The sequence below is a fragment of the Dipodomys merriami genome, unplaced genomic scaffold (assembly GCF_024711535.1).
Source record: "Dipodomys merriami isolate MVZ:Mamm:240054 unplaced genomic scaffold, mDipMer1.0.p SCAF_8, whole genome shotgun sequence".
Taxonomy (NCBI): domain Eukaryota; kingdom Metazoa; phylum Chordata; class Mammalia; order Rodentia; family Heteromyidae; genus Dipodomys; species Dipodomys merriami.
This window is the reverse complement of record NW_027206401.1, coordinates 30801503-31006830: the sequence shown is the minus strand read 5'-3', so window position 1 is coordinate 31006830 and position 205328 is coordinate 30801503. Positions and strand designations below refer to the sequence as shown.

General features: G+C 40.7%; 3 protein-coding genes and 1 non-coding gene across 8 annotated transcripts in view; 3 read left to right on the top strand and 1 right to left on the bottom strand.

Annotated features, from left to right (window-relative positions):
* The window catches only part of Gtf3c6 (general transcription factor IIIC subunit 6), a 7978-nt gene extending 4297 nt beyond the window's left edge, over positions 1 to 3681 (top strand). Inside the window, exons 5-6 of the mRNA XM_070011085.1 lie at positions 1305 to 1418; positions 3225 to 3681. Of these exons, the coding sequence (XP_069867186.1) occupies positions 1305 to 1418; positions 3225 to 3511 (401 nt within the window). The 3' untranslated portion in view covers positions 3512 to 3681. The remainder of the gene's footprint in view (positions 1 to 1304; positions 1419 to 3224) is intronic.
* Positions 3682 to 4199: 518 nt separating this feature from the next.
* On the bottom strand, positions 4200 to 4303 carry LOC138819578 (U6 spliceosomal RNA). Its single transcript, XR_011369500.1, has one exon. It is a non-coding gene; the product is annotated as a U6 spliceosomal RNA (small nuclear RNA).
* Positions 4304 to 9354: 5051 nt separating this feature from the next.
* Positions 9355 to 37222, top strand: Rpf2 (ribosome production factor 2 homolog). 2 transcript variants are annotated; one of them, XM_070010988.1, is made up of 10 exons: positions 9355 to 9444; positions 13793 to 13925; positions 15173 to 15210; positions 18000 to 18039; positions 19705 to 19786; positions 21344 to 21420; positions 24089 to 24188; positions 29047 to 29149; positions 32822 to 32966; positions 33632 to 37222. In XM_070010988.1, exons 1-10 carry the CDS (start codon positions 9422 to 9424, stop codon positions 33809 to 33811), a joined length of 921 nt encoding a protein of 306 aa, XP_069867089.1. In that variant the 5' UTR covers positions 9355 to 9421; the 3' UTR covers positions 33812 to 37222. The 2 variants fall into 2 exon arrangements, with proteins under 2 accessions (XP_069867089.1, XP_069867090.1); XM_070010989.1 differs by lacking the exon at positions 9355 to 9444 and adding an exon at positions 11893 to 12030.
* A 48305-nt stretch (positions 37223 to 85527) lies between these two features.
* Positions 85528 to 190612, top strand: Slc16a10 (solute carrier family 16 member 10). 4 transcript variants are annotated; one of them, XR_011369377.1, is made up of 6 exons: positions 85528 to 86101; positions 148201 to 148345; positions 152164 to 152617; positions 163774 to 163805; positions 165789 to 165860; positions 178840 to 178916. XR_011369377.1 is itself a non-coding variant. In XM_070010620.1 (6 exons), the coding sequence occupies exons 1-6, from the start codon at positions 85765 to 85767 to the stop codon at positions 189876 to 189878; spliced, it is 1542 nt and encodes a 513-aa protein (XP_069866721.1). In that variant the 5' UTR covers positions 85528 to 85764; the 3' UTR covers positions 189879 to 190612. The 4 variants fall into 4 exon arrangements, 3 of the variants coding, with proteins under 3 accessions (XP_069866721.1, XP_069866722.1, XP_069866723.1); XM_070010620.1 differs by lacking the exons at positions 163774 to 163805; positions 165789 to 165860 and adding exons at positions 188096 to 188324; positions 189646 to 190612 and having other exon boundaries at positions 178840 to 178983; XM_070010621.1 differs by lacking the exon at positions 165789 to 165860 and having other exon boundaries at positions 178840 to 178924.
* Positions 190613 to 205328: the final 14716 nt, after the last annotated feature.

Sequence of the window (205328 nt, the reverse complement as noted above, 5' to 3'; positions counted from 1 at the left end):
GAAGAAACTAAAGTACTAGGAAATAAATAATATTCCTATGGTCCTACAAGAAATGGTAGAACTAGTTTTTGAACCTAGGTGATAAAGCTTTAGAACCACTTTTTTTGTGTGTGTGTGGTGTGTGTGTGTGTGTGTGTGTGTGTGTGTGTGTGTGTGTGTGTGTGTGTGTGTGTGTGTGTGTGTGTGTGTGTGTGTGTGTGTGTGTGTGTGTGTGTGTGTGTGTGTGTGTGTGACCTTGGGCTTGTTAGGCAAGTATTCTACTACATATACCCTTATATACACTCCTATCCAAGAAAGGGATTGAAAAGTATGTGTTTGAGACATAGTTGTATTATGGAGTGTAGCCTAGCCTCAAGCTCTTAAGTCCTTCAGTGTTAGCCTCCTGAGTGTTGAAATTAGTTTGCACCATCACTTCTATGTCTTTATTATGTTTTTTACTTCACAAAAATGTCATTATATGTTCTATTTTATTATCTCCTTGCATATATTTTAAATTTAAATTTACCTAATGAAATATATTGATGGGCTGGAGGTAAGTTCAGTGTGAGAGTAACTATCTAACATGAAACTCTGGGTTTAATTCCTGACATGGCAAATGATAAGGTTTGAGTGTATAGCTGAGTGGTAGAGGTATACCTAGCATGTGTGAAGCCATAGGCATAAGTTCTGGACACCAAGAAGAAAAGGGTGAAACTGCCAGTTTGGCTTAGTATCAGCAGTTTTATATTGTGCACATTAACACATATTATGTTGCTGTCCATAAGTTTGGCATCATTCATAGCTGTGTGTAGAAATTTTTACTGCTTCACATCTTTGGCTCAGAGCTTCATACTCTACTGTAGGCACACAGTTTACTAAAGCTGCAAACTCTAGATAACTGTTTATCAGAAGCAGTTTTTTTTTTTTTTCTCCTTTACCCTTTTGTAGTTGAGAATGTCGCTACTCCAGCTTCTTGCTTCATGCATTTCATCCTTCATTTTGAGTCATACCCTTGCCTGGAAGCCCAAATTCATTACCTACTTTTCCAGTTCAAGACTTGAGACTATCAGGCATATGGCTTTAATTTCATTCATTGCTAGAGTTTGTTTTGGAGATATTGTAGTTTTGGGGTCCAGTCATGCCTTCAGTGATAATATTCTCTGCTTAAAAGCAGGAAGAAGAATTACACTTTGAGCTTCCTATTTTATCTTGATGTGAGGTAGTTTAGTCTAACTCCTTAAAGTAGAATTATTGGGGCTTAACATCATTATGTTATTTAGAGGAGTCAAAACAGCATAATAATTTGAGTTCACTTTATGTCCTAGTGGATGCAGAAGGCAATGATAAAACACTACTAAAATATAAATGCCATACAATGAAGAAGCTCAGCATGACAAGAACTCTTCTGACAGAAAAGAAGGAAGGAGAAGAAAATATAGGTTTGTATACTTAATTCTTGAAAAGTTGGGCTGGGAAGGTGGCTCAGTGGTAGAGAGCTTGCTTTGCATGCATGAGGCCCTGGGTTCCATTCCTCAGCACCACATAAGCAAAAAGAAAAAAGCCAGAAGTGGCGCGCCGTGGCTCAAGTGGTAGAGTGCTAGCCTTGAGCTGAAGAGCTGAGGGACAGCGCCCAGGCCAGAGTTCAGGCCCCATGACCGGACCCCCCCCCCAAAAAAAAAAAAAAAAAAAAGAGAAAAGTAATTTAGTTTGTGTAAGGTATATTAAATAAGTAGGTTTCATTAGGTAGCCAATGAAGAGAACATCACGTGCTATTCAGGCAGGAGAAGAAGTTTATTTTATATTTTTAAAATTTTTTTGTTGGTCATGGGGCTTGAACTCTGGGCTTGGGCGCTATCCCTGCACTCTTCAGCTCAAGGCAAGTTCTCTACCGCTTGAGCCACAGTACCACTTCTGGTCATAAAACAAAAGCAAAAGCTGGGCACTGGTGGCTCATGCCTGTAATCGTAGCTACATAGGAGGCTGAGATCTAAGGATCACAATGTCCACCCAGGCAGGAAAGTCTATGAGACTGATCTCCAATTAACCACAAAAAGCTGGAAGTTGAGCGGTCACTCAGTGGTAGAGTTCCAGCCTTGAGAGAAAAAAGCTAAGGAATGGTATCCATGCCCTGCATTCAGGTCCCAGTACACTCTCTCTCACACACACATACACATGCTTATACGCAAAAAATATAATTCATGCTTTGAGAGTCTTTAATTACCATTTCCTCCATGGGGAACAGGAAATGTTTCTGTTTCTCCTGAGTTTAACTGTGGTATACTAAATTAAGTCCTTTTTAAAACCTTAAAAAGAACTCTTGCACTTTCATTTTTGCAATATGCTATTCATCGTAGGAAGGGGGTACACAGGGGCATGAATACCAGGAACTTAAGATCACTGGGGACCTCTTAGAGCTGGCTACCAAGCATGACAGTCTGCCGGCAGAACAAACTAGACTGGAGCTGTGACTCTCACCTCTTGTACTCTAAGTGAAATCACATTGGGACTGGGTAGGTAACTTTGTGCTTAGCATGCTCAAGGCCCTGGGTTCAATCCCTAGGTCCTTCCTACTCACCTTACCCCAACCTCCCTCCTTAGGTCCCCCCCCCCAAAAAAAAAAAATGAAAAGGAAAGAATTCTTCCTTGGAAGGTGATAGAGGAGTATCATCTATTTTATTAGGAAAACTAACTAGATGATGGGCTGGGAATATATGGCTTAGTAGTAGAGTGCTTGCTTGCCTAGCATGCATGGAGCCCTGGGTTTTATTCCTCAGTATCACACAGAAAAAGCTGGAAATGGCACTATGGCTCAAGTGGTAGAGTGCTGGCCTTGAGTAAAAGAAGCTCAGCAAAAGTGCCTGGGCCCTGAGTTCAAGTCACAGGACTGGCAGGAAAAAAAAAAGTAGATTAGGAAATTATATGGAAGTGACAAATGTCATCTCATGACAAGTCATCAGATGACAGTGAAAGCTCACAATATTTGTCATAATGGATGGAGATTAATATCTGGGAAAGGTGTAGAACCATAATTGAAGCTAATTACTTCTAGTGATTTTGAAGATACATAACTGTAAAGTCATCCTAAGATCTTCAAGAAAAACAGCAATTACATGATTGTTTTATCCAGTCACAGTTGCTTTATTTTATTTTGAAACAGAATGAAAAATTTTAAATGTACTTAATTAAAATTTCTTTTTCATACTGTTTTTCTTGGTTTGTACTCCAATCCTCTATGCACAAATTAGGTGGAGTAGAATGGCTGCAAATGAAGGAAAACGACTTCTCCTATAGACCCAACATGATCTGTAGTTTTGTACATGAAAATGAAGATGAAGTTATAGTTCCAGCCCCTGAAAAACCTTTGGATTTGGAAGAGCAAGAGATTCAAATAAAAGACAGTTCAAATTTGATCTATGAACAGGAAAAACAAATGCACCTGGATCCTGGCCTTCTTGCTGGCACTCCTTCTGAGATGGAAGGTTCTATTTTTATGGAAACTCAAGATGATGCCTTAGAAATCACTCCTCGATAAAAATATTTCTCATAATAACTTAAAAACAGTTTTTACTTAAAATAATTGGCTGTGTAGCTTTCAGTTGGTTCACTGTTTATTATAGTTTTGGCCATATGAATACTTTCAAGTGATAGCACAACTTAATATTCAAGACACTGAGGACCAGAAATACATTTTTGAAAACATGATTTAATGACTCATTTAAAAAAATTTTTCTTTTTGGTCGGTTGTGGGCTTGAACTCGGGGCCTGGGTGCTGTCCCTCAGCTCTTCAGCTCAAGGCTAGGGCTGCAGCTCCACTTCCAGTTTTCTGAGTGGTTTATTGGAAATAAGAGTCTCATGGACTTTCCTGCCCAGGCTGGTTTTGAACCGTGATCCCCAGATCTCAGTCGCCTGAGTAGCTAGGATTACAGATGTGAGCCACTGGTGCCTGGCTTAATGACTTTTTTTTTTCCTTTTTTTTTTGCCAATACTTCTTTTTTCTTTTCTTTTTTTTTTTTTTTTTGGGGTCCGGTCGTGGGGCCTGAACTCTGGGCCTGGGCACTGTCCCTCAGCTCTTCAGCTCAAGGCTAGCACTCTACCACTTGAGCCACAGCGCCACTTCCGGCTTTTTTCTTATGTGGTGCTGAGGAATGGAACCCAGGGCCTCGAGCATGCAAGGCAAGTGCTCTACCACTGAGCCACCTTCCCAGCCCTTCTTTTTTCTTTTAAATATGGAATGCTTCATATATTTGCATGACATCCTTACACAGGAGCCATGCTAATCTCTGTACCATTCCAGTTTTAGTATATGTGCTCCCGAAGTCAGCATTCTTTTTTTTTTTTTTTTTTCCTCACCAGTCCTGGGATTGAACTCGGCTTGGGCACTGTCCTTGAGCCACAGCATCACTTTCAGCTTGTTCTGAGTAGTTTATTGTAGATGAGTCTCACAGACTTTCCTGCCTGGGCTGATTTTGAACTGAATCCTCAGATCTCAGCCTTCTGAGTAGCTAGGATTATAGGTGTGAGCCACCAGCACCTGGTTACTTTTTGTTTTTCTTCTGATGAGTACCTTGCTTGTTTGTTGTTTCATTCAGTTGTGAATGACAAGAGTTTTTCTATGTAGCTAAATGGGGCTATGAAGACAAAATCCTTTTGCCTCAGTCACCCAAGTGCTTTTAAAATTACTTTGGAAATAGAAGCTGTGACTGGGTGCTGGTGACTCACACCTGCAATCCTAGCTACTTAGAAGGCTGAGATCTGAGAATCGAAGTTCAAAGCCAGCCCAGACAGGAAAATCCATGAACTCCTATCAGGCACACACACACACATACATATACAGCCAGTAGTGCAGTTTGGCTAAACTGGTAGAGTGCTAGCCTGGAGCAGGAAACTTCAGGGACAACGCCCAAGACAAGAGTTCAAGCCCCTGACCAGCACCAAAAAAAGCAATAGGGTTTATTTCTTTGTGTTTCTGTTTTTGTCTTGTTTATCTGTCTTTGGGAGGATAAGGGGACGTCGACACCGAAATGGAGGGAAAAAGGGTAAACAAAGCCGTGCTGTTCACTAGACACTATGCTGAAAACTTAAGCTTGTGAGTGGAATAGGAGGGAAAAACTGGGAGTTAAGGAAGGGGTGACATTGTTCAGGAAGAAATGTACTAATTACTTGATTTATGAAACTAGCCTCTTTGTATATAACCTTTATAGTAATAAGAAAAAACAAATATGGAAGCCATGAGTGACAAGATGGAAGATTGCATTGTGATACTGTTATACTTAACTGCCTTGGGCTTTGGTGAGGGATTAATAAGAGCCTTTTTCTTTTTTTGTTTTGTTGTTTTTTTGTCAGTCGTGGGCTTGAACTCTGGGCCTGGGCGGTGTCCCTCAGCTCTTCAGCTCAAGGTAAGGGCTCTACCACTTAAGCCACAGCACCGCTTCCGGTTTTCTGAGTGGTTTATTGGAGATAAGAGTCTCACAGACTTTCCTGCCCAGGCTGGCTTTGAACTGTGATACTCAGATCTCAGCCTCCGGAGTAGCTAGGATCACAGAAGTGAGTCACTGGCACCCGGCAAGCCTTTTTCTTTTATTAAAATGAACTTAACTTTACCTTTGAGTACTCCAAGATAAAAATGGTTAAAGTGGCAGGTGCAGATGAAGTTTAATGATAAACTATGTGTGAGGCTCTGGGTTTCATCCCCAGCATCATCTAACAACCACCAAAAATAAAAGCAACCAAACAAACACCCCTTTTTGATAAGTTATGTGATAATGAAGACAGTATTAATGTCCATTCAAATACATAGGTTTTGGGACCTGGGCATGGCAGTACACATTTGTAATCCCATCTATGTGGGATTTTGGTTCTAGGCCTCTTTGGCAAAAAGCTGGGGTATCTATCTGAAAACCTAAAGCAAAAATGGCTGGAGTTGTGGCTTAAGTGAGAGTGCTTAAAGCACTGGATCCACAACGCTAGTACTGTCAAAAAGTTCCAGTCTAGCCTAGGTGACAGTAAGACTGTCTCTAAAGAACAAAAAGCCCAGTGCTGATGGCTCATGCCTTTAATTGTAGCTATTCAGTAGGCTGAGGTCTGAGGATCACAGTTCAAAGCCCGCCCAAATAGGAAAGTCCATGAGACTCTTATCTCCAATTAATCACAGAAAAAGTTGGAAGTGTGGTGATGTAGCTCAAGTAGTAGAGTGCTGGCCTTAAGCAAGAGGAGCGCAGGGATAGCACCCAGGCCCAGAGTTCAAGGCCCAGTACTGGCAAAAAATACAAAAAGAAAAAAAAAACACCCTAGGGATCTTAGAATTCTATTAAGTGTATGTTGCTTCTTGGAAACATCTCTGGAAGGTATCTTTGTGGTCTTAAAGGAGATAGTTTCTTTGGCGTGTCATAGCTCATTTTCTATTGCTCTGACAAGATTTCTGAGGATTTAGGAAAGAAGCCCGTCCCTTGTCTTTCCCAAGTTGTCCAGGCAGGTCCTCAAATCCTGGCTAATGGCTCCTTTCTCCATATTCAGAAGCCATCAAGATACATCTTCAAGTATCTGTCACTCTGACCTCTGCTTCTGTTGTTTCCTTTTTCTTTTCTTTTGGGGGTGAGAGTGGGGGGAATGGTACTAGGGCTTGAGCTCAAGGCTCTACCACTTAGTCTAATCTTCCAGTTGTGGCTTTTTGCTGGTTAATTGGAAACAAGAATCTCTAGGACCTGTGTCTGCTTAGGCTGGCTTTGGACTCTTACCCTCAGATCTCATCTTCCTGAGTAACACATCTTTAGTATACTATTGTCTACTGTAATATTCCAGCTTCCCAGGACCAATGGGACTCGAACCCATAATTGGCAAAAGGAGTCACCAGCACTCTGTCAAACTGGCTGGAAGCCTTTTGTTAGCCACTTGGCATCTGTCCTCAGCTTACAGAGCTGGAGAACAGCCCGTTTGCTTCCCATGGGGTGGGGGGGGAGGTTTATAGGAAGAGGTTTTACATAGGTGATGTTTACCAATCCAAGCAAGCAAGGTTACAGAAGCAAAACATAGCCTTGAGTCATAACAGCATAGGCAAAACATAATTTTTATTTAGCATGATTGGTACTATCAATGCTATTGACATTATTACAAAAAGTTAAAACATACCTTTGGCTTACTGAAGGCAAAACATAACCTTGGCAAGGGGTAGTATATTTTAAATCTCAAAACATGAGAAACTCATTCCCATGGTTGGGAGTACACTGAAATTTTCTTTACAGAAATGATTTTTATTATAAGCTCCTTACTAATAACAGCAAGTCAGTACAGCTGCTGATAAGGCTCAAGGTTGTCAGCAAAGTTTGTGGCAAACTACAAAGCTGAAAGCCTGGGAAGCTTGAGAGAGGGAGAGATGTTTGCTTTTAGCAGGATGTTTCTGATTTCACATTTTTGTTGCCATGAATATCCTTTTCCAATGGAAAGGGGCCCGGGGGGAAAGTAAGTCTATAGCAGGAGGGACTGAGGCTAGACAATAGAAACAACTGTCAGTAACTCAGATACCTTGATTTTGGTGGGGGTTATCACAGCTACCTACTAAGAGGTAGATGTTGGGTTGAGAGGCCCACCTGGAAAATTTAGGATAATCGATTCACTATGTAAGGTAACATATTCATACGTTCTAGGAACTAGGGCATAGGCATTTTAGGAAGTTTGTATTTTTTTTTTCCCCTCCAATTCTGGGGCTTGAATTTCGAGGCCTGGGATCCTTCCCTGAGCTTTTTTTGCTTAAGGTTAATGGCCTAACATTTGAGCTACAGTGCCACTTCCACTTTTTTGTTTGTTTTTTTTTGTCGGTGGTGGGGCTTGAATGCTGTCCCTCAGCTCTTCAGCTCAAGGCCAGCACTCTGCCACTTGAGCCACAGCGCCACTTCCGGTTTTCTGGTGGTTTATTGCAGATAAGAGTCTCATGGACTTTCCTGCCCAGGCTGGCTTTGAACTGGGATCCTCGGATCTCAGCCTCCTGAGTAGCTAGGATTACAAGCGTGAGCCACTGGTGCCCAGCCTGAGTAGTTTATTGGAGATAAAAGTCGGGCTGGGAAGGTGGCTCAGTGGTAGAGCGCTTGCCTTGCATGCATGAGCCCCTGGGTTCGATTCCTCAGCACCACATAAGCAGAAAAAATAAAAAAGCTGGAAGTGGCGCTGTGGCTTAAGTGGTAGAGTGCTAGCCTTGAGCTGAAGAGCTGAGGGACAGCACCCAGGCCCAGAGTTCAGGCCCCATGACTGAAACCCCCCCCCCCCCCAAAAAAAAGTCTCAGACTTTCCTTTGGCTGACTTCCAACATGATCTTCAGATCTCAGCCTCCTGAGCAGCTAGGATTACAGGCATGAGCCTGTAAGGATTTTGATATTTAAATTATCCTGAGGCAAGACCTTTGAATCCTTTTTCTTATTGCCTACAGAGATTTCTAGGCTACACTGTCAAGAAGATTCAACTCCCTGACTTGGAACTGGGATTCTAGAGACCAAATGGGCTGGAATTTGTAGGAAAGTCTACGGATCTGCAGAAGATTCTTCTCGTTGGGTGCTGGTGGCTCCTAATTACTCAGGAGGCTGAGATATGAGGTTTATGATTTGAATCCAGTCTGGGCAGGAAAGTCCATTAAATTCTTATCTCCAAGAAACTACTCAGAAAAAGCTGGAAGTGGTGCCGTGGCTCAAATGGGAAGGGCTAGCCTTGAACAAAAAGAGGCTCAAGGACAGTGATCAGACCCTGAATTTAAGTCCCAGAACCAACACACACACACACACACACACACACACACACACACACACACACACACACACACACACACACACACACACACACACACACACACACACACACGCAGAGAATGTAGTTCAAGGCCACTTCTGGCAAGAAGTGGGGCCTTATCCAAAAAATAAAGCACAAAGGGCTCCTGGAGTGTGCTGACATAGCAGTAAGAAACTCAGAATTCAAATCCCAGTACCACCAAGAGATTAAAATATTTTGGAGAAAATCACAATCAGTACTTTCAGCAATTTTTAAAGTTGTGGTCCTAAACTGCCCTTTGGATCTCAGTCGTGTGTGTAAATGGTGCCCATTTCACACTCATTTTTTGTAACTCCATGAATGCCTGCCTACCTTGCTTTTAATCTTTCTAGAATCCCGAGGGCACCTTTCAACACATCAAGTTCCCGAATTGCTTGTATTCATATTCGTACAGTCATTTTTTTTTTTTTAACACCTGTAATTCCGGCTAGAAAGGCAAAGAAAGCCCGTCACCAAGGCAACAGAACGCGATTTCACGCGAAATGGACGCCGGCTCCCGTGGCTCGGCAGTCCCAGGAAGTTACCTCGCGTATTTCCGGTCTGGTATTTCCGGCCCCGCCCGTTCCGGCGCACGCGCCGTTCTCGTGGCTCCTCTCGGTGCCGGTGCTGGAGCCCGGCTCGGGCTGAAGTAGCTATGGATTCTTTGGATCGAGTTGTGTAAGTACTTTGGTCATCGTGGTGGAGTGGGGACGGCGGCGACCGTGTCTCCACGGTTACCTCCTTCCTCTCTGGCACTTTGCCTTCGTCTGTGCGGGTGGGTTCTCCAGCTCGTACGGCCAGCGCGGGGAGATCCGGAAGGGCCCGAAAGTCCTCGCCCACCCCCCCCCCCCCCCCCCGCGATGGCCGCTTTCATCTTTCCGGGCCTGAGGCCTGCTTGCTCTGGTGTGAGTGGGGGTACCGTGAGGGGTAAGAGCTCCGACCTTTGAGTCTGACAGATCGAGGTGACAGTCCGAGAGGGCTACTTAACGCCTTGTGACTGGGCCATCCACCTCTCCAAAGATCCGTTTACGTCCATCTCTGATGAGCAGTGAGAGTTTGGTGAAAGCTTTTGTGAAGTTTTTGCTGCAGCATCTGTGAAATGTTCATTAGCTTGCTCTATTCCTTTCAGCTTTCGTACACTTCTAGCTATCCTTCAGGAGTGTTTTGGGTCCTGTCGTGGGGCCTGAACTCTGGGCCTGGGCGCTGTCCCTCAGCTCTTCAGCTAAAGGCTAGCGCTCTACCACTTGAGCCACAGCACCACTTCCGGCTTTTTTTCTTTTTGCTTATGTGGTGCTGAGGAATCGAACCCAGGGGCTCATGCATGCAAGGCAAGCGCTGTACCACTGAGCCACCTTCCCATCCCTCCTTCAGGAGTGTTTTAAGTTAAAAAATATTTACTAGATATTCCTGCTGTTTTTTTTTTTTTATGATTTTCTGGCGATTTACAAGTGCAATGCAGAAGACAGTTTTTGTTGTTAAGAGATAATTAATCAACATAATTAATTATATACGTGTAAAGTTTTGGGTTCACAAAGATGAGTTGCTATTTATAGAAAGCTGATAAACGTGTCAAGTGCTATTTGCATTCATTGTTAGTGAGATGTATCAAATCACATTATTATAGAGCATATAATGTGTATAGATCAATTAGTTATTTATTTTTAAAAAATTAACATCTGTTTTACCAAAGGGTTCATTATGCATATGATGCACTTTGGTCAAATCGATCACCTCCACTGTTCTCTACATGGCTGTTAATTTGTTTTTGTTTTGTTTTGTTTGCCAGTCCTGGGGCTTATAATTGGGGCTTGGGCACTGTCCCTGAGCTGCTTTTTGCTCAAGGTTAGCACTCTACCACTTGAGCCACGGCCCTACTTCTGGCTTTTTCTGTTTATATGGGACTGAGGAATAGAACCTAGGGCTTCATGCATGCAAGGCAAGCACTCTACTGTTGAGCCATATTCCCAGCCCTGATTTTTTTTTTCTTTTTCTGTGCCAATCCTGGGGCTTGAACTCAGGTCTGGGTGCTGTCCCTGAGCTTTTTCGCTCAAGATTAGTGCTCTATCACTTGAGCCACAGGTCTACTTCTGGCTTTTTGCTGGTTAATTGGAGATAAGAGTCTCACAGTGTTCCCTGCCCTGGCTGGCTTTGAACAGTGATCCTCAGATTTTAGGCTACTGAGTAGCTAGGATGTTAGGCATGAGCCACTGCCACTTGGCTCTTAATTTGGTTTTTGTTGTTGTTGTTGAATTTAGCTTTTTGTTTGCTAATTAGTTTCTCTGCCACTTGAGTCAAACCTCTAGGCCTTTTTACTTTAGATTACTTTTCAGATAAAGTCTCACTATTTTGCTCAGGCTGGCTTGACACTTTAATCAACCTACTCTTCCTCCTGTATAGCTGGGCTTACAGGACACCACCTTGTGTGCCTTGTTTGTTGTGCTATCTCACTATTTGCCTAAGCTAGCAATGAGCCTCAATTGTGGAATTATATATATATATATATAGCTGGGATTATCTATACTATTTTTTTTTTTTTTTTTTTGGGTCCGGTCATGAGGCCTGAACTCTGGGCCTGGGCACTGTCCCTCAGCTCTTCAGCTCAAGGCTAGTGCTCTACCTCTTGAGCCACAGCGTCACTTCCGGCTTTTTTCTTTTTGCTTATGTGGTGCTGAGGAATTGTACCCAGGGCCTCAGGCATGCAAGGCAAGCGCTCTACCACTGAGCCACCATCCCAGCCCCCGATTATCTATACTATTAACCACACCTGACCTCTGTGATTTGATTTAATAAATAATATATATCTTTTTTTTTTTTTTTTTTGCCAGTTCGGGGGCCTGGGCACTGTGCTAGTGCTCTACCACTTGAGCCATAGCACTACTTCCAGTTTTTTGAGTGGTTTATTGGAGATAAGAGGCTCATGTACTTTCTGCTAGGGCTGGCTTTGAACTGTGATCCTCAGATTTTAGCCTCCTGAGTAGCTAGGATTACAGGCATGAGACACTGACACATGGTTGGAGAATTTTTAAATTCCACATAGGAAGCTAAAGTAGTTATACATTCTGTTTTTCTTCCCCAAGGATCCATAAGACTGGATGGAAGAAGGAAGGTGTAATACTTATTTAAGATGGAATTCTGGCAGAAAACCATTTGGAAAGCAAGCTTCTCTACATTTCCTTTTCTAAACAAATTATAGTAACATGCCATTCTACTGTCACATTAAAAAAAATCAGGATAATAATTTGTGTTCCATTCATGTTATACAAGGTGATTGGTCTACATCAGTTTTTAAATCTAGCTCATTGTGAAGATTGACAAATACTAGCTTTGTAATTGTGGGCACATTACTTCTCTAGCCTTAATTTGCCTCATCTTTAAATTGTACCTTACTAGAGTTATTCTATTAAAGTGTTAACTATTGACAGGTGCTGGTGATTTACATCTGTAATCCTATTACTCAGTAGGTTGAGATCTGAGGATCACAGTTTGAAGCTAGCTTGACTAGAAAAGTCCACAAGACTCTTATCTCCAATTGATAAGCAAAAAACAAGAAGTGGATCTGTGGTCAAGTAGTAGATTTACTAGCCTTGAACAAGAAAGTCAAGTGAAGCCAGGTGCTGGTGACTCACATCTGTAATCCTAGCTACTCAGGAAGCTGAGATCTGAGGATCACAGTTCAAAGCCAGCCCAACAGGCAAATTCATGAAACTCTTAACTCTAAGCACAAAAAAGCCAGAAGTGCAGCTGTGACTGAAGTGATAGAACTCTATCTTTGAACAAAGAAACTCAGGTATGTCACATAGGCCCTAAATTGAAGTCCCAGGATTGCCCCCTCCCCCCCAAAAAAAGAAAATAAAAATACCAGTATTTATTTGAGTTCTTTAATTTTAAAAAGTTAAGGAAAAATCAGTAGTAACATAGTGCCAGGAAGACTGAGAATGTGGCATGAAGCCCTGGGATTGATTCCTCAGTACCACATAAACAGGAAAAGCCAGCAGTTGCTCTGTGGTTCAAGTGCTAGCCTTGAGCAAAAGAAGCTCAGGGACAGTGCCCAGGCCCTGAGTTCAAGCCCCAGAACTGGCCAAAAAAAAAAAAAAAATGCTGGGAATATCAAAATATAAGTTTTCTTAGGAAGCCAAAAGCTACTAAAACACGTATTTAACAGTAATAATGGAGTACCTTCTATATTATCTCCCTATAAATTAGAGATTCTTTTTGTTTTTGTTTGTTTGGGTGCCAGTACTGGAGCTTGAACTCAGGATCTGTGTAGTGTTCCTTAGCTTTTTTTTTTTTTGCTGAAGACTAGTGTTTTCTCCCACTTCAGCCTCAGCTCCACTTTCGGCTTTTTGAGGTTAATCGGAGATAAGAATCTCTTGGACTGGGCTGGGAAGGTGGCTCAGTGGTAGAGTGCTTGCCTTGCATGCATGAGGCCCTGGGTTCGATTCCTCAGCACCACAAAAGCAAAAAAAAGCTGGAAGTGGTGCTGTGGCTCAAGTGGTAGAGCACTAGCCTTGAGCTGAAGAGCTGAGGGGCAGTGCCCAGATCCAGAGTTCAGGTACCATGACTGGCAAAAAACCAAAACAAAACAAGAATCTCTTGGACTTTCCTGTCTAGGGTGGCTTTGAATCTTTATCCTCTAATCTCAGCCTCTAGAGTAGATAGGATTACAGGTGTTGAGCTACTGAAATCTGGCTGAGTTTGTTTGTTTGTTTGTTTTGGTCAGTCACGAGGCTTGAAATGTGGATCTGGGCACTGTCCCTCAGCTCTTCAGCTCAAGGCTAATGCTCTACCACTTGAGCCACAGCACCACTTCTGTTTTTCTGGTGGTTAATTGGAGATAAGAGTCTTTCAGACTTTTCCTGCCGGGGCTGGCTTTGAACCTCAATCCTCAAATCTCAACCTCCAGAGTAGCTAGGATTACAGGCATGAGCCACTTGTGCCTGGCCAGAGAGTTTTTAAATGATAGAATTTGGTCATTAGTCATTTGTACTATGAGAAAACATATTACAAATTATGCTTTTCCAAACAGAAAACCCAAAACAAAAAGGGCCAAGCGATTCCTTGAGAAGAGAGAACCCAAGCTGAGTGAAAATATTAAAAATGCCATGCTGATTAAAGGGGGAAATGCCAATGCCATAGTGACACAAGTTCTCAAAGACATGGTATGTATGTCTACTTTTCTTTCCAGGGAGTTAGGCCTGTCTCCCATATGTTCAATTTTGAAGTCGTATTGAAATGATTTTAGAAACTATGGGCATGCTAAGTTGGGCTAAGTAGGGTAAGTTTGCCTTAAGATTTGCTGCTCTTAGAGAAAAGCTGACATTGGAGGTTGTCTTGGTAGAACGTGACTACTGATTTTCTTTTTTGTCAATTGTGGGGCTTGAACTTGTCCCTGAGCTTTTTCACTCAAGGCTAGTGCACAACCACTTTGAGTCACAGCTCTACCTTCTGTTTTCTGCTGGTTAATGAGAGATAGGAGTCTCAGAGACTTTCCTGTCCAAGCTGGCTTGGAACCCTGATCTTCAGATCTCAGGCTCCTGAGTAGCTAGGATTACAGGCATGAGCCACTGGCACCTGGCTCTGCTTTACTTTAAAACAGCTAGTTGCTGTAGTAAATTTAAAACTGGCTTCAATTACTAGAGTTCACTTTACACATATTTTCAGAAACATTTAATATATAAAATGAGATAAATGCAGATTACTGTGTATTTATTCATTTGGCACCACTGGTTAGTATCCTATCTTCAGGGTCTTGCTATATAGTGCTTCAGCTTTCTAAGTGCCAGCATACCCAGCCTGAGTGTGTTTTCAAGCTTGACTAAACTCCATATGTTAATTAAACATGAATCAATACAGACATGAGAATACCGACTATGTGTTTACCCTTTCTGAAATGTTTGATGTTATTGTGTTAGTGAGACCCAGTTCCTCTCCTTCCCACATCCTGTCAACACAATGACCTTTTGTATTTAAGCTCCAAGAACAGCACAGTATTAAAGATTATTACAATAACACATTCATAATGACTCAAGTTGGCAAGAAAACAGGTAAGCATTTGGCTAAGAATCATTAAAAGTTTTGGTACTTGATATGATGGTACATACCTGTAATCTAGCACTTAAGTAAAAGCTGGAGGATTGAGAGTTCAAGGCCTAAAACGTATATGTAGGCACACAAAGTAGGGAATCAAAATTTAAGATGTGTAGACGATTGAAAAATCATAAAAACCTTTAATTAGGAATATACTGTCTAAGTTAGAACATTAAGCTTATAAGATATTGTAAGTAATCAAAAGACAGCCTTGTAGAAGACAGGATAGGATTCAGGAATCAGAGCAGTTTCAGGATGAATGTTGTGATGCTTTATTTTAATCTGTTTTGTAGAATTTTTTAATTATTTTTTTTTTCAGTATGCACTGAAAAAACCATATGGCGTTCTATATAAAAAGTAAGTAATGATTTTTATTCTTACTTTATCTTAAATCTTTTGGTCTTACTAGAAAAGTAACAATTTTCACTAGTTTTACAATAAAAAAATTAAAAAAAAAGAAAAGTAACAATTGCTTCATGACATAGAAAAAATACCTTTTTTTTTTCTTTTGCCAGTCTTGTGGTTTGAGCAGTGCCTGGGTACTGTCCCTGATCTTTTTTTTTTTTGGGTCCGGTTGTGGGGCCTGACTCTGGGCCTGGGCGCTGTCCCTCAGCTCTTCAGCTCAAGGCTAGCGCTCTACCACTTGAGCCACAGTGCAACTTCCGGCTTTTTTCTTTTTGCTTATATGGTGCTGAGGAATCGAACTCTGGGCCTCAGGCATGCAAGGCAAGCGCTCTACCACTGAGCCACCTTCCCAGCCCCTGTCCTTGATCATTTTTGCTCAAGAATGTTGCTCTACCATTTGAGCCACAGTCCCACTTACATCTTTTTTTTTTTTTTTTTTTTTTTTTTTTGTCGGTCGTGGGGCTTGAACTCTGGGCCTGGGCGCTATCCCTCAGCTCTTCAGCTCAAGGCGAGTGCTCTAACACTTGAGCTACAGCGCCACTTCCCCACTTACATCTTTTTTAGTAGTTCTTTTTTTTTTTTTCCAGTTCTGGAGCTTGAACTCAGGGCCTGGGCACTGTCTCTGAGCTGCTGCTTTTGCTCAAGGCTAGCACTCTACCACTTGAGCCACAGCACCACTTCTAGCCTTTTCTGTTTATATGGCACCGAGGAATTGAACCCAGGGCTTCATGTATGCTAGGCAAGCACTCTACCACTAAGACACATTCCCAGTCCTTTAGTAGTTCTTTGAAAATAAAGAGTCTCATGAACTTCCCTCCCTGGGCTGGCTTCAAACCTCAATCCTCAGATCTCAGCCTCCTGAGTTACTAGAATTACAGGCATAAGCCAGCAGTGCCTGGCCTATTGCCCTTAAAAAATTATTTTTATTAAGTTGTTGTACAAAGGGGTTCAATTCCAGAAAGAAGTCAGGTTATGGGTATATTGCATTTATATCACCCCTTCCATTGTTCTCCCCCCTCTTTCCCATCCCATCTGTACCCTCAATTAGTTTTTATATAATGTACAATGAAAATAAGAACTGCACTTGCTTACCTTTCCTCCCTCCATAATTGCCTCCCTCCCAACATACTTTAATTGGACCTCCCTCCCTCCCTCCTGCCTTCCCTCCTTCCTTCCCTCCTTCCTTTCCTCCTTCCATCCCTCCCTCCCTTCCTTCCCCCTAATTCTGGGGCTTGAACTCAGGAGCTGTCCCTGTGCCTCTTTATGCTCAAGGCTAGTGCTCTACCGCTTGAGCCACAGCCCACTTTGCCCTTTTTCTGAGTTGTTTATTAGAGATGAGTCTCACAGACTTTTCTCCTTGGGCTGGCTCCAAATTGTGATCCACAGATGTCAGCCTCCTGAGAAGCTAGTATTGTAGGCATGAGCCACCAGCTTTGATTGAAACTTTGAAGGAAGTTTATATTTTCTATTTTTTCAGTGACTGTTATGTCAATGTGGATTCAATATATTCTTCAGGCTTATAATCCAATTCTGTCATATTTATTTATTTTTGTTGGTCATGGGGCTTGAATTCCGGGCCTGGGCGCTGTCCCTCAGCTCTTAAGCTCAAGGATTAAAGGCATGAGCCATCCCGCACCTGGCTTTATTCTACCTTGTTAATGGTACAGTCCATTCTCATGCAGCAGACAGATGCTTTAATAAGAACATTTCAGTCTTGTCCTGGAGGTAGTGTTTCTCATTCTTTCTTTTTTTTCTTCTTGTGTTTGGGCTTGAACTCAGGGCTCAGGTACTGTCCCTGAGCCTTTTTGCTCAAGGCTAACACTCTGCCACTGTAGCCTCTATTTCCAGCTTCTTGTTCGTTAATTGAAGATAAGAGTCTCACAGACTTTCCTGGCTGGCTTTGAACTATAATCCTCAGATCTCAACCTCCTGAGTAGCTGGATTACAGGTGTGAGCCTTGGTTCTAGGCCTGCCTACCTGCCTGCCTTCTTCCTTCCCCCCCTTTCTTTCTCATTTATTGTTATTATAACTGAGGAGTTAACAATTTCATTAGTTAGGTATTGAATACCTTTCTTTTTTTGAACAATGTCACCCCTTCCTTTTCTTTCCCTGTTTGTCCCTCCCATCTCTGTCCACAAGTTACATAGGTCATGTTCCACATAATGTATGCAGAGTAGCATGATTGCATTTGCTTACTCTCCTTCCTACCTTTCTGCACTCCTTCCCCACCCCTAGTGTCGAGGCATACATTTCTCATCTTGTCCAATAATGCTCTGTATTATCTGGGTGTCATACTTCCACACCATTTTCCCCTTTGCTTATTAAGTTCCACTGATAATTGCCTTCTTTCTGTTGCTTGAAAGTCCAAGTGTGTTTCTATCTCAGAAACTTTGCACTTTTTTCTTTTTGCAGTACTAGGCATGTAACTGATTAATCTGGTCTTAGCTCAGTCATTTTTCACTAACCGATTTTATTTTTACCATAATTATACTTTTTGCATTCTTTTATTTTCCCACTAGAATATAAGCTTTATAAAAGCAAGCATCTTATTTGATGAAGCATCTCTAGCTCTTAAAATAGTGCCTAGCATGTAAAAGCACTAAATAACTGTACCTAACAATTAATGTCTTTTCAGGAGTTTAAAAATCACTTTAATATAAAGTTATCTTTTACTCAGCATCTTGCTTAATTAAACTTACCAAGATTATTAAAGTTGGAATCACCTATTTTATTATTGTTAGGAAAAACATTACAAGACCATTTGAGGATCAGACATCACTGGTAAGTACAAGTCTTTCCTAAATTTTTTTTTTTTTTTTTTTTTTTTTTTTGTATTGATACTGGAGCTTGAACTCAGGGACTTGTATTCTCCCTTAGCTTTTCACCCCAGTCAGGAGTTCTACCACTTGAGCCATAACTCCACTTCTGGACATTTGCTGGTTAATTGGAGATAGGACTCCCATAGACTTTTCTGCCCAGACGGGTTTCAAATCTTGATCCTCAGAACTTAGCCTCCTCAGTAGTTAGGATAACATTCATGAGCCACCAGCACTAGACCCTCATTTTTGAATAGTCTAAATAATAAGGGGAAAACTGAAATATTCTAGTGTGAAAACTGGAGCTGGAGGTATGGTTCAGAAGTAGAATGCTGGCCTAGTAAGTGTGGGGTGGGGTTGAGTTCAAACCTCAATACTACCCCAAAGACTAGATATACATGTAAACATACTTATGTAATATTAGTATATATTGACATATATATCTAATAATATATTTATAATGTAGTTATATTGGCAGGGCTAAGGTTATGGCTCAAGTGGTAGAGTTGTCCAGCATGTGCAATGCTCTGGACTCAAGCCTCAGCGCTGAGACAGACAGATATTAGAAATATATATATATATATATTGCCAGTCATGGTGCCCGAACTCTGGGCCTGGGCACTGTCCCTCAGCTCTTCAGCTCAAGGCTAGTGCTCTACCACTTGAGCCACAGCACCACTTCCAGCTTTTTTGCTTATGTGGTGCTGAGGAATCGAACCCAGGGCCTCATACATGCAAGACAAGCACTCTACCACTGAGACACCTTCCCAGCTTCTCTCTCTCTCTCTCTATATATATATTTTAAATTTTATTTGTGAACATATTGTACAGAGGGGTTACAATTACATGGGCAGGATAATGCATACATTTCTTACCAAGCATTGCAGCCTCCTCCTTTGTTTACCCTTCACATCCCTTCCCAGCCTCCCCCTTCCCCCCCCAATACTCCCCCCCCTTGCACCTACGTTGTAAACAACTTGTACTTCTCATTGTTGCAACAGGTCCACCTGTATCCTTAAACGACTTGTTTTTCCCCATCTCCTCCACAAGTTATACTGACATCAAATATAGTGAAAGCAGGGGTTATACTGTGGGGGAGGGACATACAAAGCAACAAAGAAATAATCTTATAAATGTGTTAGAAACACATGCATGAAAGAAAAAAACGTTAAAATACATATCTAAGGGTTCATTTTCCTAACATCACATTCTATATACATTTTTTATAAAGTACTTCTAGTCTCATTAAATTAAAAATTTATCCATATCTTTTTTTTTTTTTTTTTTTGGTCCGGTCGTGGGGCCTGAACTCTGGGCCTGGGCGCTGTCCCTCAGCTCTTCAGCTCAAGGCCAGCGCTCTACCACTTGAGCCACAGCACCACTTCCAGCTTTTTTCTTTTTGCTTATGTGGTGCTGAGGAATTGAACCCAGGGCCTCATGCATGCAAGGCAAGCGCTCTGCCACTGAGCCACCTTCCCAGCCCTAAATTTAAAATTTAAAAGCTAAGCATGAAGTGTTTTTTCTTTTATATACCTGTCTAGTTTACTATATATTCTCTTAATTTCCAATATGTTTTTTTAGTTTAGAGATAAGAATTCTTAAGGGGATTTTTGTTGGTTTGATTTTATAGGAGTTCTTTTCAAAGAAGTCAGATTGTTCTCTGTTCATGTTTGGCTCCCATAATAAGAAGCGGCCAAATAATCTGGTAATAGGTAAGTATCATTTACTTTTCAGTGTTTCTATTCACAAAATAAGCTATGTGCCACAGATTACCAGATGGTATTTATAATTAAAAACTTACCAGCTCTAAAATAGTGTTTTCTTTTCACCTTGTGACATTGAATAAAGTTTGCTTTGGTAGAGCACTTGCCTTTGGATTTTTATTTTTATTTTTTGTTTGGCTATGGGGCTTGTACTCAGAGCCTAGGCACTGTCCCTGAGCTCTTTTTGCTCAAGGTTAAGACTCTATCACTTTGAGTACAGAGCCACTTCCAGTTTTCTGGTGGGTAGTTGGAGATTGAGTCTCACAGACTTTTCTTGCCTGGGCTGGCTTTGAACCACGATTCTCAGATCTCTGCCTCCTGAGTAGCTAGGATTACAGGCGTGAGCCCCCAGCACCCAGCTTGGAATTGGAGTTTCCATGTTAAGAAGGGGTATATAAGTATTATCCAGTCAATAATAGGACATTAAGACAAGAATGAATATGATAGAGTTCCTGAGTTATTAATCTCTTAAGACCGCTTTTGCTCTATCTTTGTGGAAACAGTTCTGATTTAAAAAGAAGTGTAGGGGCTGGGAAGGTGGCTCAGTGGTAGAACGTTTGCCTTGCATGCATGAGGCCCTGGGTTCGATTCCTCAGCACCACATAAGCAAAAAGAAAAAAGCCGGAAGTGGTGCTGTGGCTCAAGTGGTAGAGCGCTAACCTTGAGCTGAAGAGCTGAGGGACAGCGCCCAGGCCCAGAGTTCAGGCCCCACAACTGGACCCCCCCCAAAAAAATAATAATAAAAATAAAAAGAAGTGTAGCCTTTGAGACACTTAGCATCCCCCCTTATGTAGTTGTAGATACAGCATGGTTACCTTGTACCTGCATTGGGTGTCATTGACCTAATTACCATGGCCTCCTGAAGATACAGCTGTCATACTGTGTCAGCAGGCACAAGAATCTAAGTTCAAAGATCAGTATCCAAAGAAAAAAGAAATGTTCTTAGTTATTTTCCACCCTCTGCCCCCACTCTCATACAGGGTTTTACTCCATAGCCAGAATAGCCTCCTGTCTTTACATTCTGAGTGCATGTGCTACCACTTTTTACTTTTTTTTTTTTAATATTTTTATTTTTATTTTTATTTATTTATTTTTGTTGGTCCTGGGGCCTGAACTCTGGGCCTGGGCACTTCAGCTGAAGGCTAGCACCCTACCACATGATTGTCAGCCCCACTTCTGGCTTTTTCTGCTTATGTGGTGCTGAGGAATCAAACCCAGGGCTTCATGCATGCAAGGCAAGCACTCTACCACTGAGCCACCTTCCCAGCCCCCATTTTTTACTTTTTTATAACATAATGAATGTGTGCTAATTTTTATAGAGCTCCTTCTGGCTAATATCCTAAAAATCTTCTCTAGGTCAGCTGAAAATTTGAAAAAGAGGGAACATGTAACAGAGTCTAGAGAAAGAGGAGACCGGTTGTTAGGCAGTTTGAACCTGCAGGTAAATGGGTATACATAGTTGGCTGTTTGGGAATGTCTGTGCTCAAGAGTACACTTTCCTTCTAGGTCGTATGTATGACTACCATGTACTGGATATGATTGAATTAGGTGTTGAAAAGTTTGTGTCTCTAAAGGATATTAAGGTAAGATACTGAAAATAAGACTAGAACACATTTTGTAATGTTGATCTTGGCCAGTTATGGCACCTGGTAAAGACCACTGATTTAAGTATCTCTTCTCGTGTGTGTGTGTGTGTGTGTGTGTGTGTGTGTGTGTGTGTGTGTGTGTGTGTGTGTGTGTGTGTGTGTGTGTGTGTGTGTGTGTGTGTGTGTGTGTGTGTGTGTGTGTGTGTGTCAGAGAGAGAGTGTGTGTGAGCATAGTATCTCTTCGTGTGTGTGTGTGTGTCAGAGAGAGAGTGTGTGTGTGTGTGTGTGTGAGCATGCCAGCTTGTTATTTGGGCTTGGATTGAAGGCTTTATGCTCTTCCTCAGCTTTTTCTATTTTGGTGCTGGTCCTAGGGCTTTAACTCAGGATCTGGGTGCTGATTTGAGCTTTTTTGTTCAAAGGTTAGGGTTTATCACTTGAATCATTGCTCCACTTCTGGCTTTTTGGTAGTCAATTGGAGTTGTGTCTCATGGATTTTTCCCAGGTTGGCTTCATATGGGAACCTCAGATCTCAGCTGCCTGAGTAGCTAGGATTACAGGTGTTGTGCCAACAGTGCCTGATTCAAGAAGAGTTTTTCCCCCTCAGCTCTTCAGCTCAGTGTGAGCACTCTACCACTTGAGGCATAGCACCACTTGCAGTTTTCTGGTGGTTAATTGGAGATAAGTCACAGACTTTCCTACCCGGCTGGCTTTGAGCCAAGATCCTAGAATTCAGCCTTCTGAGTAGCTAGGATTACAGGCATGAGTCATTGGCTCCCAGCTTGGCAATATTTTTTGGTCGTGGGACCTGAACTCTGGGCCTGGGTGCTGTCCCTCAGCTCTTCAGCTCAAGGGTAGTGCTCTACCACTTGAGCCATAGCACCACTTCTAGCTTTTTCTGCTTATGTGGTGCTGAGGGATCGAACCCGGGCCTCATGCATGCAAGGCAACCACTCTACCACTGAGCCACCTTCCCAGCCCCTTGGCAATATTTTGAAAAATATAATTTTATTGTTATTACTAAGATGCTGTACAGAGGGGTTACCATTTCATAAGTTAGGTAAGGAATATAATTTTTTGGACAAAGTTATCACTTCTTGGCTTTGCCCCAGTTTCTCCCTCTTTTCCTTGCCCACAAGTTGCATAGTTCATTTACATAGTGTATACTGAATACAATGTCTGCATTTGTTTATCCTTCCTCCCCCCATTTTTGTGTCTTTCCTCCCCTCTAAAAAATTCAAAAACCCCCAAAAGATTATTAGTTTTTTGGTGCTTATGTGTATACATATGTATTTACACATGCATCCTAGTGAAAACCTCCCTGTATAACTAATGTCCACTAATTTAAAAAAGTAAAATAATAATAACCAACAAAAAGCCACACTGGAGGCATGGCTTAAGTGATAGAGGGCTGAGCAAGGTCTTTAGTTTAAGCCCCAATTCTGCCAAAAAAGAAAAAAAAGTTCACCCCCTACCTCGCCTTCTTGCCTGTATTGAGGTTCAGATTGCTAGACAAGCACTGTACCACATGAACCACATCCTCAGCTCAAAATCCTACCTCTTTTTATATCTGTAATTAGTATATACAGTCCTAGTTTTAGTACAATTAATAAAATACAATTTTTTTTTTTTGGTTGTTCATGAAGCTGGAACTTGGGGCTTGGCATTGTCCCTGAGCTTTTTCACTCAAGGCTAGCACTCTACCACTTTGAGTGACAGGGCCACTTCCAGTTTTCTGATGGTTCATGGGAGATAAAAGTCTCACTGCCAGCTGGCTCCTGTGGCTCATTCCTATAATCCTAGCTACTCAGGAGGCTGAGATCTGAGGATTGCAGTTAAAAGCCAGCCCAGGCAGGAAAGTCCTTGAGACTGTTCTCTCCAATAAACCACTAGAAAACCGGAAGTAGGGCTGTGGCTCAACTGTAGAGCACCCGCCTTGAGCTGAAGAGTGCAGGGACAGCACCCAAGCCCAGAGTTCAAGCCCCATGACCAACAAAAAAGTCTCACTTCCTTTTCTGCCCTGGCTGGCTTTGAACTGCAATTCTCAGATCTCAGCCTTCTGGGTAGCTAGGATTCCAGGCATAGCCACCCACGCCCAGCTTAGAACACAGTTTTGTAAAGCCTGGTGCTGGTGGCTAACGCCTGTAATCCTAGCTATTATGGAGGCTGAGATTTGAGGATCACGGTTTAAAGCCAGCCTGGGCAGGAAAGTCCATGAGACTTTTATCTTCAATAAACCACTCAGAAAACCAGAAGTGGCGCTGTGGCTCAAGTGGTAGAGCTCTCATCGTAAGCTGAAGAGCTGAGGGATAGTACCCAGGCCCAGAGTTTAAACCCCATGACCAACAAAAAATAAAGAAAACTTTTTTTTTTTTTTTTGTCAGTTGTGGGCCTAATCTCTGGGCCTGGGCGCTGTCCCTCAGCTCTTCAGCTCAAGGCTAGCACTATACCACTTGAGCCACAGTGCCACTCCCGGATTTTTCTGCTTATGTGGTATTGAGGAATTGAACTCAGGGCCTCATGCATGCAAGGCAAGCACTCTACCTCTGAGCCACCTGCCCAGCCCAAGAAAATATTTTTGTATATAAATATTGACTATCTTAAAATCAGCATGTAATAGTTTAGCATTTGATAATTATATATGTACAATGTTTTTATCATTTCATAGAACAGTAAATGTCCTGAGGGAACAAAACCCTTGTTAGTATTTGCTGGCGATGATTTTGATCTAAGAGAAGACTATCGGAGACTAAAAAATCTTCTTATTGGTAAGTATTAACAAAAAACTATTGGTATGTATTAATCTTCATTATTTGCAAGGTAACTTAAGTAGTTAGTTTAAGACTCCTTTTGTGACTACTTTGCTACTTGAAGTATATAATTCTCCCCCCACCCTCCCATACACTTTCTGATCATTTCATTTTCCCCTATTTCTTTTTGTCTTGTCTTTTGAGGTCTTGCTATGTATTCCACACTTACCTGGAACTAAGTAGCCTAGATTAGCCTTAAACTTGAAGTCCTAGCCGGGTGCCGGTGGCTCACACCTGTAATCCTAGCTACTCAGGAGGCTGAGATCTGAGGATCTCGGTTCAAAGCCAGCCTGGGCAGGAAAGTCCGTGAAACTTCAATAAACCAACAGAAAACGGAAGTGGCGCTATAGTTCAAGTGGTAGAGTGCTCGCCTTGAGCTGAAGAGGTGAGGGACAGTGCCCAGGCCCAGAGTTCAAGCCCCACGACTGACAAAAAAAACCCAAAAAAACCAAACTTGAAGTCCTTCTGCTCAGCCTCCCAAGTAATGGGATTATAGGTCTGTACTACCTTTCTTAGCCCTATTAATTATTTTTTCCCCACCAATTGCAGGAAACTGCTTACTTATTTCTAAGTTATAGTTTCTGCCTATACTGTGGAATTAGATGATTATTGTTTTTTTAATGCTGTAGTAATGTTTATGTAGTGTTTTGTACTTTAAAAAGTGTAAATACCCATCTTCTGTCACTATTGGCATCCTTAGATTAACTTAGAAAATTGCTAAGTACAGTTTTGAGATTGTTACATGTCATCCACCTTCATCACTTCCATTCCAAACCCCTCAGCTTGGTATAGGCCTTTTGTAATATAATCCCCATACAACTGGCTTTCTTAGCTCCTCACTTTGTTTCATTCTTTTGTATTATGAATATTCTTGTCTTTCCCATTGCCATTTATCTAGTTTCTGCTATGCTTTTAAGTTTGTGTTTATACCCTGTGTGACTTCCAGAAACTTTTACTTTATTGTCATCTTGATTCTAAGTGCCAAGCATTTTCTAAGTTCTTTGCATTGGAAGAACTTAATAATGTCATTTTTTTCCATGAGTCTTTTTTGATGTTGTTGTTTTGTTGTTTTTTTTTGGTCCGGTCGTGGGGCCTGAACTCTGGGCCTGGGCACTGTCCCTCAGCTGTTCAGCTCAAGGCCAGCGCTCTACCACTTGGGCCACAGCCCCACTTCTGGCTTTTTGCTTATGTGGTACTGAGGAATCGAACCCAGGACCTCATGCATGCAAGACAAGCGCTCTACCAATGAGCCACCTTCCCAGCCCCTCTTCTTCTTTTTTTTTTTTTTTTTAAGAGGGGGCAATGGTTAGTAGAGATGGGACCCGAGGTCTTGTGTATACTAAATAAGCCTATGCTCTACCTCTGATCTATTCTGCCAATCCCAATAGATGACTTACTCTTAGTGAATGATTTTTAAATTTACTGTTAAGTGGTTGTACAAAAGATGTTGCAATTTAACATGTCACTTTATGTGTGCAATGCTTATCCCTCAAGCAATATTTCTTAAGTGAATTCAGCTTTGTTGTTGTTGTTGTTTTTTGGTGTGTTTGAGGTTTGCTTTATTTTGAGATAAGATTTTCACTGTATAGGCTATCCTCAAACTCATTCTTCTGTTTTAACCTACACAGTACTAAGATTACATGCATTTGCCACCACACCTACTCTTCATTGAGATTATTTATGGTTCTAATACTGGAATTACAATTTTCAGAACATCTCATTTTCTTATTAATAATGGCTACATTTTTTTTCTTGTGGTGCTAGAGATTGACCCCAGAATCGAGCATATTGGGGGAATGCTCAACCACTGAACTATAATCCCAACCAGTAATGAATGACTACTTCACCATAATTATTTATTTAATCTTTATAAATACTGTAGAACTTGGTGGCATTTTCACTTACAAATGGGAAACACAAATCTGAAAAGTAACTTTTTTTTTTTTTTTGGGTAGGTCATGGGGCCTGAACTCTGGGCCTGGACACTGTCCCTCAGCTCTTTTTTTTTTTTTTGGGGTCCGGTCGTGGGGCCTGAACTCTGGGCCTGGGTGTTGTCCCTCAGCTCTTCAGCTCAAGGCTAGCGCTCTACCACTTGAACCACAGCGCCACTCCCGGCTTTTTTCTTATGTGGTACTGAGGAATCGAACCCAGGGTCTCATGCATGCAAGGCAAGCGCTCTACCACTGAGCCACCTTCCCAGCCCCTCCCTCAGCTCTTCAGCTCAAGGCTAGCACTCTTACCACTTGAGCCACAGCATTACTTCTGGTTTTTCTGCTTATATGGTACTGAGGAATCGAACCCAGGGCCTCATGCCTGCAAGGCAAGCACTCTACCCACTAAGCCACCTTCCCAGCCCCTGAAAAGTAACTTTTTTTCAACCAGTATTTCACCAAGATTTTCAGTTACTTGACTCCATTAGCCCAGATTTCTTGTTTTTTGTCCTTATGTCTGCTATCTAATTATTATTAGTGAGGAAGATAATTACACTCGATTAAAATGGAGAGGGGCCAGGTTCTGGTAGTTTATGCCCATAATCTAGCTACTCAGCAGGTTAAGATCTGAGGATCACAATATTAAAGCCAGCCTAGGCAAAAAAGCCCAACAACCACTGAAAAGCCAGAAATGAAGCTGTGGCTCAAGTTGGATAGTGCTATCCTTGAGCATAGGACTGGCAAAAAAAACAAAAAATCCAAAACAGGGCATTGTTTGCCTCTTTGATTATTGCATTCATTCATTCATTTATTCACACAGGTTCTTGCTAGTTAGTACAGCAGGCTCTAAAAACTTATACTCCTCTCTTGTCTTAGATTTACAGGACAGCAGAGTTAGATTTCAGTAGCTTTTGTAAGCCCCAACCTGTGATTATTTGTGCTTCCACTAGATGGCATGAAATGCCATATAATGCAGTGGTGTGGGAGGACATGAAAACAACCGGAACTGGGAGACCGAAACAGGATAGATAAGGAAAGGAATGAGATTGTAGACTACAACAGCAAGTTATGTCGAAAATCAAGTAAGACAACTGCTTCTTGGTTTATGTTATATTTAAGTGAAATATACTAGTGTCATTTAACATTAGGTATATATGCTAAGAAAATGTCTAGGGGCTGGGAAAGTGGCTCAGTGGTAGAGCACTTGCCTTGCATGCATGAGGCCCTGGGTTCAATTCCTCAGCACCACATAAGCATAAAGAAAAAAGCCGGAAGTGGCGCTGTAGCTCAAGTGGTTGAGCGCTAGCCTTGAGCTGAAGAGCTGAGGGACAGCGCCCAGGCCCAGAGTTCAGGCCCCACAACCGGACCCCCCCCCCCCAAAAAAAAAGAAAATGTCTAATGTGTGAGCATCAGAATGTATGTACACGAACTAAATGATTGATTGTCACATCATTAAGTGATATAATCTATTGGGGCCACTCTCTTGTGGATCATTATTGACAGAACATCCTTAGTGCATGGCTACTCGAAGGAGGGAAAGGAATGAATGAAGGACTTTCTTCCCAGTAGTAAGTTTCTATTTTGCTTTCCTAAATGTTACATAGTTTTGTAGTTTTGTGTAATAATGTGGGAGAACTGCTTTTGTTCCCCCTACCCCCTTTTTTTGTTGGTCATGGGGGCTTGAACTTAGGGCTTGGGTGCTGTCCCTGAGCTCTTTTGCTCAAGGCTAGTGCTCTACCCCTTTGAACTACAGCTCCACTTCTGGTTTTCTGTTGGTTAATTGGAGTTAAAGGTTTCCTGGACTTTCCTGCCTAGGCTGGCTTTGAACCATGATCCTCAGATCTCAACTTCCTGAGTAACTAGGATTACAGGTGTGAGCCATGCGCTGGACTTTGTTTTCCCCCTTCGTTTTCTTATTTGTATTTGTTTTATGCGCTGGTTCTGGGGATTGAACTCAGAGCCAGCCTGGGCATTGTTTCTGAGCTACTTTTGCTCAAGGCTAGCACTACTATTTGAGACATAGTTCCATTTCCAGCTTTTTTGGTACTTTGTTGGGGATAAGAGAGACTTGTGCACTTCCCTGCCCAGCCTTACTTCAAACCTTATCCTCAGATCTCAGCCTCTTGAGGAGCTAGAATTATAGATAGGTATGAGCCACCAGCACCCAGCTTGATGTACACTTTTTAGAAAATTATGAATCAGTGTTTTTGGGATTTACTGATCCCAAGCCAAAGTAAATCTTATGGTAATTATAATACTTCTATGCTGAGTTTTGACAAAAGGGAGAACTTGAAAACTGAAAAATGAACATGTCTCAATGAACTAAACACAGAAATAGTCATGAGCACTGGGTGCTGGTAGCTCATGCCTGTAATCCTAGCTACTCAGGAGGCTGAGATCTGAGGATCACAGTTCAAAGCCAGCCTGAGCAGGAAAGTCTGTGAGACTCTTATCTCCAGTTAACCACCAGAAAACCAGAAGTGGCACTGTGGCTCAAGTGGTAGAGTGCTTGCCTTGAACTAAAGAACTCAGGGACAGCACCCAGGCCCAGCGTTCAAGCCCCATGACCGACAAAAAAAGAAAAAAGAAAAAAAAAGAAAAATAGTTATGAGATAGAGTGAACATTATTCAGGGATTTTTTCAGGGGGGGAGGGGAGGGGATTGGTCGTGGGGCTTGAACTTGGCCTGAGTGCTGTCCCTCAGCTCTTCACCTCAAGGCTAGTTGCTCTGCCACTTGAGCCACAATGTCACTTCCTCAGGGATTATTTTTTGTGCTACCCATTTTACCTTTGCCAGGTGAGCTGTAGCTCAGAATAAGAACATTTAGAATGAGGCTTTTTGTACCTGAACTTTGAAAGCATGCTTGGTTTATTTTCTTTTTTTAGATTTTTTCAGAGGTCCCACAGTATCAAATATCCGTCTGGCTGGATTAGAGTATATTTTGCACTTCACTGCACTGAATGGGAAGATTTACTTTCGAAGTTATAAGTAAGTGCATTTCTTAACATGTTTCTCTTAATCCTTAGGATTCTATCATTTTGTTTGATAGAGCTCAATACTAAAATGGGCTTCTGCACAAAGGTTTGTTTGGAAAATTTGCAGACTAGTAGTAACTGCATCTCTGTGCTGATCCTTGACCTGTCATTCCATTGTTAACTTCTGCCTCTGAAATTACTTTTCCAGGGTGACATCTAGTAGTGTTAAACTCTGTGTGAGCCTAACTCAGTAATGCCCTCCATAGCTTTTTAAAAAAAAATTTTGTGTTCATGTATTGAATAAATTCAATAAACTGATAAACTGATAAAATAATCAGATAGTAACATTATAGTATTTTAGATTTTTTTTTAAAGAGTCACTTCTTACTAATTAGGAATAAAATGTTGTTTTTCCAAAATAAGCTGGATTTCAACAAAACAACTTAATATTGTTAGGTTTTAATTGTATATCTAAAAAGGCAGTCTTAATTCAAAAGATTTCAAATACAGAAATTAAATCAGATCACAGTCATTTGACCCAAAGTAAAAGTAAAATACATTTCCAGCATCTTTTGTAGATAATTTGAGTCCCAAGCTTTATGAATAAAATTTTGGGGTTTTTTTTGGTTTTGTTTTTGTCGGTCATGGGGCTTGAACTCTGGGCCTGGGCGCTGTCCCTCAGCTCTTCAGCTCAAGGCTAGCGCTCTACCACTTGAGCCACAGTGCAACTTCCAGTTTTCTGAGTGGTTTATTGGAAATAAGAGTCTCATAGACTTTTCTGCCTGGGCTGGGTTTGAACTGTGATCCTGTCTGAGGATCACAGCTACTCAGCCTTCTGAGTAGCTAGGATTATAGTGTGAACCATCAGCTCCTAGCTGAATGAGGTTTTTATTTTTATTTTTTTTAAATAGTACTAAAAATTGAACTCAGAGTCTTGTACTTGTTAAGCAAGCTTTATATTGCTTGAGCTATGCTCTAGTGTGCCCCCCGTCCCTCTAGCGAAATAGTGTTCAGTTCTCAAATGGATTCAGAACACCTGCTTTATATAAGTCAAGACAACCAAAGCAAATCTTACTAAAATTTAAAAGAATAATGTAAATGGAGTAATAAGCTTAGGCACTGTTGGCTCATGCCTGTAGACCTAACTACTCAGGAGACTGAAATCTGAGGATCGTGGTTCAAAGCCAGCTGGGGCAGGCAAGTCCATCATACTCTTATCTCCAATTAGCCACTAGAAAACCAGAAATAGAACTGTGGCTTAAAGTAGTAGAGCACTAGACTTGAGGAAAAGAGCTAAGGGTCAGCACCCAGGCCTCGAGTTGAAGCCCCATGACAGACAAAAATAAATAAATAAATATAAGGAGTACTAAGTATCAGTGACTAGATTCAGTTTACCCTCTCTCTTCCGCCTTGCCCTTCTACTCTATTTTCAGCACACTTAAAATCCAAGTAGGCAGATATTTTTTCAGTAGAATTTAATGACATGCTATGTATAATATGCCTCTTAAGGTAAGCTATACTTTATGCATAATGCTTGTTTTTTTTTCTTCATAATATAATAGGTGCCTGACCACCTTATGCAACCAAATTAAGCTAAATATTCACCTTTTTTGTCAGTAACTTGCATCTTGGTCTCAACTTTATTGAGTTAGAGATACTTAGTTCTTTTCACCATATGAATTTTCATCATACCAGTTTTTCATCATAGGGAATTAAAAGTAAAATAACTTTTAACCAAAGGTAAAAGTAGCTCACACATGTATTCTTATATACTCAGGAGGCTGAGATTTGAGAATTGGGTAGGAAAGTCCTTGTGAAAAAGCCAAAAGTAGAGCTGTAGTTCAAGTGGTAGAGCAACATCTTTGAGTGAAAAAGCTCAGGGACAGAACTTAGACTCTGAGTTCAAGCACTACTACCTATGCATGCATGTGTGTGCACATGTACACACACAACGTGTATAATAATAGGAACTATACATGTAGTTTGGTGGTAGAGTTCTTGCCTAGTATGCACAAAATGATGAATTTAATTGCTGGCAACACACACAAAGTAAGATAATAATAAAGTAACGTAATAAACATACAATGATTGCAAGGGATAATTAGGAGTTTCTATAATTTTTAGCTAGCTCAGATTTCAAGGCACTTGAACCTTTGATGAGTTTGTCACATTAAGGTTTTTAAATTGACTTCAGTCAAGATCGTTAAATGTCTGTGCTATAGGGAAACATTGATTTTGAATGGATTAATTCCTAAAGTTACACACACACACACGCACGCACGCACGCACGCACGCACGCACTCACGCACGCGCGCGCGCGTCAGGTGTAGGACTTGAACTTAGGGCCTAGGCACTGTCTCTGAGTTTGTTTTTTTGTTTTGTTTTGTTTTTGGGTCCATTCGTGGGGCCTGAACTTTGGGCCTGGGTGCTGTCCCTCAGCTCTTCAGCTCAAGGCTAGCGCTCTACCACTTGAGCCACAGAGCCACTTCCGGCTTTTTTCTTTTTTCTTTTTGCTTATGTGGTGCTGAGGAATCGAACCCAGGGCCTCATGCATGCAAGGCAAGCGCTCTACCACTGAGCCACCTTCCCAGCCCTGAGTTCTTTTTTTATTCAGGGCTAGCACTATACCACTTTGAGCCTCAGCACTGCTTCCATTTTTCTGATGGTTAATTGGAGATGAGTCTCATGAACTTTATTGCCAAGGCTCACTTTGAACTACCATCCTCAGATCTCAACGTCCTAAGAAGCTAGGATTTCAGGTGTAGCTCATTACCTTGGTATAAGAGCTAGAGCTCAGGGCATGGTCCATGCTAAGCTAAACATGCCCTCTACTATTGAATTACATTCCCAGATAGCCAATATTATTTTATTTATTTTTTATCAGTTGTGGGGCTTGAACTCTGGGCCTGAGCGCTGTCCCTCAGCTCTACAGCTCAAGGCTAGTGCTCTACCACTTGATTTACAGTGCCACTTCTGGTTTTCTGGTGGTTTATTGGAGATAAGAGTTTCATGGACAGGCTGGGAAGGTGGCTCAGTGGTAGAGCGCTTGCCTTGCATGCTCGAGGCCCTGGGTTCAATTCCTCAGCACCACATAAGCAAAAAGAAAAAAGCCGGAAGTGGCGCTGTGGCTCAAGTGGTAGAGCGCTAGCCTTGAGCTGAAGAGCTGAGGGACAGTGCCCAGGCCCAGAATTCAGGCCCTACAACCGGACCCAAAAAGGAAAAAAAAAAAAGTTTCATGGACTTCCCTGCCCAGGCTGCCTTTGAACTGACGATCCTCAGATCTCAGCCTCCTGAGTCGCTAGCATTACAGGTGTGAGCCACCGGCTCCTGGCCAATATTATTTCATACTTATGTAAATCTGTGAAATGAAGTCAAATAAAAATTCCAATGTGTGGCTGCGCATAAATGGTCCTTGGACTTGAATTCAGGGCCTTGGCACTGTCCCTGAGTTTTTGTGCTAAAGGCTAGTGTGCTACCACTTTGAAATGGCTTAATATCCAGCTTTTTGGTAGTTAATTGGAGATAAGAGTCTCACAGACTTTCCTGCCTGCGCTGGCTTGGAAGCACAACCCTCAGGTCTCAGCCTCCTGATTAATTAGGATTAGTGGCATAGGAACCACTGGTGCCCGGCAGGGGAGAACTTTTTAAAGACAAGGCATCATTTCTGTTTTCCTGTTCCATAAAGGCTGCTGTTGAAGAAGTCTGGCTGCAGAACACCACGGATTGAGTTGGAAGAGATGGGGCCGTTGTTGGATTTGGTTCTGAGAAGGACCCACCTAGCCTCAGACGATCTTTATAAACTGTCTATGAAAATTCCAAAAGCTCTCAAGGTATGTGACCTGCAGTGAGTGCTCTCCTTCAGTTTGTGTGCTTCATACTTCTTCCCAGAAAAGGTTTGAGGCATCTTCTATTAAATGTCGCACATGACAAGATCAATAACATAAATAAATTAGGCACAGCCAGCAACTGGGAAGTTTTACTGTAAATTTGAGTTGAGTTTTTTGGTAGCCAGGACTGCCATTTCAGCAAAAATAAGAATGATTTTGGGCATTGTGAAGACAAGGTTTAGAGCTTTTAGGTGTATAAACCATATGTACATAAAATGTTTGACTTTTCAGTGGTGTTATAAAACAGCTTTGCTATGCTAATTATGGAATGCTAGTAGAAAGTGGAATGATAGCTGAACAGAGCAAATTTTGTGTTGCATAGCAGCAGTTAGTGTAGTGCTCATAGTGCAGTCTCACATTTACCTAGGGATTGTTGGTAGTACAGAATATTAGGCCTACCAGATCTAGTTGAGAACCCCTCAGGTGACTTGAATGTACATAGGTTTGAGAAGAAAGTCAGGTGGGTCTGTTCTCTGTCACTGAGGTTTCCTCACAACTGGGAATTGTTATTATGATAGTTGATTTTTTTTTATCAGTTTGTGATAGTAGAAAGCCATTAAAAAATTTATATATATTCACAGACATACATTTCCCCCCTTGTTTTATAGCCAAAGAAGAGGAAAAATATCTCTCAAGATACTTTTGGTACAACTTATGGAAGGATACACATGCAGAAACAAGACCTAGGCAAACTACAAACCAGGAAAATGAAGGGATTGAAGAAACGACCTGCAGAAAAGATAACAGAAGACAAGGAGATAAACCCCAAGAAAATTAAAAAAAGTTAATAGAACTTAGCCAAAAGTCCAGTTTTATTGTGGTGTATTTACTTAAGAAATTTGTCAAACTCAGACCATTCAGTTTCTTAAATGATTTTATTGTATATTTTTATAACATAATTTGCTATGTATATTTGAGCTACTTTTATAATTTCTTTTAAAAAATTATGTAGTTGTACAAGAGATTACAGTTCCATAAGTCAGTTATGAGTACAGTGCATCTTGAGCATTCATATTTTATGACTGGTAATATACTGATACTTTGCTTAAAGTAAGCCCTCTCTTTGTGCTGTTAGATTTGGTTATGCTGTTTTTTTATCTGATGTGTTATTCTCATTCTCCAAAAACCTCTTTTCTTTGGGTGGGTGAATGAATGAGTGAGGTGGAACTGAGGCAGAAGTATCACAAGTTTCAGGCTAGCTTAGCTGGGTCATGACATCTGCCAAAACAAAAAGACAGTACATGGACTTTGTTTTGTGGTTTGTGATAACAGCCTTGTATTTGAACTCAGCCTGGGTACTATCCCTGGGACCTTTTGTGTTTTTAATTGAAGATAAGAGTATCATGAAAGGAGCTGGGAAGGTGGCTCAGTGGTAGAGCACTTGTCTTGCATGCTTGAGGCCCTGGGTTTGATTCCCCAGCACCACATAAGCAAAAAGAAAAAAAGCTGGAAGTGGCGTTGTGGCTCAAGTGGTAGAGTGCTAGCCTTGAGCTGAGGGACAGTGCCCAGGCCCAGAATTCAGGCCCCACAACCAGACCCTTCCCTCCCCCCCCCCCCCCCCCCCGAAAAAAAAGTGCCATGAAAGTTTGTGACAAAGCCTGACTGTTAGCTTTGAACCTCAGTCCTCAGATCTCAGCTTCTTGAGTAGGTAGGATTATAGGCATGAGTCACTGGTACCTGGCTATGCTGACATAGCCATATTGCATATATCCTGATGGTCCTGTAAAATTTTATCACTTAATGAAGGCTTTCTTTTCTTTTTGGGTCCGGTCGTGGAGCCTGAACTCGGCCTGGGCGCTGTCCCTCAGCTCTTCAGCTCAAGGCTAGCACTCTACCACTTGAGCCACAGCGCCACTGCCGGCTTTTTTCTTTTTGCTTATGTGGTGCTGAGGAATTGAACCCAGGGCCTCATGCATGCAAGGCAAGCGCTCTACCACTGAGCCACCTTCCCAGCCCTCTTTTTTTTTTTTTTTTTTTGGTCAGTCCCTGGTGCCTGAACTCTGGGCCTGGGTGCTATCCCTCAGCTCTTCAGCTCAAGGCTAGCGCTCTACCACCTGAGCCACAGCACCACTTCTGGCTTTTTCTGCTTATATGGTGCTGAGGAATTGAACCCAGGGCCTCATGCATGCAAGGCAAGCACTCTACCGTTGAGCCACCTTCCCAGCCCATGAAGACTTTTCTTTAAAGGACAGTTTTTGCTATGTAACTCTTGTTTGCTAAGTACCACCAGTTCTCCTGCCTTAGCTGTCCAAGACCCATGTGCCACCACTCCCAGAATTCATAGCACAATTTTTGGGGCTGGAGGTGTAGTGTAGCTAGGTGGCACAAGTAGATTTTCTATATAATCAAAATATGATAAAGTCCTAGTAAGTGAGCACATTTGCATAGCCAGTTCCAGTCAGATTAAGAAACAGTAATTGTCTTGACTCCTGGGTCAGTGGGCCATAGCAAACATGTTTTCTAGTGATAGAAGGGAAACTGACATTTAATGTGACTCAAGTGCTAAGAATGCTTGCCTGCAGTTATACTGACCTCAAACTCAGTATTTCCAATAAATATATAAACAAAGCATAGATTACTTGGGATTCTTTTTTTTTTTTTTTTTTTTTTGGTGGTAGCATTGGTGTTGGAGTCTGAACTCGGTGCCTTACGCTTGCTACAGAGGTGCTCTGTAGCTGAAACCATGCCTCCAGCCCTTCTTTACACTGATACTTTTAGAGATAGGGCTTCATTTTTGCTCAGATTTATAGGTGGAACACAGTCCACCTATTTTACACTTTACAGATGCCATCACACCCAGCTTCTTTCCTACCAGGCGTGCTTTCCAAGAAATAAAGGAGATTGGTTCCTATCCCCGATGTGTGCCTTCTTACCTTCTATAGTCCTTAAAGTCTGTTAGTGTAGAGGTCACTCCAGGTGGAGGGACCACTAACAACTTGAGCAGTAGCAGCTACCCGCTGGCCCTTTGAGGTACTGGTCTTACCATGTTTCAAGAAACTGGGTGTCTTAGTCATGCATTCCAGGAGATTTTTTTTTTTTTTTTTTTTTTTTGGTCTGTTGTGGGGCCTGAACTCAGGGCCTAAGCACTGTCCCTCAGCTCTTCAGCTCAAGGCTAGCACTCTACCACTTGAGCCACAGTGCCACTTCCAGCTTTTTCTGCTTATAGGGTGCTGAGGAATCAAACCCAGGGCCTCATGCATGCAAGACAAGATCTCTATCACCAAGCCACCTTCCCAGCCCTGCATTCCAGATTTTTTATTTTTATTTTTATTACCATTATTATTTTTTGGTTAGTCATGGGGCTTGAATTCAGGGCCTGGGTGCTATCTCTGAACTCTTTTGGCTCAAGGCTAGCATTCTATCTTGAGCTATAGCACCACTTCTGGTTTTCTGGTGGTTAATTGGAGATAAGAGTCTCACAGACTTTTTCTGCCCCATCTGGCTTTGAACCATGATCTTCAGCTCTCAGCCTCCTGAGTAGCTAGGATTACAGGTTTGAGCCACCTCAGCCTGGCTGCCACTAGTTTTTTATTTTTTTTTTGGGGGGGGGGGTCCGGTCGTGGGGCCTGAACTCTGGGCCTGGGCGCTGTCCCTCAGCTCTTCAGCTCAAGGCTAGCGCTCAACCACTTGAGCCACAGTGCCACTTCCGGCTTTTTTCTTTTTGCTTATGTGGTGCTGAGGAATCAAACCCAGGGCCTCGATCATGCAAGGCAAGCACTCTACCACTGAGCCACTTTCCCAGCCCCGTGGCTGCCACTAGTTTTATAGGGGATAATTGGGACATAAACATACAATATATTCTAATCCATGTCTTCATACCTTCTATCACTCCTTTAATACTCCCCTCACCAATTCCCTGGTATTTAAAAAAACAGGTATTAAAAATACTTTTATTAAGATGTACAGAGGAGTTACATAAGTGTTAGTGAGTACATTTTTTTTTTTTTGACAATGTCACCTCTTCCTTTCCTTTCCTCCAGTTTCCCCTCTTCCAGCCTTGCCCACAATTTACAAAGGTCATTTTCCACATAAGGTCTATTGAATAGCATTGTTGGATTTGTTCACCCTTCCTCCGTTTCTGTGTCCCTGCTTTACCCCTCCCTGTACAAGAAGAAAACCCAAAGCAAAAACAAGCACCACCACTGCCTTTGTTTCCTGGAGTTTGTTTCAATAAAAAAGTATTTTAAATGTTCAGAGAACGTGTGCTCTTGTCTTCCTCCCCTTAGGATATCCCCCTTGAGTCTGCCTTTTTTGTGTGTGAATGCCTAGAGTCCTGTATAAGGTATGTGCAGTTACAGTTTATATCTAGCTTCCACATATTAGAGAAAATATGTGCCATTGGTCTCTCCTAGCTTGGCTTACCCCACTTAGCATGATTTGCTCTAGGTCCAGCCATTTCTCTGCAAATGACATAATCTTATTCCTTTTTAAAAAATGAGTAAAATTCCATTGTACATACATACATACATACATATATATATATATATATATATATATCACATTTTATTGATGCACTCTTATAGGGCATCTGAGCTGCTTCCATAACTTGGCTATTGTGAATAGTGCAGCAATGAACATGGATGTGCAAGTGTCTTTATTTACCATGTCCTGACTTGTAATGATAAGGGTAGATGCCCAAGTATGGTATGACTGGGTCATAGGCAAGTTCTAGGGGTTTTTTTTGTTTGTTTTTCTGTTGGTCGTAGGGCTTGAACTGTGGGCCTGAGCGCTGTCCCTCAGCTCTTCAGCTCAAGGCTAGCACTCTACCCCTTGAGCTACAGCGCCACTTCCGGCTTTCTGGTGGTTTATTGCAGATAAGAGTCTCATGGACTTTCCTGCCCAGGCTGGCTTTGAACTGGGATCCTAGGATCTCAGCCTCCTGAGTAGCTAGGATTACAGGCATGAGCCACCTGCGCCCAGCAAGTTCTATGGTTTTTCCCAAATGTCCTTTCCTAGTGGTTGTACTAGTTTATATTACCACCAACAGTGCAGTTGGGTCCCTTTCCACCTACATCCCCATCAGCATTTAATGTTCAAATTCTTGATAGTGGCCAATGTAATTGGAGTAAGATGGAATCTCAGACTTGTTTTGATTTACATTTTCTTTGTGGCCAGGGATGTGTATTTCCTTCTAAGCTCCTCTGTTCATGTATTGATTTATTTGTTTGGGGAGAGATTAGTGTCTTGAGTTCCTTCTCTGTTTTGGGGTATTGCTGGTGACAAAATTTTCTCCCAGTCCATTGACTGTTTTTCTAGTTTAGTAACTATGTCCTTTGCTGTATGGAGTATTTTTTTTTCCTGTTGGTTGTGGGTCTTGAACGCTGGCCCTGGGCACTGTCCCTCAGCTCTTCAGCTCAAGCGCTTTACCACTTGAGCCACAGTACCACTTCCAGTTTTCTGGTGGTTTATAGGAGATAAGAGTCTCGGATTTTCCTTCCCCAGGCTGGCTTTGAACGGTGATCCTCAGATCTCAGCCTCGTAAGTAGCTAGGATTACAGGCGTGAGCTACCATGTGAGCCACTGGGTGCCAGCTGTACAGAAATTTTTTATTTTGATCTAATCCCATGTGTTGTCTATTTCCTGTGCCCTTAGGACTCTTCCTATGCCTATAACTTCTAATGTTTCTTCTATTCCATCTTGTAATTGTAGTTTCTAGTCTGACATTGAGGTCTTTGATCCATTTTGAGTTGATATTGGTGCATGGTGACAAACAGGGATCCAATTTTAGTTTTCTGCATATGTACGATTTCCCAACACCAGCTATTGAAGAGGTTATCTTTTTTCCCCACCATATATTTTTGACTCCCTTGTCAAGTAAGTGTAGGTATATGATTTTATTTCTGGGTCTTCTAGACTGTTCCCTTAATCTTGGGGCCTGTTTTTGTGCCTGTACCAACCTGTTTTTTTGTATAGCTCTGTAGTAGAGCTTTAAGGTCTGGGATTGTGATACAACTAGAATTGTTCATTTTTTGTTTTGTTTTTGCCTAGAATTGCTTTGGCTATTTGAAGTCTTTTGATGTCCCAGATGAATTGGGATTTTTTTTGGGGGGGGGCAGGATTGAGGTGGAACAGAAGGCAGTTTGTCTAACTAGGAAATCTCAAGAAAACTAGGAGAAAAGAGCCATGGCAAGAGACAGGGCAGGGGTGGGCAGGAGGGATCTTTTTTTTTTTTTTTTTTGGGTCTGGTCGTGGGGCCTGAACTCTGGGCCTGGTTGCTGTCCCTGATCTCTTCAGCTCAAGGCTAGCGCTCTACCACTTGAGCCACAGCACCACTTCCGCCTTTTTTCTTTTTGCTTATGTGGTGGTGAGGAATCGAATCCAGGGCCTTGAGAATGCAAGGCAAGTGCTCTACCACTGAGCCACCTTCTCAGCCCCGGGGGGGCGGGGGGGGGGGGTCTTATAGTTCTTGTTTCACTGTCCTCAGCCCATCTGCATCAGAGGCACTGGGGAGTACTAAGGCAGTGACGTCCGGAGGCATGGAGAACCCTGATCCCCATGCCCCCCACTGCCCAGACTCCCGATAGTTCCTCACTGCTGCCCCCAGCAGGCCAGCACCCTGAATGTGGGTGCTGCTGGCATGGCTGGAAGCGGGGAGACAGCATAGCAGGGCGAGGGCCATGCCGTGACTGTGGATGACGTGTTCTCCCGACCTGTGGTGGTGCAGTCTGTCGTCACCAACCTTGTTTTTAGTGTGTATATATGTTGCCCCTGTGATGCATACTTACACTAAGATAATAAATATATCACTCTATATAATATTATATAGGTGTGTGGTATTCGAGGAATCTAAGGAGGGCTAGAGATAAGGAATTTGGTCAGAAAATGCAGCCATCCTTGCGTTCTTAGGAGGGTTGATGGGGCTCATCTGATCTTTGTGAGGAGACAGGGTGGGACCACAGCTGTGTTTTGGAGGTGATGTGGGCAGGAGGGGTGGTAGGGGCTGCCACACTATCCCCGGATGTCTACCAAGGAGAGAGCCCAGAGCGCCCCCAACACATGGGAGAGATTGTACTCCTGCCAAAGAAAAGGATGAGAATCCTGAGTTGTCATCTTGAGTCTGTTATCTGCCCAGTGGCCTTGGGATTCAGGGCTCCCTGAGGAAGCCAGAGTTGGATCCTGCTGGGGAGAGGTGACAGTGTGAAGCAGAAAAGGGGGATGGGAGGAGGCAAGAAAATAATCTTAATGGTGATGGTAACTATTTCAGATGTGGCCCTTCTAGGCTCCTGACTTCCTTAGATCAGGGACCTGTCACCCACCCTTAGCAGGAGGGACAAGGTCGCATGGTGGATATGGGGCTGGGGGGTGGGGCATGAGGGGGATGCTGCATTTCTCAGCTAGGCAGTACTCAATTTAATGGTCTTTTTTAAATGTCTGTGTATTAAAAATTTAAGAATACTACACTTCAATATTAAATTTCATAAGGTCTAGTATCTTGATAATAATGGAGATGTTTTAATAACAATTTTTGTCCTTAACATAAAATGGAAGAAATTGGGGAGGGCTGGTAGTGCCTCAGAGCAGGTGAGTTTGCATGAGACAGTAAGCAAGACAGAAAACAACCTTTATTTCTGGAGTCTGTGTTCTCTATGCATGATACCTTCTTTTTTTTTTTTTTTTTTTTTTTTTTGTGGGGCTTGAACTCTGGGCCTGGGTGCTGTTCCTGAGCTCTTCAACTCAAGGCTAGCACTCTACCACTTGAGCCACAGTGCCACTTCCAGCCTTTCTGTTTATGTGGTGCTGAGGATTCGAACCCAGGGCCTCATGCCCACAAGGCAAGCATTCTACCGTTGAGCCACCTTACCAGCCCCACTGCCTTCATTTATAAACGAGACATTTCTGCCTCTTGCATTTCTGTAAGTCCCCATCCTGTGGGTGGGAGGTCATCTCAGGGTCTCTCATAGCAGTTGTGCCAGGCAGGCCTCTTGCTTCCTGGCACTTTGACACAGGAAGGGTTCAGTTACCTCTAGAAGGGCCACCATTTGTTGTCTGAAAAGAAGTAGCTTGGGCTGGAGAGGTGGCTCAGTGGTAGAGCACTTGCCTTGCATGCATGAGGCCCTGGGTTCGATTCTTCAGCGCCACATAAGCAAAAAGAAAAAAGCTGGAAGTGGTGCTGTGGCTCAAGTGGTAGAGCGCTAGCCTTGAGCTGAAGAGCTGAGGGACAGCGCCCAGGCCCAGAGTTCAGGCCCCACGACTGGACCAAAAAAAAACAAAAACAAAGAAGTGGCTTTACGGGCTGGGAATGTGGCTCAGTGGTAGAGTGCTTTCCTAGCATGCATGAAGCCCTGAGTTTGATTCCTCACCACCACATACACAGAAAAAGCTGGAAGTAAAAGAAGGGAGAGTGCCCAGGTCCTGAGTTCAAGTCCTGGAAGTGGCAAAAAAGGAAAGAAGGAAAGGAAGGAAGGAAGGAAGGAAAGAAAGAAAGAAGGAAGAAAAGAAGGAAAGAAAAGAAAAAAGTGGCTTTACTTAAAAGAACTAGGAAACATTAATTTTGCAATCTGGAGCATGTTCCAAGGCACACTGTCATGTATTTCATTCGCTACTAATAGAGGCAGAAGCAAAGTATCTCTAGAAAAACATCTAATAGTCTAGAGTCTATAACTAAGAACTGGGTGGCTGGCAGACAAGGGAGAGAAAAGCAAGATCTTGCTGTGTTGCTTAAACTAGCCTCAAGTCCTCTCTAGGCACAAGTGATCCTCTTGCTTTAGACTTCTGAATAGCTAGGACTTTTGGCATGTACCATTAAACCCAGCTGAAATATTTTTCACATGTGTTCTTTGGTATTTGTGTGTGTATGTACGTACATATGTGCATGTGTACGTGTGTGCATGTGTGCTGGTATTGGGGTTTGAATTCAAGGCTTGGGTTCTGTCCCTGAGCTATTTTGCTCAAGGCTAGCACTCTATCACTTGAGCCACAGCTCAACTTCTGGCTTTTTGCTAGTTAATTGGAGATAAGAATCTCACAGACTGGGCTGGGAAGGTGGCTCAGTGGTAGAGTGCTTGCCTTGCATGCATGAAGCCCTGGGTTCCATTCCTCAGCACCACATAAGCAGAAAAAAAAAAATCTGGAAGTGGTGCTGTGGCTCAAGTGGTAGAGTGCTAGCCTTGAGCTGAAGGGCTGAGGGACAGTGCCCAGGCCCAGAGTTCAGGCCCCATGATCAGACCAAAAAAAAAAAGAATCTCACAGACTTTCCTGCTTAGTCTGGCTTTGAATCTTGATCCTCAGATCTCAGGGTCCTGAGTAGCTAGCATTACAGGTGTGACCCACTAGCGCCCAGTTTGCCAACAGGTATTTTATGTGGATGTACTTACTCTTTAAGACTTTATCCATCTACCTTGCTCCCATCTCTTGGATCATCTTTTTTAAGTTCTCTCTGGTTGATAGCTCCTAATTTCATGCACATTTCTAGTATCTGGTGGTATCTTCTTTGATTCTCTACCTGTAGATGTTTCCTCTCCAGTACTCAAGTCCCTAGTCTCTCTCTAGCTGTTGCCCTACAGTCTCTGACAACTCAGAGGTGGAACACTTGGGTGGCATGTACAAATCTCTGTGTTCGATCCCCAACATTAAGATGCAAAACAAAAAGCTGCCTTAACATAAAGTCTGCCTGTTGGGTGTGTGCTGGAGAACACCCAGGTGCATCAAACAGCTTGAGGAGAACACAGAGCTTTCCTGCCAAGCCCACAGCTCTCCTGGCTCTCCCTGTCTCTGCAAATAGCATTGCCACCCACCCAGCCAGCCATCCAAGCCCAACGGGATCTTACAGTTCATCTTGCCCGCCTACCCTCCCTCAGCACTCCTTTTCCCGTCTCTGCTCTCATGGTTCTTTTTTTTTTTTTTGGTTGGTCGTGAGGCTTGGACTCTGGGCCTGGGTGCTATCCCTCAGCTCTTCAGCTCAAGGCAAGTGTTCTACCACTTGAGCCACAGCGCCACTTCTGGTTTTCTGGTGGTTTATTGGAGATAGGAGTCTCCCGATCTTTCCTGCCCGCGCTGGCTTTGAACTGAGATCCTCAGATCTCAGCCTCCTGAGTAGCTAGGATTACAGGTGTGAGCCACCAGCGCCCAGCCTTATCCAACATTCTTGTATAGGTTGGATCCCCTACTAAGGTATTTACTAGCTTTGATACTGCTCCTCCTCCCCATCATTCCCTTTCCTGTTACTGCTGCTGCTCCTCCTCCCTCTTCCCTTACTCTCTCATTCTTTCTTTTCCCCCCAGTTGTGGGGCTTGAACTCTGGGCCTGGGTGCTATCCCTGTGCTCTTCAGCTCAAGGCAAACGTTCTACCACTTGAGCCGCAGTACCACTTCCAGTTTTCTGGTGGTTAATTTCCCGCCAGGCTGGTTTTGAACTGTGATCCTCAGATCTCAGCCTCCTGAATAGCTAGGATTATAGGCGTAAGCCACCAGTACCCAGCTTCTTTCTCTTCTTTGGATAGGGTCTCACTCAGTACCCAGGCTGGCTTTGAACTCTAGATTCTACTTCAGTCTCCCAAGTGCAGAGATTACAGATGTGAGCTGCCATATTCAACAGTCTTCAACTTAGTGTTTCCTGAACAAAATTTGTTCTTTAGAACTCTGTGCTTTTGCATATGCTGTTTTTCATACTTATCAATCTCCTGCTCAACTTTCTGGAATTACCTGTATCATCACTTCCTCCCAGAACAGGCCTTAATACTTACCACTGCTCAAAAGCAGGGATTCTATCTTTCTCTTCTTCATATTCCTAGAGGTTTCCTTGCACAATAGGTAGATGCTTAATACATTGAACAAAAGACAGGCATTTGGTTTGTATTCTTCAAAAATTATCGCCTGAGTGCAGACTAGAGGCACTTCCTCCTTCTCCATTTACTGATTCTTTTGGCCTTTGTCTCAGTTGGCAGACCTGGCTATGTGAATGATGGTATGCATGATAAAATACCCAAGCTTTGATTTGATTCTGTTCTTAATTTTCATCCTTGTCTTTGAAAGATTTAATAAATAAGCTTGAATTCTCTCTTGGCATTAGGTTGCAGTTGGAGCCAGAGGATCACATTACAACTAAGAATTATCTGAATAAACAGGGGAGGAGGACTTCCAAATTGCGCAGAAAGGAAAATGCCTTTCAGGCTCTTGAAAGAGAATGCTTGCCCTGATCCTCTGCCTTTGATCTTCAGAGCTCCATTAGAGCAAGGTATTAGCTTAACCAGCTTTTGTATCTGTGCCAGAAATGTAGGCCAAAGGGTCATACAGAGAATGAAGAATAACAACAAGAAGGATGAATTGCTGTCAGCCAGACAAATGTTAGGAGACAGGTCCTTCTGCAGAAATAGGAAGTGGAAGCGGCCTCCGGTGTGATCTAGAGACAGCAAGTACCTGCTTATACATACCTGAGTATGGTTAACCAGCTTCCCCAGATCCGGCCCCTGCTGAGCAGAGGCGCCCCCAGCCTCTGTCTTCCTGGAAGGGAACAACACCTTTGGAGGATTTTCACTATCTGGGCAGAATAAAGACAGGGAAAGAAGAAAGCTGCCACTCAAACAATAGCTGTTCCAAAGGGTTGAGATGCTCAGTTTTAACTTTTTGTCTTCTTTCTCTTTCTAGCTTCATGTAATACATACTCTATCATTGAGCTCTAGCCTCAGCCCTGAACACTCAGTTTTAAGCACTTCATTTTTCCCTTACACACAGACATACACAGACACACAGACACACACCGCACACAGACACACACACATATATACACACACACACACACACAAAGACACATAGACACAGACATACACTACATGCAGACAGACACAGACACATCTATACACACTCCTTTTGGAATCTCCTTCCAATTGTTTCTTTGTCTGTGGTAGACTTAGGTAGAAAGATATAATTGCCAAGATTATAGAGATGCGGTTTGATTTAATAGGCATGAGGAGATGTGGTTTGATTTAATACAACTGGGATGGCAGAAGCAAAAATGAGAGCATGCTTTTTGAGGTGAAGCCAGCGTGGCAGCAGCCAAACTGCACTGACACCCAGCAACACAGCCTCTAGCCCAGTGAAGGCTAACTTCTCATCCACTCCCCAGCTTCCAAAGCCTTCGTCCCTAACCTTCTCCACTTCCCTACCACAAATCCACTCTGCAGTGTGGTGGCTCCCTCCCTAGTCCTTCTTAGAAGACATCAAGCTATGAAACTTCTCTGTCCAAATTCTCTTCTTAGGGATGATGACAGTGTCCTTCACAGAACCAGGAAATAAAGAGGCAGGTGACCTCTGTTCAGTGGCTGGGAAAGCTTGTGAAGGGCTGGAGTCATCTTTACTGCTGCTTCTTCCTTTTCCTCCTTCTCTTCTTCTCAAGTGACAGGTGGCCTCTGGTTCAGTGGCTGTGAAGCACTGGAGTAAATCTTTTCTTCTTCTTCCTCCTCTTCCCCTCCCCCCCTTTCCTCCCGCCCTCCTCTTTCTCTTCTCCTCCTCCTTCTCCTTCCTGTTAGGTTTTTTTTCTTTTTTTTTTGGGTCCGGTCCTGGGGCCTGAACTCTGGGCCTGGGCGCTGTACCTCAGCTCTTCAGCTCAAGGCTAGCGCTCTACCACTTGAGCCACAGCGCCACTTCCAGCTTTTTTTTCTGCTTATGTGGTGCTGAGGAATCGAACCTAGGGCCTCATGCATACAAGGCAAGTGCTCTACCACTGAGCCACCTGCCCAGCCCCTCCTGTTAGGTTTTTAAAAAGAGGTAGCCGAGTAAGAACAGCACCACACACGTGGTATTCAGGTAAGGGGTAGGTTTATTCATCATTCTGGCTGGCACCAGGCCACGTTGGCCCTCCATGTGGCTGGGAAAGGCCTGGGAAAGAGGTGGGAAAGAGCTAGAAAAGAGCTAGAAAAGAGGGCATCTGGGCTTGGGCTAGGCCTTATCTAGGGTATGGGCGGAGAAAGGTGTGGCCACATCAAATTCAGATGTGACCTCAGCGGATGCAGATGTGACCTCTTCCAGATGTGCCAGTTGCCTAGGTAATGCAGGTACTGGGTGGAGACTTTGCTGCGAGGAGTGTGGAGTCTGCTCGCCATCCAGGAGTGGACCTTACACTTCTTCCTCCTCCTCTCTTTCATTCTTCTCCCCCTCCTCCCCCTCCTTTTTTTGTGGTGCCATTTCTGGGGCTTGAACTCAGGGCCTGGGTATTGTCCCTGAGCTATTCTGCTCAAGGCTAGTGCTCTACCACTTGAGTGACAGCTCAAGGTAGTCTAGCCTTTTGGTGGTGAATTGGAGATCAGATTCTCAGGGACTTTCCTGCGTGGGCTGGCTTTGAACCATGATCCTCAGCTATCAGCTTCTTAGGTATCTATTATGCTTACAGGCATAAACCACCAATGCCCAGCTCATCTTTGCTTCTTATGATATTTATCTTCCCTCCCCAGCCCAGCACCTAAGAACTTGCCCCAGGTCCCACTGAATCTCAGGATCTTGCTAACATGCCAGAGCACACAGTGGGTGAGAAAACAGCGCCCATCTTCAACCCCAGCTCTCCAACCGCCACCTCCTTTCTGTTATTTGTTTCTTTCCTGGGTTTTCGAAACAAAACTCCACCAATCAAGGGGGCTTGTTCTCTCACAGTTCTAGTACGACAGAGTTGGCTCCTTCTGGAGACCTTCAGGGAGAATCTCGGCCCCTGCCTCCCTCTTAGTTTCTGGATGTTGTCTTGCTCCACGCTCTACCTCTTTCCTGTTTTTGTTTAAGCACTAAACTTTATTTTAATCTATTTTTAAATGGAGATACAAAAAAGATACACACTTACAAGGCAGCAGACAATATTTTGGTATCTACCTTTGTATTTACAGGGCAATCTCCCCTCCATGTATATGTCTCTGCGTCTCTGTTCTTACAATAATGTCATCAATGCATTTAGGACCCACTTTAATTCGGTATGACTTTAGCTTAACTGATTACATCTGCAAAGGCCCTATTTTCAAATGAGATCACATTCTGAGGTTGTGGGTGTGTACAATTTATTGGATATACTCTTCCAATCAGTACAGGCTCTTTCCAACGGTCAATTCTTACTCCCTTCCCACTTACTCTCCCCTCCCAGCACCTCCATCCTCACTGCTTCCCTACTGTGGTGGTCCTCTGGAGCCCTGGGATGCTGCTATCTGCTAATGATCTGACCCTTTCCTCCCCTTCCTCCCACTTCCTGTTGCTGGTTCTACAGCCTCCCTCCCTCCTCCTCCACATGCACACACTGACTTCTGTTACTTGCTAAAGGAAACCACACACCCATGAGGACTAGGACAGTGACAAAACCTCTTTCCAACCACAGCTGGGCCTCCTGCCCATCAGAGCACTTCAGTAAAGGTTTAAAGGTTCTCTCTGTCCCCAGACCCCATCCTGACCCCCCTTCTTGTTTAAGTAATTAAGTATTTCACTGAGAAAGTTGAGCCATGAACTAAAAGGATCTCCTCCTCCCCACCTCCCTCTCCTCCCCCCTCCTCCTCCCCTTCCTCCTCCTCCTCCTCCTCCTCCTCCTCCTCCTCCTCCTCCTCCACCTCCTCCTCCTCCTCCTTCTCCTTGTCCTCCTCCTCCTCCCCTTCCTCCTCCTCCTCCTCCCCTTCTTCCTTCTCCTCCTCCTTCTCCTTCTCCTCTGTCTCTCTCTTCTTCTCTTCCTCCACTCCCCCTTCCTCCTCTTCATGCCATTTCTATCACAGGGTGGGGTATCTCTGCTTGTAGGCTACTTCAGTTTTTCACAAGTCCTTTGAGAGTTTGTTCCTTCTACCATTTCTGCTTTCTCCTTCAGGCCTATCTATATGTTTCAATCCCTACTGTCTTTGAGCCCTTTTCCAATTCTATTCCTTTTACCTAATGCTGATCTGTTTGAAAACCAGTCTTCAAGTCAAGTGTTGTGGGACACACCTGTAATCCCAGCACTCAAGAGGTTTAAAGGCAGGAGAATCATGAGTTCAAGTTCAGCTTGGGAAGAACTTGTCTAGGGAAAAACAAAGAAAGAAAAACAATACTTCTTTTTTTGTGGCCTACATACCCTTTCTTCCTGTCCATTCTGCAGTCACTTGCCTCAGACTTCTGGGTGGGATACAATCACTTTTTTCTTCCCTCCCCTCCATTATAATGCTTTGTTTATTCTCTTAGGGCATCTTTCCTGTTTAGCATTATAGTATCATCTGTGTCAGATTTGGAGCAGGGTGATGGCAGGGCTTTGGACTTTTTATATTACAGACTTCTATTATTATCTGTGCCATATGTAAAGACTATATGCAGACAGCTGGTTCTGGGCCATATTGTAGTCTGCCAGGCCCAAAGGAGCTATCTATTTTCCTTATGTAGCTAGATGCATGAAGGGAACTGAAAGGCTGGGAAAGAGAGCATTTTAAAAGAACAAGGAAACTGTCAGGCACCAGGTTGCTCATGCCTATAGTCCTAGTTCTCAGGAGGCCAAGATCTGAGGATCATGGTTCCAAGCCAGCTTGAGCGGGAAAGGTCCTTGAGTTTCTTATCTCCGGTTAAGTACCAAAACAAACAGAAGTGGCTAGAGAGGCAGAGCACTAGACTTCAGCAAAAGAGCTCTCAGCCTCTAAGGGCTCCGCCTTGAGGATATCACTGTTCCTGACAATGTTTAGCAAGGAGCAACTGGGGCAATTTGGGTAGGGAAAAGGAAGTAGGAGACTGAGAGGGTTATGCTAGGCCAATGGCCTCCATAGTCTCCTGGGCTCCCCTCTGGCCTGACACATACAAATTTGTGGTGATCATATTATTTTGTTTTTGTTTTTGTTTTTGGTCCGGTCATGGGGCCTGAACTGTGGGCCTGGGCGCTGTCCCTCAGCTCTTCAGCTCAAGGTTAGAGCTCTACCACTTGAGCCACAGCGTCACTTCTGGCTTTTTTCTTTTTTGCTTATGTGGTGCTGAGGAATGGAACTCAGGGCCTCATGCATGCAAGACAAGCGCTCTACCACTGAGCCACCTTCCCAGCTCTCGATTATATTATGAATGGCTTTTGGGGATTATTTTTGCAGGTCATACCTACTCCTGTACTTCTAAGGCATAGTGATTAGATGACTTTTCATCACAAACCCGTCTCCTTTGTCATTCTCTGAGAAAAAAGTTTGCTACCAATTACTGAACACTTACAGCATGCCAGCCTCTGGGGACCTGAATAGCAGCATCTTCAAAGATGGGTGTGCTTTGCCTACCATCACTTAATCCTTCTATATCCTGGTAAGGTAGGTACTAATATCTCATGATACAGATGAGAAACAGTAAGAGGCTAAATTGTGTGTGTGTGTGTGTGTAGATGTCAGTACTGCGCTTGAACTCACGGCCTGGGCACTAGCCTTAAGCTTTTCTGCTCAAGGCTAGTGTTACCACAGCTGTGCTTTGCCATAGCTCTATTTCTGACTTTTTTTTGGGGGGGGGGGATCCGGTTGTGGGGCCTAAACTCTGGGCCTGGGCGCTGCCCCTCAGCTCTTCAGCTCAAGGCTAGCATTCTAACAATTGAGCCACAGAGCCACTTCCGGCTTTTTCCTTTTTGCTTATGTGGTGCTGAGGAATCGAACCCAGGACCTCATGCATGCAAGCCAAGTGCTCTACCACTGAGCCACCCTCCCAGCCGTCTGACTTTTTTTTGCTGGTTAATTGGAGGTAAAAGTTTCCTGTCCAGGCTGGCTTTGAACTAGGATCTTCAGATCTCAGCCACCAGAGTAGCTAGGATTACAAAAATGAGCCTCTGACACCGGGTATGTCTTGTCCAGAGTCACACAGCTAGTGACAGAATATTCCTCAAGTTAAAATCTATCTTTAACTCTAGCCTTTTTCTGTTCCTCCAGCAAGGTCTCTTTGAGCCTGAATTTGCTTTGGTGAGTGAGGCAGAAGCAATAGATGCAGACCACCTTCAGGTTTTTGTTATTTTGTCGGTCATGGGGCCTGAACTCTGGGCCTGGGCGCTGTCCCTCAGCTCTTCAGCTCGAGGCTAGTGCTCTACGACTTGAGCCACAGCGCCACTTCCAGGTTTTTCTGCTTATGTGGTGCTGAGGAATTGAACCCAGGGCCTCATGTTCTCAGCCCAACCTTCAGGATTTTTGTTTCTACCATGTGCATTGACAGATATCATGTTAACAGGAAAATCCTGTACATGCGTTGGGGTAGGGAGATCAATGGAGTATGTCATCCAAAGACTGGAAAATGATTTTGATAACCTTCATCAAGAAAGTTTTCATGACTGAGACAACCTTGCAGGTAGTAGAACTCTAGTTTCAATTTGCAATACCACAAAAACAAAGATATAATTGGATAATTTAGGTGAAATCTAGAATAATCTTTATTAAAAAGGAACTGGAAAATTTAGGCAGGAAAATACATTTTATCTGTCGCAAGGACTGTTTTCAAGGTAATTTTGAAAGGCTTTAAATTTTGGGGGTGATTTTACAAGGTATTGGCCATCTGTTTTTTCTTTTTTCCTTTTTCTTTTTTTATATTGTGCTGGTTCTGGGGCTTGAACTCGGGGCCTGGGCACTGTGTGAGCTTTTTTGCTCAAGGCTAGCACTCTACCACATGAGCGACAGCCCCACTTCTGGCTTCTGGTGGTTAGAGATAAGAATGTCACTGGCTTGCATGCTCGGCCTGGCTTTGAACCATGATCCTCAGCTTTCAGCTATTTAGGATTAAAGGCATGAGTCACCAGTACCCCCCTGCCCAAGACTGGGACTTTATCTGATGCTTGTTTTGGCTCATTGGGAGGCACTCTATGACCTGAACTATGCTTCTCTGATCCCAATCATCTTTTTTCTTTTTTTTGGATGCCAGTCCTGGGACTTGAACTCAGGTCTGAGCACTCTCCCTGGGCTTCTTTGTTCAAGGATAGACTTCTACCACATGAGCCACAACTCTACTTCTGACTTTTTGATGCTTAATTGGAGATAAGAGTCTCAGGAACTTTCCTGCTTGTGCTGGCTTTGAACTGTGAACCTCAGATATCAGCCTCCTGAGTAGCTAGATTACAGGCATGAACTACCTGTGCCCAGCTTCCAATCATCTTTTTAAATTTTTATTTATAATGTTATGGTTTTATCAAGATGATGTAGAGAGGGATTACCATTTCATAAGTCACCTATGAGCACATTTCTTTTTTTGAACAATGTCACTCCTTCCTTTGCTTCTCCTTGATTCCCCTTCCCATCCCTGCCCACAAGTTACCTAGACTATTTTCCACATAGTGTATACTGAACCAACCATCTTTCTTTAAAAAGAAAAAAAAAGGTAAAGAAAAATGTCTTGGAGTTGGGGTAGCTCAGTGGTTCAGAGAGCAGGTGTTTAGTATGTATGAAATCCTAGGTTCAATTTCAGCACGCACACATATACACAACACCCACACCCACACCCACATACAAGCATTTCTGTTTGTAGTGTTAGCAGGTAACTATCTAATAATATGTTTTGAGCAACCTCTGGATGCTATTCATTTCCTGCTTCTTCTCGTCTGTCTCTCCCTGAGCACTAAATGCAAAGCAGCTGAGCTTGTGGTTTCCACAGCTGTTGTCTGGCTTTCATGGTTTTTGGACTCCTTGGTTTCTAACCTAATAAAGGAAGCCTAGTCATGTTACTTTTTTGAAATCCCAGCTGAAATTATTCTACAATAGTAGTAATAGGAATGTAAAAATGTATGCCATGCCATGGTCCAATTGCCAAACTCTTTACCCAAGTGTTAAGTGATTTCCAAAAGAGCAAAGACCCCAGTGGTGTCCCCTAACCTAGAGCTTATTTCCAGCTGAAGCCATGTCAATAAAGGATCAGAGGCAGCAGGATTGGGGATGTCTAGGGAATTTTGTCACTGGGCGTCATTAGAAGGTGTTGCTGTACACAGAGAAAGGAGTATGTAGGAGGCACAGAGCCTTTCCAAGGTTAAAAAAATTGATCAGAAAAGCAGATGCTTGATATTCTTATGAAAATTCAGAATAATACATTATTGTGTATGTCCTCATTCATTTGCTTGAGCATTTACTACCCATTAGCTTTTTTTGGGGGGGGGGGTCCGGTCGTGGGGCCTGTACTCTTGGGCCTGGGCACTGTCCCTCAGCTCTTCAGCTCAAGGCTAGTGCTCTACCACTTGAGCCACAGCATCACTTCCGGCTTTTTTCTTTTTGCTTATGTGGTGCTCAGGAATCGAACCCAGGGCCACATGCATGCAAGGCAAGTGCTCTACCACTGAGCCACCTTCCTAGCCCTACCGATTAGCTTAACGTGCACTAAGCAGTTCTGGAACGAAGGCCCATGTGATGATGTGAGGAAGAATTTTTTTTTTTTTTTTTTTGCCAGTCATGGGGCCTGAACTCTGGGCCTGGGTGCTGTCCCTCAACTCTTCAGCTCAAGGCTAGTGCTATACCACTGGAGCCACAGTGCCACTTTTGGCTTTTTCTGCTTATGTGGTGCTGAGGAATCGAACCCAGGGCCTCATGCATGCCAGGCAAGCACTCTACCACTGAGCCACCTTCCCAGCCCCCTGTTTTTTTTTTTTGTGCCAGTAGTGGGGCTGGCACTCAGGGCCTGGGCTCTCTCTATTCCTCATCTTTTTCACTCAATGCTGGCTTGACTTGAGTCAGAGTTCCATCTCTGACTTTTTGCTTGGGAGAGAAGATAAGAAGCTTATAAGTTTTCTGTCCAGGTTGCTTTGAAATTGTGATCCTCACTTCTCAGCCTCCTGAGTAGCTAGGATTATGAGTGTGAGCCACTGGTGCCCAGCGAGTGTCTGTCCTTGTCTTTGAGTAGCTAATGCTACATGGCTTAATTATACAGGGCTTGTGAGAGTGATTTGTAAATGGCACAAAACTACATTGTGTTGTGTTGGTTATTCTGTTAACAGTTAATATAATATTGAGAAACAAGTGCTTAAAGATGAATGAATGAATGATAGAATGTATGAAATGAGGAGTGGGAAGGGCTAAGCAGTGAGACAAGCCATAGTATGTGTTGGGACTGAAAACGGAAAAGGGGATCAGTGTGATTCAGTAAACACTCAATGGAGCTCCTGGATTATTCCAGAGACCAAGAACTTGATGTTCTAAAACCTTGATCATGTCATAAACATGTGACCATGCTGACTTAATTTCACCAAACTACCAAACTATCTTTGTTGTACCATTACCTGTAAATTGGGCTTCACTCTAAAGTTTAATAAAGAAGCTTAAGTTAGAATAACACGTTATTGCTTAATTGTAAATCTCTTCAAATCCCAAAGGAGGGATCAGATAAAACTGTTGAACAAACATTTTGTTTTCTGTGTAGGAATGTGTTGATCTCAAATGGGCATCACTAGTTAAATTATAACCTTACGCTGGTGCTTACATGAGCTGCTGTCTTTTTCCTGTTGACCTTCAGGAAGATCCAATGACGTTTTAGTATTCAACTTTGAAATGAATCAATTTGTCAAGTCTTGAGATTTACTAGTTTTAAAAGACTTTTTATAAAATGTGTCAAATTAATTCCCTCAGGCTTATATATCATAAAAAGTGTCTATTAGAGAATATACGCGTAATAAATAACTTCCAAAGCCTGTTTGGTTACCAAAGCCCATGTCACTTTTAATTTGTGCCAGGTCATGGAAGAAATTCCATACAAATGTAGCCAGAAACCATAGTACAAAGTTAGAGAGAAATCTCACACTGACTTTATGTCTATAATTCCTACTCAAAGTTAACAGAAAATATAGACACCTACTGTTATACCCAAGCCCCAGAGACCCTTCGACAACCACTGAGAGACCAGGTAACCGAACTGCAAAATGCAAGGTTTATTCAACGAGCCAAGGCTCGGGCCTCGTCCCGTACCCCCAGACACAGCAGAGGAAGGGAGGAGGCCTCAAGCAACAGTACAGCTGGGCTTATAAAGGCAAAAACCACAAAATTACAGCAATGCTATGTTTAGGGACAAGTTCGATTCTGCTTGGTTAGGGACCAGGTGTCTGCTTAAGCCATGGAGGCTGACATCTCCTGTGGTTAATCTGCTGACTGGGTCTCAAAACCATCCTGTTCTGGGGTGTTCTGCAATCTTTAAATAACAGTTCCCCAAAAAATTGCACAGACATGTTATTGTTTAACTCATTTTTGCAACTTTTGCAACATTAACTCAGAACAGGAATTAGGGACTGACACAAGTTAACTTTTAGAAGCAGTCACAAAATGGCTTTTGTTTGGTTCTTACATTCCCCCCTTGAGTTTTGACACAGTTATCAATCTTGGTGACATTACATCTCAATTTTAATGTCAGATATGTTTACAGGATTATAGGTATGTTGTACCATTAATTGTATAGTGTTTAGCCTGTCTTTCATAAATTGTACCAATCTATTTAAATGCAAGGTCTGATCGTGAGTAACAAAATTAACAGTTCTTCCACCAGTCCTAACTCTGTATATCACAGCTAACTTAACTTTATACCAGCTGTACTTGTAAGCTCCAGTTTCAAGACATTCTCATACCATTTGCCAAATACTTATACTTTCTGAGGTTTGTTTTCTTTACAAACATTTTAAGACAATCCTTTCTTTTTAAATCCTTTCTCATCTAGAGGATACCAATTTTCCTTTTCCAAGGTTTTCTTTACTACCCTTCTCTTCTTTACAATTTCTTGAGCTTCTTTGTGGCGAGAGTTTAAAACTGCCCTTTTTTTTTTTCCTGCAGCTTGTGGAACCAAGTTATCTCAGAACAGCCTCAAGACACCACTGGGATGCTGAAGCTTGCTAAATTTTTTTTTAAATTTTATTTTATTTTATTTGAGAACATACTGTACAGAGGGGCTACAATTACATGGGCAGGATAATGCATACATTTCTTACCAAGCATTGCAGCCTCCTCCTTTGTTTACCCTTCACCTCCCTTCCCAGCCTCCCCCCTCCCCCCTGAAGCTTGCTAAATTTTAAGGCTAAGAGCAGGGCTGGGTCTCATGACTACCTGCATTTATAACACACTTAGGTTATTACCATACCAGCGCCAAACTAGGCTGTGACTATAGAGTGGATTTCCAGTCACTATGCACTGAAGTGCCTAAGGCAAGCAAGCCAGTGATATCTTTGCCCCCAATATCCACTGTGGGAATAAAGAGGGTTTCTGGATATCACCCAAAAGAATGTCCCACAAGATCTTAGTTTTGGCAGCTCTCAACCAGGATGCAGTCTCAGGTGAAGGAACCAGGCAAGGAGTTCAGTCTACTTTTACCACGGTGGAGGTGGTCTGGGTGACAATGTGGATTTCCTCCAGGTGACTGCCAGACTGTCTTTAAACTTACCCGTTAAGGTATGCAGCAACAGCAGCAGAAGCAGCAGGGTCTCTCAGTGGCTCCAAGGGACTGTCACACCTCATGCTGGGCTGCAAATTCCTACACAGACTGGTTAAGGATACAATGCTTAGGCTTGGCAGGTGTTGACCCCGCTGGATTTCAAGACTGTTTAGACAATAGCCCAGGAAAATTTACCAAAATCACAACTTTTTACTAACCAGATATTTTTGTAAACAGACACAAAAGGCTTAGTCTTGTAACCATCTCCGACAGATGCAGTCTCCACACTTGCACACCTGTTAACACTATTTTCTTATGCCTTTTTCTCAAAAAAATAATTATTTTATCTATTTTGCCTCATTTTTCCAAAACTGACTCTGGACTCTTGATCTTAAAAGGGGGTTGATGGGCGAAGGTCCATCTTCTGTAACTTTTTCTTTTTCTTTTTTTGGGTCCAGTCGTGGAGCCTGAACTCTGGGCCTGGGCGCTGTCCCTCAGCTCTTCAGCTCAAGGCTAGCGCTCTACCACTTGAGCCACAGCGCCACTTCTGGCTTTTTTCTTTTTGCTTATGTGGTGCTGAGGAATCGAACCCAGGGCCTCGAGCATGCAAGGCAAGCGCTCTACCACTGAGCCACCTTCCCAGCCCTTCTGTAACTTTTTCAAGCTGACTTCAGGGGCGTTGATCCTACCTAGCCAGGAACCCATAACCTTAGCCTATTTTACAAAGAGGCTATCAGGGTTAGATATCATTAAGAGCAATATTTTAACTTTTGACAACTGCATAGACCTTTTCTCTGGCTACAGCAGTGTAGCTTGTTTAGCACTCTGGTTTGCAAAAGCATCTTTCTGGATAGCTTAGGAATGTGATCTCTAGTGACCCTAACAATGCCTAAGTTACCTGTGCAGGCCTTCAAACAGAAGTCAATAAAAACACCCTCAGGTTTATAAACTTTTTCCTGAGCAGATGAATTTTATGTGGCTGGTGTCAGCTCAAAAGTTACTGCCAATTAGAGCTTTTGGCACATGCAGGGGTTGAGATTTAAACTATCCCCCTCATTTTATAAGTTTAGCTTTTTACTACTATCACAGAGGATGGCAAATTCCTGTCCCTTACAAGGTAGTCAAGACCATTAGGCATGCTTACAAAACTATCTTTCCATGACCTTCTGGCTCTGACCAATTTTTTTTTAATTTTTTTTATTGTGAAAATACTGTACAGAGGGGTTACAATTAGATGGGCAAGATAATGAGTACATTTCTTATCAAGCATTGTAGCCTCCTCCTTTGTTTCCCCTTCCCATCCCTTCCCAGCCTCCCCCCACCCCCCACCCAATCCTCCCTCTGACCAATTTATGAAGGGCCACGAAATGACTCTAGGATCTGATATTTCTGCCATTCAAGCAGTGGCTTACTGCCTCTGGATGCTTGACCATTGCTTTCATCCCAGGAGTGTCTTCTCCACACTGGGATAAATGCCTCATTGGTATTTCCTTTAGTTGGTCACTGGACTTGACCTTGGGGCCTGAGTGCTGTTCCTCAGCTCTCCAGCTCAAGGCTAGCACTGCCACTTTGAGTCCCAAAGCAACTCTGCTTGCACTTTCAGCACTCTGCTGGCTGATTTGAGGTGACAGTCTCACAGGGACCTTTTTCTGCCCGGGCTGGCTTCAAACCAGTTTGCAGATCTATGAGTCTCATAAAAGGCCACTTTAGGGGCTGGGAAGGTGGCTCAGTGGTAGAGTGCTTGCCTAGCATGCTTGAGGCCCTGGGTTCAATTCCTCAGCTCCACATAAGCAAAAAGAAAAAAGCCAGAATTGCTTCTGTGGCTCAAGTGGTAGAGCGCTAGCCTTGAGCTGAACAGCTGAGGGACAGTGCCCAGGCCCAGAGTTCAGGCCCCACGACCAGACCCCCCCCCCCAAAAAAAAGGCCACTTTACTCCAATTAAAAGCAACAAGGTAGTCAACATAGAAGTAACTTCTAAGCATGCTCTTACCTGAGTCAAAGTTGCATCTGACAAACTTGTAAGAATCCTCTGTGCTTTGCTCTGGGCTTTGCTGGAAACTGTTAAAAAACTTATAAGAGTATACTGGAATAGCAATTATTCTGGTAATCCTAATTTTTCCTTTGTGCACTTTGAGGCAAATGTTAAGAGTAATTTTACTTTTAAACTTTATATCCAAAAATCCATTTCTAATTTTTAAGCTTCTTATTAAACTCAAATGACAATTTTTCTTAATGTAAAAATTACAATCACCATCACTGTGCCAAGAAGCTAGACTTAACACCTTTATAACTTTTAAAAACATCCTAATTGTAAAACATCATTGAAAATAAGTCACATACAAATAAACTTTTTAACTATCTTTTTAAGGTCTTCTTAATTTTAATTTCAACACATCCAAGGGGAAGTTTTTTTTTTTTTTTTTTTAATTTTTTTATTGTAAAGATTCTATACAGAGGGTTACAGTTACATGAGTGGGGTAATGAGTACACTTCCTCTTGAACATTGTTGCCCCCTCCATTGTTTTCTCCCTACCATCCCCTCCCTCCCTCCCTTCCCCAAGGTTCTTTTTTTTTTTTTTTTTGATTGTGATTAAGTGATTACTTAATTTCCGGAAATTCACAGTATTGTGGAATAATGATGCTCATTTAAAGTCACACGTTCATTCTAACTTTCCTGGAGCAAATTGTCTATCACAGTCTGTAATATATAACGGTGTTCATATGTTATATACCATACACGTGATCAGCAGCATGGGGATATTTAGTAGTGGTTCAACCAGATGAGTGGGAGTTCTTTGTTTCTTAAGTCCTGTTAGTTTTGTCATATCACCTAACATTTTGGATTTATCATCCGCTTATCAGGGAGACCATGTACTGTTTGTCTCTTCGTTCTTGGCTTACCTCGCTCAACATGATTCCTTCTAGCTCCATCCATTTCCCTGCAAATGCCATTATTTTGTCATTTCTAATGGCTGCATAATATTCCATTGTGTATAGATACCACAATTTTTGGATCCATTCATCTGTGGTGGGGCATCTAGGTTGTTTCCATATCCTAGCTATTGTGAACAGTGCTGCAATAAACATGGAGGTGCACGTGTCCTTGTATATTGGTTCCTGTTGTTCAGGGTAGATGCCTAGAAGTGGTATGACTGGGTCGTAAGGGAGGTCAATCTTTAGCTTTCTAAGGACCCTCCAGACTGCTTTCCAAAGTGGTTGTATGAGTGTACATTCCCACCAGCAGTGTAATAGCGTTCCTCGTTCTCCACATCCCCTCCAGCATTTGTCGTTGGCTGATTTGTGGATGTGGGCCATTCTGACTGGGGTAAGGTGGTATCTCAGGGTTGTCTTTATTTGCATTTCCTTCACCACCAGGGATGATGAACATTTCCTCATGTGTTTCTTTGCCATTTTTATTTCTTCATTTGAGAAGTCCCTCTTTAGTTCCCTTGCCCATTTAGTAATTGGTTTGTTAGGTTTGGGAGGGATTAGTTTCTTGAGTTCCCTGTATATACAGGATGTTAACCCCTTGTCTGATATATTGCTGGTAAATATTTTTTCCCAATTAGTTGGTTGTCTTTCTAGCTTGGTTGCGATAGCTTTATCTGTGCAGAAGCTTTTTATTTTAAGGTAGTCCCATTTGTCGAGTCTCTCTCCAATTTGTTGTGACCCTGGGACTCTGTTCAGGAAGTTCCTTCCTGTGCCTATTAGTTCAAGTGTCTCTCCTACTCTGTCCTGCAGTAGTTTCAGAGATTCAGGTTTAATGTTAAGGTCTTTAATCCATTTTGAGTTGATGTTGGTGCATGGTGATAGGCTGGGGTCCACTTTTAGTTTTCTGCATGTGGCTGCCCAGTTTTCCCAGCACCAGCGGTTGAAGAGGCTGTGTTTCTTCCATTGTATGTCTTTGGCTCCTTTGTCGAATATCAGCTGGCTGTAGGCCTGTGGATTTATTTCTGGATCTTCTATTCTGTTCCATTGGTCTTCGGGTCTGTTTTTGTGCCAGTACCATGCTGTCTTTGTTATTATAGCTCTGTAGTAGAGTTTGAAGTTCGGCATGGATAGCCCTCCCATATTGTCTTTATCCCCTAGAATTGTTTTGGCTATTCTAGGTCTTTTGTTGTTCCATATGAATTTTTGGACTGTTTTCTGTATTTCAGAGATGTACGTCATTGGGATTTTAATAGGAATTGCGTTGAATTTGTATATTAGTTTTGGAAGTATTACCATCTTTACTATATTAAGTCGGCCTATCCAGGAGCATGGGAGGTCTTTCCATTTCCTAGTGTCTTCTGCAATTTCTTTCTTTAACTTTTTATAGTTCTCATTAAATAGTTCTTTTACATCTTTGGTTAGGTTAATTCCTAAATATTTTATTTTTCGGGAGGTTATTGTGAATGGGGTTGCTCCCTTTATTTCCCTCTCTTCCTGTACATTATCAGTGTATAGGAAGGCAACTGATTTTTGTGGGTTTATTTTGTATCCTGCTATTTTGCCAAAGTGATTTATGATTTCTAAGAGTTTGGGGATGGAGTTTTTGGGATCTTGGAGGTATAGTATCATGTCGTCTGCAAAAAGGGATAGTTTAACTTCTTCTTTTCCTATGCGGATCCCTTTAATGTCTTTTTCTTGCCTTATTGCCCTGGCTAAGGGTTCTAGGACTATATTGAAGAGGAGTGGAGACAGTGGGCATCCTTGCCTTGTTCCTGATTTTAGGAGAATTGGTTGTAGCTTTTCCCCATTAAGTATAATATTGGCTATTGGTCTGTCATAAATGGCTTTTATTGTTTTTAGAAATGTTCCTTCTATTCCTATTTTCTCCAGAGCTTTTAGCATGAATGAATGTTGAATTTTGTCAAAGGCCTTTTCTGCATCTGTAGCGATAATCATGTGATTCTTGACCTTGGCTCTGTTGATATGTTGGATTACATTTATTGACTTACGTATGTTAAACCATCCCTGTGTCTCTGGGATGAAGCCTACCTGGTCATAGTGAATTATTTTTTTTATGTGTTTCTGGATTCTGTTAGCTAGAATCTTGTTAAGGATCTTTGCATCTGTGTTCATCAAGGAGATTGGCCTGTAATTCTCTTTTTTGGTTGGGTCTTTGCCTGGTTTGGGGATGAGTGTGATATTGGCTTCGTAGAATGAGTTTGGGATAGCTCCTTCCTTCTCTGTTTCTCTGAAGAGCTTGAGGAGTATGGGTATTAGTTCTTGTTTGAAGGTCTTATAGAATTCTGCTGTGAATCCATCTGGTCCTGGGCTTTTTTTTGTTGGAAGACTTTTGATAGCTTCCTGTATCTCATTATAGGATATTGGCTTATTTAATTGGTTAACTTCTTCTTTGCTCAGTTTGGGCAACTTGTATTTCTCTAAAAATGCATCCATTTCTGCCCGATTTTCTTCCTTTAGAGAGTATAGCTTTTGAAAGTAGTCTGTTAGAATTGTTTGGATATCTTGGGTACGTGTGGTGATGTTTCCCGTGGCATCCCTAATCCTATTAATATGGGTTTCCTCTCTTCTTTTTTTAATTAATCTAGCCAATGGGCCATCAATTTTGTTTATTTTTTCAAAGAACCAGCTTTTTGTTTGGTTTATTTTGGTTATGGTTTTCTGATTTTCTAATTGGTTAATCTCTGCTTTTAATTTGGTTATCTGGCTTCTTCTAGTAGCTTTAGGTCCCATTTTTTCCTGTTTTTCTAGCTGTTTTAATTGCAACATGAGATTATTTACTTGGTCTGTCTCCATTCTCTTGATGTGGGCACTGAGGGCAATAAATTTGCCCCTCAGGACTGCTTTTGCTGTGTCCCACAAGTTTCTTTGTGAGGTGTTTTCATTTTCATTGAGTTGTAGGAAATGCTTTATTTCTTCTCTGATCTCTTCTGTTATCCAGGCATTGTTAAGGAGTGTGCTGTTCAATTTCCATGTATTGGAGAAATTTCTGCGGTATGCTTTGTTATTGAGAGCTAGCTTGATTCCACTGTGGTCAGATAGGATACAGGGGATTATGTCGATCCCTTTGTATTTGCTTAAGTTCCTTGCATGAACTATGATATGGTCTATTTTGGAGAAAGTTCCGTGAGCTGCTGAGAAGAATGTGTACTGTGTTGTTTTAGGGTGAAATACTCGGTAGATGTCAGTTAATTCCGCTTGCAGTATGGCCTCTCTTAATTCGGTAGCTTCTTTGCCAATCCTCTGGTTGGTAGACCTGTCCTTTGGTGAGAGTGGTGTGTTAAAGTCTCCTAGTATTATCGTATTGGGATCTATTTTATTCTGTAAGTTTGAGAGCATTTGTTTGACATATCTGGGTGCACCAATATTTGGGGCATATAAGTTGATGATGGTTATATCCTCCTCTTGGATTGTTCCCTTTATTAATATGTAGTGTCCGTCCTTGTCTTTCTGTACTGATTTTAATGAAAAGTTTATTTTGTCAGATATCAGGATAGCTACACCTGCTTTCTTACTGGGGGCGTTTGATTGGTAGATCCTTTTCCACCCCTTCACTCTGAGTTTGTTTGTATGCTTGGCTGAGAGGTGGGTCTCCTGAAGGCAACAGATGGATGGGTCTTGTTTTCTGATCCAGTCCTCAGTTCGTTTTCTTTTAATTGGCGAATTCAGCCCATTTATATTAAGAGAAAGTATAGAGAGATGCATTGTTGTCCCTGCCATTCCGTTTTCCTAAGTTTTTCTTTTTTCCTTTCCTCCTGTGCTTGCTCAGTTAGACTTTGAGTAACGCCTGTTTGGGGCAGGCCCCAGTTCCTGGCTGCTTTCTTCAGGTTGTGTCCCCCCTCTTAGAATTCTTTGTAATGCTGGCTTAATGTTTATGTATTCATTTAGTTTTTCTTTGCTATTAAAAGTTTTCAGTTCTCCATCAAATGTGAATGCTAGCTTTGCCGGGTAGATCAGTCTGGGTTGGCAGTTATTGGCTCTCAGGGCTCGTATGGTGCTTTCCCAGGCTTTTCTTGCATTCATTGTTTGTGTGGAGAGATCTGCAGTAATTCTTATTTTTTTCCCATTGTAGTATAGCTCCTTCTTCATTTTTGCTGCATGCAGGATTGTTTCCTTATTATTCAGATCTATCATTTTTACTATAATGTGTCTAGAAGTGTTTCTCCTGGGGTCTTGCTTGTTGGGTGTTCGATAAGCTTTTGTGATGTAGTTAAGATGGTCGTTTTTGAGGTGGGGAAAATTTTCATTGATTATATTGTTAAATAGGTGGTGCATTCCCTTGCTCTGGAATTCCTCACCTTCGTCCACTCCAATTATGCGAAGGTTAAATTTTTTAGCATTATCTGCTTGCTCTTGAATATCCCTTTGGTTTAATTTGAGTAATTTTTCCATATCTGTCACTTTTTGGTCCAGTTGGTGTATTCTGTCTTCTGTATCTGACACTCGACCTTCCATTTCATTCACTCTGTTGACAGTGGCTTCTATTGTGGTTTGCATGGAGGAAATGGATCCCTTTATGGATTCAATGTTGGTTCTCAGAGTACTGATCTCACCTCTCAATGAGGTATGCATTACCTCTAATTTGGCGTTTATCTCACTTCTTACTGAGGTTTGTGCAGCTTCTATTTTTGCATGCATCTCTTGTTTGATACCCTGTATCTCTTTGGATAGTTCATCCTTGTGCTCTTTCAATTTCTGATCAATTTCTCGCTTTATTTCTTGAGTCATTGCCTCCAGCAACCCTTGGAAGTAGCCTTTGTCTTCCATTCCTGCTTTGCTCCCACTGGGGCTCTCCCCTGTGTGGCTGCTGGCTTTTGAGGTGAGCTTGCTGTCCTGGGTGGTAGTAAACCTTGTGATTTTTCTCTGTGATTTTCGCATGGAGGTTCAGGAGACTGCTCTTCAATTTTGTTTTGGTGTGTCTGTCTTTGCTTGGTTGCTGATTCTGTATTGGTAGAGAGAGTCTGTGCCTGATCTGGGTTCTGTTGGGAGCCTATTTCCAGCTGCTATTCTGACTTACTTAGGATTCTCAGCTCTCTGCTGTAGATTGCTGGCAGTTCCCGCCTTTGGAAGGGTTGAGCAGCCTAGACTGCTTGTGTTTGCTCCTACGGGTGCTCTTGTGAAGAACAGATGCTCTGGATGCACTCTCCCAAATGCTGGAGTCTGCTATGGGCTCCTGATGTGTTTTTGTTTGTTTGTTTTGGGCTGGTTGTGGGCTTGAACTCTAGGTTTGGGTGCTGTCCCTCAGCTTTTCAGCTCAAGGCTGGCACCCTACCGTTTGAGCCACAGCACCACTTCTGACCCTTTTTGCTTTTGTGATGCTGAGGAATCAGATCCAGGGCCTCATACATCCAAGACTATCACTCTGTTGCTGAGCCGCCTTAACAGTCTGAGCTCCTGCTTACTATCAGGTGCTGGCAGCCTGTGTTGCCCAATTCCCAGTCTAGGGTATATGGGTGGAGTTTTGGTGGGGTTTGGGCTTCTCTTGTCCTGGGCCTCCAGGTCTTTTGTTGTCACAGGCGTGCTTCCCCGGGGAGTGTTGTTTCCTGGCTTTCTCCCCTCTGTTGAGGCGTATGCTCAGCTTTTTACTTCAATTGGGAGGAGTTGGTTGTGTTGTTCAGGCGCCGGATCCCCGGGCCTGGTTCCGGCCCCAGCCTGGAGCGCGCTTGTTAGGCCTGTGCTGATGTGTATACCACCTAGCTTATGCAGCCTGGAGCGCACTCATTAGGCCTGTGCTGATGTGTATACCACCTAGGTTATACAGCCTGGGGGACACAGTTCAAATTTCTTCTACTGTTGGTAGTCTTGACCCAGGGGCGCTGTTCCTGGCTTGGGCATTTAAGCTCCCTTCCAGGGGTGCTCTTGCTCTAGCCTGGCCAGCTGAGTGTGCTCCACGGGCTGGTGGAGCTCTCAAACAGTTCCCAGTTTTAGTGGGTCCTGTGGTCCGGGTGTTGGGGTAGGGAGTCTAGGTCAGGGTCTGGGGATTCCCTCCAGCTCTGGTCTCCCTTGAGGGATACACTTCCCCTGTGGGGTACTCACCCTGGAGCTGATTGTTTCTGTGTGGTGTAGGTCGTCAGTTGTTGTTGCAATCCGGGCTGGGTTGGGCGGTGGTGGCTCTGTGTGATTCTTTTCTGTCTCTGCCTCTGTCGAAGCTGTCGGGTCAAGAGTGTCCCCGCTCAGACAGCTTCTTCGCGGTACCTCTGGGGCCCGAGTGGCCCCGCCGGGTCGTTGCGATCGTGATCGGGCGGGCGGGTGGGTGGTCTGCAGACAGTTCCCTTTGCGCGCTGCTGGCGGTTTTGGCGGGATGGAACCTCTCTGCTCGGGTGGAGAGTGCCGGGTCGTTGCGATCGCGATCGGGCGGGCGCGCTGCTGGTGCCGAGCGGCTTTGGCGGGATGGAGCCTCTCTGCTCAGGTGGAGAGTGAGGGGTGGGGGTGGGATCCTCGTGGAGACTCCCGGCTGGTAGGCTTCTCTGTTCCTGGCGATCCGCTGTTCTGTAAACCAGTACCTGGTGATCTGAAAACGGCCCCCTGTGTCTCTGCTGTGTCTCTTGGGGCTCCCGCAGCCCCCGCCGGGCCGGCTGGCCGGCGGCTTGGCGCACTGCCGCGCGGCCAGTAAAGGTTGGGGGAGGGGTCTTCGCTTTTCTTCTGAAATTCTTCTTTTCCTCTGTTTCTTTTTTGTTATTCTCCGCCTCTGGTTTTTCTCTGAGTGTTCGTCTTTTTGTTGTTGTCGGTCTCTTGGGGAGATTAAGCGTTGGAGCTCGAACTCTCTTTTTGGTTGGAGAGAGCTGTGGCGTTTCCCTACTGCCCCGTCGCCATCTTGGTCCCCCCTCCCCAAGGGGAAGTTTTAACAATACTAATCAGATCATCACATCACTCATTTTAACCATCATGTTTCCAGTGTATACCTGCAGGGAAAAGGGACAGAACAATGATGGGCCATTTGGTCCCTCCTATGGAATTGGCACGCATCCAATCCGACTCTTTAGGGTTAGATGAACTGTGTTTGTGCCATCTTGCCCTCTTTTGCCACACGTAGACTCCTCCCAGGGCCCGTCCCCACCATCAGTGGACTCCCCCAGGGCCTGTCCCACCATGCATGATCAGCTGAACTGCATGCACTTCTGCCTGCTCACCCCTCACCCCTAAAGATAGGTCTTCTGTTGGCTTTCCTAAGTTTTCTCCCTGTCTTTTCTCTTGGTTCTTGAAATACACAGTTTTAGACAGACAAAACAGGTAACGTCTTTGACAGTATTAAACTAACCTTTACATTTAAATTTCTATTTATTTATTTACTTTTGGGTCTGGTTGTGAGGCCTGAACTCTGGGCCTGGGCGCTGTCCCTCAGCTCTTTAGCTCAAGGCTAGCGCTCTACTACTTGAGCCACAGAGCCACTTCCAGCTTTTTTCTTTTTGCTTATGTGGTACTGAGGAATCGAACCCAGGGCCTCATGCATGCAAGGCAAGTGCTCTACCACTGAGCCTACCTTCCCAGTCCCACATTTAAATTTCTAATATTTATCCCCAAATTTTAGCCAAGAGAACTAGATCCCAAACTGCCAATGCATTTTACAATATTAAAATTTTAAATACCAGATTTTCTAATTTTTAAGTTAAAAAATCCTTTAAAAGCCATTTAAAATGGTGTAAAAGTTCTTTAAAATTTTTGGTAATGGGGCTGGGAAGGTGGCTCAGTGGTAGAGCTCTTGTCTTGCATGCCTGAGGCCCTGGGTTCGATTCCTCAGCACCACATAAGCAAAAAGAAAAAGCCAGAAGTGGTGCTGTGGCTCAAGTGGTAGAGCGCTAGCCTTAAGCTGAAGAGCTGAGTGACAGCGCCCAGGCCCAGAGTACAGGCCCCACAACCGGACCCCCCTCCCCCCCCAATTTTTTTTTGGTAATGTCCAACCCTCATAACGTTTTACATTTTAAATTTAAACTCACCCAATTGTTAAAGCATGCTGACAATTTTTATCTTGAACATGTTCACAAACACATACAAAATACTCACACAGATCTTAAAGCGCGCAAAAATCAAAATCAGTTGTACATACATTTTTTAAAGTTTTTAAACAAAAATTTAAGACATTTTTAAAAATTAAACTAAGTACCTTTGTTTTTTTTTTTTAATTTTTATTTTTTTGGGTCCAGTTGTGGGGCCTGTACTCTGGGCCTAGGCCCTGTCCCTCAGCTCCTCAGCTCAAGGCTAGTACTCCACCACTTGAGCCATAGCGCCACTTCTGGCTTTTTTCTTTTTGCTAATGTGGTGCTGAGGAATTGAACCCAGGCCCTCATGCATGCAAGACAAGCACTCTACAACTGAGCCACCTTCCCAGCCCCACTAAATACCTTTGTTAAGCTTCATTTTTTCCAGAGCTTGCTTGTTTAGCAAGGTGATTCACCAATGGGTCTTTTGAATCCCTTCTGTTGGAGGAGGTATGGGGGAGGGGGTCACCTGAAACTAAACTGGCCTGATTCTTTTATCCAATTTTAAACAAGAGCACTTTACAAATTCTTACATTGTCAGGACCAGCTGAAAAGTCCAAACTATGTACACAGCCTTCTACACCTTCCTCACTGGTAGCCTCCACAAGGAAAAAATGCAGCCTGAGGCTTGAAGGGAACCAAACTAATCCAGCAACCTTCTGCACCTCACAGGGAGGGAGGCATAGCAAGTCTGTGACCTAGCCCAGCTGGAGGCTGGAACTTCTATTCCCCCAGAGATGTTCAAATAAGTAACAAAAACACAAATATACACAAAAACCAAGGATCCACATTTAAAACTGGTACCAATTCTAAAACAGAACTAGACAACAACCAAAGGCTGAGTTGGGGACTAATAGACCCCCCATTCATCCTTACCAGAACTCTGTGCTGTTCTCACTCAGCAAGCTGAATCCAGAGTTTGCGGAGTGAGCTGGCCACCCTAACCCAGAACTTCCCCACCTCAGAAAACAGAACAGAAACCACACCAAAGTAAAAGAAACATACAAGTGGCCATAAAGACAAAATCAGGTCTCAGTGAATAGGGCGACATTTCACCACCACTCACTTACCAGGGGACTCGAACCCCCTCTACTCACCTCCGGAGGATTTTTCTTTTAGATTCCTGCAAACATTGACCCAGGGGCCTTCCAAGGTGGAGGAGAACTCCCAGTCATCTTGGGGCAAGGGAAAAAAGTCCTTAGTGGCCGTCCCCTCAGACTGACAGGTTCTCCCCCATAGTCAGACAACCTGGCCCAAGGCCCGAGGCTAAGATCTTGTTGGTGCCACTTGCAGGTAGTCAGTGGCAGTTTCATTAAACAAAGAAAGAAACATAATTAGACAAACACAAACTACACGAAAGAAAGCGCTGCGCGGTGTGGAAAGTCAGGCAAATGCCAGAGAAAATTTCCAACAGACAACAATCCACTTTTCCTTCTTAATAGCTACACTTTGATTTTGAGCTATCTCCTTAACTTCTTTCCAATGGGCTAAGGTTAAATCAAGAGGGCTTGTGGGAGCATTCCATCCATTCTGGACTGTAATTTAGATCTTAATTACAATGCTCCTAGAATAAAAAGCCTGTAAAACACAAACACACACACAACAATAGTGCACTTCCATGAAAAATAATCTCTCCTGAGGCCTCTCCTTTGGGATCCAGTGTCTCCTTCTAACACTTCCACTATCCCAAAGACTGCGTGGACTTGCCGGCTGCTCTATCAGCCCTTCGTGGCTCCTGCGCCCACCCTTGGCTTTTTGGTAGTGGGGTACCAAGGAACCCCTTTCCTGAGGATTGGAAGAGTCCTCCATCTCCAGGACTGCAGTGTAGACACGTCTGTCCCCTGTCTTGCAGTCCACCCTGTCTACCCACTGGTGCAGTTTTTAATGTAGTCTGTCACTACGGCCAAAAACAAAAGTAACACCGAGACACGTACACAGATACAGACACAGATTAAGTGTGCTTCTTACCTTTGAGGTCTGGGGTTTTGGGGGTCCTCAGGGGATCCCAGATGAGCCCCCAACTGTTATACCCAAGTCCCAGAGACCCTCCGACGGCCACTGAGAGACCAGGTAACCGAACTGCAAAATGCAAGGTTTATTCAACAAGCCAAGGCTCGGGCCTCGTCCCGTACCCCCAGATGCAGCAGAGGAAGGGAGGAGGTCTCGAGGAACAGTATAGCTGGGTTTATAAAGGCAAAAACCACAAAATTACAGCAATGTTATGGTTTAGGGACAAGTTCAATTCTGCTTGGTCAGGGACCAGGTGTCTGCTTAAGCCATGGAGGCTGACATCTCCTGTGGTTAATCTTCTGCTGACTGGTCTCAAAACCATCCTGTTCTGGGGTGTTCTGCAATCTTTAAATAACAGTTCCCAAAAAAATTGCACAGACATGTTATTGTTTAACTCATTTTTGCAACTTTTGCAACATTAACTCAGAACAGGAATTAGGGACTGATACAAGTTAACTTTTAGAAGCTATCACAAAATGGCTAGTTTGGTTCTTACACTACCACTATTGTAGAAATTGAGTGGTCTATGTCAATTTTCCTATAGATTAGTTTAAATATAAAATCATCATAAGTGATGATTAAAATATTTCTATGTATTTCATCATATGATAAAATTTCATTATTAAAGAATTAGGTAACATAGATAGAAGGGAGAATGAAGCACTCAAAATATCACTTCACCAAGACAAGAACTATAATTAAAAGAAATGAAGCTGGGCTCTAGTGGCTCATGCATGTAATCCTAGCCACTCAGGAGGCTGAGATCTGAAGATGGAGGTTTAAAGCCAGTCCAGGCAGGAAAATCCATGAGACTTTTATCTCTAATTAACCACCAGAAAACTGGAAGTGGTGCTGTGGCTCAAGTGGTAGAGCACTAGCCTTGAGCTGAAGAGGTGAGGGACAGTGCCCAGGCCCAGAATTCATGCCCCACGACAGATTAAAAAAACAAAAAATAAAAAAAAAAACAAAAAAAACCAATAAAATAAAAAATAGTGGGGTAGGACTAGGAATGTAGCTCAGTAGTAGTGAGTTCGCATAGCATAGCATTCTTGAAGCCCTGGGTCCAATCTCCACCACAGGAGGATATAGAGGTCTCAGGTTGGGGAGGAAGAAGATTATAGTATAACAGGAAAAATCAGGAAAACCAGAGCCTAAGATCACACATAGACATGTGGACACACACAGACACACACACACACACACACACACACACACACACACTCATATCAGGGTTTCTTCCTGTTTTACACGGACATACACACACACACACATCATATCAGGGTTTCTTCCTGTTTTATGAAGAGTCAGTATCTAATAAGGGTAGAAGTAGAAAGTGATACTTGGGCTGGGTGCTAGTGGCTCACACCTGTAATCCTAGCTACTCAAGAGGCTGAGATTAGAGGATCATGGTTTGAAGCCAGCCTGGGTACACAATCTGAGAGATGCTGAACTCTAACTAACCAGCAAAAAGCCAGAAGTGGAGGTATGGTTCAAGTGCTAGAGAGCTTTTTCTTGCTAGAAAAATCCAAGCAAGCATGTTAGGTCTTTGGGACTGTGAAGGTGGCTCAGTGGTAGAGCGCTTGCCTTGCATGCATGAGGCCCTGGGTTCAATTTCTCAGCACCACATAAGCAAAATAAAAAAGCCAGAAGTGGCGCTGTGGCTCAAGTGGTAGAGCATTAGCCTTGAGCTGAAGAGCTGAGGGACAGCGCCCAACCCAGAGTTCAGGCCCCAGGACTGGACCCAAAAAAAAAAAAACAAAAACAGGAATGTTAGGCCCTGAGTTCAAGCCCCAGTACTGGCACATAGAAAAAAAGAAGCTGATGATTATTTTATGTTATAAAACAAAGAAAATAAAAACTTTTTGGGAAAATTATCTTAAGCTATATTTGTTTTTTTTTGGGTCCGGTCATGGGGCCTGAACTCTGGGCCTGGGCGCTGTCCCTCAAGCTCTTCAGCTCAAGGCTAGCGCTCTACCACTTGAGCCACAGAGTCACTTCTGGCTTTTTTCATTTTGCTTTATGTGGTGCTGAGGAATCAAACCCAGGGCCTCAGGCATGCAAGGCAAGTGCTCTACCACTGAGCCATCTTCCCAGCCACTATATTTCTTATTTCTTGTATTAAGGTCCTCATAAGCATTTTTTTTTTTTTTTTTTTTTTTTTTTGCCATGGGGCTTGAACTCTGGGTCTGCGTGCTTTCCCTGAGCTCTTCAGCTCAAGAAGAACACTCTATCATTTGAGCCACAGTGCCACTTCCAGTTTTCTGGTAGCTTATTGGAGATAAGAGTCTCATGGTCTTTCCTGCCTGGGCTGACTGAACCACAATCCTCAGATCTCAGCCTCCTGAGTAGCTAGGATTACAGGTGTGAGCCACCGGCACCTAGCTTCTCATAGCATTTTAAAAAATTGGTTGTTGGCCTGGTTTCTCACTTCAGCAATAGTGATCTTTCCTTTCTTTCTTTCCTTCCTTTCTTCCTCCTTTCTCTGATTATTCTTCATGTCTCCTGGTCTGACTGTGGAGTGGAAAATCTGAAATAATAGGGCATCTGCTTAGTTTTACACTGTAAATGTCATTTATTAATTCTATAAGCATTTAAGAGCACTTATAAAGTGTCATGCTAGAACTGTGCTAGGTTCAGAAGCAGAGAAGACAGGACACCTTCTGAACTAAACTGGTATCCTGTTCCAATCTGCCTCTATGGTGCTTTTTTACTGCATTCACTAGTACCTTAGCCTATAGGAGAAGAGCTCCCAAGAGACCCTAACTGTGTAGCCAGGCTATAGGGAGAGGTCATTGCAGATGGCAGAAGAGAAGGCTCATCTAACTCTTCTCTGGTAGGGCTGATACCTTGCTTGTAAAATGGAAATGTGAAAGCTGACTTGTCTACATATGAAGACAGTTGAGTTATTATACAAGGCACTCTGGGTCCAGGTTAAGGATGAGGAAAGAGAATGGTCAAAAGACAATCACGGGCTGGTCACTGGTGGCTCATGCCTGTAATCCTAGCTATTATGGAGGTTGAGATCTGATTATCATGGCTCAAAGCCAGACTGGGCAGGAATGTCCATGAGACGCTTATCTCCTATAAACCACCAGAAAAACAGAAGTGGGCACTGTGGTAGAGTACTAGCCTTGAGCAAAAGAGCCTCAGGGACAGTGTCTGGGCCCCGAGTTCAAGCCCCAGGACTGGCACATACACACACACACACACACACACACACACACACACACACACACACACACACACACACACACACACACACACACACAGAAGACAACCACTTTACTTTCCCCTTCTCCCCCTCTCCACCCCCTAACCTCATCTGTAAAATGAGAGAAATAGTACTGGATTAACATTGGTTTAAACTTCAAATCACTGTGCATTAATAGGCTGTGGAATCAATTCAGTTTTCCTCAGAAAGTTTAAAATAAAAATAGATTACATTTTTTTGTATTTAGCAATATAAAAATTGTTCAGTTAGATTGTTGTTCCAACTTGTGTGTGTATATGTGTATATATATATATTTGTACTATATATGTATATATATATTTGTACTATATATGTGTATATATATTTGTACTAGCACAAGGCTTAAGCATAAAGTCTTACATTCTTAGTATTTTTCATCACAGCTGGAACTCTGATATTTGAGCCAAACATCTAGTCCAGATGTTCTGGTTTTTTTTTTTAAACTGGGTATTGGAGAAAGAGTCTCTCAGACTTTTTCCTTTGGGCTTGATTTGAATGGTGATCCTTGGATCTCAGCTCATGAATAGATAGAACTACAGGCATGGGCCCCTGGCACCTGGCTGTATTAGGTTCTGATATCAAATATATTCTAACTCTGGCTTACAATAAAACATGTTTTGAACACAGGAATCCATGCTTCCTGTTTTAGATTTTCTGTAGCATAGAAACTCCTTCAGGGATTTACCTTCACTGTGATTTGGGAGAACACATTTCCATTATATCACCCCACAGCTTCTACCCAAGCAGTCGGGCTTTGTACTGAACCTGTAGCATGCAGAGTTCCTTAGAAGGTGAGCTGAGGTAGGACCCATGGGTAGCTGTGAGTCATTGTTCAACCAAACTGCCTCCACGACACCTTGTGGGTTTTTACATATGTGGACACCATTTCTTATTCAGTTCACTACTAAGCATTAGGAGAGAGGTTGGATAAGCATAAGCATGTCTTCTCATGGTAATATTGTATGATTCTATAAATATAAAAATTTCAAGAACTGTTTATAATGAAAGACACATGAAAAAACAGCAATGACATTATGATCTGTGTACTTCAGCATAGACCACAGAGGGTTGCTAGTCATTTTTCTTCAACTCAACAGTCCTGGGGCTTGGAACAGCCAGCAGTAGGTAAGCCAGAACTTGAGCTCAAATCTCTTTCTCCCACGATTCTCTTAAATATCTCTGTAGAGATAATCACCAACTGTAAATAATCAAATGTTTCTTCTTCTTCTTCTTCTTCTTCTTCTTCTTCTTCTTCTTCTTCTTCTTCTTCTTCTTCTTCTTCTTCTTCTTTCTTCTTCTTCTTCTTTCTTCTTCTTCTTCTTCTTTTTTTTTTTTTTCTTTTTTGGGTCTGGTCGTGGGGCCTAAACTCTGGGCCTGGGCGCTGTCACTCAGCTCTTCAGCTCAAGGCTAGCGCTCTACCACTTGAGCCACAGCGCCACTTCCGGCTTTTTTCATTTTGCTTTATGTGGTGCTGAGGAATTGAACCCAGGGCCTCAAGCATGCAAGGCAAGCATTCTACCACTGAGCCACCTTCCCAGCCCCTGTTTTTTCTTCTTATAATAGTGAATTTAATTCTGTTCAAGCCACTTCAACAAATATTAGCAGAGAGGGCCTGTGTTAAGATGGGATATGGCCCTTGACAGGTCTTTGTTAAGTGACCATACTTTGAGGATACTTGGGACAGATGGACAAAGGCCACCCAAAGGTAATACCCTGAAGTTGAGATAGAGTTGGACAGTGTTACTGTATGCAAATGAAACAGACTGAAACTACAGTTGTCATTCAAGAATATTTTTTACACAAGTGTAAGAAATAGGTTTCCCTTATCTCAGTAATGATACTGAAATACACCTGAAGTAAACTGAAGCATAAACAATGCTCTTCATATAGAATGAAGGGATGTGAGCTGGATACTTTGGGGTTAGATACCAGGTGGTCTGTCATTTGAGCCATGCCCCTAGCCAGGCTGTATATGAAATTACATTCAAAAACTCTAATGCAAGTTCTCAATTAGTTTCCTTGTGAATTTGTTTTGACTGAATCACTCTTTAGAGGCCAAATGGCCCTAAGGGGAAGCAATTAGATTCTGGAAAACAGAGAACTAAAGATCAAACTTTGGACTACATCAATCTCACCAGGGCAGAGGGGCTCATAGCTCAGCCTAGGTAGTGTGCACATTGCCTGGGGCCAGCTCTGACCTGTTGTTCAGAGATACCACAGCATGGGGTTTCAGACATTACCGCAAAACCTGATTTACAATACTGTATGTTAACAGACATTTTAAAATAAAAATCAAATATTTGAGGATTGAAACTTGCATTTGAAAAAAAGGAAAGGTTAAAATTATTTTTAATTTAAGTACATAATGGATAAATATGTGCACCCAGTTAGATGTTACATGTAAGATGCAGTATCTAAATAAAATGTGGCATGTTTTGGAATGAACCTAAACTAGAAAAATGATAAAAGATGTTCTTAAGGCTTATGTTAATTACCTTAATCTAGTAGAGTAGGCTTTATTGTCAATGCCTCAACAAAAAAAGAAAGTAATTTAAAAAAATAAAGTAAAAAAGGAAGTAATTTAATTATATAATTGAAGCTTTAAAATATAGAAATATATTAGGCTCTTAAAATATTCACCTGTAAATCCAAATCTAGAACTGTAACCTAAAACATTATTATGCTTACAAAGGTTTGTGTATTAGAATATTTATCTGCCAGGCATCAGTGGCTCATGCGTGTAATCCTAGCTACTCAGGAGGCTGAGATCTGAGGATCTCGATTCAAAGCCAGCCTGGCAGAAAAGTCCGAGAGACTCTTTTTTTCATTTTTATTTTTATTTTTTTATTGGGAAAATACTATACAGAGGGGTTACAATTACATGGGCAAGAATGAGTACATTGTTGCCTCCTCCTTTGTTTTCCTTTCCCATCCCTTCCCACCCTCCCTCCCCCAGAGACTCTTATCTTCAATAAACCACCAGAAACTGGAAGTGGAGCTGTGTCTCAAGCAGCAGAGTGTTTGCCTTGAGCTGAAGAGCCCAGGGACAGCACCCAAGCCCAGAGTTCAAGCCCCATAACCAACAACAACAATAACAACAAAAAGAGATTATTTATCTACCAGCACAAAGATGTTTACTGCAGCATTATTTACCATAGCTAAGATACAGAACCAACCCAGATAAATGGATCAAGAAAATGTGGTATGAATATGCAAAAAGAATGACACTGTCCCATCTGTAAAGAAATGGAAGGACTTGGAAAAAAATCATATTAAGTGAAGTAAACCAGACCCAAAGAGATATAGGTCCTAGCCGGGCGCTGGTGGCTCACGCCTGTAATCCTAGCTACTAAGGAGGCTGAGATCTGAGGATTGCTGTTCAAAGCCAGCGTGAGCAGGAAAGTCCGTGAAACTCTTATCTCCAATAAACCACCAGAAAACCAGAAGTGGCACTGTAGCTCAAGTGGTAGAGCGCTAGCCTTGAGCTGAAGAGCTGAGCGACAGCACGCAGGCCCAGAGATCAATCCCCATGACTGACAAAAAAAGAAAAAAGAAAAAAAGAAATATAGGTCCCATGGTTTCCCTTATTTGTAATCATTAGTATAAGTCTAGGACAATCTTAGCAGATGAGCAGAATGGCTCAATAACTATGTACATATGACCATATAGGATGATACTAAGAGAAATGAACTCCAAGACATGGTCACAAGAAGTTTTTCTTTGTTGTTGTTGTTTTTAATGTACTATATGATTTTTTTCTTTTGGTTCCTCCCCACCCCCACCCCCCCGCCATGGTTTATTCCTTGTTGTCACCCTGGGTACTGTATATAAGTTTATCTAAATTAGGGAAGGGATGGAGGAAAAAATGGTGAGACAAAGGACAAAGGGGGAACCAATGCAACATCCACACCCACAAGACAATATGTTGGAAATGATCTGTACAAATTGGGAGAGGGATGGGGGGAGGGAAAGAGGGAAAATGAGGGAGGGGTAACAAGGTTGACAAGAAATGTACTCACTCCCTTACTTATGTAACTGTAACCCCTGAACATCACCTTGACAATAAAATTAAAATAAAAAGAATATTTATTGTACTATTATAAAAAGCCCAAAATAATCTGTATGCACAAGCCATTATCCTACCATAAAAATGATTAAATTATGATCCTTCTCTACATTAGGATGCTTTCTGGTCATCATGTTTTTTGAAGAATATTTAATAACAAGGGAAATTATATAAAATAATATTTATTGAAATGAACTACAGGAAATGGAGATTTTTTTCTTTGTTGCTGTCTTTTATTTTCTTTTCTTTTTGTCTTTGTTTATCTGTCTTTGGGAGAGTAAGGGGGGTCACAGAAATAACAAGGGAACTTATGATGAGTTAAGTGCAGGATACAAAAAGCTTGCTATATTATTATGAGTAAATATGTATATTAGCTTGCTAGTGCTACCCTAACAAAATAGCATAGAATACTTAAAACATTTTTTTTGTGTGTGTGCCAGTCCTGGGGCTTGAACTCAGAGCCTGAGTGCTATCCATAAACTTTTGTACTCAGGGCTAGAGCTCTACCACTCTGTGCCACAGCTCCACTTGCAGCTTTTGGTGGTTAATTGGAAATAAGAATCTTACAGACTTTCCTGCCCAGGCTGGCTGAGAACCTCAGTCCTCAGATACCAGCCTCCTGAGTAGCTAGGATTACAGCTGGTATGAGCCACTAGCACCCAGCCAGAAGTTTGTTTTCTCACTGTTTTAGAGATTGAAAGTCCAAGATCAACTGAATTTCACCTGAGCCTTCTCTTCATGGCTTTACGAGGTTTACAGCCTTCTTCCTGTGTCCTGACATGGTCTTTCTACAGCTCTCCTACAGATAGGTCCTAACCTCTTCTCATGGATATTGGATTAACCCACCTTATCATCCTCATTTTAACTTACCTTTACAAAGGTTCTACCTCCAAATATGTGACAGGTTAAGGTCCTAGAAAATAACATCCAACATATAAATTTGAGAGGAATACAAAATGATATTTATAAAAGTATGACTGGTTTTGCTAAAAAAAAATTGCACAGAAAAAAAGATGGACAGGAAATACAGTAGGCCTGTGATTTCCCTCTCCAGGATCATATTAGGTAGTAATTGGCTGATTATAGACTTGAAATTGCCCTACCTGTGGAGGCTCTGTTTAGTAAGTGGCTCTAGCTGCCCTCAGGCCCTCATCCTTAATCTTATCTTTTGTTGGTGTCACTGCTTTTTATGGAGGTCTCCCTGTGTAGCTCAGGCTGACCTGCAACTCAACTTCCTTCTATTACAGCTTCACGAATCTTAGGCAATCTCTAAATTACTGATAGCCCTAGCCCAATTCTGTAAGTTATTCTTGAATTCTGTTCAGTTTGGCTTGACAAATATTTGTTGTACATCTACACAAGTTTTGAATCACAGCTCCAATGGCTTAATTTGTGAGATATGATCTGACCTATCTGAAAATTTCTACTCTTTCTAAGGAGACCAAAAGCCACTGTACTGCTTGAAAATTGCTACAAATAAAACATGTAAGCCTAGACAAAGGATCCATAAACTCTCCAGAGAGGATCCATATACTCTTCATTTCAGCACTGAACCATGAAGATTAAGATTTCACCATGCAAGACCCTGTCTCATACAAACAGGAAAACAACAACAAAAGGAGAAAAACAATGATGCTTATTTGTTGAGTGTAGTGACTACACTGTGGCAGTTGCTTTGTCTAAAAATCGGAAGCCTTAGAGTGTTCTCTAGGATTTGATTTTTTTAAAGCATGCTTTCCCACATTTGCAGTAGCTAGAATATGTCTATAAATCTACAAGTAAACACACTGGGTGGTAAGCAAGGGGCAACAAATGAATGAACTGAAGAGTAATAGACTTTATGGAGAGTACAAATAGTATAATAAGTACCAGGAAATGGGTATTTGCAAGAGAGGAGGATGGGACTAAGGGGAGGGGGGTAGAAGAATGAAGCGGGGAGAAGGCAGGCAAGAATTCATTGTATATATCACAGAATTGAGAAATATAAGAGAAGGTTGAAGGCAGGGTGAAAATGTTGAAGGTACAACACAGATCAAAATGATTTGTATACATAAATTGCTTTGTTAAATGGCAAAAAATTCAATATATAATCCAAAAATAAGGTAAGTAAGGGAAGAGGTGGGTTGGGAAGGGTAGGTGAGAATCTTTAAAGGTGTTTCATTGACCAAGATGCACTATGTTCATAAATTGCTTCGGTGAATGGCAACTCCTTTGTACAACTACTTGAATACAATAAAATACTTTTTTTAAAAAAGGAAACAACAATAAAAAAGAAGTGGAGTGCTTACCTAACAAGTGCAAAACTCTGAGTTCCAGCCCTAGTAATACAAAAAAGTTAAACCCCCACACACATAATATGCATCTGTAAAGAAATAAAAAATTTTAGTAGGGCATAATGGCACATACTTTTAATTCTAGCACTGAGGAGACTGGAGCAAGATCTCAATTTCTAGGCAAGCCTGGGTACTTAGAGACTCTATTTCCGCCCCACCCCCACCCCCACCCCCATCACTGCCAGGGGAAAAAAAGATATCACTATTCAAAAAAAGAGAAAGGAAGTCAGGCGTTGGTGGCTCATGCCTGTAATCCTAGCTACTCAGGAAATTGAGATCTGAGGATTATGGCTTGAAGCCAATCTGGCAGGAAAAGTCTTATCTCCACCAAAAAAGTCAACTTGAGCTGTTGCTCAAGTTGTAGAGTGCTATCTTTGAGCCAAAAGCTCAGGGACAGTGCCCAGGCCCTGAATTCAAGTTCTAGGACTGTCACATAAGAAGGAAAGAAAGAAAGAAAGAGGGGAGGAGGGAGGGAGGGAGGACAGAAGGAAGGAAGAAAGAAAGAAGAAAGAAAGAAAAGGAGAAAGGAGGTGTTTTAGTCTATTTTGTAGTACTATCACAAAGTCCAAGATGAGGTGACTTATAAAGAACAGAAATTTATTTTTTACAGTTCCGGAGCTGGGAAGATCAAGAGTGAGGGGTCCATATCTAGTGAAGGACTTGTGGCTGCATTAACCCATGGCAGGAGATAAAAGAGCAAGATAGCACATGCCCATGTGTACTTGGCCCAGAGGAGGCAGGGAAGGGATCACAAGTCATCCTTTCATCAGGAACCTACTCCCATCATAGGCATCTATGTGCTGTGAAGGCAGAATCCTCATGACCTAATCACCTCTTTAAAGTCCCACCTCTCAGCACTGCTGGATTGCAGATTAAGTTTACAACACATGAACTTTGGGAGACACATTCAAACCACAACAGGAGGTCATTTTAGAAACACAGAGTCTGCGGGGAGGTCTGGAGATTTTTATAAATGTTCTTGAAATGTGGAGCCGATCTTGAAATGATGGAGAATAGGATATAGGGTTTGAATTGGTGTAGGGCAGAAGAGGAAGGTAGAGGTACAGGGAGGAAGAATTTGTTGGCAACAAGACTAGTTAGAGGATCATTATGATGGCCCATGAGAAGTACTAAAGGCTCACTAACAAATAGCTAGATGGAGAGCAGCAAGACAAATCAGATATTCAGGAATTGGTCATTTAGTTTAAGTGGTAGAACCCTTGTCTAGCTTGTCTGAGACCCTGGATTCAATCTCCAGTACTACAAAAAGACCTTCTAGAGTTAGGTTTGACAAAAGGAACCCTGTGTGGTTGTGTGTGTGTGTGTGTGTGTGTGTGTGTGTGTGTGTGTGTGTGTGTGTGTGTGTGTGTGTGTGTGTGTGTGTGTGTGTGTGTGTTGGCAATCAAACACAGGATCTCATCTAAGCAGTGTGTTATCTACCATTGAGCTACATCTCCATTCCCCTCTGCATATTAGTATTACAGACTTTCCCTCTTGGGCTAGCTTCAGATTGTTATCTTCAGATCTTAGCCTGCTGAATAGCTAGGGTTACAGGCACGAGCAACCACCAACTTGTTTTTGTTTTGTTTTTAAGATATATTTTTTTGTTTTCCTTTGTGGTGCTAGGGATTGAACCTAGGGCCTCCTACTGTTAGGCAAGTGCTCTAAATTGAGCTATACCCCTATCCTTGCACATGTATTTAAAAGTGGAGTGTTTACAGTAAGATTTCTAGTCATAGCCAGGCGCCAGTGGCTCACCCTGTAATCCTAACTACTCAGGAGGCTTGAGATCTGAGGATTTCGGTTCAAAGCCAGCCCAAGCAGGAAAGTCGGTGAAACTCTTATCTCCAATAAAACCACAGAAAACCGGAAGTGGCGCTGTAGCTCAAGTGGTAGAGAGCTAGCCTTGAGCTGAAGAGCTGAGCGACAGTGCCCAGGCCCAGAGTTCAAGCCCCACAACAGACAAAAAAAAAAAAAAAAGATTTCTAGTCATGTGTCTATGTTTGGGGTATGTGTGTGTGGGGGGCTTGAACTTTGTGTCTGGGCACTGTCTCTGAGCTCAAGGCTAGCACTCTACCACTTGAGCCACAGCGTACTTCTGGTTTCCTGGTAGTTAATTGGATTTGAGTCTCATGGGCTTAATTGGATTTAAGAGTCTCTTGCCCAGACTGGCTTTCAATCCAGATCCTCAGATCTCAGCCTCCTGAGTGGCTAGGATTACAGTCTTCAGCCCCTGCCCCCAGCTCTGTCCCTGAGTTTTTTTGGCTCAAGGCTAGTGCTCTACCACTTTGAGCCATAGCTCCACTTCTGGTTTTCTGGTGGAGAGTCTCATAGACTTTCCTGCCCAGGCTGGTGTTCAAAGCAGGAAAGACAGTGAGACTCCTATCTCCAATAAACCATTAGAAAACTGGAAGTGGTGTTGTGGCTCAAGTCGTAGAGCGCTCGCCTTGAGCTGAAGAGCTGAGGGACAGCACCCAGGCCCAGAGTTCAAGCCCCACGACCGACCGGAAAAAAAAAAAAAAGGTCTACGAGAGTCATATGTCCAATAAACCACCAAAAATCTGGAAGTGGAGCTATACCTTAAGTGGTAGAACAATGGCCTTGAGCAAAAATTACCTCAGCCACAGTGCCAAGATTCTGAGTTCAAGTCCCAGTACAGGCAGATGGACAGACAGACAGACAGACAGGCAGGCAGGCACACACACACACACACAAATGTTAGCCAGAAGTGGAGCTGTGGCTCAAGTAGTAGAGCATCAGTCTTGAGAGAAAAAGCTGAAGGATAGCCACTAGGCCCTGAGTTCAAGCCCTAGTACTGACCCCTTCAAAAGGGGAATATACATGCCAACTTCACTTGTAAAAACCTCAAAACAAGAATATTTCCAGAATGGTATATGTCCCTCAGATCCTCCTGAAATCTGTGCTTTTGTTTTGTATGGTCTCAGCGTTCATTTTTGTCTTTGTGGTAAATTGTTACTGATTAGGACGAATAGAAAATTAACACCTACTGATTTATTGTTTATTCTCCAGAAATGGGAAGAATTTGATGAAAACTATGCTGCTCCTGAGAAAGACTAATCAGGTATTTTTGAGAAAGTCTTGCTTTTTCCCTGGGCTTGCTTGGACCATGATCTTATTTGCCCTACCTATCATAGCTGGGATGAGAAGTGTGGCCACTGCCCAGGTATTGGTTGAAATAGAGTCTCCAAACTTTTTGTCCAAGTTGGCCTTAAATTGCAACCCTTCTTCACCTCCTGAGAGGCAGGATTACATCAGCACTCATTCAGTACTGTTGGTATTTAGGCTTCTTTTTATATTACATAAGTCTTGTTATCTAATTATCTTACAGCATTTAATAAGAACTTATTAAAGAACATCCTATCATGTGAGGTATTTATATGGAACAGCTGGAGAAGGTGAAGCAAGAGGTAAGTCTAATAACACTATGGGAATAGTGGTAGGTGTGGACACAGAAATGGAATGTAATTTGTCTAGACACCTAAGACTGCTTCATTCATTGGTAATAACTGCTTTCATTTATGTATCAAATGCTTTCAAATAAAAATCTTGATTTTGTGGAGCAATAATACCAAACACAACTTGCCTAATTTAACAAAAAAATGCATCTTGTTTTATATATATATATATATATATATATATATATATATATATATATATAAAATTTGGAGAGGGGAAGGGGAATAACAAAATGCTGAAACAAGGACATAGGATGACCCATTGCAACAATGATACTCACAAGATACTATGTTGGAAATGAACTTTACAACTTCTTGGGGGGAGTGGGCAGGGCAGAGTGGGGGAAGTGGGGGAGGAGAGGGATATTAGGAGAAAAGAAAGGAAGGGTAACAATGTTCAACAAGAAATGTACTCATTAAGTTACTCATGTAACTGTAGCCCCTCTGCACAGCATCTTTACAATAAAATAAAATAAAAAAATTTCAGTACAGGGATGGGAAGGTGGTAGAGTGCTTGCCTTGCATGTATGAGGCCCTGGGTTCGATTCCTCAGCACCACATAAGCAGAAAAGTCAGAAGTGGTGCTGGGGCTCAAGAGGTAGAGCGCTAGCCTTGAGCTGAAGAGCTGAGGGACAGCGCCCAGACCCAGAGTTCAGGCCCCATGACCGACAACAACAGCAACACCAATCAGCACAAAACATTCCATTTTTGGGATCGTTAGAATTATTTTCATGGAGTATAGAAGGCTAAAGTTAATACTTTAAATTTAATGCTTAAGGCACTTAGGGTTCTCTAAGTGCTTTTAATTCTATTCTTTAATGTCAGATTGTGACTTTTTTTCCTTTTGTGGTGTTAGGTTGGAATTTAGGGCCTTCCACATGCTACATAACCAGGTATTACAGCCCTGAGCTTCATCTTCAGCCCTGTGAACTCAGGTTTGATTCTTTTGCTCAAAGGCTGGTGCTGTATCACCTGAGCTACATCTCCAGCCCTTCTATATACTATATTCTTCAGAAAAAATGTCCCCTTTTCCATATTAAACACTTTTTAGAAGGAAGTTACTATACATATGTCACCATTAAGGGGAATGCCTTTGCATTTTACTTCCCAGAGTGTAGAGTATCTGCCTGTATGAATGGAAGTTTTATAGGGGAGATTTGTCTGTTTGCCTTCTGTTTAGTTATTTTGTCAGTTATATACTATATATACTTATATACTGTTAACCTATAGATATTTAATATTTGGGCTATAAAAATCTATCTATCTATCTATCTATCTATCTATCTATCTATCTATCTATCTATCTATCTATCTATTTATCTATACACATACTTTCCCCAAGAAGTGTGTGTGTGTGTGTGTGTGTGTGTGTGTGTGTGTGTGTGTGTGTGTGTGTGTTGGTCCTGGAGCTTGAACTGGGGCTTGGACCCTGTCCCTGAACTTTTTATTTTTATTTTTTGTTTTTTTTTTTTGGGTCCGGTCGTGGGGCCTGAACTCTGGGCCTGGGCGCTGTCCCTCAGCTCTTCAGCTCAAGGCTAGTGCTCTACCACTTGAGCCACAGCGCCACTTCCGGCTTTTTTTTTTGCTTATGTGGTGCTGAGGAATCGAACCCAGGGCCTCAGGCATGCAAAGCAAGCGCTCTACCACTGAGCCACCTTCCCAGCCCTCCCTGAACTTTTTAGCTCAAGGCTATTGCTCTACCAGTTGAGCCACAGTTCCACTTCTGATTTTTTTGTGTGGTTAATTGGAAATAAAAGCCTCTCAGACTTTCCTGCCTAGGCTGGCTTTGAACTATAATCCTCAGCTCTCAGCCTCTTGAATTGCTAGGATTAAAACTGTAAGCCACTAGTGTTCAGCTTCCAATAATAGCTTTTGTATGATTTTCAAAGTTAATAAATAGGTGTTGGGAATGTAGTTCAGCAGTAGAGCTCTTTTTCTAGTACTCGTGAGGCCCTGGCTTCATCCCCAGCACTTGAACCCCCCCCCCCCCACACACACACAGAATCAACAAATATAGGTGAACATCATAACTTTTAGAAGTTTTATAGTATATATTTAATTGATCTACAGATACACATTTAAAAATTGTTATTATAAAGGTTATGTTCAGAAGGGTCACAGTTAAGTAAGTCATGTAATAAGTAGAGAGGTAGGGTCCTGATATGTATCCCAGTTGTCCTTGAACTTATAATCATGAGTGTTGGGATTGCAGGTGTGAGCCACCACATCTGACCTGATATTCATTTTTGCTTTCAAATTTTCCTAATTTCCTACAGTTCTACCAGAGCATTCTTGTACATTCATTTTGTGCTTTTGTGTTTGTGTCTGTTCCTCAGTTTACTATTTATGTTAGTCAGCTTTTGGTTATAGTAACAAATACCTGAGTTAATCATCTTATAAAGAAGAAAATTATTGGATGCATGGCTTCAGTGGTCAAGTAAAGCCTTGAGCTCAAATTAAAGTACTGAGGAGAAGCAGGAGGAGGAGGAGATGGAGAAGGGGGAGGAGGAGGAAAAATGATTAATTTTGACTGCAAACTTATGGAAGCGTCATTTTGGAGTATGTATGATGTGTGTGTGTGTGTGTGCGCGCGCTCTCCAGTCCTGGTGCTTGAACCCAAGGCCTGGGCACTGTCCTTAAGCTTCTTTTGCTCAATGTTAGCACTCTACCATTTGAGCTACAGGGCCACTCCAGCTTTTGCTGTTTATGTGGTACTGAAGAATTGAACCCAGGGCTTCATGCATGCTATGCAAGCACTCTACCACTGAACTACATTCCCAGCCTCCATTCTTGATTAATTGGTCCTGTGTCTTTTGGGTCTGTAGCAAAATAGTACATGACAGTGAGGAACATGTGCAGAAGCAGCTTATTCATATCACAGCCAGAAATGAAAGAGAAAAAGGAATATTGCACAGTGCCTAATCCCTTTGCAGGAGAGGGCATCCAGTGTCCTAAGAACTCTCCTCCAGGCTTGTCCTCTTAAAGTTTCCACCACTTTCCATCTATACTCACTCTTAGACTGAGGACTAAGCCTCTGGGGAATTTTATGTAGTCTAACCGATAGCCTTATATTTACTTTGTCCTTACACAGAGATCACACTTGAATTGTGTTCCTGTTTCCTCAGGCATATCCCACTTCTCATGGCTTATGCTATTTTTCTCAAGCTGGAATGCTGCCTGCTCTTGCCCACAGAAGTCCTGTGTACTATTCAGGGCTGAGTCCATAGGCTTCTTGCTGCGGAAGCTATTGTCCAGTGTTCTAAAGAGAATTTAATGGTCCCATTTTACCTCTCTCAGTTGCACATATAACACAGTATCATCTAACTGCATTGTGTATGGTAGGGCTGTTTTTTCTCACTAGTTTATGGAGAGAAGCTGAGATGCAGTCAATCACAGTACTCTGTGTATCTGACCACACTGGTGTACACATCAACAGGAAGCATATTTTGATATAGTTGAAGAATCTCACTCACTGAGAAATAACACATGCCTTCAATATTGATTGCTATGCTTCTTTTACTTGGTATTCAACTCCAAGACACAGAGAATATAAGTTTAGTTTTAGAATGGAAGCAGCAGTGTTAGCTGATAAAGCATTCTTTTCTGTCTATCAAAACTGCTGGTTGACGACTTTAGAATTGGAGTCTATGTCTTCTGCAAGGAGCGTCTTCAATGTGCCAAGTATTCCAAAGAAATGTCTGTAAGAACACGGATCTGAAGTAAGCAAACGTTGCCTCTGATTCTTCTGATTTCCTTTTTAAGTAGTCAGGTGTCATAATTAGTATGAAGAGGTAAATGCCAAATGAAACAAAGCAGACACAAAACCAAACCACCGTGTTAGTTAGGTTGTGACATTATGTCAGTGAGTTGAGGCTAAAGACCTGATGCAGCTGTCCTGACCCATGATCCACAAAGCCGGCACCTAGGAGGATGTGCAGCCCTTCTGTTAATACCCGACACCTCTAAGGCCACCAGCCGTCCAGCAGGCGGCCCGCGACAGACGCGCGCGCTGACACCTCCAGCCGCCCTCTCCCGAAGGCCCTGCAGCACGCCAAGGGGCGCCCCGCCTCCGCGCGCCTCGGACCAATCATCTGTGGGATCTGGGGGCACGTCCCGCTGCTGGCCACGCCCCCCGCGGGCGGTGGGGGGCGCCTTTAAGAAGCGGCCGCTGGCCGCGGGCTCCGTCGGGGGTGCGGGGCGGTGGATTGCGAGGCCCGAGTGCCGGGTGCTGAGGTGTCGGCTGGCTCGCGCGCCTCCGCCGTCCTCGCCGCTGCCTCTGCGCCGTGCGCCGCCCGCCCACCTGGCCTCTCCTCAGGGGCTCCACCGCCTTTGCCTCGGCCTTCGGAGTCAGCCCGCGCCGCCCGCCCTCGCAGCGCCTCCGCGAGCCACCCGGGAGCTCGCGCCCTCGTGCCCTCCCGGCGCCCGAGGGGGCCGCCTCGGGCCATGGTGCCCTCCCAGGAGGAGCCCGCCGCCGCCGCGGGGAGGACCGGCGACGCGCCGCCGCCCGACCCCGAGCCCTCGGGGGACACTTCGCAGTCTGGCCCGGGACCCTCAGACGGCTCCGAGGCGGCCGCCGAGAAGGTGGAGGTGGAGCTGGGGAGACCGGCGGGCGCGGAACCCCGGGAGCCCCCGGAGGGTGGCTGGGGCTGGCTGGTGATGCTGGCGGCCATGTGGTGCAATGGGTCGGTGTTCGGCATCCAGAACGCTTGTGGGGTGCTCTTCGTGTCCATGCTGCGGACCTTCAGCTCCAAGGACGATGACAAGATGGTCTTCAAGACAGGTGAGGCGATGTCGGCCCGCCCGGGGCGAGTGGGAGGGGAGGCGGCGGCCCGAGCCGGGGTTCCCGAGCGCATCCCGCGTGCGAGGTGCGTGCGGGCGCCCCGCGCGCGCCCCTGCCGGTCCCCGTGTGCCGCAGGGGGCCGAGCGGCTGGGCGGTCTTGCCCCGGCCTCCGGTGCGCGGGTCTTTGTGTGGAATCCACATGCAGGGACTGAGTGTCTGGGAACAAGTCGCAGAACTTACTTGCCCCCCGCCGTCCTCCTGTCCCCTTTCAGCTGGGTGCCCAACGGTGCTTTTTATCTTATTCATTTTATCCTTGAAGGATGGAAAACAAACACTCTTCCTGCATCGACCACCTCACGTTGTCAGTTTCACCGTCTCTTTCGTGACCACAACTGCTGCAGGGTGGTTGATCTTCCTGTTGGGATGCAGAGGGGTGTGTGTGTGTGGAGGGGAGGAGGTAGTGGAAGGGTAGCAGCGGTTTGGCTGGTTGAAAAAAGAAATGTACCCCAAGGTCACAGGAAGTTCTGAAGGGAGCCCTTGGAAAGCTATGGCTTGGTGCTGCCACTCACTCTCCCTTTTTGTACTCCGGGAAATATAGAAGGCTTGGGAGGCAGCCACATCGTGCAGTGGGAAGAGGAAGGTGAGGGGCTGCCCCTTCCTGTTGCATTCTTTGATATTTTCTACCACTTAGTACGTTACACGCAAAAGGCGCCAACTCAGCAACCCCCCCCCCCACACCCAGCCTTATTGCTAGATTTCTTGATTGATTAGGCAAAAAACAAGTCTTAGATCTCCTGCATAATACTCTCCTCTTCTCTCCTATTTTAAAGTCAGTCTCTCTATGTTGCCTGCTGTGCAATAATGTTTAACATTTATTTATTTATTTACTTACTTACTTTCTTACTTACTTACTTAGTTATGTATTTTTGTGCTGGTCTTGGGGCTTGAACTCAAGGCCCTGGGCAATGTCCCTGAACTTTTTTTTGCTCAAGGCTAGAATTCTACCACTTGAGCCACAGCTCTACTTCCGGCTTTTTTTGGTAGTTAATTAGGAATTACAATACCATGAACTTTCCTGCTGGGGCTGGCTTCAAACCATGATCATCAGATCTCAGCCTTCCTAGTAGCTAGGATTACAGGCGTGAGCCACGGACCCTCGACTAACTTTTAATTTTTAAAATGAGTTATTTTGCTATGTGTTGATGGCTCATGCTTGTAATCCTAGCTACTCAGGAGGCTGAGATCCGAGGACCAAGGTTCAAAGCCAGCCTGGGGAGGAAAGTCAGTGAGACCCTTATCTCCAATAAACCACTCAGAAAACCGGAAGTGGCACTGTGGCTCAAGTGGTAGAGCATTAACTAGCTTGAGCTGAAGAGCTGAGGGACAGTTCTCAGGCCCAGAGTTCAAGCCCCACGACCGACAAAAATAAATAAATAAATAAATAAATAAAATTAAAAGTTAAAACTGGATGCAGTTTTGAAGCCAGGCAGCAGGAAGGTCCTCGAGACTCTTACCTCCAATTAACCACTAAAATTGCCCGAAATGAAGTTTTGGTGTGATTGGTAGAGTGCTAACCTTGAGCAAAAAAAAAAAAAAAAACCCCAAAAGCAAAAAAACATGTTTCTTAGGTTTTAGTGTATATGCAAAGAGCAGGACTATGATAAAGTCTAAGGCAAAGGTAACATTAAGGTTTTTTAAATTAATTAAATGATTTTGGTACTAGGGTTTGAACTCAGGGCTAAGGCACTCTCCTGTATTTTTTATTTTTATTTTTATTTTTTTGTTGGTCATGGGGCTTGAACTCTGGGTCTAGGCGCTGTCCCTCAGCTCTTCAGCTCAAGCCAAGCACTCTACCACTTGAGCCACAGCGCCACTTCCGGTTTTCTGAGCGTTTTATTGGAGATAAGAGTCTCACGGCCATTCCTGCCCGGGCTGGCTTTGAACCATGATCCTCAGATCTCAGCTTCCTGAGTAGCTTGGATTACAGGCGTGAGCCACCAGCATCCAGCTTCTCCTTTAATTTTTGTGCTCCAGATAGGACTCTACCATGTGAGCCACAGCCTTACTTTCAGCCTTTTTATTGGTTAATTGGTAAGAGTCACAAATTGTAGAACAGTTCTGTGTTTAGTCTTTTGTGGAATCTGCAAACCACCAGAGTAGTAGTTGTACTAGTTTACCTTCCCACAAATAATGTGATAAAGTTCCCTTTTCCCCAATCTCTGCTAGCATTTGCTATTGATCATATTCTTGATGTGTTGACAGTGAGGGAGTGTTTCTTAGAGACAATAAATGATTGGATCTACATTTTTTTGATTGGACAGTTGAACTCATTGATGTTTATTGTTACTATTAAGAAATACACTGTTCCTTGCCATTTTGTTATTTTCGTGTTGTTTGCTTCTTTCCTCTTCCTATTTTACTAATCTAATTTTCCAGCATTGTTCATTTCTGTATTTCTTTGATTTTGGTTGTCTTCTTCTGAGACTATGCTTAACTTTAATATCCTTTGTAGTGCTGGTTTAGTGGTCATAAGTTCTTTTTGTTTATCATGGATGTTTTTTGTTTCTGCATCAATTACGAATGATAGCTTCACTGGTTGACAATTGTTCAAAGCTTGAAATCTAGGTTCCCCATGCATTTAGAGTTTGTGTTGAAAATCAAATTTCTAATATTTTTTCCATTATAATAAAGTTCCCTCTTTGATTTTTCTGCCTTTAAAATTAACAGTTTCACAGTTAGCATTTTAAGACTAGTTCCTGCAGCATTACCATACTCTTGACAAATGACAATATAGTCAAAACAACTGTTGTTTATCATTGCTTTTGCAAACTCAGGTAGGTAGAATTCATTTTTCTTCTTTTGAGACAGAGAGAGACAGAGAGAGGGCAGGAGCGAGAAAGAAAAGGAGAGAGAGAGAGAGAGAGAGAGAGAGAGAGCGAGAGCGAGAGCGAGAGCGTGAGAGCGTGCGCAAACTTCTCATCTCCAAACTTCCAATTGGCTATAATATTCTAGTACTATTGAGCTGAAGGTGAGTGTGAGTGTATTAGTCAATAGCTTTCCCTAACTGCAAAGTATCTGGTAATAAAGAAAGGCTTATTTTGTCTCACAATATTGGAAGGTTCAGACCATATTTGGTACCATTGTTTTTAGACTGTGGTAAGGGAACTGGTTATATGTAGCAATGTGTATATGGAGGAAAACCATTTACCTCATCAATAGGACTGAAAGAGATTTTAGACAAGAGTCCCACAGTCTCCCTTGAAGTTTTTCTCTCAGTGACCTAAGACCTCTCACTTAAAAATTCCACCCAATAGTGCCAAGATGGGGACCAAGACTTTAAAACATGTACCTTTGGGAGACAGTCTAGATCCAAGTTATAACAGTGAGGAAAAGCAGCAAGGAAAAGGAAAGGTGCCTATTTTGTCTTTTGAATTCTTTGGAACTCTATACTTAGTTTTGATTAATATCTTTGGTATTTTACTCAGTTCAAATCTTTCAGCCAGGTTTGTGTGTGTGTGAATGTATATAGTACAGATGTATGGTATGCCAGCTAAAACTATGACAGTCCTGGTGCTTATCTGTATGACTGCTGTGTATGGCTTTAGCCAAAGTAGCCTATTCTCTGGGTTCCCTAGTTCCAACAAAAGGGCCCTGTGCACTTGCACTTGTGATGGCTCTGTATAACACAGCAGCTAGGTTGAACAATGGGGTATTGCTTTGGTGTTAGGTAATAAATATATAACTGACACATTTAAAGGCTGGTGAAGATGCAGTGCTGTGGAATACTCTCTGGTATCTTGCTGGGCATTAATCTGATTTACTTATCTTCTGCTTTCTTTCTGGAAAAGGGCAAATATTTTAACAGTATATTTGACTTTAAAAACACCTATTTAAGCCGGGTGCTGGTGGCTCACGCCTGTAATCCTAGCTACTCAGGAGGCTGAGATCTGAGGATCGCGGTTCAAAGCCAGCCCAGGCAGGAGAGACCGTGAGACTCCTATCTCCAATAAACCACCAGAAAACCGGAAGTGGCGCTGTAGCTCAAATGGTAGAGCGCTTGCCTTGAGCTGAAGAGCTGAGGGACAGTGCCCAGGCCCGGAGTTCAAGCCCCACGACCGACAAAACAAAACAAAACAAAACAAAACAAAAAAACACCTATTTAAAACAAATATGATTTAGAATTGGTTTTAAATGTATTGGCGATATCATGTGTAATCCAAAGGCTTGTTTATGAGCTTTAATTTTCTCAGAATTTTCAAAATGTGTTCTTTGGTAATCTTTTGAAAGTGGAAGTCTGCACACTGTATTCTTCCTTGAATATTTAAAGTGCAAATTAAGAGATTAAACACAAGATTGTTTAAGAGAAAAGTTGTCTCTTAGGTCACAGAAAGGGATGCTCTTTTGCCACAAACTTTAATGCAACTCTACAGTGATAAGTTACAGTGATAAGTTACTTCTTAGACAGTTATAATCACAAAATGGAATTTTCTAAAACATTTAGGAATGAATACATCTTGCATTATTACCTTATAACCCCCATGCTGAAAATTTATCTAAACACCAAGATGTCACTTTTACAGTTATGTATCTACTGTAGAAAAGTTTACACTTTCCATCTGAAGCCTTGAGTCTTTGATTCTACTGAAATAAATGGATACTAGACACATTCACAGGACAAAAAGGAGAAAAGCCATGGCAAATTAAGTTAATCATATTTTTATAGGACATGATAGCTTTTGGATTGAAGATGCAAAGATCCAGGGTGATCTCTCTATTTTTATGCTTAGGTTTGATGAAGCATGGTTAGCTGTGTAAAATTATTATTGGACAAAAAGGATATGATCGAATAGTAATAGACTAAGGGAAAAATCAGCAAAGCCTATCTGCCAAATTCTTCTTGGCTCTCCAGTTGTAGTAGTTCTTCCTCCTGGGTTGGGGACAGGACCCTTTCTGCAATAATGGCCAATAAGGGAGGTCAGAGAATTTCTTTATGTCTAGAAAAGAAAGTATATGTGTAGGTGAGGTAGAGTAATTTTTATTTTTTATTTTAGGTTTTATGGCTCGCTTTGGGGAAAGGGCTATAGTTTCCATGACTTACCTTGGGGAAGAGGAATTTGAGTTGTTGTAATTTGCTTGGAGGAGAGTGGGGGTGAGAGCAGTAAGGCAGGAGAAGATCTGAGAGAAACTGCTTCCCTTTGGGGTATAGTGTTTTTTAAATTATTATCATAAAGGTGATGTACAGAGGTGTTAAAGTCATGTAAGTCAGGTAAAGAGTACATTTCTTTTTAGAGTACCACTGCTGCATTTGTTAACAGGATTTTTTCAGGAGTGGTTTTGAGGTAACTTTGGGATGTTATAATATGGGTTATTTTTTAAATGATTATTTCTTTATCTTTTTTTCAGCTTCTGAGATTGAACTTGCACATGTTTAGCAAATATTCTACCACTGATCTCCATCATCATTTCCATGCTCTGGGCTCCTGATATGATTTGTTTTGTCTTTTTGTTGTTGTTGTTGCCAGTCCTTACGCTTGCATTTAGGATTTGTGTGCTGCCCCTGTGGTTTTTTGTTCAAGGCTAGTACTCTACCACTCTGGGCCATAACTCCTCTTATAGTTTGTTTTGGTAGTTAGAGATAAGAATCTTATGGACTTTCCTGCCTGGGCTGGCTTCCAACTGTGATCCTCAGATTTCAGCCTTCTGAGTACTAAGATTACAGATGGGAGCCGCTGGTGCCTGGCCTGCTATGTCTCTATATGTATCCCTGTTGAGCCCATGTTGCAGTTCCTGGAAGCTTAGCTCTTGATTGCATATTTCACTTATTCTGCCTACCTGAGTGTTTTATAACCCCATGGCTCCAGCCAGTGTTTTGGAATTGTTATTTCCAAAACTGTGCAGTATGTTTAAGACATACCTTATAATTTCTGGACAGTTCCATTTGGGTGCACAGATGTTTCTTACCAACTAAAGTGGATTCACTTTGTAGGCATTCCATGTAATCTTCCTCTATCACTAGGAACAACAGCTTACCTTCAGACAGACAATATTCCTTCTGAATTTTCCCTGTGCATGATACCTCCAGTTGCTTAAGTTCAAGACCTACAGTTCATCTTAAATTTCTTACTTCTTTTCCCTTTATTTCTGTTAATCCAACAAAGTCCTTTTGTGCTTATCTCCTTAATGCTTTATAAGCCAATCCTCGGGCTGGGAATGTGGCTTAGTGGTAGAGCGCTTGCCTAGCATGCATGAAGCCCTGGGTTCGATTCCTCAGTACCACATAAACAGAAAAAGCCAGAAGTGGCACTTTGGCTCATTTGGTAGACTGATAGCCTTGAGCAAAAGAAGCTCAGGACAGCACCCAGACCCTGAGTTAAAGCCCCTGTGGGACTGGCAAAAAAAAAAAAAAAAAGCCTTCATATCGTTATCAGTTTGGGCCTCAATTGTCAGAACACCCATCCACTTATCTTCAGTTAGACACAGTGGTTTTTCTAAGTCATTGGACCCTACCACTTTTCTGTTTAAACTCCATCAGTGATACTTATTTTATCTAGGAAAACATTAGCAACTTACTGCTATAGCCTGCAAGCTCTGACTCTTCCCATTCCCCTCTCCCTTGCTGCTCACCTATAACTCTTCCCATTCCCCTCTCCCTTGCTGCTCACCTATATCTTGCTGCTCACCTCTGCCTTCTTGTTTTTTGTGCTCTAGCTAAGCTGAGGTCTTGTACATGTCCAGATTTGTCTCAGTGCATTTGCTTCTGTGCCTTTATGTGTGCCACTCCTATCCTCTGTGATTATTAGTCCTTGTAAGATTCCAGTGAAACACTTGACCTTTTCACTTCTGTGTACTAACCCAGAGACATAATAATGATTTTTGTCCAACTGTTTGAACTAACAACAGTTTTTTTGGGTGTTGGAAGTAACTGAATTAATGGAATTTGCTTTTTTTTGCATTTTTAAAAATTATTAATTTTTATTTTTTTATTGTGAAAATACTGTACAGAGGGGTTACAATTACATGGGCAAGATGAGTGCATTTCTTTTTTTTTTTGATTTAATTTAATTTTATTTGTGAACATACTGTACAGAGGGGTTACAAATGAGTGCATTTCTTATCAAGCATTGTAGCCTCCTCCTCCTTTGTTTCCCCTTCCCATTCCTTTCCATCTCCCCCGATAATGGAATTTTCTTTGAGAATGAATTTAAATAAGTTAAGAACCTTAAAGTAGAAGAAAATCTCATTTAGCCTATTATGGTTTAGTATTCTGTGAAAAGCATTTTACTATACTTATTTATTATTATTCATATTGGGGTCTTGCTTTGTAGCCCAGGATGGCCTGGAACACCTGGTCTTCCTGCCTTTGTCTCCTGAGTGATGGCATTGCAGGTGGGTGCTACCATGTTGAATGAAAGGCATTTTATATTTACTTTAGTGATAGCTTCCATAGTCTTTTATTATAAAGAAAGGTATTTTACATACATTGTTTAAACTTTCCTTCCTTCCTTTATCCCTTCCTCCCTCCCTTTCTCTTTCTTCCTTTCCCTTTCTTTCCCTCCCTCCCTCCCTCCCTCCCTGCCTGCCTGCCTGCCTGCCTGCCTGCCTGCCTGCCTGCCTGCCTGCCTGCCTGCCTGCCTGCCTGCCTGCCTTCCTTCCTTCCTTCCTTCCTTCCTTCCTTCCTTCCTTCCTTCCTTCCTTCCTTCCTTCCTTCCTTCCTTCCTTCCTTCCTTCCTTCCTTCCTTCCTTCCTTCCTGGCTTTTTCTGGGTAGTTTATTGGAGATGAGAGTCTTATGGAGTTTTCCTGCCCCGGCTGGCTTGAACCATGATCCTCAGATCTCAGCTTTCTGAGTAGCTAGTGTTACAGACATGAGCCACTAGTACCTGGTTTCTTTTTCTTTTCCTTTTTCTTTTTCGGCAGGGCCTCACGTTGCCCAGTGAGGCAACGGCCTTCACATCTGTTTTTTTAGTTTCCTTGTAGTGTGCCATTTACAGACAAGGAAGTTGCAATATGCACATTGTGTTGCATGATATCAGTATTTATCACCCACTAAGTTGGACTGGAAAACATATATATATATATTTTTTTTTTTTTTTTGGGGGGGGTCCGGTCATGGGGCCTAAACTCTGGGCCTGGGCGCTGTCCCTCAGCTCTTCAGCTCAAGGCTAGCAGTCTACCACTTGAGCCACAGCGCCACTTCCGGCTTTTTTTTCCTGCTTATGTGGTGCTGAGGAATCGAACCCAGGGCCTCAAGCATGCAAGGCAAGCGCTCTACCACTGAGCTAACTTCCCAGCCCATGGAAAACATCTTTTTAGTTGTGGAAAAATTTTGTATTTATGAAAAAGTTGTCCTGAAACTATTTCTTGTATTATTATTTATCATTTATTATTATTATTATTTGCATATTACTTGTATTATCTCCAGAATTTTGAAGATGTCTCCTACCTAGGTCATCAGAAATCTGTTGAAGTCTTTTGCTCAGGGCTAATGCTCTATCACTTGAGGAGCACATCTCCACTTCTAGCTTTTTTTGATGATTTATTGCAAGTAAGTGTCTCATGCACTTTCCTGCCTGGGCTAGCTTCAAACTGCAATCCTCAGATCTCAGCCTCCTGAGTAGCTAGGATGACAGGCATGTGCTACTGGTGCCTAGCTTGAAGTAAATTTTTGGAAAGATTTTACTTAAGAGTCATGGAAGCTCAACCAGAAAATTGACTTCATATTCAAATTAAACAAACCTCAATAAAAACAAACTAAACCCCAAACATAACTGGAACAGTCAGCTCACCGCAGTTCTGAGCACCTGCCTCACCGGCGCCACCCACACAGGAACTCTGGGTGTTTTCACTGGCAGGGATTCAGAATGTGCAACTCCTGTGTGTCTGGGAGCTGTGCAGACCTACCACACAGAAGAGACAGTTTGCAGGATGGAGGAAAGTAGGGCTCCTTGACCGCCTATGCCAAGTATGCTTGACCACATTTTTGCAAAGTGTCTTCATTAACAGCAAAGGTCATTCTTCACCTTTACATAGGAATCAGAAACAGGGAGCTGAGGTGACTCACTGAAATCCTAAGTAAAAAAGTAAGTCTTCACCTTCCTCCCTTCCTCTCTCTCTCCCTACCCCCCTCCCTCCTTTGCTTCTTCCCTCCCTCCTTCCCTCCCCCCTCTTTCTTTCTTCCTTTCTTTCTGTGCTGGTCCTGGGACTTATTCAGGGTCTGGGTGCTATCCTTGAGCTTTTTTGTTCAAAGTTAGCACTCTACCACTTGAGCCACAGCTCCACTTCTCATTTCACAAATGTTAAATTAGAGGATAAATGTGAGCTACAGGTTTGAAATAATGTAATATATATGAATAAAATCTGCTTCTGACCCACCATTCCTTTGTAAAAAAAAAAAAACAAAACCATAAAAAAATCTCATGGTCTTTGACAATTTTGGTACTTTAAGAATTCTTTACCTTCTTTTGTTAATGAGTATCCCTAATATTCAGAAGACAAAGCTATACTTCTTTGCTTTCTTCTTGCCTAGATTTTGCCATGCTTTACTTTTAGTTGTGTTATGGGAATAATTAGGATTTCTGCCCCCCTTTCTTTAAATACAGAGCTACTGTAATATTGAACATGCTTTGAAAATGACTAATTGTGTCTCTTCGGAGCTTTGTTGTGTTCTTCTTAGTGAGGGTAACCTTGCTGCTTCTTTCTCTAGTCCCCTGACTTGAGAAACACTCAGTAAAGAGTCAAAATTCAGTTCAAAGGGCCAGTGATATAGCTCAGAGGTGGAATGCTTGCTTAGCATTTACAAGACAAGAATGCTTTGGGTTCCATATCCAGCTTTGCCTAAAGTGGGGGAAGAGCCGTAGTTAACTCTAAATGAAAGGTCATTGGTTAAATTTATGTAAAAATCATAGGAACGTACATTGGCCTGCAACTCAGCTAGTACTTTTGTGCTTTTTTTTTTTTTTTGCCAAAGGATAAATTGTTTTAACAGTGTTCTCTAATAGCTCAAAAAGCCAAAATTTATTTTTGTGATAGACTTAGGTTGGATCCGAAAGCCAGTTCTGATATTTATTAAAGTGGAAAATCACTTCTCTTTAAATGGATATGTTAACTTTTCTGGGTAGAAAAGTATTAATTCCTAGTAAAGTGAGTTAGATTAATGATACTTTTTTCTTTCTCTTTCCTTGTCTTCACTCCTTTCTCCACTCAATGTTTTGGTTTCCTCTGCCTTCTCTTTTTCTTCCCTTCGCTGTGTTGGGAATTGAACCCTTTATCTCACAGAAGCTTCAAGCACATGGCTGTACCACTAAGCTATATGCTCAGCCCCAGAGGACTGTTTTTTTTTTTTTTTTTTTTTTTAATAATAACCCTTTTATCTAGCTTAATTATCCCCTTTATTAGTTTTGGCTTCATGTTGCAATTTCAAACTGTAGCACCTCTAAAGATTCACATTTGTCAATGGTTGTTTAAACAAGGTCATTCTGCAAAGTTAATTGATGTTTTAGTGCAATGGGGGCAGAACATTGCCCTTGTCCATATAGGGTAGTATAACACTCAAGTCTGATAGCAGTACTCCCAGACATGCAGTTATGTGACTGTAACAATAAACTTGTCCTAAGAATAAGCTGTATGTAGGGATGAATGAATAATAGTTGCATAGAGTTTTAGTGATAGGCTTTATGCTTTATCTTTTTCTAGACAAAAAGTCATGTGGGAAAAGGCTGGAACTGGCAAAGGAACTTGATTTTAAATGATTGGATCATCTTGCAATATTTTGATTTTGGATCAAAACATTCACTATCAGATACACAGTTGTTAAGAGCTAGATCCTGTGGTGCTAAGAGCTGAGCCTCACCCAGAGTACCCAGCCAATTCTTGTTGATTTTTTCCCCCTTTTTGAGGAGAATATGCAGGTGGAGAAAGGTTAGGTAAAAGAGATGATAGTCCTACATTTGTGTTCTTATGGCTAAATATATAGGAAACATTAAATTTAGTGTTGATAATTTATTATCTAAAATCTTGTGTGTGTGTGTTGTGTGTGTGCCAGTACTGAACTTGTGACCTGAGTGCTGTACCTGAGCTCTTTAGTGCAAGTCTTCCAGCTTGCTAAGCAGGTATTCTATAGCTTGTGCCATACATTTAGCCCCTTTAGCTCCATTTTTTGAGTCAGGGCTTGCTTTTCCCTGAGGCTGGCATGGACTGAGATCTTTCTATTTATACTTTCTGCTGATACGCTGGGATAATATGCATGTACTATTACACCCGCCGTTTTCTGTTGAGATGGAAGTCTCTTGAACTTGGGCTGGTCTGGAGCTGTGATCTTCATGATAATAGCCTTCTTCATAGCTTGGACTAGGCATGAACTGCCCTGTACTTGGCTTGCAGTTGTCTTCTTTACTTAACGTTATTCTGGGTAATCAGATATATCATGTTAAAATTAGCCTTCAAGGAAGAATATATTCTTCTCAGATTTTTTTAAAAATCAAAGCTGGAGAATTTTAACTCCTACTCAAAATTTGCAATTGATATGCATCAGGTCACCCATGTATACATGCACATATATGTACATATAGTATAGATTCACAATTCTTTATCTGATTCTTAGGGGTACTATATATATATATATTTGGAGTTGAATTTTAATTTTTTTTTTTTTTTTTTTTTTTTTTTTGTCGGTTGTGGGCCTGAACTCTGGGCCTGGGCACTGTCCCTCAGCTCTTCAGCTCAAGGTTAGCCCTCTACCACTTGAGCCACAGCGCCACTTCTGGCTTTTTCTGCTTATGTGGTGCTGAGGAATCGAACCCAGGGTCTCATGAATGCAAGGCAAGCACTCTACCACTGAGCCACCTTCCCAGCCCTCCATATATATCTTTGCATAGTTACCCATCCCTCCCCCATGGATTGCTTCTTTGGGGTCTAAAAGTCTAAAAGTAATGTCTAAAAGTAATATTTTTGTTCAAAAGGTAAGAGCAACTTAAAAAAATTATTTTTTGTCGGTCATGGGGCCTGAACTCTGGGCCTGGGTGCTGTCCCTCAGCTCTTCAGCTCAAGGCTAATGCTCTACTGCTTGAGCCACAGCACCACTTCCAGCTTTTTCTGCTTATGTGGTGCTGAGGAATGGAACCCAGGGTCTCATGCGTTCAAGGCAAACATACTACCACTGAGCCACCTTCCCAGCCTTAAGAGTAAGTAACTTTATAACACTTGTTACAGGGCTGGGAAGGTGGCTCAGTGGTAGTATGTTTGCCTTGAACGCATGAGACCCTGAGTTCCATTCCTCAGCACCACATAAGCAAAATTTAAAAAGCTGGAAGTGGCACTGTGGCTCAAGTGGTAGAGCGCTAGCCTTGAGCTGAAGAGCTGAGGGACAGTGCACAGGCCCAGAGTTCAGGCCCCACGACCGGACCCCAAAACAAACAAACACAAACAAACAAACACTTGTTACACATTGCTAGATTGTTCTTCAGAAATCTGGAACCAGTTTATTGTGCCACAGCAATATAGTAGCTCCTTGAAGCCCTGCCAGTGTTAAGTTTTATTTATATTAACATGTTACTAATATTGTCAATAGTAATAATAAGTGTCAGTGGTATTTTAAGTAATTAAAGACATTTAAAATCTTATTTTATTGGCTAGAAGACTATATGCTCTCTCAGTCTTTGAAAGCTGTAAATGGCTTGGCAACAATGTATAGTAAGATCTAGAACTAGAAGAGGACATAAGCCAATGAATATGCTGGGTTGGATTAAAGGTTGTTTTTTCCCCCCAAAGATGGGAATACTAGGAAGGCCCGAGATTATCCTAGGTCTTAAATTCTCCTTGATCCTTTTACTCTATGCTCTTACTCTAGAAGTGTTGTCAAATTCTTTTTTTTTTTAATTGTGAAAATACTGTACAGAGGGGTTACAATTACATGGGCAAGATAATGAGTACATTTCTTATCAAGCATTGTGGCCTCCTCCTTTGTGTTGCCTCCTCCTTTGTTTCCTCTTCCCATTCCTCCCCCCCCCCAAAAAAAAGTTGTAAAGTTCATTTTTCAACATAACGACTTGTACATCTCATTGTTGCAATGGGTCCACCTGTATCCCTATTTAAATGATTTGTTTTTTCCCTTCCCCTCCACAAATTATACCAACATCAAATACAGTGAGAGCAGGGGTTGAGGGTAGATATGGAAATTAACCATCTGGGAGACTTGGCCATGAGGATTTTATGATTCATCAAGGTGATATCTTTTCTTTCAGAAGCTCAAGTCTTCAAAAGCAGCCATATTTCATTCTTTTCTGTCACCTGCCTCAATCTCCTCTAGACCCAAAGTAATTATGTTAAATATATATTTATTTATGTAATATATGGAAGTATAATATATAAATGATATAAATTATAAATATGAGTGTTTTAAAATAATTTTCTCTTATTTATTTATTTATTTATTTTTTGATCCAGTCGTGGAGCCTTAACTCTGGGCCTGGGTACTGTCCCTCAGCTCTTCAGCTCAAGGCTAGAGCTCTACCACTTGAGCCACAGCACCACTTCCAGCTTTTTTCTTTTTTTGCTTATGTGGTGCTGAGGAATTGAACCCAGGGCCTCATGCATGCAAGGCAAGCCCTCTACCACCTTCCCAGCCCACTCTTATTTATTTTTAAAGGATGACACAGAAGTCATTTAGTTTGAGTGCATGAAAGTTAAGTTAGGCCTTAAAGGATTGGTAGACTTTATTCAGCAGGGTTAACAATAAAAAGTATTTTATACACTGGAACATGATAAATTATACAGAACTTTAGTCATTCACACACAGTGAGAGCAAAGGAGAATATTCTTATGGGAGAACATAAAGGCACAATGCCTCTGTGCCTCTGATCACATAAAATAATATTTATCTGAATGAACTCCAGGAAATGGAAATAAAATGTTTTTTCTTTGTTTCTGTTTTCTTTTTGTCTTGCTTGTTCATTTATTTGTCTTTGGGAGGGTAAGTAGGGGCACAGAAATGGAGGGATGCAGGTGAACAAACGTAGCAGTTGTACTCACTTGATACTGTTGAAAATGAACCATGCAACTTGTGGATAGGGACAGGAGAGAAAAACTGGAAGAGCAAGAGGGAAGGGGTGACATTGTCAGAAAAAATGTACTCGTTACCTGACTTATGTAACTGTAACCTACTCTGTATATCACCTTTAGAATTTTTTTTTAAAGGTATTTCCGGTGAGGGTACAGGCCTGGGCTAGGGCTCCAAGACATTTCTAATGCTGAATGCTTCTACTGTGCTTTAGCATTCAGTTTGTATCACCTTACCTTATGGATTCAGTAATTGTTTGATGTGACAATCATGATTGTTATGTTTTAGAGGGACTACTTAGGTCTATAAATAGTGGTGCCAGATTTGAACTTACATGTCTGGCTTTAGCACTGAGATTCTTTATATTTGACTTTACATGGGACTTATTAAGCAGGTGTCATGGAGTTTGGTTTGGCTAGAGCCCAGGATACATAAAGGAGTCATAGAAAGTAAGGCTAGAAAAAAATGAATGGAGTATCTGAATGCCAATTTAAGAAGTTTGGACATTATTTAATAGGGCATGGAAAAATACTAACAATTTCCCAAAAGGGATGACTGAGTAACAGAAAAAGAAGTAGGAGGGACTCTAATTATGAAATCCCTGGAAGCTGGATAAGATTTGAGGGACAACAGAAGAAATGGGAAAGCTAGAATAGCTGTGAGGTATTTTAGATGAAATAGACTGAGGGAATTCTGGCCAATAATGATTGTGGACAATGATGAAGAGGTGGTGAAACAGAGGTGGTGAAACAGAGGTGGAGCCCGAGACTGAATTTTTTTATTTTAGTTAGAGATCCACATATTTTTATTTTGTAGTGGATATCCTAAATTATGTCAACAGCTCTGGATAGAGCCTTTGATAAGATCAGGGGCATGAGGGGAAGGAGTTGGCAGAGAAAGGCTAGTTCAAATTTTAATTGATTATTAAGCTAGTATTGGTGCTTGAATTCAGGGCCTCTTACTCTCACTTGGCTTTTTCTGCTCAAAGCTGACATTCTACCCCTTGAGCCACAGCTGCTTAAGATCTCATGGATTTATTTGCCTAGGCTGGCCTTGTACTGAGATTTTCAGATCTCAGCCTCCTAAATAGCTAGGATTACCAATATGAGCTACCAGCTCCTGGGTTTGTTGAGATTTTAGCCATAATAGAGTGGTAAAGCCAGCAGGACTTCACATGATGATGTCAAACAGATAACTTCAATCCAGGTGTGGTGCCTCTAATATTAGCACTTTAGAAGCTGAAGCAGGAAGATCATGTTTCAAAACAAATAACCCACATAATCTGGGAGCCAAAATCAGAAGCTTCAGCCAGAGCTGTGGAAAGAACATGTATCTATAAGGGGAACATGACATAATAGTTTTCCCAAATTCTGTCTTGAACAGATTTTGGCAAGCTCTTGTAGTTTAGTTTGTTTACATTAAAATGATCATATTTCAAACATTTTTCCTAGGCTTTATATATCTCTAATTCAGTCTTTTCACCTTTGCTAAGGGCAGTTATATTTTTACTATCACTGTTTCAAGTATTGTCAAAATATAGTCTTAAGACTTTTTGTTCGTTTTAATGATGCTTGGTCTTGAACCCAGGGCTTTGCCCACACTAGATAGGTATTCAGCCACTTGAACCACACCCTCAGTTCTTAGATTTATTTGTTCCTTCTAATTTAACAAAGTCTCAACGACTTTTTTTGTTGTTGTTGTTGGTCATGGAGCTTGAACTCTGGGCCTGGGCACTGTCCTTGAGCCTGCAGCTCAAGGCAAGCACTCTACCACTTGAGCGGCAGCGCCACTTCCAGTTTTCTGGTGGTTTATTGGAGATGAGTTTCACGGACAGCCAGGTATTGGTGGTTCATGCCTGTAATCCTAGCTACTCAGGAGACTGAGATCTGAGGATTACGGTTCAAAGCCATCGGACAGGAAAGGCCAAGAGACTCTTATCTTCAATAAACCACTCAGAAAACTGGAAGTGGCACTGTGGCTCACGTGGTAGAGCACTAGCCTTGAGCTGAAGAGCTGAGAGACAGTGCCCAGGCAAAAAAGAGTTTCATGGACTTTCATGCCTGGGCTGGCTTTGAACCATGATTCTCAGATCTCAACCTCCTGAGTGAGTAGCTAGGATTACAGGTGTAAGACACCCGGGCCAGGTTCCTCAGAGACTTTTGATGTACCTTTTCTTTACTCATGATGTATTTAAGTCAGTCTATAAGTCTTCAAGATGCTCACTAAAAGACTGTGAGAAAAATTTAGGATCATTTCAATTAGGTTTTGTATTTCAAATTTAAATGTAATGTACTGACAGTGGTGGAAAACCTGTTCAACAAGCAAATGATATTATCTTGTAGATTAGCCTCTATAGAAGTTAGCAACTAAGCAGACTGCTTGGTTCATTTCATAATGAAAACATCCAATCCTTTTTTTTTTTTATTGTTGTTGGTCCTGGGGCTTGAACTCTGGGCCCAGGTACTGTCCCTGAGCTCTTTAGCTCAAGGCTAGCACTCTGCCACTTGAGCCACAATGTCACTTCTGGTTTTTTGAGTGATTTATTGGAGATAAGAGTCTCATGGACTCCCCCCCCCCCCACCCACGCTAGGCTGGCTTTGAACCTGATACTCAGATCTCAGCCTCCTGAGTAGCTAGGATTACAGGCATGAGCCACTGGTGCCCGGCAACATTCAGTTCTTTTTTTTTTGGGGGGGGGTTCCGGTCGTAGGGCCTGAATTCTGGGCCTGGGCACTGTCCCTCAGCTCTTCAGCTCAAGGCTAACGCTCTACCACTTGAGCCACAGCACCACTTCTGGCTTTTTTCTTTTTGCTTATGTGGTGCTGAGGAATCGAACCCAGGGCCTCATGCATGCAAGGCAAGCGCTCTACCACTGAGCTACCTTCCCAGCCCCTACATTCAGTTCTTTTTTTCTTTTTCTTTTTTTTTTTGTCCGGTCATGGGGCCTGAACTCTGGGCCTGGGCATTGTCCCTCAGCTCTTCAGCTCAAGGCTAGCGCTCTACCTCCTGAGCCACAGCACCACTTCCGGCTTTTTTCTTTTTGCTTATGTGGTGCTGAGGAATTGAACCCAGGGCCTCATGCATGCAAGGCAAGCGCTCTACCACTGAGCCACCTTCCCAGCCCCTACATTCAGTTCTTTTAAGGATAGATTCCACTCTTTAGAAAAAGGTTTTGTAGGAAAGCTACTAGAAAAGTAGAGTAAATGAAATGAGATTCTGTAGTGACTGGGACTATGGTGAACTGTTTTAAACTTGGTGAAGCATGACTTATTTTTGCACACTGAGGCATCTGAGAGCTGCTTAGCCTCACACAGTGTATTTTGCCTTTAGTGTCCTGTCACACCATGATCTGGGGGACTCAAGAAAGGTAATAGACTTTCAGAGCGCTTTTAGGTTCAGGAAGCTCTGTAAATATGTCAAACACTATTGTTTTGAGCAGGTTGGCCTTATGCCTCTGTGAGCAGGTCTGTGTGTTGACTCACGTGGTATGTTGTAATCTCTCAGGACTCAGGTCCTGAATTATTCTCTTGTGACTGAAACTCAGCTGAAGGTGCTGGAAGTGGAGTGACCTGGGGGAAGAGCCAGTAAAAACAGGGGGTGGTAGAAGGAAAGTGGTAGTTGTGTAAGAAGAGGGCATTGGTACCTTAGTTTCGGAAGTGAAGGCATCTTTTTCTTTTGATAATTGTTACTTTTTTAACATCACTTCTCTTCATTTATAAGGCATTGAAACAAATTACCGGAGCATAAAGTAGCATTTCTATCAGGCTTGTCTAGTAGGAACTGAAAGAAGTGGTTTGTTGATGAGTAAATTTGGTTAACAGTTTTGGGCAGAGGAGGAAAAAAGTCCAACAAAAGCATTTTCCCTCTTAACAATTTGAGAAACAAAGCCGAACGCTTAAGATTTTTTTTTTTATACCAGTACACCAGACAAAAAGACATAATGATTTCAAAAGCCAGAACCCTAAGACATAAAAGAGCAGTGTAAGATTTTTGTTGTTGTCATTGTGGGTTTGAACTCAGGGCCTGGGTGCTATCCCTGAGCTTTTTTGCTGAAGGCTATCGCTCTATTACTTTGAGCCACAGCTCCACTTCTGGTTTTTGGATGGTTAAATTGAGGATAAGAGTTTCATGGATTTTCCTGCCCAGGCTGGCTTTGCACCATGATCCTCATATCTCAGCCTTCTGATTAGCTAGGATTATAAGTGTGAGTTACCAGCGTGCCCTGCATAATGTAAGTTTTTGATATTTACCTGAAACAGTTTTCTATAAGTTAATGTTCATTTGTTATGTGCATGCTATTATAAGTAGTTCTGTATATGTGGTAGTTTGTGATCTTTTTTTTTTGGCCACTTAAAAAAAGGTACACTACTGCTTTTTGGACAAGTCCTGTAAAAGTAATATTTAACCCAATTAATGTGTCTTCCTCTAATTCATCATGATGACTTTGGGTGTCTGGTGGCACCTGAGAATGGAAAAATGTCAAGACAGTATAATCCCCATTATTTATGGTCACTTAAGAGGATAAATTAATCATTGGTCACTAATCTTTGGATAATTATTCTATTGAGCTGGAAATATCCTTAGTTTTTTGGAAAGCAAGTCAATGAGTTAGTAGAACTGTCAAAATCAATCAGCCTTTCTAAATCTAATAATAAGTGAGTAGAAACAAGTTGCCTTCAATCGTTTCTTTCCTGTGTTGTAGCATTTTGTAACTCTGGAAACTGGAACAACAGGAAAATACGTTAATATACTCTACTGTACTGGTTTCCAAGGAGGCTTTAGACCAAGTGCAAAGCCTTACCTCTAACTCTAACCTCTAGGATTAACAAAACTGCCTTCTTGTAAACTATGCTTGCATTTTTGCTTGTTTGAATTAGACCAGTTAACAATATAATATAATTGGCTTGGATAAAGATTGCTTTAGATACTGGGCTCTGGTGGCTCATGCCTGTAATTCTTGCTACTCAGGAGGCTGAGATCTGAAGATCCTGACTCAAAAGCTGCTTGGGCAAAAAAGTCCCCTTGAGACTCTTACTCCAAAAAAGCTAGAAGTGGCTCTGTGGCTCAAGTGGTAGAGCACTAGCCTTGAGCACAAAGAGGCTCAGGGACGGTGCCCAGGCCCTGAGTTCAAGCCCACAACAACAACAACAACAAAAAAAAAAAATAAAGAAAAAAAGATTGCTTTAGAAAGTCTTTTTTATAGCAACAATTCTATTTACTAATATATTTGGAGTCAGGATTGTTTAATTAGTGAATTCATTAGATGCTAGCGTTAGAGTAGGGATTAAGAAACTATGAATTTCAATTCTAAGCAAATAAAGAGAGAGTCATTGTTTCACATTTTCCCCCTGGGTACAGTGCCCGAAAAGATGTTAAGTATTCACCAGTTTGCCATCTGCATTCAGAAGATTTCTAAAAAATCTTTGTATTTGAGGATATGGAATTACTATGATGTGGATTGAGACACATTGCATATTTATTATAATCAAAATGCTACTTTGATAATAACAAAATTCATCTGTATATATATATATATATGCCATAAATTGTAATTCGATAAGATATCTGCAAATAACACAGAATTCAGTTAAGTATTTTTTTCAGTTAGTAGAGAAGGGTTTGTGTCATTATGAGAAACAATTCCATATAAGATATTGACTCACTTTAGACTTAAAATATAATTAAGATTTAGAAAAGAAAGATTTAAAAATCTTGAGTAGGACTCTTCTTCCCTCCTTCCTTTCCTTCTTCCCTTCTTCCCTTCTTTCCTTCTTTTTTCGGGTCCGGTTGTGGTGCTTGAACTCTGGGCCTGGGCGCTGTCCCTCAGCTCTTCAGCTCAAGGCTAGCACTCTACCACTTGAGCCACAGCACCACTTCAGCTTTTTTCTTTTTGTTTATGTGGTGCTGAGGAATTGAACCCAAGGCCTCATGAATGCAAGGCAAGTGCTCTATCACTGAGCCACCTTTCCAGTCCCATCTTTTTCTTTTCTTAATGAAAAAATATTGTGAAGGCTGGGGAGATAGCTAAGTGGAGGTTTTGTTTAGCATGTACAGGGCTCTGGATTCAATCGCTCTCAAGCTAGAAAAATTGTGACTAAAAAGGGAAGTAAAAAAGTAGGAGAAAGGACTCTGGAAAGATCTTAAAGATGTTTATTTCTGTGAGATTAAGCGGTAATACTGCCAGTCAAGAGATTTATGTGGTTGATATTTCTTTTTAAGACCCTAGTTTGGTGACATATACTTGTAATCCTAGCACTCAGGAGACTGAGACAGGATGATTAAGAGTTTGCGGTCATCCTGGACAACATAGGGAGACCCTGTCTCAATAAAACCAAACAAAAACCAAACAAAAAACCCCACACAAACAAGGAGAAAGAGGCTGTAGAGAGACAGAAAGTGAAGTTACCAAGGAGAGGCCAGTTAAGAGAAAAGGTTAGTGAAAAGGTTGGAGATGAGCATATCTGATGGCTGAGCATGTTGGCCAGAGATGACTGCATAATCTGGGGCCTGAAAAGATAGAAAGAATGGGATCAAGTATAGGTAGATTAAGTGAGGACTAGGAGGCTGAGGGAAGAAGGGCTTAAAGTATGGCTATGGAGTTGAGGAACAGATGTAAAGAGAATGGTAATGGTTTGGGAGTTGAGCTGTTATTAGGAAAAGGGTTGAGAATTCACCAAGATTAAAACTGTATGCTTGCAACAAAACCATTTTCTAAGATTTGCTTCTCTCCCACAAGATGTGCTCTTATAGTGGAACAAAGAATGCACAATTTATGTAATGCCAGAAGAGGATCAGAGGGAAACAACTACATGTTTCCTGTACTTTCTCCTCTGTGCTGAATGGCTTCTTTTCTTTACCTTGTATACTGAAGACTTGGAAATACTTATATGTTTTAAGTTTTTGGAGAGTTAGTGTGTAACAACTTTTATGTTGTCATTATATTTAAACATTATATTTATGTATAGCATAAAAATGCCCAATTAACCATTTTGATTGTACAATTCAGTGGTATTAATTTTACATTGACAGTGTTGTGCTACCATTGCCATTATCCTTTAGCTTCAATTTGAGATATGTCTTTGTCATCTCTTTCTCCCATTGTATGACTTCTGTTTATGAACTCAACAGAGTCCTTTACGGAGTAAATATTTGTAATTTTGAGACTGAGGTATTTATAACAGTATGTACTAAGCTTAACTTTGGCAAGCTTTATGTAAAGCACAAATTGTGACATTGGCTTTATGGTTGTATTTTGTTGTTGTTAATGTCTGTCCTTGTCCTTAGCTATGGAAGGTCCTCCAGGGCAGGAGCTAGGAGCTGTGGCCATCTTGTTAATAATAGTGATATCTACTGCTCTGCATAGTGCTTGATATATAGTAGGCATTTAATGGTAGTTGTAACTTTAGGTAATTAATTAAAAATGTGAGACTATAGACACAAATCACCATGCTGGGCTCTCAGTTATGTTTTTGAAAGAAGAATTTGCAAGAAGAATTCCTTTAAGTTTAGTAAATTCTTTCTGAATGGTTCATATGAAGTAAGCAAAACATACACAATAATACAGATTATAGGGCATAGTGCATTCCAATGTCTAGTTAATTACTAAAAGTCAAAAAGGGCTTTTATTTGCAATTTCATCTAAGAAGGTATTAGAGCAAACTGTGCATTAAACAACTGGCTGTACAGAATTGGCAGCAATAATACCAAAGTTTGAAGGTTGTAGGTTAATTAATGTAGCTGGACAGAAAATGAATTAATCAAATTTGAGAGCTGAAAGAATGTTCCAGTAATTTATGTTCAAATACACTTCAAATATATCAGCAGGTAACAGGAACTTTAGTTGCAGAATGTTCCAGAACATTAGGACACCGGTGGATTTTATGGCTCACAATAATGTTTTGGAGAAACAGAACTTAATAAAATGGTTTGGACCATTTGGTTCCATTACAGTAAAATACCCTAGAATTCAAAACATTACCTTTGTAAAAGAAAAGATACAGTTTAATAGATAAAATGGCATTTTAGGAATTTTATTTTGTTGCATTTATTAATGAATAGCAATATTTTATTAGCAAATATGAACATTTCTCCATTAGTAGTATTGCTGTTTTTGCAACTGGCCTATGTGGAGATAAAATTCCCAAAGTAATATATCCATATTAAGAATTAACTAGTAATGTATTACACCTCTGTACAGCTGATCACAAAATGTCCTCTGGTACTTTTATTATTTATTACTATTTATTATTTTTTAATTTTTGTCTGGGGCTTAAACTCAAGGTCTGGGCACTGTCCCTGAGTTTCTTTTGCTCATGGCTAGTACTGTACTAATTGAACTACAGTGCCACTTCTGTCTTTTTCTGTTTATGTGGTACTGAGGAATTGAACCCAGGGCTTCATGAATGCTAGGCAAGCACTCTACCATTAAGCCACATTTCCAGCCCTGGTTCTTTCATTTTTAAAAATAATGTTATTGTTATCATTAAGGTGTTGTACAGAGGGGTTACCATTTCATAAGTCAGGTAATGAGTTTCTTTTATTGAACAATGTCATCCCTTTCTTCACTTTCCTCTAGCTTCCCCTTTTGATCCCTGTCACGAGTTACATTTTCCACATAGTAGATACCAAGTAGCACAATTCATTTATTCACCCCCCAAAAGAAAAAACCCCACTACACTACCACCACCAATAACAACAACAACAACAACAACAACAACAACAACAAACATGTTTCCTATTCCTGGAGTTAGTTTTGATAAAAAGTATTTTAAGTGTTCAGAAAAGGCACACCTTTGTGTTTCTCCCTTACAGGTATTCTCCTTTAGTGTGACTATGTGGGAATGCCTGAAGCCTATATAGTTACCATGTGTATTTATTTATTTATTTATTTATTTATTTTGGGGGGTCTCGTCGTGGGGCCTGAACTCTGGGCCTGGGTGCTGTCCCTCAGCTCTTCAGCTCAAGACTAGCACTCTACCACTTGAGCCACAGCGCCACTTCCGGCTTTTTTCTTTTTGCTTATGTGGTGCTGAGGAATCGAACCCAGGGCCTCATGCATGCAAGGCAAGCACTCTATCACTGAGCCACCTTCCCAGCCCCTCCAGTTATATATTTTATCTCTAGCTTTCACATATAAGAGAAAACATGCACAGTTTGTCTTTCTGAGCTTGGCTTACTTAGCGTGATTTGTTCTAGGTCCATCTATTTCCCTGCAAATGAAGTAATCTTATTCTTTCTAATGGATGAGTAAAATTCTATTGTATATGTATACCATATTTTATTGATCTACTCATCTATTGTAGGACATCTGGAGTGTTTCTATAACCTGGCTATTATGAATAGTGCAGCAATGAAGTGTACAAGTGTCTTTACCATATCCTGCCTTGTTATGATCTAGTTAGATGCCCAAGAATGGTATGTATTTCTGGGTCACAGAAAAGTTGTATGTTTAGTTTTTAAGGAATCCCCAAACCTCCTTTCCAGCATAGTTGTTCCTATGATTCTTAAAGGTAAGGTCTCTGTGTATTTATAGAAAAGTCCATTGAGAGTAGCAGGATCTGGGGGTCTCAGAGTATTACTGGATAATATGGGCAGTTTGCATTTCTGGCTGGGCTCTGTAAGGGAGAAAGAGCTACTGGCAAAGCATAAGGGCACAGATCTCTGGGGTACCTATTCCTTTTTGTGTCATTGTTCTTTTTCAGTCATCAAATTTAGTTATTCTCATGTCTACAATGTTAAATTTCTGCTACTAACAAAATACCCGAGATGACATATTTATACAGAAGAAATGTTTATTTTGGTCACAGTTTTGGAGGTTTTAGTTTATATATGATAGGCCCTAGTACTTTTGGGCTTATGGTTGTATAGCATATATGGTGGGGAGTGGGTGGTTAAACTCTTTACCAATGCCTGGATATGAAAGATAGAGGAAGAGACCATGGCCCCATGATCTCCTTTGAGGGCAAGGCTCCAATAACCTAAGATTTTCCAGTAGATCCTACCTCCTAATGGTGCCAAATAAGGGACCAAGCTTTAATGCATGGACCTCTGGGGACAGTCTAGATCCAAATTATATCATCTGCTAACCTCAGCTACTTACACAGCAAAGTTTTCTTCTCTCTTGCCTTGTTTCCTTATTTCTGTTTTGTTTATTACAGCTTTTCATTATTTTAGTTAGGGACACATTTGGACATCAACAGTTACCATTTTTATGAGTAAGACAGGATTTGTATGTTACTTATTTTCTAAAGCTTTGGCATGTCTTGGTAAACTAGGACATGAAATATGTTTCACACATGTAATGACATTCAAATCCCAGTAACACCAAAAAGATCTCAATGATGAAATAGCAAGTGAAAATATAAAATTGAGATTGTGTAATATAGTATTATTTATATTTCCTTGAAATGTTATATAAAATAACTCTGCCGTATTTCATATATTATGTATCATATAATATCTTAGATAAAACAAGGGGAAAGTTTAATGATAAAGATGGCACAGAATGTATACAGTTGGCTGGTATTATTTCTTACTGTTAATAAGGAGTAAGAAATGTTTATTACTTTTCTTTGAAGCCAACTTTCTGGTGGCTCTTTTCTTTTTTCTTAGGTCTGTGGTGTTTAGAGAAGGTCAGGTCATTATACAAGAAGGTTAGAAGTATTATACAAGTGGGAAGAAACACTATAGTATCCTGCTAGGGAGTGAACTCAGGCCCTTGGGAATACTAGGCAAGCACTCTATTACTGAGTCACACCCCTAATCCACTAGACAGAGATGAAGCTAAAAAAGTACTAATAATTTTTTTTTGCTGGTCCTGGGGTTTGAACTCAGGGCTTGGGCACTGTCCTTAAGTCTCTTCGTGCTCAAGGCTAGTGCTCTACCACTTGAGCCACAGTGCCACTTCCAGCTTTTTCTGTGACTAATTGGAGATCAGTGTCTCACAGACTTTCCTGCCCTGGCTGGCTTTAAAACTTGGTCCTCAGAACTCAACCTCCAGAGTAGCTAGGATTATAGGTGTGAGCCACTGGTCCCTGGCTAAAAATCTTAATAACTTTTTTTTTTTTTTTTGGGTCCGGTTGTGGGGCCTGAACTCTGGGCCTGGGCGCTGTCCCTCAGCTCTTCAGCTCAAGGCTAGCGCTCTACCACTTGAGCCGCAGCGCCACTTCCGGCTTTTTTCTTTTTGCTTATGTGGTGCTGGGGAATCGAACCCAGGGCCTAATGCATTGCAAGGCAAGCGCTCTACCACTGAGCCACCTTCCCAGCCCAAAAATCCTAATAACTTTTTAAAGAGTGTCTCCATGTAGTAGTCCAGGCTGGCCTTGAATGCTCCATCTTTTGGCCTCTATCTCTTGAGTGCTTGTATTTGAGCCACCATGTCCAGTACAACTTTTTTCCTTATCTCTTTACTAAAACCTACAAAGGCCTGCAGTTTTGTCTTCCTCTCACCAGATGAAAGGACTGTAATCCAGTGTTTGCTTACCATTATGCCTTCAAACAATAAGGAGTCAAGGTAAAGGGGTGCTTGTTTTATCATACTACTTGTAGGGACCTCTCATTTTCTACACTCATGAAAAAGGAATATTTATATTCTCATATCCATTTAGTTATTATACTTAGATGTTTAATAGTCCTTATTGTGATATTAAAATGAGTTTGGCAAGATCTATTTTTAAAATGTTAAATAAGGCTAGGAGTGGTTGTATACTTCTATAATTCCAGCAGCTCAGGAGGTGGAGATCAAGAAGATTATGGTTTGACATTTGCTGAGTAAAAACTTAAGTGAGACCCTATCTCACAGAGCAAATCATCATGGTGGTTGATGTAAACCCATGGTGGTTTTCTGTAAGCCCAGCTTTATGGGCAAACAGCTTGAGACTATCTAAAAAAGTAACTAAAGTAAAAGTCTGCAAATGTAGCTTCAGTGGCAGAGTGATTGTCTAAGCAAATGCAAGGGCCTGAGTTCAGAATCCAGTACCACCAAAACAGGAAAAAAGCCAAATATAACTCTATCACTTGATCTAGATTTTTGCTTAATGATTTTTTTTTTTCTGGTTGTGGGGCCTGAACTCTGGGCCTGATCTCTGTCCCTCAGCTCTTAGCTCAAGGCTAGAGCTCTACCACTTGAGCCATGGTACACTTTGGCTTTTTCTGCTTATGTGGTGCTGAGGAATCGAACCCAGGGCCTTGTGCATGCAAGGAAACACTCTACCACTGAGCCACCTTCCCAGCCCTTGCTTACTGATTTTTAAGAAATAAAAAGTTAACTGAATGAAGATGGACACTTTATTTACTATCAAAAAATAAAGCTCTGGAGTCAACATAAATTCCTCTCAATACAGCAACTGTTAAATAAATACTGGCCATGTACTTTGTGGGCTGTGTGATAACTACAAGTGATAATGGTTGCTGGAAAACATGGCAAGGCCTGATAGTGAAAGAGCAGAATGTGCCACTTGAATAAAATTAAAACTGCAAACATGTGACTGAAAAAGAAGGGACTGTGGAAAAGTGAAAACAAATAGTTATCCTGGGATGGAGGAATTTTGAGTGAATATCTCTCCTCCCATGATTTCATATATACATATATGTATATATATTTAATATTTTGGAAATCCAGATTATTACTATTATTAAGTAGTTGTACAAAGAGGTTACAATTCTATAAGTCAGGTTATGAGTACAGTGCTTCTTGGTTAGTATTGTTCCATCATCTTATCCTGTTTCCCCCTTCCTGTCCCTATCCTGAAGTTGTTACATAGTTTATATTTTACATAATGTACATTATGTAAAATTAAAAATTTCTATAAAAATGGCATTTGATAGGTTGAGGATACTGGAGACTGATAATAACCCTTGTGAGGGTAAAACTAAAGCATTTTAAACCCAGGATTGCTTAATTTAGCAATATGCACATTGACTAATTTTGTCCTTTAGAGAGTTAGCTTAGCAAGACTGAATTGAAGTTGAAATATTGAAGAGGATTGGTAAAACAAGTGGGAGGATCAAAGCCAATGTGATCAAAGCCAATGTGCCTGGCTATTATTTTTGCATTACCAAATAAACCAAGTTTTTGAACTGTGTCTACTTAGGTCAATATTTGGGTATTTGCTTCGAAGCTATTTGTTGGCAATTTTGCCATTAACTTCTTCAACAGAGCCAAAGTCTGACCCTGAGATGGTAGAATCTTAACTAATGTTATCATTTACATAGAAAATGAACTCTGAAGAAATGAAGGAGGAAATTTCTTTTCTTTATAATTGTTTTGATTTTGGATTTATCACTAATTTATTACAGTCAAAATGCACAATCCTATACTTAACATATTTACCATCTCGCCATCATAACTAGATGGCAGCTGGTGATAAGTGGAGAGAGACCAGGAAAAGACAAGTAAACAAGTCACAGGGACCTGTAACCTGCCTCTTAGGACTCCAAATCTAGATTTTCATTCCTCTCTCCCTCTCTCCCCAATCTCCTCTCTCCTCCTTTCTCATAGAGCAGTGTTGGGGTTTGAACTCAGGGTTTTGTGCTTGCTAGACATTCTACCACTGAAGCCATTTCTTATAGCCCTTTCTACTTTATTTTTCAAACAGAGTCTTTTGCTTATACATGGGCTGGCCTGGACTTCTAGCTTCCTAATTACACACACAAGTGTGTGCTACCACACTTAGCTTCTTTATTGGTTGAATTGGAGTCTTGATAACTTTTTGCCTAGGTTGGCCTTGAATCAGGCTGTTCTCAGCAAGGATTACACGCATAGTTACTGAGCTCAACTTGTTCCTTTCTGCTGTAGTGAAAGAAGAAAAGGAAGGAAGGGAAAGAAGAATAAATTATTTTCACTTTAGGCTTCTATTTTTTTTTTTACAAAAAGGATATCAGAAAGATATCATTTAAGTTATAGTTTTTAAAAGACTATCAAACAAGGCTGTGTGCCAGTGGCTCAATCCTTAAATCCTAGCTACTTAGGAGGCTGAGATCTGAAGATCATGGTTCGAAGCCAGCCTGGGCAGGAAAGTCAGTGAGATTCTTGTCTCCAGTTAACCACCAGAAAACCATAAGGGGCACTGTGACTCAAAGTGGTAGAGTGCTAACCTTGAGCGTAAAAGCTCAGGGACAGTCCCCAGGCCCTGAGTTCAAGCCCCATGAGTGACTAAAAAAAAAGAAAGACTATTGAACAAAATGGGTAAGAGCCCTGAACAGGTAATTTTCCAAAGAAGAAACATAATACATACAAGAGAATATGCAATATAGTTAAACATGAGTAATAAATGCCTGTTTTGAAGGTAAAACATTTATCTCTTAGTTTTGTTATTCAGACTGTTGGCTTTGTAAGCTTCTTGTTGACAATCTACCCAAATTTTGTAAATATAATTAAAGTAGGAAGAAAATGTACAAATCATAAGAAACTCACTAACAATGGTCAGAAACACAGGACAGCCTGGTTAGTAAACTTCATGAAAGTTGTAGTATTTTTAAGGCTCTTTTTTATTTATTAACTCTACTTTTTCTTTCCTTGTTTTCGACAATACTAGGATTTGAACTCAAGCCCTTGCCCTTGTTAGGTGCTCTACCATACTCCTAGTCCTCATTCACTCTGCTTTTATCTAGCACATAAACAGTGAATGATCTCAGGTGGAGTGTGCTAACAGTGGACCACTAGGAAGGAAAGTATGAAGGGTCATGTTGAAAAAGATATAAGCAACTAATAGATAAAAGCAATTAATTTTCTTTCTTTTCCTGTTTCATACAGTCAGAACAGTGGGCTCAACTTTGACTAAGAATATTTCCTCACTCCTATTAGGAAGATACTGCAAGGTCCCTAATAAGATAAAAACAAAGAATGAGAATAATAAAGGCAGGGGCACCAAAAGTATTCACAGTCACTTGAGAGAGTCATGATGATGGAGCTTGTGCAGTTCAGTGACCTCAAGATTTGGGACTGAAGTGTTATCTATGCTGGGCAATGACTGTGGTTTGGATCTCAAGTATCTCTAAATGTCCATGTGGTCAAGGTTTGCTCCCTAGTGAAGCACTATTGCAAGGAGGTACTAGGTGGTGGGGCCTAGGTGATTTGGGACATATCCTTGAAGGGGCTTATGGGACACTGTCTCCTTCCCTTGCTTCTTTTGTTTTCTGGCAAGGTTTTACTTTACCATGAATTCCTTCAGTGGTATGCTGCCTTACCCCAGGCCCCAAATCAAGAGAGTTAGTTGATCATGCACCAAGATCTCCAATATCATGAGCTAAAGTAAACCTTTTCTCTTTATACATTGTTTACAGGATTTAGGTATAGGAATGGACTGGCAAACATAACAACCACATAGCTCATTTTCTGAACAGAACATATTACTCTCTGAAGTGCTAAACTATCTCAGTTTAATAAGAAGTTTTTGTTTTATGGTGCTAGGGTCATGCCTGCGATCATGTGCATGCTAAGTGCTGTGCCATTGAGTTATACCCATAATGTGGATAAGAAGTTTTGAAATTAATATTGTTGACAAAAAAATAGGTTCAAGTGATAGAGCACCTGCCTACCAAGTGTAAGGCCTCAAGCTCAAATCCCAATACTAATCACATAAACACATTCTGTTTGGAAGTAAACAGGGTAAAAGTAATAAATATTCAATAGTCTTTTAATGTTGATTATATTTTTTAGGAGAGCCCAATCTGATCATATAGAAACACCTCATTCTTTTTAATCCTATGTAGCAAGAGTTGATATATTTCTCAGAGTCTTATAGTAAATATTTTAGTGGGACACATCTGTTTGGAAATTACTCAGCTTTGCTGTTGTAGATTTACAATTATAACATGTAAACAAAGAAAGGGCTGACTGTGTTTTGGTAAAGTGTTATTTGACACTGACATTCAGATCTTATGTAGTTTGTGAGATAGGTTCTCACTGTGTAGCCCAGGCTGGCCTCACATTTCTAGGCTCAGATGATCCTACTGCCTCAGCCTCCCAAGTACTGTGACTACAGATATGCGCCATTGTGCCTGGCCTCCTTTTCATGTTTTGATTTATTCTTTTGATTTTTTTTCAATTATTTCAAAATGTTCTTATAAATGTCATACATATATGTTATATGTAAATCATGGTTGTCTAGTAGTAGTAGAAGTAGTAGTAATAGTACTGTGTGTGTGTGTGTGTGTGTGTGTGTGTGTGTATGTGTGTCTGTGTGTCTGTGTGTTAGTAGTAGGGCTTGAACTCAGGGTGTGGGTTCTGTCCCTTAGCTTTTTTACTAAAAGTACTCTATTACTTGAACCACAGCTCTACTTCTAGCTTTTTGCTGGAGAAAAGATTCTCATGTACTTTTCTGTCTAGGCTTGTTCAAACAGTGACCCTCAGATCTCAGCCTCCTAAATAGCTAGGATTACAGGCATGAGTCTTTGGTACCTAGTAACATATTTAAATTTAAAAAGTTGATCATAGTCAGACCTGACCTGCAGATTAGAATTTTGAGATTTAAACAGTACAGAAGAACAATGTAACATCAATGGTTTGGAAACTAGTTCTGGTTTTACTTTTATCATTTTAAAAAATATTTTTAAAATTAATTTTGTTTATTGTTGTTTATGTTGTACTAAGGAATTGAACTCAGGGGTCTCATGCATGATAGGCAAGCACTCTACCACTAAGTCACATTCCTAGTCCTGATCTTTATTTTTATTATTCTGAATCTCAACCATAATAGTGTAAATTATATACCAGCTGTATAAAAAGTCATGATTTTATTGCCTGTATCCATTTCCTTAAAGAACAGAATAACACTGGTTCTCAGTGTTTCTATATATATCATTATATATATATATATATATGTATATATATCACTATGTATATGTTTCTAATATCACTAGTTTGGGTTTCATGAAGCCTTTTCCCCATTTCTCCCTTTTCTATGTATTATACTTTCTTATATTCTTGGAAAAATAATCAGACAATTTCCTCAGATCAATTAATATTAATAGGCAAATACCCAGCATGAAAAGTGCCTATATGGATGGCTGGAGGGGAAAGCCTTCACTGGTGATGAGCACTTCCTAGTGGGACCATGGCAGGGGTGGCATAGGGATGATGCAGGGAGTTGTAGAATCTTGGGAGAATCTTCACTTTGTTGTGAGTATCCTGGTGCATTTCTCAGTTGAGTCACTATATGCTTGGAGGCACCTTCAGTTCCTCCTTCCAACATTTCTGAGTCTGTCTTCTATTTTTTTTCTCACTGGATGACTTGAAATACACCATAGTAATACAAATTGTATAATATCAACCATTCTGTATATGAGTTAAATGCTCTTATAGTTGTTCTTATATGCTGTATAAATGCATCATACACCATAAAGAAAATAATAAAATTTATGCTAATTGCTTTTACTATACCCTGCACAGTGTTGGTGATCTTTGTATTGATTTGTTTCGAAGTGATACACAAACATGGATGTTCACACAAACATGGGTGGAATCTAATGGTTGATAGATTATGTGCAGCTTTTTGGCTGGGTGAATTACATGGAATGTACTATATTCTGGGTTTGTATAGTATAGTCCTACTGTATGGAGCGTATTCTTCCAGAACACATCTTTACTATGCATGTAGTTTTCACTTGATCATGGAATACTGGAAATAAATTCTACTCAGAACCAAGTTCCTTTCTTATCTCTTGACTTCCACCTTCCTAGTTTCTGGGGGCCCATGGGCTTTTGTCCATGCCTTCTTTATCATTGCTGTGTATCCTTCCACCTTAAGAGAACTCTTCAACTTTTATTAATTCTGCTCTTTGACAGCCTTCTATATCTCACCCTCACTGTACTGAACCTGGGCCTGACTGTGCCTTTTAGCATAGTCAAAGGAGGACATGGTTTTGGATTTTAAAGATTGAGTAGTTTTTAAAGATGGAATAGTTTCCTTGTAAAGTATTTGCTTAGTATGCATTAGACACTTGATTCAATCCCCAGCACCTTGAAACAAAACAAAACAAAACAGAACCCAGTATACTATCAGTAAAAAAGGAGTTCAGATTGTGGCTGGACTGAGTCACTGATTTTCCTGACAAGAGGAACTTCAATGCTCATTGGGTCCATTATTGAGAGCTCCTTTTTTCCACAGTGGCCTGCTGGGGAGGAACCCTGGCCTTTAAAGAACCTTGTGCTCTTTTAAAGCTTGCACTTCAGGTGCAGCCCTTTATATGCAGAGTAGCACCTGGTTTTGGTAAGGGCTCTAGTTACTGTTTTTTTTTTTTTTCCTTTATCAAGTTGTTATGCTCAGCATAGCTCCTGCTTCCGGCTTCCCTAGAGAGAACTGGTAGATTCTGTTTCAGGTTATGACACACAGTTGGTGTTCACCTACAGTTGCTATCCTTCATCCATCTTCTGGGAGAGAAATGCTGAGCATAGTTACTAGGTACCATGTTGGTGTTTTATTTATTATTAATTGTCATTATTGAGAGCCATTGCATTTGGAGAATAAACATTGCCTCATCTATTCACATATTAATATTTTTAAAATAATATTTTTATACTTGTTTTACATGTTGCAGATTAACTTTCCTTCTGAAGATATCAGCAAGATCTTGGAGTCTAGTGTGATGTGGATCTTATTACTCCTCATGCATATTTTTTTTCTTAGGTGCTTCTCTGACTTTAGCTCATTTTTCTCGTTGGTTGTCATCCTGTCAGGCTGTTCTCTGCCTGGTTCTGTAGCAACTTTGCCTTTAAGTTTTATTTCTTCTCTTTATCAGCCTTGCTTCCCCTGTGAATATAATTCTCCCATAAGCAACTGTGTCTGATAATCCTAGGCACTGTAAAGAGCACAGCAAGGCTGCTTACATGCTCGCAAAGATGTCTCTTCAGATTACTACTGTGTAAAAGAATCCTTTCCCTACCAACCTCTTATTGCTTACTGGATCAATTATTTATTTACTTGTAATTCATGTCCATGCTCAAGTATGTGTTAGTGTGGCTCTGAAACTGTATCCTTCTTCCCCAGAGTCTAATTTAGTGAGGACTAAACTACTGGCAGAAGCTTGCTGTACCTCAGCAATTTGGCTCAGTGTCAGAGCCTTTGAAATAGAAGGTGACGATAATCTGTCTGATTCTGGTGTGTTCCACTAGATGAACAATCAGTAACAGCTTTCAATTTTTTTTGGTCAAGGTGATGTATAGAGGGGTTACAGTTACATAAGTAAGGTAATAAGTACAATTCTTGCCAAACTTGTTACCCCTTCCCTCATTTTTCTCCTATGTTCCCTCCTCCCCAACCCCCAAGTTGTACAGATCATTTCCAACATATTGTCTTGTGTATGTCACTGTTGCATTAGTTCCCCTCTTTGTCTCACCATTCTGTTGTTCCCCTTCTCTTCCTTGATTCAAATAAATGTACATACAATACCAGGGTACCAAGATCAAATACAGTGATACGGGGGATATACAATAGGGGGAAGAACATACAAAAGAAACAAAAAAATCACATAGTACATTAAAACAACAACAACAAAGAAAAACCTCTATGTCCATGTCTTAGAGTTCATTTTGCATCATGGTCTTATGTACATAGCTATTGAGCTATTCTGCTTATCTGATAATAATATCCTAGACGTATACTGATTATTGTAAATAAGGGAAACCATGTGTTTCTTTGGGTCTGGTTTACTTCACTTAATATGATTTCTTTCCAAGTCTTTCCATTTCCTAACAAATGGGGTGGTGTCATTCCATTATATATAATATACATATAATATATGTTTCATATATATATATATATATATGTCTCATTTTCTTGATCCATTCATCTACTGAGGGGCATCTGAGTTGGTTCCATATCTTAGCTATGGTGAATAATGTTGTGATAAATATAGTTGTGCTGGTAGTTTTAGTATAGCCTTGTTTGTGATCATTTGGGTCAATTCTTATTAAGCACCCAGAAGATCCGTCCTCTGTCTCCTCTCCTCTCCTTTCCTCCTCTTCCACATTCCTCATTCCCCCCTCTCTCTTTTGAAATATTTTTTTATTTTAATTTTTAATCTATTTTTGTAGTACTGGGGTTGAACTAAGGGCTTGCTAGGCAAATACTTTAGCTCTGCTTTTTTTTGGGGGGGGGGTGGTCAGTGGTGGGGTTTGAACCTCTGGGCCTGGGTGCTGCCTCTCAACTCTTCAGCTCAAGGCTAGTGCTCTACCACTTGAGCCACAGTGCCACTTCTGATTTTCTGGTGGTTTTTATTGGAGTTAAGAGTCTCACGGATGCCTGGCTCTGATGGTTCAACCCTGTAATCCTAGCTACTCAGGAGGTTGAGAACTGAGGATCACAGTTTAAAGCCAGCCCTGTCAGGAAAGTCCGAGAGACTTTTATCTCCAATAAACCACTAGACAACTGGAAGTGGCACTGTGGCTCAAGCAGTAGAACGCTAGACTTGAGCTGAAGAGCACAGGAACAGTGCCCAAGCCCAGAGTTCAAGCCCCACGACAAAAAAAAAGAGTCTCACAGACTTTTCCTGACTGGACTGGCTTTGAACTGCAGTCCTCATATCTCAGCCTTCTGAGTAGCTAGGATTAAAGGCGTGAGCCACCGGCACCTGGCTTTTTTTTTTTTGTTGTTTGTTTGTTTTTGGGTCCGGTTTGTGGGGCCTGAACTCTGGGCCTGGGCGCTGTCCCTCAGCTCTTCAGCTCAAGGCTAGCGCTCTACCACTTGAGCCACAGCACCACTTCCAGCTTTTTTTTTCTTTTTGCTTATGTGGTGCTGAGGAATCGAACCCAGGGCCTCGGGCATGCAAGGCAAACGCTCTACCACTGAGCCATCTTCCCAGCCCCCCCCCCCCTTTTTTTTTCTTTTAAGAATTGAAACTTTGAATTTATTTTGGAGTTAAAGAATAGTATTTAACTTTACAACTTTGGGGGGATGAGGGGGGAAGTGGGAAGGGATGGTAAGGGGAAACAAAGGAGGAGGCAACAATGCTTGATAAGAAGTGTACTCATTTCCTTGCTCATGTAATTGTAACCCCTCTGTACGGTATTTTCACAATAATAAAAAAAAGAATAGTATTAATGGCATCCAACCTTACATCTCTCTATTCTTTGTCTGAACTATACCTTACCCTTAATAATTTGTATTTTATAACAGTGCTTCACCTTGAAATTATGGGTAGGTTCAATAATACATATCTTTAGTAACTAGATCTGCTTTTTTATTTTTATTTATTTTATTTTTTGTTGGTTGTGGGGCTTGAACTCTGGGCATAAGCACTGTCCCCGAGCTCTTCAGCTCAAGACTAGTGCTCTACCACTTTGAGCCACAGTGCCACTTCCCGTTTTCTGGTGGTTAATTGGAGATAAGACTCTTGGGGACTTTCCTGCCTGGGCTGACTTTGAACGGATCCTCAGATCTCAGTTTCCTGAGTGGCCAGGATTACAGGCGTGAACCAGCAGGGCTCGGTAGCTCTGCTTTAAAATATATATTTTAATTTTATTGAGACAGTTTCTCACTCTATAGCCTAAGCTAGCCTTGAATGTGCAGTCCTGCTTCAGCCCTCTAAGTGCTGAGATTATAGTGGTACATTACCAGGCCTGGCCTGAGTGTTTCTATTTTGTTTTGAGTAGGAATTTCAGGGAGTAATATTTTTTAGTTGTATGCATTTAAAAATTCTTTGTTATTTGAGTCAGATTTTTGGTGTGTAAGCCCAGGCTGATCTCAAACTCAAGAACTTCCTTCCTCAATCTCTTAAGTATTGGGATTACAGATGAGAACCACCAACCTTGGCTAGTATAATCTTTTTTTTTTTTTTTTGGGTCCGGTTGTGGGGCCTGAACTCTGGGCCTGGGTGCTGTCCCTCAGCTCTTCGGCTCAAGGCTAGCGCTCTACCACTTGAGCTACAGTGCCACTTCCGGCTTTTTTCTTTTTGCTTATGTGGTGCTGAGGACTCGAACCTAGGGCCTCATGCATGCAAGGCAAGTGCTCTACCACTGAGCCACCTTCCCAGCCCTAGTATAATCTTTAGTATGATAAAAGCAAGTGTCTAAAAATATGAAGTAGAAAATATTCCTTCCAGACTTTTTATAGGAAAAACAAATGTTCATAGGTTCTGCTTATCAAATGTTTGTTTTTCTTAGGTCATTAATAACTGCCAGACTTCAAGTTCAGTTGCACAGTCTCTGGAAATTTTCCTCATTGTTAATTAATATGACTTTGAGTCTGGTACAATTCGTTAAAGATAGTCATACCTTAGCCTCAGTACAACTACAATGGTAAGGTAAAATGCAATTAGAAAAACATTTTTTTCGCTTTCTTTTTGATGTCTGTCCTGGCATTTGAGCTCAGGGTCTGGGAACTGTTCCTGAGATGCTTTTTGCTCAAGACTAGCACTCTACCACTTGAGGCATAGCTCCACTTCCCATGTTTTTTACTAGTATCTTGGAGATAAGACTCTCGTGGACTTTTCTACTTGGGTTGGCTTCATACTGTGATGTCAACCTCCTGAGTAGTTAGGCATAAGCCACTGGTGTCCAGAAAAAGACATTTTAATTCAGAGGTCTTCTGTTTCTGTAACTGAGCTCTTCAGTTCAAGCCTAGCGCTCTACTACGTGAGCCACAGTGCCACTTCTGGTTTTCTGGTGGTTAGTTGAAGAGTCTCACGGACTTCTTACCTGGGCTGGCTTTGAACCTTGATCCTCAGATCTCAGCTTCCTGAGTAGTTGGGATTACAGGCCTGAGCCACCAGTGCCTGACATAAATTACAATTTTTCTTCAATTTATTTGTACGACTACTAGGAGTGGTTTGAGGTACATCATTTTAGAAATGGTAATATGTTTTGATAATATATGTGCACCTGGAGTAGTAATCATTTAGTCCTTGTGAGATTTCTAGAAAATAAAATGAATTCATAGTAGGATATTTTGATTTAGACTCATTGAAGACTTAGCAAAATGCAGTTCCATATATGTCTCATCAAACTTCCCTTAACATCACATTATCTTTATTAAGTTTTTCTAGACATTCTAAATAAGATAATGTAATTTCCTGGATATTTCTGTGATTAAATGAATGTATCTTATAGCTTTTTTAATTTACTTTTTATAGGATGGCCTGAAACTTAGTGACTGGCCTCCACCTTTCAGTTCTTCTGTCTTAGCCTCATGAATGCTGGTATTATGGGCTTGTGCCACTATAAGAAGTTTTAAAAAAAATTCTGAATATCAATAAAGGTTTATATTTATATTGAATATTTGCAGTTAGAATCACTGTCACTTGCGGGGGGAGTAATTAGGATGGTGGGGAAAGAAGGGATGGTAGGGGAAAAAGAAGGAGGAGGCAACAGTGCTCGATAAAAAATGTACTCATTACTTTACTCATGTAACTGTAACCCCTCTGTACAGTATTTTTACAATAAAAATGTATTAAAAAAAGAATTGCTGTCACTTGCTATATAAGATAATAGAAAAATCTATGTAGTGCTTTATATATGGTGGTGTACATTCACATTATAACACCCTTAATTATGACTTAGCCAACAGGATGATATTATAATCATTATTCTCATTGAGGAAACTGAGGATCAGATTGACTACATTAGACAGGAGCTATTTGGAAAACTTTGCAAAACTAGAACTTTGGACTCTGTTGTCTTTTCTATATGGGTTGCTGTTATATACAGATTTATATTAGAAATTCTTAGAGAACACAGACATACTAGTGACAACTTGATTCAGTAGTGACTTTGTTCAGACACAGGCATGTTTTATGTATAAGTATGTATATGATACTTGTTATAAATTATAATCACTAGCACATTACTTTTATTTTATTTATTTATTTTTTATTTTTTTGGGGGGGGTCTGGTCATGGGGCCTGAACTCTGGGCCTGGGTGCTGTCCCTCAGCTCTTCAGCTCAAAGCTAGTGCTCTACCACTTGAGCCACAGCACCACTTCTGGCTTTTTTCTTTTTGCTTATGTGATGCTGAGGAATCGAACCCAGGGCCTCATGCATGCAAGGCAAGCGCTCTACCACTGAGCTACCTTCCCAGCCCATACATTACTTTTAAATAGTAGGAATTAAGGTCCTAGATTAAGAGATATTAAAAGGTATGAAGACTGTACAAAACATTGCTCCGGGCTTGGTATTTCATGTGGTGATGAATGAGGCGTTTGTTGTGAAAATGAAGTTGACTCTACCAGGAGTAGTTCCTAGGTATTCATCTGGTTTTTTTTTTGTTTGTTTGTTTTGATTTTGTTTTGTTTTGCTTTTTGAGACAAGATCTCACTGTACAATTCAGGTTAGCCTTGAACTCTTGATTCTCCTGCCTCTCATGAATGCTGGGATTACAGGTGTATGCCACTATTCCTGGCCTCATGGTTGTGTGTGTGTGTGTGTGTGTGTGTGTGTGCGTGTGTGTGTGTGTGCTGGGGCTTGAACTCAGGGCCTGGGCATTGTCCCTGAGCTTCTTTGCTCAAGGCCATTGCTCTGCCACTTCAATGCACAGCTCTACTGTCCCTGAGCTTCTTTGCTCAAGGCCATTGCTCTGCCACTTCAATGCACAGCTCTACTGGCTTTTTTGGTGCTTAATTGTAGATAAGAATCTCATGGACTTTCCTGCCTAGGCTGGCTTTGAACCTCAATTCCCAGATCTCAGCCTCTTACGTAGCTAGGATTACAGGCATGAGCTACTGGCACCTAGTTTTCATGGTTCTTTTTGAAGACTTCTAGTACTTTGATGAGTTGCTTCTTATATTTTGTACTTCTCATACACAGTTGCAGCTAAAGGATAAGTGGAAGGAATGCATTGGTTTATGTTGGAATATGACTAGGGGTGTCTGATTCATGTTCTTACTGACAGCTGTGCCAGAGATGAAGCATGAGATTAAGGAATTTTACTGCTTACAACATTCCTTTTTAACCTACTTAGATTCATGTTAGACAGTCTGTTGCTATTTTAGGATTTTGTAATACATCTACAGAGCCATTATATATTCCAATTTGTTTATATATTTTCTCTTCATAATAAACCTGTTAAGTGAGATGACATGGTTATTATCATATTGTAGATAGAGGACTTGGATGTACTACAGCATAGTGGCTAAGAATATGTGTTCTTATATTTTTATTATAAATTGTATGTTCTTATATGAACCATACCATAATCCAACTCTACTAATTAATAGGTGAGTAACCTTGCTGCTTCTTAATCTCTCTCTCTCTCTCTCTTCCTCTCTCTCTGTCTCTGTCTCTCTCTCTCTGTCCTGTATCAAACTTTAGGCCTTATACCTACTAAAGTATTGTCTTTACCACTGAGTGTCATCCTCAGGCTAATGCTTGGCTTTCTAGTCTTTTTTTTTTTTTTTGCTTACGTGGTGCTGGGGAATCGAACCCAGGGCCTCATGCATGCAAGGCAAGTGCTCTACCACTGAGCTACCTTCCCAGCCCCTGGCTTTCTAGTCTTTAAATGATGAACCTTATAGAACTGTTGGGCAATGAAATGAGATAATGAATAGAATGTATTTAGAATGGTAGGAGTATGTAATAGGCACTAAATAAATATTGGGTATTATTAGCATCTTTGAGGTTAGTAATTGTTTTATTTATTCAGCTCAACAGAAATTAAAACCTTCTTCCATGTGTTAGGCTTCAGGAACACAATGATGATTATGGTTCTTACTCTAATAGAATTACGTTTTAATGGTAGACATGATGATTGAGTCGCTAAGAATTTCATGGAGTTGCAAGGAAAGGATTTTGAGGAAAATAAAATGGGACAATGTATGAGAAGGATGTTGTGAATCAAGAAGCCATTTCACAGAAAGTGATTTTTGATCTCTGATCCAAGTGGCCTTATCCACATAAAGATATTGGGGAATAGCCTCCCAGCAGGAAACAAAGAGAGGGTCATGGGTGGCCTGCTTTATTAGTTCATTAGTAGAAAAATGTGCAGAGTGGATAAGTGAAGGAAACAGATGGTTTTGAGGGCAGTGATGTATCTGTCTTATTTTGACAGATCTAGTGAAGGAAACAAAAGCATAGAAGACATGTCTGACATAATTTAGAGCCTTCTGTGTATGTAGCACATCATCAAGTAGATCATAGCTAAGTGTTCCTGCTTATAGTCTCTTGATCTGATAATGCATGATATTTATTATGCCTTGTAACAGTCATTTCTTTTTTCCATATATATATATTTATTGTAAAAATACTGTACAGAGGGGTTACAGTTACATGAGTAGGATGAGTACAGTTCCTAGCAAGCATTGTTACCTCCTCCTTTGTTTTACTCCTACCATCCCTTCCCTCCCCACCTCCCCAGCTCCTCCCTACCCACCCCCTGAAATTACAAAGTTCCTTTTCAACATAATGTCTTGTACTCTCATTGTTACAATGTGTCAATCTGTATCCTTATTTATGCATTTTGTTATATCCCTTCCCCTCCCCAAATTATAAAAATGTATATACAAGATGCAGGACACTGGAATCAGATACAGTGAAAACGGGCTATTATATCATGGGGGAAGAACATACAAAAGGAACAAGAGAATCACATAGTGTATTATAAGTACATTAAAAACAACAGCAAGAAAGAAAAAAAAAACACTTGTAGAGTTCCCCTATGACTCAGTAATCCCTCTTTCGGGCATTTACCCAAACGATCACAAACTAAACGATCATACTAAAGCTACCAGCACAACTGTGTTTATCACAGCATTATTCACCATAGCTAAGATATGGAACCAACCCAGATGCCCCTCAGTAGATGAATGGATCAAGAAAATGTGGTATATATACAATGGAATTCTATGCCTCCATCAGAAAGAATGACATTGCCCCATTTGTTAGGAAATGGAAAGACTTGGAAAAAATTATTCTAAGTGAAGTAAGCCAGGCTCAAGGAAACATAGGTCCCATGGTTTCCCTTATTTGCAATAACTAGTACATGTCTAGGACAAGCAAAAAAGGTCAAAAGCTATGTACATATGACCATATAAGATGATGTTAAGCGAAATGTAACAGCCATTTCTGAAATGACTGTTGCAAGGTTCTTACTATCTTTGGATGAGTCTGTTCTAAAAGCATAAAGTGGAGAGAAAAGTAAAGAGTTTTGTGCTACAGAATAGGGATTAGGCAGTGGGCGGAGTAAAAGGGAAATGTAAGATCTTTTTGTCCATGGAGATGAGGGATGTTGTTGACATCATGGCTTCTTGAGATTATATGGGTGAGCCAGCCTGGACTGAGCCACGCCTCCCTGACTCACCCAGATGGCTGTAGGCAGAGCCACCCCGATATTGCTGCCATTGCTCTGAGGCCTTTGATTGTTAGTTTTTCTTATTTTCACTGAAGCCAAAAAGGGCAATGATAGCTTCTAGTTTTCTTCTCAGAACAAGGTTATAGTTCCTTAGAAATTTGTTTCTTTGTTTCAGTCAGTTTAGCTATTATTATTCATCAATTAACATTATAATATGTATAATTATAGTATGTATAATTATATATGTTGAATTTTTTTTTTTTTTTGGGTCCGGTCATGGGGCCTGAACTCTGGGCCTGGGCGCTGTCCTCAGCTCTTCAGCTCAAGGCTAGCACTCTACCACTTGAGCCGCAGCACCACTTCTGGCTTTTTTTCCCCTGCTTATGTGGTACTGAGGAATCGAACTCAGGGCCTCATGTATGCAAGGCAAGCGCTCTACCACTGAGCCACCTTCCCAGCCCCTAACTAGTTCCAAGTTGTTTTAGCTCCATTATTCTATTTTTTTTTTCCATTTACCAATAAAGAAAATAAAGCAGAGAGCTTACTTAATCTGCTTGAGGTCCCCCAGTGGGTCCAGTGATACTGGGTTCAACCCAAATGTAAATGAACACCAGAGACTGTGTTCCTAAATGCTTTTTTACAATTAGATGTTTAATTGTTACATATTGGTTATTTAGTGATCAGGTAAGAATGGAAAATAGTGCTCTTGTACTAGAGAAGGAAGCCTCACTGATGAAGTTCTACTTACTAGTTTAAAGAAGAATGTAAAAGTTAATTCATAGCACCATACTGGAAGCCATTCTGTTTTGAAGAGATCCACCAATGCACCACTGAAGTGAACTGCATTAAAAAATGCTGTTTATTGAGTAAAGAGCTCATCTCCATTTCTTCAAAATAGGTGTACTGTCTCTTGTAGAAGAGGGCTTACCAGTGACAGGTTGTGATTATTACTTTTAGCAGTTTTATTTATGAACATTGTACTAAAATTGTACTAAACTAAGCCAAGAAAAAGCTCGACCCTAATTATTCATTTTTTCCAATTGACTTATAGTCCTTTTATCTTTCTGCATTATAACAGTTACACAGTCATCAAGTGTCTACAAATTTTTCATTTAGCTTGTTTTTAATAGCAGGTTTTAGAGTTAGGTATCTCCAGTGAAAAGAAAAATATTAGAATATGAAAAAGTTATGGGGCATTCATAATTGATTGGGGCAATGCCCACCAGGCAGCTCATGTCAGTTTTGAAGTTGGCCTTGGAAGGAGCAGCTGTGTGTTTGGACCTTGGAAAGTTCATCTTTCCAGACTGTTTGTCAGGCTTCCAAGAAAACCAGAGAACAAGATGGAAAAATACAGTGATTTGGAACCCATGTGAAACTAACAAGCTGCTTGAGTTCAGCATTAGAGAAGAGGAAAAATAATCCTCACCTGATAGGGAACTTTAAAGACTAGGCAGTGCATTTAAGTTTGTCAGAATTATCAGTATTTTGTTCTTTCCAGTGGCTTCATGTTTAGTATTTATTGATTATCAAATCAGCTTTATCACAGTGGAGGAGCAAAGTGTTTGACAAATATTATTTTTATGATAAATCTATTATACTGAATTTAAATTCAGTTTAACTCAAAGTTGTTTTTAAGTTTCAAATTTCTATAACTGTACCTTAGCCATATGGCATTCAAAGGCTTTGATGGTATAATTCCAGATACCATTAGGATAGAATCCTGTATTCAAGATTGTAACTGATAGCTTTCTTTATCTACACTTTCTTTTATTCTTTTGGGACTCTGGATATAACAGGGAATAACATGAGTGAGATACAACAGAACAAAGCAGAAATTTTGTTAAACCTTTATGGAAGATCTGAGACAACAATAGACAACTCTTTCTTCATTTCTCCTTCAAATACTGAGTAAAATTTAAGGTAATTTTTATTTATTTATTTTTGAGGTACTGGGGATCAAACCCAGGGGCTTGCTTATGATTGATCTAATTGATGTGATCTTCCACAACAAAACCTTTCGAAATAACTTTTATAAAAAGAATGGTTTAAACCCATCACACTTCTTTAAGGGAGTCTGCCTCGGAATTACAAAGTGGAATCTTTAATTATGAGGCGCAATCATTACATCAGAATTTTCTTGATAATATTTGTCCGTGTGCTATCAATGTGTCCTACCCTTCTCCCCATCACAACAGAAATGTGAGCCAAATATTAGTATGAGGGGAAATGTGTTTTAAATGAAATGTCATCATAGTGATGTTGCACTGTAAGATTTTCAGGAGAGTGGATATTCCTGTTAAACGCACATAAAGTCTTTCTTTTCTATGAAGGAACTTGTTAATGTGGCCTCTAGAAGACAGTTGAGACAGTCTTCAATGAACCTGTTCACTGGTTATATTCTCATTTGCCTTGGGTTTACATATAAAACTGCTCAAGAATGTCTTTCCCTAAGCTGGATTCTTCTCTTTCTCCCTCCCTCTCTTTCCCACTCCTTCCCTCCCCCCTCCCTCCCTCCCTCCCTCCCTCTAGAGCTCTCTCCCTAACGTTCCCTTCCCTCCCCTCCCTTCCCTCCCCTCCCTTCCCTCCCCTCCCTTCCCTTCCCTCCCCTCCCTTCCCTCCCCTCCCTTCCCTCCCCTCCCCTCCCCTCCCCTCCCCTCCCCTCCCCTCTCCTCCCCTCCCCTTCCCTTCCCTCCCCTCCCCTCCCCTCCCCTCCCCTCCCCTCCCCTCCCATCCCCTCCCCTTCCCTTCCCTTCCCTCCCCTCCCCTCCCCTCCCCTCCCCTCCCCTCCCCTCCCCTCCCCTCCCCTCCCCTCCCCTCCCCTCCCCTCCCCTCCCCTCCCCTCCCCTCCCCTCCCCTCCCCTCCCTTCCTTTCCCTTCCCTTCCCTTCCCTTCCTTTCCCTTCCCTTCCCTTCTTCCCTTTTTCTCTCTTCCTCCTTCCCTCCCTCCCCCTCTCTTGGATAACCTCTACCTTTTGGGGGAGCTTCAGTTGAATGATGACTGTTGTACTCTCAGTTCCTGAAGTCCTGTTGTGTTTGTATAGAGTTACCTTGTGGTCTCCTGGGTATTAATCTGCCTTTGAGGAGGCTGTAGTCTTGCCAGTCAGAAAAGCTACTCACTTAGGCTGCTGCTGCTGCTTATCACATATCAGTCTGTTCTCAAGTGTATGCTTGTCTATCCCTGACAGTAGACCTTGGTTCCATTTAGCTATCGTTCAAGCTCCTATTGACTCTTATTAAAACTGCTATGATAATTGAGTAGATTTTCCCACAGGATTGTTTTTGAGAGGTAGGCAGCAATGTAAAGTGGTTAAGAGTTTGATTCAGGGGCTAGTGGAGTGGCTTCAGTGGTAGAACACTTGAATAGCAAGCATGAGGTCCTGAGTTCAAGCCCTGGTATTGCTTTTAAAAAAAGAAAGCTTAGCCAGGCACAGTGGCTCATTCCTGTAATCCTCACTACTCTGGAGGCTTAGATCTGAAGATAATGGTTCATTGGTAGCCTGGGAAGAAAAGTCTGTGAGATGTCTATCTCCACTAAACTACTTAGAAAAAGCCGGAAGTGGTGCTGTGGTTCAAGTGGTAGAGTGCTAGCCTTGAGCACAAAGAGGCTCAGGGACAGTGCCTAAACCCTGAGTTCAGGCCCCAGGACGAAAAAGAAAGAAATAAAGAAAAGTTGATTCAGATTATGTACGTCTTGGACTCCTGGCTGAATTATCTACTAGTTATGAAAGTTTTGGGCAATTTAGTCTGTCTATGGGGTTGGTTTCCTTAAGTAAGAAAGGAATAAAAATATCTTCTCATAGGACTCTTATAAATGAGTTTATATTTGTAATATACTTAAAATGGTCTGGCTTATCACACACACACACACACACACACACACACACACGCACACACACGCACGCACACACGCACAGACGCACACAAAATGTAGCCCAAATTCTTTTTTCTCCCCCCTTTGGCAGTCTTGAGGCTTGAGCTTAGAATCAGCTGAGCAATGCTCTCAAGTCCTTTTAGTTTTTAATGTTTTTTTCAGGTAAGGTGTGGTTTTGTTGTTGTTGTTTTAAATTTAGTGTAGTTAATTAAGTTTTTTGTTTGCAGATACTGGGGCTTGAACTCAGGGCCTTATACTCTCACTTGGCTTTTTCACCCAAGGCTAAAGATCTACCATTGAGACACAACCTCACTTTTGGCTTTTTTGCTGTTAATTGGAAATAAGAGTCTCACAGAATTTTCTGCTTAGACTGGCTTTGAATTGAGACTGGCTTTGAACTGACATCCTCAGATCTCAGCTTCCTGAGTAGCACAGATTACAGGTGTAAACCACCAGCACCTGACTAAGCTATGGTGTTTTTCCTGGGCCCTCCTCAGATTACAATCCTACTTTCCTTTGTCTCCACAGTAACTGGGATTATAGGTATACCCTGTTTACAAATACATAAATATTATCAAATACTTGGAGAATTCGGAAAATTTGTATTAGTAGGGGTTGGGATGAGTAAATGATTGCTTTTGTGAAGATGGCAGGAAGGTATTTCATCCAGGGAGATGTCAAACAATTGAGACTAGAATTTGGTCTTTGAACTCCTAATCTGGTTGTCTTATTTATTATGATAGTTCACTTATATTTACAAGTCCTAGATTATTATTCTGCCACTGTTAACTAAATTTAGTATATTTAATGAAGGAATCTTCAGAGAACTAGTCTGGATTGGCTCTAGTATTAACTAGCATGTGGCCATTTGAAAATTATGTAATTTTTGTTAACCTCAGCTTTCCTACTAGTAAAATGGAGGTATTGCTCCCCGTATTACAGGGTTGTTGTAAGGGTTTAATGACATTTATACATAGAAAGCACTTGTTATGTTCCTGATCCTTTGGGGGTATTATTTAGTTGTTTTTTTTTCTCTCTTAGTTCTGTTAGAGCTGTTCTATAGCATCAGAAGACTTACACACATACACACATATACATATATGTAAACATGCACATATACTTGTGTGTATATATGTATGTATAGCCGTCCATTCCTGACTACCTCAAGGAGAGAGAATCCAAGAGAATTATTTCTTGCCTCAAGATTTCCCAAGGTTGAGGGGCTGGCTGGGAAGGTGGCTTTATGGTAGAATGCTTGTCTTGCATGCATGAGGCCCTGGGTTCGATTCCTCATCACCACATAAGCAGAAAAAGCTGGAAGTGGCACTGTATTGTAGTGGTACAGCTCTAGCCTTGAGCTGAAGAGCTAAGGGATGGCACCCAGGCGCATAGTTCAGGCCCCACAACTGACCAAAAAAAAAGAAAAAAAGATTTCCAGAGTTGGAATTCATATGTAACTAGAGAGTATAATGATTCCACTTCACACCAAGTTTAGACAATTTATGGTGTTCATCAGGTTTATATACTGTGACTTTCTGAGAATTTTTCCTCTCTCTCTCCACCCCCCCTTTTTGATGTGAAATATCTCTATATAGGAATAGTGATAAATAAATAATTAACAAGAAATAGAATGTTGTCATCCTAACCTGTTTCTAAAGCACTCAGATGCCTTATTGTCATTGGAGGTATGTTAGTAGAGGCTAAGGTATGACAATGGAGAGTTATATACCATTTAACACTATTAGTTGCTAAAAATATTTATTACCTTGAAGAACCTTGATAACAAAACTAGAAAATATGTAACATTATGGGTTTAAGTAATTGAAAGCCAGCATAATGTCAAAGATGATGGAATTAAATAATTATTTCATGTGTTATAGTTCTTTTGATAGGTGTGTGATGTTTGAATCAGTAATAAAGACATCATAAATAATGTAGTTATCCTTTAAATTAGTTTTACCTTGGCTCAGCAAAATCACCAATTGTGTTACTACAATCAAGACTTTTTTTTTGTCGGTCATGGGGCCTGAACTCTGGGCCTGGGTGCTGTCCCTCAGCTCTTCAGCTCAAAGCTAGTACTCTACCACTTGAGCTACAACGCCACTTCTGGATTTTTCTTCTGCTTTTGTGGTGCTGAAGAATTGAACCCAGGGCCTCATGCATGCAAGGCAAGCACTCTACCACTGAGCCACCTTCCCAGCTCCCAATCAAGACATTTTTATATTATAGTAACAGGAATTAGTTACAGTCCTGTGACTAATTAATGAACAGGTAGTCAATATAACATGTAATCAACATAAACAAGTGGAATTTGAGGTTAAAAATGGAATACCAGGGGCTGGGAAGATGGCTTAGTGGTACCGTGCTTGCCTTGCATGCATGAGATCCTGGGTTCCATTCCTCAACACCACATAAGCAGAAAAAGCCAGAAGTGGTGCTGTGGCTCAAGTGGTAGAGCTCTAGTCTTGAGCTGAAGTGCTGAGTGATGGCATCTAGGCCCAGCGTTCAGGCCCCATTACTGACCAAAAAAATAAAAAATAAAAAAAAAATAGAATACCAGTTCATACTTGTAAACTAAAAGCTAAGATCTGAGGATTGTGGTTTGAAGCCAGCCCAGGCAGGAAAGTCTTTGAGACTCTTATCTTTAATGAACCACCAAAAAGCTGGAAGTGAAGCTGTGGCTCAAGTGGTAGAGTGCTAGCCATAAGCAAAGAAGCTCAGGGACAGCACCCAGGCCCTGAGTATAAGCTCCAGTACCAGCACCAAATAAACAAAAAACAAAGCCAACAACAACAAAAAATAGCATACTATTTATATTAGTACCTCACCAAATGAAAAACCTTTGTATAATTAAGAAAATAAATATACAATCTATTTAGGAAAATTGTAAAACTGATGCAAGAAATAAGAGAAAAGTAAAATAAGTGGAGAGACCATCCCCATTCATGGATATGAAGACTATATTGTCAAGATGTCAGCTCTTTCCAACCTAATCAATAAACTTAATGCAATATCATTCAAAATCTCAACATGGAATTTTAATTTTAAAGACAAATTTGTTCTGAAGTTTATATGGAGGGGGCTGGGAAGGTGGCTCAGTGGTAGAGTGCTTGCCTTGCATGCCTGAGGCCCTGGGTTCGATTCCTCAGGACCCCATAAGCAAAAAGAAAAAAGCCGGAAGTGGCGCTGTGGCTCAAGCGGTAGAGTACTTGCCTTGAGCTGAAGAGCTGAGGGACAGCTCCCAGGGCCAGAGTTCAAGCCCCACGACTGACCAAAAAAAAGAAAAAAAAAAAAAAGAAAGCCAGGTATGATGGCTCTTGCCTGTAATCCTAGCACTTGTGAAGCTAACACAGGAGGATTCTGAGTTCAAAGTTACATAGTGAGTTTAAGGCTAGCCTTGGTTACATGATGAGGCTGTATCAGACAAATAAAGACAATTTTTTTTGCAGATACCTCAGCAAAGAAGAGACATAGTTGTCAAATAAGTGTATGAGAAGATGCTCCACATCATTTGTCATTAAAACATGTACATCAAACAACAATGAATTCTACTGACTTATTAGGATGGCCCAAATCCAGAACACTGACAGTGCCAAATATTGGTGAGGATGTGGAGCTGCAGGGAATGCAAATGGTGCAGACACTTTGGAAGAGTTTAATGTATTGTTGTTTTTAATACTGAGAATGCTCTTCTCATATGACCTAGCAATTGTGCTCCTTGGCTGAGCTGAAAATTTTATGTCTGCAGAAAAACTTGCACATTGATGCTTATAGCAGCTTGAGTCACTATTGCTATGAGATTACTTATGAAGTGAGAAAAATTAGAGAAACCTTAAACACAGATGCCTAAGCAAAAGAAGATGATCTGAAAAGGCTGTATAGTACATGATTCTAACCATATGGCATACTGGAAAAGACAGAACTATGGAGACTGAAAAGATCAGTGCTTATCAAGGAGTAGAGACAAGGAGATGAAGAAGCAGAGCACAGACGAATTTTAAGGAAGTGAAATTACTCATTCTATAGTAGTGCATTACATGTCATGATGTATTTGTCTAAGTTTATAGAATATGCAACACCAAGAGTAAATATTAGTGTTTATGTATGTGTGTGTGTTGGTACCGGGGCTCAAACTCAGAGTCTGGGCACTGTCAGCTTTTTTGCTAAAGGCTTACCAGTTGTAGTAGATGAACTACTTTGGTGGGGATGTAGATAGTGGGAAAAGGCTATGCATGTTTTAGGGAAGGAGTTCTATAGAAAATCTTTGTCCTTGGGCTGGGAAGGTGTCTCAGTGGTAGAGTGCTTGCCTTGCATGCCTGAGGCCCTGGGTTTGATTCGTCAGCACCACATAAGCAAAAAGAAAAAAGCCGGAAGTGGCGCTGTGGCTCAAGTGGTAGAGCGCTAGCCTTGAGCTGAAGAGCTGAGGGACAGCGCCCAGGCCCACGACCAGACGAAAAAAAAAAGGTAAAAAAGAAAATCTTTGTCCTTTCTCTCTTTTTTCTGTGAACCAAAAACTACTCTTAAAAATACAGTCTTTTAAAAAGCCGATTTTATTTGAAGTACATTATCTAAGTAATAATGTAAATGAAAACAAATAGCACATTCTATATAACCCCATATGTAAAGTCCAGAAAGTGCAAACTAATCTACAGATTACAAGTTTCTGGGGGAGGAGTAGTAGGAATGAATTACAGTGAGGCATGAGAAATCTTTGGAGGTGTTAGATATGTTCATTGTTTGTGAACAGTGTTGATTGTGAAAGTGTTTACACAGGTGCACACATATATCAAAACTTTTCATTGAACACTGTGTAGCCTATTGCATAACAATTATGTCTAGAGCTATAAAAACTAGAGCTCTGTTTTCAAAATATTGTTCTTCTAGATATTAAAAATTAAGTTTAAAAATCCAATCAAGGCAACTCAATGGAAAATGTCTTCTCAATGAGGGGTAACTAGATAGCTACATGAAAAAGAATAAAGTTAGATGCCTTACAACATGTGCAAAAATGAACTCATAAGATTAAAGAGGTAAGAGGTAAAACTATAAAACTGTTACAAGAAAATAGGCTTTAGAATTATACCCTAGTCTTGTTTTAGATAAGACATTACAAAACACAAGCAAAAACAACAAATAAATGCCTCATTAAAATGAAAAAAAAATGTATTTCAAATGTTGTCATCAAGGAAGAGGAGAAGGTACAGAATTTGAGATAATTTTTTGCAAATCATATATATTAAAGGACTGATAGCCAGAATACATAAAAATCTTAAACTGGGCACAGGTGATTCATGCCTGTAATCCTAGTTACTCAGGAGGCTGAGATTTGAAGATCTTTGTTCAAAACCATCTGAGGTAGAAAAATCCCTGAGACTCCTATCTCCAGTTAACCAACAAAAAGCTGGAAGTGGAGCTGTGGCTCAAGTAGTAGAACATTATCCTTGAGCAAAAACTCTCAGACTTAGCACCTAGGCACTGAGTTCAACAGGACTGGCTAAATACATACATACATACATACATACATACATACATACATACATACATACATACAAGCATCTAGACTGGTCTGGGAAACAGGAAAAGGGGAGGAAGGGAAATGATGAAGGGGTGTTAATAACTGATCATGATGCATTGTTTACATAAATGTACAAAGCAAAATGAAAAAAATTATTTGTACTGGGGGGTAGGAATGAGCAAAAGATATCTATATCTATATCTATATCTATATATCTGGGTGCCAGTGGCTCATGCCTGTAATCCTAGCTTCACAGGAGACTGATAACTGAGGATGGAGTTTAGAAGCCAGCCTAAGCAGGAAAGCCCATGAGACTCTATCTCCAATAAACTATTCAGAAAAAGCCAGAAGTGATGTTGTGTGTGTGTGTGTGTGTGTGTGTGTGTGTGTGTGTGTGTGTGTGTGTGTGTGTGTGTGTGTGTAATATATGTATATAACCAATGAAATGGTATTCAATTAGTCATTAGAGAAATGCAAATGGAAATTAAGAAGTACTGTTTCATACCCACTGGGATGACTAAAATAAAAAGATGAACAATAACAAATGTTGGAGAGGATGTTCAAGAATTGGAATCTTGATATATTTCTGGGGGAAATGTAAAATTGTGCAGTTATATTAGAAAACATTATGATAGTTCCTCAAAGAACTACTCAACACAGCAGTTCTACTCTTAGGTGTATATATATATATATATATATACACATATATCTCCAAAAGAATTAAAAACACATGCATGTGAAAACTTATATGCAAATGTTCAGTTATAATTCTTAGAGAATAAGTGGAAAATATGTCTATCAATCAATGAATGGATGGATAAACAAGTCATGGTATAGCCACAAAAATGAATGAAATATTCATATGTTACAATATGTATGGACCTTGAAAACATATTAAATGAAAAAAAACAGGCACAAAAATCCACATATTATATGATTCTATTGGTGTAAAGTGTCAAGTTTAGGAAATTCTATGTAGTTGCCAGGGCTGAAGGAAGAGTGAAATGAGAGTGGTTGCTAATAGGCACAGGTTGTCTTTTTGTGGGGAGAAGGGAAAAAAATGTTCTGAAACTATTACTTAGTTTCAGAAACATCATGATCAAATAATGGTTGCACAACTTATTGAATATACTAAAAAATAAAAAGGCAAAATATATAGTATAATTAAAGAATTTTAGTTTGAGACACATTCTTACCATATTGCCCAAGCTGGCTTCAAGATAGAGATCCTCCTGTTTACATCTGTGCTGGGATTACAGGTATATACCACCATGCCAAGCTCAAGAATTTACATTTTTATGTATGTATGTATGTATGTATGTATGTATGTATGTATGTATGTATGTATGTATGTATGTATGTATTTATTGCTTGTCATGGGGCCTGAACTCCAGGCCTGGGCACTGTCCCTCAGCTCTTCAGCTCAAAGCTAGTGCTCTACCACTTGAGCCACAGCACCACTTCTGGCTTTTTCTGCTTATGTGGTGTTGAGGAATCGAACCCAGGGCCTCATGCATGCAAGGCAAGAATTCTACCACTGAGCTACCTTCCCAGCCCCAAGAAATTTACATTTTAAATACGAAGTATTTAAAAGTGAAGTTTTTGGGTGTTTTGTTTGTTTGTTTGTTTGCAGTCATGGAGCTTGAACTCTGGGTCTGGGCTCTGTCCCTCTGCTCTTCAGCTGAAGTCGAGCACTCTACCAGTTGAGCCACAGTGCCACTTCCAGTTTTCTGGTGGTTTTCTGGATTTTCCTGCCTGGCTTTGAACCACAATCCTCAGCTCTCAGCCTCCTGAGTAGCTAGGATTACAGGTGTGAGCCACCAGTACCCGGCATAAAAGTGAAGTTATTTTTACAGTTACTAAATTCTTACTAAATAATTTTATAAAATCAAAATTGTTCTAGCATTCAGTGTCAATGTATTTCCAATATATATCCGTATCATGCGTCACTCATGGGTATATTTAACAGAAGTGTGGATTACTTAATAGTACAAAATGTTTCTTTTGACATGTTGTAGCTGTAAATACCATGCTTACTAGGGGAGTATATCCAGAACCATAAATTTGAACAGGAAGAAACGCAAGAAAATGAATACTCAGCAGTACTGGGAAATGAAATCTCATTGTACAAGACACACCCAGCACTACTTGGAAATCTCATTGTGCAAGAATCAGTTGCATTCATGCTTTGTCAGAGGAAGGATTTGATAATTTGGTAATTTGATGCATTTTTTCTCACCATTAATGCATTTTTCATTGCTCAAGTCCTATGCAAATACCAAATTAATGTGGCTCATCAGTGGCATTTAGATGAAATCCTTTCTCATTTTATGGACATTGAATAATATATGTTCTGCTCTTAGGCATGCAAGAATGAGTTAAAGTTTTGAGTCTCATGTCAGTGCTAAGCACTCATGGGTTCTTTAATAAGATTTGTATGAGTATTGAGGGTTTGTATTGAGCCAGGTCCCCTGTGGGGGGCTTAGGGGTTTAGTTCAGGGTGTTGAAGCTAGACAGGGTTGCTAGGCTTAGTGGTACATTCTGAGAAATTTATCTATTAGTGAGCAGAATGCTAGGGCAGATACAAAAATTAAGGTCATTTGCTATTTAAAGGCCTAAGATAGTCGAGGACAATTTTGGTTCATGACTTAGAACATTCCATCTCTCTGTCACAATGTTCTAGTCAGCCAAGGTCAAGCAGCTTGCAGGAACTGTAATACAGATGCAGTTTCTTTAGAGAAATTTAGTTTGCAGGAGGAAGATCAGGATTCCTAGAACATAGTGAACAGGGCCAAAGATAAATGCTTTCTATCTTTTAAGTTATTTTTACCCTCAATTATTTATCAGTTCAACTTGCTTAAATGAATTGCTTTATATAAAAGATGATCTTGGCCCTAAATCTACTGTTCAGGAAGAATGTGAGAGGCTTGGCCTGCAATCCAGTCCACGTGTGCAGTTTATGATTTATCCTGGCAGTTTAAATGTTCTTATCTGTTAGTGCTCGCTATTTGAGAGACCAGCAATCAGCAAGGAGGTGTTTGATTCACTGAGATAGAAATCTGTTAGGTTGCAACTTGTTTGTGTGGGTTGATACTTTCTTAGTTGATGAAGACTTGTTTGTGCATGACAGTTCTAGGAAGAGACCCTAGAGTGTCTCCAGAGGTTTGCTGTAGCTGTAGTTGAGCTACTCTTTGTAGGTAGTAAGTGAGCGCTCAAAAACCACAGCCTCCAGACTCTGTGAGTTCCCTGATTCAGTTTTATGTCTCTGTGGCCTTTGGGCAACTTGCTTAACTCATTCTCTGCTTCAGTTTCTTCATCTGTACAAGGATAATAAGAATATTTTAATTAAGCCAGGTGTGGTGGTACATATCTCTAATCCCAATACCCAGGAGACAAAGACAGGAAGAACATGAATGAGTTTAAGGCCAGCCTGGGCTACATAGTGAGATCCTGCCTCCAAAACCCAAGGACTTGGGATGTAGCTCTGTGCCAGAATGCTTTTTTAGCATGCATAAGATCCTGTGTTCAATACCAAACTGCAAAGGAAAAAAATAAGATTCTTGTGACATTTAAATGAATAATAGATATAAAGTTGAGAGTGCCTGGCACATAAGAGCTAAGGATCTTAATAAATGCTACTCAACACAAAACTTCAGAGGCAAATGTATATAAAATTCTATGTGTAGTTACAGAATGGATGGCGATTACAGATCATTGGGAAATTTTATCTTGGAGTTTGTTCTAGATCTAAATAAATGATTTGTAGTCAGGTAAACCAGTTTGAATGTAGTCAACAATCCTTTCCTTCCTCTTGAATAGGAGACGTTACAGCTGTTTTGAATAAGCTCTGTTTCTCTGAGCTCCATAAGGTATAATATGTCTTTTTAATTTTTATAACATGCTGCTATTAAGTAATAGTATGATAAAGTTATATGATGTGTGTGTGTGTGTGTGTGTGTGTGTGTGTGTGTGTGTGTGTGCGCGTGCGTGCTCACACATTCTCGGGTGTGCGTGCGTTTGTGCCGGTTCTGGGCTTAAACTCAAGGCCTAGGTACTGTTTTTTGAGCTTTTTTTCTCTCTCTCTTTCTCAAGGCTAGCACTCTATCACTTGAGCTACAGCTCCACTTCTGGCTTTTTTGGTGGTTAATTGGAGATAAGTCTTACAGGCTTTCCTGCCTATGATGGCTTAGAACTGAAATCTTCAGATCTGAGCCTCCTGAGTAGCTAGGATTACACGTATGAGCCACCAGTGCCTGGAAAAGCTACATGATTTTATCCAAAATGCCACAAAGGACTTTTTAGTAAATTGTCTTTCTTGACTATACAAGCCTGCTAGAAAAAAGGTAACTAACTTGTAGCTACTTCTTTAACCCTCACTCTTTCTTCACACTGCAAATATTCTTATTATAAAAAGAATAATGTTTTCATGTTTTGAAGGACTCTGGACAGTTGTTAATTAAGCTATGATTCTAGCTCAGACATTGGTTATGGGCATAATTTTTTTTTCCCCTTTCCAAACTATTCTCACTTGCCTTAAAGGAACCTGCCTCTCTTTGATAACTTGATCTACAAATTCACTTTGTACTTAGGATTTTTTTAATATATAATTTTATTATTATTAAGGTGTTGTACAGAGGGGTTATCATTTCACAATTCGGGTAATGAGTACATTTCTTTTCTTTTCTTTACTTTTTTTTTTGCTGGTCGTGGGGCCTGAACTCTGGGCTTGGGCACTGTCCCTCAGCTCTTCAGCTCAAAGCTAGCGCTCTACCACTTGAGCCACAGCGCCACTTCCAGCTTTTTCTGCTTATGTGGTGCTGAGGAATCGAACCCAGGACCTCACGCATGCAAGGCAAGAATTCTACCACTGAGCTAGTTTCCCAGCCCCTGTACTTAGGAATTTTAATAATAGTTCTCAAATCTTAAGACAGACTGTACTACCATCATAACTCCTATTCGAAGTCATTTCATTATGGTGAGATCATGATTTAAAGAAATTTATTGTTACTGTAAAGGGAATGTACAGACACCGCTTCCCTTGCTCTGGAGATCATGATTTTTAAAGGTTTAGACAATCATATTGTCTGGTTAGTTTTAACAAAGTATCATTTGTTTTCCTCCAGTTAAATTTTTATGATTATCAAGGGTGTGTGTGTGTGTGTGTGTGTGTGTGTGTGTGTGTGTGTGTGTGTGTTAGTTATAATAAAAAGTAGCATACCCTGCTAAAGTATCATTTGTTTTCCTCCAGTTAAATTTTTATGATTATCAAGGGGGTGTGTGTGTGTGTGTGTGTGTGTGTGTGTGTGTGTGTGTGTGTGTGTGTGTGTGTGTGTGTGTGTGTGTGTGTGTGTGTGTGTGTGTGTTAGTTATAATAAAAAGTAGCATACCCTGCTACACACTGCCCCCTGTCTGGTAACCCTGCTCTAAAGACATCTGTGTTTTACTGTTTTATTTCTTTTTTTAAATTTTATTATCTTTAGTTGTACAAGGGAGTTGCCATTTAACAAAGCAGTTTATGAATACAATGCATCTTGGTCAGTGTCACCCCTTTCAACATTGTTACCCAGCCCTCCCAACCCATCCCTCCCCTCACTTTTCTTAATTTTGTAGGATGTACATTGAATTCCTTTCTAACTTTTTTATTGTTATTATAAAGGGTGATGTACAGAGGGGTTACAATACATAAGTCATGGGAAGTGTAAATTTCGTTGTGGACAGTATCACCCTACATTGAATCCTTGACTGCATTCTTCCTACTTCAACTCTTTTTATTTCTTATGGTCATCTTTCTAAACAACATGCTTCTATGGCTATATTTTGAATTTAAGACCTCAGAGAAAACTTAGGTTTTATCTATTGACTTCCTTCAATGGAAGCTGAACTCTTGTTGTACTATGCTTTCATTTATCTTTCAAATTTGGACTGGTTTTGGTTAATTAGTTAAAAGGCAATTTAGTATCACTGCTAAGAGCAAGGGCTATGGACTCAAATTCCAGCATCACCACCCACTACATTTGTGTGTTTTTGAGCAAGTTTGAAAATCTGATTGCCAGTTTCTCAGCCAAGTTGGTTTCTTATAGACCTGATTGTCTTCCAAAATTAGTCCCCACAACAAGTATTGAGAGATAGTACTTTTTTTTTTTTTTTGCCAGTGCTAAGGCCTGGGCACTTTTGCTCAAGGCTAGCACTTCACCAATTAAGCCAGAGTGCCACTTTCTCCCTTTTATGTTTACGTGGTACTGCAGAATCGAACCCAGGGCTCCATGCATGTTAGGCAAGCACTCTACCACTAAGCCACTTTCTTAGCCCTGAGAGGTGGTACTTTTAAGAGGTGAGTAGGTCATGAGAACTCTGTGCTGATCAACAGAGTTAATCAGGGAATAGATCCCTTATGAAAGGATGAGTTTGTTCCCCTTCTATTTCTCTGCCTTTCTCCTTCCCCTTCTCCACCCATACACAATGACTTCTGTCATCTTCTGACAAGGTCTTCAGGTCTTCATTAGGTACTGGGTATTCATCTTGGACTTCCTCTAGAAGTGTGAGAAATACGTCATTTTTCTTTAGAAATTATTCAGCCTAAGTTACTTAATAATATGAAGCATCTGGAATGTCTTGCACAGTTCCTTATAAATAAATTCCAGCTGTCATGATCATCCACATCTTTATCATCTGTCGACTTACAGTATCGCACTCTTCTTTTAGCAGATGAGACTGCGGTGGCAATTTTAGCTAGGTTGGGCTGGTCAGCAGCCAATCTCTTTTGCATGTTTTGCCTGGTAAGCTTTATGCTGTGGATAATCAGAGAATTTGTAACTCCTAGTTACAAACTCTAGTTGAGCAGGCTGTTTTCTTCTACTAGAGACACCAAACAGGTTTTCTTTTCTGGAGTAGTCGCTGAGGGAGTGAACAGACTCTGTCCCTGAAAGTAAATGCTGGAGAAACTCTGAGCATGGGGAGAGCATGGAGGACCATTATATAGGCATTAGTGGAGAAGATGACTTCTGATGTATTCCTTCATAGAAAGCCCTTTGAAGTAGCTTTATTGGGTCCTAGTCCTTCAGTTGAAACTAAACTGCTCTTGTACCTTTAAAGGGTTCCCCAGTTTAGATGTACTGACAAGAAGTTATAAAAGAAGCATGGCTATGGAAATGATTCTTCAGAGAAAGGCTTTTCCCAGATAGTTTAGGATAAATTTAGAGGCTTCCACTTAAATGGCTGAGCACTGATAGGCAAATCATTTAATTTCTACTGAGCTTTAGCTACTTTAGCTTAGTTCTTTAGAGGACTGAATAAAGTAGTATATATAAACTACCACACATTCGTTGACACACCAGGTGATTAGCAAATGTTAACTTTCCTTTCCCCTTACATGATGTTTATCCATGTTTTTAGTTGCTGATCATTATTGATTGTGATTTTGATTCTTGGTCTTGCTGCTACCTATATGTACAAAGTTTATGAAGTTAAAAAATGGTGAAAAGCCACTGAGGGTAAAAAGAGGTGTACATAAATGGTTGTAGAGAAAAGGATACTTGAAAGGGCTATAATTAAGCCCTTTTGCCTACAGTCCTAGCTACTCAGGAGGCTGAGTAACTTCCAGATGCTTCTTTTATTTAGTCTAGCCTCTTTTCTGGCTACCTCAACACCTGTAGGTAGGTAGTTCTCAAGAAATTCTTCTAATACTTAAAGTTCAATCTGTCCTACAACTCCTGTCTTAAACATCGTCTACTGTGCGAAAATAGTTTTCTGGATGAGGTAGGCAGATTTTATCATTGCTTTCTGCATGGTCACTACATGCCAGTGCTATGAACAGAAGTTAAAAAATATTTTTCAAGCCTCTTGAGTGATTCACAGCTACCAAATAGCCTTTGGAGTGGCAAGTATAATTTACCCATTGCTGAGTTGCTAAATAGCAACATATACCCATCAAATTACTGAGACTTTGTGAAATAATATTTTTCATTTTAATCTAGGTTTTGAGTATTAATATTTAATTTAAGGTTATTAGAGAAATACTAACTCATTACAGAGCAAAGATGTCTTGAAAAGAGACCAAGATTGAATGGAAATGCTAGTTGGGACCATCAGAAAGGACCATTAGACCATTATCAATCTCTACAGAAAATTTTTTTTTTTTTGGTGTTTTCCATTGTAAACATTTAATCATTGCAGCCATTTACATTCTGTGTTATTATAATACCTCTGTTTTACTTTATATGCAGTAAGTCCTTTTTATTTTAGTTAATTAATTTGTGTTGTTCCTGGCATAAATTTATTTGTGCCTGGTCCTAGGGCTTGAACTCAGGGCCTGGACACTGTCCCTGAGCTTTTTTGCTCAAGGCTAGCTCTGTATGACTTGAGCCACAGCTCCACTTCTGGCTTTTTTTGGGGGGGGTAGAGGGGTCCAATTGTGGGGCCTGAACTCTGGGCCTGGGTGTTGTCCCTCAGCTCTTCAGCTCAAGGCAGCACTCTACCACTTGAGCCACAGGAATCAAACCTAGGGCCTCATGCATGCAAGGCAAGTGCTCTACCACTGAGCCACCTTTCCAGCCCTCACTTCTGGCTTCTTTTGGTGCTTAATTGGAGATAAGAGTGTTACAGACTTTCCTGCCCAGTCAGGCTTCTAACTGTGAGCCTCAGATCTCAGTCTTCTCAGTAGCTAGGATTATAGGCATGAGCTCCTGGCACCCAGCTTCTTATTTTTTTAATTATTTATTATTTAATTATTATTACCATTATTATTATTATTTGCAGTACTGAGGATTGTACTCAGGGCCTTGTATATGCTAGGCAAGTGCTTTACATCCCCAGCCCACAGGTTTCTTAGGTATGAAACCTAACTACTTCCTGTGAACTATTTGCATCTTCCTTGGTTATACAATGAGACTTGGTGTTTGATCTCAGAATGAATTAGGGTACAAAGAGGATCTGTATAGGGAAATTGGAATGGAAGTGTTGTGGTATTTGAGAAAAATTTCTCAGACATGACTCAGAAAGAGTATATAAGTACATCCTAAAGTCATATATTATTTATTTATTTAGTGCTGGTCCTGTGGCTTGAACTCAGGGCCTCGTATTATACTTAAGCTTTTTTTTCCCCTCCCTTAAGGAAAACCATGAGCTTAATTGGAGATACGAGTTTCGTGTACTTTTCTGCTTAGGCTGGCTTTGAACTTCAGTCCGCAGGTCTCAGTTTCCTAGGAAGCTAGGATTAGAGACATGAGTCACTGGCACCTAGCTAAAAATATCTTAACTTATCTGTTTTTAAATTTGATCAGAACACTAGCCTAACTTCATCCTTTGTTAATTATTATTATAATTGTATTGAGGCATGGTTCAGTGATAAGAGTGCTTGCCTTAGCATGCATGAAATCCTTGGTTAAATCCCTAGCACTGAAAAAAATAAAAAAATAAAGAAATGATTGCTTATTTGAAGTGAGTGTTAGTAAAACCCATAAAGTGATAGTAAAACCCATAAAAAGAATAATACTTACAGGTAAAAAAATATTTTCTGAAGAATCTTAAGAAAAATATCCCGTGGCTTCTTTCCCTTACCCCATAGAAATAGAAGGGGCATATGGTCTTTTACCTGCTACCTAGTAGGAGAGCTACTAAGTGATCTATTTAAAGATAGATCACTTAGAGATGTAGAGTCTCTCACCCTCTCATTGTGGTAAACAGAGAATAGAGGGCTGCCTTCTTGAGAAATCCAGGAGCAATCTGTGGCTGGCCAGCTACTCCTATAGCAAGAGCTACACAGGAGGTTAACTGTGTTGGAATTTACAAAGGATATGCTAGTGGAGTGTGACCTGCAGATCAGAGGCAGGCCTAGTGGAAGAGAGAAGTAATCTGGAGCTGTTGGACTTCAATCAGGTAGAATCGCTAGAAGGGCAGTGAAGGTCCAGCAGTGAGTCTTTTGAGTGATAGCTAACAAGCCAGAAGGAACTTGGAGATGAGACTTGAAGCACTGACTAAGTAGAGCTGAGGAAAAGTCTGCTTCAAACACCTTGAGACTGTTGGCAGGACCACTCAAATTGGAATTTTCTTGTGTTTCTTTTCTTATTCTTCCTCTTTGGCATGCCCAACAGCTTGGAATAGGGAGAGGTTTGAGGGAAAGAAGAGAGGCAGTTCCATCCTTGGAACTGGGGAAAAGATTTGAATTACTAAGTGAAGACTGGTTTGTTACATAGAAAGAACATATGCTTTTATGTTACTGAACACTGACAAAAAGAATAATGGGCGCCTGCTGAAGTACTCAAATGGTAAAGAGGAAACCGTTTCTTATTTTATGCATTTTGAGAGCAAGTTAAGGCAAGCAGTTGTATTTGATCATATATTACTTAGTGCTTGTTAAATAAACACTGAAACACTTTTTCATCTTAATACAGACCTGATATCCTATAAGATGACTCATTTATTTAATACTATTATAGTTATTTGTACTTAATATTTATTTCTCTCTTAATATTTGTTTCTTTTCTTTAGATTTTCATAGAGTCAGAACCAGAGGTATAATGTCAAATTACTTATTATTTTTCATTGTAAAAGATAGTATACTCTCAGAAAACATAAAGGATATGTATAGTTTTATAATAATTATACAATAAGTACCCAGTAACTCATCCAGAGTGAAAATTGTGCACTAATGCTGGCAGAATGGCTCAAGTACTAGAGTGCTTGCCTCCTAGCAGGTGTGAGGCCCTGAGTTCAAACCCCAGTACCACACACACACACACACACACACACACACACACACACACACACACACACACACACACACACTCCCTCTAGTGTATCAGTCAATTTCTGTAGCAACTATATCAGTCAATTTCTTCCCAGACCCTAAGCAAATAGTCATTCCTTACTTAGTGGATCCAAACGATTATGGTCTTTTCATAAGAGGTAACCACTATCCTGATTTCAGTGGCTATTTCTTTGCAATTTGATCACTCGGGTATATACACATAAGCATGCCTGCTATTAATTGATTGATTGATTGATTGATTAACTAATATTTTTTGAGACCAGGTCTCCCCATGTATCCCAGATTGACTACAGATGGAGGATCCTCATATCTTATCCTCTCAAGTGCTGGGGTTGCTGTTGTGCATTACCAGGCTGGGTTCCGTTTTTTAAAGAATTGACTTCCTTTCTAGATTAGAAGTTGCTTAAAATTACAGATATTAAGATAAATGCAGTCATAGGGGATATTTAATTTCATTAAAATTCAGCTACATATATACAATTGCTGTGCTGTTACAATTAGGCATTGCTTTGAGCTTTGATTCATATTTGTTACCAGTTTATTCCAACTTTCCCCCTATTCATCAGTGTGGATTATACAGTTTCACTAATATATTTTAAAAATGTTTATTACATCCAATGGAATAACTACATATGAAAGTTACCAAGTAATAATATCCCTTCCCCTCTTTTTCTTTCTTCCAGCATGGGTAGGTTCTCTTTCCATGGGGATGATTTTCTTTTGCTGCCCTATAGTCAGCGTCTTCACAGATATTTTTGGCTGTCGGAAAACAGCTGTTGTGGGTGCTGCTGTGGGATTCATTGGACTCATGTCCAGTTCTTTTGTCAGGTAAGAACTTGATTTCTCCCTGTGCTTTTGAAGAACTGTTAAAACACCTCTTCCTTTTCATTGCTTAAAATGTTAAGTACTTTACAACTTGTACTGTTCTTTATATCAGCAAATTAGAACTTGAGAATTTGAATGCTTTTGTTAGCAATTTGTAAGATTTAGCTGTCACTAGGATATATATGTATTCCCTGGTGCTAAGAAACATGTTTCTCCTTTTGTCTTTTTCTACCCACATAAAAATCTTGAAAGAATAATTTATAACTGTGAGTTATGTAGAGCAATGGCTTTAAGTTAAGGTCAGCTTGTCTTAGACATATCTTTTTTTTTTTTTTTTTGGGGGGGGGTCCAGTCATGGGGCCTGAACTCTGGGCCTGGGCGCTGTCCCTCAGCTCTTCAGCTCAAGGCTAGCGCTCTACCACTTGAGTCACAGCGCCACTTCCTGCTTTTTTTTTTCTTTTTACTTATGTGGTGCTGAGAAATCGAACCCAGGGCCCCAGGCATGCAAGGCAAGCACTCTACCACTGAGCCACCTTCCCAGCCCTAGACATATCTTTTCTTAGGGTTACAGTAGTGTTTTGTGCTGTTTATTTGCTTGGTATAAAAATTTCAATAGAAGCAATTCAATATGTCAGTTATGTATATAATGCATCTTGATCAGTGTCACCTTTTTATAATTTTTCCCTGAACCATCCCATCAAGTTACCTAGTTTCATTATCACATGTGTACATTGAATTTGATGACTGAATTGAAACCCCTTTGTACCACTTAAAGATAATAAAACTAAAAGAAATAGAAACAAGCTTTTTAAAGTAATTTCTAGGCACAAAATTTTTTATCTGTGCTTTAAAAATGAATATGTTAGGCTCATGCCTTTAATTTTAACTACTCAAGAGGCTGAGATCTAACATGATGGTTTGAGATAAGCTCAGGCTGGAAAGTACGTGAGACCCATCTCTAATCTCACACACACACACACACACACACACACACACACACACACACACACACACACACACACAAACATGCTAAAATATTTAAATACCATGATAAAACGAAGTGGTCAAATGTACATTAAAATAATTTCAGCCAGGAGCTTAGTGTCTTAAACCTGTAATCCTAGCTACTCAGGATGCTGAAATTTGAGAATTAAAGTTGAAGTCAGCCCAGGCAGAACAGTCTGAAAGATTCCATCTTCAATTAACCAGTAAAATGCTGGACTGGAAGAATGACTCAAGTGGTAGAGCACCAGCCATGAGCAAAATTGCCTAGCAAGTGTGCTGTGAGTTTAAACCCAGGTGTAAGCACAAAATCAAGAACAGAACAAATAAATGAAACTTTTGTGTTTTTTTTGTTGATTTTTTGGGGGGAGGGGAGCACGGCAGGTAGTCCTGGAGCTTAAACTCTGGGCCTATTCACTATACCTGAGCTTTTTTTGCTCAAGCCTAGCATTCTGCCACTTGAACCACAGTGCCACTTCCAGCTTTTTCTGAATAGTTTATTGGAGATAAGAGTCTCACCATCTTCAGATCTCAGCCTCCTGAGTAGCTAGGATTACTGGTGCCTGGCTAACAAAACTTAATGTTAACTTACTATACATCTACCATAAGATTCTTCTTACAAAGAGCTGATGGGCACATTACTGTAACAGCTCCAGTTCTCCAGTAATACCCTTCCTTGCACCATTAGAACAATCATGAGAAATACCTGTTTAGTATAACTCTCTGGTAGCAGGAAATAAACTTTTTTTTATTTTGAAAATCTTTTTAAAATTTATTTTTTGGTGATACTGGGCTTGGACTCAGGGCCTCATGCTTGCTCTACCACTTGAGCCACCCCGAACTCAAGACAGCTTCTTTTTTTGGTGGGGGCCCTGAACTCTGGGCCTGGGTGCTGTCCCTCAGCTCTTCAGCTCAAGGCTAGCGCTCTACCACTTGAGCCACAGCGCCACTTCCGGCTTTTTTCTTTTTCTTATGTGGTGCTGAGGAATCGAACCCAGGGCCTCATGCATGCAAGGCAAGCGCTCTACCACTGAGCCACCTTCCCAGCCCTCAAGACAGCTTCTTAAGATCATTTCCATTCTGTGTCTAGTTTTTTATCTTAATTTCCTTTTCCTTCTCTATCTAGTTTCATGATGCTTTAGTTGAAAAACATGATTTAATTACTAGGGGAAAAAGTCAAACTTGCAACTCTTGCTTCATTTGTTTTTAAATATTTAGTGTTCAATCAACAGAATCCTTGGTTTTATTTCATCTCCTACCATACAAACTGCTTTCTCAAATCTAAAATGAGCCTCTTTATGTTTTTACTTAACTTAAAATTTTGTTTGAAATTTTTTTTTATTTTTGAAAACGTATTTTCTTAGATTCTATCTTTAAAATGCCTTTCCAGTTTCTTTGTTCTAAACTTTAAGAAAAAAGTTTTGTTTGAAATAGAACTTATTTAGGTAATTCTGTGAGAACATTTGTTTTTAGTTCTTATTTGGTAGCAGTATATCATTTATTGATGGCATATCAGATATCATGTTTGATCTGGAAGCCTCCAGGTACCCTTTGTCTGTACGTGCAGTTCAACCACTTGCTGAGAGTCTCTACATAGGCCTTGGGAGCTAAGGGGGAGGAATGGTATTGCTACCCAAACAGTAAGCAGAACACTTACAGACAGTTGCAATTATTTGGAAGGCTAAGTATGTAGGTAATCTGATAGATTGAAGTATTGCTTTATTTTTCTTCTCTATTATATCCTCTTTAGGGATAGAGAAGTTGTTTTGCTAAGCAGACTATGGGTAACTTGAAGTCATTTTTAACAGTTTTTCATCAAGTGCCTGGTACAGAGGAACTGCTTACTGTGTTTGTTGAATAAAGAGTGGAGATTCAGTAAAGGGTGATCAGAGTGAAGTGAGAGTTATCTGGGAAAGCCTAAAAATAACCCCTGAGCCTGATTTAAAGATGGTGTTAGCTGGAGATTAATTGAAGGGGTAGGGGAATCTGAGAGAGAGGATTGCCAACATACCTTAATTTTATCAGGTTCTAGAGTTCCTTCTGACTACCTCAGCATGTTGCTAGATAAGCGTTATTATCTAAAATGTAATTATTAACCAACTTTATCTACTTAGTTTCTAATAAATTGTTTGCCTTTACTACTGATAGAGCTTTTTGAATTGGACTTTTCAAAAAATTTAATTTCTTTTATTCCTTACCTGAATTGCTTCAAACATGATCCTTTGAAAGAATTATTTTGTACCATTATTTGGTTAAGTTGAAATTCTTTAATTCTTTATTATTCTTTGAGACATAGGTGGCCTTATAAACTGGGATCACGAGTAAAGACACCTAATTCAGTCTTTCTGCAATCAGGATATGATTTCTGGTTATCTTGCACAATGTTGGGAACAGTGTAATACAGGGTAAAGGTTGTTCTACAGTCCTTAGGCCAGCAAAAATGAGGCACAACTGTTCTTCTGTGCAAATGTTCTTGACCTAACTCTGGGGAGACTATTTCAAATGCACCCTTTTCTTTAACTAGGTTTCTTAGTGAAGTGGTCTTGTGAAAATGCTTTGATCACAGTTCTTATCCATGTGTTTCACCAGAAATCCATGAAAGGGGAGAACCAGTTGCCTTAATGGTTATGTTTAGTGCTCGATTCTTTGATTTAAGTTTTTCTCCTCTGTCTTGGTTAACTTATACTTACAGAAAATATGCTTAGCTAAAATGTACTTTTATTATATAAGGTTTTATTCCAAATATAATTAAATAATAAATAATTTAACAATAACAAATAATTAAAAAGCTGCTTTCCATCTTTTTCATCTTTTTACAGTTCCATCGAGCCTCTGTACCTTACTTATGGAATCATATTTGCTTGTGGCTGCTCCTTTGCATACCAGCCTTCATTGGTCATTTTGGGACACTATTTCAAGAAGCGCCTTGGACTGGTGAATGGCATTGTCACAGCTGGCAGCAGTGTCTTCACAATTTTGCTGCCTTTCCTTTTAAGGGTTCTGATTGACAGCGTCGGCCTCTTTTTCACCCTGAGAGTCCTCTGCATCTTTATGTTTGTGCTCTTTCTGGCTGGCTTTACTTATAGACCTCTTGTTTCCAGTGCCAAAGATAAAGAGAGTGAAGGTAGCAGATTCTTCCTTTTTTCCAGGAGAAAGTTCAGTCCTCCAAAAAAAATTTTCAATTTTGCCATCTTCAAGGTGACAGCTTATGCAGTGTGGGCCGTTGGAATTCCAATTGCACTTTTTGGATACTTTGTGCCGTATGTTCACTTGGTGAGTATATATACTTGCTGGTAATTAACATTATCTTCACATATGGGAAAACTTAGAAAAGAAAGCTAGGTCTGGTTGACATTGGCCTCAGACATTACTCTTGTAATTTTGGAGACTTGCAATTAGAGATCTTTAAATACATAATCAATTCATCAGTCAGACAATTAAACAGAGTCTGTTTTATGGAGTGAGTTGATATTTAAAAATCCCCCCCCCCAAAAAAAAACACTACATAAGGACAGCTATCATCTTGGACCAAATTGCATCAATGTAAAACATTTGAAACATCACTTTTTCTGGAAGTAGCTTACTAATCTTTGTCAGGATAAAACCAGTATAATGACTAACATTTTTAACAGAGGATATAGAAATTAGGTAATTAACAACAACAAAAAGCCAGTAACCTTGACACAAAAGAGCATTAAGCTACTTGTGAAATGCTTCTGGGAAAACAATTCCATTCAGAAGACTATTTGATTAATGTCATGTTCTAAACAACAGAAGAGAGCTAGTATCTCATTGGTAATAAGGATTTCAAGAGCTCACACAGTTTATTTTGTTTATTTCAGTTTCAAAGGCAAAATCCACTTCTTTATACTAAATCAAGAATATTCAGTATTAAAGTATTTGCCCTTGGGAAGATTTGCTCAAAAGTGTACATTACATTTCTTCCCCTTTTTTACACTATTTGTAGTGAAAAATGTATGTATTCTTTGACAGATGATAAGTGATAAAAATAATACACTTCATTTTTTCTTTTGTCATGAGAACTTGGGTCTTTTTTAGCTTATAGTCTACTTTGAACATTCATGAAGTTTTTCTTTTAAGACTTTTGGTGATAATTTGTAACATCCATTTGGAGAATTACTGGCATTAAGGGGTCAGCTAGTAACTATATCATAAAACTTCAGCTTATGCTCAATCCACAAAGTAACTAGGCCAAGAAAACATTAAGAGAGGTGGTAGACATGTCCAAAATTTAACAATAATTCAGATTTCTCAGTTCTTACTCTCTTCTTGCCAGGATAGTGGAGAAAGCAATGAAGATGACCAATGGGCAGACATGAGGAAATGCTAGGTTTTAGTACCCTGGGTCACTTGGCATTTTTCAGGGTCAGAGGTACTAGGAAAAATTACCTAGCATTTACCTATAATTTATTTTGTAGTCCTTTTTCATACTTTTAAGAAAATGTCTTCAAAACATCTGGAACCTAATTTTTAATAGCGTGTAGCTCTAACAAGGAAGAATTACCTTTACTAACCTATCTTAGCTTCTTAGTCAAGAAAACATTTACGAGTCCTTTAAGATATTGAGACTTTTTTTTTTTAAATAGGGATTTTACTGTATAGCTCAAACTGTTCTTGAGCTGTGCTATCTAGCCCAGGCTGGCTTCAAATTCCTTCCATCTTAATCTCCTGAATGCTGGGATTACAGTAGTGTGAAACTACACTCAGCTTTTTTTCTTCCCTCTTTTGTGCAAAAGGTGAACACACTCAGAGAAATCAGTATCTCTGCTAACACCAGCCATTTATTAAGGGGACAGGTGGTGACAGGTGATTAGATGATTGTCTTGTTATTTCTGGTTATGTATGTGTAATTTTTTTTTTCTTGTCCTGAAGCTTTACTCAGGGTCTGGGCACTATCTCTGGGCTTCTTTTGCCAAAGGTTTGCACTCTACCACTTGAGCCACAGTGCCACTTCCAGCTTTTTTGAGTCATTTATTGGAGATAAGAATCTCATGGACCTCCCTGCCTGGAATGACTTTGAACTGTGCTCCTCAGATCTCAGACTCTCGAGTAGCTAGGATTACAGGTGTGAGCTACTGGCACCTGGCTAGGAATTTTCTCTTTTTCTAACTATTATGTCACTGAAAGCCAGATTGTAGAGGAAACACTAGACCATTACATACTATGCAGCTTGTTAAATCTTGTCTCTATTAGATGCAAGGAGTTTGTTACTTGGTTAAAATTTAAAGTTTAGATGTGGGTACTTCATGGATGCCAGTTTCCTCCTAAAATGTCTAGACTAGGAGATGATGTTCAATTCGTTTTCAGTGCTTGTCTGTTGGAAGGGACACATGGGACATGTTCTGAAAGAGCATGAAGCCTAATAACTGCAATAATAAAAACTGTTGTGCTGGGTGCTACTGTCTCATGTCTGTAATCCTAGCTACTCAGGAGGCTAAGATCTGAGGACTGGGTTAAAGCCAGCCTGGGCAGGAAAGGCCGTGAAACTCCTCCAGTTAACCACCAGAAAACCAGAAGTGGTGCTGTGGCTTAAAGTGGTAGAGTACTAGCCTTGAGCAAAAAGGCTAGGGACAAGTGCCCAGGCCTTGAGTTTAAAAACAAAAAGTGTAGTGGTTTATAAAGCCCTTTCACATAATTCTCTTATCTAATTTTTATAGCAATGCAAAATATTATCCATATTTTCTCAATGAAAAGATGAAGGCACTGAAAGATTAAGTAATTTAATCAAGGCCACAGAAGTAGTGACTGATATAGTGTGGTATTTATATGTCAGAGGAAGCGTTATATATGGGCTTAAGGGTGGAGATTCTAGGGTTAGACAGATCTGGGTTTTAATCCTGGTTTTGTCCCTTATTAGTTACATACCTTAGACATCCTCTCTAAATTCCAGTTTCTTCTATCTATAAAATAGAGATAATCCCACTTTTACAAAGTTGTTTTAAGGATTAGAGAAAGTGAACATAAAACATACATCTCAATTTGTAAAGACAATGTGGTTACCAGTTAAGCAGTTTTAAGAGGACATATCAAAGATTCATAGGAGAAATGATGATTTCCATTTGGAAAAGTAGTTATAAAATGCTGCATCCAGGTGCCCATGGCTTACACCTGTAATCCTAGCTGCTGAGATTCAGAAGATCAAGGTTTGAGGTCAATCTGGATAGTAAAGTTTGCAAGATCCTACCTATCTCAACCAAAAATTGGGTATCATGGTGCATGCCGATTATCCCAGCCATGACTGGAAGCTAAAATAGGTGAATTTTCACAGGCTGGAAGAGAAGCCTCATCTAAAAATAAGCAATGCCCCCCCCCCCCCAAAAAAAAGAGGGCTGGAGGTATGCCTCAGTGGTAGAGATCTGCCTATCACTGTGAGAAGAATAAAAAACTTCGTCTCTTGTTTTGTGCTAAAACAGGATCTTTGGTAAAAAGAAACTAAAATTTCAGTTTAGGTCTTGAAAAGTCAGAAATGAAGCATTCTCATGACTATTAAATATTCCAAGATCTTGGCTGGTCATCTGTGGCTCATGTCTATAATCCTAGCTATTCAAGACATGAAATCTGAGGATTGAGGTTCAAAGCCAGCTGAGGCAAATAAATAATTGTATTTCCCCCTATAAACTGTCGGACTGCTAGGAAACAGTTGGCTTGCTCTCCTACTCCAGCCCACTCCCCCAATTCTTTTTGCTTAAGTTATTTTTTCAGATAGGCATTCACATTTTTTGCCTAGGGTTGTTCTCGACCATAGTCCTTCTACCTATGCCTCTGAGTTATGACAGGCACAAGCCACCATATCCTGTTTGTTGAGACAGTGGTCTTGCAAACTTCTTACCTGGGCTGCTGCAGAACTTTGGTCCTCCTAATCTCTGCCTCTCAAGTAGCTGGGAGTGGGGCTGGGAAGGTAGAACACTTGCCTTGCATGCCTGAGGCCCTTGGTTTGATTCCTCAGCACCACATAAGCAAAAAGAAAAAAGCTGGAAGTGGCGCTGTGGCTCAAGTGGTAGAGCACTAGCCTTGAGCTGAAGAGCTGAGGGACAGAACCCTGAGTTCAGGCCCCCACAACTGGACCCCCCCCCAAAAAAAAGTAGCTGTGAGTATAGAGTTGTGTTAACATGTCCAATCTGAGAGCTGTTTTGTATTGTTTTCTGAGTTAACCTTTTATTGTTCTTCCTTACCATTTACTTAGCTTCTAGGAATATGACAAGCTTGTGACTTTTCCCTAACTCCTCTTCCTCTTCTACTTCCTCTTCCTCCTCCTCTTCTGCCTCTTCCTTCTCCTCTTCCTCCTCCTCCAATTTTTTTTTTGCTGCCCTTTGCCCCTAACTCCTAAATATTCTATGTATTTCACTGGTGATTTCATCTGGTCTCCTGAGTTTAAACATCACATTCATCAATAACTCTCAATTTATATTTCTAATTCAGACCTTTTTCTTGGCTCTTCCACATGTTTAGACATAACATGCCCAACCCTGAAATTCTGATCTTACTCTCAAAACTTGCTCTGCTCCTGGCTATCCTTATATCAGTTGGTAAGTCATCCTTCCAGTTGCCTAGGGCCCAAATATTGATGTCATTCTTAGCTCTTCTTTCTTGCATACCAAACCCTTGATCTAGTCAGGAAATCCTGCTGTCTATCTTTTCAAAATATATCCAGGATCCAACTATCTCTGACTATCCTCAATACTAATAATTTAGCCCAGGCTACCAGCCCTTGGCCTGCATCATGCCAGTAGCCTCCTTCTTTTCCTTCTGCCTACCTTCTTCTCTTCCTCCCCCTCTTTCTCTTCCTTCTTAACCTTCTGTACTAGGGCTTCAATTCAGGGCCTTTTGCTCTCACTTGGTTTTTTCATTCAAAACTGACAGACTATACTTCTGGATTTCTGCTGGTTAATTGGAGATAATAGTCTCATAGATGTTTCTGCTTGATCAAACTTTGAACTAGGGTCCTCAGATCTCAGTATCCTGAGTAGCTACGATTACAAGTGTGATCCAGCAGCACCCAGCCAGCTGTTTACTTCTAATTATGCTTACTCTGGTTACCTGCTTAAAACACTTTCAAACTCCTCTCTCCCAGCATCCCAAGCCCCGTCTCACTACTATCCCCATTTTCTTTTTCAGAGCATTTAATACTTTCTAGCATATTTTAAATGTAGCTAATATGATTATTGCTTACTACCTTTATATGTCTACTAAGGACCTTTCTGTTTTGTTCAAAAGATCTTTTAAATTTCTTAAGCATCTGGCACAGTGCCTGGCACATAGTGGGTGCCCAAATACTTGTTGAATGACAAAACATATTATAAATTATTAAAGCAACATATGTAGTACTTCTATTCCTTTTAATCTGTCCTATTTTAATCTCTAAACTCTTCTACTTCGATGCTATTTAATTTTGTATTTAGGATATTATAGTTTTCATATTCACTGAACCCTTAATAAGCCCAAATGGAACAAACCTTAGAATAACTGAGTAACCAACCTTAGAATAACTGAGTCACCACTAATGTTCTATGTTGATTGGAAGGGAAAGTTGAGATTTTCTGTTTAACCCACAGCTTTATATACTTATGCTGATATAAACAGAAGAAATTCCTGTGTCTCTGAAGCAAATGCCTTCAGCTAAAAATTTTCAGAGCCTGAGATAATGTAGGAATAAGATACAGGATGTGGTGTCACAGCCCAGCCATGGATCTAAATTGCTTTGGTAGAGCTTGTGACAGGCTCTAGAGGTTGGACCTGTGGTCTGAGCAGGAATACTCCTCCAGCAGAGCTCAGGGTGCTGAACCATACAAATAGGAATAACAAACAAACTTTATTTCTTCATTTCTTCCTCAGAAGGAGACTTATTTGCCAAGCATTAATCATGTGCCCAGTGTTTCCTCAGAATCTTACGTAGCCATCCCAGGATGACTATAAGTGTAATAAATAACATATACCTATGTGCTAAGGAAATGATTCTGAAGTAATGTTTGGCCAGGGTCATTCATTGAGTTATGCTTAGTGACATAAGCATAACTTACAGGCACACAGTAAATCCTATATTCATTTTTGTTGTTGTTGTTGTTGGTCATGGGGCTTGAACCTTAGGGCCTGGGTGCTGTCTCTGAGGTTTTTGCTCAAGGCTAGCATTCTACCACTTTGAGCTACAGTGCCACTTCTGGTTTTCTGGTGGTTAATTGACATAAGAGTCTCATGGACTATCCTGCCTGGGCTGATTTCAAACCATGATCCTCCTATCTCAGCCTCCTCAGTAGCTAGGATTATAGGCAGGATCCACTGGCACTCTGCTCTCCTATGTTCTTTTTATGGAGTCTACATGTCTTCATCTAACCATGTCAGGTATGGAGGAAGAAGCCACTGTTTTTGGTTATACTGAGCCCAGACCAAAGTTTGTTTTGCCTTGCAGATTTCTGTTCTCTCCAAACAGAACTGCATCTGTGAGAACTGTCCCAGGACTAAGACTTTTGCAGCCAGGGAGAGGACTCTGGAGGAAATCATGTTTTGACCTAATATAATAGTAATAAGAAGATATCAATAACTTTATTTCTAGGCCTCCTCTTCTGATCTCTTCTGAATATGCAAAGGTTATAGGCGTACAGAGTGACTTTTCATAACTTGTGCCAAGCAGAACATGGAGCAAATAGAGCTTTATGTTTAATTTTGTTGTCTACAATAAACATCAAGCAAAAAAAGACACTCTATATCTGATTAACATAAAAACTATTGAAGGGAAAGGGAAAAAAGGTAAACTTTGAATTTTAGAGTCACATATAACTTCTCTGAGACCAATGATGGTTCATTAGGCTCCGAGAGGGTCCTAAAGTGTCAGTGTGGTAGAAAACTGCCCTCTTTATAATGTATAATTTTACCGGATTTAAATATTTTTGTTTCATATTTAGGGGTCCCAGGTTTTATTTAATAAAATGTAGTATACTTTTCCACTGTAATATTGGTATTTGCTTATCAGTCAAGTTCTTGGAATAGTTTTAAGTGGGTGATGGGCTTAAACTCAAAGCTTTGTGCTCTCAACTTTGTTCTTTCACTCATGGCTGGCACCAACACTTGATCATGCTTCTACATCTAGCATTTTGCTGGTTAATTAAAGATATGAGTCTTGCAGATTTGTCTGCCTGAGATGACTTTGAAGTAACATTCTCAGACTTTATCCTCCTGTGTAGCTAGAATTGTAGGCATGAGTCACTGGCGTCTGACCTTGTTTTTGTTTTTGGTTGTAGTAGGGTTTGAACTCAGGTCTTTGTGTTTACTAAGACATTTGAGCCATGCCTCCCCTCACCTTAGTTTGTATAAGTTTGATTAATCTAATTTTCTAGTGAGGTATAAGAGTTCTTTTATGATTTTATATCAACTAAAAAGATGTTATACAGGATGAATAGGAATAGGAAGGTGTGTGTGTGTGTGTGTGTGTGTGTGTGTGTGTGTGTGTGTGTGTGTGTGTGTGTGTGTGTGTGTGTGTGTGTGTGTGCGTGCTGAGGCTTGAACTCAGGGCCTGAGCAGTGTCCCTGAGCTTTTGTGTTAAAGGCTATCATTCTGCCATTTGAGCCACAGCTCCACTTCTGGCTTTTTGGTGGTTAACTGGAGATGAGTTTCACAGACTTCCTGCCCAGGCTGGCTTTAAACTGTGATCCTCAGATCTCAACCTTCTGAATATCTACAATTACAGTCTTGAACCATGGTCACCCAGCAGGAATAAGTATCTTTTTTTTTTTTTTGGTCGTGGGGTTTGACCTCTGGGCCTGGGCCTGGGCACTTTCCCTGTGGTCTTCAGCTCAGCTCAAGGTGAGCACTCTACCGCTTGAGCCACAGCGCCACTTCTGGTTTTCTAGTGGTTTATTGGAGATAAGAATCTCACGGACTTTCTTGCCTGGGCTGGCTTTGAACCGTGATCCTCACATCTCAGCCTCCTGAGTAGCTAGAAATACAGGCATGAGCCACCAGTGCCTGGCAAGAATAGATATCTTAAGTTGAGAGTCTAGTGTGGTGGTACACACCTGAATCCAGCACTTGGGAGGCTGAGGCAAAAAAATTGAAAGTTCTAGACAAGCATGGACCACAACAAAATTATGTCTCATAAAAACAAAAAATAGTCATACAAACACCAAAAATGATTTTTTAATTTGCAGTATTTATAAAACTATATTTGGATATTGCTATTTTCCTGACATTAATCAGGTACTCTGGAGGGTAGAAAGTACATTAAGTTCTAGAGTATCTTTTTGGAGAAACTTTTGCCTTCACTATAGCTGCCCATGTTGCTATCCATGTTTCCTTTTGCCTTTCTCCTTTTCAATCTCTGTTGTACCTTTCTGTTCCTCCCCTTCTCCATTCCATACCCATTGGCAGTTCACTTGTAAGCAAGAAGTTTTTACTCCATTGCACACTGGAAGAATGCACACTGGAGGTGCAGAATTGTCAATATGGATGGTTATGCAATCAAACTATCTCTACAGCCATGTCAATTAAGCTGATCTTGGCATAAAAAGACAAGAACAATAGCAGCAGCCAGCTTTCCAAGCACTGTTTAAGATTCTGTATGCCCATTCCCCTAAGCCATGCAAGGGTTTGCTTTAAACCACAAGTCTCTTTTAATCACACACACACATATTTATATATGTTATATATAATATATATACATGTGGTCATTTTCCCCTATTTTTAAAATTGCCCACTTCTATACTCACACAGGGTGGCTGCCCTGCAAAAATGTGCTATGTCCCTGCTTCTGTTGAGCAGGAAGGAAGCAGAGCTGGTGAGACAGCTTGCTCAGGATTTCTGGGCCCATGCATAGTACAGCCAGGGGTTGTACTGCGGCTTTTTGAGAATATGGCTTTTTTTCCGCCCTGAGGCTGGGATTCAAATTTGGTATGTACTGCTTTCACTCATTGGCTATTGCTCTATCATCTGAGCAACAACTCCAACCCCAAGAATATAGCTTTTAGCCGGGTGCCAGTGGCTCACGCATGTAATCCTAGCTACTCAGGAGGCTGAGATCTGACAATTGTGGTTCAAAGGCAGCCCAAGCAGGAAAGTCCGTAAGACTCTTATCTCCAATAAACCACTAGAAAAGCGGAAGTGGCGCTATGGCTGAAGTGCTAGAATGCTCACCTGGAGCTGAAAAGTGCAGGGATAGGGGCTGGGAAGGTGGCTCAGTGGTAGAGCACTTGCCTTGCATGCATGAGGCCCTTGGTTCTATTCCTCAGCACCACATAAGAAAAAAGCTGGAAGTGATGCTGTGGCTCAAGTGGTAGAGCACTAGCCTTGAGCTGAAGAGCTGAGGGACAGCGCCCAGGCCCAGAGTTTAGGCCCCACGACCAGATTCAAAAAAAAAAAAAAGAGTGCAGGGATAGCGCCCAAGCCCAGAGTTCAAGCCCCATAACTGACAAAAAACAAACAAACAAATAAATTATATATATATATATATATATATATATATATATATATATATATAGCTTTTAAATAAAGTATTTTAATGTCTGCCGAAAGGAATTGTATAGGCCATATATTTGTATTCTTTTTTTGCTGTTGTTTTTTAAAGGCAGGAAAAGGAACTATTTGCAAAAGTCAGATAGTAATAAAAGTGGCATAACTAAGCCTATCATCAAGAACATCCACTGGAAAAAAAACCCAGAAGCTTATATCCTGAGCTGTAAACATGCATTGTAGAGATAGAATTATTAGAGTAATGAAACTCTTCTCATCTAACCTTGGCTAATTCAGTCAGGAGGGTGCTTTGCCTTTTGTTCAGAGTGACAAATTTTCCCTGTGAATATGAACTCACAGTAGTATCCTTGAAAAGTCACTGTATACTGGGCCACTGTTTACAGCCTGTGGATGATGGCTGTGGAGTATTGGGTATTTTTTTTTTTTTTTTTGTCAGTCATGGGACTTGAACTCTGGGCCTCGGCGCTGTCCCTCAGCTCCTCAGCTCAAGGCGAGCGCTGTACCACTTGAGCTACAGTGCCACTTCCTATTGGGTATTTTTTTTATTGATTGAAAATGAAATTGTATAACAGTTGCCCTGTCTCAATTTTCAGAGCATTGTAACCAAATTGAAAGTTGGATTTAAGATTTTAATTTTCAGGGTGGGGGGGGGGCTCATTGCTAAATGCTAGGGGCTTAAGGTTTACTTATTCTGAATCTCAGTCCCTCCCTTCCTATGTTCTTCCTCCTTCCTCCCCCAATCTCTCTTTCCTCCCTTCCTCCCTCTTCCCCTCATTCTTTCCTTTCTTCCTTTATATTCTTTCTGCTTTGGTTACCTTTATTTTGATTTATTTGACATTAACTCTGTAGACTATTTTAGTACTTTGAAGAAGAAAAGTAATTGCATTGTTTTTAAATCAAGATTTTCTAATTTAAATATTTTTATTTGTCATTAACATATACTCAAATAATCTAAAGAATAGATTTTACCCATGATTTATTGTGTGAACAGCCTCTACATATATTTCTTGAGTCGTTTCGTTATGTGGTCTATACATGTTTTATTTCCTTCCTTCATTCCATTCTTGATACACTCCCAGAAAGGACAAGAAGGTATTTATTTCACTCTACAATTTCTGATCCAGCTCGCAGCAACATTTTATGAGAGAAGCAGTGCTAATACTGATTCTAGCACTGATGGACAAGGACATTGAGGCTCAAAGGTTGGACTTTACTCAAGTTGAACAATAAGTGGCAGGAATGCTATTAGAATAGATTTAGAATAGATTTTCCGTTCTGTCACTGTTTTTGTCCTAGCCTATGTGTGACTTCCTCTAATTACCACTCAGTTGAATGTATTCAACCATCCATTCATTCAACAGAAACTGGGTGCCAGTTGTGTGCCTTGAGAATTACAGGGTGAGAACAGATGCACTCTCCTATGGAGTTCAGTGAACAAGAAAGGTGGCTTTTAAATAGTGAAATTTTTGTTGAGAAAACAAAATGAGATGGAAGGTGATGATAAGAGGCAACTTTAGTTGGAGCAGTTAGGGCAACCTCTTTGAGACAACAGTAAACACATCCATCCTACTTGTGCTTACTGTCACCTCAGTGTTAGGGCAGTGTTAGATACATACAAGACTTGGGAAGCCTATATCATAGAGTTTAAAGCCATTCAGCAGTTAAATTATTTTGTCCAATCAATTTTTATCTGATGTATTATGTTGATAATGCATGTTGAAATGAAAAATTCTTGCATATTTTGCTAGAGGGCCCACACATTGTTTTTTCTTCATATACTTTTACTCATGAAAACACACTAGTATTGCTCAGTTCTCATTTGGTTATTAAGTAAATGATTGAACATCTCTCTTTCATTTTGTCCCTACTTTTTTCAGGTTTTTTTCCCCCAATGGTGTCTATGCTTTTCTTGCTTTTCTAGCTTTTCTAACCTTGCATTTATTTCTCTTCAGATCTCAACATCTGCTGCAATTTGACTATTCAGGTTAGTGAAAATTTGCCCATTGTTTTAGTGGTATGCTTTAGGTAGTATTCACCAGCATTCTCCTACTTGAGATGAGTAAGGGTCTTTACTTCTTTGGCCACTGTGACTTATTAATGGTGAAGTTAAATATTTGTAGAACACTCATCAAAACAAGCTTGGTTTGGGGGTTTTGTTTTGTTTTTAAAGAGTATCTTGAAAACAATACATAGGAACTTGGTAGGAAGACAAGACATAATACATGAGAGATCTAGAAAGTGGATTACTTACAAATAAATCAAAACAGACCTGTTACTTTTAGTAAGGCAGAACAAGTTTGCCATGTGTTCCAAATGATGCTTAGTCCAGAGTAAATGTTTGTAGCTAATTATGCAATAATTTTTGGAAATGATATGTGGTTTACTTAGGTGTGAAAATTATCTCTGAATGTGGGCACCAACCTCTAAAAGATTTAAAATTTGCAGGAGAGAAAGAAAGTTGTAAGTATTTCTTAATACCTAATTTTAACCTAAATTGAGATGTTGTAGATTTTGTGTTAAACCCTTTCAGCATGTGACATATTCAATATATGGGAAAGCCTGGTGAACATTGGATTTACCTCCAAAATACATTAGTGAGCTTAATGGGAAGGTGTTCTTATACCACATGAAATGCTAAACAAAGAAGAGGTAATGGGTATGGACCTCCATTCAGGTAGGAGTAACATCTGCTCTTCTTTGTTCCAGACCTGCTACTTGGTATATTCCTGGCAATAAACACATTTTTCTTTTTTACCTGATTTCAGATTTGGCTAATATGCTGGTTGGGCTTCTGAAATACAAAGTCTGCTCAATTCCCTGCTTATAGATAATTTACATTTTAACAGTACTTCAGATTGCCCTTAAGATTAATTTTATCTCCTTCTTACAAAGAGTTAATAAAAGGCTTTCTCAAGTCACACAAATATAGTTAGCACAGAGTAAAGTTTAAAACTTAAATGAAGCCTGCTATGGTATCTTATACCTATAATCTAAGCTACTCTGAAGGTAGAGTTTGGGAGGATCAGGATCCTCCCAAAATCATAACCAAAACAAACAAAAAAAATCAGTTAGCTATAATTCCATCTCAACAACAACAAAAAGCTGGGCATTAGGTATACATGACCGCTATTCCAGCTGCACAGGAAGCACAAATAGGAATATGGTCCAGGTCAGCTAGGCAAAAGTAAGCGAGAACTCATATAAAAAATAACCAAAAGACTAGGGGAATGACTCCAGTGATGGTGTGCCTGTCTTGCAAGCACAAAGCCCTGAGCTCAAACCCCAGTACCAACAAAAAAACCTTAAATACTCAAAATACTCCAATGACTAATCTCAGCTTTGGACTAAATTAAACTTAGGTAAATGGATGGCAAGATATACATAGTTCTGCTGAGGTTCTTATGACTGTCTTTCCCAGCTGCTTCTAGAAGAATGGGCTGCCTGAGCATGACCACAACCCAGCAAGTGAGCTGCACTGCTCTTGGCCCAGGCTCACCTCTGTGGAGTTTGAAGTGTCATATGTTGATTATTGAGTGTATGATTCAATTATAATGTTCTCAACATAAATCAAGTATATTTGACCCTACATAATGTTGTTTCTGTTTATGAGAGCACATGGTTTTCTTTCTTTTTTTTTTTTTTTTGGTCCGGTTGTGGGACCTGAACTCGGCCTGGGTGCTGTCCTCAGCTCTTCAGCTCAAGGCTAGTGCTCTACCACTTGAGCCACAGCGCCACTTCCGACTTTTTTCTTTTTGCTTATGTGGTGCTAAGGAATCGAACCCAGGGCCTCAGGCATGCAAGGCAAGCGCTCTACCACTGAGCCACCTTCCCAGCCCCAAGAGCACATGGTTTTCTTTGGTGTGCTCCTTCCTTGAAGACTTTTCACAGTTCCTCGTCTTGTCCTTGCCAACTTTTTCTCAGAGGAAAGTTTTAGCTTCCTCAAATATTAACTGTTCTCCTCTGCCAGGTGTCTCTTTCCTAAACTCTTCAGTCTCCAAGGCCTGCTCTGGATCCTGGGGTTGGAATTGCCTGGGATTAGGTATGAACCTCCTACCCTCTCTTACTGTCATGCATTTGCTAAATTCTGTATTACTTTTAGCTTCATAGCATTCAGTTCATGTCTAGCCAAAGCTGTGTAACATAGATACTGCCTCTTTTTCTCTTATGAAATAAAATTCCTAAATATTAAACACTACCTATACATGGAATTTAAAAAATCAATAGAAACGGGCACTGATGGCTCATCCCTATAATCCTAGCTACTCAGGAGGCTGAGATCTGAGGATGTGGTTCAAAGGCAGCCCGGGCAGGAAAGTCTGTGAGACTCTTATCTCCAATTAACCACCAGAAAACCAGAAGTGGTGCTGTGGCTCAAGTGGTAGAGTGCTAGCCTTGAGCTGAAGAGCTCAAGAGCGCCCAGGTGCAGAGTTCAAGCCCCAAACGCACTAAATAAATAAATAAATAATCAATAAAATCCGAGCTGTAGTGTAAGGGTGGAATAAAAGAAGTAAGATAATGCTGGGATACACGCTCCAATGTGGATAAACCTTAGTGACATTATATTCAGTGAAATAAGCCAGACACAAAAGGACAAATACTGTGTGAGTCCACTCAGATGAAGCACCTAGGGTAGTCAAAGTCATGGGAACAAAAAAGTAGAATAGTGATTTCTAGGGGGGCAGGGAACAGGAAGGAGATAGGGAATGAGCAGTTACACAGGTTACAGTTTGGGAAAATTAAAACAGTCCTAAATGGAAGTGATTGTACAATAAACATAAATGTAGTTAATGCTAAAGTACAATTCCGAATGGTTAAATTGGCAAATTTTATGTGATATAATATTTGCTACACTATAGAACAGTATTTAAAAGAGGTAATGCGTGGACACAACTTTATCAAAAAGATAAAAATGGTGCTCACAAATTTCTTAAACACCCTCAAGTGATTGAACTAATGTATAGTATTTGAGGTTGTTAAACTATTGCTCAGAGCCTTTGAATTAGTAAGGAACAAAGCTCATAATTTGGCTTCTAAGACATTTCTTTCCCTCCTGTGCTTAATGTTGCAACTGCATAGATAGATCCCTCTGTGCTGTGCCCTGCCCATCTTCAATCCAAACCACCGAGGCCTGCCACTTCCTGATTATCATCCTAAATGGTCCACTTCCTCCTCAATACTTCACAATCACAAGATAAAATAAACATGTACAAAATAATGTTAATCACATCTTTACCCTCTGAACAATGAAATAAGCCTAATCTTGATTTAATCTTCATTTGGGGAAAAAAATTGTATTTGTGAATGATACTGGGGAAAGAGCTAGTAGTGGCTGGCTTTTAGAATTAACATGAAAGGAAGGAATCAACAGTGTATGCCTGACCAAGAAGGGAAGGTGGCCATATACAAAATAACTCTCTAGCCAACATCATTAGGAAAGGAGAGCTTAAGGGAAGGTAGAATTTTTGTAGAATGATTCATGTGAGTGGGGGGGGGGGGCTGTTTTGTGTTTTTTGCTTTGTTTTTACTTTAGAATTAGGGGCAAATTTTTAAATTAAGGTAAAGCTGGGTTTGATGGTACATATTTGTAATCTCAATACTTGACAGGTAGAGGATCACAATTTTTTTTCTCATTCTGCCCCTCTGCTTTTACTTATTTTCTATTAACATTTTTATTGTTCTAAATTTAAGGCTAGGTGGATTATACAGTGAGAGCATTTCCCAAGTGGCAGATCATCTGCCTAGAAAGAGCAAGGCTCTGAGTTCAAACCCCAGCACCAAGAGGAAAATAACAAAACAATACCAAAAGCATAACAAGAACAAATAACAGTGAAAGAAGCTGAGTAGTGAGCTATATCTAGCTCAGTTGTAGAGCATTTTCCTAGCACACACAAGAATCTAAGTTTGATCTCCAGTACGGCAAAATGCAAGCAAACAAAAACCTAAAAAAGAACCAAACCCTAAATTGTTTCCTCAGAAATACTAATTTTATCCTTTCTCATTTTAGATAATGCTTTTTTTTTTTTTTTTGTCAGTTGTGGGGCTTGAACTCTGGGCCTAGCCACTATCCCTCCGCTCTTCAGCTCAAGTCCAGCACTCTACCACTTGAGCCAAGCGTCACTTCCGGCATTTTCTGTTTATGTGGTGCTGAGGAATTTAACCCAGGGCCTCATGCATGCGAGGCAAGTACTCTACCACTGAGCCACCTTCCCAGCCCATACATGATGCTATCTTAGGCATCTGCAATTTCAGCTTATTTGAATGAGCCTTTTGTTGAACACATTTGTTCACCTTGAGTTAGTTTTCCAAATTCATGTAACTCAGTATTGGTAAGAGACTTCCTAACCTGCATTCTTTTCATTTTCATGTACATTTAGTCGATAGGTGATTTTGTTAGTAGATCATTCCAGGAGTAGGATGACAGAGTATATAGTCCTCCATTCTTTTTTAGGCACATAGAAACAAGAGAATCTGATTACAAAAATGAATCCCTGTCTGCCTTTGTAAACTGCTTTGTATCTTCAGATGTTCTACTGAAATACTGAAGTCAATTTCTCTTGTATGTGGGCTGCAGACCATGGCTAAGTCCCTTATCCATCTTTTTTATTTTTATTTTTATGGGTTTTATCAACAGTGGGTTTCTGCTGGTTACCTAAGAGCATTATCCTTGAAAAGCATCCAAAATTATGTTAGGACAGAACAATGAACTGCAGCAAGTATTTAGATAATAAACCATAAACACAATGTGAGAGTCAGAGGAATGGAGGTGGCCTTGTGCTCACACCAAGGACAGCAGAGAAACCCCCACCTACAAAAAAAATAAAAGGCAAGCCCGGCGCTGGTGGCTCACGCCTGTAATCCTAGCTACTCAGGAAGCTGAGATCTGAGGATCGCGGTTCAAAGCCAGCCCAGGCAGGAGAGACCGTGAGACTCCTATCTCCAATAAACCACCAGAAAACCGGAAGTGGCGCTGTAGCTCAAGTGGTAGAGTGCTGGCCTTGAGCTGAAGAGCTGAGGGACAGCGCCCAGGCCCAGAGTTCAAGCCCCACGACCGACAAAATAAATAAAATAAATAAAATAAATAAATAAATAAATAAAAGGCAAAAACAAAAGAGGCACTAGTGGCTCACCTTGTAATCCTAGTTGTTCAGGAGCCTGAGATCTGAGGATTACAATTCAAAGACAACCTGGGCAGGAAAGTCCATGAGACTCTTAGCTTAACTCCTAAAAGCTATAAGTGAGCTGGACTCCAAGGCCACACACCTGTAATCCTAGCTATTTAAGAGGTTGAGAGCACTGTTTGAAGCCAGCCCAGGCAGGAAAGTTCATGAAATTCGCATCTCCAATTATGCTCCCAAAAGCTGGAAATTAAAGTGTAAACAAATTACAACAGTGGTACTAACTAGACACTATGTTGAAAATGAACTATGTAACTTGTGGGTGGGGATGAGAGAAAATAATTAGGAGAGAGCAAGGGAAGGGGTGGGAAGGGGTGATAGTGTCTAAAAAGAAACGTACTCTTAGCCAGGTGTCGGTGGCTCATGCCTGTAATCCTAGCTACTCAGGAGGCTGAGATCAGAGGATCTCGGTTCAAAGCCAGCCCGGGCAGAAAAGTCTGTGAGACTCATCTCCAGTAAACCACCAGAAAACCAGAAGTGGCACAGTGGCTCAAGGTACTCGCCTTGAGCTGAAGAGCTGAGGGACAATGCCCAGGCCCAGAGTTCAAGCCCCACAACTGACAAAAAAAAAAAAAAAGAAAGAAAGAAAGAAAAGAAATGTACTCTTTACCTTTGTACATCACCTTTATAATAACAATAAAAACATTTTTTTTAAAAAGTCGGAAGTGGAGGTGTAGTGAAAGTTGTAGAACTCTAGCCTTGAATGAAAAAGCTTAGAAACAGTGTCCCAACCCTATATTTAAGCCAAGGATTGTTACTCCATTAAAAGCAAAAACAAAAACAAAAACATCCTTTTCAGTGAGTTCTTTCATCTTGATGGCCATCTATCAGTAGTCCAATTCCTTCACATGTGAAGTATCATAAATCACAACTCATCATGCGTATGCTCAAGAGCCAGGAACCAAGGATCTGAGAGTGGTTGAATCTTGATGTGCCAAGGATGAGTCTCCAAGAAAAACTTTTCAGAATGAAATTCAGGTATGACAACATATGAAATACCTTTCATTACTTAGGAAGAAAATTTTTAAGATAGGGACTCCCTGTGCTTTCCTGAAGATCATCTTTAGCCTCCTGAGTTCTGGAATTAAAGGTATATACCACTATACCTAGGTAAAATATTTTTTATAACCTTAAAATCTTCTGGCACAGAAATTGACAGAGTAAATAAATAATTTTGAGTTGATTAAAAATCTGTAATTTTTTTTATCTTTTTTCTTGAAGTCTACCTTATAATTCTGAAATTCAAAGTTATTTATTTACCATGTTGGGTATTGCACCAAGTGCCTTGGGCATGTTTGGCAAGTGTTATACCACCGAGCTATACCCCAGCCTAAGTTTCAAGGCTATATAAATTGGCATCTAAGTTTCCATTGGTTTTGGTTTATAGTTCCTCTAAAAATTTTTACTAAATCTTGATCTTAAGCAGTATTCCTTTAAGGAGGTGTGTGTGTGTGTGTGTGTGTGTGTGTGTGTGTGTGTGTGTGTGTGTGTGTGTGTGTGTGTGTGTGTGTGTGTGTGTGTGTGTGTGTGTGTGTGTGTGTGTGTGTGTGTGTGTGTGTGTGTGTGTGTGTGTGTGTGTGTGTGTGTGTGTGTGTGTATCTGTATCTACAGAGAAGTATTTTAAACAGAAAGGGAAAAACAGCAAGTCTCTACATTTTTTTTTGTTAGAGAGAATGTTTTTAAAATTAGATTAGGGTTTTTCAAACTATCAGCTAACTCTTCCTTCTCAGCTCTTTATCTACTCCTTGGTGGCTGTTAAATAACCTTCATTCTATAAACTTTATAATTGTATTTAATGTCTTAATAACTCCATGTGTCATTATCAACCAACACTTTGGAAACCCATTTTAATGAAATGGAATGATTAGCTGTTCATAAAACAAACAAAACCAGCCACCCATGCCTCCCAGATCCCTATTAGGCCAAAGGTCTACTCTCTACCTCGTCAGCTACTAAGGCAGCAGTGGGTACTTACAGACAAGTTTAGTCACAAGAAAAAACAGTCTTCATGTTTTTTGAGGTGTTAGTCCTAAACAATGTTTGCAGACAAATTTTTTTTTCCTCCTCTAGCATGTCTTGGAGATGTTGCAAGATATAGTTTATCAGACTTAACAAACCGAAGTTAAATTTTGAGGTTAATTTAATCTGTGACTATCTGAAATACTATAAAGTCTTATGTCAGTATTTTGGACTTAAGGTTCTATTTTATGCATCTAAATTTCTGAAATGAATTTTCTCCCACCTTTAGTGGGAGAAATGGCATATAGTAGTTTCTAAGGAATATCTCATTGTTTAATTTATTTATTTTTTTCCTTTTTAAAGCAAAAGTGGAGCTGGAGCTTTTAAAAAGAAGGAAAAAACAAACCAAGCACATTCCATTCAGATTCCTGTTAATCCAACTTTGAAGTCAAAGGGTAGTGTAAAGTTTTGATTTGCAACAAATTCTGAGATTATCCATTAACCACTCTAGCAGGCTTTCTTCTCCCTTTCAAACAGACTTCTGTTTTTTTTAAAGGGGCCAGACTCTTTTCTTTGAACTTGAAGCATAATGTTCTTCTAGAATAACCTAGAATGGATGGATATATTGTTAGAAAATACACCAGATGGGAAGCCAGAGGCTCACATTGCTAATCTGATGTGAAGAGATGTGAGCAGTAGTAATCTTACCAGAAAATAGGAAGTTGAAGGAATTGGCTTGAATTCCATACAGGCCCTCTCCCCCACAAAGAATTTATTATCCTCAAGAAGAAAATGAGTGTGCATGCCTACCTGTCATTCCCGCTCTTTGCAGTCTGGCGATGTGTATTTCAGGAGGGAAAGGCAGAAGATGGATAACCAAGAAATCAAAATCACAATGCTGGCTACCTATGGCTCAAGCCTGTACTTCTAGCTACTCAGTAGGCTGGGATCTGAGGATCTAGATTCAAAACCAGCTATTATTTCCAATTAACCAGCAAAAAACAAGAAATGGAGGTGTGACTCAAATGGTTGAGTGCCAGCCTTCAGCTAAAAAGCTAACTAAAAGCTTCAGGCCTAAATTCAAGCCCCAATGCTGTCACTCCACCCTTCCTCCTGCTCCTCCCCTCAAAAAAAATTACAAACTAGGAAAAATGATGTGTATGACCTGGGTGCCAGTGGCTCATGCCTGTAATCCTAGCTACTCAGGAGGCTGAGCTCTGAGGTTCATGTTTTTTTTTTTCTTTGGGTCCGGTTGTGGAGCCTGAACTCTGGGCCTGGGCACTGTCCCTCAGCTCTTCAGCTCAAGGCTAGCGCTCTACCACTTGAGCCACAGTGCCACTTCCGGCTTTTTTTTTTCTTTTTGCTTATGTGGTGCTAAGGAATCGAACCCAGGGCCTCAGGCATGCCAAGGCAAGCGCTCTACCACTGAGCCACCTTCCCAGCCCCATGAGGTTCATGTTTTGAAGCCAGCCTGGCAGGAAAGTCAATGAGACTCCAATAATTAAAAAAAAAAAAAAGCCAGAACTAGTGCTGTGGCTCAAGTGGTAGAGTGCTAGCCTTGAGCACAAACAGGCTCAGGGTCAGTACCCAGGCCTTGAGTTCAAGCCCCAGGACTGGCAAAAATAAAAAAATAAAATAAAAACATAGTGCGTCATCAAAATCTTATCTTTCAAAGGTATAGTTAACTACAACAGTGAATAGTTAAAATTGTGAAATTTTTGTTGTTTTTGTTGTTCATCTTTTTACCCAGTTCCACAGGTAGAACTTTTTTTTTTCTTTTTTTACTCTCAGTTTACAGTGTTCCATTGGACCTGTTTTTGCTCTGCTTTCCTGGCCTTGTGATGTTGCCTTTATTAGCATTTTGTACTCAGTCACCTATCACTTCAAGTCCACTGTCAGAAATCAAGTTCCTTTTGTTTTAAGATTCCATTTGTTCTTCTTTAACTACTACTCCCCCGAAGACAGAGTCTAACTTATACACACTGATGTATAATCATGTTCCTTATTTAATAAATTATATAAATATTATATAAATGATCTTAAGCAAAACGCACTCATATCCTTAAGTGCCCATGGTGTCATGTCTAAAAAACACAGCCTTAGACAAAAGTATATCAGGGAATTATTGGGACTTTTAAGTTCATGGTGTTTTTGTTTACAGATGTGTGCCACCGTTGGTTTTCATTGTGCCACTGGGATGTGCTATGGCTACTCATTTAAACTCCTTCACAGTTGATTCTTGTCTCTCAGAACTTGATTACTCTGCTAATGGTTTCTCAGTGAAAGTACCTTATCTGATGTCCCCAAATGTCTTGCACTAGGGAAGAATACTGGAAAGGAGAGAAGTTAGCAGAGAGGCCATTTCAGTGAGCTGTTTGTTACCATAGCTGTTGCACCTGACTTTTCCCAAATGGGATCCATCTCTGGGCTCTAGTGAGGGGAGAGGAACTTAAGCTTCACTTGGATGATCAGAAACATCTCATCTATGGAGATGTGCACCATCCTTTACTTGAATTGGAGATGGTTAGAGGAAGGGGAAACTGGACTGGGTTGCTTTTCCTTCTTTAAGCTATAGATCAAGAGTGAACATATATTGGTTATCTGTTTGGATAACAAAACAATAAAATGTTTCACACAATCTAAAAATTGGCAGTTATGTGGTCAGCAAAAGCCATTGTTCCTTGGAAGATGGAAACGTATTTGAGAAGCAAATGGTAGTTAAGTCAGCAACTTTGTTAATTCCCAGAGGTGTACAGCCCTGAATTAAACATGTTTGAGACTATAAATAAAAGACATTGGTTTTCTTGTTCTTGTGCATTCAAACAAATACTGTTAAGATGAAGTTAATTTTATCTATTTATGCTGAAGATTAAACAGTAACTCCTGGATGTCAAGCACAACACTCTATCCTTTGTTTTCAATAAAGTTAAATTTAAACCACTGATTTAAATATGATAATATCTCCTGAATAGGTAGTGAAATTCATGCTTTGCATTGGTTTAAAAAATAAGGTTAAGCCGGGCGCTGGTGGCTCACGCCTGTAATCCTAGCTACTCAGGAGGCTGAGATCTGAGGATCTCTGTTCAAAGCCAGCCCGGTCAGGAGAGACCATGAGACTCCTATCTCCAATAAATCACCAGAAAACCAGAAGTGGCGCTGTAGCTCAAGTGGTAGAGCGCTCGCCTTGAGCTGAAGAGCTGAGGGACAGCGCCCAGGCCCAGAGTTCAAGCCCCACGACCAACAACAACAACAAAAAATAATAATAAGGTTAAATGTGAATATCTGTTTAACATTTTCATATCTATGTATATCCAGTTTTGCCCAAAGTTGCACTTTTTGCTAAGCAAAGGGCATAGTGGCTTCCAGAGGGTGAGGGAATGGGCAAAAACTTATGCAACATACTGCAGCAGCCATGGGAGATACAGACCACCAGTGGAGCCCACCAGACTTCCTGAGTACTGTTGGCTGTCTCCGTCAAGAAGGACCTCAAGTATCCATAGGTTCAGCATCTGCAAAGTTGGCTTCTCTATCTCTCAGATGTCCTCACTTGTTGACCCAAAAAACTTTTAATTTGCAGAGTTTTAGTGATGGATAGAGAGGGAGTATTGGAAGTTGAAGTTCTTCCTTTAAGTGACAACAATAATGAAATTGGATTAATGTCCTTTATAGTTGAAGAGCTAAATATACACATTAGCATAATTTGAACTTAGTAATTTACCCTCTTTCAAATGATCTCAGATATTTGCCTTATTATTTCTTTTAAAGATTTCAAAGTAGAATAGGAGATGAGAAAAAAAAAAAACACTTAAGAGCAGCCAGGTACTAGTGGCTCACACCTGTAATCCTACCTACTCAGGAAGCTGACATCTGAAGATCAAAGTTTGGAGCCAGTCCAGGTGGACAAATTTAAGGGACTTTAAGTCCCCAATTAACTACCAAAAAGTCAGAAGTGGAGCTGAGGCTCAAATGATAGAGTGCTACCCTTGAGCAGATAAGCTAAGCAAAAGTCCAAGGACCTAACTTCAAGCTTTCAAGAAAGGAGAAGAGAGAAAAGAGGAAGTAGAAAAAGAAGAAAGGAGGAAGAGGAAGAAATAGAAGAGGAAGAAGGAGGAGGAGGAGAGGAAGAAGAAATAGCAACTTGGCAGAGAAGTGTACTTAGATTAATCAAAAGAATAGAAATTTAGTCTCTCTTGTAAATACTAAAGAATATCTCTTTAAAAGTTAGAATAGGATCTGGAGATGTAGCTTAGTGGTATAGCACTTACTTTTCATGTGGGAGGCTGTGGGTTTGATCCTGAGCTGGGGGTAGGGTGTGGAAGATAGATATAGATAGATACAGAGATAGAGAAAGAGAAAAATCCCTTTGGTGCTTCCTTTAATGGATTGATAAATTATAGTCCAAATTCAATGTTTCAAGTAATCATAATAATGTTATACCCGCCTTAGATCAGGTCATTTACTCCAGAACAGATCTCCTTATCTGTCAACTAAAAAAAAAAAAAAACTAGGTCACCTTTATCTTTCTTATTTTTGTAGCTGCAAGTGAATTTCTTTAAGAAACATGACTCAGAAGAAGAGAGAAAAAAAGGAGGGGAGAAAAGAATGCATGTAAATAAGCCACGTAAATAAGTAAAAAGAAATAAGTGAAATTAGTTTTGAGAACATAGTTCACCTAGCTACATAGCTGAAGAATAACAGGGAATCAATATTCAATTGTTGGGCTCTTACGTATGTTTTACCCCACTTCTAATTCTTCTGTGTGTTTTGTATTTGTAACACATCTCTGGACTAGGCACATTTCAATGCTCAGTTGGCACCCAGTGAGCCTGGTGTGCTTACAAAGGCAAGTGATGGTGAGATGAGAGCACAAAGCAGAGGCTTTGTCAGACAGGAGTTTAAGAGTAACCTGAAGGTTTATGAACCAAATGAAGATAGTAAGAAGAGACTTTGAAACCAACTAGTGATTTTGGGAACATACATTAAAGGGAGATACTTGGGAATGGGGCTTAAGTAAGAAATTGTTAGAAGATTATTATAGCCATGCGTCGGTGGCTCACGCCTGTAATCCTAGCTACTCAGGAGGCTGAGATCTGAGGATTGCGGTTCAGAACCAGCCCGGGCAGGAAAGTCTGTGAGACGCTTATCTCCAATAAGCCACTCAGAATACCAGAAGTGGCACTGTGGGTCAAGTGGTAGGGCTCTAGCCTTGAGCTGAAAAGCTAAGGGACAGCGCCCAGGCCCAGAGTTCAAGCCCCACAACCGACAAAAATTAAAAACAAGCAAGAAGATTCTTACAGTGAACTAAAATACCCTGGTGCACATGGGCTAAAGGAAGTAGGTGTAAAAATTTCACCAGGTAAAATCATTGAGATTTGGTGGTGACTAACGGATTTTAAAGAAGCTGGAGTAATCTGGATGGTTGCTGGGTTTCTACCCAGGGTTGATGGGCCACTTAAAAGTAGTAACTGGAAGGTGGAAAGTGAGGGATGGTGAATTCAGCACAGGGCTTTATTGACTCTGAGTTCTTGGAAACAAGCAGATGAGTAATGTCTACTTTTACATGGAAGAACTTACTTAAGAGAATGTGCAGTAAGAAGCTAGTAAGGCTGGGTAGGAACATGTAATACTGAAGGTGCCAATGATAACTTAAGGCAATAGCAAGAAGTTAAAAAAGAAAAGGGCAGAAAAGGCAGCAGACGCGTAGAGCAGTAAGAACATATTAGCATGTTTAAGCAATACTAGGAATAAACCTGTCCTACTGGACCAGATGGGATTAGGGCTGAGATCAAAGCTGGGCTAATGAAGTTTTACAGATATGTTTTATTTGGCTTTTGTAGGGCTAGATCACACAGTGTTCCAAATTGAAGTTAGGTGCCAATATTTTCAAGCAAAATCCAGACTTCTGACTTTTTTTTTTTTTTTAGTACAAGGGGCCTAGACAGTAGAATTGGCAAGATTAATAGTAATACTCAACTGGTGTATGTTTTTTTCTTTCCAGTGAATGTTTTACTTCTACATATTATTTCCCAGAGTCCTGTAAACATTTGAATTTTCAATTCTTGAAAATTCTGTAGTGAAGTACAAAGATAGATTAGTAACAGATTATAGAGAGTTTTGAATGCCAAATAGAGTCTAAAATGTAGGCAATAGGCTACCATTAAGGAAGAGACTGATATGATTAGAGCTGCATTTACAAAGACTTTTCTGTACCAGTATGAAAAAAGAATGGTTACCAGTTTTGAAAAGGAAGACAGAAATGAGATGGTAGCATACACTAATAGACTTCAAAGTGAAAGCAGGAAAGAAAAAAAAATGAAAACAAGTGAGGCCCAGTATGGGTGGTACATGCTTATTGTAATCCCAGTACTTAAGAGGCTGAGACAGTAGGATGATGAGTTCAAGGCTAGTGCTAGCCACATAGCAAGACCCTGTCTCAAAAAAACAAAGCTAAATAGAAGTATCGTAAGTAAGAATATGTCATCTAGAGAGCCATTGAGCTTGGTGGGCAATGGAAAACCTAAATTAGTGTTTGATATGAGAGACAAGGAATGCCAGGGTCCTCACAGGAAAGTCAAATGATGCTTAGGCTGTCATTATAGTCTATGTTCTAAGAAGACTATAAGTGGAAGGAAAAGTTATTTTTTCTTTCTCTCTCTTACCTCCACTTCCAGAACGAATGATTCCAAAAGGTCCTCTTTTAAAAGGAAGGCTAAAATGAAAGACTGGTCATTCAGCTGTGTGGGGGCACTCTTCTAAATAATAATTATAAAAGTATTATTTTAATTTCTACAGTTATTTTCAAATTTATAATTTTATAATATTTATTATTTAGAAAAATGCTGAAGATTAAATACATACATACTAGTAAACACTCTGCCACTTGACTATATCCCCACCTCCTAAGTTGTTTATGTAGACATTTTTCTTGATCCTCACGACCACTTCTAAAATAGACACTTTCGCTATTTCCATTTTGTCCATGAGGAAATTCGAATTCTACAGGTCAGGAACTCACCCAAAGTCACAGGATTCATAGACTGCTTGTACGTAAGCAGTCTGATTTTCCAGAGGCTTAAATCTTTTAACCAGTATGTGAAACTGCTCCTGTTCTAGCGTTGTGTGAGTAGGCAACTAGGGAAGCTTATGCTTTCATCCTGGATGCTCTGCTGTGACTTATTTCAGAGGTGTCAGTTTGGTTCAGATCCCCTAGAAGAGATAAAACTTCAGAAGTATAGCCGGGCGCCGGTGGCTCACGCCTGTAATCCTAGCTACTCAAGAGGCTGAGATCTGAAGATCACGGTTCAAAGCCAGCCCGGGCAGGAGAGACCGTGAGACTCCTATCTCCAATAAACCACTAGAAAACTGGAAGTGGTGCTGTAGCTCAAGTGGTAGAGCGCTCGCCTTGAGCTGAAGAGCTGAGGGACAGCGCCCAGGCCCAGAGTTCAAGCCCCACGACCGCCAAAAAAACAAAAAACAAAACAAAAAAAAACTTCAGAAGTGACCTTTCAACTGTCTTTAAGGGAGCAGACAATTTGCTGACTCCTTGGTAACTTTTAGAGAACTCAGGTCTGTGGTGTATCCAAAAATCTCATCTTTCTTTGGTGTATAGCTGAATGTTAGCTTGTAAAGTATATTTTGGTAACCATTTACTGGAAAAAAAAATGCTTGTAAGAACTCATTTATTTTAATGAAAGCTAAATCATGTTAGTTTTCCCTCATATGGTCTCCTAAAAATTTATTACAGAACAGCTGTTACAAATATTCTAAATTGGAAGGGTAGCTATCCATAATATTGTAGAGAACTAAACACTTTGGAGTCAAAGCTTCAAACTTGTCAAGTTTTCTGATTATATTTAATGTGGCTCCTTTCTCTTTGGTGGACAGATGAAACATGTGAATGAAAGATTTCAAGATGAAAAGAATAAGGAGGTGGTTCTCATGTGCATTGGCATCACTTCAGGAGTTGGACGGCTTCTCTTTGGCCGCATTGCAGATTACGTGCCTGGTGTGAAGAAGGTTTATCTACAGGTACTCCCTCACACTTTCCTTGCCTAACAATGTACTTCTATGCTTGACTTCTTTCCTAGAACATGATTTCTACAGGCAGTTAGTTATCAGCTTAAGTTTTTAACATAAGGCGCTAAGAACCAACCATCTTCTTTGTTTTGTTAGGGAACTCCACCAAACCAAGATGTTTTTGCTCATTACTTTTTCTAAGACGAAGTCTTTGTTTTGAGCATAGTTCTTAGAGTCACATGAAATCTGGTGCCTTTGGTAACATCTTGGGAAATGTGTGTGTGTGTGTGTGTGTGTGTGTGTGTGTGTATGTGTGAGTGTGTGTGTAACAGAGAGAAAGAGGGAGAGAAAAGGGACATAGGGACAGAAGGACAGAGAACGGGGCAGAGAGATTTTTGAGTTACCTTACTGTAAATTTGCCTGCTGGGTGTTATGTAGTGTGTGTAAACAAACATTAATTCCAAGATCATTATTGACACTCAGTCAACAGGTAGTTTGCCAGACATTGTGCAAAATGCTGCAGAGTTAAAGGAAACTGATCCTCAGTGAGTAGCTAAAGATCTCCTGGGAAGATATATAAAGCAGTGTTGAAGTAAAGTATTGCAGTACATTATGCCAATCTAGCATACTCATGCTCATGCCCTGGGAAAATCTGAATTACTAGTGAAGGACTGAGCAATATTAAGAGGGAAATAGTTGTTACAGAGCTCAGGATATAGCTCAATAACAGAGTATTTGACTAGCCTGCACAAGGCTGTGGGTTTGACTCCAACACCATGTGTGAGCACGTGTGAGTGTGTGCATGCACACACACACACACAGAGGCATACAAACACACATATAAGAGTAGTTAGGTAAATATGGATGAATGTATGGATGGATGAATAGATGTATGTGTGTATGGATGGATAAATGGAGAGATGGACTTCCAAGTAGAAGAATCTACATGTGCAAAGATGTGGCATGTGATTGTCTGAGAAACTGAATGTTTGAATTGGATAGAGTAGTAGATGGTTCAGACAGAGAAATGGCTAGGTTGGGAGGAGCTTTTATGTGCATAAAAGAGAATGAACTTTATTCTGCGAGGAGCCATAGGAGGATTTTTAAGCAAGGGACTAATGTGAGTTGTATTTTGTAATGATCAGTGTAGTAACTGTGAGGGACAGAATGGAGTAGAAGATGGGGCAAGAATTCAGATGGTGGGTCTGGGAAGGTGGCTCAGTGGTAGAGCACTTGCCTTGCATGCATGAGGCCCTGGATTCCATTCCCCAGCACCACATAGGCAAAAAGAAAAAAACCGGAAGTGGCACTGTGGCTCAAGTGGTAGAGCACTAGCCTTGAGCTAAAGAGCTGAAGGACAGCGCCCAGGCCCAGAGTTCAGGCTCCACGACAGGACTCCCCCAAAAAAAAGAAAAAGAAAAGAATTCAGATGGTGACAAAAAGATACATGTTGATAATCCCTTTTATGTAAAATGTCCAGAAGACAGGTTGTTGGGGGGTGGGGGGGACAAGGCTGGGGGAAAGAAGGGAAGGGTAATTTCCAGTATGTATAGAGTTTCTTTGGGGCTAATGAAAATATTCTTAAACTAGTGATGGTTGTACAACTTTGTAAATATACTAAAAACCACTAAATAGTACACTTAAAATGTATGAGTACTAGGATATTGAATTTTTAAAAAAGCAATTATTTTGGCCGGGTGCTGGTTGCTCACACCTGTAATCCTAGCTGATCAGGAGGCTGAGATCTGAGGATCCCTGCTCAAAGCCAGCCCAGGTAGGAAAAGCCATGAGACTCTTACCTCTGTTTAACCACTAGAAACCCAGAAATAGCACTGTGGCTCTAAGTGATAGAGCACTAGCCTTGAGCAAAATAGCTCAGGGATAGCACCCAGGTCCTCAGTTCAAGCTCTATGACTGACAACCCCGTCCTCCCCCCAAAGCTATTATTAAAATAAACAAGAGTGGAGGCCCAGAGACCAGAGACTGGTTGGAGACTGTTTAAGAGCCTCAGCTGGAAAGCAAGGGCAGAGACATAGATCAAATGGAGTAAACTACAGATAGAGAGATTGAATTACTGTAAATCACTTGTGAATGAAACCACTTAATCTGAGATTTGTGGCTTGAGTAAGAAGAGTAGATGGTTTGAATATTTTGTGAGATCAGTAACTCACTAAATCTGGATAGTTTGATGAATTAATTTTTGTTAATTTAATTTTTTGTTAATTTTTGTTAAGTGTGTGGTGCCTGTGAAAAAGTGGAATTTGAAGCTCATGAATAGATCTGGGTCTGGATAAGAAACCTGTGGGACTTTGACATTCATCAGCTGGATGGAGTAAGGGAAGGATGCAGCAAAGAGTCTCGGAGTGGCCAGCTTTCTTTCAGTGCTCTGTACAGGCCCTGAGTACTTCTAGGGGCAAGAGTGGTCAGGCTATCAGTAGCTAATGACTAGAGAGGCTTTATGGGATTTAGCCAAAGAGAAGCACCAGTGCCTCACAGAGAGGAGTTTCAGTGTAGTGGCAAGAAGATGGGTTAAGATTAGTTGAATAATGGAAATATCTCATTCCAAAAGATTGGTTATGGAAAAGAAAGGAAAGGAGAGCCAAAAGGGAAACTTGGGATTTCTGACTGAAGCATAAGTAGTCATAATTGAACAGTGCTTTGAAAAAGAGGTGACATTTAAAAAAAAGAGGTGACAGGAAAATGATTGGAAAAGATATATGTTCCAGACAAATAACTTCCATTAAGTAGCATGGGTAATAGCTATTATTTATTGAGCATTTTCATATGCCAGATCCTAAAGTAAGTGCTTTCCAGATTTTATCTCATTAGTCATTGCTCAAGCCCTTATAGCGAAGTTTTATCCTTATTTCTACTTACAGCTTTGAACAATGAGGAACAGAGAGACTATCTCACTATGGATATCTATGTGTATGTAGGCCCAGTAAGCAGTCAAAGGAAGGAGGTTGGGCACATAGCTAGGAGGAAATTTGTTGTGCTAAGATTGAATCCGAGGCCTCAGACATTTGTGCATTATTTTAAAAAATGTATTTATTATATGAGGATCAGTCTTCACTTTATGAATACCTCATTGTAGGTATCCCCAACATTTAGCTGACTATTAGTCTAGTTCTCAAGTGTTGAGGGAACCCTCTAATGGACATTTGTTGTATTACAGACTTTCTAAAAGTTGTGAGCACCTTTTGCTCTACATATCACCCAGACCAAGGTTAGATGATAAACAGAATAAATGTGGTCCCTGAGGTCCTTGGGCAGGGCTAGGACAGGACAGGCCTGAATGTACCGGGAACTAAGATAGAAAGAGTGGCAGGAAAGAAGATTAGAAAGCTAGAAGGGGTCAGTTGTGAGTATAGTTGGCCTTTGTTGGAGAATGTGTTAGTGTGCACAATTCTCTATTTGAAGTTTTTTTGTTTTGTTTTGTTGTTGGTTGTGGGGCTTGAACTCTGGGCCTGGGTGCTGTCCCTCAGCTCTTCAGCTCAAGGCTAGCACACTACCACTTAAGCCACAGTGCCACTTCTGTCCTTTTCTGTTTATGTGGTGCTGAGGAATCAAACCCAGGGCCTCATGCCTTCGAGGCAAGCAATCTCCCACTGAGCCACCTTCCTAGCCCCAATAGATTCCAGGTCCCCCCCTCTTTTTTTGTCAGTCATGTGGTTTGAACTCTGGACCTGGGTGCTGTCCCTGAGCTATTCAGCTCAAAGCTAGCACTCTACCACTTGAGCCATAGCACCACATCCAATTTTTGAGTGGTTAATTGCCGATAAGAGTCTCCCAGGGACTTTTCTGCCTGGGCTGGCTTTGAACCATGATCCTTAGATCTCAGCCTCCTGAGTAGCTAGGCTTACAGGCATGAGCCACTGGCGCCCAGCTAGTTGGAAGTTTTTAAAAATGTGTTTATGAGTTAAATTTGTATTTAGGAAAACTGAAAAAACATTCTTATTTTGTTTTTGCTTTTGTTCTCTTGCTGCACTGGGGCTTGAATTCAGGGCTTTGTAACTTGCTAAGTATGCACACTACCACTCTGAGCCCTCATTCCAGCCATTTTTGCTCTAATAATTTTTCAGATAGGGCCTCTCATTTTTGCTTGGGTTTGCCTGGACTAAGAATCTCCTAGTTATATACCACAGACTCATATATAGTTATATACCTACATACTCATCTTGTTGAGATGGTGATCTCACTAACTCTTGCCTCTCTTTGAACCACAATCCTTCTGATCTTTGCCTCCTAAGAGGCACCTGACTGGGCCTAAGAATACTGACTTTTATACCACCTTTCTATGTAAACTTCCTTGTTCAGTTTAAGTAGAGCAGCTCCGTGTTGCCCAATTTTGTCTCATTCCATTTTAATATTTTACATTTTCCTAAATCTATACCTTGGGATGGGGGGGGGCCTAGATTTTACAAACTGTTTTGAAATAGTGTCCAAATTTTTAACAATTCCCTAGTCTGGATCAGAGACTCCATAGTCTCATCTAGACCAACACTGGGGTAAACATGCCAAGTGCCAACTCCTCCTGTAGGCAGAAACCATATACATATGTGCTTAGGGAAAGTTGGACAATCTCCCTGTGAAACACTTCCAAAGGACCATAACCTGTGCCTCAGGAGCCAGCTACTGTGTGACCTGAACATTTCTGTTTAGTTTCTGAGGGACTGGCGGGACTTTGCTGCCAGCTGCTTACTGCCTTGGGTGCCTAGCAACAGGTTCTAAAAGTGCTGAAGCTTTACATTGAATAAACCTATTAACAGCAACCCTTGAAACTAACCGTCTAATTGTGTGTCTGCCTCCAAAAATGTCTTCTGCTTATTCATGCTCTTCTCATGTGATATTTAGATCCCTGAGCAAAACTTGAACTGAACATTTCTCCAAGAATGCTCTTTTTATGACAGAAATATGTAGAGTTTTAGCAAAAAATGTTCTTGCACTTAAGAACATGAACTAACTCTAGGAGGACTAATTCTCCAAGAGCCTATCATATTATGACAAAAAATATTCCCTTGAATAGTTTTTAAAAAGGAAAAGAAATATGAGTACCTAGACTGTAATCATTTTATTAAATGTTAATATCAGAGTCTAGAAGAGAACTGGGGCTGGGGTGGGGGGAGCTCTGAATCCCTTATGTAAATGTAAGTAGAGCTGCTATGTTTAAGGGAAGAAAAAAGATTGCATGTAATGCTGATGTATTCATCTTTCAACCTGGTCCCAGTATTTACAGATCAATATTTGATGTATGAATCAATATTTACTTTGGGAAATGATGAGGAAGCACTGAACCTCCTATATGGTCAGTTTGATCAACCTTGGCAGGCAATCTTTGTGGAATAGTAGTTATTCATCAAAAGCAGGTATGTTTTTCCAGCTTGGAGACATTTTAAGAAGTAAAATATGCTGGAAAAAAGTGGTAAGAATGCTAAATTTAGGTAAATGAAGCTAGTTTATTTTCTGAGCAATGGTTAAAGGGCAAATGTGTACCTTTCCATAATTTTGTCTAGTCATGGGGATTGTGGCCAGGGCCTTGTGCCTGCTAGGCAAACACTGGACCCGATATAAACTTATTTGTCAAGGAAAAAAATTATTTTAAAGAAACAGGATTTTAAGTTGTTAGGGGTTTACTTAGAACCAGCTCTTAAGCTGCTGAGGCAGGATGCTTGGCTATCTAGTTAAAGCCTGTGTCAAAAGAAACCAATCCAGGAGCCAACACTAGTGGCTGCTGACTGTAGACCTACTTACTAAGGAGGCTGAGAACAGAATCGTGGTGTGAGGCCAGCTGGGACAGAAGAGTCTGTGAGACATCTTTCTCAAGCTATAGCTGGGCCCAGTGGTACACATCTGTCATCCTAGCTTTATTGGAGGCTAAGAACAGGAGGACTGTGATTTGAGGACAGCCTGGACAGAAAAGTTCATGAAACATCATAATGGAAGAATCTCAGCTACAATGGAAAGCCTAAAATAGGTGGGTTACTATCTAGTCATGCAATTTGTCAGGAAGCAAAACCAACTCTCATAATTAGTAAGTACAATAAAGAGATGGAGGCCTAGCTCAGCAATAGAGCATCTGCCCAGCAAGCAAAGGGTCTTGAGTACCCTAGTACTATTTACAAAACAAGCCAGTTACTGAATGGCTTACACCTATAATCCTAGCTACTCAAAAGGTTAAGAGGAGGATAGTGGGCTGAAGCTAGCCCAGTAAGAATAGTCTGAGTTTCCATCTCCAATTAACCAGCAAAAAGCTGGGAGCTGTGGCTTAAGTGGTAGAGTTCTATCCATGAACAAGCAAGCTGAATGGAAATGGAAAACTCTGGTCTTAGCTACTTAAGAGGCTGAGATCTAAGGATCAAAGCCAGTCCCAGCAGGAAAGTCCATGAGACTCTTACCTCCAATTAACCACCCCCAAACTGGAAGTGGCACTGGGGCTCAAAGTGGTAGAGCACTAGCTTTGAGCAAAAGAGCTCAAGGACAGCACCCACGCTTCCTGGGTTTAAACCCCATGACTGATAGGAGAGACAGAGAGACAAAGAGAGAGACAGAGACAAAGACAAAGAAGGAGGGAGAAGAAAGCAAGGAAGCTAGCATGAAATACAAAGCTAATATTTATTGATTATTTTACTTTATTGTAAAGCTGCTGTACAGAGGGGTTACAGTTACATGAGTAAGGCAATGAGTACATTACTTGTCAATCATTATTATCCCCTCCCGTGTTTTCTTGATCCACTCATCTGCTGAAGGGCATCTGGGTTGGTTCCATATCTTAGCTATGGTGAATAATGCTGTGATAACCATAGTTGTGCTGGTAGCTTTGGCTATGTCCTTTGCCATGTAGAAGCTCTACAGTTTCATGCAATTCCATTTTTCCAACCTTTCTTTGATTTGTTGTGTTTATGGGTCTTTATTAAGAAAATTTCAGCCTCTCCCAAGGAGACCTAGAATTTCTCCTATTCCTTCTTTTTTTTTGAAACATGTAATGATTTTATTTATTTTTTTATTTATTTTATTTTATTTTATTTTTATTGTGAAAATACTGTACAGAGGGGTTACAATTACATGGGCAAGATAGTGCAAATCCTCCTTTGTTTACCCTTCCCATCCCTTCCCATCCTCCCTCCCCCACCACCCAATCCTCCCCCCCCCCCCCGCAAGTTGTAAAGTTTGTTTTTGACATGACAACTTGTACTTCTCATTGTTACAACAGGTCTACCTGTATCCTTATTTAAACGACTTGTTTTTCCCCTTCCCCTCCACAAATTATACCGACATCAAATACAGTGAAAGCATGGGTTATACTGTGGGGGAGGGGCATACAAAGCAACAAAGAAATAATCTTATAATTGCATTAGAAACAAATGCATGAAAGAAAAAAAAAACATTTAAAATACATATCTTAGGGTTCATTTTCCTAACATCACCTTATCTGGCCTTTTCTGCTTGACTCATTCCTATTCCTTCTTGTAATGTTTTCAGGGTGTCTGCTTTTACTTCGAGGTCTTTGATTCTGGTGCAGGGTGATATGTAAGGATCTAGCTTTAGTTTTCTACAGATGTTTAACCAATTTTGCCAGCACCATTTACTGAAGAGGCTGTCTTCCATTCTGATTTTTTGGGTCCTTTATCGAAGATTAGGAGCTTCGGTTCTAGTCCACAGGTCTTCAGGTCTGTTCTTGTGCCAGTACCAACCAAGCTTATATTTAAAGTAACCAATTTAGATCTCTTTTTTTTTTTTGCAGGGGGGCGGGGGTCCAGTCCTGGGGCCTGAACTCTTGGCCTGGGCGCTGTCCCTCAGCTCTTCAGCTCAAGGCTAGTGCTCTACCACTTGAGCCACAGCGCCACTTCCGGTTTTTTTCTTTTTGCTTATGTGGTGCTGAGGAATCGAACCCAGGGCCTCAGGCATGCAAAGCAAGCGCTCTACCACTGAGCCACCTTCCCAGTCCGAGGAATGGGATATATCTTTCAAGAGCATGTTTCTCACTTTGGTGTCTGTGGTCCACTGTGTGTGAAAGCTACCCCAGACTCCCACTCTGAATCTTCAAGAGTCCTCAGAGGTGTGTGTAGGGTGTCCGTCTCAATGCTTACTACCAATACCAAGCTAGCGTGGTATTTCACAGATGTGCCCATGGATCCTAGGAAGAACAGAGGAGATAAAGCAACAATCCAGATGGAGCTCTGTTTGATGTATCTCCTCCCCAGACCCACTGTCACTGTCCAGGAGCAGTTCTACCTGCTCTCTGCTGCTGCTCATGTGAACCATAGGTTCCACCCAGGATAGTACCATCTTATATGCTTTGAGTGCATTACTTAACTTTCTAGTGTCACTTCATCTTTAAGATGGGAATAACTTTAATACATAAAGTTGTAAGGATCACCAGTGATATAATCCATCTAAAGTAACTAGGATAATGCACTTAATAAATACTAAATGAGAGTTGCTATTATATACGTATTTTCTTAAAATCTGACGCTCTTAAAAACATTTTTCTGCCGGGCGCTAGTGGCTCACACCTTAATCCTAGCTACTTAGGAGGCTGAGATCTGAGGATCACCATTCAAAGCCAGCTGGGGCAGGAAAAGTCTGTGAGACTCTTATTTCCAATAAGCCACTCAGAAAACCGGAAGTGGTGCTGTGGCTCAAGTAGTAGAGCGCTAGCCTTGAGCTGAAGAGCTGAGGGACAGTGCCCAGGCCCAGAGTTCAAGCCTCGTGACTGCCAAAATAAATAAATAAGTAAATTTCTCCTTATTAGTAAATTATAATTTTAATTAATTCTGTCCCTAAAATGTTATTGAATTGTCTATTTTCTTTTTTATGCCTACCATACTTTCAATAAACATCTAGAACATTTCACTTATACTTATTTAAATGTCCATTTCTAGATAATCCAAGGAGAGGTACCAGGCCTCATTCATTGTTGAAATATGTAACACATACCAGAGAGCTTACCAAAGGCAGACAAAAATCTGGTGTTTATTGTATTAACTACTCTAACACCAGGATAGAAGGGTCAGTGGCTTGAAATAAATATTCTGACTCTCAGACATATTTGTCTGAGGTGCTCAGACATATTTGTAGTATTTGCTTGCCAAGAGCAGAGTTGACATGTGCTTGTCTGTCCTAGGTCCTCTCCTTTTTCTTCATTGGTCTGATGTCCATGATGATTCCCCTGTGCAGTGTCTTCGGGGCCCTCATCGCTGTCTGTCTCATCATGGGGCTTTTCGATGGATGCTTCATTTCTATCATGGCCCCCATTGCCTTTGAATTAGTTGGTGCTCAGGATGTCTCCCAAGCTATTGGATTTCTGCTGGGATTCATGTCTATACCTATGACCGTGGGCCCACCCATTGCAGGTAACTATGACTCTTCAATAATTGTTCTAGAGCATTTTCTACTTCATGTCCTAGGCCTCACTTATATGTAAAACATTACTACTGGCTCTTTGATTTGTGTGTGTGTGTGTGTGTGTGTGTGTGTGTGTGTGTGTGTGTGTGTTTGTTCATCCGTCTTCTCCTTCTGTGTTTAATAAGACAGAGTAGAAACAACTGCTTATTGGTGGATGAATCGAAAACAAAGTGTGCTATCTATACAGTGGAATATTAGTCAGTCATAGACAGGAATGAAATACTGCAGTGGAACATGCTACAAGGTGCTTACACCTCAAGACCATTATGCTAAGTGGAAAGGACAAATATAAAAGGTCCCATATTGTGTTTCTGTTTATATAAAGTATCTTGGATTGGTACATTCACTGAGGCAGAAAAGATTGGTGATTGCCAGGGGCTAGGGAGAAGGAGAACTGGTGAGGAACTATTAACAGAGTTTCTTTTTAGGATAGTAAAATTATTTTGGAACTAGGTAGATGTAATGATTTACAGCCTTGTAAATTTACTAAATACCCTAGTCGTTTTTCTAAACATGAATTTCACTTTTCGTCTTTAGAAATCATCTGAGTCAAGTTGGGTACTTGTGGTTCATGCCTGTGGTTCAAAGCCAGCCTAGGCAGGAAAGTCTGTAAGACTCTTATCTCCAGTTAACTACCCCAAAACCACAAGTGGAGCTGTGACTCAAAGTGGTAGAGCACTAGCCTTGAGTAAAAGAGCCTAGGGGCAGAGCCCAGGCCCTGAGTTCAAGCCTCATTATTACCAAAAAATAAACAAATATATTCTGAGTGATAATGTAAAGATGTCTCATGTTCTGTGTTTTTGAGGTACCAGTGTGAGTTATGAATATTCAACATAATTAGGACAAAACTTAAATTTCATACTGTTACTGTGTCAGACACAAGGACCTTTGTGAAAATTCATTTAAATTTATTTTTCAGTCTGGAACTACTCTCCCATCATGAATCAAGCAAGCAGAGGTCATGAGCTGACCTTTGAGGCGTTTCAAGAAAGCCTATGCTTAGATGCAGATATTTCTCCAAGTTATAATGGTATAAAAATCCAGAGGCTTATACTTAATGACATCATTAAAGATAGGATTTTAAAATGTCTTCTTTATATCAGAAAAGGTTTGTGTTTCAGATCTGTTTCTTTAAAAAACACATTTGAAATCTGAGCTGTTTGAACCAGTTCTGCTGAGGTAAAGTTATGAGCTGGGCCTGGGCCATCAATGTGACTCATCTAAGAGCCAAACTTGTTCTCTCTTGGTGACAACATTTTCCTTTCTTAGGGTTACTTCGTGACAAGCTGGGCTCCTATGACGTGGCATTCTACCTTGCTGGAGTTCCTCCTCTTATCGGAGGGGCTATACTTTGTCTTATCCCATGGATCCATAGTAAGAAGCAGAGAGAAATCAATAAAACCACTACAGGAGAAAAGATGGAGAAAATGTTAGAGAACCAGAACTCTCTCCTATCAAGCTCACCTGGAATCTTCAAGAAAGAATCTGACTCTATTATTTAAAAGTATTATATACCTCCACCACACTGGACTTGCTTTTGAATTTTAAGCAAGTTTTCCTTTTATATGAATTGCAAATTACATATTTTTAATTACATCCTTGGAATAGCACAATAATTGTGAAATGGAACCTGCATTTTACAAGAACCATTTCTGCCACCAAATATCTGTCTGACATTTCTAGGAGTCTGAGGGAGGAGACTGTTACAGGAACACATGTCTGAAAATCAAATATTGTCAACATTTGAAGCTATCTCAGTAAAAAGCAACTTTGGAAACTGTGAAAGCAATTTAGTTTGTATTTTTTTTAAATACCTCGAGCTATATTGAAGGGGTTTCAGTTTGGTTTGGATTTTTGTTGTTGTTTTTGGTACCTTTAGTTCTAGTGTTTTAACTACTTCTGAATTTTGGAAACTCTTTGCAAAATTTATCTGGATTCCAGATAACAGATCTATCTAAGCTTCAAGTCTGCTGTTAAGTAATTTAAGCTTGAAATGAGGAGGTTCTGACTTGCTCCAGTGTCCAGGGACTTTCTGGGAGCAGATGCTAACCATGTACTAAGACTCTATGTGTGAGATGGAAAGGACCCTCATCACAAGGCAGAGCAATTCAGAAACCAGGCGTGTCTTCATTTATGTTTGTTCCCTTTGGATTTGCAGTGTGCTCGCCTCAAGTAGTCAGAAGCATCCCTCGTTTATTGATTTGTGTAAACAATAAAGTAAAATAGAATGCATGAACTATATCCTGGAAATTTTAACTTAGAAATGCTCTGATTTCTAGGTTTATTAGCATTGGTATTTAAATAGTCTTATTGAGCATAAGTTGCTGTCATACACACAAATCGTGTCGTACACACAAATGGTGAGGCAAAACCCTTTCTATTTATGAAGAAAATATCTTTCTGCTAGAAACAATTGTTAAAGTGATTTATGAAGTTAATGGGCCTTAAAAGGTTAAAAAATTTATAAAAAGAAACAATTTTTACATTTCCAGATTTGTGTAGCAAAAAAAATTGCATTCAAAGGTGTACTCATGCATCATTTCAGCAGGTGATTTTGTTGTGTGAACATCATAGTTTAGTTACACTACCATGGCTACAACATCACTATGTGCTGTAACCATATGGGACCAGCAGGGTATAAACATCCCTTTGTTGAAATGTCCATGTGTGGTGCATGACTGTACTCCTCCTTGTGTTCTTTGTTGACATTCCTGTTATATTTTGTGTACAGATTGTGGTAAGAAAGTGATTACTTCTGAGGACCTGAATTTAAAACCAAAGTGTTTCCATGATCTTTTATAAAAGGAGGAACTCTTTCCTGTATCTTTAAAATTATTCTTCTTTTTCTTCTTCTTCTTCTTCCTCTTCCTCCTCCTCCTCTTCTTCTTTCTTCTCTCTCTCTCTCTCTCTTTTTTTTTTTTTTTTGTCAGTCATGGAGCCTGAACTCTGGGCCTGGGTGCTGTCCCTTAGCTCTTCAGCTCAAGGCTAGTACTCTACCACTTGACCCACAGCGCCACTTCCGACCTTTTCTGCTTATATGGTGCCAAGGAATTGAACCCAGAGCCTCATACATGCAAGGCAAGCACTCTACCACTGGGCCACCTTCCCAGCCCCTTAAAATTATTCTTTAGATACTTAGAATAATATGTAAAATATATTTAAATCCTAAGTATAGATATGTACTAAATCTTACTTTAATGTAGTTTCCTAAAGCACTTCCAGAATCCATCAATTTCTAAATGATCTGTTCGAGAAGATTCCTTCTTTTTTGTTTTATTAATATACTTTAGTGTTATTATAGAGGTTTTATAGAGGGATTGCAATTACACGAGTCAGGTAATGAGTACATTTCCTTTCATACGGTGTCTTCTGTTCCCTGATTCTCTCCCCATTTCCTATTTTTACTGTCTTGTACTATATCTTTTATCATCATTAAAAGGCACTGCTGCAATTTTCCAGCTAGCTAAGGATGGGACTATCTGGACCATATGTATTTGCTGTTGTGGGTTTGGAAGGGCTTCATGGAGGTGAGGCTGTCAACTGAGAGCTGGAAAATCCCGTGACTTTTTCCTTTCAGAACAGCTCTCTGATCTGACTTTTGAAGGTTTACAATATAAATGCTAAATATACAATATGTTTTTAACCAAATTTTAAATAATTTTGATTGGTGTGTTTTTGGTTTTGCTTTGATTTCTTTTTTTGGAAATGGAATCTGTATTGCTAAAGTTAGTCATGAACTCATGAACCTCTTGCCTCAGCCACAGAGTAGCTGGAATTACAGGCATCTGACACTATGCCTGACAATAGTTGTAATTCTCAAGATATTCAGCAACTTATTATGCCTTATATACTGTTGTAACTCACTGCTTTTAATTGTTTCATATCTTGGGTGGCTGTCCTTTCATGTTCTTATTTTAAATTATAAAAAAGACTTAAACATGTTAATATAGTACATTAACTAGACCTTCATTTATTCATAGATACTACCTAAGCATTACTTTTTCAATCACTATTAGTGCTTTTGAAGAGCATACAACTATAACCAATCCTCAAGTCTGCCATTAAAATGTGAAGTTTTTAGGGTACCTGTCCAGCAAGTCTTCTGTCAACAGAGTACATCCTCAGCCCAGATATTGATAAAGCCATTCCATCCACCCAACTTTACAGGAAGTGTAACTTTAAAAATTTATTCTGTGAGGACCTCAAAATATTTGGCTAATTTTTAAGAGAGGAAGAAAAATGGGGAATATTTAAAAATTTAAAGTCTCCAAACTTGGTTTTAATTTTCACATTAAAAAAGCAATGACATTAAGTGTTTATAATATTAGATCTTAGCATCTAGTGTTTCTATATCATTTTATGTAATTTTCAGATTAATGGAATGACTCAATCTGGATCTATGAACAGTGAAAAATCTCCACTATAATAGACTCTAATGGGGTGTACTTAGCTGTAATTATAAGTTAGAAAGAAAGGGAATGAAAGTAATATGCTAAATTCCATGAAATAAATACCTAGAAATATGATTGAGAAAAATTAAAAATTCTAACATACATATATAAACAAAAATATGAAAATACAAAAGTGTGTAAATACTATGTTTAAACATACTAATTAGTCAAAGGACTTTAGTCAAAGTAAATCTTCTCTAATTCCTGAACAGACTATTACTGGTACAATAAAGTGACTGACTGACAAAGGAAAGTCTTTGCTTAACCCAGATACTTTTCTGAGATAAAAAGAATCCAGTGTCAGACTCTTTATATTTCATTATCCAAATCTTACAAGACTCCTCAAAAGTTTCAGCATTCAAGGCCAACAGTAATGTAAGAAAGGGATCAGTCTTTCTTCTTTATAGAAATGGTCAGTCACATACTATTTTATCAGATGTCTAAAGAACCTCCCAGAAATAGTTTAGGTAAATCTCATGGCAGCACATTTTGTTGGGATTCATCCATTTAGAGGTAGGGTATATTTTCTGTTTATGTCCAAAGTTAATGTGCTCATTTATTTGTTACATGTTGGTACTCAAATCCACTCAAATTATTTTATTTTTTTCAAAAGTTGTAAGTCTTTTTTATCACAGTTAACTAGGGCTTATAGAGTAAGCTACCAGACTTGAAATTTCCACTGAAAATTGAATAGTGATTAGATTCAAGTTCTATTCATAGAAACGGCTTCATTTATATTTCATGATCCATACATTATCAGCTTATGCTTGTTGGCAGAATATCCCAGAAGCTCTGCCAAGTATGAAGAAACCTTTAATGCTATTATTTTCAACCCCTTACATTTTTAAATAAATGTAAACAGTTGTAGAAAATGAATCAATATATTTACTTATAACTCTAGTCCTTTTAGCTACATTTAAGAATTTTTAACTTATGCTGATGTATTGTAAACAGTCCTATATTCAGATAACTTTTGATATTTTGGGGGTAAGAAATAGCAGCTATTATAGCATGTGGCTCTGAGGAGTTCCTGGAAGTCTGCTGTTTTACCCTTTCAGATACACCTTTTTAAAAAATCTGTTTCCATTTCCCTTATTATTCTTTTACTTGTTCTTCCCCATCCTTAAAAAAAACCTCAAAAAGTGTCCATTAGCACTCTTGCAGCTCCTAATTTCTACTCATTTGGAACCTCCCTGGCTTAGGGTAGAGGTAAAGCAAAATCTAAGACTTTGCTGATACATGGGAAATGCATGAGCAAATTAGCTCCACTTTAAAAACATTTAAACAAGTATTTAGAAATCCAGTTTCTAAGACTGAAAACTTTATTATTGAGGAGCAGTTTTTATACTAGGTTAAAGATGGTTGCTTTTACAATGTGTTTCTTACAAGGAGGACTTTTGTTTTTGTATCTATATTCTTTTTTTACTTGAAAGACAAATAGTGTCTTCACTAATAGACAAAAAACTACTACATAGCAATGTAATAACTCTTTAAAAGGCAATTTTAAGAATCTTTTTGTTGTTGTTCAAGCCACAGTACTGGGATTGAATTCAAAAGTTCATGCTCTTGTTTGGCATTTTTAGTCATGTCTGGCACTCTACCACTTGAGCTCTACTTTTTTTTGTTGTTGGCTAATTAGAAATAAGAGTTTCTCAGATTTGTTTGCCTAGGATGTCTTCAAGTCACAATTCTCAGAACTCAGCCTCCTAAGTACCTAGGACTATAGGTGAGAGCCACTGATTTGTGACCTTTTTATCATTATTAAAAAGTTATTTGTTATTTGTAAGGCTATTGTTATAATGTGGACCTTTTTGGTGGTTTGGTCTAAGTAATAAATAATAAATGTAGAGAGACAAATCCTATATTTTTCCTATATGTTATATCCACAGCCATTTTGTTATTTTGTCTACAAAGACTAATAGTTCATATTATAAACAATAGAAATGTGGGGTATAGTTCTCAGAAGCAAGGATTTAGCCCACAGCTAAATGTAAAACTTCCACACATGTTAGAACCAGTTATTGAATATAGGCTTTATCAGATAACTCCTGAGACAGTAAAGACCTATAATAAAAATGTATTTCCACATCATTAAATCCCTCAGAAACACTTGGAAAATCTAGACCTCATCATTTTTTAGCTTGTCCTTTTATAATTATCTGATCTTAATCATTAACCATCTTGGGGACACATTCAAGGAGACTTCTTAAACTGCTTTAAAGGTCAGTATACAATCTGTTTTCTGAGGGAAAAAATGTTCCCCATGACACTATTTTCTTGATAGTAATGGAATAATTATAGAAGGCTATTTCATTTCTAAAACAGAAGATTTCCATATTTTTACTAATAAGTCAGAAAGACATTGGGGATGAAATGAAACCTTTCTAAGTATTTGGTTGGCCATGTTTATGTGTTCATGACAGACACATACCTCAGGTTTCAGTGACCAGCGAAAGGCCCAGCTCAATCGATTCTTTTTTTAGCAGAGGACAGCTAATGGTGACTGTATTAAAAGCCAGGAAGGGCAGGCTGTTAATGGGGTCAAAATACCACTAAAACTGCTTTGATGCTTCCCTCTCCTTAAGTGGATAAAGGGAACAAACAAGGAATACCAACTAATGTCTGTGGTTTTGAAAGAGAAGAAATTGAAGAAATTTAGAATCTAGACAGAATAATGAACACTTGCTAAAAGGCTTTACCAGTGGCTTTTCAAATGATACTTTTCAAATGATGACGAAAAGGTCTTGCTTTCATTATCAGGAAGATAGCCGATAGCCGATGACAGTGTATGATTTTGCCTGAATCTTACAACTCACCCTGGGAAAGGAGAGGCACTTCTTTCCTAGTGGAACACAGACTAGGGCATTTTTCTTTTGTCTCACTGGAAGTTTTCAAAATGCTGTCATTAAATCTGACAGTAGTTTAGGAATTAATTCACATGATCCCTTTACTGAAAGAATGCTCCTTGCCTTTCAGTAAGGAATGCTGTAAGAACAGCAACACACATGTGATGGGAGCTGTCAATATAAAATAACAGAAATCAGATCTCTAGTACTATTTTCCATACTCTGGGATCTGTGACTTTTGTAACATTTTTCAGTTTCTGTGAGTTAAGACAAGGTTTGATTTGTTAAGTTATTTTACTTTATTTTTGGAGTTGAAAGGCCTGGGCTCTGTCCCTGAGCTTTTTCACTCAAGGCTAGGGCTCTACCACTTTTGAGCCACAACTCCATTTCCAGTTTTCTGGTGGTTAATTGAAATCTCACAGATTTTCCTGCCTGGGCTGGCTTTGAACTGTGATCCTCAGATCTCAACCTCCTGAGCAGCTAGGATGACAGGCGTGAACCACCAGTGTCCAACTGTTAACTATTTTAATGTGTGTAAACTTATAAACCTTTCTACTTTGATCTTCCCTAATAGGTCAAAGTATCATCCACAATTCAATCTATATGGAATACTATTTCAGGGACTGAAGGTTTGTTAATAGTGTTATATTTTGACCCCCTCACTGTGAACATATGGTGCCTCTTTTTTTCTCCAACCAAAGAAAGATCAAGATTGGTGCTGAACTTCATGCTCTTTTCTGAATTATTTTTCTTTGTAAAATGTGTAAAACCAACAAAATTGTGTATGTTGTATGCACATCTGAGAGAAAACTATCCTTGTGATTGAGTTCAAGCACTTAAAATTGATTTTTGTTAACATTCAGGGATTTAAATTATAAACAAAGTGATCACTAAATGAAAACTTACTCGTGCACATGGCTTTCCAGGTTAATAAATTTGAAGAAAAAGTCCTTGTCAATATTTCTAGCATAACATAAGTCATTCGAGAATATTCATTAACTCTGAGGGAATAGAAGAGAAAATTACATACATATGGCAGTTTCCTATTAAACAGATGTAAATACACATTTCAACACTTGAAGTTAGCTATTGTTAGGCTAAAACTTGGATAATCTCACTATTTTTTTGTGGGGGGGTCCGGTCGTGGGGCCTGAACTCTGGGCCTGGGCGCTGTCCCTCAGCTCTTCAGCTCAAGGCTAATGCTCTACCACTTGAGCCACAGTGCCACTTCGGGCTTTTTTCTTTTTGCTTATGTGGTACTGAGGAATGGAACCCAGGGCCTCATGTATGCAAGGCATGTGCTCTACCATTGAGCTACCTTCCCAGCCGCAAGTTCACTATTTTTATAATTTAACATACTTTTCTCAGTAAAATATTATTGTTCATCTTCAGATTCAACAGAGATTTAAATTAGTAAGTACTACAGCTGGAATCAGCAGATCTCAGGCTTACCAAGAGGTCTCAGCACTGAAGTTGTGAGTGATCACAAAATCATTCCACCAAGAGCTCCATGTTAGTCTCTGAGTTGATATTCCTGGAAGTAGGATTGAGATAAATTCTCAGACTTTGCCTTACCTGTGTGCTTTATGAAGATCTTATAAAAATTTGGGAAACAGTATATACTACTAGAAAGACCACAATTCATGTATGAAAAAAATCACAAATGAAACCTCATATGTCCTAATAAAAATATCCATTAAAAAAAGACTTCACAATTGAATATACTGGATTTTCTCTGTGAATTAGTGAAAATTCCTACTATTAACATGAGTTATATGTGAAAAGTAGGAGCTTACTAATCAGAAGTTGTAACACCCCTTCCGTTCATATACTATATATATATATGTATATGTGTATGTGTGTGTATATATATATATATATATATATATATACACATATACATATGAGATTATAAGGTGCTGGACATTGGTGGCTCACAACTGTAATCCTAGCTGCTCAGGAGGCTCAGACAAAAAAGCCCATGAGACTCATAACTCCAGTTAACCACCATAAAACCAGAAATGACACTGTGGCTCAAAGTGGTAGAATGCTAGCCTTGAGTGAAAAAGTTCAGGCACAACATCCAGGCACTGAGTTCAAGACCTACAACCACCACCAACAAAAGATTATAAGGTTATGCAAATTGCTGGATAAATTTGCATTTTACCAGCCTGTTTTCCCACCAGTTTATTTTAACCTGGAACATATAACCACAACAAACTGAACTCTGAAGTATTACTGTGAGCTTGGATACCTTAAGTATCTCTTAGTTATAGTACATTTATCTGAAAATTAATTTTTAAATTATTTTGCATATTATAAAAGTGAAAAAGATCTTAGTCATTTTACCACTAAGACTTTATCTCAGACAGCAAAACCAAATTATTCGTTGCTGGGTGCCAATAGCTCAAGCCTGTAAACCTAGCTGCGCAGGAGAGGGTGGAGATTGGGATTGTTGACATTCCAGGCTAGCCTGAGCAGAGATCACTAGACCTCATCTCAACAGAAAACATTCTCAGCTTGGTGACCTAAGCCTGTCATGTTCCTAGCTACAGTGGGAAGTGTAACAGGAAGACTGCAATACAGGCCCACCTGGGCAAAAACATGAGACCCTATCCCCAATATAACCAGAGCAAGGGAAGCTGGAGGTGTAGCTCAAGCAGTAGAGCCACTGTCTAGCAAGTACAAAGCTCTGAGTTCAACCCAAGTACTGCTGTGTCCTGCCCCACTCCAAAATTCAAGTGTGTGCTACATACCATGGTGCGGCTGGCTTCTCTCCCAGAGGATGCTATTTTGGGCCCTATAGTTGTTTAGATATAGATACCGATGTTAAATAATCATTCTGGATTTGATCAATGTGGAATATTTTAGTACTTTTAAGAAAGTTTATGCTTCCTTTAAAAGAGAATAATTTGTAATGGATTTTTTAAATGTGAAATTTAATACTAAAAACAAAACTCTTAAATGAACTTTGTAATTTATATAATAATTTTTAGATAATAATTTTACTGTGGAAAAATGTGATATTCTCAGTAAATGCAATAAAATGGTTAGCAAATTCCTTTAAAGCTTTTTTCTATTGTATTTATGGAATTCTGGGGTTGGGGAGAAAACAATACTGAAATGAGAGAAATGGTCTTGACTAGGAGAAGTAGCTGTGTGCCCTCTAAGCTGCGCATAAGTAGTTCTAGTGTGAGCCGGGGGCTGGTGGCTCACGCCTGTAATCCTAGCTACTCAGGAGGCTGAGATCTGAGGATCGCGGTTCAAAGCCAGCCCGGGCAGGAGAGACCATGAGACTCCTATCTCCAATAAACCACCAGAAAACAGGAAGTGGCGCTGTAGCTCAAGTGGTAGAGCGCTCACCTTGAGTTGAAGAGCTGAGGGACAGCGCCCAGGCCTGGAGTTCAAGCCCCATGACTGACAAAAAAAAAAAAAAAAAAAAAAAGTAGTTCTAGTGTGTTAGGGCATTAATATTTTTCTGCAACAGGGAATGGATAGAAATAGATACCTCATGAGACCCTGGGTTCGATTCCTCAGCACCACATAAGCAAAAAGAAAAAAGCTGGAAGTGGCGCTGTTGGCTCAAATGGTAGAGCGCTAGCCTTGAGCTGAAAGAGCTGAGGGACAGCACCCAGGCCCAGAGTTCAGGCCTCACGACCGGACCCCCCCCCCCCCAAAAAAAAAAGAAACAGATACCTCAAGCTTTCTTTTTTCTTTGTGATTCCAGTTTGATTGAACCCATGGCCTTCCCCATGCTGAGCAAGTGTTCCACCACTGAACTATACCCCAGACCCTAAGCTATTCTACTTGACTCCTTCTCTACATTTTTTTCCCCTCTCTCACAGTTGACATATGTCATTGTTTGTTTTACTTATACTGATTAAACATTAAATTCAACTGCTACTCAGTGAGCTCATACTGAATAACAGCTTCAGGGGAGAGTCAAGAAGCAGAATGCAAGTAAAACAAATGAGCAAACAAAACCTCCTGTTCCTTTTCATTATGCCCACTGGGAAAAAAACCTGACTCTGCAGTCAGAGGATGCTTATTATTGGATGGGCCCTCACTGCACAGCAAGTCATCATATGTTTAATGACACTAAAGAGATTTAACACATTAAACTTAAGGGTTTGTGATTTGTCACTTAATCCTATAGACATTTACATACCAGAAATGGCAGCCATTAGAAGGCCTTCAAGGGAATTGGGGAAAGAATAGATTTCTGGCCCTAAGCAGGATAAAACTTTTATGAAGCAAAGGGACCATTCTAAATGAAAAAAAAAAAAAAGGAAAAAAATTTAATTCTTTCAGAAAGGCATATGACTATTTTAGATCAAAATTTTAGGACTGAAAATGCTCTCCTCAAAAATCACCTGTACATAAGTCTAATTTTTTTTCTTTTTTTGGGGGGGGGGTCCGGTCATGGGGCCTAAACTCTGGGCCTGGGCACTGTCTCTCAGCTCTTCAGCTCAAGGCTAGCGCTCTACCACTAGAGCCACAGCGCCACTTCCGGCGTTTTTTCTTTTTTTTTTTGCTTATGGTGCTGGGGAATCGAACCCAGGGCCTCAGGCTTGCAAGGCAAGCGCTCTACCACTGAGCCACCTTCCCAGCCCCAAGTCTAATTTTTTTTAAATTCAGGAGTCTTTTAATTCCTGAATTCAGAGTCTCCAGCAGTGTCTTGAACCCTTTCAGAGACAGGACCCTCTCTACCCCCACGGTGATCCTCTCCTAGTGATCCTATCCATAGCCTCTCGGGTTTTCACCACCTTTTACTTGTACCTGTCACATTCACGGGTAAACTTCCCTGGTAATTCCTGGATACTCATCAGCTACTCCATCAAGTGGCTTTTGGTCCACAGTTCAGTGTTTATGTGGGACAACTTTATTTTCATTGACCTGAGAGCAACATTTGCAGCTTTCATCTCTGGAAATAACTTCATCTTGGAAGTCCTAAATGCCAACATTATATTTTTGTGGGTACCCAGGCTTGAATTTGAGCTTTTGCTCTCACTTGGATTTTTTTCCACCCACAGTTGGCACTCTACCACTTGAACTACAACTCCAGTCTACCTTTTTGCTAATTAATAGTAGATAAGAATTTCTCAGACTTTTCTGCCTGGCTTCAAACTGAGATCCTCAGATCTCAGTCTCCTGAATAGCCAGGATTACAGGTGTGAGCCACCAATACCAGCTCCAAAGGTCTTTCTTACACCTTCCCATTTCCACTGTATTTGCTCTTCAATTCCAAGTCCATCTTCCCACTGACTCTTTCATTTTCTCTCCATCTCTACTATGAATTCTCTTCCTTCACTCAGTTCTCTAACCTCCAACCCAAACCCTCATCAACTTTACTGGTTACCTGCCTCTTCTTTCCTTTTCCAAAATAAAGAAACCTCAGGTTCTTCAGTTGACTCTTCCATTTGTTGTCATCTTCCCATTGTCAACTGCATCATGTCCACCAGCATAGATGAATATATATGCATGCTATTATATTTCTCTCTTCTTGAAAAATAAGCCTTTTCATGATAATGACAATTTGCCTTGTGATAGTTAAAATGTGTTTGTGACTTTAACTAAGTATCACTATCCCACAATTCTGTGAAATTTGTAAAACGTATGTAATCACTTAGTCTCAATAAAAAATTATTTAAAAATTAAAAAAATAGAAGGAAGCCTCTAAAAGCCTTCATAGCTTTTGTAAGTATTGGTTTATTTCTATTTAGGAAGACAAAAGCAAATGTTTTTCTTTTCTTCGCTTTTTTTTTGCCAGTCTTGTCAGGGCTTGGCACTGTCCCCAAGCTTCTTTTGCTCAAGGCTACCACTCTACCACTTGAACCACAGCACCACTTCTGGCTTTTTCTGTGTATGTAGTACTGAGAATCGAACCCAGGGCTTCATGCATGTTAGGCAAGCACTCTACCACTAAGCCACATTACCAGCCCCCAAATGTTTTTCTTGAAAAATAGTATAATCATTCTCACTTTTATCTTCTTAATCTTCTCTCCTTTCTCTCCCTTCCCCCCTCTCTTTCCTTCCTCCCTCCCCCTCTCTCCATTTCTTCTCTCTTCTCTCCTCTCCTCCCATCCTCTCTTCTTTTCACCTCTTTCTTCTCTCTCCCTATCCCTCCTTCTCTATTCCCCTCCCCTCTCCTCTACGGCTCTTCCCCTCCTTTTCTCTTTTCTCCCTATCCTTCCTCTTCTCTTCCCCTCTCCTCATTCAGCTCATTCAGCTTCCTTGCTGATGGTTGGTGCTCTACCACTTAAGCCACACCTCTAGCCTGGCTTTTTGCTGGTTAATTAGAAATGGACTTCTTTGCTTGGCTTGGCTTTGAATCTTGATGCTCTATATTAGTAGCCCCCTGAAGTAAGCCACTGACATCCTGCTTGTCTTAGTATTTTTAAACATTTCCCTAGAGACAGAGCTGCACTAAGTCCACAGGCCAGGGTTGGCCCTGAGAAGAGTCTGGATGGCTTGGTGTGCTCCATAAGTTCATAGGCCTGCTCTTTCTGATATGGGCTTGATACCTCCACTCATCCATATGTTTTTGCTTTAATTTGATAAGTTTATAGGTAGAAACCTATAAACCATCTGTCCAGATGGTTGTTTATTTTCATAAACAAAATGTGGAGTCATTCTGTTTGTGTACTCATCCTCAAAATGGAGCAGTTTAGGTTAGAACTATCGCTTTACAAAATGGAGTAAATCAAGTCTAAGCATAGTTAGAAAGCTGCTGACCTAGACAACAGAACAGCCCAAAGCAGGCCTGGCCTGTCCTCTTCAATTCCAAGTTAGATCTCTGTTCTCTTTGCTATTTTGTCCCTCCCCCAAGTGTGGCTTCTACTAGCATCAAGGAAGTCTTTAACACCAGGCCTACACTCTCAGACCAGGCCAGCTTTCTGGCCTCATTTTCTCCCAAGTGCCCTTCACGATGCTTCAGCTCCTCTGCTAAAGAAGAAGGTTTTTATTTCTTCAACATGCCACGCCTTGCTTCTGCTGCTCTCTCCCTTACTCTTCCTGCCCAGGGAGCTCACTTGTCACTCACCCCTCACAGGAGAAATCCTCAACTCCACCCCACCCCGAAACCCCTCTGCATTAAATCTTTATTTCCTTTATTCTACGACTTATTTGTTTAGGCTGTAGTGGGGTTTGAATTCAGGATCTTGAGCTTGCTGAGCAGAGGGGAGTGTGCTCTGTTGTTTGTGTTCTCTGCTTTATTTTTCATTACAGTACTTACTACTATTTAACATTGAGACTGGCCTGTACCATTTGCCCCACTCCTACAGAAATGGGATGATGCGGTGAGAAGGTGGGTGCAGATCTAGCCAACTCCATCTTGTTTCTATTAGGAAAATGGAGGAGAACAGAAAAGGAAAAGTTGGACTCGATCATCAACAGGCGAGGACTGTTCATTGAGGAACAGCGAGGGGCAAGACCTTCCCGTGGGTGGTTGTACCTGAAAGTTGGGACAGGAGCTGGGTTTTATAGGAGGTTCAAGCAGGAGGCAGAGGTTAATGAAAAAGCCACTAGGTCAAGGAAGGTGGGGGCTTTTCAGTTGGGCCACAATGGGATGTTTACAGCTGGGCTTAGGCAGATTGCCCTGCCTGCACTTCAAACAAGTTCACACATCCCTGGGATTTTGCCTGGCATCTGTATGGGCCTGGGACAATAGGGTGGGGGTCAGTCCTTCAGTTTCCCATGCCATCTTGTTTTCTTTTCTTTCTTTGGAGTTTTCTCATACCCTGGATCTCAGGAATGACAGGTTTGATTGATAAATATTTCAAGACATAAAACTAAAATTAACCCCCTAAGGTATGGAAACCTCTTTGGCATCAGGAGAGCTCTTGGCAGCCACCTAGCTCTGTGGAGATTTCTGAGATAACGGCCTTAGGTAATGATCAACCATCCCACAGCCAGAACAGGCCCACCTGGACTGCTAGCACAGTAATGCTCAATCCTTTGTTTTTCCCCCAGTGAATGCCAGTCTGCTGTAAGTCCTTCAAGACAGATTTTTAGGTCATCAAGCCTCTGCTCTTCCCAGTGTAGTCATACTATTAATAGAGATCCTTTCTTGCTTTAATTGGCTTCCTGGGACAGGCCTTGCTTTGGGGACTCTGGGGAGCCAGGCCTTTTGTCTTAACTCTACTAACAAGGTAGTATTACAAGTCTACTAGTTTGTTGTCTGTCATGTCCACGAGGGCAGAAATTTGTCTTTCTTTTTTCTTTCACTGTTTAGAGCAATGCTCGGCACATAGTAGCTATTCACTAACTATCTAATGACTAAATAAAAGTTTTTACTTTTGTTAGATTTAAAAATTAAAAAAAACAACAACACTGCTATTGGGGGTTCCTAGTTTAGCAACACAATAGCCCTTTGTCATTATGGAAGAAATTTCACATTCCTGCCAAGGTTTTGGACTTTTCTGAGCAAGTAATTACCTGGTGTAGCAGATGGCGGTTACCAAACACGAATGGCTGAAAGCCACCTGGAAGGCCCAGGTTTTCCTTTTCTCCAAGGCAGAGCAGGAGGAGCTCTTTGGAGAAGTGGCCTTCTCTATCCACAGATGGAACAAGACCCTGCTGTGCTCAGAGGATCCACAGCCAGAGAGTGCTTTCTTTCTTGCACAGTCTCATTGACCTTCCAGTCTTTTAGGAAACTGAAATAACTATGATAGAGAATAGAGTGTGTGAAAAGATCGAAGAGCCACACGACCATATAAGAATTCACACTTGCAGTTTGGGTGTTTAAAAAACAACTATTAAATTCAACAGTTATTGAAGATTAACTGGGTGCTGGGCACTCTATGCTAAAGAATAAGAGAACGCAATAGAAAGGATTATTATGAACAAAATATAATGTATGTATGCCTGAAAGACTGGGGTGCAATGAGTGCACACATACACACACACACACAAGAAATGAATGACAGGAAAGTAGAGTAGCCCGTTTCGGGGAGGGGATGCCAGCAGAAGCAGAGGAAGTTGTCTAGGAGAGTGAATGAAATTAGAATGATGAAACCTGGTTGGGTAGTTTGGGGATGGGGAGTAGGGGAAGAAGTGATGGAAGGAGTGAGTTTGACCAATATATATTGAATGCACATGAGGGAAATTTCACAATAACCTCCCCATCTTCTTGTACAATCAATATACGCTTAGAAAAGAGATACAGCATCTGCCAGGTGTCATGGTACACATCTGAAATCCTACCACTTCGGAGCCTGCGGCAGGATGACTGTGCAATGCCAGCCTGAGCTACATAGAGAATTTCAGGACAGCCTGGGCTGCACATAAATGTGAGAATTCTGCGTGACATATTAGATAGATTAGAATTATGCATAAAGTAGGGAAACTAGACCAGCTTCAAGACAGACAGGAGGGTGGGAAAAGGCTCCCTAGAGGAAGTACCACCTCTGCTGATAAGAATCTTCTGCTGTGACAGAAAAACTATTACAGCTCCTCTCTTGCACTGATTACAACTAAAAATTTTGTGACAAAATACAAATACTCTGAAAAGTAAATAAAGGATTGTGGAAGGGGGGAGGTCAAAACTACAAAAAGAAACATCTGAGAAGAATGAGCTTCCTGATTTTGTTTCTTATTTCCCTTTATGGATTTATTCCAAAAGAAGACCTTTGTGGGTGACATGGGTAGTTAAAAT

What these genes read in the sequence shown, in the direction of transcription:
- Rpf2 (XM_070010988.1), top strand. Translation starts at nt 9,422, where the DNA reads ATGGATTCTTTGGATCGAGTTGT. An exon ending in TATGGCGTTCTATATAAAAA is followed by an intron (nt 15,211 to 17,999) that starts GTAAGTAATGAT and finishes TATTATTGTTAG; the next exon opens with GAAAAACATTACAAGACCAT. An exon ending in ATTTACTTTCGAAGTTATAA is followed by an intron (nt 29,150 to 32,821) that starts GTAAGTGCATTT and finishes TGTTCCATAAAG; the next exon opens with GCTGCTGTTGAAGAAGTCTG.
- Slc16a10 (XM_070010620.1), top strand. Translation starts at nt 85,765, where the DNA reads ATGGTGCCCTCCCAGGAGGAGCCCGCCGCCGCCGCGGGGAGGACCGGC. An exon ending in CAAGATGGTCTTCAAGACAG is followed by an intron (nt 86,102 to 148,200) that starts GTGAGGCGATGT and finishes TCTTTCTTCCAG; the next exon opens with CATGGGTAGGTTCTCTTTCC. An exon ending in CGTGGGCCCACCCATTGCAG is followed by an intron (nt 188,325 to 189,645) that starts GTAACTATGACT and finishes TTCCTTTCTTAG; the next exon opens with GGTTACTTCGTGACAAGCTG.